At 38.6% G+C, this 272059-nt stretch overlaps 6 protein-coding genes and 1 non-coding gene across 18 annotated transcripts; 3 read left to right on the top strand and 4 right to left on the bottom strand.

Moving 5' to 3' along the window:
* Positions 1-28571: 28571 nt before the first annotated feature.
* Positions 28572-38679, bottom strand: LOC127419754 (E3 ubiquitin-protein ligase RNF114-like). Its single transcript, XM_051661447.1, has 6 exons — positions 38424-38679; positions 31363-31513; positions 31165-31271; positions 30508-30622; positions 29168-29275; positions 28572-28751 (listed from the first exon to the last, which is right to left on the bottom strand). Exons 1-6 carry the CDS (start codon positions 38540-38542, stop codon positions 28686-28688), a joined length of 666 nt encoding a protein of 221 aa, XP_051517407.1. The 5' UTR covers positions 38543-38679; the 3' UTR covers positions 28572-28685.
* On the top strand, positions 38608-157247 carry LOC127419752 (spermatogenesis-associated protein 2-like). Of its 9 annotated transcripts, XR_007893719.1 has the most exons (5): positions 40169-40300; positions 43440-44195; positions 49235-50336; positions 60432-60659; positions 60870-60978. XR_007893719.1 is itself a non-coding variant. In XM_051661443.1 (4 exons), the coding sequence occupies exons 2-4, from the start codon at positions 43863-43865 to the stop codon at positions 157242-157244; spliced, it is 1482 nt and encodes a 493-aa protein (XP_051517403.1). In that variant the 5' UTR covers positions 40169-40300; positions 43440-43862; the 3' UTR covers positions 157245-157247. The 9 variants fall into 9 exon arrangements, 8 of the variants coding, with proteins under 8 accessions (XP_051517398.1, XP_051517397.1, XP_051517403.1 ...); XM_051661443.1 differs by lacking the exons at positions 60432-60659; positions 60870-60978 and adding an exon at positions 157198-157247; XM_051661440.1 differs by lacking the exon at positions 60432-60659 and having other exon boundaries at positions 60873-62935.
* On the top strand, positions 88002-88990 carry LOC127419755 (serine/threonine-protein kinase pim-2-like). The gene is made up of 3 exons (XM_051661448.1): positions 88002-88134; positions 88212-88386; positions 88486-88990. Exons 1-3 carry the CDS (start codon positions 88117-88119, stop codon positions 88668-88670), a joined length of 378 nt encoding a protein of 125 aa, XP_051517408.1. The 5' UTR covers positions 88002-88116; the 3' UTR covers positions 88671-88990.
* LOC127419753 (inactive serine protease 35-like) lies at positions 118129-123752 on the top strand. 2 transcript variants are annotated; one of them, XM_051661446.1, is made up of 2 exons: positions 118129-118248; positions 121114-123752. In XM_051661446.1, exon 2 carries the CDS (start codon positions 121127-121129, stop codon positions 122447-122449), a length of 1323 nt encoding a protein of 440 aa, XP_051517406.1. In that variant the 5' UTR covers positions 118129-118248; positions 121114-121126; the 3' UTR covers positions 122450-123752. The 2 variants fall into 2 exon arrangements, with proteins under 2 accessions (XP_051517406.1, XP_051517405.1); XM_051661445.1 differs by lacking the exon at positions 118129-118248 and adding an exon at positions 119556-119638.
* LOC127419750 (T-complex protein 1 subunit alpha) lies at positions 123888-143982 on the bottom strand. Its single transcript, XM_051661435.1, has 12 exons — positions 143848-143982; positions 139359-139444; positions 139081-139209; positions 136456-136553; positions 136245-136355; positions 135467-135648; positions 130340-130466; positions 128179-128354; positions 127857-127980; positions 126644-126836; positions 124613-124776; positions 123888-124320 (listed from the first exon to the last, which is right to left on the bottom strand). Exons 1-12 carry the CDS (start codon positions 143918-143920, stop codon positions 124107-124109), a joined length of 1677 nt encoding a protein of 558 aa, XP_051517395.1. The 5' UTR covers positions 143921-143982; the 3' UTR covers positions 123888-124106.
* LOC127420616 (small nucleolar RNA SNORA29) lies at positions 136616-136753 on the bottom strand. Its single transcript, XR_007893831.1, has one exon. It is a non-coding gene; the product is annotated as a small nucleolar RNA SNORA29 (small nucleolar RNA).
* A 2542-nt stretch (positions 157248-159789) lies between the features above and the next one.
* LOC127419749 (pleckstrin homology domain-containing family G member 1-like) lies at positions 159790-256101 on the bottom strand. 3 transcript variants are annotated; one of them, XM_051661434.1, is made up of 18 exons: positions 255919-256101; positions 217253-217713; positions 211189-211289; positions 208157-208226; positions 198751-198797; positions 193435-193585; positions 192688-192819; positions 191857-192039; positions 188839-188934; positions 181689-181775; positions 181282-181315; positions 181081-181170; positions 179870-179908; positions 179750-179772; positions 179071-179238; positions 168358-168477; positions 162664-164452; positions 159790-162531 (listed from the first exon to the last, which is right to left on the bottom strand). In XM_051661434.1, the coding sequence occupies exons 2-18, from the start codon at positions 217586-217588 to the stop codon at positions 161579-161581; spliced, it is 4419 nt and encodes a 1472-aa protein (XP_051517394.1). In that variant the 5' UTR covers positions 217589-217713; positions 255919-256101; the 3' UTR covers positions 159790-161578. The 3 variants fall into 3 exon arrangements, with proteins under 3 accessions (XP_051517394.1, XP_051517393.1, XP_051517392.1); XM_051661433.1 differs by lacking the exon at positions 255919-256101 and adding an exon at positions 244581-244887; XM_051661432.1 differs by lacking the exon at positions 255919-256101 and adding an exon at positions 244022-244532.
* Positions 256102-272059: the final 15958 nt, after the last annotated feature.

Genomic DNA, 272059 nt, shown 5'->3' with positions numbered 1-272059 from the left:
CCGAAGAACACCATCCCAACCACGAAGCATGTGGGTGGCAGCATCGTGTTGTGGGGGTGCTTTGCTGCAGGAGGGGCTGGTGCACTTTACAAAATAGATGGCACCATGGGGTAGGAAAATTATTTGGATATATTGAAGCAACATTTCAAGACATCAGCCAGGAAGTTAAAGCTCGGTCACATATGGGTCTTCCAAATGGACAATGACCCCAAGCATATCTCCAAAGTTGTGGCAAAATGGCTTAAGGACAACAAAGTCAAGGTATTGAAGTGACCATCACAAAGCCCTGACCTCAGTCCGAAAGAACATTTGTGGGCAGAACTGAAAAAGCGTGTGCGAGCAAGGAGGCCTACAAACCTGACTCAGTTACACGAGTTCTGTTTGGAGTAATGGGCCAAAATTCCAGCAACTTATTGTGAGAAGCTTGTGGAAGTCTACCCAAAACGACTAAGAAAACCATGGTTTTAGTGTGGTGTTGATAGACAGATAGAGAGATAGATAGATAGATAGATAGATAGATAGATAGATAGAGTGTGTGTGAGAGAGAGAGATAGAGAGAGAGCAAGTGAAAGAGAGGTGTAATTAGTTGTGTGTGGGGGGGGGGGGTCACTGATGGGGAGGGACAGTCCAGGTAATCCTTCTCTAATGGCCAGACTTCCTAAACAGAGGCAGCTTGGAGCCGGATCTTCTCTCTGTCCACTCAGCACAAAGTATTCAGTCCCTTGCTGGAGCTGATAATTGAGTTAATAATTCAGTAGCAGTGAAGTGAAAGAAAGGATGTGTGAGAGTGGCAGTATAAAGCTGTGCAGAGAGAAGAGATTTAGAAAAATTGTGAAAAACTTTCCTGTTAAAAAGTAAGTTTATTAATTAATTAATTTTATTTATTTATTTATTTTGCCCTAAATAAAAGTAAAACTTTAAGGGGTGTAGATTGAAACAATATGAAGAAAGTACTGTACATAATAATGATGGAGCTATTCTTTAAATCATGGGTTTTCAAACTTTTCAGTGCAAAGGACCCCCAAATATGATAATTCCCTTGTGAGGGACCCCCTTCCTAAAATATAAAGGCAGCTATTAAAATGTATAAAGTCCTATTTATACTGTGTCAGAAAAAATTTAAGTGTGATGATATGTTTTTACATGTTGTTTGTAAAATTGTATAATTGGCTATTATATTCTTATTGTACTATAGAGACAAAAATTATAAAATATTATTTAGAAATATTTACTCTGTATTAAGTGTCTTTTTACTTCACAATATGAGAGTACAAAAGAACATTTTAAATGAAATTCAAATGTATTTGTACTGCACTTTTATTTTTAAATAAATGTTCCTCCAAAGCAGCTTTTCAGATAATATTGCTTTACAACTCCCAGTAAGAAAGCTAAAGGTGATGCAGCTGAAGAGAAAGCCCTGAGAAATATACAACGCAAGTACAAACTATTTTTCCTTGCAAGTATGTATGTTGCAAGGAAAGAGAGATAAACACTTTTTCCACTAAACTATATGTTGATTTGTTGTATTAACAGTATTACTGTTAAAAACTATGGCTGTCAACAGAATCTATTTACACTAACAAAGAGTGCAAAAATGACCTGGTACCATGGTATTCATAGAGTACCAAGTAAATATCCTCATTCTGTTCCATATCTATTAGGACCATGGTATTACCATCTGATACCATTATTTGACAATGGTACTGCCATATTTTGTAGGGGCATATCACAGTTCAAAGGGCAATCTTGTGTTTTTGCATTAACCTCAAATTCAGTCAACTCCTTTAAAGTACGACACTAATACATTACAGTACACATTAATGAATGAATAAATAAGCCATGTGTAATGTGTAATTGGTGTTTAATGGTTGTCCCTGTGACTGTTGCATGGTTTGTCCTCACATGATGTCCTGACTCTTTCCCTGCTGTCCTCTGACCCAGAGCTTGTGTTCTGCCAGAACTCCTTCCTGTCTTTGCGTTCCACCGGGAGCACGCTTCCCCTCGGCCTGATCAGCCATTACAGGAAAACTTTAAAGCATTGCGTGCTTTCTCTATTTCTATAACTCTCCCTGAGAAACTCATGACAGGGAATGTAAAAAATGTGCACATGCAAGTCATGTTTGGGAAAGAAAAGGCAAAAGAGAAAAACTCATACAAGGGAGGACGCAAAAACAGGGCCATAAAGATGTCAAAGAAAGGAAAGAATCTGCTGATGGTACAAATAAATGCAAGGCACTGAGGAGAGCTCCCCGTTATTGTTTCTCCACCTGGGTATGGGTGCCCTCTGCACAGGAGGTGCAGAGCTGGTGTTAATGTTTAGCTTGGTACTCCAGCTACATTGAAAGAGCTTCCTTGCATCCAAAAATACTGCTACATGGTAGAGGTCTGCACGGGCCTTAAAATTAAATCCGAACCCGACCAGCATCCGAGACCGTGTGACCCGGCCCTTCCCGACCCAAACAGTAACATCAGATTTTCCCTAACCTGAAATCGATAACTCTCTTAATCATTTATTTTCCAAGCAAGTATAGTTGCAATGGGCTGTATTTCATGTAAACATCATAGACAACATACTGTATGTAACAGTATAGTAACAGTAAACATACACAGTTTTAACAAGGCATTTACATACAAGGTTTAACAAGTGCGCCTCAGCACACCAGAGCAGTTGAAAAAAAAAAAATTGGCTTTCCGTATATCAAGCGCCGAAACTTTGCTTGGTGCAGAACAATCTGGAATAATGTTTAACAGTATAACAGTCACTTGAAGTCATCTTTGCAGCCAGAACTCCTTCAGAACATTTGTGACACCTGCACTAAAAGCAAGCTAGATGCAGTGTAACAAATGAAACAGAACGCAGTTATCTAGTTTTTTAAAAACATTAAGTTCTTTTTAACTTGACAGAGTGCCTGTCCGTGACGCTGAAGAAACAGTGAGACGCAGTGCAACAGTAGGAAAACAATGGCCCTTACGAAAATCAAGAAATCATGGCAAATTTGCCACAAACTTGTCCATTGTTGCCAAAGGTTTGCTGCAGGACCACCACTACTGGTGAAAAGCTGCAAACTTCTGGCAAACATTTGTGGCAAATCACAAGCTCATTACATGTGAAAATAATGAGTGTCAAATCTGCGGCAAGTTTGTGGCTAGTTTGCCAGAACTCTAGATTTTTTGTAGGGGAGAACAGTTCAGGGTGAATGGCCCCTAACTTGTCCATTTATGCATGTCTGGGAAAGAGAGTGCAAGCGCAAATTAAGTTAGGTAGGCCTGTTTATTTTTTCATTAATTACAAACCCGACCCAAACCAGGTGATTTCTCTGGTCCTGTCGGGCTAGGTCAGATTGCAGAACTCTTCTACATACTAAGCAAAAAGCATATGAAATGAGTAGGATGTCCATATACTTAGTATTAATGATACAGCAGACAAACATATCTAGGTGACCTACTGCATCTGTTGAAATTCTGAAGTGTGCAACCAGTGGACATTTTCTATAAGGCGAAGGTAGCTGAGCAGTGTTGGGTAAGTTACTTTGAAACTGTACCTTCCTAAGCTATAAGCTACTTATAACTTGAAGTAGTTAAACTACAGTCAAGCTACTCTTAAAAAAGCAGTTAGCTACACTACAAGCTACTAACAAAAAGTAAGTAACTACATGAAGCTATTTAAAGAGGAAAATATTTTTAGATATATAAAATCTGAGTGAAATTCACTTACAATAATTAACCATGGTTTTACTACAGTAAACATAGTTTAACTATGGTATTTGTAGTAAAACCATACAGTAGTAACCACAAAATTAACCATGATTACTTCAGTCACAGTGACAATATTACTATAGTAAAACCATGGTTACTTTATGGATACTACAGTAGTACTGTAGTAAATCCATGGTTAATTGTATCACAACCATGGTTACTACAGTCATGGGTACTACATAGAAAAATTACCATAGTAAAACAATGGCTCATTTTCATAAGGGTTAAACAAATAGGGTGACAACATTAAATTGAACATTAATGTACACTTAATATACACTAATAAACTAGAAAACACCTAATTTTATATAACTGAATTGAAATATAGTGATAAACAGCATCAATTGACATGTTTCATTGACATCACTTTTTCCTCACAGCCGCCATATTTGTGACCACCAGTGGGAGGAAGCAATGGTGGTCAATGGAAAAACTACCAAAAAACAATATCATGAAAAACATAAAACATTGCTTTTGATCCATGCCAAGTCCCAGGAAAAGTGTACACAGGTCTGAAGTCAGCACAATTACTGCCAAATTTGACTTTCACTGACATTTAAAGGTGCATTCAGCAACTTTTGTCTTTGTGTCATCTTGGACTTACACTGACACCTTGACGTCTTGGATGCAGCATCATTTAAAATCAATAGATTTCAGTTTCAGATGCCATTGTAGAAATTTAGTATTCACAGTCATCATTACTTTAATCAATGAGTGAAAGTGTCAAATAACAGGACGATTACTGAGATTAAGTGAGTAGTATTTGACTGGTCATGTGATTCTAACATGGCAGCCCCCATGTGCGGACCCTCTCCATGAACAAAACAGCTTTTATAAGGTTACTGATATGACTTCATTTTAATGTGAGTGCTCATGATTTCCTACATATATTGCAAAATTACAATTCATGTCTTTACGAGTTAAACTTTTTTTTAATGAGGACAAAATTACTGAGTGCACCTTTAAATATATTTTATATATGATTCATCTACGTATGCAACGTCTACTGGTAGATCACTGTAAACATCTCTCATTCAGAAGTTACAAATGATTTTGTGTTGTTTTCTGGTCTGATTTGGTCAAAATATTACAAAACGCCTGTGATGATCCTGTTTGTATGAATTTAAGAGCTGCTTTTATCTCATGACAAATACACAGAAAGCAACTGAGGCATATTAGTGTATAAGACTAACATGTTTACACTGTAGTCTTGTGGTGTGAATAAGTCTATGTTTCATAATCTAATGATGTGTTGTTTATTGACTAACATTAGTACTGTATATACACATTAAATATATACTATATATTCACATTTTAGTGCTTTTTTATTTATTACAATGTGCTACAATTATGACATACCTTCTTTATGACTCATCGTCCTATGTGCATTTCAAAATAAACATTTTGCAGGCTTTTGCCGCATCCCACAGAGCAACACCCTGAAGATATATGGAATTTACTGTGACGTCATATGAAATAGATCAATATACTAAATTTTTCACTTTTAAAAGTCATGTGAATCAGTGAATCATTTATGTGAACTAGTCACTTACACAAACCGTCTGAAAGAAAGACTCACTAATGTCCAAAGCTAAATACTGTATAACAGACTTGTTGATTTTAACAACATCATTTACATGAACTTTCCGAAAGAACCAATTCACAGCCCTACATGAGAGAGAGAGAGAGGATGGTTTATATAAGTGTGTGTACTCCCTTGGATCTTTTGCTGCGTTCGCAATACAATCTGAGAAATGTAGTGTTTTTCTGACACTACACCACTGCTCTTTGGAAAATGTAGCTCATTACTGGAAAAGCTACACTATTGAGAAAATAGCTGAACTTCTGTCATGCTACTAAAATTGTAGTTAAGTTAGTAGTGTCGGTACTTTTAGTTAACTACTCCCCAACACTGAAGCTAAGGAGCTATCAGATTCAAAAAGCTGGAAAAAATGGTGGAGAACTATGAACCAGACAGCTCTCGTGTGTAAGTGCTAAAGGTAGCAAGAAAGTTGTTCCTCGTGGTTAAAGATATTTTATTAACAACACTGTTGTCATTTGTCAACAATTAGAGACCGGATAGACTGTTTTTTTTTTTTTTTTGTAAACTCATATCAATCATGTACAGTTGAAGTCAGAAGTTTACATACACCTTATCCAAATACATTTAAACTCAGTTTTTCACAATTCCTGACATTTAATCATAGAAAACATTCCCTGTCTTAGGTCAGTTAGAATCACTACTTTATTTTAAGAATATGAAATGTCAGAATAATAGAAGAGAGAATTATTTATTTAGCTTTTATTTCTTTTATCACATTCCCAGTGGGTCAGAAGTTTACATACAATTTGTTAGTATTTGGTAGCATTGCCTTAATTAAATTGTTTAACTAAAATGCAAATTGTAGTCTAGCTTTTTTATGGCAGTTTTGGAGCAGTGGCTTCTTCCTTGCTGAGCAGCCTTTCAGAGTATGTCGATATAGGACTCGTTTTACTGTGGATATAGATACTTGTCTACCTCTTTCCTCCAGCAGCTTCACAAGGTCGTTTGCTCTTGTTCTGGGATTGATTTGCGCTTTTCGCACCAAACTATGTTCATCTCTAGGAGACAGAATGCGTCTCCTTCCTGAGCGGTATGATGGCTGTGTGGTCCCATGGTGTATATACTTGTGTACTATTGTTTGTACAGATGAACGTGGTACCTTCAGGCATTTGGAAATTTCTCCCAAAGATGAACCAGACTTGTGGAGGTCCACAATTTTTTTTATGAGGTCTTGGCTGATTTCTTTTGATTTTCCCATGATGTCAAGCAAAGAGGCACTGCGTTTGAAGGTAGGTCTTAAAATACATCCACAGGTACACCTCCAATTCAGTACACCTCCTATTATAAGCTAATTGGCTAATTGCCTAAAGGCTTAACATCATTTTCTGGAATTTTCCAAACTACTTAAAGGCACAGTTAACTTAGTGTAAGTAAACTTCTGACCCACTGGAATTGTGATATAGTCAATTAGAAGTGAAACAATTTGCCTGTAAACAATTGTTGGAAAAATTACTCGTGTCATGCGCAAAGTAGATGTCCTAAGTGACTTGCCAAAACTGTAGCTGCTAATAGGAAATCTGTGGAGTGGTTAAAAAATGAGTTTTAATGACAACCTAAGTGTATGTAAACTTCTGTCTTCAACTGTATATCATATGAGGCCAGTGACGCTACACTGATCTGAGCTTGGGCTCATAGGTCAAAGAACACACTAGTCAAAGGAGAACAAAGTAGATATAGTTTGCCCGTGTTCATCACCAGTCGAGAAGTTCTTCATCAAATTTAGTACACATTATGAAAGTACAGGATTTCAGATGCAGCCCTTGTCTCTCCTGATAGAATGACAGAACTGCCATGAAAGAGCACCGCACAGACACATTGCGAAAACTGCTCATTGCCAACGCCATCAGATACTCTTAATCTGCTAATGTGGTGCCCACCGATGAAGAATAATGATGCTCACGTTGATCTATCCAATAACGTCTCTGTCAAACCATCAAACCTACCTCAATCAAAAACCAACACTCATGCCTCGCTCTCTTCAAAGCAGTCTACCCTAGGCCACCTTTGCTTCATGTCAATGGCTCACTACCTGCCTGGTTAATTATTGAGCAGATCCTAGAGGAGGAGGCAAGAGGAGGAAGGTGTGTGGCAGGACTTAAGAAAAGAGGAGTGACAGATCTGCATGCGTCGTCTCTTCTCAAAAGAAGTGAAAGAAGATCCACAGTAGACAGCCAAGCTCAGAGAGAGCAGAATGGAGACGTTCAGTTGAAAAACTCTGAGGTGATTTGTTATTATGATGCGACGGGTTGTGATTTATGGCCTTAAGGGACACTATTGATCATACCACCTATTTGTATCTTCAATCTTAAAACCTTTCTTAGCAGATACGCACTAGAAGGAAAGTTTTGTAAAGAATGTTTCACTGATGAACATGCCGCAGTCGTAGAATGACATTGATTTCTTTTTGTTCTGACTAACATATAACTGTGATATTCAAGAACTTTCTAATGCATTTCTGCTTTGATTTGTAATTCCTTTAAGTTTGATACATTTGGAGGAACACCTAAAGCTCTCATATAAAGACAGATATGATCCATTCACAAGAGTAAATGACACTCGCAGTCTTATGTTAGCAACCTTTGATCACACGATACAGTCGACGTTGTCATGATTCTCTGTAAGGACATCACAGATGTCACTCAGGATCACGAAAATCTTAAATGACAAAGGTTCCTGGAACTTTACCGTAAAAGATACAGAGACAATGTTTCAGACAATGTTCAAACGATGTTGATTAAATGGTATATTGTTAAAGTACCAACATACCTAAACTATTTAAATCTTCTTTGTCCTTTAAAATATACTGATAAACACCATAATATATGTGTGATTTTCACAAAACCTGTCAAGAGAATGTCTTGGTCATATTTAAGCCCAAATCAATATAAAATAAAATATGAAATTATATTTTGCATTAAACCAGTGATTCTCAACCCTTTTATGATTAAATTATATTGCATATTTTGTCCCATTGAAATGCTCATTCTACATTACAGCATTGATTTTGAGTTGGACATAGATGTACATTTACTGGTATCAACAACAGTAAGGTTATCTATAACATCTATAAAAAGTAAAAAGTTAATTTATGTGACTAAATTAATCTAACAGTGTGACTGAGTTGGAACTCCTTTCATCAGGTTCTTATTGATTCAAATTCCGTCATCTCTTGGAATTTCTGAAGGCATACTATAATATTTTCTTACACTCAAACAAAAATAATTTAGCCTATTTTTTATTTATTTATTTATTCTTTTAGGTTTTACGCGTTTCTATTTCATCTGAACAAAAAATAGTGTATTTTGCATTTGTCATTATGAAAATGTAAATGTATTTATTTATTTACTTTTATAGTTTTAACAGTGGTATTTGTAACAAGACCATAGTAAACACATGGAAGCATGGATCTTCTTCACTACCGTGGTGAGATGTAACATGATTTCTATAAAACAAATTATGGCATTTTTGTAATTACAAACAGTAGACCTACTCTAAACACATGTAAAAACAATAAATACAAAATATAAACATTTAAATATTGTAACAAAATTGATTATATTCCCTCACTCCCCTAATGTATCCTATGACAAATTTAATAGAGCTGAAGTAGTGATATGATAATATTTATTATCAATCTATCAATCTATTTCTGCTTAAAGTACAGTTAGTGTTACTATAGTAAATTCAAGGGTGGTGATGTAGAATTCTGTGGTGAATTCAAATGGTTTCTGTGTCTTGCGCCTTGCTTCTCACTGGTTCTCGCAGTGCTGCAATGATCAGAGGTGCGTGTTTAAGAGCTCGAGACCTGTCTGTGAGTAAAAAAGCACCTGCTTTGCACTCGCGCTGCTCTGTCCATTGAGCCGTATCCACCTACAGAGTCATACAGGTGCATTAGTGGAGGTTCTGACTTCACCTGTGTATTCGACGCTACTAAACCAGATACTTCAGATGCATCACTAGACTTCAGAATCAGATGAACCGTGGTACAAATGCATACCAACCCGTATAATTGAGAACCAACTGATATACTTCAAGTCTAGGTAAACCTTTTAAATCAAAGAGGAACTTGAGGATAGATTTGATTATTATGACTGATAAACGCCCCCCATTTGTAACCTAACACCCCCCTCTCTACTAATTTTCTCTCAGCGCCCCCGGCATCCTTTGAAAACCCACTGGGGGGTGGTAACACCCCCGTTGAGAACTCCTGCATTAAACAAATCAAGCCTGCATTTTGGACCATTCAAATTTTTTGCATCGAGACATTTTCAGGACACTTAAGCACATTTTCATACTATTCCCATTGTTTTCAATGATGATGCTAATTAATGTTACACAGTCATTTTTTTTCCAGCATAAAAAATAAATAAATTAAAAAAAAAGATTCTGTTGTACAATGATTTATTTTTAATTAAAATCAGCAAAAAGGCAGTACCAATGGAGTACTACTATGTTTTAAATACGTAATTTTTTCACGTTGCGGTATTGAGAATGTCATAATGACCACCTTTTTTCACATCGCAGTAATGAGAATTGGGAGGTAAAATGTGCGTAACTGTCATGAAAATAATTTTACAATGTAACAAAACAAAAAAAAAAAGCCTAAATGGCCATAAAATTAGCTTCATTTTCCATAACCACAACTACAGTAAAAAAATAAAAAAATAAAAACAAATTATATTAATAATCAGAAGTGATGGGTCGTGCACGGACTGTTTAACTGTTTTCACCATAACCTATAAAGTGATTCATAATTTTTACTTCCAAAATCCTTTTTTCTTTTTTTTTTTTACAATATTTTATAGTAAAATTATCTTTGTGTATTATCTTGCTAAATATACGTTTTCACTGTATAGAGTAAAGCAACTTTAAATTACATCTTTAAAATAATTAAAGCCCTAGATCAGTGGTTCTCAATCCTGTTTCTGGAGGCCCCCCAACACCACACATTTTGGATATCTCCCTAATCAAACACACCTGATTCAACGCATCTGCTCATTAGTGGAGACTCCAAGACCTGAATTGGGTGTGTCAGAAAATGGAGATATACAAAATTTGCAGTGTTGGGGGGCCTTCAGGACAGGGTTGGGAACCACTACCCTAGATTGTACATTTACTGTATAAGAAAGGCATTTTTAATCAGGGGTGTAAATCTCATTCCAATGTGGTGGGGACAACATACAGGGAATTTTCTTTACAATATTGATTAGATTATTGACAATTTGTCCCACCACAAGCATACGCCCCCATATTAAACATTAATAATGTACATGTTTATAGAAGTTGTTGTGAACAAAGTAAACTTTGGACTGGTGATTTCATAAATCTCTTTCCTAAATGGTAATATCCTTCTCTCTAATGGCTTGGTAATTGACGTCACGGCAGGCAGATTCAAGGTGCTTTCACTGCTTTGACAAGTTAAGTGGGGGGAGGGGGCTCATTGTCTTTCAAATGAGCTGTCAAGAGGGGGCGTCCTGTCAGCAGTTTGCCTTAGTACCTGCCTGTTAATAATTGAGCTGTGTGCTTGTGGAGGTGTATGGTGCGTAACAGACAACTTATGTGCTGTGATTGACAGATGAGCTAACTTGCCACTTTTTTCCCCTAAAGAATAAAAACAGAGGCAGGAGACACACCAGTGATTGAAATCAAATGGAAATGGGAGGTCTAAATAGCAATGATGAGAGAGTATTTGTGTGTGTTTAGATGGGTTACTTATTGTGTACTGTGTGTTCTCAAGGCATTGTTAGCAACTTCCTTTTGGGGCTCTTGTCGGTGATGAACTTCTTTTTCATGCATGAAAAGAGAGATATCCCATGCATCTGATGTGCCTAAGAGAGCATACGTTTCTGTCGCCAGCTGTCATCAATCATTGGTTGCGATGTGTCTGCACTAACCTGGTTTATGACAGCCAGAACTACATTACACTAAACAAACCTGTTTTATGGAGCTGGTGATTGATTTCCTCTCTATTTCCACACTGTCCTTTTACACGTCACACATGCAAGAATATGTCAAAGCAGATTTATCAGGACTGGGGTTGGGTATGGAGAACCAACTGTCTCAAGCTGTAATAATAATAGGAAATGGCAAAATTGTAAGAAGTTATATGAGTTGGCTCATACAAAAACATACGACTTTTACTCCCACTGAGGAAAATAAATGAACCAACAAACAATGTTATTATGATTTTTCCTATGTTTAACCCCTTACCCAATATCTAATTCTATTCTTTGATTTTAATAGGAAAATCACTTTTGTGTATTACAGAAGATAGAAAACAATAGGGTTCGGAACGGGATGAGGGAAGCGTTTTACAGGTTATTGACATACATCAGTCAATAGTATAGCATAAATAAGTGTGGAACGTGTAACAGAATTTGTTCACAGATGTTTGCTTTCCTATATAAAAAGTGTTTGATATAAGGCTAGCTAAAATCTTATGCCTGTATTACATCGATTTTAAATTCTGTTTGTTGATTGGTTTGTCTAAAAGTGGTACCTTTTTGTACAAGCCAAGTCTTACAATATCTTGCAATTTCACCATCTCGTATGAGGTGTCATTAGACTATATTGGGAGAACCGGATCTTATTCTCTAAACACAAATAAATTATTTTTTTCTGAATTAAGAGCATGCTGTCTGCATTGAATGTCATGTGAAAGACTACAAAGTTTCTATGTGGAATAATGCAAAGGCAATAAACAGACAAAGCATTTTTTTGCAATCTGGTTGCAACCAACAACAAACATACAGTGCTACTGAACAAAGGACTCTTTTTCATTAAAAAAATAATTAAAATGTCTATTCTTTTTATACATTGTTCAAATCACTCACCCTCTGAATCAGTCAGAATGGTTTTTGATGTATTCACTGAGCTGCAAGTCAATTTTTTCATTATATCCAACTCCAAATAATCAGAGAAGAGTTCTTAAGGCTTATGCTGCCTTAACGTGCTATTGGAATGATCCTACTTTACTGTTTGTATTACTTCGCTTGTGTTTGTGGTGTTTTAAACTAACGTGTAGGAGCAGTGCAGATGTGTAAGTGCATCTAGATGTGCAAATTTTCATTCATCCCTGTGATATTAAAGATTTGAGCCTGCAGGTGGCGACAAAAGACTGTCTTGTATGTGTTATGAACGAGTTGAGCTGACGTTGACAAACTGTGTCAGTCAGTGCGTGAATTCAGCTTTGAAGTCAATTGGAATTGTCTCTCGGATTACTACTACACTATAGCTGAGAAATAGAGTTAAACTAACAGCTTCAGCATTACTGCCTATCACATCTGAGAGTTATGACAGACAGAGTAATCACACACGCTCAGGGCGCCTACCTGATACAAGTTTCCGAGGTGGGAGAAGATGTAAACGTTCAACATGGTGGAGGAGAGAATGCGTTCTGTGTCTGTCAAAATAAGAGTTCCCCAAGAAATATACAAGAATGAAACTGGCATTCTCCATGTTTTCTCTCCGAAAACAAAACACTTGAATGTAAGTGAAATACTAATAGGATAATTCCATTAGATAGCAGAGGACTTTCTGCTATCCATACGTACATACTGTAGTTTTTTCTTACTTATTTATTTACTTTTTCATTGAACTGTTGTATAAAAGCAATATCACACTACAATCATGCTGTAATCCATCTATCAGCTTGACTGTGATTACCTGCGACCTCATGCCTACTGCCTGATAGCTGATAGCTGGACATACAGCACTCTTGCTCATGTGATATTGCTTTATTCATCAGTCAGCTTGATGATGATAATGGAATTTTGATCTCTGTGTAAAAAATGTACAATATGAATCAGATGATTACTGATATATGTAAACATATTACCGAAACAGCAAGCGCTAACAAGGCAGCTGCATTTAGAAAAATAAATAAAACCTTTATCTTGCTGGGTTATTTTCCCTGTTATTACAGGCATTGACCAGCATTTAGGTTCCGTGCTTGACTCAGTATGCAAGTGGATTATTTGACCCAGCGCTGGAGTTATCTCATGAGATTCTCATCACGCTGCATTTCTTCGCACTTTTCAAACTTCAAAGCCATAACGGTCGAGCGGAGGAAGAGCTGACTTTTGGCAGCAGATGTGTGAAGGTAAGTAAGGTTATTTGTTTTGATAAAAGTAGCTTTATATAAGCTAGTGGGAAGGGTGAAATTGTTGGATTCAAAGTAATGAATAATTGACTACCGACCATTCAATTATTGAAATTTAACACCCTGGGATACTATATACATTATTGTCGATGGTCACCGTCAGCTTTTCTTGCATAAAGGGCCCAGCAGCTCTCATTAGGTGCCGGTTCAGGGTCCTCCCCACTCCGTTTCATGACATTACCGCAACTTTGGGATGTGTGTTCATTTTCAAACATTCAACGGTCTGTCGTCAACTTCTCCTTACTTATAGAAGTGCCAATTTCTCCTGAGTATTATAAAAAGCATAATTAATTGTGACATTTATTGACATTTTACTGGTAGTTAACACTACACCTGTAACAGTATTTGGTCAGGAATACATGCTGTGAATGATTTTGTTATTCTTATTCCTTCATTTAGTCTGGAAACAACATGGTGCAGCATCTGTGCATAAACGGTTTACGTGTTACGGCCCCTTTAAGATACTCCTGGACCACTTCAGGTATTTTTATAAGCATATTTCAGCTCTGTTTGTCCATACAATGCAAGTGAATGGGTGCCATTAGACTGCTGACTGTTTGATGGTCCAAATGTCATATTTAGGCAGCATAATATTAATCCACACGACTTCAGACGATCAATTAATGTCTTCTGAACAAATCGATAATTATAACATTTTTAATTTAAATCGTTACTTCCGGCCTGTGCTGGGATAGTGTTTGAAATTACCTTACTCACGCATGACGTTCGTTCCTCTGTTGTATAAAAAGTGCATGCTTCCGACTTCTCGCGTGAAAGTGCCATCATGCTTACGTCATGCGACAGCTACGTGATGTGTCGACTGCTAGCAGGGAGCGTTTTTATGAAGTTAAAAACGTTTTAATTATCTATACTTATCATATAAAACATGGATTAAACCACTGGAGTCGTATGGATTACTTTTATGCTGCCTTTTATGTGCTTTTTGGAGCTTCAAAATTTTGGTACCCATTCACTTGTATTTTGAAGACCTACAGAACTAAGATATTCTTCTTAAAATCTTAATTTGTGTTCTGCAGAATAAAGAAAGTCATACACATCTAGGATGGCATGAGGGTGAGTAAATGATGAGATAATTTTCATTTTGGGATGAACCATCCCCCAAAATGTTTAATTTATGTTAAATTTATAAATGTTTGTGTATATCCATGTATGTATGTATTTCTATGTATTTGTATGTATGTATTTGTATTGTTGTTGTTATCAATAAGCATTAAACGCTCAAATTTAACAATACATTTATGCTGTAGGGGACTAAATAATTGTTAATTAATAAATGCATGAATGTATGTATTTAATTGGATTTGTCTATTTATGTATTTGGAATTTTGTGTGAACACTTTGGTAATCAATAAAATTACCTCAGTGTTGTTATTATTATTATTATTATTATTATTATTATTATTATTATACTGTCATTATTATTGTTGTTGTAATTATTATCATTATTATCTAAAATGAGTAGACTTCACTATGCAGTCATTTTTACCCAGCAAGCGGAGTCAAAAATTACCCAGCATGTGTTCTGTCCTATATTTACCCAGCACTGTGTTCCCAGATAACCCAGCAATGGTCATTTTAACCCAGCATTTTTTAGTGTAGGAAACTCCTATTGATGAGAAGTCAGAAAGCATGTGAAGGCAGCATTAAACAGTATATATGAGCCTTAAATCAGTGTTATATACTATGTGTACTATAGCATGCACATTCAGTAAAGAGTTTTGTAGTTATAATTAGTGGTACCTTAATAATAATAATAATAATAATAATAATAATAATAATAAAAACATTTATTATTTTGTTTAGTAATTTGTTAAGTAGTGAGGACCAATTATTCTTCAAGTACTAAAATAATCACAATAGACTAATGAAATCATTAAGTGGCATCAGAATAAGAATGAATCCCATCCCTAATCAGAACAGCTGAACTCTGCTTGTGAAAAAATAAAATAAAATCACAAATACTTTTATAAAGGAGATGTTGTCAAATTTAGATGGTTCCTAATTAAGAGAAGCACATCCAGAAGCAATGCGGAGGTTGGATATGGCTGGGAGGAGGATTGGAGGAGCTGGAAGGCTTGGGATATGCGAGGGGGAGAGAGTTTCTCCCTAGACCAGGTTTTAGTCAGAGGCAGCTGTGAAACACATAGATGGTGGTTTTGGAAATGAAATTACCTCCTCTGTTGGGCATTGAAGCCTCTGCAGCCCCCACCACAGAAAGCTTTTAATTCCCCGCGTCCCATCAGCCCCTCCCAGAGACTTTCCCAGCGGCTTGAATTCAAATAGAAAAATTAATGTGGGAATAATAGCCCTGGGCCTCGCCCTGCCGAGATGCTTTCATACACTCGCTCTTACTTTTCTACAGGATGGAGGTGAACAAAAATCAGTTTTAATCCCCTTCTGAACCTGGTATTCCATAGTGATAGTGTTTCACTTTCAAATTCACAAATACGGCAGCATGCACACAGCATACAGTATATTGTGATCCTGAGATGCCAGGTCTTTCATACCTGAAAGTACAGGCAATTACATACAGTTAACAATTTACAAACAGCTACACAACATTTTGCAAATGTATTATATTTTTTGTACCATATCCTAAAGTAACATGCTAGTGCAAGGTACACAGGTAATTGCTGATTTTAAGAAAGACTTAAAATAAAAGTCTTTATTTATTCACCCTCGTTTTGTTCCAATCTCATTTGCGCTTCTGCATATTCAAACTTGGAAAGTCACGTGATCAGTAAAAAGACAAATGAACCAATGGCATTAGGCATCACTGATGTCAAATCCTGCACAAAGCATCATGTTTAAATATACGCATGTTCGCATTCTGTTAAATTTACGGTACAATAACGGCAGCTATGAAATTTAGATTTAAAAATGCGGTTACCATGTTTCAGGCTTACGGGATGTAATTTTGATGCCTGTATATTTTACGATTCACTACCGCTTATATTATTAAATAATATAAACTTGATATACTAACCTTCTGGAAATATAAAGGTCTGCATTTTAATTTGTAAAAATTTTTTTGGGATTTTCTCCCCAGTTTGGAATGCCCAATTCCCAATGCGCTCTAGATCCTCATGGTGGCGTAGTGACTCGCCTCAATCTGGGGGGCGGAGGACAAATCTCAGTTGCCTCCGTGGCTGAGACCGTCAATCTGCGCATCTTATCACACGGCTTAGCGCGTTTGGACGCTTCATGCTATTCTCTGCGGCATCCACGCACAACTCACCACGCGCCCCACCGAGAGTGAACCACATTACAGTGACCACGAGGAGGTTACCCCATGTGACTTTACCCTCCCTAGCAACCAGGCCAATTGGTTGTTTAGGAAGCCTGACTGGAGTCACTCAGCACACCCTGGATTTGAACTCGGGACTCCAGGGGTGGTAATCAGCGTCAAAACTCGCTGAGCTACCCCGGCCCCCCATGCATTTTTACTTTAAAATGTATTTTCACCATAGTAACTGAAAAAGGCCACATGATGACTAAAAGTTAATCAAGACTGGATTTCCAAAAGCAATAATTAATACAAAAGAAAAAAAAAATCATACGGGTTTGGAACAAGAAAAAAGTGTTAAACTAAGAAAAGTTTCATTTTCATTTAATTAATTTTCCCCTGATATATATCTAAGATGGTCTTTAAATAGCTAAATAAATAATCAAAAAATCCCAGATTAAGGCAAACACTTTATATTAATGTTCTCTTTTTTAGGATTTATAAAGGAGTTTATTAATGACTAATAAGTGATTTACAAATATATTATAAATCATTGATATGCAGTTATAACAACATGAATAAAGGGTGACTTTCATGTTATACTTTCTAAATAGTATTTAAACTTATGTGTTATAAATTCTTAATGTATACACTTATTCATACTAATATTAATTAAAAACACAAAATGTCCTAATTAATCATTTATGTCACAGTGCACTAGAAACAGACTATTATAGTGAAATAGTAAAAAAAAAGTGATTGTCATTTTGATGCAGTTTGCTTTGTTTATATTCATTACTGTAATGTCTTGACTCACTTTTGTTGTCACTTTCCTAGTCACATTGATGCAAAGAATGGTTTTATGTAGTCCTAGTTTCCTAAAGTCCTCTGCAAAAACACTTTTCAGGTCTTCATGCTCATTCACAGCATATAGAGTATCATATAATAAAGCCTGATTAAACCATACTGAACTTTAGGTTTCTAATGCTGACAACTGAATAAATGTAATTAGGCATTTATGAGAGGTAAAATGGCTCAATAGTTGGCATGTATCACATGAAAGTCACTCTCTTATTCATGTTGTTATAAACACATATCAATGATTTACAATGCTTTTGTAATGCATTTGTATATGAGTCCTGATCCCATTGACTTGGTGAAAATAAAGTGTATCAAAAGTTCCATTTAGGAACGAAAATCTGAAGGCAACATCCACACTTATATATTTTCAGTTAAAAACGCATTGATTTTGCTACATTTAAGCCAAGTGTACACTACACGACTTGCAGTCAGTGCCCTGCGAGTCTGGTTTTCCATCGTGCTGGTGCACTTCAGGACTGTAGTGTATCAACTACACGACCATTCATCCCTGACTGAGGCTATGTGTACACCTGGTATTAAGAAGAGTTTTGGGTGATCCGATCACAAATGTACAAGCAGGATGTCACAGTACACCTGGTCGTCTCTTTTGACCACTTGTGTTTGGATTTCGAGGAGAGAGAGTCTCTGATTTCATGAAGACATACATCAATCATTACGTCTGTGTTTTACTGAATGATAATAAAGCGCAAAAAAGTAAAAGACGAGAAAGAAAGTGCAAAAATCCAGTGCACAGTTTCTGTTAATTATTCGCAAAAATGAATTTTGAGTTATTTTAGTGCAGTACCTGTAATTGAGCTTCTAGTGTGCATGCTGCTCATATCTGTGTCCCTATTGTACATGTTCATGCATTCGTTTTTGTAAATGTTCCAGTCGTACGCTTATTTCTCTTTAGTCCACACAGAACCAGAGAAAAACCCAAACCGTCCAATTCAGCTGCCCTTAGCGTCGTCCCAATACCTTGCCCTCCTCTTGCACTCTCTCTATATTTCATTGGCTGTTGCTCATTGTCCGTTATGAGATTCGAGACTTCTCGTCGTAGACCAGTCGCCGACTCAAAACATCAAAGGAGACAAGCTTGTGTCCTGTAGTGTACACTAGGCTTTACTGGATAGGCAACCTCTCAATCACAGAGCAACCATTAAACAAATTGCTTGTTAAAATGCAACACTGGTGAATCACTTGCAACATCACAGTTAAAGACAAACTGGAAAAGACGAGTTAAGGAAGATACATGGAGTGTCATCAGTAAGCATCAGTCCATACGACATGTTTTCCACAGCCACAGTGTGGTGACCTAATATCTGTATGAGGTTACTGAGGTCGTTTACTGTCCGTTTGACCATCATCCCCTCTCTTCTCTTTTCTTTCCTGGCAGTGAATCTCCTCTTACCCATCCATGCCCCGATTGCTTTGCCACAGCAACCATCATAACATTTGCAGTTCCATTAAGTATGGCAAAGTAGACAAAAGCTACAATTATAATCAAGCAAGCAGATCATTTGTATGCCAAATTCCACAGCCCTCAGGCTTAAAGAGGATCACATTCCCTCATGGTAACTGACTGGTGATACTAAGAGAACAAGGTTTGATAAAACCCTGTTACAGAAACCCTCCTGTTCCCACAGCAATCAGGATTCCCTTGATTAATTCATCAGGTCATATGTGAACATCATGACAAACCAGTTCCATGTAGAACTGTTTCTTCAGTTTTGGGTACTTTTAGCAAATTCAAAAAATATATATATATATATATTTTTTTTTTGGTGTTAATATCTCAGATCTCAAGCATGCTCATCACTGACACTTTTGCTGACTTGGTTAAGTAAATATTCTGGGTTTAGTTCAAGTTAAGCTCAATCGACGGCATTTGTGACAAAGCTGATTGCCACAAAAAAAAAAAAAAAAAAAAAAAAAAAAGTTCTTCGATTTGTCCCTTCTTTTCTTTAAAAAAGCATTTGTGTCAACTTTGTCTCAGATGTTTCTCCTACAAATCCTTAGGAGAAATAAAAAGAGACTAATAATTTGGTCTTGGGATAATGTGATGAGAAATGTTTGAATTTATATTGAAATCTTTGACTTTTGATTGCAGGGTTAGTTATCTTCTCAAATCTGAGCACAGTTCTAGACATTGTTGTGATCTCTTCTGAAACTCTCCAGGAGATGCGTGAGAGTCTTTTTCTCAGGAAAAATATCTAATGTCAATGCTGCCTTGAAGAAACAATTGATAAATCTCATTTGTGTTTTTTCTTTCTTTTGGTCATATAGTTTATTCATGTTTAGAGGTCACTGCCATAGTCGGTGAGGAAAGGTACCATGGTTTTGGAATGGTACCAAGACACAGCATCTCTCGCTTTTATTTCCTTCCTCTTTTTCTCTTACACATTTCAAGGCTGGTATGGGGTAGAGGAAGTTAATGAGTGTAAACCTGAAGCCTGGTGTGTTGTAGGAGCTGATTCAGTGCCAGGTTGGTTTCAGGCATTCTAAAATCAAAGTCAAGACCGTTTCCCACTCACAGGAAGAACTGCAGGTCAGACGGCAGGAGTTTAGCGGCGGAAGTGTTGGTGCGGATCGGGTCTTGAAGTTGGGGGATGCCCTATGGCCATTTCTGTTCAAACATTTGAAAGGATTAACCTGCCGTGCCGCATACGTAGCACCAGGGCATGTGGCGGCCTTCTTGTTTGGGGCTTCCTGTTTCTCCTGACGTTAAGGAATTTTGGCGGTGAGCGAACTCCCCATGCTACGATCAAAACACACAGATATACCTGGATCAGCAAAACACGAAGCAGAAAGACATCACACATTCCAGGCACAAATATGAGAAGATAAACCCTACACAGCCGAGAGTGAATATTATGTTAATCTGAACACATATTAGGAGGTAACCCATCAGCATATTGATGTGAAAGAGAGTAAAATGGGAACTAGAATCAATGAGCCAAAATGTTTGTGAAATATGTGCACCCTTTCATAGTGGTGGTAGACTGTAGAACAAATCACTGTGGGAAAATCTGGTCTCAGAGAATCACATTACTATACCTACATTTTTGCAAAATAATTTTTATGTTGCTCGCTGTACATATCGCAGCAGTTTCCTGATAAAATATACACTAGAGGTGCAACAACAATAACTTTTATTCACTTTCAAACAAATCATGAGTAAAATTATTATCAGATTATCAGTTCATAAACATTTACTTTTCACCCTGTTCCTCACACCACGCGATCTTATGACATCTAAACACTATTACTATATTGTAAATCTTGTAAGCCATACATTTTAACGTTTACATTACGTAATCAACTACATTTACAAGCTTGTTTAAGTGAAATGAAATTGCGCGTTAGCTCAACTGAGAGAGCATTACACTTGCGATGTAAAAGACCAGGGTACGAGTCCTGAAGAGCATGCAAGTCGACACCTGAGCCAAAAGTGTAATAGAAGCACCACAAAATTATTTGGTTGCTTTACGGGTTGCCTTAAAAAAATTGTAAGGCATGATTTTCAATCGCATTATTCATTAAAACTAAACATTGAGGACTTACAGCATCATTTTCTGTAAAGCTGCTTTGAAAAAGTGTGTGTTGTGAAAAGTATTATAAAAATAAAAATGACAACTTTAGCAATTGCTTTTCTGACACTATCGGTTAGGTTTAAGGTTTAGCGTAGGGAGGTCGGTTTTGTTGATTTATAACTTGATAGAGCATTAACCTTAAAAACCTCATTTGTTAGGGAGAACATTTAACTCAGTGAACATTTCACCTTGGAAATGTCACAATATGTAATATTTAGCAAAAACTTTGCCACTGTCACCCACAAGTCTATGATATTCTGGCGCCTATTTGGCTCAGGCTTTCAATGTAAGTTTCTGTAGCTCATCTGGTAAAGCATGGTGCTAGCAATGTCAAGACCATGCATTCGATTCCCAGGGAACACACATACTGATAAAAAGTACACATTAAATGCACTGTAAGTTGCTTTAGATAAAATATACTTTTTTTTTTTTTTTTTTTAAATATGCTTTTTCAATGTTTCATCAATGGAACAATCAAAAACTATTTAAACAACAGTAAAACCCATTAAAGCATTCACAGAGGTGAGTGTTATTGAATGTGTTGATAATATGAAGTGGTTTTTTCTAAACTTATCAGTTCTGAAAACACTGAGCACGATAAAAACACCCCCAACAACTCCACAACTTGAAACCGCAATAACATAAAAATATGCTGTGATAGAAGACATAGAGACAGTTTTTTGCTCTTTTAGTCACACACTGCTATGTTATGATATCAAAACACTTTTACTGTAATGCATCATTTGAAAAACGAAAAAAAATAAATAAATCATGAAATTATCATGTATTACAGACCCACCTACATTTATACACTTATTCCAATGTGATTATCTTGCACGGTAGCTCACCTGTTAAGAGTGTTAGACATTGGACTCGGAAGGCAGAGGGTCGAGACCAGTCAAGCACGCAAGCTGACACGTGAGACGAAAGAAGCGACATTAAATGGCATGATTGCTTCAGAAAATGTACTTTTCATGTTGCAATTTCTTTTAGGACACTATCAGTTAGGTTTAGGTGTTGGTTTAGGATTAGGATGTCTGTTTTGTTCACCTCTCATTTGCATTTAGAACACTATTGGGTAGTGTGACACATTTACATTTTACATTGATTCATTTAGCAGAAGATTTCATAAGTGATTCATATTATGGAGGTAGTAGTACGAAAAGTGCTGCATTACAAAGTTTCAATTGCATTAGAAAAGCATTAGCCAAGACCGAGGTTAACACGACACCCACCGCCCCTGACATAAGTGACGCCCGTCTTTGGGATCAGCCACCCTTCCTAGGCTCCCGATGGGAATGAGCAGGAGAGAGAGGAGGGGCGCAGTTAATGGAGCCTCATTTTATTTTTTTCTCCCCAATTTGGAATGCCCAATTCCCAATGTGCTCTAAGTCCTCATGGTGGCATAGTGACTCCCCACAATCCAGGTGGCGGAGGATGAGTCTCAGTTGCTTCCGCGTCTGAGACCGTCAATCCCTGCATCTTATCATGTGGCTTGTTGAGCACGTTACTGCTGAGACGTAGCTCGTGTGGAGTCTTCACACTATTCTCCGCAGCATCCACGCACAACTCACCACATGCCCCACTGAGAGCGAGAACCACACATTATATTGACCATGAGGTGGTTACCCCATGTGACTCTACCCTCTCTAGCAACCGGGCCAATTTGGTTGCTTAGGAGACCTGGCTGGAGTCACTCAGCATGCCCTAGATTCGAACTCGTGACCCCAGGGGTGGTAGTCAGCGTCAATACTCACTGAGCTACCCAGGCCCCCAACATCTTCACTGCCTTTAAAAACCCAGTGCGCCCCTCCTCTGTAGACCGGTCTCTTCACGCTGGTGTCCTCGTATGTCCAGGAATGAAGGATGCTGGGCCGCCATTCCCCTCACAGCCCAGGGAAGCCTGGCCACTTGGAAGAAGCCGCCGCCCCTTGGACCAAGGAGGGGAGCGTGTCCCGGTCGGTGCCCCGCCCATTATTCATGGACTTTAACCTCTCTTTACTCTCCGCCTTGACATAGTCCATTCACCGTGAGGATGCCAGATTCCCCTTTGTTTTGGACACATTTATTAGAGGTCTGACGCCACACCCACTTTGTCTGTCTTTTGCTCACCTCGCCACAGTGGTTGAGAATGCGGGCACTAATGTGAGCAAGAGATGGCGCAGCTGGGCACCAACAATAACGTCACGTGCCCTCCCAGTCTCTCGCCGGTCTTCTGAGAAACCCAGAGGGGGATGCATAATTGACGGGGATGGCCTCCCAACCACCTGTGTTTGGTTTAGGGTTTCATCTTTTACCTGTGTTTCTCTGTCCCCACCCTGGTGCGAGCGAGATGGAGAGTTGGCCCAGAGAGGTATCCCCCGACATGCCCACTCCTACCGTATGGATCCTAGTGAAGGATGTAGCAGTCCCGTGGGAGTGGCTGCAGTGGAGGCATCTGGACTTCAGAGAAGAAGGGGAGCGAGAAGTGATGTGATCGGAGCGACATTTGGGATTGGTTTGGGGGATTTGACACAATGTCCTCCTCCCTTGACATCAGCGACGCCCCTTCCTTGTGATCAGCCGCCCTTCCTAGACTCCCGACGGGAGAGGAGGGGTGCAGTGACACCATTTCACTCGCTTTTGGCGAGTAAAATTTCAATTTCCGACAGATTCCAACAGGTAAAGATTTTCAGACATTACGTTGGAGACTGAAAGGAACATTATACATATAGCATGAGAGTGCATTCTCATTACACATCTGAACAAAACATTGTCCTCATTCTCTCGCAAGGCACAAACCTCCAGGAGAAATGTTACACTAATTGCCGCCTCTACAGAACCCTGAGACTGAACATCATTTCACATTCTCTTATTAAACCACATAGTCAACGTTATGAAATTTTCATACAGTATGTTCACTTCTCTTTTAAAACAACTGCCACCAAAAAAGGAGGAAATCAGAGAGAGAATAAGAGAAAGGCAAACGTGTTTTGCAGGATAAATTCCTTCCTGCCTGGAAGCCCTAAAGTAACTCATTAGATCAAACTCAGACAACTTCTACAGCTGCCAGAAGCAAAAGAAGAAAAAAAAAAAAAAAAAAACATTGCAAAAAAAAATAAAGAAGAAATCTTTAAAAAACAGAATGACATCAAGCAGATTAGAAAATTTATTGTGTAGTGATGCAGGAGACCTGACGGAGATCTGGAAGCTAATTACTGAAACAGTGTGTGGGAAGGAAAGACAACAAATGTTAAGTTGAGGCATCTTCTGTCCCTGTGGACTGTGTAAATAAACTTGCGTGCCGCTGATTGCCAGACAGAGTTTCATCATAAATTCCCTTGTCACTCACAAAAAAAAGTGCAATTAACACATTACCTGCACAAATCCCAAACAAATTGGCGTAAAAAAAAAATAAATAAAAAGCAATATTAGTGTATATTGAGAGCTTCTAGTCTCTTAAAAATAGGTTCTTTAATAATTCTTTACAACACCTTAGATTTAGCAAACCTCTTAATATAAAGAACCAGTTTTGCTGTATAGAATTGTAAAATTGCCATTGTTCTTTGAAGAGTAAAATAGTTGTTAATGTAACATTACAGATTCCTCAGATTGGAACTTAAAACTTTTCTCCTATGGGATCATATGGAAATTAAAAAGAATCTCGTATGACATCATATGGAATTTAAAAGGGTTCACCTATGAAAATAATACTGGAATAAATCAAAATCTCCTATGGCATCATACACAGCTCAAAAAGATTCTCCTATGGCATGATATGGAACTTCAAATGGTTCTCCTATGGCATGATATGGAACTACAAATGGTTCTCCTATGGCATGATATGGAACTTCAAATGGTTCTCCTATGGCATCATAAGGCTGTAAAACTCTTTTTGGAATGTTTATTTTTAATAGTGATGAACCGGGCATCTTTATAAAAATTTGAATAAGGTTTCTGGTCAAGCGACCAGAGCTCTCTCCAATACTGTAACCGTTACAGTGTGTAGTGTTTGCTCCCCCCTCCATTTAGTCATCCATCAGAAAGGTGGGAGTTGTTTCTGGCCCAACATGTCTAACACACCTGTATAAATCATTCAAAATGATTTCAGGGTCCAGTGTTTAAATAATTAAAGAGCTTTAATTTATCAGGATTTAGCACCTTCAGACATGAGAGCTGACAGTCGCTGGGGGAGAGGAAATGAACAACAGTAATGGAGTTAGAGCGGAGGAGAGTGAGAGAGAGAGATTCACACTGGAACCAAATTGCACTGAATGTGCAAGCGTTTAAAGAGTTAGTTCACTCAAAAATGAAAATTCTCTCATCATTTACTCAACCTCATGCCATCCCAGATGTGTATGACTTTCTTTCTTTTGCTGAACACAAAGATTTTTAGAAGAATATTTCAGCTCTGTAGGTCCATACAATGCAAGTGAATGGTGACCAGAACTTGGAAGCTCCCAAAAGCACATAAAGGCAGCATAAAAGTAATCATTAAGTCTCCAGTGGTTAAATACATCTCTTCAGAAGTGATATGACCACTGGAGTCTTTTTGATTACTTTTATGCTGCCATTATGTGCTTTTTGGACCCTGATCACCATTCACTTGCATTGTGATGACCTACACAACTGAAATATTCTTCTAAAAATCTTAGTTTGTGTTCAGTAGAAAAGAGAAAGTCATACACATCTGGGATGGCATGAGGGTGAGTAAATGATGAGGGAATTTTAATTTTCGGGTGAACTATCCCTTTAAAAGAAAGACGTGGTGGGGGTAAATGCCTTATACAATCTTATTCACCTTAAAAGCAGTCGCACGATACAGTAGTGAGAAAAGATGCACCATTTTGATATGCAACACATTTAAAAGGCTTTTATTTGACAAGTGTTTATCAACCTACACAAGCAATTTGAACAAGCAATGTTTATAGGCCAATAAATCAATGCCATTAAGCACAAAAAACAAACACACACACACACGAATTAAACAGGCACTGGATATGGTATTCATAACATATGTACGTCCAGTAGTTTATCTGCAGGCCTGCATCAAACTGCATATAACACAAGTTTTGCTTTCTAAATCCCAAAATAATAACTTTGTTCAAAACAGAGCAGCTTATCAAACTACTGCCAACTACAGGCATTATTTATGACAAAAAATATTAAGATACTGTTAAGTATGTCTTCTATATATATGCATTATACAACCATGACCCCCCCCCCCCAAAAAAAAGAGCATTAGAGTGCAAACACCCTAAATTATCCATGACATGCTACATTAAAGGGAAATTTCACCCAAAGTTCTGTCAATTTACTCACCTCATGTTGTTCCAAAGCTGTATGACTTTCTTTCGTGGAACACAAAAAGAGATGTTATAGGCAGAATGTTATGGACTGACACCCTTGGGCAACATTCAGTGCCTTTTTTTCAATACAGAGAAAGAGAATGGTGACTGAGGCCTTTATTCTGCCTAGAATCTCCTTTTGTGTTACACAGCAGAAACAAATGGGTCTGGAACGAAATGGGGTGAATAAATAATGACATCATTTTCAATTTTGGGGTGAACTATACCTTAAATAAAGCATTTTATCGGTATGTCTAGTTAAGCTTTGACCTAGCAAAGTATGTACTTGCCAGCTTCTACAGCATATCTAAACTGATAGAGCACTGAGAAAGAGCAACACTATGGTGGACTAATGATACAATTCTGCCCCCTACTGGTATGAACACAAACTCATAAGTGAAAGTCACCACCAAAAAGGGGTAAACAGAATTGCTCCTCAAAGAACAAAATACAACCAAAACAACCAACAGAAAAAAAGAGCTCATTCTAACTAGCTCTAAATTAGTGGTCACAACCTCAGGATCAAACTGACCCACCTGAATGAATTTGCAATATAAATATTTTCCAACCCTAAACTTCTGACTAGCCTCACCTTATTACAGTGTTTTATTATAGTTGACTTTTAATATATGTAATATGGTCCATCTAAAAACAAAAATGTAGTATTGCGGCCATTGTTTTCCTGTGGCACAAAATCTGATCAGCTGCTAAACTACACTATATAAACACTTAAAAAAAAAAAAAAAAAAACTCTGTTATATAACTTAAATCTATTATAGATTGGCAGACATCTTTTTGCTCAGAATGTGCATGGAAATATGTGATATATGAATATGAGATATATGGCTGAGAGTGTTATAATTAAACTGACACTTCACAGATTGCCTGATTCATAATCACCAATATTGTACCAAGAGGAATTTTGGAATTAACAACAAATGGGCAACGTGTCCACTATACACATGATATATGTATGATGAATAAATGAGTTTTAATAATGTAGCATTAATAGCCCTGAATCCACTTGTTTTTGTGTATTACTTTTAATCATAAACATTAGTTTTTGGTTGTAAGTAATATTTTACTAAAAAAAAAAAAAATTCTGCCATCATTTACTCACCCTCATGCTGTTCCAAACCTGTACGCTGTTTTTTTTTTTTTGCAAGCACAAAGGAGAATGTTTTTTAACAATATTTAGGTAATCCTTACCATATAACAATAATAATTCTAAAAAAAGTTCTACTTTTGTGTTCCACAGAAAAGGAATATGGGTTTAGAATGACATGAGGGTGAGTAAATAATGACAGAATTGTCATGGTTCTCTCTTCAGGGTTTCACTTTATGGTGAAATATTCTTTTATTCTTTTCTATTCTGAAATATTCTGATAGTTCACCTAAAAATGAAAATTCTCTCATCATTTACTCACCCTCATGCCATCCCAGATGTGTATAACTTTCTCACTTCAGCTCAACACAAATGAAGATTTTTAGAAGAATATTTCAGCTCTGTAGGTCCATACAATGCAAGTGAATGGTGACCAGAAATTTGAAGGTCCAAAAAGCATATAAAGGCAGCATAAAAGTAATCCATCAGACTCTAGTGGTTTAATCCATGTCTTCTAAGGTGATCAAATTGGTTTTGGGTGAGAACAGACCAAAATAACACTTATTTTTCACTATAAATATTCTCCTTGGCGATCATGATTTCAAGTTCGATTACACTTCCTAGCGCCATCTAGTGCTCTGCACATGTGTCAAGCACTAGGAAGTGTAATTAAGCCTGAAATCATGATGATGCCTAGAGACAGCGAAATTGAGTTACATTTTGGTCCGTTCTCCCCCAAAACCAACATGAAGACTTCAGAAGACATTAATTAAACCACTGAAGTCATGTTGATTACTTTTATGCTGCCTTTATATTCTTTTTGGAGCTTCAAAGTTTTAGTCACCAGTCACTGGCATTGTCAGGACCTACAGAGCTGAGATATTCTTCTAAAAATCTTCATTTGTGTTCAGCAGAAGAAAGGAAGTCATACAAATCTGGGATGGCATGTGGGTGAGTAAATGATGAGAGAATTTTCATTTTTTGGGTGAACTACTGCTTTTAGTTTAGCCTGAGGTTCATGTGTTCCTCACATCAGTTATCCATGAGAGAGCGCTGCAATGCTTCCTGGATCATGGCTTGCTCATCGGTGGCATAATCCTGAGAAAATAAAGAGAAGGGGATTTTAAAAAAAAAGTAATGAAGTCATTTGTCAACAGCTTAAAGGAACAGTAAGTGATTCAGTAACTCGTGATAAAATAACTAGCCTCCTTCACGAACGAGGAACAGACAGTGATCATCTTAACAAATTGACAGTTTGAAGGTCATATCTGGCAAATGACATCACAGAGTTTAATAGCATTTTGGTGCTGATGTGTGAATGGTAGCAAAACGGATAAAAGATGGAAAGTTGTTGCATTTGTGAACAGCCGATATGGTACATTTACCAGAAAAGGCAATCCGGGAATTTCTACAGCAATTTGACCGGTTTCATGTGTGAAAGTGCCTAGTGTTTTTTTTTTTATCTTGTTTTAACACTGGAAAACCAGAACATGGAAATGTTTCAACCTACTTACCACAAAAGTATCATAAGAAAAAGCATGTCTTATTTTGAGGTGCTGAAAGAAGTCGGCACTCCTGTAATTCGGGTCACCCCAGGGCATGGATGCACAGATTGGACACACCTGCAGGAGTGGAGAAGTGACATTACACTGAGATTACTACATAATTTGACTAGGCTCAGCTCAACTCTACAAGGTGCCATTATTATGCCACACTACTAATAGAAATCTTATTATTACTAGGGATGCACCGATGTTTCCGCCATAAACGGACATGACAGTTGTGAAAACGGCACTTACGTATAGGTTACATAATGAGAGAAACCATTCAAAATGCTTTCAGGCCAGTACACTTGGACTTCTGAGACATCGGTATGATATCCATTAATGCTGCATGATTGATTGAATTAAGATTAAGATATGACCTTGTGCAATTACTAAACCTTAAAAGGCTGCATTTGAAAATAAAGTCTGGATTCAGCGCTTCAGTCAGCGGTGTGTGTGCAAGCAGCGCCCTGTAGCGTTCTGAACGGCAGTATCCATTATCTATTATGCCCTCGTGAGACCCGAGCATGACTTCTGTATGCATTTTCCATTTCATGCAAATACCAAGCTACAGAAAGTCTGATTTTTTTTTCATCAAATTGTTTATTATTTTTTCAGGAGTGTTGGTTATTCATGTTGAGATGTTACAGACATTACATCAGAAATTAGCATAAATAATTCTGATTCAATGTAATGGCCAGCATCATCCAATCACTGCCAACCATGTTACAATAAAATGATACATTATAAATTCTGAATCTATGTACTGATATCCATTGTCCCATGTCTGCCAAACATGTTGAGTGTTCCAAACATCATCTGCTGCCTGAAACTGAACTTTTGGTTGGATTTTAGGAGTGAATGCACTTAGCTGTAATGTTTTATCATATACAGTACATACATATAAAATGTGAATTCTGTTGTTTTGAACAGCAAAAAAAGAAGTGCAAAAATGTTTTAGAAGTACAAAATAACCTTTTTTTCCATATCAATCATCATGTTATCATATTTAGTTATTTTTTCTTTGTATCTTCTATTTATCTTTCATTGTGGCTCTCTTTAAAATGTTGGCCTGTCATGTGATGAACAGATCCAATCCATGTTAAATGGAAATTATTTATTGGTAGAACAGTAAAACTTTAGTACATCCTTGTACATTTTTAAAGCGTAATTCCAAAGTAAAACATGGATCTAATGACAAAATAAGGTAAGTGGTGAAATATCGGTGGGTGAACTATCCCTTTAACTATCCCAGTGCTATACAGTCATTGTTCAGTCCAGTTTACAATTGAACCTAAAGAAGGCCTCACCACTGGATGAGGGTCGTGGCTGTGTTTTGAGGTGCAGTGTTCCACTAGACCGTCCTGGTCAAAGTTCCTCTGGTTACAGTAGGGACAGGTGAATGTGAAGCGGTTCGGCACTGAACTAAAGAAAAGAAGGAACAAGAACCAATTGAAAATGGGTAACATAATCCCTGCTAATTTAGCGTATTGTGATTAAAGGTTTGTTTGGGGTTATTTTTTTCAAAATGGAAATATATATACAATACAATAGACAGTGCCCCGAAAAACTATTTGGACATTTACGCCACACTTAAAAAGACTGATTGTCATGGCGTTAGAGACCAAAATATCAATCACAGTGGCATTTATTTGAAAGAAACATACTTTTCAAACAAAACATTTCACAAGGAAGTTTGTTAGGTTTAAATGTTAAAAAGATCAATATACTGTTGCAAATAAAGTCAAGTCGAAGGACACTTTGTCAAATGTTGGAACATGTCCATAGTTAATGTGACGAACAACACCTGAACTAACTCCACACATTCACTAAAAAGCATCTTGGGATTAGTCAGACTAAGAAAAGTCTAGCATTAGAAAAGACTTTTAAATATCGCAAAGACATTTAGTCATTTATTAGTGTGATGCTTTCTGGGGCAAATGTATGTGTATGTACAGTTATATCACCTGACAATGGAAGGCTGCTTCTGGGAAATGGACTTCATACCCTCCTTGATATAGTCTTGATATTTGGAGCAGGTCCCTGTGTGATGTCTCATCTGGGACAAAGGAACCTACCAAAGGGTTGTGAAAGACAAACGTTTTTCAGTTAGGACCATCTATAAACATTAGTGCACAGTATTATAACATCATTTACATACTCACCTCATTTCCACAGCCTTTGCATGGCCCAAATGATTTGTCAATCAAGTCCTCCAAATGACCTGCTTTAGTCCACTGATGCAGATCAGACCTGCAGACTGCACACACTGGTTTCTGAGGCCGCAAGCATTCCTGAAGGCAACTTTGGCAGAATCTAACCAGAAGAGAGGGAGACATTTTAACAATGTTACATAACAGGTTTTCAAAGATTAAGAGCACTGGGTCTTAATGTTGAATGTGTAATTTTACAAAACGGATGCAATTTGTGTCCCTCATATACACATGTAAAAATGACTTTTACAATGAAAAGCTGAAGCCAACTGATTTTCTAAAGACAAATAACTTTCTTTAATTTTTTATTTTCCCTGATAGCACACGTACATCTCCCAGACGTCTATTTGATGTGTGTGTTTACATCTGGAAGACATAGTTTTTTAGGTTGTTTGTTCATCTGCAATACATCTAAAACATTCCCTCTTGGATGTCAAATAAACGTTTAGCAGATGTCTTTGAGATGTTTATTATTTAGAAAGTCTTTCAATCTGATCTTTTTAAGATGTTTAGCAGATGTTAATTAGATTGTGATGCTTTCCAGAAGAAAAGATCTGAAACAGATGTACTATCTGTAGGCTATCTGGGTAATAGTTTTTGGCCTGTCCCCACCCCAGTGTTCACTACAGATTTCTGTTTCTGCAGCGGGGGTGCCCCCGTTGAGCCATTTATATAACAAAATCAGTACAGCAGTTACTGTTGCAAATGTTTCTTAAACATCACGTTGTCATACGAACAACTTGTTAGTAATGATACTGATGGTGCGCTCACATCTTGTCGGAATAACGAGATTCCGACTAGAAATAAGCGTTCACGCCTTCATCGAACTTTTTTCTTACAACGGACTGACCAATGAGATACAAGCTAGAGTCGCTGCAGCTGCTCAATCCAACGGTTGGTGGCGCTAATCAACTGCCAAACACAAGTGCTTTGCACTTTTACCCATCTCATGCACAAAAACTCTGAATTCAATGCAAATATGCAGTAAATAAATAATACAGAAGCTGTAAACACATTCTTTCTTTTTAGAATATTGTAATTTGCTACCTCCAATTTTATATTATATTTGATGTTTTTTCTTAATGTACATTATGTAATATGTATATCACTGTGCCTGTTATATTCTCATGGCATTAAAAATAGCAGCGAGGTTCAGCAATTAGTTTGGACATAGCTTGTAGTAAAACATCCCATAAAAAGACTCTTTACATGCAATAATTTTCTGTAGACAAACAAATTGCAGAGCCTCACTGCTATTTTTATTGGAAGGATAATATAACCAAGTATTCCTGTAATGGTGCTCTTTTCTAACCATGCACAAGAAACCCTGAATTCAATACAAATATGCAATAATTAAGTACAGAAAAGACTGTATACTATACTTTTGTTCTTTATGTACATTATTTAGCGTGTATTTATAAAACTGTAACTTGTGTTACTTTATCCAGGCATTACAAAAAGAGGAGTTGGGTTCGGCAGTTTGTTTGGGATATACTCGTAGCCAAATACATGTGCAAATATAAATATGCAACAGTGCTCTTTATTCATCACACTTGCATAAAAACAGATTCTATATTCCTCTAAATGCACCAAGTACATGGAAAGAACATAATAAAACAGTTATGCCAAATTAGGTAAATAAATGCTTTAACAGCGTTCAATACATTAATTTCTAGCATTGACAGCTGAATGCTGAAGGGTCTGGGCAGGAAACTAGAATAAACATGTTTGCAGAACAGCAACAGCGCCGCCTACTGTACTGGGGTGAAATTTGTGAGTTTTTCATTTAATTTATAACAGTCTCGGTGTGAATAGACCTTTCGTCGGAAGTTCGTCTCATAAATTCATCATGGATTTTGTGTGAACAGGCCTTTAGAAACGAAAAACTGCTGACATGAACATGAATAATTACATTAATTCCAACACGACATGAACGCACCATGATCTTTCATTTCACAAATTTGAAGTATACAAAACAGCTCTTGCTTCATTTCTGAATGTAATGATAACTTCAGTTCAGTGAGTCAAATCAGGGCTCCAGACTAAAATTTGGGACCGGTAGCACCGGTTCCACCAAGTTCTACAGATGGTCAAACCAGCACCTGAGTTGGTCGCACCGTGGGGGGTCCATATAAAATGAAAATTATATGGACAAAAACTAATAATATTAAAAAATAAGTACATTTCCAATAAAAAATGCACATTCTGTCAACTGAAATTTTGTAAATGTACTGACATTACAAAAGTAATCTGTAAAACGTTAACACCCTTTTTTATGTTAGGCTAAATTAAAATACTTTGACATCGGAAATTAGTTCTTACTGATTAAAATACAGTCATCTGAAGACAAACAATGCCTTTTTAAAACTAGTTTAATCACAGACACATTTTCATAGAGGTTTTAAATAAATAATCAATGCCGAATCCGCAACCCATCTTTTCGCAGTGCTGTTTATGGGTGTGTTCAATTCTGAAGTAGTGTATTGACTTGGTACCGAAGTTTTGGTACTTCTGACAACACTACTGGAAAAAAAATTATAATAATAACAAAAAGGAAAACAGGATTTGGTAAAGAATAAAACAGATTTCAGTAGGGAGCTACTTAAAAACACTTAAGCAATGCATCATTGATTGAGAAACACTTGTAGCAAACATGCATTTCTTTTAATTTAACATTTACACTGAGAAGTCACTTTTTAAATAGGCTAAACAGGTGTGTTCAGCAGCACATTGTCACATTAGCATATTTATGCTGTCGTACCGAAATTGGTATCGAGAACCATGAAATTTCACTGGTATCGGTACCAACTACTGAAATTTTGGTACCGTGACAACACTATTTTCCAGAACTCCATGTTTTAGTTTAATTTAATTTCATCATCAAAATGGTGTCTAATCAGTTCATTCTTAAAACTTTTAACAAGTGAAACTATTTTTTTGGCCAAAGTTTTATTCAGCAGCACTCTTGCTTGGGATATATTGCTTCTTTATTATTATTATTGTTACAGTGAATATTACATTTTACTATACAGTTGTTAGTATATTTCTGTCACAGTTTCCTCAATTTTAGGGCTCTAGCTTATATTTTGAAACGTGCTTTATTATAATGTGTATTTTTTCCTGGAATCTTCACTTTCCGGAGAAACAGTTTGCGACACGGAGACTTTTAAGTCACGTCTGAAATCTCATCGCTTTACACCAGCCTTTGAGTCTGACAAATGAAATGTAGGACACAGTTTTGGAGTGTTTGTATTTTAGATTACATATGTGTTTGTGTATGTGGTAATTTTGAAATTTTATGTTTTAAACTGTATTACTGTGAAGCACTTTGGTCAACTCTGATGTTTTAAATGCGATATAAATAAAGTTGAGTTGAGATTAAAGTGCAAATGCTGTGATTTAATTAAATAAATATATAGTTTACATGTGCTGCGTGGTTCACAGTAGATAAGTGCTCTGCTCTGTCATCTGATACAACATGTTGTGAAATATTCTCAATATGTACGAGCGGTCAGATTTATACATTCATTCAAAGTACGCATCTCTTCCAAACTAAGATTGCAGCCTTTAGCAGTTTAATAAATCACACTAGGACATGTCACGATTTTAATTTGATCAGTTGTCCATTTCAGTGTAAGGAGTAACAGCACGTGCTCAAAATTAGCATTCTAAACCTGTTGGGTGTCAGTCATACTGCGCACTGGGTACCAGATTGAGTCGGTGCTTGGTACTACAGAAACACTGGTATCGTTACATCTTTTTTAATTATAGTATCGACTTGGTACCAAAGTACTTTTGACAACACTATTCTGAAGTTATCATCCTTATGTCCTATTCCCTTCAAAGACTTTACCATCCACTGTGAGAGCTTTGAAAGGCTAAAAGGTGCAGGGCTCAAAAATAAGGGTCATTTGGAACTCCCTTTTAAAGTGATTTTTATTGGAAATTATCTTACAGCATGACTATCATGATTGTTCTCCCTTGAAAGTGCCCTTCGTAGAGTGAGTTATGCCGTTTGGAATGCAGTCTTTGATAATCTGTGTGGCTGAGAGCTTGAGACCTGTCCACGTGTAATCACACATGCTCTGCGTTGTGACTGATCCAGGTAGAACTGTTTCGTTTTGCTTTTGGAAAGTTTGGATCAGAGAGTCGGCCAACTTTAAAGTCGTACCAGTGCGACCTCTTGCAAAGTTTAATCGCACTGTTTGGAAAGATGTTTTTTAATGAAGAAGAAATAATGCGGCCAGATGACCAGAAGCATACATAGATAAACAACCTCAGAGCTCATGGTAGGCCTGTTTTTAAAGGATTATAAGTTCCACTATGGAAAAAAATTAATGGGATTTCTACTGTCAAAACCAGACTGTTGTGCTCTGTTGAATTATGGCACTTGCATTATACATGATGAGGTCATGAAACAATAATGTTGCACCGTTCGCAATGTTAACAAGTCTGAATAGCAAAAAATAAATAAAAAAATCACATGAAATACGATTTACAAATAAGTTTCAAGCTACATTCATATGTGGTTTGAAATCCTATTCTAATCACATTTCTGGAAGTCTGTTTCAGTCTGATCACTCTGATCAGATCTCAAGCGGCTTTTTGCCGTATGTCACTTTTTCACGCTATGTAAAGACATGTTATACGTCACACATTGTTGAAGGAAACAGCGGAAATAAGCTGTGTGGTGGCAGAGTGTTGGTCTATCTAAGAATATTATTAATGGAATCATACCGCGTGCATTCTGAAGTTCAACAGCCACATTATTTCATTAAAGGTGGCTACCACACTAGTCCACCAGTCACTGCTAGTCTGTCTGGACCACTCTGAACTATGATACCAGCGGAGATGGCAGCACAAAATAAAGCAGCGCATGCCAGCCTCCCCCGTCTCTGCCGCTGCCTCATAACGCATAATCCAGCGGCGTAGCTACACATTGCCATGTTATAAGCTAAAAATCTCTATTCCATTTCCCTCCATGATGTTTTTTGAGGAATGACACAATGTCATTGCGTTCCAATTAGATATACAAAAAAATCTCATTTGGACTGACAGTCTGGCGCAATAGAAATCCGCTCATTGCCACTCACAACGCTAGGGAACAGCTTGCTCCGCCCTGCTGTCAATCCCACAATCCACTTCGCAAGCGTGGCACTTGGCTTCCATAGGAATTAATTGAAAACGCTCGCTCACTTTCGCTCACAACAAGCTAGTGGAAACGTACAGTTACTCGTGAGTTTGTCTTTTAAAATACCATTTAAAAGAACCAGTTCAAAAAGAGTAATTTTCTCATGAATCGCACTTCATTTGTCACGCTGTTTTTGCGTGCATCCCGAGAGGACAACTTAATACAAAGCGGAGTTTATACTTCGCATTGCATTCATTTTAGACAGCAAGATCACAACTTTTCTTATAAAAACATTACTTTTTCTGTGTATTCACTAGCCCTGTAGATTCAGTAGCAGTGGAGCGTCATTGCTGGAATGTGATACTGGAAACACTGCCCAACCCCTGAGTTTACAACTTAAAGGTGTGATACATTTTAACACTTGTATTACATTTTAGACCTCACTGACAAGCATATCTATTGTATGTCAGTCATAAACATAATTACTGTAAAATACTGTTCATTTTTATTATTTGTTATGCTTATATTACATCTGTTCATTTCTCAAAATGCATGAATAAAGTAGGCTTTTCCACAGATTTCTACTAGCCTTAGCTCTGTAACCAGTGGACCCTTACAAAAAAATCGAAACTAGCCACAAATTTGCTAGTTGTTATTTTCACATGTAAATGAGCTTGTGATTTGCCTTAAATGTTTGCCAGAAGTTTGTAGCTCTTCACCGTTAGTGGTGAACCTCTGGCAAACCTTTGGCAACAATGGACAATTTGCAGCGAACTCTCAATTTTTGTAAGGGGAATCTCATGCTACTATAGAGGACTTATTTCTGAGAAAATTTCAGACTCCTATCTGGTCCCCCACCAGAGATATTCAACCTGAAAGTGAGGAGAATTTAAAAAAAAAGTTCACTTTCTCGCCCCCATAAAAAAATTAAATAAAAAAAAAAGAGAAGTCTCAAACCTGAAATATTCTGCATGCACACTATACTTACCTAGGTACCCCCTTAAAAAAATTAAGACTGAGGCTCAAACACTTCCCATTATAAATTGACACTAAAAGTGGAACTTTGAGCAATCTTGAGCATTACATTAGCACTTAAGTTCTAAGTCTAAGGAACAAGAATGAGCATAATGTATATATATGTACATGTATCTTGTAATGTGCTCTAGAGATCAGTTTTTGTTCCAAGGAGCGAAGACCATCCTGAGCCGAGATATTGAGGTTTCCGTAAACAGCTGTATAACCACAATTTGTCATGTGCCATGACACAAAGATGGCTGTCCTGGTTAAACCAAGTAAAATAAAAATAAATAAAAAACTGGTGGTTTTGCAATACCAATACATAGAGGTAATCATTCCAAAAAAAAAAACAAATTGGACCATTTGAGATGGACTGACCCACTAGTAAACAATTTGAAATTAAAATAAATGGAGACCAGTTTAGGACCTAAGATATACACTTTCCATTACATATCCATTTAAATTTTAACCAAAAATCAAATACAATGTTGATTTAAAAAGTACACTATAAATTTGTGTGTCAACTACACATATATCACAAGCCATCCAGCACAGTGGATCTAAAGCTCGTTCAAGCACAGCCATAACAAACGACTAAGCACTACATCTCCCAGAAGTCCACACTGCAAAGTTTTCTTCACGAGAAGCAAAACTGAAAGTAACCTATTTATGTCAGCTGCGAAACTCAAATCACAACTACACTTCTGAAACATTGTTCGACACAAACATACTAATATTTAATAACATTCCATGCAAGCATTATATATGTTTTACTGAGCAACTGGATTACAATCGAAATACAAACTAATCAGCATGTCAATGGAGGAGTTACTGCTGTAAGGCACTAGATCTGAAAGATACTCACGTATGTCCGCATTGTGTGGTCATCGGACAGAGAAATATCTCCAGACACACGGGACACACAAACTGACCATCTCCGGCATCGTTTGCATCTGTTTGCTGGGTTGTTTTGAGCATGGCCATGTCTGCTGATCTGTGTTCCGTGTTCTTGAACTCCGGTGAGATTCACTGTAACACTGAAGCGGATGGGAGGAGCGATAACTCAGCTGATCCCACAACATTCACCGTACACAACACACACGAGTGATTACATTAATACAGCCCTACCTGACTGCACATGGAGGAAATTATGCTAAGAGGACATCCAGAGTAAACGAATGAGTGCAGGTATATCTCTGTTTCAAGTCTGTGTTGTCTTTTAAAGTAGTGTTTTGGTCGCGTTCAGGCTAGTGATGTCCGAATAACGAAAGAATCGTTCTGTTAAACCGGTTCTTTTTAATGTTTTGAACGAACCGATTCGAAAAGCGCTTGTGACTCAATCGACTGAAGCCGAAAAAACTAAAGCAGGTATGATGATGATGATGATGATGATGATGATGATTTAGCTGGTAGGAAATATCTGGCAAAATAAACAAATAAATAAAAACTCAGGGTCTGGAGTGGCAGCACCAAACTCATAACAGAAATATTTAAATCAATAAAATAAATAAATCAGTATTTTAACACAAAATAGAGCGCAACAGTGCCTGCCCATTTCCCAGCCGTTTTGGATCCGGAAGTATTTTCCCCATTAATTTCCCCATTGGAATTTCATCAAATCCTTCATTAAAGAAGCAATGAACCAAACCATCCGGTTCTGAGGCGTATCGCAACATTACTAACTGTGTTTTGAAGCAAAAAGAGTCTTTAAAAATCTGACAAAAAGACAAAGCTGTGTGTTAACTACACAGGCAATTAGGGATTCACTACAATCCCATGAAGCATTTCGAATGAACATTCTGTTTTAATTTTATTACAGAATATTCAGATATATGCTAAATATATAAGTGCGTCTTGGGCGGTTGCTGCATGGTGCGTTTGATTTATTTATTTTTTGGCCACGATCCTCTGATTGGTCGATCGTTTTCCTTCAGGATCATGGGAAGTGTAGTTCTTCATCGGAAATTCCATTAATAAACACTATTATTTTTTATAAATGAGGAAGAAATAATGCGGCCTGATGACCAGAAGCTTGCATAGATAAACAACATCAGAGCTCATGGTAGCCTGTTTTTAAAAGTGTATAATTTACCATTAAAGATCTATTCTGCTTTGGAAAAAATAAATGGGATTTTTACTTCCGATACCAGACTATTGTGCTCTGTTAAATTAAGACACTCACATTATACGTAATGAGGCCATGAAACAATAATGTAGCACCGTTCATAACGTTAATCGCGCAATAATGCTATTTAATCTACTATATTTAATAGCATGCAGTATACAGTGTAGTCCGGGGCGTAGATTCTTGGGGGAGGTAACCCCCCTTCACCACCACTATGTACCCCCCACCCAATAATAAAAACAAGCAAGTACAAGTACAACCCCCCAGTATTTATACCATGATCAATGAAAACAACCCCCTCTACGCCCTTGAGTGTAGTGCAAACAAGCTAGTGTTCTATTCTGAAGACATTTGACTCTAATGAATCGAATCATTTAACCGAGCCGACTCTCTGTAATGAATCGGACATCACAGCGCCAGTTCTGGCCGCGGGAGCGCGCAGGAAGAGAGGTCTTGTGGCGCATGCGCAGTGCGGCAGTGGGGATTTCCAGCGGAACATGATGTTAAGAGGCGTTGGATGCTGCTGGTGAAGAGAGTGGCTCGTTAATGATGCTGCCCAGCGCTACATGACACTGAGCGGGCATGTTTCGATGAAAGTCTTATTTTGATCGACACAGGTAGAGCAGTAATGGGAGAATGGTGTACGGTTGATCTGTGTTGCGTGTGTGGGTTTAAAGGGCCCTGCAGCTGCGCTAATGTTAGCAGTGCTTTGCTAACTGCTTCCTATGGCTGTCATAAATGATGTTTAAAGATTCAGAGAAAATGATTGACTGTCTCTTTAACGGAACCTGTTTGAGAGATCATATCGGACTGACGGGTGCTTTGACAGATATATTCACAGGCAGACTGTCAGATTAGCGTCGTGGCTGACACACGTCACTGTTTATGTCACTGTTGCAGTGAAATGCAGACACATAATGTTAATTATTAACACTTTACCACCTTCTCTGTGAACCATGATGGGCGTAGATGTCATTTGTCATACTTCCCCTGTTCAGTTAGGTGTTGTGAGTGGGATATGTTGAGATGATGATGATGATGTTGATGTCTCTTAATATGTAGATGTAAAGCTTGTCTTGTGTTATTATTCTTGCAGCAGCTCGAGGTGACAGCATGTATTGTCATATTTATTGATGGGATTTCTGTTTGAAGGATGAATGTTCAAATGACTGTCCTTTCAGATTGTTGTATGTAATGCAACTTTTATTCATAGTTTCTGTTAAAACAGTGTAAATATGGGGGAACTCAATTGTCAATCTAAATCACTGGCTTTGTACTGTTCAGAATCACTGTAGTCCCCAAACTGTACATATGCACATACAGTACGCATGCAGCTTTATACTGAGCTCTCTCACAATCTGTATCTATATTAGGAATACATTTGTCTGGATTTAAGTATTTGAGAACTGCTGTCCTCTTCTTTATTAATAATACTATGAAAACCATCTGAAAAACTAAACAGGCTTTTTTTTAGGTATAGTTTGTGGGTTAGTTTCTAAATGTCTCTTGAATATGTGTGGTTTCATACTGTTGGTTGCCAATAACTTACCACACAAAAAAAAATACATTGTGGTCGGCACAGACCATATTCATCGATGTTTCAGTTCGCGTTTAGTGCAGGTGTGGTCATATTTTATTTTACCTTGCGTATTTTTGTTCATGGTTGGTAGCATGTCACATAACCTGTCCATGTTTGCATATGGCTAATTGGCTATAGGGTCATTCTGTGTACACTCAACCAGATGTCCCCTGCTCAACATGGTGTTATTGATCATTTTAGAGTTATCAAAAAGAATTCAGAAGAAACAGGTGTTGTAAATAAATCAAGGACTGTTTCTAGTTTCAATATTATTTGTACTTTAGATCCTTGTTTTGTTGAACAAGGAAAAACTAGCTTCATACCATGTGACCCACATTTGGTTTTCAACTATTGAAAATGGGTCAAATGTAGCAATTTATGGATGGAGCAGCAATCAGCATGTTTACATGCACAAGCTTACACCAATTATGCTTTATAAGCCACCATTGTGTGTGGTCATGTAGCTAATTGCCTTAAACGGTTTTCTTTTGTCACGGTAATGTCATAAGCGATTTGAGCAAAAAAACGATCTGCACACGTAGATTTTGCCCATTACCCTGGTTTCGCATTGCATGTAAACACCTTTACCGGCGTTCCTAGTGGCTGATCTGATGTAAAGAATGTTTTGTGTGCATGATTGTTTACATTTTTGATGTCATAAGCAGAGAATAACCTGATGATTTCAAATCTCATGTAAACGCGGTTTTCTTGCATTGTCAGATTTCTTAAGTAAGCTGATTTTTGGTAGCCATCAGCGTAAACGCCCTATATCTCCGGAATTTAACCATATTGCGCCTTAAAAATTAAGATACTGAAAGTAAAGTTTGTTCTGAACCAGAATCTAAAAGGATATTAAGATATTTTTTTTTATACTTACGGAGAAACTTTGGAAAAACAACACTAAATAAAATATATATATGTAAGTAAAAAACATTTGCACTTACCTGGAGCTTAGAAACACAGAAACCCATTCTGACAGGATTAGGGTAATGCACATATATAAACTCTGAGTCTAAATAAAGGCTATCACATTTTTATAATTTCACATGTTATTATTCAGAAAAACAAAAGTGAAAGTTGGCTTTTTATAAAATGCGCTCTGCCCTTGTTCAGAGATTTAAAGCACAACCACAAATACCAGTCTGATAAGCTTCAGAGTTTCTTGTACCGCTTCACATTTGCTTTCCATTATAAAAGCAGATCCTCATCTGTTGGGCTGTATGACTCCAACAAAAACCGAATATCAATAGAGTAGAATTCAATAAGAATAAAAAATATTACAAGTACTGCTAGTGTTACACTAGGCTTTACTTTCAAAACACAGACACAATCATATCTTCTTCTCTCATCCAACACCTGGACGACACTTCCACAGCACCCCACAGTGGACTGTTTTAAATAGTCGAATAGCTGGTGCAGAACGAGTGCTTGATTAGTCGATTACTCTTGCACATCCCTAGCGAAAAGATTGTTTGTTTTTTTCCATTTTTGGACTCAAATCATTGGCATATAATGCAACAAGGGGTGCAGAAGTCAATTGATTTAAGTAATAAACCTACCAATCTCTGTGTAAAGATAAAATAATGACGCTGCCATCTTTTTAAGGTTATTTTTTGACCTGTAGTTTTGCTCAAATCACTGGTGAAAATTGTCATTTTGACCCCCCACAAAAGAATAGATTACTCGGTAAATATTGATCCATGGTATTCAATATGTTATATTTCAACAATATTTATGTTCATCTTCCTTCAGAAAAAATATTAACAAAATCAAAAATTGCAGCTGGGGAAGTTTCTAAAATTAGCTTGATTTGACATGGAATAACCCTATAGCTTCTAACAAGTGACAGATGAAGCTCCACAGAGTTGGAATTGACACACAGCCTTTGACATCAACAACAAAAGATATGGAAAGCATTTGAACCACAGAACTGCTGATATAGAGGACCTGTATACTCCATTTATACAATTGACTGTTTACTCAAACATCCACATATAACACAAATATTTGATTTTTCAGTGCAACATTTTAGTGTTATGGTCTGATTTGGTCTATGGTGGCACAGCCACAGATGCAGAGACTGAGACAAGCCCACACTCATTATATTGCTCCCTGAATGTGTTGTGAGGCCCACTGCTGTTATTCAAAGATATATTGTTGTTATGTCGTTGCAGCAGCTGGCAGCAGTGAACATGGAGTTCTTAATGCACAAACCTTGACCTTGAACCCACTGCAAGGTGGGAAAGCCTGGCAGTGAGAGCACTTCTTCCATCCAGCCCACCTCTTATGTCATGTTGCTCCTCATGAGGCGTTTTGGCTAATGAGGCACCCAAAGATGCCCGCCACTGCAGAAAATAGCCCTTAGCAAGGCATCCAACCGAATTATCCCAAGCACACCTTCACTTTCATTATTCATTCCCTGTTCTGCCACAATCCTTTGGAGGATGATCGCTTGCTGATTTTTCCTCACCAGACTTCACCATTCTCCCTGGTCTTCTGGTGTCCAGTGGGAGAAAGGTCTTGGGATGGCAAGGGCTGCCATCTAAAGAAGCTTCTGAATTGTGGGATGAGATTGCAAGCTACACAGCCCACTGCCACCAATGGATGCCAAGCTGCGAGAAGACCTGTTCCGCAGGTATGTGGTGTCTCTGGAGAAACAGCTTGAGGAAGGAGATGGTGAAGGAGGAGTAGACAAGCAAGGAGCTACGACTGAGGAGGCACTGATTTCTACAGCAACAGCACTGCTGGGCTCATACCAGTCGGATCCAGGGCAACGCTTTCACTTGGTGCGGTTCTATGACATAGCTGAGAACTCGCTACGGACTCAGAGGGGCACAAACCTGCAGACTTTGGAGATGGCCTTTGCAACAATGGAAACCATCTGTACCAACTTGCTGCTCTTTCCATGGAAGAAAGAGTTCCGTTGCATAAAGGTGAGTCAACATCTGAATAATGGCAGAATTTTCATGTTTGGGAGGATTATTATTTTATACAGGATGGAAATACACTCACCGACCACTTTATTAGAGACACCTGTACATCTTGAGTTGTTTGTAAATGTCTAGAGTGCACGCCAGTGTGTCTAAGCCGTTTTCACACTTTTTGTTGAGATGAGCTCGCTCCACGCAACAACAAACACTGCACGAGCTATGATGTCCATCTCAACTGACTACCGGAATACCAGACATTTAGAACATGTGATCGCTGATGATGTACTGTTGATGAATTAATGCTCATGTTTAATTAAAAATCTTCTCTTTGTAGTGTTTATATTGTAATGCATTGTGAATTATTGTAAAAGTGCATCATTTGTTTTTCCATTATCTGGTTGTAAGAGCGCATGGGAGTTCAGATTTTTCGAATTAAGAGCCGCTGATGTATTCCGGGCTTGTGTTTAATTGGCTAATTGCATATGATGACCATGTTTAATTTCTAGTTTAGTGAGTGTGGGCATAGCCACTGGTTTTGAGGTGTTTACAGAATCTACCAAAGATCACCACTACCAATGTACTGTAAATCATATCATTCAAACCTCCTCTTGGGCACCAAGGAGTTAACAGGAAAATAGATTTCAAATGTATGTATGCAGTAACATCGATGACTATAAAGGCAAGAAATGATAACCATAGAAATAAATATCAGAAACAACAGTAGCTCATCTGTGGGCGTTAGTTTCTGTGAAAATGAATAAATAATGCTAGGCTTGGATACAGATTCAGTAAGCTTTACAATTTTAAGTTGGATGCATTGTAGAGTAAATAATGTCATAGAAAGTTATTGCCGGACAATAACCAACACTTTATAATATTATTAAGTTGCAAGTTCTGTTAATGCAACACTTCTGATTTCACATATGCAGCTATATTAAACATTTTATATATATTATGTATTTTCTAACACATTACAGTATAATTCATTTTGTTAACATTGATTAATGCATTCTGTATAACAAACTAGGGTCAGAAATGAACGTTTTCATTAAGGGTCAATATTTTCCACATGGAATTGATTTCCAGTGGCATTTTGTTTCTTTATAAGGGCAGTTTTTTTTTTTTTTCTATCCTTATAAAATGACCTGTCATCCTTTTGTCAAATACCTCAATTGTATCAGTTAATTTAAATAATGAGATGTTTCAATAACTCTATGATCGCATGAGCTCTACACATAATTATGTGCATTGTGACTGAAACATATTCCAGATGAACTTTTTTTACACATTCACGTATTTTCAAATATTTTGGCTATTAAATTAACAGCTTACAAAATGAATATAATAAAAAGAGATTATTAAAAAAAACGTATCAACTCCATGCAAATTGATTAAATCAAGCCAAAAACATAAACTTTTCACAATTAACATTAGTCTGTTATGAATCATACACTAAAAGTGGTTAATGTTCTGTATAAGTACTACTGCATCATTAATACAATTTTATTTAACATTAGGGCTATTTAAAATATCCAGATTATTTTTGCTTATATTATTATTAAGTACATTGTAGCATTTAGTTACATTATATTTAGTGTTTTCTCAGACCTGATTAACTTACTAAATATACAGTATAGCATCCATTCATCCCGCTTTTTGGCCTCTAGCAGGTGAGGAGGTTTTTCAGACGTATGGACAGAGAAGTATAGCACAGGGAGCCATAGTGTTACTCACAAGGAAAGTTTATTTTAAATAAGAGGAGCAAGCGGTCACAAAATTTAGTGCTGAACATGACGTCGAACTGTTAAGGAGCGAGAGAAGCGGTGTGCCCTTCTGTGCAGGTAGACGGTGCGAGGATCTGCAACTAACTCATCTGCACGACAGATGGCGTGTAACAAATAATGTTCAGCGATGTATGTATTTGTTACTATGTTAGATGTTATTATTAAAACAACTGGAACTCATTGCAGGGGCATTTCTGTAAATTTCGGTGGTATTTTTGCCCCAAGCCCCCTTTAAATCCTGACCCTGTAATAAACTAACCATTAAAAAACCATTTTTACAGCATTTATCTAGGTTAATGTTTCATTTCAATATACTATTGTTTATTGTTAATTACTGTTGGTTCATAAAATATTACCTAATGATAATTTATACAACTTGAAATTTTAAACATGTATTAGCCTAGTATACGTAGAAATTAACATTAACCAAGATTAATAAATGCTGTAAAAGTATTGTTCATTGTTATTTTACATCAGCTGTTGTCTTTACTAATGTTCTTTTATAGAACCTTATTGTAAAGTGTAACCCACAATTTTAACACTATTTACTTCATACCACTGGTCAGCTCATTGCTGCTGGCAAGAGGCATGCAAAAATGTAACAATCTCCTGCCGCTGATAGATCACTATCACAACCACCAAAACAAAATCTACACCACACTTTAAATCTACACCTAGATTAAACAGCCTCTTGTAGGCTTTTCAGCATAATTTAAAAAGTAAAGCAATTTTGAGGCACAAAATGAGTCATGAAACAACAAATTTGAAAAGGTTACATCCAAAAATGTTAAAATGTTGTTTTGGCCAACAAATATTGTAATTCATGCATTTTATAAATTTATGACATTTACTCATGTGACAACATGCCCTGACCTGACTTTCATGAAAAATAATTTTGTGTTAAGAACACACGTAAACCTTTCAGTAAAAATCTGCCTTCATAATAACTTGCCCAAATGTTGTGATGGTTCGCTTGTTTACCCAAGAGCTATAACAAATATTTACTTTGGCAGGTAGAATTCACACAAAAATATTCTAATTTACGAGGGTTTTTTGAGCCAGGCATTTGAAACCAGCGTACAAAGCCATTGCTAGAGAAAACACACATTTGCGCAATTGGACTTTTGATTCCAAATCTCATTGTTACTGAGAAATAGCCCTTGTGACAACAAGTCCCAGTATATCATGATAACAGTATATATCATAATATGGTTATTTTCATTTGAAATTCAACAACAAAATAGTTTATTAAGTAACCGTATGGTAGTGCATTTTGGATAATCCATTATTTTAACTTGATGGCTGCAAACTAAAAAATAAAGATTATTTATACACATGAATGATGAGTCTGACAGCATTATATACTTTTATATTGCATGTACACTTGTGGCCAAAAGTTTGGAATAATGTACAGATTTTGCTCTTATGGAAAGAAATTTGTACTTTTATTCACCAAATTGGCATTAAACTGATCACAATGTATAGTCAGGACATTAATAACATGAAAAATCACTATTACAATTTGAAAAACAATTTCAGAATTTCTTAAACTACTTCAAAGAGTTCTCATCAAAAAATCCTCCATGTGCAGCAATGACAGCTTTGCAGATCCTTGGCATTCTAGCTGTCAGTTTGTCCAGATACTCGGGTGACATTTCACCCCACACTTCCTGTAGCACTTGCCATAGATGTGGCTGTCTTGTCGGGCACTTCTCCTTACAGTCTAGCTGATCCCACAAAAGCTCAATGGGGTTAAGATCCATAACACACTTTTCCAATTATCTGTTGTCCAATGTCTGTTTCTTTGCCCACTCTAACCTTTTCTTTTTGTTTTTCTGTTTCAAAAGAGGCTTTTTCTTTGCAATTCTTCCCATAAGGCCTGCACCCCTGAGTCTTCTCTTTACTGTTGTACATGAAACTGGTGTTGAGCGGGTAGAATTCAATGAAGCTGTCAGCTGAGGACATGTGAGCGTCTATTTCTCAAACTAGAGACTCTGATGTACTTATCCTCTTGTTTAGTTGTACATCTGGCCTTCCACATCTCTTTCTGTCCTTGTTATAACCAGTTGTCCTTTGTCTTTGAAGACTGTAGTGTACACCTTTTGTATGAAATCTTCAGTTTTTTTGGCAATTTCAAGCATTGTATAGCCTTCATTCCTCAAAACAATGATTGACTGGTGAGTTTCTAGAGAAAGCTGTTTCTTTTTTGCCATTTTTGACCTAATATTGACCTTAAGACATGCCAGTCTATTGCACACTGTGGCAACTCAAAAACAAACACAATGTTAAGCTTCATTTAACGAACCAAATAGCTTTCAACTGTGTTTGATATAACGGCAAGTGATTTTTCTAGAACCAAATTAGCAATTTAGCATGATTACCTTAGATAAGGTGTTGGAGTGATGGCTGCTGGAAATGGGGCCTGTTTAGATTTGATCAAAAATGACTTTTTTCAAATAGTGATGGTGCTGTTTTTAACATCAGTAATGTCCTGACTATACTTTGTGATCAGTTGAATGCCACTTTGGTGAATTAAAGTACCAATTTCCTTCTGAAACAGCAAAATCTGTACATTATTCCAAACTTTTGGCCGCCAGTGTATAAAGCACTATGATCCTAATAAAGTGCCCGACGTGGTCTTCTGCTGTTGTAGCCCATCTGCCTCAAGATTTGGTGTGTTGTGCATTCTGAGATGCTATTCTGCTCACTACAGTTGTACAGAGGGGTTATCTGAGTTACCGTAGCCTTTCTGTCAGCTTGAACCAGTCTGGCCATTCTCCGTTGACCTGTCTCATCAACAAGGCGTTTCCATCCACAGAACTGCCGCTCACTGGATGTTTTTTGTTTTTGGCACCATTCTGATTAAACACTAGAGACTGTTGTGAGTGAAAATCACAGGAGATCAGCAGTTACAGAAATACTCAAACCAGCACGTATGGCACCAGCAATCATGCTATGGTCCAGATCACTAAGATCTAATTTTTTTCCCCATTCTGATGGTTGATGTGAACATTAACTGATGCTCCTGACCCGTATCTGCATGATTTTATGTACGGCACTGCTGCCACATAATTGGCTGATTAGATAATTGCATAAATAAGTAGGTTGACAGGTGATCCTAATAAAGTGCACAGTGAGTGTATCTTCTATCATAAAGTTTCTTGGTTTGGTGTGTGATATGATATGAGACAGCGTGAATGAAACATGTCAGAATTCTCTTGCTTTGAGAGTTTACTGACATTTATTTTGCTTTTGCAGACATTCACAGGGCCGTATGTGTACCAGTTGCAATCGGTGATATGTGACGCAGACCTGCATTCACTGCTGCGTTCCATGGGCTATTCAAGAGACCAGGAACTTCAGTATCATGTTAGGGACCATCCAGGCGGATCTACCCACCTTCGACAGTTGGCCTTCGAACTGCTCCTCACCCAGGCTGAATGCCGTTTACTTGCTGAGGTGGTTTCTATGTCTCGGGGTTCAGCCTCGGAGCTGGAGGCTGTTGAGGTGAGAAGGAGCACCAGGGAAGATGCTGCAGGGTGTGCGGATGCCCTTCGCCGACAGGATAGCCTTAGAGGTGACTTGGCCCGCCTGTCGGTGCGGCCAGTAGATATCGAACGCGCCCACCTCAGGCGAAGCAGTCGGCCGTACAAGTCGGTGGACGTTACCGACAGTGCAGGACACTGGCACCAAGCCAGCAAGCCAGTGCTAAAGACATCGCTCAGCCTGCGCAAAGAGCCATTATTTGTCGACACAGAAGAGGACATAAAGGATGAAATCATCCGACCTAACCTCTCGCTTTACCCCGTGGCAGCCCCAACATCTTACAGCCCTGTCGCCGACTTCTTCCCTATTCAGTCACCCCCGTCCGAGCCATACTCCTGCCACTTGTCCTCCCTGGATGAGGTGGACTTGTACACTGAGCGGGGCTTGGGTGGGCATCAGACGCCCTCTAGGCCTCCTAGCCGGGAGCCGCGAGAAGCCCGGGACAGTTGGGTTCTGAAGGGGCACGTGATGAAGTGCCAAGGCTGTGGCATGGGCTGCCCTTCGCTTTCATCTTGCCAGAGGTGCGACATGATCCTGTGTCCGTCCTGCCACACCGTGGAACCTGCACCTTGTTGCGGCTTCCAGGATTACTCGAAAACTTCCCGCCCTCTGGACGTCTACATGCACATGAAGGAGAAGCTGTCTGTCTACTCTAACGCCCACTCCCACACTCACCCTAATCCCCACCCACTTCCCCACACCCAGTCCCACTCGCTGTTGCTGGACAAAGCTGTGATGAGCACCAAGCTGTTTCCCAGTAAATCCGTGGGTCCCAGTGCCAGTCCGGTGGTCAGCTCCGGCAGCAGTGTCGCAGGTGAGCGTTTGGGTGTGAGTGGCTCCCGCTGCGGCTTTTGCAACAAGCCAGGGGCCTCTCACACTTGCGTGAACTGCTCCAAGGTGTCATGCGACACGTGCATGAACCTTTACGCCAGTGATGTTTGCACCCGCAAAAGCCATAACTTTGTGCCCAATCACCAACTCAATTTCAAATCCAGCACCATATCTCACCTCGTATATCGATAGACCAGGAACAATGCTACAGTTGTGCACTACACCTTCTATCTCTGCATTTCCACCCTCCGTTTTTATTTGACCTTTTTCTGCTTCCTTTCTCAGTTGACAATTGTTTGGTTTTGGTCATGTGATCTTGCACTGCATTTCCTGTCCCTCGGTAGCTCTACTTTATCAAGAAGCAAGCAGAAAATGGGGAAAAAGCTCTGTGATCAGAGAAATCTATCCAGTATCAATGTTTGAAAACATGCAGCGCATTGGAACTGTGAATGTTTATCAGAGACTTCTCCTTGTAATTAAATCAAAGAACTTTTAAAACTTGAACAACAGAAAAAAATAACATTACACTGGAAGTAAATAGTATATATTTTGAATTGTGGCGCTATACATTTACGCAAGACTGTTTGTCTAGAGGCGGACTGGTTTTCCTAGGTGGATGGGGTTTCAGTTGTGAGACTGTAGTTGTTGTTAAGTCACTACATTGAGTCCTGACAAGAAATGCCTTGTGGGTTTACCCCTATGAAGTCAGCCTAAGCTGTTAAAAATGCTGCTGAAAGTAAAACCAGGAGGGGGCGTTTCTGGCCACTAACATATTGTGCAAGCACCATGAAACTGCCCGTGCTCATTAAATGCAAAGTTAATGCATGTATGAGTATGTCAATAGAAGTTTTTCGTCCTCAGTCAGATTTTTCTTTACATTATCACAATCTGTTTAGTTAAGGGTGTAATTAATTGAAAATGAACATCATTTATTATGCTACTACACTGGCTTTCTTCAGAAACGGTTTCAAAATTAATGTGTTATGTTTCATGAGTTAATTTGATTATTAATTCATTATACAGTAAATGTATGATTGTTTGTACACAGAGCAGTCATTAACTAAAGTATTACTACTGGGCAAATCTCACAAAGTAATGTCTGGGTTATGTTTAACCCCATAATAAATAATAAAAAAATAAAAGAAATTATATTTTGCGTGAAGGAAATTAAACCTATTTTTAGGACCATAATTATTATTATTATTATTTTATAAGCATGTTAAATTCAGTACAACAAACACTACCATGATACTTTTAATTGTGTTTTACTGTAATGTATTTTCACATTACACTTTTTTTTTTTTTGCATTTTTCACCTTAGTGATACTTAAAAGAAAAAAAAATGTAAATTTCTTTATTCAACACATATTTTTTTTTATTTTGGGATGAAATATATGGAGCGCCTTACATGGAAAGAATTTATTTTCTGAAATAGTTTTACTTTTATTAATCCCTAATGAAAATTAACCTTGGTTTTGCTACAGTAAACATAGTTGAACTATGGTATTTGTAGTAAAACTATAACCACAACCATTATCATGTTTTTACTACAGTTACCATATTTTAACCTTGATATTCAATGGTTGTTTTAAGAACCATGGTTTTAAAAACCACATACTGTGTACCACAAATTAACCATGGTGTGACTATAGTAAAATTAACCATGTTTTTTGGGCAGAATGTTTATTTTTTACCATAGTTTTTCCTGTATTACTATGGATTCACCACAAAAATCATGGTTAAAACACGGGTACTGTAATAAAACCATGTTACATTTTGCAGTTATGGTTTTAATACAAATACAATAGTTGAACTATAGTTACTGTAGTAAAGCCATGGTAAATTTTCATAAGGGATGCATAAGGATTAGTTCACCCAAAAATTTAAATTCAGTCTTTGTTTACTCACCTCTGTGTTATTATAACCTCATATGTCTTTCTTTTTCTTAACACAAAGGGAGAAATAAAAAAAAATTGTGCTCAGTGATGTCATACAATGGCAGTTTGTGGTGATTTATCTCTTTAAGCTTCAAAAGGACACAATAGTATAATTCAGAAGTCTAATAAATTATTGTATGTGACTCATGTCTTGTTCTGAAGGAATATGATAAGGTTTGATAAGAAACAAACCGAAATCGAATGTATTATTAAGCGAAACTCTTCACCGACCGTTGGTCTCCTGTGCGCCTTCATGAGTGTGCACGTGAGCTTTAGAGCTTCTTGCATGTGAGCAGCAGTAGTTACGCTGCCACTTGCAAGGTGGGGCATTCAAGCGAAAACTCATTTTGTTTTGCTTCAACAGGACGACCAGCGATATTAACTACAGAAAACACAATATAGCTGCATACAAACCAGAGAACTTACAAACATGTCTGAAGAGTTTGTAGTCAAAGAATTTATGCATTTCTATGCCCAGCCTTATTTATTTATTGATTTTTTTTTAATGTTTTTGGACCAGTGCCAGTTCACAGTGGACTGAGTTATCTGCGCGATGCAGAAAATAGAAAACAAGCGATCAATGGAATGTTCCCACGGTAGTCACTGCTGGCTAGGACAAAAATTCTGATTACCATAGAAAATATACCTTTTATTGTGTGTCGTTTGGCATCAGGTTAGGACACAATATGACTGTGGCTACCTGTAGCCTCCTCTTTGTTTCTGTTTGATTTCCAGGTACTCCGTTCAAAAACATAAGGCTGGGCATAGAAATGCATAAGTTCTTCAACTACAAACTCTTTAGACATGTTTAGTAAGTTTTGTTCTCTGTTTTGTGTGCAGCTGTGTTGTGTTATGTTGTCGCTATTGCTGTGACGGACCTGTTTGTAGATAAACAAAATGTGTTTTAGATAAAAAAACAAAACGGCCCAATGTTGTGAGGAGGCTGTGTGAACTGTTGCTCTCGTGCCCTATCATGAACACGCACTGTAGAACATTTTTACTAAATAGTACATTCGATTTCAGTTTGTTTCTCATCAAATCTTACCGTATGCTTTCATAACAATCATGAGTCTCATGGAATGATTTTAATAGATTTCTGAATTGTACTTTTGCGTTCTTTTGAAGCTTGAAGAGGTAGTTACTATGGGTGTAACGGTTTATCGTGGCATGATGCATCGCAGTTAAAAAATGTGACAATGTGCATTGTGGAGATGGGACGGTTTTTAAAATTGTTTTAAAATTATTTTAGCGTCTGTTCTATCCAATTCACGTGACATCATATGCTTACGTAATGTGGGCATACAAATGGAAATCGCTTCATTAGCACAAGGAGCTCTAAAATACGATTGCACACTAGCAGCCACAGGTGTTGTATGATGAGTACGGCTGAAAGTGAAGCAGTGGGAGAGACATGCGAGACTGATCTGCTATGACAGTGCATGAGAAAATTCAAATTAACAGAGCTTTAATGAGAGTGCCATATTAGTCTACTATGTAGTATAATGCTGAATATTATGTATAATAATGCTATGGGGGAATATAATCCTAATGTCAAATGACATGTCTGATTTGATTTCATCAGTAAATGATTATTATTTAACTGGATAAGCATGCACTTCCATTAAATATGTATTTCTGAGAAGAAAATTTAGATGTAATCAGAGACAATACTATTAGAAAAATACCATTTTAATTTAAAATATTTTAAATGTTTGTAATCAGTGACAGTGTGTAAGCAGCAAATGTATCTAACATAATTCCGTATTTTCAGTAAGCAGAATTATTAGCTAATATTTCCATTTGTTGTCACCATTGCCCTGTTCTGGGCTGAGTTTTAGTCCTAGTACATCTCTGATCGATCATTTAGCACTTTTAAAAACAGTACTTTTAGCTACATTTGTAAGGAAACAAACTGTTTTGCATATGTCTATAAGGTAATAATAATAAAATAAAACTTTCAATCTTAAATTTTCTTGATTCAGGCTTAGTTTAAAGAATCGTGAAATGAACCGAATCGTGAGATGAGTGAACCATTACACCCCATAAACTGTTATTTTAATAACGTGGGTGCGTAAACAATGACAGAATTTTCGTTTTTAGGTGAACTATATCTTTAAAGGTATTGTGAGGGAATGCAAAATTTTCAGAAAATACATTTCCTGACTGTCCTCTAATAGGCTCTGTAGAAATATGACTGACACTAGTGACTGCTAGTCATTATACTAGTGTAGAATACACTAATTGTAGCAAAGGTTTTGCTTTGTTTTTTTGTTTTTTTTCTGTGCCTGTACCAACAGAACAAAGTCATTGTATCATGTGCAATCAAACCTTTTCAACCTGCTATCCCTGCTGCCTAAGGTAACCTCTCCAATAACCTGAAGGCGCACTCTTGTCTCAGCAGGACTCAATGCTTAATGTCTGTACGCAGCATCAAGCGAGGGCCAAAAAATCTGTCAGGGAAACAGAAACTAGCACAAGACATGAAGATGGTGTGCTGTGATGAAGTAACGTCAGTATGTGTTTTCAAGAGTGTTCGTGGATGCGACAGCCTTCCATCATTGCCTTTATCACTCCATTGAATGAAACTCTTCTGTATCCTTTCATTCTGCTGTTGTTTCTTCTACAGGACAGCAGCTAAACTTATCGTGATTGGACTTCACACTCAAGTGACAGCATGATTAACCAATCAAAACTTTTATGTGCCAAACACCCACAGTCTGTGAATATAGCATTATATTAACTGAGCATATAAAAGTTACTGAGCCATTTGAAAGTGATTTCACCCTGGGTGATAGTTAACTTATATGTGACTAAGCCACTTTCCCTAACACCTCCCCCATAACAGTTCTTGTTTTAAAGGAATAGTTCACTCCAAAAATTTGAATTCTGTCATCATTTACTTACCCTTATGTTGTTACAAATCCGTATGACTTTCTTCTGGAGAACACAAAAGAAGACATTTTAAAGAACTGTCCCAGTCCCTCTTTTCAATACAATGTGAATAGTAGGGCTGTCAAAAGGACTTGGAAAATTAGAAATTTTTACTTAAATATGACCAAAATTCTCATTATATTCAAATGTTAAAGACGTTATTTCGGTTAGTGGAAAAAGCTACAGCACATCAGTGCACCAGATTTTTAAATCTATGTTGTCTCTTAAGTCTAGAAGAGGATACAATGAACACGAATAAACCAAATAGCACCATGTTATATTGTATTATTGCAAAGAGCACACGTGACAAAAATGCATTCTGTTTTAAACTATATTGTATGACATTGTAAAATCAAAGGATTTTTAGCCAGTTCATATTTTCAAATCTTAAGTAAAAAAGTAAAACGAGAAAAGAAATGCTTCAAAAAAACTTTCTTGATTAACTGTACCACAGTGTTTTTAATTAATTACAGTTTCATGAACGATATGACGTTCTTTTTACCTTTCACAGCATCTAAAAACCAGGCACTCCAGCATGAGATGCTGAAAATACAGCTGGACGTGACCCAACGGATAAAGACGTCCATCTAGCATGTTTACATGTAAAAACAATGGAAAAAGAGCGCAGACAGTTCTAAAAAAAAATGTATGAATACGAATAGATAGTGACTTCAATTTCAAGCTTCAAAAAGGACAAAAAAAAACAAAAGTATCATGAAAAAAGGGACTCATATTCAAAGTATTTTAAAGGCATGTGATACATTTTGGTGAAAAACCAATAGAAGTTAAAGTCATTATTTCAGCCTGATCTCATGAAATTTATATGACCATGGCAAAAGTTTTGCAAACCAAATGATGTGCTTCATTACACGTTTGGCTGCAGTTTCCCAGTGATATGTCCAGTGGGGGGCGCCAAAAGGGAGTGAAATGATGTTTTAATCAGACAGTGTTTGTAAGGTGAATGTTAGATGGAGGTTTAAATGAGTAAAACATACCTCCCTATCCTAAAACTTTAACCTAAATCTAACCAATTGCATGGTAAAATATGAGGATGGAAACCCAACCACTGTCCACAACTTTTGTATTGAACAGAGGAACCGGGACAATTCTTGAAAATGTCTTCTTTTGTGTTCTGTATAAAAAAAAGAAAGTCATATGGTTTTGACAGAATTTTTGGGGTAAACTAATCCTTTAACCTGTTAATCTGTGTGTGTGTGTGTGTGGTAATTTCACTGGAGATGAACTAGTGATTGAATTTACTCTGGCATATCCCCCATAGACACACAGTCTTCTTGCTCCTCACATTCTCCCAGTCCATAAAGTATTATTTACATAGCTGAAGAGGCCACAACTCTCCTGCAAACAAGTTTTACCTTCATTTAAGGTGTCGGGGGGGGGGGAGGCTGTTGGGGGGGGGTGGAGGTTGTTTGCTAGCCAAAATGTCAGTGAAAGTATAATCCTATAATTATATAAATGAATTAAAAGCGATGATTTTATAAAATAATTTCAAGAATAAAATTATACAAAAAAAAAGAAAAAAAAGAAAAACGTACTGCTTTAATATTTGAGAGTTGTGTTTGTTATGGGTCATCATGAGCGTTCAGCTGAATTGTCTATTAAGTTGAAACTCTTTCATTAAAATCATATCTGTGTGATGAAAAGGAGACAAAGTTAGTGGTTTCATTATAAAAATATTAAACACCTCATTATGACTAATGTATTTGTAGTGACTGCTGTAAAATTTAGTGCACAAGAAAACTTTTCAGTTTCATATTTTGAAGTTCATATACAGATGGTGAAGAAGGACCCGTGCTGTTGCCCTTATTCTGACAGAACAGAATGAAACAGAAAGTCACATTTTATTAAAATGTATCAAAAAGTGGTTCCACCTGCCCCACAGTAAATGACTCCTGTGACTAGTAAGTATTTTTAGGTAACATTACCAGTAGTAGTTAGTGCATGGTTAAGTGAAGCTGCCACAGAAAATGCTGAGGTCATCACTGCTTTGAGGTCAGTTTAATTGAGTCAGAATATAGTAACTGAAATGGAAGCAAATGAGATCCCACACCTGTTGAAACACACTTACAGTTACAATTTTTTCCTGATTTATTAAAAAATGACACATAGTCATTCTTTCCAAGATGGGAATTGAATCCAGGTTGTACTGCCGATACAGTACTTATGCCCTTGACCCAACTTGACCCTGTATGATTAAATGAGATGCATAAGAAAATGCTTAAAGGTGTGATTTGTTGACATTTGTAATATTGATTATTTAGTTGAGCAGGGATGTGTGTAATTGAAGTTTCAATTTACTTATATATACACCGATCAGCCACAACATTAAAACCACCTGCCTGGTTTTACCTTTGGCGGCACGGTCCCCCTCGTGCCGCCAAAACAGCGCCAACCCGATATTCACAATTGTACAGAGGGGTTATCTGCGTTACCATAGACTTTGTCCATTTGAACCAGTCTGACCATTCTCCATTGACCTCTCTCATCAACAAGGCATTTCCATCCACAGAACTGCTGCTCACTGGATGTTGTTTTTTTTTTTTTTGTCACCATTCTGAGTAAATTCTAGAGACTGTTGTGTGTGAAAATCCCAGGAGATCAGCAGTTACAGAAATACTCAAACCAGCCCATCTGGCACCAACAAACATGCCACAGTCTAAATCACTGAGATCACATTTTTCCCCATTCTGATGTTTGATGTGAACATTAACTGAAGCTCCTGACCCGTATATGCTTGATTTTATGCACTGTACTGCTGCCACACGATTGGCTGATTAGATAATCGCATGGATGTTGGTTGGTGCCAGATGGGCTGGTTTGAGTATTTCTGTAACTGCTGATCTCCTGGGATTTTCACACACAACAGTCTCTAGAATTTACTCAGAATGGTGCCAAAAACAAAAAACATCCAGTGAGCGGCAGTTCTGTGGACAGAAATGCCTTGTTGATGAGAAAGGTCAACAGAGAATGGCCAGAGTGCTATTCTGAGATGCGGGTTGGCGCTGTTTTGGCGGCATGAGGGGGACCTACACAATATTAGGCAGGTGGTTTAAATGTTGTGGTGTATATACAACACTGAAGCAAAATTGATTTCATTTTACATATTGTTCAACACATTCAAATTTTGAGACATTTTTTGTCTTGCGCTGGGCACATCTATACAGGAAAAAGTTTGCTTGTTTAGATATATTAATAAGAGTGTGGGCGTGTTAGTCTATATGTTTTAGCCCTATGATGGGCTGGCCACCTGTTCAGAGTGCTTCCCTGCCTTTGGCTCCAGCACCCCCTACAACCCTACATATAAGTGTGAGTTGGGTTTTGTTTTATCGATTTTCTTGGGTGTTACCTGAAAATAGACTAATGGCTCACCGATGACTTTTGCCAGTGAAATGTTTGCTAAAATCAGACAAGCTCTTGTTTACACCACCTAGCTGAAATGTACATTGAGCACAATATTTCACCACCCCAGCTACAGTGTGGTCTTTGGGTATTGAACTGTACAGATGGTGAATGGACACAAGCCCTATACCACCATAAAGGACATTATAGAAGATGAACTGATGTTCTGCTTTGATAAGTGATGTCTGATTCTTGATCTGTCTAACAGTGTAACATTACATGAGATCCTTGAACGTGAACAGTTCAGGCAGGTATGAAGGAAGGAGTAGCTCATGAGTCCGGTAGAGTAGCTTTAAAAGAAAACAGATAATAGGAAACTACAGTTTATTGGAAATCATTGGTGTAAAAGACCGAGCAGTGCTGTCATATGTCTTCAATTTTAAATGATGTTTAGTAGGACTTTTAAAATATGTACTTAGAATTTTTAATACATTTAATTTAGCAGATGAACAAAATTGAGTGTCCATTGTGGAAGAGCAGAACATCAGTCATTCATCAGAGAGCCTGAAACGGAGGCTGGAGGAGCAAACTCAGAAAGGTTGTGTAGACTTAGTGCACAAAAATTATGCCTTCACGTGTGGCCCAGTCTGTGCAGTCCTCAAGCATGACCTCAAGAGAGTGATTCAAACCAGACATCTCAAGAATACTACTGAACTGAAACAGTTTTGTAAAGAGAAATGGTGCAAAAGTCCTACTGACCGCAGATCTGGTCCGCAATCACATTAAATGATTGGGTTGAGGTTATTGCCGCTAGTGTAAGGTCAACCAGTTATTAAATCCAATAGTTCACATACATTGTCCACTCTGCACTTTGAATGTTTACACATTGTATTCAGTAAAGACAAGGAAAAATTATAATAGGCCTATGTCACAGTCTGCGTGTCACCACATCTAACTCCGAATAGTAGCATAAACAAACCTCCACCTATAGTTCTGTATGAATGGCCACCAGTTCTTATAAATAAACTATAGATGCACTTGATAGTAAACCTCAACCATTTAAATAGTTTCCTTAGCTTGACACAATACTTCACTACTTGTGTCATCTTCCAATTGTAAAATGACAGTCTATTGTTCTCTGAATTGCTCTATATGACACTATATAGGTTCTATATTACGCTATGCAGCTGTAACTCTAGCTATATTGTTGAAGTGGAGAAGCTTGCAGTTTCAAAAACAAGGAGTTGTGCCTTGCTGAGAACTATGCATCTTAACTCAGGTTGCTCAATGAGAACTGTCCCTGTGGATATAATGTCATGCACTTTGCTGAATGAAGTATGGGATACATACACATAAATATGAACATGTTATTTAACATATATTTAATTACATTACAAATGGAAACTAAAACCAATCAATGTATCACAAGAGTAATACCAGCGGTAAATGTATTGAACACCATAGTAAACACATATAGGGCCCACATTTGCATTGTAGGGGTACTGATGCAAACTCTCTTATAATTAATAAAATGTTAAAATATTCCTTTATTTAAACTTTTTTTTTTAATGGATCTTATAACATAACTGGAGATTAGGCCTATATTAAAAAGTAAATAGGCTACATGAAAGCAATGCAATCATTATTATTGCTCACAGGGGTGTGAAGTAATTGAGTAAAAATACATGTATTATACTTAAATATTATTTTGGGGGATTTGTACTTTACTCAAGTGCAATTTAAAAGGAATACTTGTACTTTTAATTAATTACATTTCCAAATATTTTTTTTTTTTACTTTTTACTCCTTACGATTTTATTTAAACTTGAAAAGTACTCATTACATTTTTGCAGATCATTTTCTTTCATCTTACTGGTCTAAGGCCGCCCTATTACAGCATCCAACAAACGACAGATGACAGACCAGAGTCACCGAACGGCGGATGTGTGAAGTTCCAACCATCTGCAGAAGCCGAATTTCAGATCTGATTTGAGCTTCGGATATGTTGAAATATTTGTGCTAGACCGTATGTGACCACCCGACTTGAATGTGATCTATTCATTCAAAACTATGAACACAAAGTGAGAAACACTGACGGTTTTTGTCCTAAAATGTATTTAAACGCCTGCTACTTCTACAGATTGGACATTTATGAAGTGAATTAAAATTATGTGGCGTTTTTGCATATATATATATATAAAACAAAAAGCTTTTGTAATTTTTTTGTAAATTTTTTTTTTTATCTTTATCCCTTTTCTCCCAATTTGGAATGCCCAATTCCCACTACTTAGTAGGTCCTCATGGTGGCATGGATACTCACCTCAATCCTGGTGGCGTAGGACAAGTCTCAGTTGCCTCCATTTCTGAGACCGTCAATCCGTGCATCTTATCACGTGGCTCGTTGTGCATGACATCACGGAGACTCACAGCATGTGGAGGCTCATGCTACTCTCCATGATCCACGCACAACTTACGACGTGCCCCACTGAGAGCGAGAACCACTAATCGCGACCACGAGGAGGTGACATCTCTAGCAACCGGGCCAATATGGTTGCTTAGGAGACCTGGCTGGAGTCACTCAGCACACCCTGGACACAAACTCACGACTCCAGGGGTGGTAGTTAGCATCAATACGCGCTGAGCTACCCAGGCCCAGGATTTGGTAATTAAATGTGTACATCATTTATTTCTATACTTGCCTTCATATTTAAATCATCATATAAATGTATACTCCCTATTTGCCAAATTATTGTTGTTGTTAGGCAACTATTAATTATAATAATATCTATAAAACCAGCAATGATGATGATGATAATAATGATAATAAAAATAATGGAATCTGAGTAAATATTAAGTATGAATTTTATTGAATTCATCAATCCCCTCAACAGCAAGGTTTGGTAGCAAACCTCAGAAAACAATTCACAAAACCAACAATATTACTAACTTTTTCCAAAGCTTCATTTGAAATGTTTAGATCTTTCTTTATGTTTAGGGGGTGTGTGCTCTGACATCACAATTCATGAGTGCCTTCTCACATGCAACAAGCATTGCGTGACTGTGTCAACGTTTTTGCAAAATAAAAGTATGTGGTGCATTACACGTCTCAGGGCAGTTCCGAAGTAAAATGTCCACTGTGTGGCGCTAAAAGCGAGTGAAATGTTCTCCCAAACAAATGAGGTTTTTAAGGTTAATGTTCTATTGAGATTGAAATCAACAAAACCAACCTCCCTACCCTAAACCTTAAACCTTAAACCTAAACCTAACTGACAGGGTCAGAAAAAGCTAGATGAAAAATGCAACAATGTAATTTTGTGGTGCTTCTATGACACTTTTGGCTCACGTGTCAACTCTTTATGACTCGTACACCGATTCTTTTGTATTGCATATACAACAGTCTATCAGTTGAGCTACCACACAATCTGATCACACTCGAACAAGCTTGTAAAAGTAGCTGGTTATGTAATGCAAATGTTAAAATGAGTCATGCGCTATAGTAAAAGTGTCATAAGATCGCATTGTGTGAATTACAGAGTGAAAAGTAAGTGTTTATGAACTGATAATCTGCCATTTTACTCGTGATTTGAGTGAAAGAGGATAAAAGTCATTGTTGTTTTAGCACCTCTAGTGTTCATTCCACCAGGAAAATGTAAATGTTACGTATAACAGGCCACATAAAAAATATTTTGTAAAAATGTTGTTATTGTAACATGATTCTAGGATCAGGTTGCGAATGCCACGGGGGGAGAAATATGACAGTCGTCAGAGACAGTAAAAAGGCGATTTAACAAACCAATCAAATTTAACAACATCCTCTCTCACATAATCTTCTCTACTGATTTCATTCTAGTCAGGAGAAAAGTTACTTTTTACTTTTTTAATACTTAAGTACAATTTAATGTGATGTACTATTTTTCTTTCGCTCAAGTATACTTTTGGCTAGATACTTGGACTTTTAATTGAGTAAAATGTTTACTCGGTATCCATACTTTAACTTCTGAGTACTTTTTACACCCCTGATTGCTGATATACTCATAGTAAAATATTAAATTTAAGTTTTTTGTGGCATACCGTAGCCTGTATGTTCTAATGCTCTTTAATATTGCATATATTTACTCTTGCTTGTACTATATTCTTGCATTTTTATAATAAAAATAGTTATTCTCTGCGAAGTGCTGCCTACTCACACTAATTGTACATACTGTACATTCTCTTAAAAATCAGTAAACTGCATTGAATGACATGATACCGTTTTTATTCCGTTTCACTTAAAATTATATTAAAATATATAAAAGTATTAGTAAAACAAAGCAAGTCAAAAAAGCAGTTAAAATAGCCAAATCTATCAGATATTTCTCCCCATTTTCTTCAAATAGGGTTGAATGAGAAACCATGGTAACGGAGCTTTCCTCCACGCGCGCCAACTGCAACTATTGCGTCAGTGGTATTATTATAATGTCAGACGAAAGAAAGCGTGCACTCACAGAATCGCTTCAGTTCAGTGATCAGAATCGCTTGAGCAATGGATGTTATGCCCACCTCCAGCAGTGCAGTACAGGCTGCTGGTGGAAATCCCACGGATCCGACAGTACAAGAGGCTTCTCCTTCAAAAACCAACTTGGAGAGCAGCCCCACAGGTAAGTGACAACATTACAATGAAATAAAGTACTAATAACGTATAACAAATACACATACTATACAATATGATATTAATATAACAAATAAAAATTAGGGCCGTCAATCGATTACATTTTTTTATTGAATTAATTACATGAATTATGTCGATTAATTCATGAAATTAAATACAATTATTAATTACTGCCAAGCAAGACCCCAAATAGAAATAATTAAATATATAATTAAATCTTTATAAATGATTATATTTAATGGAATTCCTGGGATTTGGTAATATTTCAGTCCCTCAGACTTTTTAAAGTGGTGGTTCACTAAAATGAAATGTTGAAAGGTGTTTTACAAGATAAAAAGAATGTCTTCTTTCTACCTTAAACCAAGCATTCCGTCATGTCCCTGAGGCACTTCACTGAATTTGTACCTAGAGAAAAATGTATAATATGCGCACACTGTCTATAATTGTTATCATTAATGTAAACATTTATTTGCGTTCCTTTGCTGAGAAAGATATTTTACCAAAAAAAAAAATGCATGAATTTTATAAAAACCAGGATATTCACCATATGCGACAGAGAAACTAGTGTGCAGCCATCTTGAAAATTTTGTCTTTGAACTTCCTGTCTAGCGTTTTCTATATAGATATCTATGGTGTTGATGTCAAAATGTAATTAGCTAGCGAAGTAGATTTACAGGTTATAGAGTTCCCAAAAGTTCCTAAAAGTATTTTAAAGTGTTAAGGGGATGTCATAACAACTGGAAGTAGAGTGGAGACATTTTAAAACAAGAGTATTTCATAAATACACAAGGTCTTAAATTCATGCTGTGGTTGTATATGAATCTGTGCTCTTGAAACTCCAAGGGACAACACAAAGTCATAAAAAATATCTTTGTATGACATCTCTAACCATCTGTTTGAAATTTCATGTCAACTACAATTTTTTACACAAATTATTAACAAGTTGAAACCTAAAAAATACAGCAAAATTACACGTATAACAATTAAACGCTTGTATCACGAAAAAGTGCAGTGTATCATAGCTGACGTGATCTGCCAGGTCCAATTTCAGTCGGAAAAACAAACATTTACAGTGACAGAAAAAACACCTCACTATCATTTTCACGTAGTAAAGGGGTGCTGTAGACTCACACCATCAACTCTTGGTGAAAATACTTTCTGTGCTCCCACACATAATCCATTTTGATCGACTCTTCTCAGTAGCTTCAATACAAACATGAAGTTAAGAGACAAAACATGGAAGCGCGGAGTACTTAAAATGGGCGGGGCTGAATAAGGTGAATAAAGTTTTGGAGTGTCTATTTACACTAAGTGCAAATAGCCCATCTTGTTGGCAGAGGCAATTTACACTAACTCCGCCCACCACTGCTCAGACCAAACTTAAGACAGCCAGGACAGATTTATTTGGGGTCAGCTGCTGGGGCAGAGACGTTAAACTGGTTAATGGGTTAAACATTTAGTGGATTAAGAGACTGGATAACTAGGTGCTCCAGTAATCTGGTGGAAACACAGGACTTTATGACAAACTGCGCCCCATGTGCAGCTGTAGTAGTTCTGGGTGTATTGACTGTATGTTTATGTGTTGTCACGCTGGAGATCCGGGTTCAAATCCCACCCCTTGACATACTTTTTCCCATGTCTCTACTCTTAATATTTCCTATAATACTACTTATAGTATAAATAAAAGAGATTCCTCGCAGTGATTTGGTCAGAGTGAAGGTCGGGGAGTTGAAAGAAGGATTTGATCCAGATAAAACTAACCATGGTTTTACTGTAGTAATATTGTTGTAACCATGTGTTTTGGTGGAAACTATATAGTAATGATGTACTAACCATGGTGTTACTACAGTAACATGTTGTTAATAGTAGTTCATATTAACCATATTTAATTTTGTGGTTACTATGGTTACTGTAGTAAAGCCACGGTACATTTTTGTAAGGTAATGTTAGGGGTAGGGGTTGGTGTAGGATGGGACTCCAAATAAACACAATAAAAATGCTTCAGTGATGCCACTATACTGTATGTTAGTGTTTAAACAGGGGTGTAAGAGTATCTGACACTATTTGCACTAGAGTGCAAATACTAGCATCTAACACTATTTGCACTTAGTGCAAAAAAGATGCTTTTTGTTGTTTTTTATACTTAATGCAAGTTTTGTCCCTCAGTCTGAACTCAACCCTATCACACCAACCATTTTAAGCCCATAAAAATTTGGCTTCCACCAATCCACCTTTTTCCTGAACGCAGAAGTGTTCCACGATTCACCTGTTTTCAGTTTCCGGTCTCCAGTGTTTTCACCCACATCAGCATATATTCTTAGCAGTGTTGGGTAAGTTACTCAAAAAAAGTTATTAATTACTACTAATTACATCTTCTACAGTGTAATTAGATTACTGTACTGATTACTCTGTCTGAAAAGTAACTGCATTACTTATTACTAATTACTTTCTAAAACCCTGATCAAACTCGATCAAAACTAGATGAAAAATACAAGGATAGACATGAAAATGTTCTTTTAATTCTTTCAAATAAATCATATAAAATCAAATAAATTATTCAACTGGCCAAAGAATTTAAGGGGGCAGCATTAAATTAGAAAACATACATTTTAACATTAGATGTTAAATTTCGATTTTAAATTCACTATTGTTTTATATAGAATTGTTCTGTAGTCTATACAGTATTAACACAATTACATCAGAAGTAACTCTAATTAAATTACTAAAAAATTAAGAGTAATCCCTTACTTTACTTTTTTCAATGATAAAGTAATTTAATTACAGTAATTAATTATTTAGTAATGCATTACACCTAACACTGATTCTTAGCGAGTAAAGTATAACATTTGTAGAAATTGTCAAAAAACACTTGGCTCTATAGTGCCGATACTTGGAGTCGAGATGTTTTTTTTAAATAGTGTATGTAGATGACATGAAGTGGTGGTCCGAGGATAGTAACATTGATATCATTAACTACTTTGAGTTGTTATGACAGCCAACAACTGCACAAATTGAGCATGAAATTAATTTTTACTCCAAATAACACTTAAATGGTTGTTGTTCTCTATCTGGATCGCTCGTTTTGGTAAGCTTTACATTATGTCTCCAGACCAGAAACACAATGCCACGGCCCAGTGGTTGCTCAGGAAAACTGTGTATATGTAACAGTATTTTTCTTTTCTTTTATATATATATATATATATATATATATATATATATATATATATATATATATTTTTTTTTCTCCCCTTTTTTCTCCCTAATTTGGAATGCCCAATTCCCAATGCTCTCTAAGTCCTTGTGGTGGCATAGTGACTCACCTCAATCTGAGTGGTGGGGGACGAATTTCAGTTGCCTCCATGTCTGAGACCATCAATCTGTGCATCTTATCACATGGCTTGTTGAGTGGGTTACCGCGGAGACGTGTGGAGGCTTCACGCTATTCTCTGCGGCATCCACGCACAACTCACCATGCGCCCCACCGAGAGCAAACCACATTATAGCGACCACGAGGAGGTTACCCCATGTGACTCTACCCTCCCTAGCAACCGGGCCAATTTTGTTGCTTAGGAGACCTGGCTGGAGTCACTCAGCACGCCCTGGATTCGAACTCGCGACTCCAGGGGTAGTAGTCAGCGTCTTTACTCGCTGAGCTACCCAGGCCCCTATATGTAACATTATTAACCAAAAGTGACATCATTCAGCTTTCTTCAACAGCATGGGGCAGAAACAGGTGATTGAAGAAATGTCATAATATGTATTCATGTATTGATGTGTATTGTAGACAGATGGGTATCGTCAAACTCCATCACATGAAATTTAGAAATTAAATCAGTACATTTCAAAATGATATTTTACTCCATAAATATATATAGAATTGATACATTTAATGCATGCTATGTGGTCTTCTGTCCTATACCACATGAGGAAGAGTGGCCATTTTGAGCAAAGAAACACAACTCAACAAAACAAAAGTAATCAGGGCACTGATCAGGGAGTCGGCCATTTCTAGGGCTCTCTTAATCGCAAAATCATTCCAGGGCACTGAAACGTTAACTCCCTAAAAACTCCCACAATGCACGGTAAAAACCACGGACTATCGTTTTTCAATATGTTCCCTTACAGGAAACGTCGTCATGGCTTCTGAAGTTTCTCAAGTTGTTAGAAGATGAGCACAAGTGTAGAACTATGAAGTCAAAGCCTTATTTGTCTTTCAGCTATAATGACCATGCAAGGGAAACAATCTTTTAAATATTAAGTCATTAGAAGAAGGTTAAAAATTCTCGGAGTACAGTGGGAAAAGCTCGCACTATAAACTATACTTATTTATACCAATGTAAAATATTGACTGTCCCTCATGTTCGTGTATGCACTCGTACTTTGGGGGAATCCCGGAGTGTTACGTAAGAGGTAAACACCACTATTGCAGGGCAATTCTGGAAAAAAAGCAAAGCAACGGGGAATAAAATAGCAAAGTCTTCCTCGGATGGTATGTATGTTATTTACAGAAGCATCGTGGGGAAATTATTTTCTGTGGAGAAAGCTTCTTACTGATCGAGCCGTATGTATACTAGAGTAAAGAGTATGCTACTTATACAGTGCATTTAAATGGGAATGCTGCTTTCTTGCAGTAAATGATTTCTCTAAATAAGCCGCTTTCTGTTGTCCATGTAAACGTAGTCAGCATCCGAGATTAGAATTAGAGTGTCCCAAATCATAAAATGTTGAAATGAGTGTTCCAAAGCTTCATGTCTTCACCTTAATATGAACAGATGTCAGTTACTCCCAGTCTATGTTTAGAATCCTCCAGTTTTTTAACATTCCTGTATAAGAAAGTGTTCCCTACTTAGGGGTTAAAATAGTAAAAGACAACAAGGTTAGGTGTTTGGTAAATTTTTATCCCATTATCAAAAAGACGTGGAAGAAACATAATTGGTTGCAAAGAGATTTATCGCTTAAAGGCAGAAGGCATTTCTCGTTTATCTTATGCTGCTAAGTCACTTTATGTGGACAAACACACACAACAATTAAACACACACAACAATGAATTGTTAATTAATTGATGGGGCTTTCAAGACATTCTTATGGTAAAATAAAATTGTCTATTTTAAGAAATCATTAATCCTAATTCTTACGATAGAGGTGGTCTAAATTTGATAGAATTTGGCTCTCTTAACAATATTTTTTAAATAAATTGGCTTAGACAGTATCTTCATAATTCATCATTTGTTTGGAGTTTAATTCCACATTATGTCTTCTTTGGCCAGGGAGGTTTAGGTTTTCTTTTAATGTGCAATTATAATCTTGGAAAACTCCAGTTCAAACTCTCTAAATTTCACTTATTGTTTGGAGCTTTATTTATAAGCACAATTTCTATCCCCAAAGATTCTTTATTTGGAATAATTGTAATATTTTGTATAGGACAACAATCTTTATTTATTGATAACTGGTTAAGGATTGGTTTATTATTAGTGAGTTGTATTTGATTTTGAAGATTTAACTTCAAAATGCAAAATACCTATGCCATTAAGATAACTTAATATAAGGGCTATACCTATTGGAGTATGCTTTTTAAAAGCAGTAGCTACACCATTACTACCTGTCTGCCCTCCCGGTCTTGAAAATAAGGTAAAAGAAATTAGATAAAAGTTATGAATATATTATATCCTACCAAACTGTTTTTAAAAAATTTAGGAGTGATATAAATGTAAAGTGCACTTTTTGTGAAAGTTCCCCTAATAAGATTATCTATTTTGGTCTTGCCGATATACCCAGAATTTTTGGATGGATGTCGAGGTTTTTGTTGTCCACAGTATAAAACCAAATTGGTAACACTTTATAATAACTACACGGTATAAAGAATTTGTAAAGCATTAGTTAATAGTTAATTGATCATTTATAAATTATTGTTCCTATATTATTAATACATTAATAAGCTACATATAAATAGTATGTTATTTGTTTCTATTCACTTTAGCAAATTATTTATTATTATTTAATATGTTCATAAAAAGGCAGTTTGATAGTTTTAAAAACTTGTTAATCATACCTAACTAATGTATGTTATTTGATGCAAACCAGTGGTAAAGAAGTGTTTATGAGAACATTAAGAAAGCATAAATTCATAGTTAATAAAGACATTAAATTTAGATATAACACATTTCTGCTTAATTAACATGTGTATATTGTTTTAGGAACACTTACTATTAAATCACTTAATGCTTAATAAAGGTCGTAATAAAGCACTTACTAATGGCTAGCTAAGCATTTTGCATGACCTAACCTAAAGTGAGAACTATAAATGCCTAATTAAACATTTATTAACATGGTTCAACAGTAAGTATGGCCAGCTGACCCAGGGCCAGTGTGAGAGTTTCGCCCTTTCGGGACAATATTGTGTTGGCACTAAATCTTCCATTAATCTTGTAAATGTGTTGTACATGTGTCCTAGTCTGATTATTAAACCACAGCAGCCTGCAATTTAATTTAAGAAATATCCAGTTCTCTTGTGTTGCATGCTTCAAAGTGATGTGTGAAAGCATTGACCCGCTAAAACATCACATTATGACTTCTGTAATCTGTGTATTAGATTACAGAAAGCGAAACGCTCATTTAATGCGAAGCGTGCAGTACATTCTAGACTATTTATTTAATGAAATTGCAGTCTCTTAAGCCGCCTTTTCACTGTCTCCAACATTCGCATATGACTGTCATATTTGTCCCTCTAGTGGCAGTTGTGATGAATTGTAATTTTGCTCGCAATGGATTTTGTTCATTGAAGGAGAAGCTAGCAAAGGTTTACCTCAGAATGACATTACTGTGTGTGATTTTGTTGAGCAGATGAATGAATTCAATAAAATTCAGGATTAATATTCACTCAGTATTTATTATTAACAGTATTATTTATCATTATTACTGTTTTTATAGTTAATATTATGATAATTAACAGCAACAACAACCCTAATTCAGAAAATATGAGTCAGAAATTCACAGATGTAATTTTAAATGTAGGTTTTGTGTGTGCAGAAATAAATGACACATATACACATTTAATCACACATTTACTGTAATTCCAAAAGCTGTTTGTGATATTTGCAGTATAAACAATCATTTCTGTCTTCTACATTATGAATTGGCCAAAAGACAGAAGTAGCAGGTGTTTAGAAAAAAGTTTAGGACAAAATCAATTGATATTTCTCACTTCGCGCTGATAGTTTTACATGAATACATCACTTCCGGTTGGGCGGTCGCATATGGTCTAGTTGCACGAGTTGAAATATTTTAACACAGCCGAGGTTCAAATCAGATCCAAAAATGTCGCATCCGGAGACGGTTGGAACCTCACACAGCCCCTGTGTGATGTTCCATTGGAATGACTTCCGGTCTATCGTCTGTTGTTTGTTGGATGCAGTGAAAAGGCGGCTTTACGATGTAACAATCAAATGACCACATAGCGAACTGCTTATCCAGAAGTGTGAAGCTTCCGTCAAACAAACTTAGAAACTGACACAGTAATTCATCAAAATAAAAGTTTGGTTTAAATGGACGCGTGAAATTGAAGAAATTATGACAAAAAATATATTACTACTGCACAATAAAAATGTAATATTCATTTTAATAGTATTATTATTTTTATAAATATTATTATAATTACTATTATAGCAGGAATAATAATATTTTAGCAAATTTCACAAGCAAGTGTGCTGTTGTACTGAATGTACTGTAAGATTTTAATTTATACAGTGATTCTCTGTTGTGCTAACGTTATTTGACAAAAAATAACTGTTTTAGATTCAGCTGTGAAGATGTTATTGAAGCACTTTATTTGATAAAATAAATTCATTTGATGAACTCTTTATGAAATAATTTGATTATTCATATTTTTGATTAAAAAAAATCTTTTACTCATGGAATTCAGAAAAAAAATCAAATGGAAAACAAATCTGTCATGTGTATTTTGTTGATTCATGTTTTTCATGTCTTTTATTTTGAAAAGTTTAGTTCCTGTTTCATGTCATGTGGTTCCCTTGTCATGTGATTTTATGTTTCCCTCCAGGTTCATGTGTCTTGTTTTCATTGGTTTATTGTTTGATTATCTTTTTATCAGTTCTGTCTGTTCATTGGTTTACTCATCTTTGTTTTATCCCTTGTCCATGTATTTAAGCCCTCATGTTTACCATTGTCCTTTGTCAGGTATTGTGTTTGTGTAGCGTAGTCAAGTCTATGTCAAGTCGGTTATGTTTGTTATGGTTTGGATTCACATTTCGGATATCACTTATGTAAATAAACTGCACTTGGGTTCATTTTTACTTCATCGTCTTCATCATCATCATTGCCAGCACCAATACAGAATGTTACAAAAGCACAATTAGGAGGAAAAAATATTTCATCTGGTCCTATTTTTTATGCCATGCAAACTTAAACATTTGCATTTTCTTTGAAGTAATAAAAGTTGTTGATGTACTGAATATCTAATTTAGCTCAATGAAACGTCAATAAAGTGGTGATTTTGCTAAAAATTGTTTTCTTTGAAAGACAAATGTGTCTTCCTGAAGGGGGCGCCTCCCGGCCTGAAAGCTGAATTCTTTGTTGATCAGCATTCAAATCTGACATTTGTACATTAATACTGTGCTTGTATATTTTTACTACAAGGATTGGTCCCTGAGATATAAATCCACCCCTGCAATCTCTGGAAAATTATTAAATAAAATGCCCTATTCAGTAACCACAAACTACTCTTATTGTTCCATCCGGCCCAGCGCTGAGAAAAGTAACATGTACGGCATGACAACATCGCCTGTACACTTCAGTACCATAGTAAGGAAATTTTCACTAATGAAGTTTAATAGGCACTGAATTGCCAAAATATAATTTAAAGTCAATAATATAATGTTACGTGCTCTTTCCTATTTCTTTTATTAATTAATTAATTTATTTATTTTGCTATTTCATTCACGTGACCGTGCTGACGTGCTGGCTGTTTCCAGAGCGTGCGCACAGACTGTAGTGGGATTTTTGGACTTTCCTTCTAGAATCGGATTAAATGTAATTAAATATTTATAGTAGGTCCACTGATGAAACTGAATTAAACAGTAATGTTAACTGGCAATAATGAGAACAAGTCTGCTCATAAAGCATAATAGGATGGAAAATGCTAAAATGGTGTTTCAGCAATTAGAATATCTCTTTTAATAAACTGTGGATTTTCCTCTCTCACTAATATTCCATGTCATAAACTTGATATTAACCTTCTGAAACTGTAAAAATCTGCTTTTTACATTATAAGGTATGGTTAATCACCGTAAAAATTACAGAAGTGCACATGATGACACGAAGTTCATCAATAGTAGCTCTTCCAGGAGCAGTGACCAATAAACATGTATAGACAGTACTCATTGTCACTCACACAAACACTAAACACCATCAGGGTAACGTGAAATTGAAATAATGCAATAAACTTTAACTAAACTACATCAAACATAACACAAAACACCCCAGTGTACATAACTGATATTAAAAATAAGAAGAAACATAACTATTCCCATAAAATATAATGAAATATGATGGGTCATGCAGGGAATTGTGGGAACGCCCGATTATTGTTTTTTACTGTAATTTTAACAATAATTTACTGTAAAAAAATTACATGTACTCTCTTGTTAAACATAATGTAAATTTTAACCATTAATTATACAGGAAAATCATACTTTTTATATCTAAAAACAACATTTTATTGTAAAAACTACTGTATTGTCTTTTAAAATATATATAAAAAATGTTTTACTGTATATTTTACAGTTAATACTCGTTAATCAATTAATGTTTTTTCTGTAGCATTTTTACAGTCTTTTACCGTTAAAATTACAGACATTTTTTTTACAGTGTAAGGCACTGCCATTATCAACCTTGAATGTGGAACACTTCTGGCTTCCAGCTATTTTAGTGATACAAAAATACTAAATTATGCTGCTTTATATTACAGGCTGGCAATAAATGTCATCATATTATTATCATTAATTATGATTTTCATAAACTCATTGGTTTTGAACACATATAGTTTTACCATATATCGCATTTTGCCATCGTTTTATCACACACTGTTGAATGAGAGATCAGGCGCTGACAGGACAGTCCTCCACGCCATCTGACACACCTCCACAAACTTTACACAACCAGCAGAGAGGAGAAAGCTGCTGGGCAAATGTTGCTTTAACTTTCTTTGCATCTTGTTTCAAATTGGCAAAATAATAAACGCACAATTGTCAGAGAACATTCTCTCTTTCTTAGCGGTGCATAGTAAACAGACACGCAGATCTCGCATTCAACATGGCTTATGAAACATCGTCTTTGGAAATAAATACATAAATTCATCATCGGAGGTTATGCAGGAACATATAAATGGAGGATTACATGGAGACAAGAAACACTGCATCGTCACGATCTCGGTAAAGTAAGAAGCAGACTTTATTACCGCCTCTTCAATACAACACACAGCAACAAGTGAATGATTTACTCTTTTACTGTAAACAGTGCTCGAATTGAGGGGGGGCTGGGGGGATCCAGGACCCCCCATAAGGCATTAGGGACCCCCCATAAGAAGTAAAAAAATAGACTTAGGGGGGTCCCCAAGATACTTATATTTTAGTAAAAATAATAATGACAAATCTAATTAAATTCATGCAGTGGATACGGTCAATTTTGTGAATTAATTATTTACAATAATTTATATTAAGTTTGTTTATAGGCTAGTTGTCATGTCTCTTTAAAATGTAAACGCCCCGCCCCACATCTAAAGACCGCTAAGCGCATGACATCGTTGACATGACTGCTTGCTTGGCGCCACTACGGTGAATCTAACTTTAGCTAAAAAATGGAGAATAATAAACCTCCACTCGCAGTCAGGAAGAGAAAGCTTCTTACTGACTTTTTTGAGGGGTAATTCTCTCTCTCTATATATCTTTCTACTATATCTATCCACTCCATGTCGGGGCTTTTGTATTCCTTGCATAAATTGGAAACAATTACTGTAGGCTTACTAATTTTTCATTATTAATAGTCCTGGTTCTACAGGGGTGCTAGAGATCGCGATGAAGATGAGTGACAGCTTTTTAGTGATTATAAAGGGAGCGCTCATTGTGCGCTTTCTATGCTATATATAATCCATTCAGAATTTGTATGAAACTTGTTTTTCATGCTGCTTGTTTTTCATGTACATACCAATGGCCACGTACACGCTGCAAAGTTTCGGGAATTACATCTGCATATAAATGCGGGATTCGCTCTTGAAATAGCAATGATTGACTTATTGATAACCATAGCATTGTTTGTTCCTGAATAAAGCAGCCTTTTTGACTAAAATGGTTGAATAGTCTGCTGACTGACTCACTCATAACCTTCTGATGTAACAATGTAACTGCACTGAAATCATTGAAAAATCCCCACCAACACTAACACACAGACTGACAGCCTTTCTTGTCACAATTTCTATTTTTAATATCTAATAAACTAGTTTCATGCATTTAAACAAGTCTTTTGGAACAAACATTATTATCACAAAGTGTCACATCAATCATCCAGTTGTTTTTAGGGTAGTAAATACTACACTGGTAAATAATGCTAGAATTATTCTGTTGGATGCACACTACTGTTCAAAAGTTCAAAAGTCTCTTCTGCTCACCAAGCCTGCATTGATCCAAAATACCGTAAAAACAGTAATATTCTGAAATCTTATTGAGTCTGGAAGCCATCTGATTATTTTCTACGGTTTTTGAGACATTTCAATGTATTTTGAATCCACATGATTTTATAGGTCTTCAAGTGCCTTATATGTAGTCCCCTGGTATATTTGCCATAGTTGCCCTTTTGGGTCTACTGCTTTGTTACCCTCTAAATCAAGTATTACTTGGAGTAAGCCATTTAAAAGAAGAATAGTAGCTTATCTCTCTTTGTTATATCACATTGATTGAAAATGTATATTTTTTTTATTCTTTATCAACACAAAAGCCTGTTCTTTTATTTAAGCCTGTTTTTAATAAATAGTGTATAGTTATGCATATTATGATCAAATAAATATATTGTATATTTTGTATAAATTGTATATATATATATATATATATATATATAAAAACAAAAAAAAAAAATGGTGGGGACCCCCCATAAGACTATTTACGAGCACTGACTGTAAATGCTGACGTTAGAAGATTTTCCAACATTGGCACATAATTCTGCTGTACATCCTGTGATTGTGTGATAGTTTATAAACTTATATCACAAAATTCTGGTATTATTATCCTTCTATTCATTTACATTGTGGTCAATAACAGCAGAACGTTTACACATTCGCCGGAAATGCAGCCGCTGCTTACTTCGGCGTTGCAAAGTAAGGTGGATATATTAAGTAATAAATGCTTTAATAGTAAGTGTTACTAAAACAGTAACAAATACATTAATTACATTTAAATGTAAATCCAACTAATTACATATATAATTTATTTACTATGAATTCATGCCTTGTTCATGTTAAAAAACATTATCAAACTGCCTATAAATGAACCTATTAAACAATAATAAATGATTTGCTACAGTGAATATAAACAAATAACAAACTACTTGTATGTAGATTATTAATGTAGGAACAATAGTTTATAAATGATCGATTGACTATAAATTAATGCTTTACAAATACTTTATACCGTGTAGTTATTATAAAGTGTTACCCATTTGTTTTGTTCTTGATCTCCTAGACTATTCTGTCAGATAGATCCTGGGGCTGTTATCTTGTTTCTGGATTTTTGTAAGGCTTTCGATACTATCGAACATGGTGTTTTTCTTCACTCCTTAAAAGTGTTTGGTTTTGGTAATCATTATTATTGATGAAGTTAGTATGTTCTATAAGGACATTGATAGTTCCATTATTCTAAATATGGAAACTCCTAAAAGACTGTAGTCATATTTTCAAAATCAATGCCAAAATTTCACAAGTATGTCAAGGATGCCCGAACCATTAATGTCGTGAAAAATTTGCTTCCATCACAAATTCTCTCCAAATAGAATGCTTCTGTTAATCAACTATCATATTACCTCTTGGAATAAATCTTTATCTTTATGCAAATTGTTTGAATGAGATGTTAACTTTGTTATGGATTTATTTGATGAAGAGGAAATATTATGTCTTGTGAGGTTTTTATGTTTTCATACAGTTTTCCTATACCATTTAAATAATTCCTATCGGTTGTAAATGCCATCCCAAAATGGTATTATACAAATAATGAAAAGCCTTCTGAATTTGGGAAGTGATGAAAGAATAATGCCAGAGTTAATAGTAGATGGCTGAAGATTATTTAGTGCCTCTTGTAACAACAAATGCATTAGACAAGATAAGATTTCTTACAAAGTGAAAGAAGTGAACTTCAAAATACTACAAAAAATGTACCCCAGTATTGCAGCTTTATCTAAATATATGGATATGGATAACAAATGCATGTTTTGTGGTGTAAATGAGGAAGATTTATGTACCAAAACAAGATGATGGAGTATGTGGTGAACTTTTATATTCTGTATGGCAAATATTGTATCCACCAACACAAAATGTGCTAACTGCTAACCAAATTTCACCTATTAAAAATAAAATAAAAAAATTGAAGTTTTGAAAAGTCTTTAAAATGTATTGTCAATAAGAATCGCACTTTACTAAATTTTACTGAGAAATGTTTTTGTTCTGTAAAGCCCTAACTTCGCATCTGACTGTACTGTATATTTACTTGATAATGTATATTATATAAATAAAATCTTTTTTTTTTCCTCTCCTTGTTCTTTCCTCCTTTATATGTAAGAGAATGAAATTTAATTTTTACAGTATTGACATTTATCTGAAATTTTGTGAACATGTCAGTTATTATACTAATTTATTTTTGAGTAACAATCTTGAATAATAATAATAATAATAAAAATCATAGCTAACAAATAATGCTAGAATATACAATACTCACTTTACAGCAACTATAAAAACACACAGCTTTGAAATATGTATGTTTGCTTTGTTTAAATATGCTTTGAATTGAGCCAAGTGGTCAGTGTGTGACATCTCGATCTTCTATTGGTCACACGTCTTCTCGTCATCCATATTCACAATTCAGAGAGAGATCTTTTAAGGGCTCTGGTTCAGAGTTCATCTGAACTTTCCTTCATAGTGCAGAGCTTTCATTTCCGGTGTCCCGCGTTCGGATGCATTTGAATGGGAGTGAATGGAGCGCAAAGTGTTATATTCATACAATTTTCATAATTTTTCAACCAAAAAAACAAAAAACAAATACAGGGTATTAGGGACAGCCCTAATATATATATATGTTGAAGTCAGAAGTTAACATACACATAGATTGAAGTCATTAAAACTAATTTTTGAGCCACTCCACAGGCTCCATTGACTATATCACAATTCCAGTGGGTCAGAAGTTTACATATACTAAGTTAACTGTGCCTTTAAGTAGCTTGGAAAATTCCAGAAAATGATGTCAAGCCTTTAGACAATTAGCCAATTAGCTTCTGATAGGAAGTGTACTGAATTGGAGATGTACACTGGCGGCCAAATGTTTGGAATAATGTACAGATGTTGCCACACACCCCATTGAGAGCGAGAACCACTTAATCGCGACCACGAGGAGATTACCCCATGTGACTCTACCCTCCCTAGCAACCGTGCCAATTTGGTTGCTTAGGAGACCTGGCTGGAGTCACTCAGCACACCCTGGATTTGACCTCACGACTCCAGGGGTGGTAGTCAGCATCAATACTCGCTGAGTTACCCAGGCCCCCAGTTATCTGTGCCTTTACTCAGCTTGGAAAATTCCAGAAAATTGTGGCAAGCCTTTAGGCAATTAGCCAATTAGCTTCTGATAGGCTAATTGGAGTCAATTGGAGGTGTACCTGTGGATGTATTTTAAGGCCTCAGTGCCTCTTTTCTTGACATCATAGGAAAATGAAAAGAAATCAGCCAAGACATCAGAAAAAAAAATTGTGGACCTCCGCAAATCTGGTTCATCCTTGGGAGCAATTTCAAAATGCCTGAAGGTACAATGTTCATCTGTGCAAACAATAGTAAGCAAGCATAAACACCATGGGACCACGCAGCCATTATACCGCTCAGGAAGGAGACATATTCTGTCTCCTAGAGATGAACGTAGTTTGGTGCGAATAGTGCAAATCAATCCCAGAACAACAGCAAAGGACCTTGTGAAGATGCTTGAGGAAACAGGTAGACATGTATCTATATCCACAGTAAAACAAGTCCTATATCGACATAACCTGAAAGGCTGCTCAGCAAGGAAGAAGCCACTGCTCCAAAACTGCCATAAAAAAGCCAGATTACAGTTTGCAAGTGCACATGGGGACAAATATATTTTTTGAGAAATGTCCTCTGGTCTGATGAAACAAAAATTTAACTGTTTGGCCATAATGACCATCATTATGTTTGGAGGAAAAAGGGTGAGGCTTGCAAGCCGAAGAACACCATCCCAACCGTGAAGCATGGGGGTGGCAGTATCCTGTTGTGGGGGTGCTTTGCTGCAGGAGGGACTGGTGCACTTCACAAAATAGATGGCATCATGAGGAATTTGGATATACTGAAGCAACATCTCAAGACATTAGCGAGGAAGTTAAAGCTTGGTCGAAAATGGGTCTTCAAAATGGACAATGACCCAAAGCATGCCTCCAAAGTTGTGGCAAAATGGCTTAAGGACAACAAAGTCAAGGTATTGGAGTGGCCATCACAAAGCCCTGACCTCAGTCCAATAGAACATTTGTGGGCAGCACTGAAAAAGCGTGTGCGAGCAAGGAGGCCTACAAACCTGACTCCAGTTCTGTCTGGAGGAACGGGCCAAAATTCCAGCAACTTATTGTGAGAAGCTTGTGGAAGGCTACCCAAAATATTTGACCTAAGTTAAACAATTTAAAGGTAATGCTACCAAATACTAACAAAGTGTATGTAAACTTCTGACCCACTGGGAATGTGATGAAAGAAATAAAAGCTGAAATAAATCATTCTCTCTACTATTATTCTGACATTTCACGTTCTTAAAATAAAATAGTGATCCTAATTGACCTAAGACAGGGAAAGTTTTCTACGATTAAATGTCAGGAATTGTGAAAAACTGAGTTTAAATGTATTTGGCTAAGGTGTATGTAAACTTCTGACTTCAACTATATATATATATATATATATATACTGGTGGCCAAAAGTTTGCAATAATGGACAGATTTTGCTCTTATGGTAAGAAATTGGTACTTTTATTCACCAAAGTGGCATTCAACTTATCACAATGTATAGTCAGGACATTAATAATGTGAACAATTACTATTGTCTTCTTAACTTCTTAAACTACTTCAATGAGTTCTCATCAAAATATCCTCCATGTGCAGCAATGACAGCTTTGCAGATCCTTGGCATTCTAGCTGTCAGTTTGTCCAGATACTCACGTGACATTTCACCCCACGCTTCCTGTAGCACTTGCCATAGATGTGGCTGTCACTTCTCACGCACCTTACAGTCTAGCTGATCCCACAAAAGCTCAATGGGGTTAAGATCCATAACACTCTTTTCCAATTATCAGTTGTCCAATGTCTGTGTTTCTTTGCCCACTCTAACCTTTTCTTTTTGTTTTTCTGTTTCAAAAGAGGCTTTTTCTTTGCAATTCTTCCCATAAGGCCTGCACCCCTGAGTCTTCTCTTTACTGTTGTACATGAAACTAGTGTTGAGTGGGTAGAATTCAATGAAGCTGTCAGCTGAGGACATGTGAGGCATCTATTTCTCAAAGTAGAGTCTCTGATGTACTTATCCTCTTGTTTAGTTGTACATCTGGCCTTCCACATCTCTTTCTGTCCTTGTTAGAGCCAGTTGTCCTTTGTCTTTGAAGACTGTAGTGTGCAACTTTGTATAAAATCTTCAGTTTTTTTGCCAATTTCAAGCATTGTATAGCCTTCATTCCTCAAAACAATGATTGACTGATGAGTTTCTAGAGAAAGCTGTTTCTTTTTTGCCATTTTTGAGCTGGCTAATTTTAAGACATACCAGTCTATTGCATAATGTGGCAACTCAAAAACAAACACAAAGACAATGTTAAGCTTCATTTAATGAACCAAATAGCTTTCAACTATTTTTGATATAATGACAAGTGATTTTCTAGTACCAAATTAGCAATTTAGCATGATTACTCAAGGATAAGGTGTTGGAGTGATGGCTGCTGGAAATGGGGCCTGTCTAGGTTTGATCAAAAATGACTTTTTTCAAATAGTGATGGTGCTGTTTTTAACATCAGTAATGTCCTGACTTTACTTTGTGATCAGTTGAATGCCACTTTGGTGAATTAAAGTACCAATTTCCTTCCGAAACAGCAACATCTGTACATTATTCCAAACTTTTGGCCACCAGTGTACACCTCCAATTCAGTACACCTCCTATATATATATATATATATATATCCTGTATATACGTCACTCCAAATTACAGTGTGCCAGAAGCTGTGAGGCATGTCAAGGTGTTGTCGGGCATATTGTAACCAGGCCTTTTTGTGGCATTGGCACAGTAAAGGCTTCTTTCTGGCAACTCGACCATGCAGCTCATTTTTGTTCAAGTATCGTCGTATTGTGCTCCTTGAAACAACCACACTTTCTGTATTTCTCAGAGGTTACCTGTGGGTTTTTCTTTGTATCCCAAACAATTCTTTTGGCAGTTGTGGCTGAAATCTTTCTTGGTCTACCTGACCTTGGCTTGGTATCAAGAGATCCCGAATTTCCACTTCTTAATAAGTGATTGAACAGTACTGACTGGCATTTTCAAGGCTTTGCATATTTTTTATATCCTTTTCCATCTTTATAAAGTTCCATTACCTTGTTACGCAGGTCTTATGACAGTTCTTTTCTGCTCCCTATGGCTCAGTATCTAGCCTGCTAAGTGCATCCACGTGAGAGCTAACAAACTCATTGACTATTTATACACAGACACTAATTATAATTTAAAAAGCCACAGGTGTGGGAAATTAAACTTTAGTTGCCATTTAAACCTGTGTGTGTCACCTTGTGTGTTTGTAACAAGGCCAAACATTCAAGGGTATGTAAACTTTTGATCAGGGCCATTTGGGTGATTTCTGTTATCATTATGATTTAAAAAGGAGCCAAAGAACTATGTGATAATAAATGGCTTCATATGATCACTATCCTTAAATAAAAGACAGTTTTTTTGCATGATCAGTCATATTTTCAAAATCAATGCCAAAATTTAAATATTTCTGCTAGGGTATGCAGACTTTTGAGCACAACTGTGTGTGTGTGTATATATATATATATATATATATATATATATATATATATATATATATATATATATATATATATATATATATACACACACACACACACACACACACACACTGTATATACACACAATCAACAATTAACCCCCACTATTACCCCTACCCCTCCCAATCCCCAACCCCACCCCCACCCTGGCCCCCAACAACATCCCAGTGATCATACATGATTATAGATACACACACACACAAAAAAAAAAAAATAATAATAATAATCACACATATTGACAACTACACTTCTCTCTCCACTAACCCTCCCCGAGAGCCCTCCAGAAACGCCAGATATCCGCCCCATTTCCCCACAAACAAGTCCAATTTCCCCAGTCTTCTAAATGACCCTTCTTCAAAGGCCGCCACCCTCCCCATCTCCAAGCACCACTCCTGAAATGAGGGTGCTCCAGCCGACCTCCATCCCCTGTCTGGCGATCATGACTACTGAGTGCACCTTTACGTTTTTCAGCAATTTGTGCTACAGTAGCTCTTCTGTGGGATCGGACCAGATGGGCTAGCCTTCGCTCCCCCCGCACATCAATAAGCCTTGGGTGCCCATGACCCTGTCTCTGGTTCACCGTTGTTCTTCCTTGGACCACTTTTGGTAGGTAATAACCACTGCATACCGGGTACACCTCACAAGACCTGCTGTTTTGGAGATGCTCTGACCCAGTCGTCTAGTCATCACAATTTGGCCCTTGTCAAAGTCACTCAGAGCCTTACGCTTGCCCATTTTTCCTGCTTCCAACACATGAAATTCAAGAACTGACTGTTCACTTGCTGCCTAATATATCCTTCTCCTTGACAGGTGCCTTTGTAATGAGTTAATCAATGTTATTCACTTCACCTGTCAGTGGTTTTAATGTTGTGGCTGATCAGTGTATTTTAAGCATTATATAAATATGATGCTTAATGCTCAATATAATGCTGACTGTATATATAATGCAACATATTAAGCCTTTTTCTGATCAACTAAATGGAGTTTGGCATTCCATGTTTAACAAAGGTGGGTTTTAAGGGTTTCATATGTTCAAATAAAATGTTATTTTAATATTTGTTTTAATAATAATAATTAATAATTTTCTTTATTTATCACACATTATACATATACGGTGAAATTCTTCTTTTTCACATATCCCAGCTAGGCTGGGGTCAGAGTGCAGGGTCAGCCATGATATGGCGCCCCTGGAGCAGATAGGGTTAAGGGCCTTGCTCAAGGGCCCAACAGTGGCATCTTGGCGGTGCTGGGGCTTGAACCCCCGACCTTCTGATCAGTAACCCAGAGCCTTAACCGCTGAGCTACCACTGCCCTGAGCTACCACTCCCCATCTTTTTGCTGTATGCTACGCTTTAATGTTTGTTTACTTAGTTTTATTTTTTTTATTTATTTATTTTTGAAAATTACAAGTTGAAGAAGAAGAAAGGCATCAGCGCCTTCTTACAGAGGTCATGGCGGTCTGTCAAGCGAACTCTCCTTCAATGCTACTGAGGCAACAGTGACACCTCTTGAGGTCCCACCACAGCCTAATACAGATGATGCCCAGCATGGTCCATCCGGCCTTCAGTGGTACATGGACACTGAAACAATTGATCCCGAGCCAGCTGATGGTGGGTCTACTGTCATTATTACTCAGATTCATACTAATTTTGTTCTGTTTTTCCCCTTGTCGACTGTTTCCTGTTTCTCCCCTGATTTTGTTAATGATGGTGCCGTCTGCTCCCCTCTCTGTCTTCGTTTCTTTTACTTTTTTATTTTACTTATGTATAGTTATTCTTTGCTGGTTAATGATTGCCAAATTCTGCTTGATATACGAAACTCAGATTTCTACGCTTAATCTGAGTGGACCTCGCTTTTGCTTGCCTCCCCCCTCACCAAACATCCCTGATTACCTGTGCTGGAGGGCTTTTGAACTTCTGCGGAGGAAGCGCCGCAGGAGACGTGGCAAGCGAGCAGGTGTCGCGGTTAGGTGGAAGTACTGCCTGGCTTCGGATCTTGCTCGCCGGTTTGCTTCAGCCCTTCCAACACCGGATCTCTTCTGCCAATGGCGCGTCATGTGGCGCTCACTGGAGATGCCTCGTCGGTGGGTTTGCTCGCTTTCTCCCTAGTGCATTTCACCCAGGACACGCCGAGGAGTTAGCCACCTTAATCTCCACACCATCAGCTGTGTAACAGCTACTGCTAGTGAACCATTACTGCTCAGGACTGCACTTACCAACGCACGGTCTTTGGTAAACAAAACTTTTATATTACATGACTTTTTTATTTCACAAAGCTTTGATCTTCTCTTTGTCACAGAGACTTGGATTAAAATGGGAGACTTAAGTCCGTTTTCTGAACTAGTCCCTCCGGACTGCTCATTTTTTAATTCCCCTCAGACCACTGGTCACGGCGGAGGTCTGGCTTCTGTTATAAAAAACACACTTCACTGCCGCTCTGTACCTACAGCTGCATATCGTAGCTTTGAGGTTTTGCTGCTCCATATGGAACTTGGTAATCCAGTGTTGTTCATATTGATCTACCAAACAAGGATTTTATCAATGAATTCGCTGATTTTTGGGGGGGGGGGATTGTGACAAGCTTTGATAGCATTATACTTTTGGGTGATTTTAAAATTCACTTAGGCTGTGCTTCCAATCCACTATCTAAGGAGTTTTCAACCCTTATTGTTCAGTGGGTAAATGGCCCCACGCATTTACATAGTCATACCCTTGACTTGGTATTAACACATGGAATATCTGTTGACAGCATTGAAATCTGTGACAACACCTTTTCTGATCACAATCCGATCCTGTTTTCAACCTCTCTCTCTGACTCTGTGGTGAAAGTCCCATCTCAGGTACGTTTGTCACGTATATTTTCTCCACGCTACTCTACAGACTTCTCAAATGCATATAACGAGGTCCGTAAACCTCTGGATTTTGCATCTCCATCAAATAATTGGGATACTGAGGAACATCTCAACTTTTTCAATTCCATCTGTTCAAATACCTTAAACTCTATAGCCCCACTAAAGGCACGTCACCGAAAACCGAAATCAGAGCCCTGGTTTAATGACACTACGTGATCACTCAGGCAGATCTGCCAGCAGGCGGAACGTAAATGGAAAAAGGACCATCTACATGTGTCTTACGAAATAATGAAGAATGCACTGTCCACATTCCAAAAAGCTGTCAAACCTGCCAAGTCAAAAAAATCTATCTGAGATTATAACTAAAAACTCCCATAGACCCAGAACTCTTTTCTCCACCATCAACGAAGTTTTAAATCCTATTACAACTACTTTTCCTGAGACATCAGTGGATCTATGTGAAAATGTTCTTAATTTTTTTACTGAAAAGGTTACCAGTATTCGATCTCAGCTGCTGCCAGATGTTCATGACCTGGTTGAGACTCCATCCTGTTCAGCTGTTTGGAGTGTATTTGAGCCTGTTTCTCTCCAATTATGCAGAGAAATCACTGAACGTCTAAAGCCTACCTTATCTCCAAATGATGTTGTACCACCATGCTTTTTCAAGCAAATATTTGACACTACTGGTCCAGATTTACTGTCTGTTATTAACAACTGTCTCTGCACTGGGACTGTCCCGAATTGTTTTAAACTTGCAAGGGTGACACCTCTCCTCAAAAAACCCACTTTGGATCCCACTATCTGTACCAATTTTAGGCCTATCTCTAACTTGCCTTTTATTGCGAAGATTATGGAGAAAGCAGTTTTAACCCAGTTGCAATCATTTTCAAATATGAACTCTATCCTTGAACCTCTCCAGTCGGGTTTCAAAGCTTTGCATAGTACAGAATCTGCTCTACTAAAAGTACTAAATGACATCTTAATGACTACAGACTCTGGGAATGTCATGGCCCTGGTCCTCTTACATTTTAGCTCAGCATTTGATCTGGTTGATCACAATATCCTTACTTCACGCCATGAGCATTGTGTTGGTATTCGAGGTACGGCTCTGGATTGGTTCCGGTCATATCTATCAAGTAGAAGCTTCTCTGTTGCAGTGGGCCAGCACACCTCCTCTGTGGCACAGCTTACCTGTGGTGTTCCGCAGGGCTTGATCCTCGCTTCAACCCTATTTTCTTTATATATGCTTCCTATGGGTGCAATTTGTAACAAATATGGGGTGTCCTTTCATTGTTATGCTGACGACACACAGATCTATGTACCTATAAAACATCATGACAAACAAGCTCTTGACCCTCTCTTAGCTTGTCTGCAGGAACTCAAAACCTGGCTGACAGATAATTTCCTACACCTTAATGAGAGTAAAACAGAATTTATCCTGTTTGGACCAAACAAGCTTAAAACAGTGAACAACATTGACTTGGGTATTCTCACTCCTTATCTCACTTCTCACGCTAAGAACCTAGGCTCTTTCTTTGATAGTAGCTTAAAGTTCGATAAACAAATTAACGAAGTGGTTAGATCGAGTTTTTTCCACCTACGTCACCTAGCTAAAACAAAACATTTTCTATCCAGGAAAACTTTTGAAATTGTGATCCATGCTTTTATTTGTTCACGCTTGGATTACTGTAATTCTCTGTAATCTGGCCTGGACCAATCAGCACTATCCCGCCTGCAGATGGTCCAAAATGCTGCGACATGTCTTTTAACTGGCAGTCATAAACATGAACACATTACTCCCATCCTGATCTCCTTGCACTGGTTGCCTATTAGATTTCAAATTAATTTTAAGATTTTAACATTTGTCTATAAATCATTAAACAATCTGGCACCCCATTATCTCTGTGATTTGGTTCGTCTGCATAACCCAGCCAGATCACTCAGATCCGGGGATCTTGGATTTCTGTCTGTTCCTAGATCCAGGATGAAGCATAAAGGTGATTGTGCTTTTAGTATCACTGGCCCCAAACTGTGGAACAGTTTACCAGATTACCTCAGGACCACCTCCTCTCTATCTGTTTTTAAATCGTTGCTTAAAACTTTCTTATTTTCATTAGCTTTAAAATTTCCCTTAAATCATGGTTAAGCTGTGAAACTGCCTTACTACCTATGTTTTATTTCTGTTATACTGTCTTGCCTGTAATGCCACTGTACAGCACTTTGGTCAACCATGGTTGTTTTTAAATGTGCTCTATAAATACATGTGATTTGATTTGATTTATTCACAACAGTATCTAGTGACCATAGTGTCTGTGTATTTATATACCTGCTGTTTATCTAATCCCTTGTATGGTATTCAACATTTCTGATGCATGAAATTTTTTCCATGTATCTTGTCAGTATTTTCCTGATTCCATGTATAAAGAAGTATATATATTATTTTACCCTGATTGTCCTGCAGTTGTAAGTTCATGTAATCTCGAACATTAACCATGTTTAGTCTGCTGGTAGCTGATTTGCATTAAACTCTTTAAATAAATGTGTATTCTGTCTGTTAAGTCACAATCAGCACTTCTAACGATCTTCATATCAGGCAATCAAAAAAACTAGCATTCTCACATATGAACATGTTTGTTCTGCATGTGTTCAAGGGAACATGTAAATCTGACGGATGGAAGGTACAGTACACACTTTTGTTGTATTCACCAGTGTTTGTCTTTTCACATTAATTATTGTGAACTGAGTCCTGACGAATAGATCAGTGTTCACTATTTTTAAAACATGTTTCAAACAATTTACAGTAGATTGTCAAACATTAAAAGTTATGTAAGACCTATGCTTATGGGAAAATCTACTTTTTGCAGGTCACCATAAAATTTATACCCAAGAGGATATTGTAAGTTGGTGAAATAATAAATACATGTAATATACAGTGGGGTCCAAAAATCTGAGACCACTTTGAAAATGTTTTTTTTTTTCTTCTTTTTTTTTTTTTCATTTAAACCTGAAAATTTACTTTGAAAAGTTTAAACAAAGAAAGGTTATGATGTAAAAAGAAGAAATATTCTATAAAATGTAGTAGTCTTTATAATTAATAATAATTTTTAGGTCATAGACCATGTTAAAATGTTAAAAACAAAAAATGAATTAATGAATTTTTCGATTCAACTTTTATGCTGATAATATAATTTTAAATGATTTTTTAATTAAATTGGAAAAAATACAAAATACTGTAGTTTCATAGTGTTCTCATACGTTGACACCACTAAATCTCAATACAAATAATATGTGAAAAAAAGATTTTAGTCATTTAACCTTTTGTTGAACACTTTTTTCTAGCCTGGCTGTTCCAAGCCTCTGGTTGCAGTAGTGGGACTCAACTTACTGCTTCAGAAAGCTCCTCGATGACCCCAGATTCTTCAGATGTATGTGTGGTTTGATGAACCCGAATGGCTTATCCTCAAATTAGAACATCCACATCCCTGCATAACACTGCTGAAATACGTGTGCCGCAACAGAGGATGGCTGGATGAAACACAGGCACGAGACGTGATGGTGCAAGCAGTGCTCGCAGCCAAACGCTGTTTAGACTGGGGGATTTTCCTTCAAAACATGAAGATGGAGAACATCCTTATCAAAACTGACATGCTGTATCAAATTGGCTCTGAGGAACTTGTGAAAAGTGAGGGCTATGAAGGTGAATACAGAGGTAAGTTGGGGTTTGTGTTAACTTAGCAATAAGTCTTAATATGATGGCCAAGGACAATCTCTTGTATACATGAACAGGACGAGTACACCCTGCCGAATTCTACATGGAGCACAAATATTGTGTGGGCCCAGCAAAGTACAGTTTGGACTCTCGGTATTCTGTTGTACAAAATGGTGAACGGACACCATCCGTTTATGACTGTAAAGGGCATTATGGAAGATGAGCTGAGGTTTGACGGCAGTTTATCCAGAGGTGAGATTGCAACTTTGAAGCCATTTTTCATACATGACAATATTAGTGTGGTTATATAGAACATACATGACTAACAAGCTGTCTTCTGTACTTGTACAGCATGCTGCGACTTGATAAGCCAATGCCTGATTCGAGATCCAGCAAACAGAGCAACGCTGGATGAGATCCTGCAACATAAATGGGTTAAGCAGAAATTAACAAAGAAGCAAACTCGGTGCAAAAGAAGGAGCAAACTTAGGGCAAAAAAAGAACATTCAGTGCACAAAAAAGTGCCTCAAAATTAGTGCAAGCTAATGAACAAAAATAGCAGATTTTTGCACAAAAAAAAGGAGTTAACATTGTGTGCCCAGTAAAACATGCACAGTTATCATTGCTTGTATGTTATTTGTTTTAGAAGACTGTGCTTGTATATTGTTGTGACATAGTTGAAGATCAGATCAAATTTTATAACCAATTCATACAGAAATCCAGGTGAAGCCAAGGATTTACTTTTGACTTAAGCTCATGACCCAGTGTAGAACCTGTCTACAAAAATTAAGTCAAATTAGTTTTTACAGTTCTTCTTGATCACTAAGACTTCACAATCTGAAAACTATGCACTATGATGGCAGACACTGTTATTTTTGGGTGAGCTATTGTATATTAACATTGCTCCTGCAGCAGTATCACTTTTAATTTAGGCCTATTCTATTTTTGCATGTTTTAAGTACAGTATATAGGCATAATTCAAATGTGTCATGTATTTATGTAACAGAAATATAAACTAAATAACAGAAAAATGTAAGCGTAGTGACAAAGTTAATTTAGATGATTTTTTTATTTCAATAAAAACGTGAAATAATTATTAGGTTTTTTGATTTATGATCAAATTATGGGGTGGGGGGGTGTAAGTTTATGTTCTTTTTATGGCAAGCATGACCAAAAAAAAAAAAAAAAAAAAGAATTTGAGAACCGAAGCACTAGAGCAAATCAACAAATCATTTCCAAGAACAGAGTACTCAGCATTACTGAGAATACTGGAATACTGTACACTGTAAAACTCCAGTAAGTAGTACAGTAATTCTTAATAATCCAGCAAATGTAACTCAATTCTGCATAAATATAGTACATGTAAAAACCATCGGCCGGTAACATGTGTAGTATGAAGAATCCTGACATTCTACATCTGCCATATTGGTGGGTCATTTTTCATTTGTGGTGGAAAATGGTGTCCCTCTACTTTGCAACAATAGAAATAAACTTTAATTACAAATAAATGCACATTTGTATTCTGTGTGGTGAAAGCAATTTGCACATTGTTAAAAGTGAAATTTTTGTCTTAAAATACATATTTTATTGAGTTTGAGATATATCATGTGTAACAAAATCTGCATGTCCCCCTCAAACCTCAAAGAGGTATCATGGGAAGTAATTGCAACAGTTGTTACATTTTTAACACAAATAAAGTGGTTATATTATGGAAATAGGTTTAATTAAACAAGTTTATATTAATTATACTTTAAGAAAAATAGATATTTTGTGATATTTTAATAAAAAGTTGTGTCCCTCAACTAAAAGGAATAGTTCACCCAACAATAAAAATCCTCTAATGATTTACTTACCATTAAGCCATCCCAGATGTGTATGACTTTCCTTTTTCAGCAGGACCAAAGTGAAGATTTTTATAAGCACATTTCAGCTCTGTTTGTCCATACAATGCAAATGAATGGCTGCCATTAGACTGCTGACTCTTTGATGGTCCAAATGTCATATTAAGGCCACATAAAAGTAATCCACACAACTCCAGTCGATCAGTGAATTTCTTCTGAAGCAAATTGCTAGGTTTGTGTAAGAAAATAATCAATAATTAACATTTTTAACTTGAAATCGTTGCTTCTGCCCACCACTGTATTGCTGTTTGAAATGGCCTAACTCTCGCGTGACATTCGTTCCTCTGTTGTATACAAAGTGCGTGGTTCCGACTTCTTGCGTGAACATGGCATTGCGCTTATGTCACTGATGCATCGACTGCTGGCAGGAAGCAATTTTTTTAAGTTAATAAAGTTTTAATTATCAGTTAATTTTTTACACAAACCTATCGATTTGCTACAAAAGACATTAACTGATCGACTGGAGTTGTGTGGATTAATTTTATGAACGGCTAAAATCATTTACAGCACTTTTAATGTTTGTGGTGTTACAACAATGGAAATCGGCCCTTTAAGAAAAGAGGGAATTCTATTTTGACTACTTTCTGTGTGTAAAGTTCATTGTAGGTGATTGTTGATCTGAGGAGTGCATGGTGAGCTAATTCTTTCTTATAAAATTTGTCTTTGAGTCATCTTGGACTTACACTGACACCTAGCGTCTTGGATGCAGCATCATTTAAAATCAATAGATTTCAGTTTCGATGCCATTGTAGAAATTTTATATTCACAGTCAGCCATGATTACTTTAATCAATGAATAAAAGTGTCAAATAACAGGACGGTTACTGAGATTAAGTGAGTAGTATTTGGCTGGTCATGTGATTCTAACGTGACAGCCCCCATGTGCAGACCCACTCCATGTAGAATAAAACAGCTTTTAAAAGGTTACTGATATGACTGGAGTCATCCTACATATATTGCAAAATTATAATTCATGTCTTTAGGAGTTAAACTCTTTAATGAGGAAAACATTACTGAGTGAACCTTTAATAGATTCTGACAATTTCATTTGTCACACTATATCAAAGTCTGTGGTGTTACAATCATAACTTGCAGATTTGATAGATTTTAATTTAAACTTGGATTAAATTTCAGACAGAAACATGGGCATAAATTGTCTGTAGTGTGTGAAAGAATTTGATTTGAGACTTCTGTTGTGCACTCACCCGGCTGTTTAATTAAATGTTTGGAAAAGAGAAAATCTTGACTCCGAGCATCATTCTTAGAAAATTCTTTCACAGATGTTACTTAAAATTTTAACATTTCTTTCCTCCAGAGCCAATTAACCTTATTTTACATTTTCAAATCTTAAAATGATTTTTAACATTTTAGAACAAACACCATAAAGTTACTACAGTTCATTTGTCATGCTTTTTTCCATAAAATAATTACATTAGGGATTTATTCAGAAAAATAAGAATTTAAAGTTGCATTTACCTAATCATTTTAGAACAAACCAGAATTTCACTTCTAAAACCGGTAACACCACAGACATTTTTTATTAAAATAATAACATCAACAGGTTAAAAACCAAAATGTCTTTAAGCTTCCATTTGACTAGAAAAAGCATATTTTAAATGCATAGCAATAAAGTAAATTATTAAACGAATAAGAAGCATTTTTACAAATTCTCCCTCTCTTTTGCCACTCCTGGTACTGTCGTGTGACCTACGACTTCATTAGGCGCAACATTTTTAAAGAACCAGAGTACATATTCTGCCTCAGAAATGGTTAATGACTTTCTTAACGACTGTGTTTCAACATCGTTCGAAATGACAATACAACGGAGGTGTCGGGCAGCCGCTCGCATAAGAACGCCTTCGGAGAAACTTTTTCTAAAAAAAAATGTTTATAACATAACATAAGTTTCACCATATGACTAGTTGTGTAAAATTTACCTCAGAGTACACACATGGCTCTGTGAACAGAATAGTGACATGCTGATATTTGAGCAAGGAAATTATTTATGTGCGCAAGATGCTCTGTGGAACATACTAAAATTGTGGTGTGGTAACATGGATCATCAGGATTTGTCCATCGATTGCTCAAGTGCATGCTTTTATTAAAGCAAAAGGGGGACATATCAAATACTAAGAATTTTTCAAATTCATCTACATTTTTAGATTCAACTTGTTAAACTGATATTATAATATGTAATTAAAAATGTTGTATCTATTCATATATTCAATCTGCATAAACTACTAATCTGTTAAGAATTACATAATTTTTGTTAATATTACCTACTTATGTACTGATGTGGTCTAAATGGGTCTCAATACCTCTGGAAGAATATTCCCAATGCTACAATAGAGTTTATATTCTGTTGTACTCTGAAACAGTGCCAAGACCCTGTCTCTTAATATGGTTTGATCACTCTGGTTTAATCTTCTTAAAACAGGATTTCATGTGACAGAATGGAAGCTCAGGAGACAGAGCTACAGGATGCAGGACTCAGGGGGTGGAGCCACAGGAGGCAGAGGCAAAGCAGCAGAAAGTTCAGGGGGCGATGCCACAGGAGGCTCAGAAGGCGAAGCAGACAGAGCCGTAGGATTGTCAGAAGGCAGAGTGGGCGGAGCCTCTGTTGTCTCAGGAGGAGGAGTGGGCGGAGCCACTGGAGGAGGAGCAGGCAGAGCTGCTGGAGTTTAAGGAGGAGGAGTGGACGAAGCCGCTGGAGTCTCAGGAGGAGGAGCGGACGAAGCCGCTGGAGTCTCAGGAGGTGGAGCGGACGAAGCCGCTGGAGTCTCAGGAGGTGGAGCGGACGAAGCCGCTGGAGTCTCAGGAGGTGGAGCGGACGAAGCCGCTGGAGTCTCAGGAGGTGGAGCGGACGAAGCCGCTGGAGTCTCAGGAGGTGGAGCGGGAGGAGCCGCTGAAGTCTCAGGAGGAGAAGCGGACAAAGCCGCTGGAGGAGGAGCAGACAAAGCCGCTGGAGGAGGAAGAGTCTCTGAAGAAAAAGCGGGCGGAGCTGTGGAAGACTCGGAGGGCAGAGCCGTTGAAGGAGTCTCAGGAGAAGGAGCGGGAGCAGAAGGACCTCCGTCGAAGGGGTCTCCGGAACCACCGGAGCTAGGAGCAGTGGGGCCTCCGTCGAGGGGGTCTCCCAAACCACCAGAGCTAGGAGCATCGTGACTGGGACCAGTGGAGTAGAGAGCAGAAGCTCAGCCCTTATGATGTTATTGATAAAATCCTGAAGAGACAGATGATCACAGTCTAAAAGGACCAAATTCCTCACAGGGCCATTAAGTCCAAACCAGAACATAGCTCTGAGAGATCTCTCATTCCAGTTCAATTGAGCGGCCAGATTACAAAATTTGAAGCAGTATTCAGCTGCAGGATTGGACCCTTGGGAAAGCCGCTCAATCTGTTCTGCTGGATCCATTTTGTAGGGTCGGTTCTCCTGTCAGGGTTGTGAAGGGAAGAGGCGAGAGGGTGAGGATCCAAACACAGAACTTTAATTATAAACAAAATAAGGGGATACAACAATGAAAGAATCATATGAAGAAGGTAACACAACAGCAACAGCAGTATGCTGGCTACTAATGCACTACATACAAACAAGAACCGACACTGGAACAAGGAACAAGAGGATATATACACTAGGGCTAACAAGGTGACAAGGAACACCTGGAATACAATTAGGTCAATGGATGGGAAGACAGACATAAGAGGAAGACACAAAACTTCAAACTAAGAGTCTCTTATCAATTTCAAAATAAGAGTCCTTGGGGGGAAAACACAAGAATGACTCCACAGATTTAATATTAGTAAACTATAGTTTTGACAGGTGATTTAGGACATCTACTTTGTGCATGACACAAGTAATTTGTTCCAAAAATTGTTTACAGACAGATTGTTTCACTTTTAGTTGACTATATCACAATTCCAGTTGGTCTGAAGTTTACATACACTAAGTTAACTGTGCCTTTAAGCAGCTTGGAAAATTCCAGAAAATGATATCAAGCCTTTAGACAATTAGCCAATTAGCTTCTGATAGGAGGTGTACTGAATTGAAGGTGTACATGTGGATGTATTTTAAGGCCTACCTTCAAACTCAGTGCCTCTTTGCTTGACATCATGGGAAAATCAAAAGAAATCAGCCAAGACCTCAAAAAAAAAAATATATATATATATATATATATATTGTGGACATCCACAAGTCTGGTTCATCCTTGGGAGCAATTTCCAAACGCCTGAAGGTACCACGTTCATCTGTACAAACAAAAGTACGCTAGTATAAACACCATGGGTCCATGCAGCCATCATACCCCTCAGGAAGGAGATGCATTATGTCTCCTAGAGATGAACGTAGTTTGGTGCGAAAAGTGCAAATCAATCCCAGGACAACAGCAAAGGACCTTGTGAAGATGCTGGAGGAAAGAGGTAGACAAGTATCTATATCCACAGTAAAACGAGTCATATATCAACATAACCTGAATGTCTGCTCAGCAAGGAAGCCACTGCTCCAAAACTGCCATAAAAATGCCAGACTAGAGTTTGCAAGTGCACATGGGAACAAAGATCTTACTTTTTGAAGAAATGTCCTCTGGTCTAATAAACAAAAATTTAACTGTTTGGCCATAATGACCATCGTTATGTTTGGAGGAAAATGGGTGAGGCTTGCAAGCAGAAGAACACCATCCCAATCGTGAAGCATGGGGGTGGCAGCATCATGTTGTGGGGGCGCTTTGCTGCAGGAGGGACTGGTGCACATCACAAAATAGATGGCATCATAAGGATGGAAAATTATTTGGATATATTGAAGCAACATCTCAAGACATCAGCCAGGAAGTTAAAGCTCGGTCGCAAATGGGTCTTCAAAATGGACAATGACCCCAAGCATACCTCCAATGTTGTGGCAAAATGGCTTAAGGACAACAAAGTTAAGGTATTGGAGTGGCCATCACAAAGCCCTGACCTCAATCTGATAGACAATTTGTGGGCAGAACTGAAAAAGCATGTGCGAGCAGGGTGGCTCAGTTGCACCAGTTCTGTCTGGAGGAATGGGCCAAAATTCCAGAAAACTGATTTTCTAATCCATAGGTATGTGAGTGGTCCTGTTTCAATGAGTCTATGGGATTTTTCCACTCGTTTTATCATCCGCTGGACAGTCTGACTACTTAGAAAAGTGGTAGCAAACCTCTCTTCAAAAAGTTTCACAATTTGAGGTATCATTCATGTCCTTAGCACTAACTTCGTGGGATGAGAACATTCCTAGTGTGTTCCTGCTGGTTGATAGGTGGTTGATCATGTGTTTTGAGTGTTACTAGGGCATTAAATAGGACATATCTCGTCAATAAGCTGCAAGATTTGAGGCGTTATTCATGTAGCACAAATGGTGCAGGCCGAGAAATGTGCCAAAATGTAATACTTAGGGTTAGGGGTTTTTAAATTTTAAAAAACCCTAAGTATGTATAAGCAATAGTAATAGTAATGCTTGTTCCCTATCTGTCACTCACTCGACGTTATGTCGATGTAGCGAACCCTGGATGTCTTTCTTCCCCCAGCACCCTGCGGCAGGCGAATTCGGCGGAGGAATTCGATGCCAGGACCAGTACTCGTGAAGTATGCCCTGTCAGGTCAGCCCGTGTACTTGGGATAGGTGCTCCTTATGCAGTGGTTCCCTGTTGGTAATTCCATATGAGGCATTTTTCCCGGTACGGTTTCCCTGTCGGTAAACCTGTGTCATCCCTTGGGCAGAGTTCTGCTCTGCCACCAGTTGCTGTGCTTGTAGAGCTCCTCCCTTCCAGGTAGGACCTACCATGGGGACTTCTTTCATGTGTGGTACTTCCCGGATGGTAAGTCCGTGTGATGTATTCTCCACATGTTAACCTCCCCTTCAGGCAGGATGTGGTCTCTACGGTGTCTTTTCTCCATGGGGAAAAAGAACACCTTCCCCGGCGTGAATATGTCTTGGTCCCAGCTGTGAATTTTTCATTTTCAAAGAGGAAATGAGAGAACAGGTCAAAACGGCTGATGTGGCCTATTCCCATTGTAAGTACGTCTGTCCCCCCCTTGGGGTAAGAGGGACTATGCGACTTGTCTGGGGCACTGGGAAGGTTATGACGGGGCTGTGTGCATTTGTTACTAGGCACGCGGTACCTTGCCTGCATCTGCACCACCGATCCGCGTAACAGTTCAGCTGGTTGTGGCATTTTGTATAGGGACCCCTAGTGTCACTACATCGACACAACGTCGGGTTGTCTTGGTTACTGTTGTAACCTCCGTTCCTTGATGGAGGGAATGAGATGTTGTGTCCCTCCTGCCACAACACTGAACTACCTGATGAAATGGCAGGGATACTGTCTCAGCTCCTCAGCACAAACCTGAATGAGTGAATGCAAGCCGTCTCCTTTTATATCCGTATGTCCGGGGGAGTGGCATGCAAATTCCACTCGCCAATTCTCATTGGCCTTTTCTCAAATATCAGAGGTGTTTGGGGATCCCAAGTTCGACCCCTAGTGTCACTACATCAACATGTCTCGTTCCCTCCATCAGGGAACGGAGGTTACAACAGTAACCAAGACGTTTTAGCAGGTAAAGTGTTCGTCACCTTGTCTTCATGAGCTGTTTTAGTATTTTGTAAACTTAGCTTCTCTTTTGAGGACACAGACATGTGTATGTACACATTTAACCATTTCAAAGTGGTCTTAGCCATGATTCTTTGCTTTTTGTCTCTCTGCCAGCATACCTAAACTTTATAAAGGCTTGTTAAAATCCCAAAGAAAATAATTATGCTGATTAAAGCAAATGTCTGTGGCTGACACCCAAGAAGGGTGTGTAGCTTGAGAAACTAGGAATTTGTGGGGAGCATCTTTTGTTCTTTTTTTTATTTATTTTTTATGAGAGAAATAAACAGATGCAGTGATGTTGTTCAGAAATAACGTGCATTGCAAACATTTAAAAAGCCTTGAACTTGGAAGGTTTTATAAAGTAGGCATTACCAAGGAGTTTTAAGATACCTGGAGAAAGTTATCCATTGGCATCCCCATTCATCTCTATAGCAGTTTTCAGCTGGAGCAGGACCCCAAAATGTGATCTAAAGGCTCCTATGAGCGCTCATTTCTGAGATCTTTGAAAGTATTTTTAATTGTCTGCTATGGAGAAAAACGTTTGTCTTATAAATTAGAAAAGATATAGCACAACAAGGCCACATCCACACTTATATGTTTTAGTTTAAAAACGCATTGAATTGCTGTGTTTACACCTCTCATCCACACTAGAACAGTGTTTTTCTTCTCCAAAAAATGGAGCGTTTAAAAAAATGCTCTGGATTACTGCATACTTTTGGAAAACAATGACGCTAGAAAATTTAAAAGAAAACGGATTAATGTTGATGTGACATAAGTCAAAACAGGCTAAAGGACTGTGCAAAGTTTGCTGGATTTAGCTTCTCTTAAATTGTAATCAGATTACTTTACTGATTACTTCATAAAAACTAAGATTACTAATTACTTTACTATTAAGTTACTTTCTAAAACACTTCACAGAAACATTTTTTTTTCCGCTCAATAAATTCCAAATAATATCTATATTTATTGTCGCACAGCCTTCAGCTTTTACAGAAACACAAACAGATGTACATTTGAACATATGAATGACATATTTAAAATGTATTATAGATAAATATTTATTTTAGATATATGTATAACCCAAGTAATGTTACTTGTAACATAATTACTTTAATACAAAGTCAATAACTGTAATCTGATTACAAGGATTTAAAATGTAATAAGTTACACTACTTTTGACTAAAAAGTAATTTGATTACATTAACAAATTAATTTGTAATCAGATTATACTCAACACTATATGCACAGTATTTAATACCCACACACACACTAAACCCAGCTGTGGAATGCTTACAGGAGTGAAAAATAGTTTCAGGAGGTGACACATCACCAGCAATTCCATCATCTGAGTTATTTACAGTCCATATAAACATGCTCATCACACACACGCTACTAATACGTGTGTGTGTGTGTGTTAGGGGGATTTATGCTTGAAAGTGTGTCTACACGTACATGCATGCATCTGTGCATGCTGGCATGTGCATAATCGTGTGTGTGTGTGTGTGTGTGTGTGAGTGTGTTTGTTGGCAGGTGTTGCATCTGTTTATAAAATCTTTATTAGTCCCATATGTGAATCTCGGTTGCTTCAACATCTCCACCATGACTGGGAAACTCTAATCTAGTAAATTACCAAAATGCAACGTGTATCATCAACATCATCCTAAATATCAGAAAATTCCACTCATCCAAGATTAAAATTGTTTTTATAAACTAGCAACACTGCTTGAGTTGACTTCTTTTTTGTTGTATATTTATGTCGTTCTGAGGCAAATGGTGGTATAAATTTGATTTATATCTGAAGGCAGAATATTTGACATTAATCTGCATTACACGTGTTGAGAAATATTTGAGGAAACAAACACTTCAGCGTATTACCGGCATCTTTTCAAAACACCATTTCATCTAAATATGTACTTGAAATTTTCTTTGTTCAATTCTTCCTGAAAATTCTGAAATCTTTTGTGTGTGTGTGTGGGTGTGTGTTGTGCCAGACGGGCTGGTTTGAGTATTTCTGTAACTGCTGATCTCCTGGGATTTTCACACACAACAATCTCTAGAATTTACTCAGAATGGTGCCAAAAACAAAAAAACATCCAGTGAGCGGCAGTTCTGTGGATGGAAACGCCTTGTTGATGAGAGAGGTCAACAGAGAATGATCAGACTGGTTCGAACTGACCAAGTGTACGGTAACTCAGATAACCGCTCTGTACAATTGTGGTGAGAAGTATAGCATCACAGAATGCGGTTTGGCGCTGTTTTGGTGGCACGAGGGGGACCTACACAATATTAGGCTGGTGGTTTTAATGTTGTGGCTTATCGGCGTACATCAGGCTGGGAAATTATTTCCTGCTTGTTTAAAAAAATAGGTAAAAAAAAAAAATTGATTCTGCCATCATTTACTCACCCTCATGTTGTTTCAAACCCGTATGAGTTTCTTTTTTCTGTTGAACACAGAAGTTTTTTAAGAATATTTAAACAGCTCTTTTCCATACAATGGCAGCTCATTGTGACCTGACCGCTCCAAGGACAAATCACATTCCAAAAAGCACTTCATAAGTAGTCCATATGACGTAGGGAGCACCTGGAGAATTATGCCTCATTTGACTCACCATTTTTATTATTATTATTGTTAGTAGTAGTAGTAGTTTATTGCCTGCCCGATGCAGAATCTGCTATTTAGAAGTGACTTTGGGCATATTTCTTCATAAATTTGCTAATAATTATGGGCAGTTTCAGATTGCATTTTAGGGCTTGCTGCTGTTTGGCTCCCAGAGCATAATAACACAAACCACTAATTGCAGCGGGCAATGCTCTACACCAGCGCTGTTAAACACGGCCAGTGACCCGAGTGCCGTGGCATTCAGAAATGACATGTCCGTCATTTCTGCGTTAGCCTGGGACTGGGCGACCATTCCCGAAGGAGGAAGCCCAGTCGAAGCCTCTGTGTCTGACTGGACGAGCCCGCTCTCCGATGCCGCGCTTGATAACTCATCCTCTTCCCTGGCTCTGAACGAGGGGTCAATCTCGCCCTGAGACAAGCCAGCGATCTCGTCTGAGCGCACGACTGGGGCAAGCGAGCGTGCTGGGGAATGGGAGGTCCGTGGGGGGATACCCGGCTGAGGTGGTCCCATTGAGGTCCCCAAATTGCCCCCAGTGCTAACAGGCACGGCCTCATACCCGTAGGTAGAAGGACCGAGGCGGGGAGCCATTGGGGCGGCTTGCTTTCTTACGAATGCAAGCCGCGACCGCAACGTTGCCATGGTCATGTTCTCGCAATGAGGACATGATCCATCCATGAACGATGTCTCCGCGTGGGCAGCGCCCAGACACATAAGACTGCGATCGCGGCCATCAGAAGCGGAGAGATAACGACTGCAACCAGGAATAACACACAAACGGAAAGGCATCTTTAAAAAGACACGTCTTTAAAAAGACGTTCCATGTGTGCCACTCTTTCAGAAAGAAAATATACTCTTTTAGAATATTCTCTTTTAAATATTCTGCTGAAGTGCCCAGGGGCGTTCTCTGCAAACCACAGATGCAGAGGTGGAGAAGCCGCTGAAATGCGCTGAAAGATCCAGCAGAGAGAGGTGAATGAACTCGGTGGATGAATTCTGCTCAATGAATAAAACCGCACAGCTCCGAAGAGAAAATCTGAATGAATGGTTGCATACCAGCTCCTTTTATACCCGTATGTCCGGGGGAGTGGCATGCAAATTCCACTCGCCAATTCTCATTGGAAAGATCAGAGGTGTTTGGGGCTCCCAAGAGTGACCCCTAGTGTCACTACATTGACACAACATCGAGTAAGTGACAGATAAGGAACAGTTTACACTTCTGCCCGCTATAGCACCCCTTGTGACATAATTGAGAATGCAGGCCGTACTTGTGTTGCGATATAAATTGCGCTGACACATTTCAGAATCTCACGTGTAAAATCCAGCTTGCAGAGATAGAAGCAGTCACATTCACATACTTGCGAAGAGAAAGTTTTGGGCTTAAGAAAGCACATGTGAACACACAAACACCCCCACAAAACACTCTCTCATGCCTGGACAGCTTCAAGAACAGGAATATGAGTCTGTGCAGAGAGTGAGACAAACAATAAATCTGACAGTGAGAGAAAGAGAGAGAGAGAGAAGATGAGCTATAATTTGGAAGGTTAGAGACTGACTGAGTGACTCACAAATAAGATTCATCACAGTTGTTTTTAACTGGTGAGTCACAGGTCTGTTCTGATAGTGTCACGGACAGCAGGGGAAAAGCAATGCTAGGATAGGAAGAAAAAATGTAACAATTAGGGCTGTCAATCGATTAAACTTTATTATTGAATTTCATGACATGCAGATTAATTAATCGAATTAAACGCATATATCAATGTTTGCTGAAAAAAGGCAACCAAATAAATAATAATATACATGTATCAGCCACAATATTAAAACCACTGACAGGTGAAGTGAATAATATTGATTACCTCGTTCCAATGGCACCTGTCAAGGGGTGGGATATATTAGGCAGCAAGTGAAAAGCCAGTTCTTGAATTTCATGTGTTGGAAGCAAGAAAAATGGGCAAGCATAAGGCTCTGAGCGACTTTGACAAGGGCCAAATTGTGATGGCTAGATGACTGGGTCAGAGCATCTCCAAAATGGCAGGTCTTGTGGGGTGTTCCCGGTATGCAGTGGTTAGTACCTACCAAAAGTGGCCCAAGGATGGATAACCGGTGAACCGGCGACAGGGTCAGGGGTGCCCAAGGCTCACTGATGCGCGTTGGGAGCGAAGGCTAGCCCGTCTGGTCCGATCTGACAGAAGAGCTACTGTAGCACGAATTGCTGAAAAACTTAATGCTGGCCATGATAGAAAGATGTCACACAGTGCATCGCAGCTGTGACAGGGAGGAGGGCATGGCTGGACCGTGAGGACACACGCCCGGTGCTGAATTGTCCTAATCATCCAGGAGGGGGATAAAGACGAGCCAGAGGTACCAGTTTGAGAGAGAGAGACACACGCGGCCACTGTGTGTGTGTCTGTGTGTTTGTTTAAGTTCATTTATGTCATTAAAGTTATGTTGACTGTTCTGCCGGTTCTCGCCTCCTCCTTGCCCATCCTGAACCCCATTACAGCAACTTTCTGTGTATGGGGCTGCGTAGCTGCAGACTGGTCAGAGTGCCCATGCTGACCCCTGTTCACTGCCGAACGTTCATTGCAACGAAAATATAGCTGCGTGCGTAGCCGGCAAGTGCATTTGCCATCGAACGTTATCTGTCATAATCAATCATTATAAACATCTAAAAAAAAACACATTACAGTATATGTTTGATAATATATAATCTGACCTTCAGTGCACCTGCTTGATATAATCAGTCCTCCAGTGCATCTGCTGTGAAGTGTGAGGTAAGATTTATTTTAATTACAGTGTGCATTAAAGAACTCACGCTGGGAGTACAGGAGAAACTCACGTGTGAAAAGGTTAAGAGACCACTGCAAAATTATCAGTTTCTCTGGATTTACTATTTATAGGTATGTGTTTGAGTAAAATTAATATTTTTGTTTTATTCTATAAACTACTGACAAAATTTCTCCCAAATTCCATATTGTAATTTAGAACATTTATTTGCAGAAAATGACAACTGGCCAAAATAACAAAAAAGATGACGTGTTTTCAGGCCTCAAATAATGCAAAGAAAACAAGTTCATATTCATTTTTAAACAACACAATACTAATGTTTTAACTTAGGAAGAGTTTAGAAAGAAATATTTGGTGGAATAACCCTGATTTCCAATCACAGCTTCCATGCATCTTGGCATGCTCTCCACCAGTCTTTCGCATTGCTGTTGGGTGACTATGCCACTCCTGGTGCAAAAATTCAAGCAGCTCGACATTGTTTGATGGCTTGTGACCATCCATCTTCCTCTTGATCACATTCCAGAGGTTTTCAATGGGGTTCAGGTCTGTAGATTGGGCTGGCCATGACAGGGTCTTGATCTGATGCTCCTCCATCCACATTTTGATTGACCTGGCTGTGTGGCATGGAGCATTGTCCTGATGGAAAAACCAATCCTCGGAGTTGGGGAATATAGTCAGAGCAGAAGGAAGCAAGTTTTCTTCCAGGATAACCTTGTACGTTGCTTGATTCATGCGTCCTCCACAAAGACAAATCTGCCCGAATCCAGCCTTGCTGAAGCATCCCCAGATCATCACCGATCCTCCACAAACTTTCACTGTGGGTGCGAGACACTCTGACTTGTAGGCCTCTCCAGGTCTCCGTCCAACCATTAGACGACCAGGTGTTGGGCAAAGCAGAAAATTGGACTCATCAGAGAAGATGACCTTACTCCAGTCCTCTACAGTACAATCCTTATGGTCTTCTGCAAACCTCAGCCTGGCTCTTCTTTGCTTCTCATTAATGAAGGGCTTTTTTTCACGACTTCAGCCCTGCCACTTGGAGCCTGTTTCGAACCGTCCTTGCTGTGCACTTCACCCCAGCTGCCGTTTGTCATTCTTTTTGCAGGTCACTTGATGTCATCCTACAGTTGTTGAGTGACATTCTACTGAGTTGGCGGTCATCCCGGTCAGTGGAGAGTCGTTTTCTCTCTCTGACGGTCTGTAGCTTTGTTGTCCCCAATATTTCTCCTTGACCTTATTTTTATGAACCGCCGTCTTTGAAATTTTAAGGATGGAAGCAACCTGACGCTCACTGTATCCCTCTGCCAGTAAAGCCAGAATTGAACCCTTCTTTTCCTCACTGGAAACTTTTCTTTTCAACTCTTTTGGCATGGTCAATAACTTTTTTTTTTTTATTCCAATTCATTTTGAGGTACTACTAGCACTGTTTTTGCCATCCAGCTGGTCCTATTGCAAGAGGATAGTGGTGACCACAGCAGTGGTTTTTATACTTTTCCTCATTAAATAAGATTTGGTTCTGGTGATCACATAATCAGCACCTCGTTAAGTAGAATGAGGTGTGCTTGTGTTGGAATTCAACAGACACTGGAATGGAATGGCTGCTATACATTTTGAGATGCTGATTTAAGAAAAATTTGGAGTGGTCTATAATTTTTTTCCAGAGCTGTATATTAGAGCTTTCAGAATTAAGACTTAATGTGTTTCTGTGGTAATTAAAATGCGCCTTACATAGGCTTAATAAGTCCTATTTGGGCTTGTTTTGTACATCAGTTAGCGTTAAGAGCTCCTTTCTCCATCATTTTATTACTGACAGGGAAGCGCTGTTGTGTGTGTTGTGAAGTGTGTGTCAATGTTATGAACTGGGTGGACACATTACAAAGGTTCCACCATTCTAACAAGCGTTTCTGATGGTTTATGCTGTAGTAATGGTAAATATTATGGTAAATTAATGCATTCAACTTTTTTGATTAATTGCATGCATTTACATGTTAACTATCACCAAAACGCAGAATGAGATGTTTTTGTCTGCAAGCGCTTTTCATCTGGAGTTCAAAGGGGCACTGACACCCTGATGTGAAGGCGGCTTCATGATTCAAGATGCAGGAAAGTGGATACCTACAGTCTAAAGGCAGATTAATATTGTGGAAAATGAGAGTTTAAGAGATTTAATGCCCATTGCAAAGAAAATGCAACCTATGTGGGGACTAGTTCTTTCAATTAGTCAAACTCATACTTAGACTTTTGGAAACGTTTAACGTTACTTGAATTTGTGCTATTTTAGTACATTTCTATCTTTATACGGTGGAAGGCTTTGTTTGGAAAATGTTAATAAAGCATTATATTGTTACATATTGGTTTTTTTTTTTCCTAAGAAGGAAATAATTAAATTTTGACAGGAAAATAAGTATATATAGTGTCAAATTTCAACACTTTCAAAATCTGTTACTAATTGCGATTAGCTACAAAAAATGATTCGATTAATCACAATTAAGAATTTTAATCGACTGACAGCACTAATATATATATAATTCCTATATTCAGATATATATGAAATATATTACATTATTGTGGCAGAAGAGTAAAGCATAGTCTAAAAGCATAGATTATAAGACAATACAAAAAAATGGCATAAGAAGTCAACATTCTGTTTAATTTATTTCAATATCACTGAATATTAGCCTATTACTGGCCTTCAGACCACAGCAATCCATTTTGCATTTGAGTTCGAAAATCTGTCCTGTTTTCACAGCTTCGTCTGTGCTATTTTTGGTCAGTTTATGTGGAAGATATGAGCTTTTGAAGCATCTCACTGGTTTTTAGCATCACAAATGCCATGTTTTTAGGACGCTGTGTCAAGTGAAAGTCGTGTCTTGAGATCCCTGCATTCTGTTGTGCTTCATTTAGCCGTCAAGGACGTTCTTTGGCTGCATCCAAAACCAGGAAAATGTTGCCTCCGGAGGCTGTATATGGAGGTAGCAAAGGTTCAAGGCATGTCCGAATCCAATGTTTGCGTCACATCCTGTCTACTGAGATACCTTCATCTGATTGATTTTTGAAGGCAGCATAGATGTATCCTTCACTGCCTATGATGTCCCGCAATCCTGTGCTCCTGAATCTACGGTGGTTGAGCTGAAGAAAAAAAAATGGCAGCTGAAGTGGCAGTTGATAGTCAATTTGTGTATAAATGTCCGTTTTAATTAACTTTTTCCAACTTTTGATTTAATTTCTAGTGAGAAAGTTTTGTAATGTGGCAGCGGGGGCGTGTCGAGAGATCGAGAGAGAGAGCGGTAAGGGTGCATACACCTGAACCAAATTATGACTAACACCTGTCTCTAATTGTAGTGAGATTGGGGAGAGCGGCATAAAAGAGAGAGCCAGAGATCTAGAGTCCCGCTGGGTAGTTGATGTGTTAATGTGAAGGTAATGAGTTATTGTGAAGCTATTGATTTATTGTGAAGATGTAAGCTCAGAAAGTTGACAATTAAAAAGCCTTACCTGAGACTGAAGAAACCTGGTTCCCTGTGTCCTCCTTCCCTCCCTGTGTGAAGTCTTGCTACATGTAGTTATTAAATATACACTTGGTTATCGCCAGAACTCTCTTGATTTTGTTTTAGATTATAAGAACATAGTTGTTTGGTTGGATGAATAAAGCAGACGCGATACCTTTAGTGGACACCAAATGCCGTTAATCAGTTGCTGGTATCCTAGCAAAGATGTGAAGTAATGCTGCCTCAGTTGCCTGTCCGAAACCAGTTTCTGGAGGTACCTTCATACGCAAACGCTGTCTGTTGAGTCATTGACTGATAGGGCAGCGAGGCAACAAGACAGCTACCTTTGGTTTTGGATGCAGCCTATGTGTCCATCTAGCTCTCATTCTGTGGCTGCATTGCTTGTAGGGCTTGGTTTAGGCACGCTGACTGCCCCCTGCTGACGCAGATCGTAAAAACATTGTTACATATGCTTCAATCTTGAATTGCTCACATGGTAGGAAATTATTCGCTCATTAAAGAATTTACAAAGGGTTAGGTGGCATGATTAATTGTTTAAATAAATAAATTAATTAATTAATTAAACTTTTTTTTATATAATTAATCACATTAAATGCATTAAATTGACAGCCCTTTAACTATTATAAATCAAAATTAAATGAAAATAAAATGCAAACAAAAAACTTTGATACACTGAGCAAAATGAAACCGCAAACTGTTAATTCATTAATTCTACATGTTGTTGGGTCTATGCAGTTCATGGGTTATGTATAAATACATAAATGTATTTAGTATTTGTTTATCCTTTGTGATAAACAATTTTGGTACTGTATTTGGTTGCCACTTGAAGAAAAACCAGTTGAAAACGACTTGTCTTAAATTGGAACTTCTCAAATTTGAGTTTTGTATGTGTGTTGAGAAAGATGCTCATCTACAGTAATTTGAGGTGAGAGTTAAATGAAGAAACTGTGATTATGTTAAATGATAGTGTGGCCTAAAATAAGCTTTCATTTGGGTGTTTGTGTTTGAACTTGATAAATGGGAAGATACTGCCAACATGTGTGTATGCGTATGTGTGCGTGTGGTCATGCAAAAAATGCACTCTGATAGTCTTCAAGTTGAAATTAAAAAGCAATATAATTCAAATTAACTATTACAATTTTCTGGGGAAAATTAGTGATATGCCTTTTCTTAAATCATCGCCATAATGCTCGGGTGTTGTGGATGGTCACTAGAGCATTGCTGTGCGGTTGCTAAGTTGTGTGCTTTTTTTTTTTTTTTTGCTTTTTTCTTTTTGAGACTATTCAATATGAGTCACGTTGCAATAATGCAGATAAAAATTAAAAAGATACAGTTTGCACATCTTGCTGAGTCTGTGTGTTATTCTGTCTGACTTTGGTTTGGACTCTAAGGCCATGTACACATTGCAAAGTTTTGGAAGCGACAATATAAATATGGGAGTAATCTCGTGTAGCCAGACATCCAACTACAGCAAAAGATCTGGACCCTATTACATCTTCAAATGGCCAAGAAACACACACACTTTGACAGGAAGAGCCATGATCACTTCCTGGTTTCCAATGGACCAGAACCCATGTTTCTCCTGTGTTTCTGAGGCTGCTCACACAACGTGCTATTAGTAGCACCACAGGACAAGGTAAATGCTTTTGAATTGATGCAAAGATGTCTAATGAGAGTTGCCACTAGTCAGTAACTCAGTAGAATGGGGTCAGGGTACTGGAACATTCGGTTTCAAACATACATAGATCCCTTTAATCTGTGTGTGTATAATAGCATTAGATCAGTATTTAAAGTAATTCTCATAATAAACTGTACTTTCACTATACTAAAGAGGTGAAACTGCCTCGCTACAGCATCAATTGTGATTGTTTCGTCTGCAACAGATTATGTCTTATGAGCTTGTCATCTGTCAGTACAATTTTGCAGGTTCAGTGAATCTGTTTTTTATTTTGGTTTAGGTAGCCAGCCCATAAATAGTAGAAAAATTACTCATATAATCAGAATCTACAGTTAATCTCGTTAGCAGGTTTTGTCTTTAAATCACATCACTATTTACCACATCAGATAGTGGTAGGAGGTAGAAGGTAGTTTAATTGATTCACCAAAACTGACCACCCTCCACTGGCAAGAATGCAGGTGAAAGTTTGTTTACTCATCACTATTATTTCACAATTTTGATAAAGATAGTTGGGTAAACAAACTTCTACCTGCATTTGAGATTTTGCCATGAGCTGTGCGTTTTTTTGTCAAAATACGCATATAAACTGAATGGATGGACATTATTCTTACATGGGCTGGAATGAAGAGTGACGTTAGCCACTTTCACACATGGAACCTGGTAAATTGCAGTTAAATTGTTGGATTGCCTTTACTGGTAAATGTACCATATCGGCTCTTCACACATGCAACAGCTTTCTGGTTTTTTTTTTGTTTTTTGTTTTTTGCTACCATTTACACACCAGCACCACAATGCCATTACACTGAGATGTAGTTAAAAAAAAATGTCATCTGCTCGGAAGAAGAGAAGTGCTTTAAGGCAGGATTACACTACATAACGTCTAAAATCTGAAGTATGTAAATAGATACAGAAAAAAATCTGGGCAACACACACTTAACGACTGAGAATCACTCTGGCTGTCAAGTCGATCTGTATTGATCACAAACTCACATGGAAACACATGCCCCTGTTCTAGTAGACACACAACAGTTGTACGTAAACAAACAAGGATGTAAGGGAGCGCCATTCTTGTTGCTGCTACTCGCGAAAAAACAGGCCAAATGCATTTGGGTGCGGTCTTGGGTGGAAAGACAGAGAATGCGACATGAGTTGGAGGTGAGTGGCATTTAAAATTAAGCTCCACTTTGAGCACTCTCTATTTCATCAGGTTCAAGTGTTGTGGCCTCACACGATCGATTTTCATTGGCTGCTTACCATATGACTACAGATTTGAGTCATGAAGCATATGAGATTTCCTCAATTGTCAGCTCTAAAACATGTTTGATATCATTCGACTAGATGGAATCATTTTACTATCTGTCCAAATTGACAAAATAAATTTGACTCCCGAGTAACTGAATCATCACCATTAGAACTTTGTGTCTGTGAAGTTCTTCAAAGTCCAAAGACTTATTAGGTCAGTGCGTCCTGACCTTGTACGTGCTCAAAATGTTAATCTTATGGCTTTGTTCGCACAGCATCAAAACTTAACTTTTCAAGTAATGTTCCAACATCTCATTCAGGGAAATTGCCAGAGCTGATTTACCGGTATTTTCCAAACAGGGCGAGTTCACACATGACCTCTAAAAAGTACAGTATGTGTGAAAGTGACTATTGCAAAGCTATTTTATCAGACTTTTTTTTTCCAAGTAATTGTTAAATTACAAAGTAATGTGATTCGAACTGTGGCTTAACGGAGGGTCAAATTATTGTACATAGACAAAAACAGACAAATGTCAACATGAAACAACATTTGCAACTGACAAAACATCCATAATGTGACCTACTTCCAAGTGAAACAGGGAAAAAAATGTAGGGCAGGACTTCGTCCATTCAGTAGTTGATTGGATTGTGATAAGAGAGTGTTTCATAGTTTGCAGTCAAACATGGAAGACTACTTCCCTCGCTACAGGTTGAAACTTAAGCGGCCTTGGTGATGTCAGCCAAAAAGGAAAATATTTTCAGAGGCAGAGCAAGTTTAACCCTAACCCTTCAATTTAATGAAAGATTATGACGACAAAGATTATGAAGTGCACAAATGGATCATGCACAATAAGACCAGGAATTGTATTAATAAAATAAATAGGCACTACTTTTATTTCATGATGACTTTCTGAATAGCCATGTTGATGTTCTTATTTCTTCCATTGCTCTTCTAAAACTTGAAAGACTTTTGTGAGGCAGAATACATACCAATTTTGATCTCATTCTATACGTATTTTCCTCCAAACCCACTGATTGAAATTATGACATAATCAGCCACTAATTCTTCCACTTTCATGTTTGAGTAATTATGTCTGAGTAATCAGTTAGTCAATTTATATTTTATATATTTTTCATATATTTATTATATATTTTTTCAGACAAACACAGACACATTCATGCTGTATTTACAAATAAGAATGAATATCATGCTGTAAAGTTTAATAAAGGCACAAATGCAATTTATTTCAAATTAAAACATCTTATAATTATGAGTGTAATTTGGTTGTTGCATTTTGCTCTCAGATTACATTTTTACTTCACTGACGGTTAGATTTAGGGTTGGGGTTTGGGTTAGGCCGTATGGTTAAAATATGCTTTCCTGTTGACTGTATGGCATAATTTACAACTTAAAACAACTCAGTTTACTACTTGCTTTTTGCCCCACTCTTTGGATATTTCACCTGGAAACTGGAGCTCACACGTGCCCATATGTTCAAAAGCACTTCCAGCTTCGGCCATTGGGGGCAGTGTTTCAAATTTCAGTAAGTACAAGAAAAGTCAACTTACTGTCACCAATAAGATCAATCTGGTGAATGCATTTCTGTAAAATGCCTATTGTGTGTGTGTGTGTGTGTGCTTGCTATGGCTCCTAGGAGGAGCATAGCACATCAGTCCAACGTCTCCACATCTCACGGTTGTTCACCAGCGCCTTGACTTGCCGCCATATTTTGCCACTGCATCATGCATGAGAATGAGAACAAAACTACTTCTGGGCTTAATAGATACAAGAACTAAATTAATGTGGAGCATTATATCTCAAAAGGAGGACAATGTGGCCCCCCATGTGCTACTTAAAGAAATAGTTCACTCAAAAATTTAAATTCTCTTATCATTTACTCACTCTCATGCCATCCCAGATGTGTATGACTTTCTTTCTTCAGCCGAACACAAATGAAGATTTTTAGAAGAATATTTCAGCTCTGTAGGTCCATGCAGTACAAGTGAATGGATGCCAACATTTTGATACATCAAAAAGCACATAAAGGCAGCACAAAAGTAATCCATATGACTCCAGTGGTTTAATCCATGTCTTCAGAAGTGATATGATAGGTATGAGTGAGAAAAAGATCAATATTTAAGTCCTTTTTTTGCTAGAAATTCTTCTCCGATATGCATGAAGAATGTGAATCACTAAAAACAAAAGAAGAAAGTGAAAGTTAAAGTGGAGACTGACTGAGCAGGGAGGAGAATTTATAGTAAAAATTGATTTAAATATTGATCTGTTTCTCATCCAACCTATCCTATAACTGCTGAAGTCATGGATTTAACCACTGGAGTCACATAGATTAGGCTACTTTTATGCTGATTTATGTGATTTTTGGAGCTTCAAAATTTTGGCACCCATTCACTTGCATTGTATGAACCAAAAGAGCTGAAATATTCTTCTAAAAATCTTCATTTGTGTTCTGCTGAAGAAAGAAAGTCATACACATCCAGGATGGCATAATGGTGACTAAATGATGAGAGAATTTTCGTTTTTTTGTGAATTATTCCTTTGAAGCCTGATGTGGCCCCTGTACCAAACAAATGCTCTACCCCCTCTATTGTGCGGGACATTTTTCAGTAGTTTTTTTTTTTTTTTTTCATTCCTTGCATTGATTTGAACATGTTTTATGTTTAACAGTAACTCTCTGTTGACATTAAGGGAAATTTAGACATTACACATAAACTGATTTTAATGTAATTGTTCCTTACATTACGTTATATAAAATGGGAATCATTGTATTGAAAATAAGTTTTCATCTTTTCATTTGTGTAATCATGTCTCCCTTTTATTTTATGTTTTTGGAATCAGATTCATGTAGTGTTTATCATACATAAGTGATGTATTTTAAAAGTTTTTAGTCACAAACACCTATAAAATACCTAAATGTTTTATTCTTTTTGGCAAATAGCCATAAATGGGAATGTAAATTATAGTATGTGTGCTACATTTTTAAATTGCAGCATCAAGTTTTTATTTTAAAGGGGCATAGCTTTCACAACTCAGTACTCAATATTCACTACTCATGAGTACTTTTAAATGAGCTACTTTTTTACTCTTACTTGAGTAGTTTTTAGGACATTTTACTCTACTCAAACTAATTTTTTTAAGAAGTAACAGTACTTTTACTTGAGTATTATTTTTCAGAACTCTTTCCACCCCTGTTCATTCATTCATGATTAAATACATCACATTATAAAACAATATTTTGATAATAGGTTATTTTCTGTTGATTCATTCTTTGATTATTCAAATGAGAAAGCCAAATTTTATTTGGCATATTTGAAGTAACAATGACTCACTTGATGTTTTGGACAAGTAGTTTTGCAAAATGGAAATTGAAACTTGCATGACTTTGAGTTTATAATATATACAAATGTAACCGGTCCTTCCCGATCCACTCCATGCGGGTTTCGAACCGGGGTTTCCAGCATGGGAGGCATGTGCACTAACGAGGAAGCTAAAGGATACAGCCTCTAGCATCAGTCGCTAGTGTGCCTCTTGATGCCAGTGGAGTGAGGTTTACACACTCCGCACAGACCAAGTCTTAACACTTATGAACCTTTATGAATCACACTTATTCTTAAGTTTAGGGATAAGAGTAAAATTAAGTAATTCTTAGAATTTGACACACTTAAGACTAAAATTTTACTCTAAGTGGCTTTATACATACAGCCCCTGGTCTCATAAATACGCATTACTACACATAATTACTACATTGCTAAATTAATTTTACATGGCTTGTATCACAGCAGTTTCCTGGTGAAATGAACACTAGAGGTTCTACAACATCATAAAATTGTATTTACTTTCACACAAATCAAGAGTAAAACAGCATATTATTACTTCATAAACACATACTTTTCACCCTGTTCATCACATAATGCTATCTTATGACTTCTAACACTTTACACCTGTTGATGTGCAAGGTAGCTGAACTGATAGAGCATTGCACTTGCACTGCAAATGTTATGAGGATATGAGTCCTGAAAAGCACGCAAGTTGATATGTGAGGAAAAAATGTCATAGAAGCAACACAAAATGACGCATTTTGCATTTTTCATCTCAAATTTGCTGTTAATGACACTATTGGTTAGGTTTAAGGTTTGGGGTAGGGAGGTCGGTGTTGTTGATTTAAAACTCGATAGAGCATTAACCTTAAAATCCTCATCTGTTTGGGAGAACATTTAACTCGCTTTTAGTGCCACACTGTGCACAACTGCTGCAATACGTGTAATGAACCATGTAATATAATTTATCAAAATTTCACCACAGTTATGTAATTTTCATGAGGTCAGACTGTTTATTAGTGTATAAAAGACCTTCAGGTTCTGACAGTGATTGAGACTACACTGAATGGGTTTGCCTCACTGCCTCCTGCCTACACTGGCAGCTGCTTCCCATGGCAGCATCCTATCTGAAATGGAGCCTCATAAGAGATCAATTTGGAATGCTCTACATAGGCAGCATCTCCACACGCCATACAAATATTGCTCCTTAGTAATAGTGTGCACGGGAGAATGATGCAAGTGGAAAGATCTGATACTCTGAGCATAAATATACATAGCACACAAAGATTTTGGGTCAAATAAAAGACAGCCTTAGTCAGGAGATTGATTATAATGCTTAAAAATGCTGCCTCCAGAGGCCACTCATTAAGTTTTGGAATAGAAATTTAAGAAGGACAAATGTTCTTGGCTTCAATTCCTAATCATAGGCACGCCATGTTAAAATCTCTCGCCATGATGAATACTGTAGATCTCTCTTAGGAAATTTGACTGAATTGGGAAAATGTAGCCACTGACAAGACCAGGAACATACAGTACCAGTTGACTAATTTGATTGGACAAGCAGTGTTCCAAGAGTTTAGCATAACAGCAAAGGAACATTTCACTTTCTGTATCACTCCACTCTTCAGTTACTCAATAATATATTCTTGAATATGAGACTGGTGTATTTAAAACTTGATCCAGAATAAAATATCATATTCAGAACTCACATTAAGCAAATTAGTCAAAAGAACGTAAAACATTTCTTAAAGTATAGTTTGCATAGTTTCCGGTGCCAGAACAGTATAACCCATAGGAAATTAAAATCACAAAGGAGATCTATTAAAAGCTACACTATGAAAAAAAAAAAATGTGTTAGAAATGAACAAAATTTCATTAATGAGCAAGTACACAAACAATCTGTCTTCCAAACCATGTTTTTGCATTACTATGGTAAGCCAATAATGATGATTTATATTTTAGAGATGTCGGAACAGATTTGGCGGGAAACTGCATACTTCCATCATTCTTCCGTGCATGTTTACATCATGTCCATAAATAAAGAAAAGAAGGTCCAGCTTCTACAGCACGTTTATGTGCGGTGATAGGTGTGGTAGTAGTTTGAAGCTGAAAACTTGTAGCCGCAACAAATGAGCGACATGGACCATGAATAGTTCAAAAAGGCAACCCTCTTGGGAATTACCCATTTTCAAAAAAAGAAACCTCGAACCGAAAAGAGTCTGCAAGCAAAAAGGGAAAATGACAGAGCTCGTTTTAAAACACGAAACAACATCGGATTGGCTTTTCAGAGGTGGCTACAACTCGAGATCTTAAAGAATTTAAAACTCACCCAGAGATGGAGTTTTTCTTGATGAACAGTTAAGATATTTTGTTGAACCGATAGTTAGCCAGGTAGCTTTCTTAGCACGGTAGTTCATAAGATAGCGTTAGCCACTCTAATGGGCCATTTTATTATGGATTGTCGTACTGCAGGGCTTTTAATTTTATTTTCGAGGAAGGACAGACAGTGGAAAAAAATTTAACTTTTATGCTGGTAACAATACCAAACTCTAAACCAGTTACTACCTTGGTCTATTTTCCTGCTAGCTAAGTTATAATAATTTCCACCATTTGATTTTATCTGATATGACTAGCAATCGATATGTCTAATGTCATTGTTGTAATCTGACACTGACAAAAGAGAGGGATGAGACGAAATACATTTCTGAGGTAATCAACACTATGCCATAAATGCTGTTGATTGAGCTTAACTTGTATTGAACCCGGAATATTCCTTTAATGGTGTCTTTTGCACTGTTATCCTGAGGGCTCCTCTACCAGTGCTGTTTTTTTTGATTGATGACTGGAAAATAATAGAGATGTAATTTCATTTTGGCGGAAGAAACAACCTGTCCACAGTTTAGTTAAACAGAACATTGATGAATGTCGTGCATGTGCATGAAAGAGAGAGAGAGAGAGAGAAATCTGGTAATTAGATCTATACATTTTTTATGATCAGGTTTCTCATAAAATGAAAACTCACTTGTGATGCTGATGCAGTTTAATAAAGGCTGATTTTATACTGTGGTTTGTTCACAACAGATTGAAATGAAAACTTAAAATTTCCAACATGGCATGAATAGAGAGTGTGTCAGAGAGTTATACATGTTAATATATGTGGGTGTTGAAGCCTCATAATAATCATATATAATTTTTTTTTTTTTAAACATTTCAGATACAGATACTTTTCAATCAAAGCCACAGTGCGCAAATTGTAGTGTACTGTAAATAGCTGACAATCCCCGTGGAGCAACCTGGGATTAAATGTCTTGCTCAGTGGCACTATGGCAACGGGATAGCTAATTAGCAAGCAGTAGAAATTGTCATCTATGCCAGAGATGCTTCACATACCTCTATGATCAACAGTCCACACTGGAAAACAGGTTGTGGCCAGGCCCTGATGCTTACATCTGAATTCAGTGGTCATGACAACAACTGGACACCTCTGCATTAGTCTGTCTGGATCTGAAGAGACCTGTTCTAGCAAATTAAGGCAAAATGAGAGGAGAAAACAGTTGGAGACACAGCAAAAGACAGCTGAGAAGTGACCTGAGAAGTAACAATTGTCACATTTTAAAACGTATGTCTATATGTATGTAAATGTATGTGACTTCATACACCCCCTAAAAATCACCCCGAGACCAGTTAAAGGTCATTTCAAAGATGACTCAGAAAAGTGAAGTTAGTTATGAGAAAAGCTCTAGCATCATTTGTTTGAAGATGCCAGTTTATTTTATATTTTGTTATCTAATGTAATGACATTTATGCTGTACATTATAAGTGTATAGCTTATAAGTGTTTTAATAAGAATGAGCCTTTAATGCTCGATTACAATTCGTTTTTCCCCATTCCAGATCGAATCACACGATCGACCACTTTGCCTTTAAAGTATACAATTTTAACCACAAGTGAATATGAATGCGTTCGATGCATGCACACTACGACTGCTTTGTGAAACTCTTTTAGAACAATAACTGGCAGGCGCATGCACCGACGATGTGCACAGATGAGGATTGTCCATGTGTCGAGAAAATCTGGGCTGCACGTGGACTGCAGATGCCAAAGTTTGTGTCACACTTAATGTGTGCATTCCGATAAATAACGCAGACAACCAAAGTATACCTGGGCCTAAAAGGCCAAAGTATACTTTGGTTGTCTGCGTTATTTATCGGTTTTTCCACATTCTGGATCAGATTGCAAGCAAATACGAACATGTCAGACACATGCGCACTACGACTGCTTTGTGATGCTCTTTTAGTACAGTCCACGGCAGGCGCATGCATCAAAAGATGTGCAGAGATGAGGACTGTCTGTGTGCGGCCCAGATTTTCACGCCGCGTGGGCAGTGTGTGCCGATGATGTAATTGGAGTCTTGCTTATAAAGCGGACAACCAAAGTATACTTTGGGTTTAAATGTCAGACACAAATGCTAAATTTTCGTCATCAGTAGAGTGCTCGAGCACTGAACGCGTGCAGGCCGATTTTTCTAACACTGCATCTTTGTACATGTAGAATGCGCATGTGCCTGAAATTATTTGCACTAATTAGTGGGTCCACAAGGTGGCAACAATCACATTTGAGCTGTTGCTGTCACGAAGAAGCGCTAGAAGATGTAATTGCTGCAGAACAACAGAAGACAATTATGAAAACAACAACAGTAGATGTGCACGTCAAGAACGTGTGTGTGAGGAGGTCTGGAGATCCCTGCATTTGTATAACTCGAGTCTTAAGGAATATAAAGACATCTTTATGTGTCTAAACTCCTGAGGAGAAATAGTCCAGTATCTCATAGTAGTTGTAGTGCGCATGCGCCAACTGCCTGTGTGAAATATACTTTTACAGGCTTGCGTTCCACTGTACGCAGACGCTAAGCGTTTGTGTCAAATCCGATGTATACTTTGGGCTTTTTACTGTCCTCATACTTTTCAGTATATATATATATATATATACACACACACACACACACACACACACACACACTGGTGGCCAAAAGTTTGGAATAATGTACAGATTTTGCTGTTTTGGAGGGAAATTGGTACTTTAATTCACCAAAGTGGCATTCAACTGATCACAAAGTATAGTCAGGACATTACTGATGTAAAAAACAGCACCATCACTATTTGAAAAAAGTCATTTTTGATCAAATCTAGACAGACCCCATTTCCAGCAGCCATCACTCCAACACAATATCCTTGAGTAATCATGCTAAATTGCTAATTTGGTACTAGAAAATCACTTGTCATTATATCAAACACAGTTGAAAGCTGTTTGGTTCGTTAAATTAAGCTTAACATTGTCTTTGTGTTTGTTTTTGAGTTGCCACAGTGTGCAATAGACTGGCATGTCTTAAGGTCAATATTAGGTCAAAAATGGCAAAAAAGAAACAGCTTTCTCTAGAAACTCATCAGTCAATCATTGTTTTGAGGAATGAAGGCTATACAATGCTTGAAATTGCCAAAAAACTGAAGATTTCATACAAAGGTGTACACTACAGTCTTCAAAGACAAAGGACAACTGGCTCTAACAAGGACAGAAAGAGATGTGGAAGGCCAGATGTACAACTAAACAAGAGGATAAGTACATCAGAGTCTCTAGTTTGAGAAATAGACGCCTCACATGTCCTCAGCTGACAGCTTCATTGAATTCTACCCGCTCAACACCAGTTTCATGTACAACAGTAAAAAGAAGACTCAAGGGTGCAGGCCTTATGGGAAGAACTGCAAAGAAAAAGCCACTTTTGAAACAGAAAAACAAAAAGAAAAGGTTAGAGTGGGCAAAGAAACACAGACATTGGACAACTGATAATTGGATGTCACGTGAGTATCTGGACAATCTGACAGCTAGAATGCCAAGGATCTGCAAAGCTGTCATTGCTGCACATAGAGGATTTTTTAGTAGTTTTTATTCTTTCCATAAGACCAAAATCTGTACTTTATTCCAAACTTTTGCCTGCCAGTGTGTGTGTGTATATCTCAAAAAGCAATAAATGAGAAACAAATGTGTGTTTGTTTTAACCACTGTGAAATAAGAGTTTACCTTTTGAACTCTGAAACCCAGTTTCACGATTTACAGTTGGAACTTTTCTGAGGGATATGTAAAAACAACGTGTACCCGCTTTAACCCAATAATAACAAAAAAAACAAAAAAAAAAAACAGCCTGTAGCCTCGCTGGGTGTGTTTGCCACAAATGATAGAACTGTATTCGCCCGTGGTCGCTCCCGCCTCTGTCGCAAGGTAGCGGTGAAGACTTCATCACAGCACTGGCGCACTGTAATTTAAGACATTCACTGAGCAACTCACGGTAAAACTAGCTGGAATCTGGATGCATGTAGTCACTGTAGTCAGAAGAGTCAACCGCTGTGGATATTTGTGTATTGTATCTTTAGGTTCATACAATTTGAAGGTGAGTTTGTGTTTTATTAAAGTTCAGTAGAGCACCGAATTGAAATTAGTTACAGATGCAACAGCAGTGATCCACTTGTCAATCAGGCGGAGACGGTTTGTTTTGCACAGCATTATTTATACACTGCATTATTGATTTATTTAAAAAATAGAGCAGGAGTAACTCACTTTCTGACCTCTTAACTGTATTATTATTCACTACTTTATTAGGCGATATTACATACAGTAAGTAACTATCTTTCCCTACCTCTTTACAGTAGCCCTATAGTCACTCACTGTACTCATTACATGTAGCAAGAACGACTAAATCTCTGTTATTTCCTATTTACAGGATTGTTCATTTGCATTACTGAAATAAATCAACAACAAAAGTAATTTTCGTGTGTTGCCTTTTCACAGTATTATTCAGTCACAGCGTTACTCATCGTATATGGCAGTATGACTGAATTACAGTCATTTAGTTTAACTGCATGACATAAAATTTAAAGGAATGTTCTGGGTTTAATACAAGTTAAGCTCAATGGACAGCATTTGTGACATAATGTTGATTACCACAAAAATAAATTGACAAGTTCCTCCTTTAGAAAAAAAGCAAAAATCGAGTTTACGGTGAGACACTTACAATGGAAGTGAATGGGGTCAATTTTTGGAGGGTTAAACAGAAATGTGAAGCTTATAATTTTGTAAAAGCACTTCTTCTGTTAAAACTCATGTATTATTTGAGCGTTTTTTACCATCTTTTAGGTTTTGTTGACATTACATCGTCATGGAAATGAAGTTGTAAAATTGGCTATAACTTTACACAGAAAAGGTTTGTAAGTGATTTTATCACACTAAAATCATGTTTACACACATATCCTTTATGTCTTGTGGTTATACTCTTGAAACAGTGAGTATTAAGAAATTGGCCCCCATACACTTCCATTTTAAGTGCCTCATTGGAACCTCCAATTTTACCTTTTTTTTTTTTTTTTTAAAGAAAAGGAGGGACGAGTCGAAATACATTTTTGTGGTAATCATTATGCCACAAAGGTTTTCGACTGAGCTTAACTTGTATTGAACCCAGAACATTCCTTTAACATCTCCCTTTAATGATGAATCAAAGACACTTTAAAATATTATAAAAGTACGTTTCATTTTTTTTTTTTTTTACAAATGCAAAAAGCTGAAAAGGCACCAAATTGCCCTTTTAACACACTGAACAAAAAACAAACTTTGCAAACTTCTTAAATGTTATATAACACAGGGGTTCTTGAATCACATCAGTAACACCCTTTCTTTATAGACTTCTGCTGTGTGTCAGTGCTGGCCTTGCACACTGTTTGCCTTGGCTCAGCTCTCCTCAGCACCTTTTACTTCCATGGAGATCCCTTGGTGGGATCAGATCAAATGTTAGTGCAATCAGTTAGTACAATCTGACAACCTATTATGTCTATCCACATCATTTGAATAGACATTAGGGTAGACACCATATTTAATTTGACATTTCACAACAAGGCTGTGAAGGCATTGAAGTACAGTTTTCGGTTCTACTATTGTGTACCATGGTGATTAATTGTTTAGTCGACGAAACATTGAGCGCATTTACATGCACTTTCTATTGATACACTAACTATCAAAAATACACTTATTTAAAAAAAAAAAAAAAAAAAGGCAACACGAAGCCAGCGTTTACATGTGATTTTAAATCATCAGATTATTCTCTGCTTTTTACATCAAAAGGCAAATAGGCATGCACGCAACACTTGCACACACTGAGTAAGCCGGTAAGATCGCAGGTAAATGTGTTTACAAGCAATGTGAAATCAGTTTAACACACCTGGAGAGCACAGCTTATGTGGCCATGTTAATTTCATTAGAGTCATTCTTACAGATTTTTTGAAGAGCAAGGCACATCACCATTTATACCTGGTCGTAATATGTGTGCGTCTCTTTTGAACACTTGTTGTGTTTGGATTTTGAAGGGGGTGCCTTTGATTTCATGGCGACATCAATCGCTACGTCAGTGTATTACAGAATGATTATATTCCACACATGTGCATGGAATATTTTATTTTTTTTTTTTTTTTTTTTTGTGGTCTCCCAAAATCTTGTGTCCAAGTGCATTTCCCGATCTAAACTGGGGAAAAAACGTGTCCAGACTAAAACTTTTCTGGTGTCTGGACTCTATCTGTATGGGTCTATGATTATACATAAAAAATGTTTGATATACTGGTAATGATTACTTTATAAATGAAGTTAAGTTTCACATTTTCAGTAAAAATGTCACATCCATAACGCTGGAATTGCCCATTTGTCTCTCATGTCCGTGTATATGTGCTCAAGTACATTAGGGTATTCCTGGAGTTTGACGTAAAAGGGAAACCCCACTATTGCAGCACAATTCTGCAGGTCGCGATGGAAAGTTAAGGAAACAAACACAGCAACAACTCTGGAATATCTGGAAAGTGAAGCAACAGAGAATACAATTGCGAAGTCTTCCTCGGATTCCATGTTTGTTATTTATACAAGGGTTATTGGGAAATTATGTTGCTTTAGACAAAGCTGCTTACTGACCGAGCCACAAGTATACAGAAGTAAAGAGAAAGCTGTGAAAACAGTGCATGTAAATGGAAAAGCTGCTTTCCAGTCTTAAGCAGATTTCTTGCAATAAACAACTTTCTGGTGTCCATGTAAACAACAAACTCCTGAAAATGTTGTGAAAATTAGACATGACCTCGGACATAAGACTACAATCCATTTATTGGACTGTATGTCTATCCTCACAGCCTTGTTTTCATTCACAAGAAATTATGGCATACCCTGACCATACCAGGGTCTTTAAGATCAGCCTCTTAACTCCTAACTCTTTTCTCTTCACCCTCAGGCCGAGAAGAAATATGACAAGTCCTCTGTCTCTCCTGTTCGGTCTGACAACATTGGCTGTGGTTTCATCTCTGGTCTACAGTAGTGCTTCTAGCACTAAGAATGAAGAAGACTGCCACTTGTCGCAGATGGCGGTCCCAAAGATTCTAGACCAAACCACTGTGAGGCTTCAAAGCCCAGAATTCATTGCTGATGATGTCAACGAGCCACGAGTAACATGTGGGATCGAGTGCCAAAAAAACCTGCCAGAACTGAGGCCTGCTGAGCTGAATCGACTACTGTCTTATGAAACAATCTACGAGAACGGAACGCGCACCTTCACCAAAATCAAACTGGAAGGGGTCATTGAATTAAGGAATGTATCTTCAGTTTTCTGCAATCCAGGACACCTCAAACGCAGAAAACGTCAGGTCTATGGCATGGACGGACGCTTTGTGATCACAGATAAACACTTCACAACCAACTACCCGTTTTCAGCCTCAGTGAAGATTTCTACTGGATGCTCAGGGATCCTGGTTTCTCCAAGACACGTACTGACTGCTGCACACTGTGTCCATGATGGCCAAGGCTACCTGAAAGGGACCAGGAAGCTCAGAGTTGGTTTCCTGAAACTTAATTCCAGGCGTAGTGGAGGGCGCCAACGAGGAGGCAGGAGGAGAGGAGAAAAGAGGAAAGAAAGTGAAGTGGGAAATGAAGAAGATGCAGCCACTGAAAGAGGGCAAGTTAAAAGAGAATGGGAACACAAGCAGAAAAGGAAGAACCATTTCAGGCATAGTTCTGATTCATATCAGTCCAGATTAACAGGTACAGATTCCAGACAGCCAATGTTCCGGTGGACACGCACCAAAGTAATACAAGTGCCTACTGGCTGGATGAGGAGAGTAGGCAATGAGGTCTCGATTGACTTTGATTACGCCCTACTGGAGCTCAAACGACCCCATAAGATGAAGTACATGGAATTAGGAGTTGTTCCTGTTGTCAGGGACATCCCTGGAGGTAGAATCCACTTCTCAGGTTTTGATAATGACCAGTCAGGGGTGGTCTACCGATTCTGTTCAGTTCTAGAAGAATCAAATGACCTCATGTACCAGTACTGTGATGCACAAAAGGGGTCCAGTGGAGCTGGTGTGTATGTAAGGCTAAGAGAGGAAGACAGGAGTATTGGAGGAAAAGAGAAATGGAAGAGGAAGGTAATTGGTGTGTTCTCTGGACACCAATGGGTGGATGTTGATGGAATACAGAAGGACTATAATGTGGCAATCAGAATAACACCCACAAAATATGCCCAGATATGCCACTGGATTCATGGAAATGCCAGCCAGTGTAGACTGGCCTGAGAAGTCACTTAAGACACATTCTCTGGTGAAAGTAACCACATCTAACTTTGTGTCAACAGGTCCTAGACTGCTGGGATGGTCTTTGGATAGAAGCACGAGTGAACACTAGTCATGTTTGTTGCCAAAAGTCCATGAACTTGACTGGGTTTTAATACTGTACGCACACACAACCATAGGATCTCTTGGAGTTTATTTCAAAAGATAAAGTTAGATGCTGTAGGATTAATTTCTTGAGCCTGAGGCTGTTGGTTTTGTAACATCATGTTCAGGTCAAGTTTATGTCCCAATACCAATATCCCCAGCTGAGGCCAAAGTAATTCAGTTAAGTCCTGAAACAAAGCAAAAACAACCTGATATTCTAAATTATTTATGCAAAATTTACAAATTTCCTGTAGTTGTTAGGAAATGGTTGTACATTATAAACTTATATGATCAGTAAATTTGGGTATTTTTCAAAAGGTTCTCCAGCAGATACCTAATCATTGGACATTTGTTCATCTATTTTCAATTAAGAAATTATAGTCTAACTGCATTAGTATTTAATTGAATGCATTTGTCTTATAAAGCTAATTCACTTTCAGTTCAGTCAATAATTTTAAATGCATTACAATAGTTACCTTTATCCATTTTCAGATGCACTGCTTTTTGCTATAATCTGTTGAACTGCTACAAAACACACTTAGGTCCCGTTTACACCTGGTATTAACAAGCATTTTGGGTGATCTAGTTAAAATGGGACAATGCTAGAGACAGGTGTAAATGGGATACAAAACATTTGATAATCGTCCACTTCAACTGCATTCGGAGGTAGCTGAAAGTGGTTGAAAACCACGTCGGGGTCGCTTATCCATTCAAACAGCAATGAAGCGCCATCTCATCACCCTTATCAACTAATGCACTAAAACGAGTTTAAAACTTTGCCAGTTACATGTGGCTTTAAAAGGAAATGACCATCTAATTGACATTTTTAAAAAACTAATACATTAATGCACAACACTTCTTCAGTATGCCAGTTATCGACATGTAGCAAAACATAAGCACACGCATATGAAGGTCAGTAAATAAAGGTACTCCACTAAAATAATTTAGCTCTAAACGTCATGTTTGCACTCAGATTAAGTACAAGTATAATTAAGATAAACGTGCACCAGTTTTAAGCACCTTCTCTCTTTAATTTGTGTACTTTATAATCATTCTGTAATACACTGACGTAGTGACTGATGTCTTCAAATCAAAGAGACTCCTCAAAATCCAAACAAGTGTTCAAAAGATGTATCACAATCAGGTGTAAATGGTGATGAGTGATGTGCTCGTCCACTTGTGAACAAATCTCCCAAAATGCATCTTAATACTAGGTGGAAACAGTCTTAGCAAAGAATTTTCCTTTAATTCCTTTAAATAACCAGTACTTTTAAGAAGCCAAGAAATAAAGTCACTATCATACCATTCTGGTTTATTTTTTTGAAATGGAGGAAAAAAGGAACATTTGTTACATTACACATGACAAAGAGCCATGTCACCATATTAGCAAAAAAATATGTAACGTAAACAAAATGCACAGTCTACACTAACAGCTCATCTGTTGGATCCAAATATAAATACAAAGCTGAGCAGTGACACCAGAACCAGCCAATAAAACATTCAATGCAGCTGGACTTTATTCCTCTAGAGAGCCTGATTGGACAGCATCCTGGTAGGAGGGCCCGCCTTCTTTCTGGTCAGGGAAGAGCTTGATAAGGTCATCGATTCGAAGGATGGTGATAGCTGCCTCTGTGGCAAACTTCAGACTCTTGGTTTTAACCATTGTGGGTTCATACACACCAGCCTGTTTGTTGTCTCTTGGCTTTCCATTTACCAGGTCCAACCCGATCCTAAATGCAGACAAACACAAAAAAAAAAAAAATATACAGTTTAAACAGAGTTGTCCATCTGGTTTTCCATAATGGGCCACAGAGTGGTTCCAGATCATTGTCTGAACAGCTCCCATTCCACTTTAAAACTGTTTCAAAGGACACAATTAGGGAATTAAAGTAAACCAACACCATATTTATTTCACATATAAACACCACAATCTATATTCCTGATTGTACGTTTGTCTGATGTTTGACAGTCTATGCTCATATTTCTAAGATTTGAAAGTTCCCTGTGCGATGAGACACTCACCATTTGAGGTTCTTGCGTTCTGGGTTGACTTGAGCTTCATTGTGGAAGGCTCTGAGTTTGGCCACCAGGTCAGTGGAGTCTTGTGCAGCGTTGACTGCCAGAGTTTTAGGAATGATGAGCAGAGAGCGAGCAAATTCAGCAATAGCCAGCTGCTCACGAGAGCCCTTCAACAAATACACAAGCGATAAGGTTATTTTTATGGAAAAAAAAAAGAAAAAAATTTTACATTTTGAAAACCTCTAGCTATACTTTGAAAGACAAGTAATCGATGGAAAAGCACAAATTCAGTTCCTGTCTATTAAAAATACAGTGCAACAATGACGGCCCACTTTTGCAGTGGTTTTGGTTCCAGAATAATTATTCCCCATACATTTTCTTCAATGGGATTAGACTAACATTTGACTCAATGCAAACTATTTTATTTTTTTATATAAATCAGAAAATAAAATTGGTGGAAAGGTATTTAACAATTTATAAGTTACTCATCCCATTTAGCACTGTGCAATTGTACAATATAAAAAGTATCAACTATCAGTCACATAAGCAGGCCCAGACAGAATATGCATTTTTTGCGATGGGGGGGGACAATGTGGAATTCTGCAGAAAGTTTGAAACAATTTAAAAAGTATTAAAAGCAGCAGAGTACTATGCTCTTATTGGTAATTTAATAAATATGAAGGGGTGGGGAAGGTCTAGAACTTTTCTTGCAATTTTGTGGAAATCTGTGAGTTCGGCATGTGCAGAGTTCATTGCAAAATACAGGTATATAATACACATTAGCTGGGTTTCCATCCACATATTTGTGTGAATTTTGCCATATAAATCGCATGAATGCTGAATGGAGAAGCGAATAAATCTAAAATTCACAAAAACGTATTTTCTCGCATGATGTGGATACATTTACATAAACTACGAAGGAAACGTTTGCCAAATATATTCCTATAGAATTTATATAGGATTATAGATAGATGCACATGGAAAAAAAAAAAAAAAAGGCTTGTGACTTTGCCTCAGGTAATGTGAATACATAATTTGCTCAGAAAATATCATCAATATAAATCACAAGGCATCTCAAATGCTGCTCTGGTTAATCTAAATCTGAACTGTGTGACATGTTTTCGCTCCCAGACATAAGGCTTCTGCCGCCGAACACTAGCAAACATGAAGTTTGTCAGAGTGGTTTGTCTGCACGCTCTAAACTGCAAATAATTCATTCTATTTAATAATACTTTCTACATTCTACTTTCATTTTTAGTTCTATTTTGTGCCAATTTCCCTAGAAGTGACCGTTTTTTTTCCTCTTTAAACACATGAAAAGGCTGCTTTATTCGCAAATTGTTTTATCATACATTTCATTCGTAACTTGGATGGAAACATGCCTACATAGAAGATGGTTGTGCCTTTTTGGCACGATTTCCTTGTCAATGGTAACAGTGACTTTTCTGATTGGATATCTCTCTCTTCAAAGGAATCTTTACCTGGAATTTGGCTATTAAACTTTTTGTTTTTAAAAAGAAGTTGAAATGGCTTGTTCAGAGGCATATCGCATCGCTTAACCCTGTCTTGAAATGTTTTTATGTTATAGTTAAAAACAAATTCCTCTATGGATAAAATCAGTGGGATTTTTACTTCCAGAACCAAACTGTTGCAGTCTTTTCTGAATAGTCTATAACCAATCACACTGCATTTCTAGTGAGGGTTAATAAGAGTGCTTAAATCTGAAAGATAAATCAGGCATGTTTGTTCTGAGCAGTATGGATGCAGCTGTCAGCAGAGCTATTTATCAGCCCCATTTTAACCACTCTGAACTCTCACTGTCTCCCACGCGTATAACTGCACACACCACTATACAGGCAAGGCAGCAATAAAATGGGAGTGTCTTCAGACTGTTTTTAAATCACAATGCAAAGTCTAGAATAAAACAGATACATGCAAACTAACATGGGCTCAGATGTTGTTATGCAATCACAATTTGTTTAAACACCAATCCTAGAGAAACCAATTTGGACAAAAATCCCCAAAAGTCCTCACCATGCTGGTTGCATAGTTCTCCAGATAAATGGACAGTGCGGCCTCTACAGCACCACCTCCTGGTACCACTGATTTGGACTCCAGCACCCTCTTCACCACACACAGAGCATCATGCAGGGAGCGCTCCATCTCATCACACATGAAATCATTTGCACCCCGCAAGATGATAGAGGCAGATGTACGCACCTTTGTGCTGAGACAGAAAGAGGGATTTGAATTTTTTTTTTAAATTAGACAAATAAAATGTCCAATAAAGTATTAATGCACACTGATAAGACATTTAAAACAGGGGTTTACATTTGACAAGACTGTATTAGCATGCTTCAACATAAATTAATCTCGAGTAAAATAACGCAGATTTCCCAAAACCTCAAAATGCTTGTACTAGTCTCATTTAATGAGCATGTTTTTCTACCCATTACCCAGAATTCACATTGCATGTAAACACTGTACCAGCATTTATACTGGCTTACCCAATGTGCAAGATTGTTGTGCTCTTGCCTGTTTACGTTTTGACATCAAAAACAGAGAATAATCTGATTTCAAATCTCATGTTAACACGGTTTTTGTGTTGTCAGATTTATTTTGCTTATGTTTGCTGCTGTGCATGTAAACATTCAATGCGTGACAAAAATAACCCAGACAAGTAGGGTTTCATTGGTTGATACGAAATTCTGCTTCTGTTCATTTCATTCTACCTTAAAGGCCCCGGTTTTCACCTGGTATTGGCATGTCTCCTGTAACTAGATTATCTCTGATTTGATGACTAGATTCATCACTCACACCATGTCAAGTGTTACTAGATTTTGATGAAGCACAAAATAAAAAGAAAAAAAAAAAAAAAGTCAGCACATTGTTGCTCCAAATATACTTCTACATTTTAATCTCTCTGCAGACAAGATGTTTCAAGGGGAATGCTCATGTTATTTTATTATATTTAAATGTACTTCAGATGTGCATGCTTTACACGATTTGTGTCTCAGCATTGTTGATGTCTAGTAAACTGGAGAAATTGATTAAAAGTAGACAGTCCTTCATCATGGTCTGGGATGCATAAGCATTTAGTTTAAGTGATCCCATCCCTCAAACCAAATTTTTTGACCCCATTTACACCTGCATTTTAGTGCTGACCACTCAAGACAGATGTCAATCCGCAGTGTAAAGGGGACAAATGCATGACCGTCATTAATTGCTTTTATGAACATGATCTTACTTCTTGATTAGGATGAGCTCATCATCACAAACTCTCTCCTGCACCACCTCCTCTGCCTGTCCCAGCATAGCTGCCTCAAATGTTTCCTCTCCCTCCAGATTAGACAGAGATGAGCAAACAGTTGCTGCAGGGGACAAATGGAACAAAATATTTCAAAATCAACACACCAAGACTATATTACTTCCATGTTTAAAGACATGCCCTAATTTGATTTGGATCTCTTTTTGCACAAGGTGACGTGTAAAAAAACACAATGCACTTTCAGGTGTAAAAAATGTGAATACAACTGTGCCAACTGTGAATAAAAATGCAGCCAGCTGACCTCCAGTTGTTTTGGCAATGCGTTTGAGGTCTCTCTTCAGCACTCTCCTCACAGCCATAGCTCCTACATCTACAAAGTACTTCAAACACATGTCATCAATGCCTCCTGTTGTAAGGATGACATTCGCCCCCGATGCCAGAATTTTCTGAATGCGCTCCTTAGTGATGTCTGATTCCCTGAGGAACAAATTCAAAAGACAGATTAACAAACAAGAGGGAAATGAGTTACCAACTATACAGAGTGAGGGTCTGTAATAGTGCTGGTGGTATGACGTATGTAACATAAAACCGTAGAATAGTGCCAACTGATAGAAACTGCTATACCATTTATTTACTGGATGTTCATTTATTATGAAAATGAAATCATATTTGGATTGCATATGTCAATTTCCAAATAGAGAAAATCTGAATTACTGGATTATCCAAAAAATAGATGTGATATACAGTTGAAGTCCGAAGTTTACATACACTTAGGCTGAAGTCATTAAAACTCATTTTTTTAACCACTCCACAGATTTCATATTAACAAACTATAGTTTTGGCAAGTTGTTTAGGACATCTACTTTGTGCATGACACCAGTCATTTTTCCAACAATTGTTTACAGACAGATAGTCAATTAAAAGTGAAACAATATCACAATTCCAGTGGGTCTGAAGTTTACATACATTAAATTATCTGTGCCTTTAAGCAGCTTGGAAAATTCTAGAAAATGATGTCAAGCCTTTAGACAACTAGCCAATTGGCTTTTGATAGGTGTACTGAATTGGAGGTTTACTTGTGGATGTATTTTAAGGCCTACCTTCAAACTCAGTGCCTCTTTGCTTGACATCATGGGAAAATCAAAAGAAATCAGCTAAGACCTCAGAAAAAATTGTGGACCTGAAGTCTGGTTCATCCTTGGGAGCAATTTCCAAATGCCTGCAGATACCATGTCCTTTGTACAAACAATAGTACGCAAGTATAAACACCATGGGACCACGCAGCCATCATACCGCTCAGGAAGGAGATGCATTCTGTCTCCTAGAGATGAAAGTAATTTGGTGCAAAAAGTGCAAATCAACCCCAGAACAACAGCAAATGACCTTGTGAAGATGCTGGAGGAAACAGGTAGACAAGTATCTATATCCACAGTAAAACGAGTCATATATCAATATAACCTGAAAGGCTGCTCAGCAAGGAAGCAGCCAATGCTCCAAAACCGCCATAAAAAAAAAAAAAAAAAAAAAAAAAAAAAAGAGGAGAAATGTCCTCTGCTCTGATGAAACAAAAATTGAACTTTTGGCTATAATGACCATCATTATGTTTGGAGGAAAAAGGGTGAGGTTTGCAAGCCGAAGAACACCATCCCAACCGTGAAGCATGGGGGTGGCAGCATCATGTGGGGGTGCTTTGCTGAAGGAGGGACTGGTGCATTTCACAAAATAGATGGCATCATGAGGATAATTATGTGGATATATTGAAGCAACATCTCAAGACATCAGCCAGGAAGTTAAAGCTCGGTCGCAAATGGGTTTTCCAAATGGACAATGACCCCAAGCATACCTCCAAAGTTGTGGCAAAATGGCTTAAGGACAACAAAGTCAAGGTATTGGAGTGGCCATCACAAAGCCCTGACCTCAATCCAATAGAAAATTTGTGGGCAGAACTGAAAGCGTGTGCGAGCAAGGAGGCCTACAAACCTGACTCAGTTACACCAGTTCTGTCTGGAGGAATGGGCCAAAATTCCAGCAACGTAAGAGAAGCTTGTGGAAGCATTTGACCCAAGTTAAACAATTTAAAGGCAATGCTACCAAATACTAACAAGGTGTATGTAAACTTCTGACCCACTGGGAATGTGATGAAAGAAATAAAACTGACTTCAACTATATACAGCTACTGCGACTTAAGATTTGTTATACCACCCACCCTTAGCTCTGGGAAATTACAATTTTAGGAGAACTCGTGTTAAGTTAAATGATCATAATCTGACTGCTACATCCAGACAGATGTACAGCCCAAAGGTAAAACAAAAACACATTAGTGTGTGTGTGTGTAAGTTGCTTTGGGCAGAGAGTGCTTTATCCCACGCGTATAACTACACACACCACTGATGGTGTGGCAGCAACTGAAATGGGAAAGTTTACAGTTTCTGAATATTTCTTGTATAAGAATGAGATCTCACCTCTGTCTGATTTGGTCGAGTTTCTCTGGATCACTGATGACAACCTGAACGCCCATCTTCATCTTAGTCTTCTGCAGACTGAAGTCCAGACAGGCGATCTTAGCGTTGGACACACGCTTTACCATTCCTGAATGTACAAGACATTATCACACAAACAAATACTGGCATATAGGGATGGGCATTGGGCAACATATTTAATATTACACAATATGTACACACATATCTATCTATCAGGGACATGCCATCCATATAAGCAGGGTAATCGGTGCTTACCTAACAGAAGAAAAACGACACTGAAATACTTAAATACAATTGTTAATATAAACTACTGTTTTCGTTCAAATTCGACATCATCTCAGCAACAAAGACAGTTATTAATTTATTAGCTTTAGCGCCACCCTCAGGTGTAAGCACTTTGTTATGCTTTCTCTGACTTGTATTCAAAGCATTGTTTACAGTCCTTTCATTCAACATTCAAACTGAATCACGCCTGCTACTACAAATGACCCAGGTAAGCATGCTTACCAAAATAAGTTCCTTCAGTCACACTATCTGATAGGCTAGATTTCTGTTGTGTTAACACGTTCACGTAACTAATGCGTTAAGTGCCAAAAATGGATATAGTGCAAGCACTGATGACCTACGTGGATTTGGCAAAGTTAATTTCAATTAAAAATTGAGAGAGGCTATCGATACTTCAAGCAGGCGACTTTTAACAACAAAATGACGGAGATGTTCATTCGCAAGGGGAGACACATGGATTGTGTGTTCAAGTAAAGCCAAGTTAATATATTCATAAAAAAGTGTGTTATTGATATACTAGGTCATTGTTTCTGGTTAGTCTGAGGTTATGAAGTGGTGATCTGGCAATCATGTCCTTGTGTTACGCTCCATTTTATAGTTCTAACGTTAGGGTGCAGTGTCTGTTTAAAAAAAAATACATTAAGGGATGACTGCCATGTTTACGTTACATTTGCCTTGTACATTCAGGTTAAGATTGTTGTCTTTGGTGGTTAGATTAGTTAACTGCTGCGGTCCATTCCAGTATTTCTGAACAGTGGGAAGAGTGCTGTAGTGAAACTAGAAACTTGCAATCTTTTCTTTTTGTTTTGTCAAAACAAGCTCTTCTGGCACTGTGGTTCATTGTATGATTTAATGGACATAAACATGCTCGGCTCAATATGACAATCTTTTATTTGTGTGATATGAACAATATGTCCAGAATTTAAAACAATTTGGTCATGAAGCTCACCACTGTGACAATCATTTCCATTGACTGGTTGGTTTTAAGGCAACAATTTATGTCTATAACATTTCCACGACATTACACTCACCCGTATAATGTGTTTTGGGAACAGCTTTAATAATGTGCATTAAAAATCTTTGATGCTTGCTCGTTCTCAAAGCCCACGGCACATGCCTGATATACAGTTGAAGTCAGAAGTTTACATACACCTTAGCCAAATGCATTTAAACTTAGTCTTTCACAATTCCTGACATTTAATCGTTGAAAACATTCCCTGTTTTAGGACAGTTAGGATCATATACATTTACATTAGTATTTGGTAGCATTGCCTTTAAATTGTTTAACTTGGGTCAAACATTTTGGGTAGCCTTCCACAAGCTTCTCACAATAAGTTGCTGGAATTTTGGCCCATTCCTTCAGACAGAACTGGTGTAACTGAGTCAGGTTTGTAGTTCTCCTTGCTCGCACACGCTTTTTCAGTTCTGCCCACAAATTTTCTATCGGATTGAGGTTAGGGCTTTGCAATGGCCACTCCAATACCTTGACTTTGTTGTCCTTAAGCCATTTTGCCACAAATTTGGAGGTATGCTTGGGGTCATTGTCCATTTGGAAAACCCATTTGTGACCGAGCTTTAACTTCCTGGCTGATGTCTTGAGATGTTGCTTCAATATATCCACAATTTTCCTTCCTTGTGATGCCATGATTGCAAGCCTTACCCTTTTTCCTCCAAACAAAACAATGGTCATTATGGCCAAACAGTTAAATTTGTTTCATCAGGCCAGAGGACATCTCTCCAAAAAAGTAAGATCTTTGTCCCAATGTGCACTTTGCAAACTGTAGTCTGGCTTTTTTATGGCGGTTTTGAAGCAGTGGCTTCTTCCGTGCTGAGCAGCCTTTCAGGTTATGTCGATATAGGACTCGATTTACTGTGGATATAGATACTTGTCTACTTGTTTACTCCAGCATCTTCACAAGGTCCTTTGCTGTTGTTTTGGGACTTATTTGCACTTCGCACCAAACTACGCTCATCTCTAGGAGACAGAATGTGTCTCCTTCCCGAGCAGTATGATGGCTGTGTGGTTCCCATGGTGTTTATACTTGCGTACTATTGTTTGTACAAAGGACATGGTATCTGCAGGAATTTGGAAATTGGTTAATCCTTGGGAGCAGACTTCAGGTCCACAATTTTTTTTTTCCTGAGTTCTTGGCTGATTTCTTTTGATTTTCCCATGATGTCAAGCAAAGAGGCACCGAGTTTGAAGGTAGGCCTTAAAATACATCCACAAGTACACCTCCAATTCAGTACACCTCCTATCAGAAGCTAATTGGCTAATTGTCTAAAGGCTTGACCTCATTTTTTGGAATTTACAAAGATGCTTAAAGACACAGTTAACTTGTGTATGTAAACTTCTGACCCACTGGAATTGTGATAGTCAATTAAAAGTGAAACAATCTGTTTGTAAACAATTGTTGGAAAAATTACTTGTCATGCACAAAGTAGATGTCCTAAACAACTTGCCAAAACTATAGTTTAATATGAAATATGTGGAGTGGTTAAAAAATGAGTTTTAATGACTTCAGCCTAAGTGTATGTAAACGTCTGACTTCAAATGCATATCTTGAATGGGGACACATTTGTTTGCATTTGTCCTTTGCAATTCGACTGGAAAGGAGCACGACCTGCAGAACACAAACAAAATCTCCACAAGATTTGTTTAACATTTTCCAGTTCTAAAAGGAGATAAATGTCTTTAAACAGCAGCTAGTTTTTTTTTTCCCCAACACAAACACTTATTAATTCATGAATTACAATTAATGTCAATTATGTAAAAATAACAATATAAAATTTTATGTGCCTTAACATGAATTTGTCAAAATATTACTGTATCCAAGAAACATGGGATGATCAGAGATTAAGACAACAGGATTTCTTATTATTATTATTAAGGCAGAGGCACTAAGTGCAAATAGTGTTAGACAGATATTATTTACACACCTAATTAAATTCTAACAGGGCATCACTGCAGTGTTTATTTAGAGCCCCACAGACACCCTATCATTGTGAGGAAATCAACCTTTATATTAATTTTGTTTATTATTATTAGTATTAAAGAAAAATATCAAGAGTGGAGACAGGATGGGGAAAACCGGGTCAAAGAGGATTAGAACCCAGGTCAGCCACAGAGAAAAATTACATTCATACTGTCTTAATAGACTAAGCCATTGCAGAGATACTCAAGCAGCAGTTTGCCTTTAAATTCTTTGTTTCCACCAGACTATTTCTGTGCAAATAGCCGCAGTAAGCGGCAGGCATTTACACCTAGTGCAAATAGTCACTCTATAATAATAATAATAATGTTATATTATTCATATTACTGAAGTTTCTAATATTTTCCATCATTAATGCACTGAGATGCAAGCAAAAAAGCACGGACGAAAGCATCTTAATGCGCATGTGCGAGTAATTGACAAGAAAGGGATCCCTTCTAGACATGACCTCATGTGGGCACTGAGGTAGGTATGATGTCATAGCAAGTCTTCTTCACTTGAAGATATTTGGAATGAGAAATGAACTTGTGCCTCTAGCTTCCTGGTGGATTGTAAATCACCATATGAGAGTATTACAGCGTGTCAGCGTATCACACTGCATAATTTAGTGGAAAATGGATAATTCTTCATGAAGTAAATGAGAATACATCAATATTTCTGTAAATGTGCACTTTTTTGTTCAATGGGATGTTGTTAACTGAAGCCTGCTTGGGATAAAACAGCGGGATTTTACATCATTCAATAGGTACGCTTTTCATAAAAAGTTTAATTTTCATAACACTCGCTTTGATATATTGATATAAATTAAGAAATTACTCTGGCAGTAACGTTTCTACTGTAAAACAGTAGTCTTAAATCGATGCCTGAGACTTTTTAATGATATATATAGTTTGTCCAGATTAATTACATTCTTTACCATAACTATAGAGTAACTTTAAACAAATGAAAACAAAGAATGCTTCAGAGCATGGGCGCCCTGAAAAACAAACAGGTCAAGTTAGACTATGGTCCATTAAGCTATTAATATTAATTTGTCTTGACAATATATTTTTATGTTAGGTATGCATCTTTTGATTTTACCTTGTGAGTTTATCATCAATCTCTGTGCCTCCCCTGACATGCTCTGGTGCGCCCCTGGGGAGGAGCACCTCCCAGTTTGAAAACTGTGGCCATAGACAAATTGATTTCAACGATAACTTATAAACCTTTAAAGACAGACCTATCTTGAGTTCCAAACACTTCATTGTTTAAAAATTGTGTTTGACAGTGGAATTCATGGTAAACTACATTACCCATGGTAAAGCAGAGAAATAAACACCAATCAAGAGAACCGTGGCCAACGAAACGTGCCTCTGAGCGACCACCTACTCCACGTAATCAAGTCGGTTTCACCTGACCCTTAAACTACTTTTTATATATTTGTACATAGTGCTTTGCAATAAACAATATTGTTTCTATACATATCACAAACCTAAAATCAATGGTTTTATATATTCCTATAGTTTTTTATTCAATGACATTCGCAATGCTTTATGGGATTGTAGTCTGTGCCCTTATTAAAGACAATAAGTACACAGCCTTATACCTTTGTCTTTATGCCCGATTTTCAAATAATTTTTTGCTTCAAAACAAAGTTTGTGATGTGATTCACCTCAGAGCTGGTTGGTTAGATTCACGACTCACAACTCTTATGAAGGATTTTATAAAAAGTGGGGAAAATACTTCAGGAACCCAGACGACTGAAAAAGTGGGCGGGCACTGTTGCGCTCTATTGTCTAGCCATACAAACAACACAAATGCAAAAATATTTCCTGCAAACAAATGGACAAACCTTGTGATCCGACAGTGCAGTTGAGTGCATATCCATTGACAAGGAAACTCTCTTTCTGGCTGCGTCCGTGGGCCTTCAGTACATTCACAGAATTGATGGGATAGCGAGCCACACCTTTTCCATCAACAAACTTCACAGCCAGGGCAGCATCCACCACGATGTTAGCAAAGAAGTCAGCATCACTGACGAAAAAGGTCAAGGACCAACATCCTTATTTCAAATGATTAAACTGCTTATGCAGTTTCAAATTCTGAAAAGATTGTGCAGGCTAAATAACCTTGCAAAAAAAGTATTAAAATGTTTATTGGAATTACCATATTTTTTGGACTTGCCATCATGGTAATATCATGGGTTTTGAACACTATCAGGGAGGTAATAACATGGTATTTGTTTAAATACTGTGGAGTAACCTGTACATACAATTGTACACAAATATGATTATCATACAGTACCATGGTATCCAATAAACACAATGGAAGTGATTGGGGACCGAGGCTGTAACATTCTGCCTAACATCTCCTTTGTGTTCTACTAAAGAAAGAAAGTGATAGTTTTGAACAGAGAGGGTGATTAAATGCAGTATTTTTTCATTTTTGGGTGAACTATCCCTTTAAATATATCAAAAGGAAAAACTAAAACTTAATTAAATGAAAAATAAAAATCTTTGTTTTCCCATTAAAAATGTCATAAAAGTAACATCAGAGCCCTAAGAAAGCCGCCCAGAGAGTTTGATTCCATGAACATACAACTGTGAATAACAGCACTCCATAAAGGATACACTCCAATGATCTTTGACGACATGGATGTCTTGGCTGCACTGACGAGACACTCTCTTCCCAAGTCATCTGTGCTAATGGTCAGATTCTCACTGATGTATCTCACTGCCTCTCTGTGAACCACAGCAAATGAGTCAGTTATTTTATTTGTATGTCTTTATGAATCACGCTTAAGATGCACAGGGCTTTTTGTTGGCATAAAAAGTGACTCACTTGCAGGCCAGCCTGTATCCACTGATGATGGAGGTGGGGTGGATCTTCTGTTTGACCAGCTCATCAGCGCTCTTCAACAGTTCAGCCGCAATGATCACCTACACACACACACGGTTTCAACAACATAATGATAATATTTTTAAGTTATAAATAGTAACATTTTCTAGTGTACTGTCAGACATGTGAAGGCTGCAGGGGAAGAGCTGCAACTCCCGCAATTTATGACATATTTTATCTATCCTGTTAGCATAGCCACACATACTGATAGAGGACAGATGAATGGTACTAAAACAGGAAATTCTGTAGGTTTGGAGATATCATTTGGCAGATAGTATTATCCAAAGCAACTTCCTGTTTCCTGCACTGCTGATTCTAGAGTGCTACAGCAAAAAAACTGCATTGTAATGTTGTCATTTAATTCAGTCTGAAATTAATGTGATGAAAGAACCGCTTAAGAATCATTCCGGCTGATTTCTGAATCATTTCAAACAATTAACTGAAAACAACCTACTGAAAATAAAGTTTGCTCACAAATCAGACATCCATTTGGCCTGCAAGTTTTACTCCACACAAGCTCTAACCAAGAGCAATATATAGGCATAGTTGATGAAATACTTTTGAGCAGAGTTTAACTAGAAAAATGTATATTCAGTTTAGAATTTCCCAAGATTTAAGATATTAATTTCAATGACTTTTCCAGGCCTGAATTTTTTATTTATTTTTATTTCCTGATATTTCCAGGTTTTCCATGACCGTGATACATGAATATATTCTATGGTACTAATAAAAGATTATCATTACAGGTCGACCAACATGGGCTTTTTTTTTTTTTTTTTTTTTTTTTATGGCCAATGCTGATCTCCAGTGAGTAGGGTGATAGGCTGAAATAATGCCCATTTATCAAACAATTTAATATAGTAAATGACAAACTGAATTAAAAAAAATCTTAAATAAGATTGTGTTTTTTTTAGATGGTAATTAGCAGTTTTGCCTGGTTGCTGTTTAGTCATCCAATTTTAGTAAGTGTTTGCACAAAGAAATTGTAATACATTAGGAAATAAGTGCACACAAGTAGTCCAGCAACCACGGACAGTATGTGCGCATTGGCAATCAAATTTTTTCACAATAAACCGAATCAATTTAATTCACATACAATGCACAGTGAAAATGACATTTACTTGGGAGCACATGAAGCACTTTTTCTTTGAATTTGCTCTATTGATCCAGAAAGCAGCAATCTACTGACCGCTTCCAGTTTACACGGCCAAAATCACCTGCTTGGACTGTCACAGGCTGACACTCGCCCATCATTCATGATTCACAGTTTTGATCCAGGCTATTATAAAACACGCTTAAGGAATATGAGCGCGAGTTTGCAGAAGTTTCCTGTTGTGTGTTTATTAAATCTGTTTAAACTAAACATCTGCATATTTGCAGACAGTATATACGTTTTATTGATATTTATCTTTTTATCATTAGACAAGACAGGGAATTGTTGAGAAGGGGAAGAGAATGAAACAACTGAGCACTTTAATCATGACCTCAAACGCAACTGTCGTGGCCACGATATGTTGGACCGTTTAAATGTTGCACAACGGACTATTATTGTGGTAACACGACGGCACTAACAACAAAATCTGTGATGGCCATTTACATGTCTCAGATGGTTAACAGGTGATTCTTGGCACCATCGCTTCTTGAGAAACTAATCGGCCAAAATGGGAAAATTTCAGACAATGGCGATCATTTAAAGTGTCATGAAACCCAAAAACACTTTTTTGAAATTTGAACAGATAATGTACAGGATGCACCTCCCTGAAAACAATGATAACACTCATTATGTTTACTGTAAAGTGGTTATTTTTTCATTTTGTTGAGCCATTTCGTTCAGTTTCAAAAGGACAGTTGAAGCAACGTCACATAAATAAGGTATATGCGTAAATTATTGACACTATTAACTATATAAACTATTGAGTTATTATTGGTAGGACAGCACGCATTTACGTCACTAGATTGTGTTTCTCCAAATTATTCATGAGAAGGAATACTTCAATCCAATCACAGCGCTGCCTCATTCGTGAGCTCACATTACAACCTCATCGAAGATTTCAAACACATGACATGGACGAAACAGCTGTTCCGCAGGCACGAGACTTCAACAGCACTCAGAGAACAGAAATGAGATTGGACTTTTACATTAAACACCATGGTCAGATTGATATCACTCCACAAACGCACCACAGTCCATTCCTGGACCACTGCGAGCATTCCTTGGCTGCAGTTGTGTAAGTCCCGCTCCAAATATGCTGGTGATCCAACTTGTGTGTATCGGACCTTTCATTGTATGTGCCATCCCTGCTGTCTGTGTTTTTGGAAGTAGGTCTTGACCCCCTCCCGTTTTCCCATCTTCCCACCCACATATTTACATATTTTCCCAACCAATTCGAAAGTCATTTCTCAGTCTTAGATGTGAAAATTGGGGCTCCATGCGATTTACATGGTACTCTAAGGTACTTCCAAGATTACCTTTGCTAGTCCATGGCACGTTTCAAGACATCATAGTACATTTGATGGCACCTTGTTATTGAAGAACATAAGTTCATGCAGCAAGAGCAAATGTCTCACCACTGATGTTGTTCCGTCTCCAACCTCCTTGTCCTGTAGCTCTGCCAGTTCACAGAGGACTTTAGCAGCCGGGTGCTCCACCTCCAGCAGCTTCAGGATGGTGGCTCCATCATTGGTGATGGTCACGTCCTGAAAGTCATTCAAGCATTAGAAACTACAACAGAACAGACAACATAGTATTATATAAACCACAACCATTATTAATAGTTCCAAATGTAAGCATTATGCTAGGTGAATATCAATGGTTACTTTGACAGATGTAAAATGTCTGCACTTACTCCAATGTCATCCACCAACATCTTGTCGAGTCCAACCGGGCCAAGAGAGCTCTTCACGATGTTAGCAATGGATGAAGCGGCCACGACTGTGTATGAACAGATGAACCGTATCAGTATATTATAGGGATGGGCATTTTGTCTACAGTGACATGTACATAACTGTATATATAATAATATGTCTGACAAACGTCTTTGGCTGCTGCATTGCGTCTTGTTCCAGTGTATGGTCTATTCATTTTTATAGGCTGTTAGAAAATAATCTGTTACAAAATGTACAAAAGATTGCATAATCAAAATATAATGCATCTTATTTTGTCATCGTGAAGATTCGCTGCACAACTCAGAATGTGCACAACATGCATCTGTCTGTTCTTCCTTAAGGTTACCGTAGTAATCTTAGTAAGCGCGCACCAGTTTTTTAGTGACTGTCTGAACCTTCTATTTTCAAATCGCAGTTGGCTTAACAGGAGACGCCATAACCATCGTGTTTTTAATATGCGTGTTAAGTTGAAGTTCAGTCGCTGCATTCTGTTCCATTTAGCTGCACTATGTCTAACTGTTTGAAGCACTCGCCTGCTGTATATGCGTCGCTTCAGCGCATTGAGTCCACTGCCACACGCCTTGTGTGCGTGCGTGTACCCAAATGTTCGCTCCTGTGGGGAAAGCACTAATGCTCCGTATTGTTGTTGCTGTGATGATGCATGAAGCATTCCATTCAACTGGGAGAGTCGGAATTTCCACCTTTCAACTGGGGAAAGTGCAACGGAATGACACTTTAAGTCGGACATCTAACTTGGAAACTCATGCTGAAATCTTCAACTCCCATTTCGTCGAGATGCAGGTGGGTTATGTCACCCAGGGCAGGGAGGTTTACGGTCAGTGACAAAATTTCACTTTTAAAAAAATATCCATTAACAAGTCAAAGTTCTTACATTAAATGATAAATCCAGGGATGTGCTGAACGACTAATTTCACTGACGTTTAAACGGAAATTTTGAAGTCGACTAGTCTTAAAAGAAACCAACCTTCACATAAGTCAAAAATTTATGCGACCCATTTAAAATATTCCAAATCCGAAGCTAAACTCCACTGAAAAGGGGCATTTATCTGCAACCATGCTTGCCTTGCATTATGATCATTGTACATTAAATATAGAACATGACACGCATTCACTGAATCAACATTAGCGAATATTTAACAGGCATATTTATTGAAAACAATTGAATGAATAGTGCAGGACCAATAAATCAACCCTAATAGCCTGTTCTAAACGGAAATCACCACGTAGAAGTTACTTAACATATTAAAACAGTCAGAACATTATTGAAAATAATGAACAGTTAGACTAAGCCAAATCTATGAGAGAGAAACAAATGTGCTGAAAAGTTTTGCGTATTTCAAGACGTGCATTCGTGCATTAGCCATTGATCTAATATGACAGCTGTTCGGTAAAGAACGTTAAACAATAACAGTTACGATGTAAAATAAAAATGGCAATAGGCTTGAGATTTAGTCTACAACAAGCGTACAAGCATGCACAGATGTAAAGAAGACTCAAATGTAAAAACATCCTTAGGGACTTTCAAACGTTTGGAAATCTGATTCCCGCACCACCACCGAAGTGATTTCATTACTACTTTGCTGAGTTTGCTTATCTAGCGAGAGGACATTTTCCTGTGTGTGCCACGAGTGAGAGAGGGAAGAAGCACACTCAGCCGGAGGTGAAATGAATCTTTGTATCCGCTCCAGATATCCTCTTTTTAAAATAATTTGTATTATTAATTCTATTTAAAATATGTAACATTAATATGACAGTGATTTAAGCACAGCCTCTGTAAAAATATAAAGCCAAACGTAAATATGTAAAAATGATGATCAGGCCCCACTGCCATCGATCATCGTTTTCATGATCAATCATTGTTGCCACATCCGAGTACCCGAGTACATCCCCAGTGGCACCTGCAGCTTTACGGCCGTACGAACCGTGTGTACCATGAGTGCTCCGACTGACCTGAGAAATATTTACTCTCAGAATATTTCACCAATCATGAAAGGTGTCCCGTATTTCTGTTGGCTGTTTAAAAGAACTAGCAATGCCCAATTTGCGAATGAATAATTCTTTTGAGTCGGTTCTTTTCAGTGAACTGGCCAAACGGGCTTACAGATCTGTCTGAATCAATTCGTGATTCAGTACAATTCGTTCCGAGCGCTCTCTCACTGAATCATTTGGAGTGGTTTCTCACACAGTAAAACAGTATTGGGATATTTACAATTACAGCACTGGATACAGTGTAGATTTACCTACAGTCAACTAAAACAAAAGCCTGTCTTTTTGAGAGGTACCTTTGAGAAACTTCAGCTAGTGCTGTGTCATGAGAACAAGGGGCTGTTCAAACTGAACGTGTTTGTGTCCGCTCGCGCTTTTTCAATCGTTTTCCATATAAACATTCACTAGATGGATGTCTTTTGACAACTATGTCACGTTTCACTGTATTTTTAGCATCTCTCATGGGAGCGCTGCATTTTTAGACGTCGTGTCAAGTTAAAAAGAACTTCTTCAACTGATAAAAACACGTCTCGAGACACCTGTGCTCTGCTCTATTGTGGTGCATTTTGCTTTTTTAGCACGAAAACGCATTTGTCTGAACGGTTACTGGAAGACATGCTTTAGCCAATAGTTACATGAATGCTACTTGATATATAGAACCCCACTAGATAAAAGGTTTATTAGACAGATTTAGAGATCTGCTACCCGACGGGACCCGAGAACCCAAGTTTCGGGTCTGGTTCAGGTTTGTTATTTATGAAAAAACTAAACAGGCTCACCAATCTTGTTTCACGCTCTCACTCAGACACGTGCGAATGGACGAGTTAAGGGTCGTTCACACAAAATGTGTTTTTGCCAGCGTCTGTTCTGTTTTCACATTGTTTAAACACTTGCTAGATGAATGTCTTTGACATTTGCACTGCATCTCGCTTTTTCTTCAGCGTCTCACGCAGGACCGGCATATTTTAAACACCATGTCAAGTTAAAAAGAACTTAACATTTTCAAAAACGAATGTTGAGACACCTGCGCAATGTTTCATTCTTTGTGCCGCATCTAGATTGTGACAATTGCGCTAAAAACAAAGATTCAACAATCTGAACAAGTTCAGGCTGTAAAGAGAGGACTGTTTCATTGTTTCATATTATTCCAGATTGTTCTACACCAAGTGAAGTTTCTGCTAATAAACAGTAAGTCAATGCTCCCCCCCCCAGCCTTTTGCTCTAGTGTACTGAGGGGGCTGCTGTGCCTTGTTAAAACTGTGCATGTTTACTGTTTCAATACTGTTAAGAATGTTGCATATATGCTTACATAAAATACAGCCTATTGCTACAGTACTTGCTAGAAGAAATTAGTAAGCGATTTCGGGCCACACGGTCTCGGGTTTCATTTTAAGGCCCGTGCAGACCTCTAGGCAGATTTCTGTACGTACCCTCAGATTAAATCCTGCTGACGCCCATGCCTAGTATATAAACAGGGCTGCAATAAATTTAATTACCAATTAGGTGGGTATGTTCGTTGTGGCATGGAGGACGTGTGCCAGTGTCCTCACTTATGAAAAAAAAAAAAAAAAAAAAAAAACTGCAATTCAAATTATTTTTCTTTTTTTTTTTTTTGAACACTACATGTAACATGCACTCATACATACGTTTTACAGCACTGAATTTGCACTTCGTTTCAAGGGGAACATTGAGCATGATGTCGAAAAACATGTGCCATCCATAAAATACAGGAACTGAAACGTTGCCTTTTTAATCTTGACTAGGCTGATAAAAGAAATAATTGACAGCCTAATCGATATTCAAAAGAGTTGTTAGATGCAAGTGCAACCCTAAATATGAATATTTTGAAGTTTTCTGCTCAACATGATTACACATTATTGTACATTGTGCCTACTATGTCCACCTTTCAAAGTAGCCTTTTGACACTCCAACTGTAATCTATAAAATATACAGTATGTATATTGTACATCGTGCATTTTTTTTCCCCCGTAGTGTTCTTTTATTAATAAGTGCAATGTTCGACCAACACTTTGGAGAAGCGCGCAAGATTTTCACCTGTCTTAACATCCTATGATTGGACAACAGGCATAATAAATACACTGTAACCTCAGATATGACATGCACTCATTCATTGGAAATATCCGCAATGACTGATGCAGCTCAATGTTGCATTTAATCAAGCCAGTGTACCAACAGAGCGCAAACCAGCGGTACGGATTTTAATTGAGGGTTTAGAAAACAACGTTTATGTTACACTAGTAATTTTTAGTTAAAGTTAAATTAAACCATCGGATGACTAATAAACAGATTGCGCTTAGCCGCACGTGCTGTGCGAGACACCGGCCGCACGCTCCACAGCCGTTCAAACATCGCTCCACGCGAGCCGTTTGTCACTCCACGCGTTTTCTTTTCACGGGTGAATATAGACTCATTCGGACTCACCATTTTGAGTCCGAACGGACTCGCCGGTCGTCCTCTGGCCGAGCACGTTTAACGGACCCTCTGTCATGGACATTTTGAACGTGAGAGAAGAATGGGCGAGCGCGCATTGGGTTATGGGAGTGAGCGCGCGGTGGGTTATGGGAGTGAAAACGGGTGGGGCCTCGGGTGGAAAGTTCCAGATTGATCCTGATGATGAGCCTTCACTTCACACTCAGTATACATAAACAATTCAACAAGTCTAAAGAGACGACTCTACACATTAATATCTATAAAGAACTCTAAAATCACAGAGAGATTAATCTAGTTACTATTTAAGTTTGAAAAACTACAGTTCCCAGTTTGAATGCAGTCATTTATTCGATGGTTTTTCCGAAGCGCTTGTTAAGACTGAGGGACATCTAGTGGACTGGTGAGGTACGTCAACGCACCAATGAGTCTGACCAAATACCCACTCAGTGGGTATTTTTGGAACGCACTCGGGAGGCTATTTCCAGTCATGAAAGTGCAGCTCCGACCTACTTGAATGGAGAAAGACCAAAATCTCGTTTGGGCAAGATTACAATCAAAGAGCATATTTAAAATCAGCAGTAAAACATGACAACACTGGTATCATAAACTATGCTTCTTTTCCTCAGATTACTCTAAAATACGTAATTTTCCCGTCTTGTATAGCTAATGCGCATGCACGTTCCAGAGTTGATTGACAGGCGATGTCTTTATCTAAAAGGTGATTGGCTCTTTTACCTGTAAGGCGGGACTTCCTTTCTACATCCGTTGACCGTTGGGCATCCCAATTTCTCCATTTCAAGTGGCCCATCTCTGCTAAATCATCTCTGGTCATATCTAGAAGGTAACCCTTCCATGTCAAGATTCTTTTTCAACGATAACTTATAAAACTTTAAAGACTGACCTACCGTGGGCTACGAGGTTGTTCATCAATTGTATGCTTCCATTGAAGCCATCCGTCTTCGTTATTTCAACTTCATTGTTTTAAAATCGTGTTTGATAACGGAATTCATGGTAAAAAAACAAAAACTACATTACCCATGGTACAGTAGTAAAAAATATCCACCAATCATAGAACCGCAGCCAACGAAACCCGTGAAAGGTACCACGGAGCTACCGCACACTCCCATGAAGCACTGTGAATGACATTACCGACTCAAGTCTCCCTTCACCCTTAAACTATATTTGTACATATCGGAATTTTTGTAATAAACCTAAAATATATTGTTTGTTTACTTATAATCAACAACCTAAAATCAATAGTTTTATATATTCTCATTGTTTTTTATAATTCGCAGTGTTTTATGGGATTGTAGTTTGTGCCCTCATGAAAGATGTTAAGTACACCGCCTTGTACCTTTGTCTTTATGTCCAATTTTCAAATACTTTTTTGCCTCAAAACAAAGTTTGTGATGTTGTGATTCACCATGGAGCTGGTTGTTTTGGTTCCTGGCTTACAACTCGTATATGAAGGATTTTATAAAAAAGTCTGTGGAAGAAATTAATGGGGAAAATACATCCAGAACCCAGACAACTGAAAAAGTGGGCGGGCACTGTTGTGCTCTATTGTGATGAAAAAGGTTGCGGGCTCGAATCCATCCATTTGTAACTTTTTATTTGAATAAACCAAGATTGCATCCGCACATCTGTTGATGTATACAGTATCTTGAGTGAGGACAAGTGTTTGCATATTTCTTTGCAATTCTACTGGAATGGAACGAGTAGAGTGCACGCATTTTGGGTGCACTGAGAGAACGTACAGCTGTCACTCAATTCCACTGATAACAGCCACGAGCACTCATCATACCATTCAAAATAACACATTATAGCGCCAGATCGCCACTTATTTTAACCCACACGAGCGAAATCTTAAGAACTGCCAATCTTCCCAAACTCCACTGCACACGATGGAGAAAGTACCATCCACCCAACCACCCAATTTAAAGTTAAGAGATAGGCTTCAACTTTAACATTCTAACATTACTGCAACTGAACAGGATTAACATTACCAGTTGTACAAACAACACAACAAAAAGAACAGAAATTGATACAGTGCTACACACACAAATGCTTTCATCAAATCAAGTGGCTTGACACTTTAAGAGACTTATGCTGCATCCCAATTCGCCTACTTAGAGTATTTAATGTTCTGCATAATTAATAAGCTGAAAGGCAACCAGCGAATGCATCAACAGGAACAGTGCTGTAGTGGTGTCCAGTTTGTGAATGAATCGTTCTTTTGAACTGGTTCTTTTTAGTGAACTAGTTGAACCAGTTCACCAAATGGACTGAATCGTTTGAAACAGTTCACATCTCGAGTCAACACTGATCAACAAGTTACTCTATCTTAACCTGTCTCTCGGACATGACTGACACTCCGACTCGAAATGTGCTGATAAGCATGAATGATATGATCCTAGAACTGGTGATATCTGCTTTTCCTTACTAGCTCACAAATCAAACTGAATGCTCTGGTCGCAACAGTTCTTGAGTGAACAGTACAGTGAACTGAGAACCGCTTCTTTCAGAGGTGTCCGACATACTGAGAACTGTTGAGCTGCTAATATTTTTTTGGGGGGGGGGGGGCGCACTGCAAGCCTGTGTTCGAAGCATCCATCGTTACCACTTGCATCTCACCCGTCTGGAAGAACGTGGTTGTTTTCCACATGGTCAACGCGACAGTGGCGTGATACCACAAGGCGCAAGCGACCATGTCGCCATGAAGGATGGGGCACCTTCGATCTGAGCCAGCACTGAAGGGGTCTCATTTGCAGTAGTCCCAGTGGAGTGAGGCCCAGGGACCATTGAAATAGCTTCAACGGAAATGTTTTTCCCACCTTGAATGTGTTCAAATTCCAGAGTATGGAATGAATGTGTTCCGTCAGGTGCGCCAAACTTCACAAGTGTCCAGTTCAAGTGCCTCAAATCCAAAATGGGATGTAATCCACTGTCCTTTTTAGAGACTCAAAAGTAGTGGCTATAAAATCCGCTATGAGCATCGTCCATCGATATTGTCTCTATTGCATCTTTCACGAGAAGATTTAATATCTCTGAACAGAGAACCGGCGCATCCCGCACCGTTGCCAAGGAAATAACGCAGTTGAAACAAGGTGGCCGACTCGTGAACTGTAGCATGTAATCGTGCATGAGCACGAATCAGAACCTCATTTTCAGCTCACGACAGCATGGAAAGTGAGAGGGCTATAAGGCAGGGGCGGACTGGGAAGAAAATTCGGCCCAGGATTTTACATAGAAACTGGCCCAAAAGTTGTTGATGCTGTCCTTTTCTGCATATCGCTGGCACCTTCCGCCTATTGCGGCGCCGTTTTGTGGCGCGTTCTGCATAATGCGGCGGCCCCATTTCGCTGCCGGCCCACCGGGAAAAGTCCCGGTTTCCCAATGGCCAGTCCGCGCCTGCTATAAGGTGATACTGATGCACCTGAAATCTCTGTGTTGCGGCATAGCTGTCTTCTGGCATGGTGTTAACAACAGTAAAAACAGACATCGAAATGGCCTGTGCTATGGAACAAAATCGTTCACAGCTCGCAGCAGCAGGGAAACCGAGATGGCTATTAGGTGACGTGGAGGCACCTAAAATCTCTGTGTTGTGATATACACCGATCAGCCACAACATTAAAATCACCTGCCTAATATCGTGTAGGTCCCCCTCGTGCTGCCAAAACAGCTCTGACCCATCGAGGCATGGACTCCACAAAACCTCTGAAGGTGTCCTGTGGTATCTGGCACCAAGACATTAGCAGCAGATCCTTTAAGTCCTGTAAGTTGCGAGGTGGGGCCTCCATGGATCAGACTTGTTGGTTCAGCACATCCCATAGATGCTCAATTGGATTAAGATCTGGGGAATTTGGAGGCCAAGTCAACACCTTGAACTCTTTGTCAATTTTTGCAGCGTGGCAGGGCGCATTTTCCTGCTGAAAGAGGCCACTGCCATCAGGGAATACCGTTGCCATGAAGGGGTGTACGTGGGCTGCAACAATCTTTAGGTAGGTGGTATGTGTCAAAGTAACATTCACATGAATGCCAGGACCCAAAGTTTCCCAGCAGAATATTGCCCAGATCATCACACTGCCTCTGCCGGCCTGCCTTCTTCCCATAATGCATCCTGCTGCCATCTTTTCCCCAGGTAAACGATGCACACGCACCCGGCCGTCCACGTGATCTAAAAGAAAACTTGATTCATCAGACCAGGCCACCTTCTACCATTGCTCCATGGTCCAGCTGTGATGCTCACATGCCCATTGTAGGCACTTTCGGTGGTGGACAGGGGTCAGCATGTGCACTCGTTTGGTCTGCAGCTATGCAGCCCCAAATGCAGCAAGCTGCGATGCACTATGTGTACTCACACCTTTCTATCATGGCCAGCATTATGTTTTTCAACAATTTGTGATACAGTAGCTCTTCTGTGGGATTGGACCGGATCAATGAGCCTTTGGCACCCATGACCCTGTTGACGGTTCACTGGTTGTCCTTCCTTGGACCACTTTTGATAAGTAGTAACCACTGCATACCGGGAACACCCCAAAAGACCTGACATTTTTTAAATGCTCTGACCCAGTTGTTTAGCCATCACAATTTGGCCCTTGTCAAAGTCACTGAGATCCTTACGCTTGTCCATTTTTCCTGCTTCCAACACATAAAATTCAAGAACTGTCTGATCACTTGTTACCTAATATATCCCACCCCTTGACAGGTGCCAATGTAACGAGATAATCGATGTTATTCACTTCACCTGTCTGTGGTTTTAATGTTGTGGCTCATCAGTGTAGACAGTCTCCTGGCATGTTGCCAACCATAGAAAAAACATAATAGAGAAAATGACACACTCTGTTTTCAGCTCACAATGGCGGGGGAAACTAGAAGCATGTTTAATAAGCACTGCAAGATGACAGTGCTAAAGACCTGAACTCTGAATAGGGAGAATGTCAAGTCATAATAAGCTGTTCGTGCAGCTCTGGAAAGAACAGCACTGGCAGCGAAACTCGGAGGTGTGCCAACACAGTGAACACCATTTTTTTAAAAGGCTTAAACAAGAAAACTTCAAGCATCACTGTCTCAGAGGCCACTTCGTCCCATTTTCCCACCTACAGGGGGAAATTACGGTAGGCTGCCAGCACACTGCATGAGTATTTGTAGCTTGCTAGCCTGCTTAACATTGCTAATTCTTACTCTTATACGTTCATCATTTTATGCTTTGCCATTTTACCGCGTGCTTCGTGTTTTTCTGCTTTCCTACTGTTTCAACTGAGTGTATTTTACCATGCACACCCGTTTTCTCTCTTTTTTCTTTTTTCCCCCGCTTGTCTACATCTCGCATCTCGACTGCATGCATTCATTTTCTCCACTGTGTTTTACATGGATTATTATATCAATCTCAAACATCTGCTGATCAGGAACCACATCGAACCACATCGATCTCAAACCCTTGCCGCTCAAGAACAACCATAACAACAACAACAAACAACTGTGGTAAGTCATGGCATTTGCTCATGTTATTTCTCCCTGCATTGCATGCCACATGTTTACTATAGCTTCGTCCGTCAGCAGTGAGGGATTCACATGTGAAAAATGTAAGGAATTATTCAGGCTGGTGGAGAAGGTTAATGAGTTAGAGGCACGCATCCGAACACTAGTGGAGGTCAGTGAGAAATAGAAGCCGGTAGATACTGTTTCGGATGTGGGTAGTACAGCGAGCAACACACATACTTTGGTTCCGGATGTAGAGCCCCCGCAGCAGGGGGTTTGGGTGACATCTCGGCAGAATACTCTCTCAGCAAAGCGACACCACTCTCCCATTCCTGTTAGGGATTCCAATCGATTCTTCCCACTCAGTGATGCACCCACTGAGAATCATGTTGAAAGAGCCTTAATCATTGGTGATTCTATTGTAAGAAAAACTAGTTAATCTGAACATCTTCTAGCTGCCTTGAGATGTCACACAGGTCACATAAACTACAAGACATAGAGACTGTATCACCTAGATGTCATATAGAGACTGTCTGTTCCCCGAACTACCAAACACAAAACTCTCACTAAATCATTTAGAAAATGTTTTATTAAGGTCAAACTTGAAAAAACACACAAAAAATTAAGATAAACATCATAAAAAGGTAGGGCTACTAAACATTAGATCTCTTTCTACCAAAACACTAATTGTAAATGAAATTATTACAGATCATAGTTTGGATGTGCTCTGTTTGACTGAAACCTGGCATAAACCAGATGAATATAATAGTTTAAATGAATCTACTCCCCTCCGGTTATTGTTATAAACATGAGCCTCATCTGAAGGGTAGAGGAGGTGATGTTGCTACAATTTACAGTGAAGTGTTTGGTATTACTCAAGAGGACAGGATATAAGTGTGAGTCTTTTGAACTAATAATGATTAATGTGACACCGTCAGATATAAATAACAAATCACTGTTGTCTTTTGCCCTTGCTACAGTATATAGATCACCTGGGCCGTACTCAGATTTCCTTGGTGAATTTGCAAATTTTCTGTCAGATCTAGTAGTTAATGTAGATAGAGCTTTAATTGTTGGTGACTTCAACATTCACATAGATAATGAAAATGACACATTGGGATTAGCATTTATCGATATTCTCAACTCTCTTGGAGTCAGACAAAATGTGACAAGACCAACTCATCACCATAATCATACACTAGATTTAATTCTGTCATATGGAGTTTATGTTGATACTATAGAAATTATAGAGCGATGACATCTCAGATCATTACCTGGTTTCTTGTTTGCTGTGATCAGCTAATGTCACTCAATCTATACCACACTATAGTTCAGGTAGAATTATTCTATAGACCACTAAAGATAGCTTCACTAATAATCTTCCAGAATTGTCTCACATACTCAGTTGGCCAAAAAGTCTAGAAGAACTTGATGTAGTAACAGAAAATATAAATACAGTCTTCTTTAGCACTCTTGATAGTGTCACCCCCCTTCAATTAAAGAAAATTCAAGAAAAAATCCCCGCACCATGGTACAATGATCACACTCATGCTCTCAAGAGAGCAGCTCGGAAAATGGAGTGCAAGTGGAAAAATTCAAAATGGAAGGATACTGTAGCTACAGACAGGCACTTAAAGCTGCCAGGTCAGCATATTTTAGCAAACTCATAGAAAATAACCACATCAGTCCTAGGTATTTATTCAGTACTCTGGCTAAATTGGTTAGGAATAAAGAATCGACTGAACCAGATATTCCATCACAGCACAACAGTACTGACTTCATGAATTGTTTTACTGATACAATTTAAATAATCAGAAATAAAATTGGAACTCTGCAATCAACTGTCATAGCACCTCAGAAAACAGTGTCTCATAATTTTCCTCATGAGCAACTTCAATCCTTTGCTGTCATCGTTCATGAAGAGCTAACAAAACATATCAAAACATCAAAAGCCACAACATGTATATTAGATCCAATACCAACTAAGCTCTTAAAAGAGGTATTCGCTGTAATCTCAGAACCTCTTCTTAATATTATTAATTCCTCGCTATCCTTAGGACATGTCCCAAGAAACTTTAAAATGGCAGTTATCACACTGCTTATTAAGAAGCCACAGCTTGATCCTGGAGAATTGGCTAATTACAGACTGATTTAAAATCTACCATTTATGTAAAAATACTAAAAAAGGTAGTGTCCTCCCAACTATGTTCATTTCTACAGAGAAATGGTATATATATGAACAATTTCAGTCAGGATTTAGGCCCCATCACAGTACAGAGACTGCACTTATCAGAATAACAAATGACTTGCTCTTGTCATCTGATCATTGCTGCATTTCTCTTCTAGTTGTTTTAGATCTCAGTGCTGCCTTCGACACGATAGATCATGACATTCTCTTGAATAGGCTGGAGAATATGTTGGCATTAGTGGACTTTCATTAGCATGGTTTAGGTCCTATTTATCAGACTGCTACCACTTTGTATGTGTAAACGAGGAATTGTCAAATCAAACAAAAGTTAAGTATGGAGTGCCACAGGGATCCGTTTTAGGGCTTTTCTTCTTAAACATGCTTACCCTGAGAGATATTATCAGGAATCATGGAATAAGTTTCCACTGTTATATCAACGATACCCAACTTTATATTTCTTCTAAACCTAATGAAAATTCACAATTCCCCAAATTAGCAGAGTGTATCAATGAAATCAAAGATTGGATGGCCAGAAATGTCCTCCTACTCAATTCCGACAAAACAGAGGTACTAATTATTGCACCAAAAATCTCTAAAAATAAGCAGCTAAAATATAATTTGACTCTCGATGGATGTACTATTATGTCATCTTCTACAGCGAAGAACTTAGGTGTTATATTTGATACCAATGTGTCCTTCGAAAGTCAAATTTCCAATGTTTGTAGAACAGCATTCTTCATCACAAATATTGCTAAGTTACGGCACATGCTCTCTGTTGCTGATGCCAAAAAACTAATTCATGCTTTCATGACCTCAAGACTAGATTATTGCAGTTCATTACTGGGAGGATGTACTGCAAGTTCAATAAATAAACTTAAATTGGTTCAAAATGCAGCTGCCAAATTGCTGACTAGAACCAAGAAATATTATCATATTAGCCCCATTTTATCGTCGTTACATTGGCTACCTGTTAAATTTGGTATTCATTTTAAAATTCTGTTAACTACATACAAAGCTTTGAATGGTCTAGCTCCACAGTACTTAAATGACCTTCTGACATGCTATATTCCATCACGTTCATTATGATCACAAAATTCTGGCTTGTTAATTGTTCCTAGAATATAAAAATCCACAAAAGGAGGTAGATCCTTTTCCTATTTGGCTCTTAAACTATGGAATAGTCTCCCTAACACTGTTCAGGATGCAGACACCCTCACTCAGTTTAAAGGAATAGTTCACCCAAAAATAAAAATTTGCCGATAGTTTACTCACCCTCAGGCCATCCAAGATGTATCTGAGTTTCTTTCTTCATCAATACAGAATTTAAGATTTGTAGGATTTCATTTCAGGCCTACTCCTTCAAACAATGCAAGTGAATGTACTCCATTATTTGACGGTCCAAAATGCATATTTAGGGTGCATCAAAATAATCCACACGACTCCAGTCAACAAACAGAGTTCTTCTGAACCCAAACGATTGATTATTTTTAGAAACAAAACAATACTTTTTAACTGCAAATGTTTGCTTCCATACATCTCTGTGACGCGCGCTCATCAGAGGGATGACGTAAGCTCATTGGTAAGGTCACACGTCACGTGGAGGAGGAGGCAGGAAGCAGGAAGCAGGAAGTGCATCACTGTTTACAAGAGGAGCAGCACTGTACAAAAGTTTAATTGTCTTTGCTGTAGATTTGTATTTGTATGAGTGTATTGTTCAAAATGGTAGTTTGGTGTGTGTATCCTGGATGCTTCAACCTTCAGAAACCCCAAAGAAAATGCACGGCAGGAAAAATATAAACTTTTCATCGATTGCTTATACATGATCATGAGCGATTGAAGCTCTGGCTTATCGCACTGAACCTGGATATCAGTACACCCCTACAATCTCTCAAATATTGGAGGGTGTGCAGTGAACATTTTACCTCTGAGGATTTCAGACCATCGAAAGAAACAAAGGGTCAATATCTGAATTCATCGGCTGTGCCCGTGCTGTTTTTCCAGCGAATTCAGGTATGTGTGTTAATGTTGTCATTGTCACGCCTCCCTTGGGCTCTGCACCTCCCTCAGCACTCCGTTCCTCATCACTCGATTTCTAATTCACCACACCTGCACTCAATTCACTTGCTCATCACTGCCTGCATAAATAAGTTTGTGAAGCTTCTCTTATGTGTGATATCACCTGTACCATTGATCTCACTGTGTAAACCCTGTAAATCCTGTGAATCTCAGTAAATTCTCTCGCATTTGGTTTCATTAACTACAACTTGTGTGGCTTGATTTCCTGACAGTCATATAGCCTATAAAGTTCTGCTAAAGAAAAAGTACAAGTAGATAACGCAACGGCATTGCTCCGAAATAAAGGATGGTTATTTACTGCAGTAATGTTTTTTTTAATTATTATTTGGAAATTATTTTTTTATTTTTATTTTTTTAATTGTTTTTGACTGTTTTGGTTTGTGAACAGTGTTTGGTCTGTGATCTGTGCAAGTTTCTCTTGTAAACAATGATGCGCTTCCTGCCTCCTCCTCCACGTGACGCGTGACTTTACCAATGAGCTTACATCATCCCTGTCATGAGTGCGTGACAGAAATGTATGGAAGCGAACATTTGTAGTTAAAAAGTATATAAGTATTGTTTTGTTTCTAAAAATAATCAATCGTTTGGTTTCAGAAGAACTTTATTTGTCGACTGGGGTCGTGCGGATTATTTTGATGCACCCTAAATAAGCATTTTGGACCGTCAAATAATGGAGTACATTCACTTGCATTGTTTGAAGGAGGAGGCCTGAAATGAAATCCTACAAATCTTAAATTCTGTTTTGATGAAGAAGGAAACTCAGATACATCTTGGATAGCCTGAGGGTGAGTAAATTATCAGCAATTTTAAATTTTTGGGTGAACTATTCTATTAAGTTTAGACTAAAGACTCTTCTATTTAACCATGCATAAACCTAATTTATCCATCAACTCACAATTAGGCTGCTTTAGTTAGGTCTACCGGAACCAGAAACATCTATCATGATCTATAACTCTGCATATAATTGAATGGCATCTACGCTAATATTATTCTATTTGTTTAAATGTCTCAACCTCCAGATCCAGCTCTGTTCCTGCTTGGTGTCAGACTCCACTGCTACGTGCTGCTGAGTGATGACAACAAACTACAGCCGGTGCTAGCCAGACATCACTTCAGTCTTTTACGATGTACTGATGCCAACTCCAACTGTAAGTCATCAGATACTTCATATGCCACTGCCTGAACCTTGGATTTAGGATGGACCCCACCGAACCTCACCGAAATGACCTGCCGGTTGAACTGCGATGCACCTCATTGATCTCTGCCTGCATCACCTTTGTCTATTGATGGACTACACTCTTGAAATGGAATACATAGGCAATAATTTAATTGCCAGCAAAAGCCTTCATCAGCCAACTAACAAAGGACAATGCATCTATGTGAACTTCTGCAGTTAATCCAGAATAGACTTCAAAGACATTAGTCAATAATCTTACAGTTCATAAAAAAATATTTTTTTTGGACCTTAACACTTACATAGTTTACAAATTTTAAACCATGACTTGCACTGCACACAAATAACGAATATTGGCATTATATTCATGCTGTTGAGCCACAGGGGAACTGGCCCTGACAGTGAGCCTGGTTTCTCCCAAGGTTATTTTTCTCCATTAACCAACATTTTATGGAGTTTTCCATAAGCCACAGTTCCTTGCCACAGTTGCCTTCAGCTTGCTCACAGGGTTCTAAATACAATTATTATTTAATTATTTAATTTTTACAATCATATTTAATCAAACTACACAATGATCACTCTAAGAATTTATAGATATTACAGTTACATTTTTTGTTAATGCATGATTTTCTGTAAAGCTGCTTTGAAACGATATGTGTTGTGAAAAGCGTTATACAAATAAAAATAACTTGACTTGAATGTGTACATGTCTGAGGAAATGGGGCATGGGCGAACGATGTCTGTAGAGAGCGAGGCTGGGAGAGCAGTATGGATTGACACCTGTGGGAAATTATCTCTAACAGCTGTTTTGTGTTGCAGTGAGAGCTGGAGAGGGATATGAGGGCAGTCCAGACTGCCGGAGGGGAGAGAGAGAGAGATGCACACAGCCGTGTTCGTGTGTGTGTACATTTGTTGTGCTGAAAAGCAAACCTTTTTGTATTACGCTAAAAAGTGTTAAAAATAAAGACTTCCGTGGATTGTTTATCCGGCTCCCGCTTCTTCCTTCACAAGAGAGCAAGAGATCTGTCACAATGTCTCACTAATGAAGCCCACTGACAAAGTATCCCCGACATAAACACCACCGTGAATGATTGCAGTTTGTCGAAGCGAACTGTCAATCACCACGGAATAGAAAAGGTCACTGGAGATGGAGAACAGGAGAAATGCAGGCTCAAGCCAGCGAAAATCACCCTTAAATTCTCAGCGATCTGCATCTTGTCCTCGCTAGATATAAGGAGGAGAGGGGAATGGCATCAGCTTCCTCAGAAGCTAGCCAAGAGCAAAGCGTTTGAGTATCATGCGCTCGCAATAAATACAGTCAATCTCAAAGAGGGTTGCATGCCTGGCAGGGTTATTGTTAGTTACATAGCACCCCTCTCATAAACTCTGGCGAACGTATTCACATCATGCGCGCCATGCGCAGAACATCACGGCCATACTGGGCAGGCAAAGCCGCTTTACATGGAGAGGAGAAATGCAAGGCGTGAGCCGGTGACAAATCATCCTCAACTTCTCCGTGCTCTATACCCCGTCCACATGTGCCTCCCTTGAGCCGTAGAAGAACTATGGTGGGAGGGGAGGGGACCAGCTTCGGCTTTCAGAATTAAAGCAAGCCGAGAGGAAAACGTTTTGAGTTTTATGCAGCCTATATCAAAAACACAAACTCGGCAAGCACTGTGTCAGCATAGCTTCTGCCCTGGCAATCACAGAGCTTGTGCTGAATGGGCAAAGATACCTGATGTGGAGGAGTGGAGGCTGAGCCAGCGATAAATCCTTCTCAAATCTCCATGCTCTAGTCCCCGTCCTCACACTCCTCCCTCGTGCGGTTTCTCGGAAGCCGTAAGAGTATAGTGCGAGGATAGGGGGACGACTTCGGCTTTCAGAACAAAAAACGAATCATCTTTAGGTTTATGCATTCCCAGTTTACATAATCAGCCTCAACGAGCGCCACTTTACATAAAACAGAACTCGTGCCCGCCAGACAGATGGAAATATGCTTGTTTTCAGGTGCTTGTGGAAACATTTGCAAAACGGCATCTTTATAAAGATGTTGTAAAACAAACATCTCTTTTACGCTCGTGAACAGTATACAAATACACACAAATGCGATCAGGCTGTAGGGCTGATGTTACATGCTACAGAAAATTCCAATAAAATTCCAATAATTCAAAGTAAACTTTCTGTTGAGGCCCACAGGCTGTAGAATAATCAGCTCGCTGTGAAGCGGTGAAAATGGAGATAACCTTTGAATTAGAGATAACTCCATAGCGTCAGCTAAAAGATGACACAGCACTGAAATGACTGATTTGAAAGGAAACTGTTATGTCCCAGGATGTATTTTTGTTGTATTTTCATTACATTTTGGGATATACAGTATGTCTGTGGGTCAGTTGTCACTGTTTTGCTGTCTGTTTTTCTCTAGGCTACTCCCCACCTTTCCTGCTCCTCCTGCTCTGCTGTCTCCTCTAACAGGTACTGATTGTTGCCACCTGATTCCAATTGCCATTGTGAAGTACATGCATGTTGTGATTTATGGAGGAGCGAATGTGACAATATTAAAATAAAAATATTTGCAAAGAAATGTAAAAAAAGAAAAAAGTGTACTTTGAAATACATAAATACATTTTTTAATCTGACATAAATTAATGTTTATACATTTATTTCCATATTTATGCAATAACAAACAACCCCTTACACAAACTTTGTCACAGCAGCACAAAGTCCAATGCCCATAAAGGTATTAAATAATTGTAAACCTTTATAAACATTTAATGGACAAATGGTTTCCACTTTAGGTTCGATACTGCAAAAATATGAACAAATAATTAATACATTATTTGTAAAGATGTGTAAATAGTAAAATCATGCATATATACCACAACAAACAAACAGCAAATGTTTGGCTTTTACAGACCTTGGTTACTAATTAGCTGGACATTAATGAACAATTTGTAAATAAGAATAGTGTGTGAAGTGGTGCAAAATATTGAAAAATTTCTGAAAACATTTGTAAATGTAAAAAAGTGCACGAGCTCATATGAATTAAGTTTAATGACATATGTAAGCATTCAAATGTACATTAACAAATTATCTGTTAATCATTATTTAACATTTGTTAAAATAATTTGTAGATGTTAAAAAGTGCAAGGCCATATAGGAACGAAATTTAATAACATTTGTAAGTAATGGAATTTACATTAACTAATGCGTAACGGATCACAAGTTAATGTCAGTTAAATTCATTAGTTAACATTAACAAGGGCATAATCTCATATTTCTACTTATTTGAGAATGCATTAACTAATGATCTGTTAAGCATTATATAATGCTTGTTAATGATTTATTAATGAAAGTTATTATAAATGATTATCCATGAATGTATAATGGCAGCACTTTTTGCACTCACATTTTGAATTTTGGATGCCTTTTTGCCTCATGCTCACCACCCTCAAGCTGTCTTTCATTATAACGACAATTTGATCCAAAAGCAATTTGTTGGATGGGAATTAAACTTGGGTCAACTGCTTGGAAGGCAGCTACTGTATGTTCACCACTATACCACCAATGCAGGTAGATGGGGTGCCCTGAACTATGAGTTTTGCAAAAGACTGGAGGAAGTAAATGCTTGTTTAGGGGCCACCCTGTGAAACACATGCCTAGAGTATGGATCCCACCTTACATATACTTTGTGAGAAAGTGTTCCCTGTTAGGGAGTGTAAGGTAATCCTTGAATTCATGCTGCTGATGTAATAATGTTCTTGTTGTGCAAGCCCATGTTTAAAGGTCCAGTATTTTTTTTTAACAAACTTATGCACCTGAATTTATGCAACTCAGTAAATTATTCAAATTATATAGAGCAAAACAATTAAATATAACTGCAATTACAATCTGAGAAGTCACAGAAGTAACAACAGACACAGAGGGTTATGGCTAGGGCTACGGTTAGGGCTACGGCAATGGTTAGGGTTACCATGGGCCATGACACTCCCTTTACTGCACCATAATTCTCATAAAGGGTAATCTGTGGTGCATGCTCCTCCCAGCTCCCTAAGGTCCTGCATTTGCTTATGAGTAATATAATAGTTATCATGTAAAATATAAATGCTGCACCCCTGAGTTTTATTTTTTTTTAATGAATGTGTTAATGACATATAATAGCTAGCTCACGGTTTGCCTTTTTTATTGTTCGTAATAAATATGGTATGCCCCTTGTCAGTGACTTTTAAAATAATGTTATGACTGATGTGCAAGGATTTCAGTGTAGCATGTTGCTCACTAGATAAGTTATCTAGAGGTGTCGGAAAATCATGATATCTAGTGAGAAAATGATTTTGTTTTTAAATCATTTCAAAGGTGGAATAGCTCCATCATGTGCATGCAGATCATTTGTATATTATTAAAGTCTATATACTTAAAAGAATAGTAAGCTTCCTATTATACTGGAACAGGTCCCCTCTAAGTGCCCTGTTGTCTGTTTCTTTAGGAAAATAAATAAATGTAAGTCATTTTTCCATAAACTCATATTGTGCTAAAAAAGCAAAGGTTCTGTATAAATTTAAAATGCTGAATGTTTATAAAATTATATTTTCCCTATTCAGGCCCAAATAACAAGTGATCACCAGAAGGATGGCTCCAGTAAAATCTGGTAGTATCAGTTAGTTTCTCTGTGCCTTCATATTTTATCATTCACATATTATAACTGCAAACACTGTATATAACTAACCTATAACTAATAAATATTAATAACCAATGACATTTCTATTCCAAAACATATTTTGGAGGCCAATATTTTTGTGCCAACCCTGTTATATTAAAAATATTTAAGGGTTGATATAACTTTGCAATGCATATTTGTATATTGGCATTGTATTGTCTCCACTTTGTACTATAGAAACCTAGAAGCTCAAAATAAAAAATGTCTAGAAATAAATAGTATATTTACATACATGTAAACATTTCTGTTGAAGACATAACTGAAAGAAAACCAGATATTGTTTTGATTGAAGGTTTATTGTTATCTTCAACCAGTTACAACTAGGCAGGTATTAAAAAAAGAAAACGAGAGAGAGAAAAAAAAAACTTAACTTAAGATAATGAGAACAGGAGAATGGCAATATTCATTAAAATGTACATCTTTACAGAATATTAAAATGAAGTGCAAAAGAAATAATTCCAACATAGGACAACAGTCCCCACCAGTAAAAACAGAAAACAAAATGTGCAATAAAAAAATCAAACAACATCAACAACAAAAACTTAATAAAATCAAACATATAAACATACTTCATTGATAGCTTTGATTCAAATTTAAATTCACTTTATTTACATGGGTATTTATTAGGTCATAAATGATCATTTCTTCTTTCAATGTAATGTTTTGAGAAGGTAACAGTGTTCATAAAAACAGAAAGAAAATGGTAATATTTACAGCACTATTAAACCAATTTTTTTTTAAACATACCAGCTGAACAACCAACTCAAACATTTAATAAATATTGTTCCATCAAAGTGAAACAGACATCTCAACATTTTAGAGAAAATAGAAATACCCAGAAATAAATACAACTGAAAATATCTAATCACAAAAAAAAAAAAAAAAAAAAAAAAACAACCTCTAAATCTTTGGGACAAAAGACATTATGTGAGCCAACCAGTGTTTTGTTTGTAGGTGGAGAGAAGGTAGGGACAGCTGATGCTGAATATTTAAAACAGTATACACAAGTAAATGACAAGAAAATACAAAATATTGAATCCAAATTTACAACAAACTACAGAAATTTTTTGAAACCTCAAACTCCATTCCCCAACATGGTCCCATGAACACAACCAAATGATCCTAAAATTAAGATATTAAAAATAATATTTTTCTCACTTTTTGCCAATTACATTTTGTAGTAGTTGTTTTGTTGTTATCCAAACCAAAACAAACAAATATCATTTCTTAATCCATATAGCAATTTTTCTCAGCGTTATTGATAGCATTTTGAAATTAACAACTTGATCACATTATTTTAAATACACTTACAGTATGACCTCCCAGTCTGATATATATATATATACATATATATATATATATATATATATATATATATATATATATATACACACACACCTATTGTAAAGCATAGTAAAATATATATGAATTCTATGCATTCTGCCTTAAGAAAACATGGCATGCAAATGGTCACTGGCGATGTTAGCATAGTTTCAGCCAATATACTCAACTCTTTCTAATGGCATATTTCTACACAATAAAAGTAAAATATCTGAGTTATTGTCCTATGAAGATTCTTTCTACATGTGTACACAGAGATTATGCCAGATAATGTAATTAACATCAGTCATGTGCTTTTTATTTATCTTAATGCTTGAAGGAAACATTTATATACATGTACTAGAATATTATAACCAGAACTTAAGCAAAAATATTGTTTAAGAGAGAAACATGTTCAAAATGAACTTACAAAGTTCTGTAGAACTTACAATCATGATTTGACCTTAAAGCAGAAAGTTTTGTTATACAGCATATGATGGAAAAGAGGAATACAATTATTTGAAAGTTAAATCTGTATAGTATCCTGCTTAGATATGTAAAAGCTACTTTGTGCAACCAAATTAAAGTGTAGACATGAGTTTACAAATTGTGTGCTGTTGTCATATGTATTAAATTCAGTGAAGTACTTTACAATGCAAATATATAGACATATGCTTTGTGCTGTGTCTTTAAGTTCTGTAACATGTTCCATGTGGAAGGTTTTCTTGTATGTGCCAATTAGAGGCATGTTGTCCATTTTCCAAGCTTCTTATGCAAAACTGCTAGAGCTGAGACACTGGAACTTTCCTCTCATTGATTGGACAATTTTGGGCTGATTTACACCCTGCTGGCTGCAGTCTGGATCATTCCACAGGTATCCCTGCAGAGTCATCTCAGGGGTGGTCTGCTGTCCCTTTCCAAGGGTCAAACTGTGCAGCTGAGCCACTATGGGTGCATCTTGATTTTGCTCTTCACCCTCATCTTCAGAACGGATCTCCACATAATCATCATCATCATCTCCAGTGTCTTTAAAGTTGGCCAGATAATTCTCAGTGGCACTTTGTGCATTCAGTGGCACCTTTTTGCCCAGAACCACCACTTGCTGTGAATCTTGTAGTGTGATATCACATGGCATTGAGAGGTCAGAAGTCACCTGGGCAGGGCATTCGGGAAGGCTGTGCTGCCGAGGCATGTACGTCCTTGACTCTTTTCCGTGCAACTCCAACATCCTATTACAATGTTCACTGCCATTCTCTTTTCCAGTTTGATCTATCAATGAAGACGAGGACTGGCAGCGATTGTAAGTTGACACTTTAGTGTTGCGTGGTCCTATTGAAGAGTAAATGTGATCTGTGTTGCCTTTACTTGGTGTCACACAGGCACTCCAACGCTGATTGGGTGGAGTACTTAGAGCCGATGGAAGGTTCTTCAAGGCAGGAGTTGAAATTGCAGAGGTCAGTCCTCTCTGTGGGGCTGAAGTGCATACTGCAGATTCAGCTGGCCAGGACACAAAATCAGCAAGTTCCTCATTACTGTATGTGCAGTTCAACCAATCAGACTCTTGGGTAGCGCTATCAGATAGGGAAGGGGAGGAAGTGGTGTTGGGAAAAAGTGGATGGGGGCCTGTAATACTGACAGAGGACTTCAGTACTTGATGAGTTGTAGGAGAACCCTTAAAAACCACCTGCTCATACAACTGAGAGTATTCTGCTATTCTTGCACCTGGCCAAAAGAAAGGAAAAAAAGAAAGAAGCATTCATAAATAAATCATTTCGTAAAACTTGCTTGTGTCACACTGAGTAAAACTTTGTAGAACAAAGAAAGAATTATAATAGCCTTGCAAGTATGCCTTACCTATAGCAGTGCCACCTTGTTTATTCTCCTCCAGTATGGCTGCCAGGTCTTTCTGTTTACTTAGCCTTAGCTTGGCACAACTGGGTTCATGGTCCATGCTCTTCATCTTCAGTAACTGGTTGGCCTTTTTGATCTTCTGACTGTACTGCCTAGCCATGAGGAACACTCTGTTCTTTCCCCTCTCGCCAAGCTCAAGAACCTGGTCCCCAGCTTCCCCACCCAGCAGTAGACTAGAGGAGCCAGGCTCCAAACTACTAAATAAGGTCTGAAGCTCTGAGTCCTTCGGTGAAGGGATGTCCTCATCATCCATCCGGAAGCTTCCACTGCTTAATCTCACTAGTTTGTTGCGGATACTCTTCACTGTGCCAGGTTGGGGCTCAGGGGTGGAGGGCAAAGGAAGGGAAGGTGCTGTAGGAGAAGTAGACACCTCATGGTCTTTTTCCTTTAACCTTGTTTCTGGAAGGAGGTCTGGAATGTTGAGAATGGGGATATGGAGTGTTGGAGGGGGTTTAAATGCAGTTGGATTAGGCGATCCAGGTGGAACAGAAACTATAGGGGCCATTTTTAAGGGTAATTTGCATGGAGAGTCATTTGCCCTTTGTTGCAACCTGTTGACTTTACTTGGAGAGCTGTATGTTTTACTTGGAGAGTCTTGTGCTTTTTGTGGAGAGTCATGTATTTTACATGTGGAGTCCGTTCCACTTACAGGAAATGCTGCTGGAAGTCTGTCCGGTTTCTTTTCATTGTTCCGGATGTAGTTTTCCAGATCAGACCAGATTTCATCCACTTGTTCTAACGTGTTATTGGCTGTGGAAAGCTGAGAAGTTTCAGTGTATAAAATTGGAGTCGAGGGAATCTGAGGAAGGGGCCGATCAACTTCTATGTTGTTTCTTGGACAAAGGCTTTCCTCAGAAACAAAGCCTCCTAAAATCTGTCTAGCCATGACATCTATCTCCGATGTCTGGAGGCTGTCTGTTTTTCCTAGATCAGCATCAGTTGAAAGGACTGGGCAATCCTGGAAAACGATGGTGTCATAGATATTCTCTTCATCCTCAACAATTTGCAGATCACAGGTCTCAAATTGCTCCCCTTCTTGGCCAGAGGACCTATTGCTCTCACATGAACTTTCAGTTACAGTTGGAGTGATTATAACTTGTGGCCCTATACTATGTTTGACCTCTTCAACCTCTGCAACTTCATCCTTGCGAATCAGCCCCATGGCCTGAAGCTCCTCAAAACTAATGTTGTCATAAACATTCTCAATATCATCAATTGTTAACTGCTCGGCAGAAGATGACCCTGAGATTTCAGTGCTTGAAGACTCAGTCTGGACATTGGTCTCTTCCTCTTGTAGGGCTCGCTTGGTAGGGCTTTGTCTCTCACTCTGTTTTTCTCCAACACTGCTGACCCTACGAAGTACCCTGCCTCCACTTATGGGGACGTCTAGCTGCGATCTCTGAGTCTGTTCAATATGCCAGCTACAGGGTCTCTCTGGATGGTCAGCAGTTTCATGGTCGCTCTCTGCATAATGACTGCTAACATCATTCTCTGTTGGCTGGAACATCTGATAGATGTCTTCATCATCATCAATTTGGACAGACTTTTGACGAGTAGGAAACATAGCCCTCCGGACTCGGTGGTCTGCCCATATGTTGCGGACAGATTGTTCCCTGCCTGTTCCCAACATGTGAGAGATGGGTTCGTCGTTCTCTGTTTCAGGAGGACCGGTCACCCGTAGGACAGGGGTGTTCATTTTGACAGCCTCATTTTGTAGAGACTGTTTGGCGGTCTGAGAAAATATTAATAAGCACCTTTACAATATATTCAAATCATGCTGTGTACTTGTAATATCACATTTATAAACCTGTAAAAGTAATGTGTAAATCTGTATTGTAAGGTTTTAATTCACTGTGGTCATTGTAGAATGTCTACAATTTCAGCCAGACTTGAATGATCTGTTCGATGTCAAACATCTGGATACTCATCCAAGTGCACCACAAGGAACAGCATAATGTTTTGAGACTAGTTACTGTTATTAATGTTATAAATCATGCCTGTAAAGATTAATTGTAACCATCAGACAACTTATGGAGCCTTTTTCTTTAAATTCCAACTCTGAATGCAGGCAAACTGTGTTCTTTATTCTTTTTATTCTTTTCAAGTTATTGCTTTAAAACTTAAGCAAAATTATATGTTTCAAGGTGGCTCTGGATATATATATATTGGAAGAAAATATCTGCAGCAGCAGTCATCACAATGGAGGGCAAGGCCATATCAGCCAAGTGAATGAAATCCATGACAGGTTGCATGTTTCATACACAGTGTTGTAGCCAAATTTAGATTTCTAATGTTTAAAGGAATTATGTATTATTTTGCTGATATTGATAATAGTTTAATTTGACAATTATGAAATATAGAAATGTAGTATGTACATTTCTGTATCCAAAGCTTTTATTTAAAGCTTTTATTTAATTTGATGTGTAGTAATATTATTTTAAGAAGCAATAAGTATGTAGTTAGCATTTGTCTTTAAACAAGCATGGCATGGTAGCACCACAGGAAAGTGGTGCAGCCTGAAGCTACTTCCGGTAGAGTGAACGCTGGTGTGTTTGTCGCCACTATTAAGATGGCCCTCATTAATGCATTATAGCATGTTCATTGGACTTTTTTATTAATCACTGAGACCTGGCTGAATCCTGGTGAACAAATTGCCCTGGGGGATCTAACACTGCCAGGCTGTGACTTTTTAAATTCCCCACGGACTTCAGGGGGAGAAGGTGGTATTGCCACTGTTTTTAGAAACTCTTTTAAATGCAGAACACTACATATGGAAATGTATACCAGTTTTGAGGTCCAACTATTAAAGACTGACATCTTGGCTCCTGCTTTCTGTGCATTTGTGTACAGACCTCCCAGATTTAATAAGGAATTCATCCATCAACTTTCTGACTTTTTCTCTGGACTGGTGTCTTGTGGTGACAGACTCCTGATTCTTGGGGATTTTAATATTCATGTATGCTGTATATCAAAACTTCTGGTAAATGAATTTATCTCCTTCTCTGAGTCTTTACATTTTGTATGACATGTCACTGGTCCTACTCACAATATGGGTCATACATTAGATCATGTGTTATCTTATGGTCTTTCTGTATCCAACTTAGAGGTCTTAGACATTGGCATTTCTGACTATTATTCAGTAATGTTTGAGTCTGTCTCTACTTGTCCTCTCCCTACTTTTTCTCTGCCCTTACATCTCTCTCGGTCCATTCACTCGTCTACTGCCAATCTGTTTTCAGAATTTTAGCTAGCTCATTTCAGAGATTATATCTTAGCTGGACTCAACACTGAATCATTGGTTGAAGCTTTTAATAAATCTTGAACTTTTACACTTGAAAATGTCACTCTGCTCAAGCCAAAGAGAGTTAAGGGTGTTTCACAGCCTTGGTTAAATGATGTCACCCGTGCTCTCAGACAAGAGTGCAGAAAAGCTGAGCACAATTGGAAAAGAGACAAGCTTCAGGTCTCTTATGACATTTTAAAGGAGTGTTTAACTAACTATCAGAGAGCTGTAAAGGAAGCGAAAGCTACGTTTTTCTCTACATCTCTGATAACGCAAATCAACCAAAACTATTGTTCAAAACAATTGATTCTGTTTTAAACCCAATTAGAAATGTTTTTCTGGACACCAACCAAGAGACCTGTAAAACATTTTTAAACTTCTTTACTCACAAAATTGAGCAGATTAAAGGTGCTATTGCACCTTCACAATTTGATCAACCACAAATTCCTTCCCTGTCCAGCTCCCTGACTCACTTTGAACCAGTTACATCAGCACAGTTAGCAGATGTAGTCTCCAAGATGAAGTGTTCCAGTTACAAGCTGGATATTCTTTCTCCACGCCTTCTTAAAGAAGTTTTCATGACTATCAGTTCCAGTGTGACAGCTATGATTATCAGCTCATTAGCAAGCGAAGTTGTTCCAAGTAGTTTTAAACACGCAACTCTACATCCTTTGTTAAAAAAAACCTTTTTTGGATCCGGCAATATGCAATAATTACAGACCAATCTCCAAACTGCCTTTTATTTCCAAGATTTTGGAGAGAGTTGTTTATTTGCAGCTCTACTCCTATCTAAATACATTTAACATTTTTGATACATTTCAGTCTGGTTTCAGACCCTTGCACAGCACTGAATCTGCATTGTTGAAGGTCACTAATGATATTTTTCTCTCCATGGATTCAGGTTCACCTGCCATCTTAGTTTTATTAGATCTCAGTGCCGCGTTCGACACTATCGACCATAATATTCTTCTTAATTGTCTAGAATGTATGGTACGGCCCTCCAGTGGTTTTCCTCCTATCTAAAAGAAAGGATGTTCTCTGTAAATTTAGGTAATTTTTTTTCTATGTCGGCTCAATTACAGTGTGGTGTCCCTCAAGGGACCCTTGTTATTTTCCCTGTATATGCTTCCTCTGAGCTCTATTTTTCAGAAGTACAACATATCGTATCACTGTTATGCTGACTATTCCCAATATTATTTCCCAGTGAGTGTAGACAAGAATTGTTCATCTGTGAACACCCTAAATTGCTTCAAAGAATATTAAACACTGGCTGGCAAATAATTTCTTACAATTAAATGAAAGCAAAACTGAAGTTCTGATTTTAGGTTCCTCCATGTCCTCCTTACCCAGTTAGGTCCTCTGTCGTCGAATGTACAAGATCATGTAAGGAGTCTTGGAGTGATTTTAGACTACTCGTTACTTCTCAATAAGCAGATCAATGCTGTTGTCAAGGGTAACTTTTTCCACCTGAGATCTATCGCTAAAATAAAACCTTTTCTTTTCCATAAAGACTTGGAAATTGTGATCCACTCACTTATTACATCAAGGTTAGACTATTGTAACTCAATGTACATTGGTCTGCCCCAAACTGCATTATCCCGCCTATAGCTAGTTCAAAACGTGGCAGCTAGGCTTTTAACAGGGTCAAGAAAGAGGGATTTCCCCAGTTTTAGCATCTCTACACTGGCTTCCTGTTAAATTCAGGGTTGATTTTAAAATTTTGTCTACAAGGCACTATCTGGTCTCGCACCCCAATATATCAGTGACCTTCTACACCCTTACTCCCCCACCAGAGTGCTCAGGTCTTCTGATCAATTTCTATTGAGGGTTCCTTGTTGTCACTATAGATCTATGGGTGACCGAGCCTTTTCTGTGATAGGTCCTAATCTATGGAATAGTCTCACTTTCCATGTGAGGTCAGCTTCATCATTAGCCATTTTTAAATCTTCTTTAAAAACATATTTTTTCTGTAGCTTTTTTTAAATGTGCTCTATAAATATAGGTTGATTTGACTTGACATAAGATTTTTGACTGCATTTTATGGTTCTGTGGATTATTTCATTTGGATTATTGTATCTCATACCTACATGAATGATGGTGGAACTGAACTTTTTGTTGCTTTGTTTTTATTTATTTGTTTATTTTTTTGGTTTGTTTTTTGCCCAGAAACAAAATAAACTAAAGAAAAAAGCATTTGGATTGTTGGTGTGTTGGATTGTTTGTGAAAATGAAAGTGAGTCAACCACAGGAGCACACCTCAAACCTATAAGAGTGAACTGGTTGCTCTTACTCACAAAATAACTTTTGGTTTGGTGTTAACTATGTATTATGTATCACCTACAGTATGTCCTTACCTGGAGATCTGTAAGAGTGAGGTTGTGGTTTCTCCACTGGTCAATGCTGTCCACAGACACTTGCTGGTTCAGCCTTTTACGGCTGCTCTTCCCTGGCACCCTCAGCTTGCCCCCAGAGCCCTGGTTGTACAAAGGTCATGATCAATGAAACATAGACATTATGATTACACAATGCGTGTTTACTTTTCCCTGTGGCGCTGCCGGAAGCGCATTGCATCATCAGCATGGGAGACCCGGGTTCAGATCCCATGTTGAAACCAGGAAGTAATCAAGGTTTGCATAATAAATAAGCACAATTCGAAGGTTGCATTTTCCCCTCTAACATTCCATTTTACTCGACTGATGGTTAGGTTAAGGTTTGTTTTTTGGGTTTGGGTGGTCAAGATAGGTCCTCTTTACTGAGGAATGCATACAATTTACCATGATGTTTTTGGTGTTACCCAGAGGTCAGGATATAAATTCAATTCTTTTGAACTGATAATGCTTCATGTGAACTTTTGTCAGATATACACTACCGGTCAAAAGTTTTGAAACACTTGACCGAAATGTTTCTCATGATCTTAAAATTTTTTTGATCTGAAGGCGTATGGACTGGACTCAAGATGGTGCTGAGTATGGCTGCTGCGTTGCGAGCTCTGACACAACATAGCAATGTATTGTTTGTTTTGTTCACAATTCTTATGTTTTTTTGTCTTGGATGTTGTCTGCCTTATTGTCTACGACAGACAAACACTTTTGGACATTGGTTCAGCGATCTCACACCGAAAACCGGACTCCACATTCCTCAATGCCGACCCGCTGTTTACAAACACGCAAGCAGAGCCCTTTGTCTGGGCAGCACGGCCGCGGAAACACAGGAGGAAAAGGGGAAACAGAGCTGGCGTTCTCATCAGAGTAAGACGCCGCGCAAATCGACCCCCGCTACCCACTATTCTACTGGCAAATGTTCAGTCTCTGGATAACAAGCTCTGCGAGCTGAAAGCGCGGATCTCTTTCCAACGAGAGACGAGGGACTGCTGCATTATCTGCCTAACAGAAACTTGGATGTCTGCTGAGATTCCAGACTCAGCCATTGAACCTGCAGGGTTCTCCGTGCACCGAGCGGACAGAGCGAAAGACCTCTCAGGTAAAACTAGAGGAGGTGGTGTATGTTTTATGATCAACAAATCCTGGTGTGATCAGAGGAACGTACATTCCATCAAGTCTTTCTGTTCTCCTGATCTGGAATTTCTTATGCTTCTGTGTCGACCATTCTGGCTACCGAGGGAATTCACAGCGGTCATTATCACTTCTGTGTACATCCCGCCACAAGCCGACACAGACCGGGCACTCAAGGAACTGTATGGGAGAATAAGTGAGCAGGAAACCATGCACCCTGAGGCCGCGTTCATTGTGACCGGGGACTTTAATAAAGCCAGTTTAAAATCAGTTGCACCAAAATATCACCAGCACATTAGTTTCAACACACGAGGGGACCGGGTTTTGGACCATTGCTACTCTCCGTTCCGGGATGGCTACAAATCCCTCCCCTGCCCACCATTTGGCAAATCGGACCACTCTTCCATTCTGCTTCTGCCCGCTTACAGGCAGAAATTGAAACAGGAAGCACCCACCCTCAGAACGATCCAGTGCTGGTCGGACCAATCAGACTCTATGCTACAAGATTGTTTTGATCACACGGACTGGGAGATGTTTCGGTCCGCCTCTGATGACGACATCGAGCTTTACGCTGATAGCATAATGTGTTTCATCAGAACATGCGTAGAGGAAGTGATTCCGACCAGAACTGTACGAATCTATCTGAATCAGAAGCCATGGATCAATAGCGATGTTCGCGCGGCACTTAATGTGCGGACTTCCACTTTTAATTCCGGGAACGCGGAGGAGCATAAACAAGCCAGTTATGCCCTCCGAAAAACTATCAAAACAGCAAAACGCCAGTACAGGCGCAAGATTGAAGGACAGTTTAACACCACCAACTCTAGAAGCATGTGGCAGGGAATTAACATCATCACGGACTTTAAAGGGAATAAAAACTCCGCTATGAACACCGCTGCCTCTCTCCTGGATGAGCTAAATACTTTTTATGCTCGTTTCGAGGGAAACAACACCGCCCTCGCGGAGAGAGCTCTCGCGGCTGAAGCTACAGAGGTTAGTTCACTCTCCGTCTCTGTAGCGGATGTAACCCGATCCTTCCGACGGGTGAATATCCGCAAAGCCGCTGGCCCAGACGGCATTCCGGCCGTGTCATCAGAGCGTGCGCGAACCAGCTGGCTGGTGTTTTTATGGACATTTTCAACCTTTCCCTCTCTTTGTCTGTAGTCCCCACATGCTTTAAAACATCCACCATTGTGCCTGTACCAAAACAATCAAAAATAACTTGTTTAAATGACTGGCATCCTGTTGCTCTGACCCCCATCATCAGCAAATGTTTTGAGAGACTAATCAGAGATTACATCTGCTCTGTATTGCCACTCAATCTTGACCCGCTGCAGTTTGCTTACCGCAACAACCACTCCACTGATGATGCCATTGCATCTACAATACACACTGCTCTCTCCCACCTGGAAAAAAGAACACTTATGTGAGAATGCTGTTTGTAGACTACAGCTCAGCATTCAACACCATAGTGCCCTCCAAGCTAGATGAGAAACTCCGGGCTCTGGGCTTAAACAGCTCGCTGTGCAGCTGGATCCTGGACTTCCTGTCAAGCAGACGCCAGGTGGTTAGAATAGGCAGCAACATCTCCTCATCACTAACCCTCAACACTGGAGCCCCGCAGGGCTGTGTTCTCAGCCCACTACTGTATTCCTTGTACACACATGACTGTGTGGCAACACATAGCTCCAATGCCATCATTAAGTTTGCTGATGACACGACGGTGATAGGTCTGATCACTGACAATGATGAAACAGCCTACAGAGAGGAGGTGCACACTCTGACACACTGGTGTCAGGAGCACAACCTCTCCCTCAACGTCAGTAAGACAAAGGAGCTTGTGGTGGACTTCAGAAGAAAAGACAGAGAACACAGTCCCATCACCATCAATGGAGCACCAGTGGAGAGAGTCAGCAGCTTCAAGTTCCTGGGTGTCCACATCACTGAGGAACTCACATGGTCCGTCCACACTGAAGTCGTTGTGAAGAAGGCTCATCAGCGCCTCTTCTTCCTGAGACGGCTGAGGAAGTTTGGAATGAACCGCCACATCCTCACACGGTTCTACACCTGCACTGTGGAGAGCATCCTGACTGGCTGTATCTCCACCTGGTACGGCAATAGCACCGCCCACAACCGCAAAGCACTGCAAAGGGTGGTGCGAACTGCCAGACACATCATCGGAGGTGAGCTTCCCTCCCTCCAGGAAATATATACAAGGCGGTGTGTGAGAAAAGCTCGGAGGATCATCAGAGACTCCAGCCACCCGAGCCATGGGCTGTTCTCACTGCTACCATCAGGTAGGCGGTATCGCAGCATCAGGACCCGCACCAGCCGACTCCATGATAGCTTCTTCCCCCAAGCAATCAGACTTCTGAACTCTTGATCTCCCACGATCAAAATACATCAGCACTGCACTTTATTACCCTTACTCTTATATCTCACACCAGACTGTCATAAATTATATTATTATTGTTATATTATGTACTCTCTTAACAACTGACTATCAACCGACAGCCTGAATGTCAATACAGTACAATACTGTACATTCTATATATATATATATATATATATATATATATATATATACATATATATATATATATATATATATATTTTTATATATATATTTTATTTTTAATTTTTATTGAATAATGTTTATCTATATAGTAAAAAAAACACACAAAAAAAACAGCGTATTGTATACTGTACAGTGTATGTTATTATTTGTATATTGTTGAGTGTAATTATGTGTATAACAGATGTTTAAATTGTGTTGTTGTAATTTGATGTTATTGTAAATTGGTATATGTCTCATCACTGTCACTACTGCTATGTTGATCGGAACTGCACCCAAGAATTTCACACACCATTGCACTTGTGTATATGGTTGTGTGACAATTAAAGTGATTTGATTTTGATTTGATTTGATTATGCTTAAATGTTTGAAATTAGTTTTGTAGACAAAAATAAAATTGTGCCACTATATTAATTTATTTCATTATAAATCTAAAATGTAACAAAAAAAAAAAAAAAAAAAGCTTTCAAAATTGATGACTTGGACCAAATAATAAAGAAAAGCAGCCAATAAGTGCCCAGCATATAGATGGGAACTCCTTCAGTACTGTTTAAAAAGTTGGTTGAGAAAATGTCGTGTACATTTCTGAAAATTCTAGGCAAAGGGTGAGTACTTTGAAGATGCTAAAATATAACACAGTTTTGATTTATTTTGGATTTTGTTTAGTCACAACATAAATCCCATAGTTCCATTTATGTTATTCCATAGTTTTAATGACTTTACTATTATTCTAAAATGTTAAAAAATGTATAATAAAGAATGAGTAAGTGTTTCAAAACGTTTGACCGTTAGTGTAAATAAAAAATCTCTGTCGTCTTTTGTTCTTGCTACAGTATATAGACCACTAGGGCCAGATTCTGATTTCCTTAGAGAATTTGCTTATTTTCTGTCAGATATGGTTGTTACTGTGGATAAAGCTTTATTCGTTGGTGACTTCAACATTCACATAGATAACGAAAGTGATACACTGGGATTAGCATTTATCGATATTCTCAACTCTGTTGGGGTCAGAAAAATGTGACAGGACCAACTCATCGCTGTAATCATAGGCTAGATTTAATTCTGTCATATGGAATGGAAGTTGATAATATAGCAATTCTGCTGCAGAGCGATGACATCTCAGATCATTACCTAATCTCTTGTATGCTGCGCTTAGCAAAGGTCACTCAATCTATGCTGCGTTATCAATCGGGTAGAATTATTCTTTCAACCACTAAAGATAGCTTCACTAATAACCTTCCTGATTTGTCTCAAATTCTCAGTAAGCCAAAAAGTTCAGAGGAACTTGATGTAGTCACAAAAAATATAGATACAGTCTTCTCTAGCACTCTTGACAGTGTTGCCTCCCTTCAATTAAAGAAAATTAAAGAGAAAAGCCCTGCACCATTGTACAATGATCACACTCATGTTCTCATGACAGCATCTTGGAAAATGGAGCACAAGTGGAAGAATACCAAATTAGATATGTTTCGCAGTGCATGGAAGGAGCATGGATCATCGCTTTGTCACAAAGCGAGACAAAGAGACGCAAGAGCAGAGGAACAGTTCAAAGGATTTATTAACAATAAATTGTAAATTCAACTGGGCTGGGAAGGAGTGGAAAACCCGGCACCGGTTGCAGTAAGCAGGAGATAGGTGTTCATTGATGTGTGTGTGCCGTGACCGTGCAGTGAGCAGATCCGTGAGGAATCCTCCATAAAGAGTGTGTTCATAGGCAAATGTATGCGTCGTGGTAGTCAGGAGCAGATCTGTGAGGAATCCTCCGTTGAAGAGTTGTGGGTGCAAAGAACAAGTGCACAGCAGACTGGAAGGCAACCACACTCCCAACACGTGGGCAGAGATGAGGAATCCTCCGTTGAAGAGTCATGAGCACAGAGAATATGTGTACAGCATACTGGAAGGTAACCATACTCTCGATACGCGGACAGAGACGGGCAACCAAACAGATACATGAGACAGGACCAACTAGGCAGAGAGAGCGAGGTAAGTTACTTCACATCAAACAACAATCTAGCAAAGATACTGCCACAACAAAGGGATTAAGCAGGCAGTGAATCAGCGGAGAACCAGGTGCTGCTAGCACGCTAATTAGTGGCATGATCAGCGTTCCCCTGGGAACAGTCAGTGTTCCCATGGAAACACTGATCATGCATGCCAGCAGTGCCTGAGACACATGAGGGAGAGAAATAACAAAACAAACAGAACAAACTGACGAACTCACTGGAACCATAACAAGTGTCTCCAGACAGCCTCTAAAAGCTACAAGGACTGCATATTTGAGCAAACTCATAGAAAATAGCAATCCTAGGTGTTTATTCAGTACTGTTGCTAAATTGGTAAGGAATAAAGCTTCGGCTGGACCAGATATTCCATCGCAGCATAGTAGTAATGACTTTATGAGTTTCTTTACTGGTAAAATTTAAATCATCAGAAACAAAATTTGAATTATGCACCCATCTTCCATAGCACCTCAGCGTCTCATATTATTCACTATGAGCAACTTCAGTCATTCGCTTTCATGAGTCAGGAAGTTAACATCAAAACATCAAAAGCAACAACATGACCACCCCTTGAGTAATGAGTTCAAATCCAGGGCATGCTGAGTGATTCCAGCCAAGTCTCCTAAGCAACCAAATTGGCCCGGTTGTTAGGGAGGGTAGAGTCACATGGGGTAACCTCCTCGTGGTCACTATAATGTGTGGTTCTCGCTCTCGGTGGGGCACGTGGTGAGTTGTGCGTGGATGCTGCGGAGAATAGCGTGGGCCTCCACACACGCTACGTCTCCGTGGTAACGCGCTCAACAAGCCACGTGATAAGATGCGTGGATTGACGGTCTCAGACGTGGAGGCAACTGAGATTCATCCTCCACCACCCGGATTGAGGTCACTATGCCACCATGAGGACTTAGAGCACAATGGGAACTGGGCATTCCAAATTTGGGAGAAAAGGGGAGAAAAAAAAGCAACAACATATATTTTAGATCCAATACCGACTAAACTCTTAAAAGAGGTGTTTCCTGTGATCTCAGAACTTCTTAATATTATTAACTCATTATCTTTAGGGCATGTCCCAAGAAACTTTAAGCTGGCAGTTATTAAACCACAAGAAACCACAGCTTGATCCCGGAGAGTTAATTATAGACCAGTGGAACTGCGTTGCACCTTACTGACCTCTGCCTGTATCATCTTGGTCAAAGAATGGACTTCACTATTAAAATATACAGACAATAAATGAATTGCCAACTAAAGCCTTCATCAGCCAAAAAACAAAGGACAATGCGTCTGTGTGGACTTCCGCAGTTAATTCAGAATGGACTTCAAAGACTTTAGTCTTTAATCTTACGGTCCATAAAAAATCTTATTGTTTAAAAATTGGCCCCTAACACTTACTTAGTTTACTTACTTAAAGCATGACTTGTACTACACATAAATAACTAATATTGGCATTATATTAATGCTGTTTAGCCAGAAGGGAACTGGCCCCCACAGTGAGCCTGGTTTCCCCCAAGGTTATTTTTTTCTCCATTAACCAACATCTTATGGATTTTTGTGTTCCTTGGCACAGTCGCCTTTAACTTGCTCACTGGGGGTCTCAATACAAATATTATTTACTTCTTTATTTATTTTAAGGCACAATTTACAATTATGTTTTTGTCAAACTAAGACATTACCAATATTACAGCTTAATTTTCTGTTAAAGCTTAATTTTCTGTAAAGCTGCTTTGAAATGATGTGTGTGTTGTGAAAAGCGCTATACAAATAAAGTTGACTTGACTTGACATGACTTACTATGTCATGCCAGAGATGATGCCATCTCTGAATTAATTTAACAAAATATTACAAACATTTCATTTGTTTATTATGAAGGCTGGTAATATGCTGCTTAATATTGCCATTATTAAAATATATATTGTCCATGAAATAACTCACAAATTACAGGAATCCTACCCCAACCCTGTAGGGAAACAACAACTGGCTGACGACCTGAATGTGTTCTACTGCAGATTTGAAAGGCCCAATCTCACACCCCACACCCACTCTGACCTTCACTTCACACAAACACCAACACCTCCTGCAACCTCCCTCCTCCCCCCTCCTGCTATTCAACCTACACTTAAGATCTGTGAAGATGATGTGAGCCGCATCTTTAGGAAACAAAAGACGAGGAAGGCTTCAGGCCCATATTGCATCTCACCTGCATGTCTTAGATCCTGTGCTAACCAGCTGGCCCCCATCTTCACACAGATCTTCAATAGATCACTGGAGCAGTGTGAAGTTCCATGCTGCTTCAAACGCTCAATCATTATTCCTGTCCCAAAGAAACCAAAAATCACAGGATGTAATGACTGCAGACCTGTCGCCCTGATGTCTGTGCTCATGAAAACATTTGAGAGACTGGTGTTGGCCCACCTAAAGAACATCACTGGACCCATTCTAGATCCCCTTCAATTTGCTTATCGAGCAAACAGGTCTGTGGATGATGCAGTCAACATAGGATTGCATCATATCCTGCAACATCTGGACAGACCAAGGTCATATGCAAGGATCCTTTGTGGACTTCAGTTCAGCTTTCAACACAATCATCCCAGCTATTCTCCGGACTAAATTACACCAACTCTCTGTTCCCAGATCTATCTGTCAGTGGATTACCAGCTTTCTGACGGACAGGCAGCAGTTTGTGAGACAGGGGAAACTCACTTCTAGCACCTGTACAATCAGCACTGGTGCCCCCCAGGGATGTGTGCTCTCCCCACTACTCTTCTCCCTCTACACCAACGACTGCATCGCCAAGGACCCCTCTGTCAAGCTCCTGAAGTTTGCAGATGACACTACTGTCATCGGCCTCATCCGAAATGATGATGAGTCTGCATACAGAAGGGAGATTGAACAGCTGGCTGTCTGATGCAGTCAAAACAACCTTGAGCTGAACACGCTCAAAACGGTGGAGATCATTGTGGACTTTAGGAGAAACACCCCAACACTGACCCCCCTCACCATTCTAAACAGCACTGTGGCAGCAGTGGAGTCATTCAGGTTCCTGGGCACTACCATCTCACAGGACCTGAAGTGGGAGACCCACATTGACTCCATTGTGAAAAAGGACCAGCAGAGGTTGTACTTCCTTTGCCAGCTGAGGAAATTCAACCTGCCACAGGAGCTGCTGATACAGTTTTACTCAGCAGTCACTGAGTCTGTCCTCTGCACTTCAATAACTGTCTGGTTTGGTCAGCTATGAAATCAGACATCAGAAGACTACAAAGGACAGTTTGGACTGCTGAGAGGATTATTGGTTGCCCCCTGCCCCTCCTTCAAGAACTATACACTTCCAGAGTGAGGAAAAAGGCTGGAAAAATCACTCTGGACCCCACTCACCCTGCCCACTACCTTTTTGAACTGTTGCCTTCTGGCCGACGCTTCAGAGCTCTGAGCACCAGAACCGTCAGACACAGGAACAGATTTTTCCCTCAGACTATCCATCTCATGAACAGTTAAATTGCCCCATTGAGCAATAACTATGTGCAATACGCAGTTTAGTCTTTCTTATATTTATCCAACACATCCAACCTCTTCTGCCATTTCATTCCTCTGGAAAAAAAAACAAAAAACATTTGCACTGTACATAACAGATTTGTATTTGCACTGTACATAACAGATTGTATTAGATTTGGACTACCCATGTGTATGTATGTATGTGTGTGTCTGTACGTATGTGTATAATTAGTTTTATTTTTTGTTTTTTTATTATTATCTATGTCTTGCTGCTGTTTTTGTATTGTTTTTGTATTGTTGTACACTGGAAGCTCCTGTCACCAAGACAAATTCCTTGTATGTGTAAGCATACTTGGCAATAAAGCTGATTCTGATCTGATTCTGATTCTGAATAATGCAAAATTTCCAAAGGGAAAATTTACTATACTGGTTTTAAGGTGCTCTGGCATCACATTAATTTGTCCTGTAACAAACCTTGTTTGTTTTCCTGACTCAGCTGAACCGTCAGAGTCAGACTGGCTGTAGTTTCACTTTGTTTCATTCTCGTTCTCTACAATGTGTTTCAACGGCCTACTGTCATTGAAATAACAGCATCAGCAACTCCCTACCACCTATTTAATATGAGTGAGAGAGGTGCCTCTAGTGCAGTAAGGATGAAAGAATATAAATGAATGTGGTTCGGAGCTAGAGAAAAAAGAATATTCAAGGATATATAGCCCCGAAAGCCCAGAGCTATCTACGCACCTGAGCACTTGCAGTGTATATATCTGTTTATAATAACAGGAGCGCAGTTCACTTCCAGCGCTCTCCTTTGTCATGTCTCATGGACCGGGTGTAACCTATTCGTCCAGTCAGCCAGGGTGAGCAGGACTCATGATAGGGTTGGCCAGGCCCAGCCAGGCCCACCCATGCCCCCCTATGGAGCTGGGATTGTTTTACTGTGAGATCAGTCTGTTGTTACTTATGATTTAGAAAACACATTTTATTCAGAACTAGAAAAGGAAAAGTAGTTAGAAAACTTTGAAGTTTTGAAGATTTTGAAATATGAGTGGATGGATGGATAGATACTTGAGCTTTATGCCAAAATCCACATTGTTTGTTGTCACTATCAGGGATGCAAACTCATGAGAGGTGAAAAAGGTGAGCAAGTCATAGCAGGTGTTCCAGGGATGTAATTTAAGTTGATTTGTTTGTTGTATTTAAAGTAGAGCTATCAAAATTACAGCGATAACACATGCGATAAATTTAAAATGTTTAACACATATTTTTCTTAAAGGCAATTAACACATTTACCAATTTTTACATTGGATTCTGACATTTTATTCAGCTCACTGTAAGTCCAGAACACACCAACACTGACGCACACCAAAAGGTTTGCCAAAAGTTGGGTAGTTTCATCCCTGTGCTATATTCCTATGTAATTAGGGTAATACAAAAAATAAATAAATGACATGAAGTGAGGAAACATGTCAAAAGTCATATCAGACTTACCACACCAGTATCATCTTCATCATCAGCATCTTGTGGATGCCCTTCATCTACATCACTGTGGTTGCCAGTGTCCAGTGACTCCTGTGATTCGCTGACAAGGCTACGGGATCGACCGATAGAACCCAAATGGGCCACAGGTGACAGCAGAGCGACTCCTAAACTAGAACACTGTGAAAAGAAAATACAAGTTTCTGACATATTCTCGAATACTTAGGTCTAACACTTAAGCCATGCCCTTACTACACAATTTCTGGTCAGATTTGACTGTCGCGGACAGATTTCGGAGACATACATAGACAGCCTGCCCGCGTCTTCCCAATCATTCTGCTCTATTTTATTTTTTTGTCTCCTCTTTTGTTTTTCAGCCAAAATCAGTGCACAGACAACTTGGACATTAAGCTGATCATGACCCTCCATTTCTGGAAAAATTGTGTGATCATTCTAATTTCTCGTTGACTATGTGTTTTTTTTTTTTAGCCAAAGTTCTTGTAATTTGTGCACCTCGTCTACATACTATCGTGTAGTATGTGCGCTACTATGACAAGAAGATGACAGATGATAAGAAAGTCATCAGTCGTATAGTGAAGGCACGACTTTATTTATTTATTTTTTGTATTTTTTTTTTATCAACTCTAGATATATTTCATGGATTTGTGCTTTGGTGAATTGAGTTCTTTACCTTCTGTGTATCTGGGCTGGATACTACAGCAAAAAAAAAGGGAAGAAAAAATTTATTTAAGTGACATTTGTAGAATTTGTAGAAATGTTTTTTCACTGATCACTTTACATAAGTACTTACTTATGTGTTTGGAGTTTTTCAGTAATTTAGCTAACGGCTCTGAGAATAAGGAGAGACAGAGAGAGAAAGACATTCAAAAGAAACAGAGATTAAGGGGCTTTCACACTGGCAATTTAGTCAAAAAAAAAAAAAGCACAATTCGCATGAAAAATTGGTAATATGAAAGCTGTTTTGCAGACAGTGGTACAGAACCCGAGACTACCTGTAGAAGGTGCTATGAGCTCAGTTGTAATGAACTGTGGCACAGTTTAAATGAGAGAGAAAGCAACCTGTACTCAGGTCCGCACTTGTTCAGGATGTAAAAAAACTAGCTCATGCGTTTTTGCTGATTTTAGCATGATGGCATCAACACCAACACCACCATGAGTGACAGGGGAACAAAAGCAGTACTGCAAATGCATTACTTGCAACCAGCTGTCTCCTCAAAAAAAAAAAAAAAAAAAGTCTGCGAGCATCAGATATAGTCACCTTCTTCCGGACATGCATATCTGCTGAATTATGGCAAAGTGTTGTTCACTCTGGTGTGCATAATGACACCAAATTAATAAAAACCATACAAATATAGGGACCCGCGTTCGACAGAATCTAAGGCCATGTTCACATTACTATGTTTTCTTTTGAAAACGCATGAATTATTATTATTATTATTATTATTTATTTATTTATTTATTTATTTTTGAAAATGATGACGCATTTGTTGTCATGTGATACTGAAATGTAATCCATTCACCCCCACAAAATCAATATGGTGGCCCATGTTGTAGTGGCATTGTTGTGCCTGCTACTCAATTTCATAGCACTGTTAAAGATAAATGTTACTTTGAAGGAATGCAGTGTGAAGGTTGTACAAAGGCAATTGCGTTTCAAACCGTACACGAAAATGACGCAGGGTCACACTTCTTAACTTTTTTCTGCATATGCATTAAGGGGATTTAAAACACGCTGTGGACAAGCAACTTTTGGAAAACATTTGAAAAAGATAGTGTGGACGGAGAGCGTTTTGAAACGAAAACTATGTTTTCAATTTTATCCGGATTCATGTGGACGTAGCCTGACATGTCTGAAACCAGACCAATGCAATGAACAATCACACTCTGATTTGGACCGCAGCAAACGTGCCCAGTATGAAAACCACCTAAAAGAAAATCAGTGAAAAATCTATGAAAAATTTTAATAAAATTCTTTTGTTTGTTTTATCTGTCGGGTCTTACCGGTCTTCCTGCGCACTCTCCTTGGTGAAGGGCCCTCTTTAGTGTTCTCTCTCTTGTAACCCTCAGAGTTAAAGTTAAAACCTGGGTGGTCTACAAAAAGTTAAAGAATAGAGTCTGAAATCCAGTTACTTAAATTTTACACATGAACTTCACCTATACATGCACTGTAGCTTTCAGTGTGAAGTTAAGCATAATACTTACTTGCAGTATCCATCTCCAGAATGGCCTGCTTAGCCTGAGGTGAGACAGAGAGAACATTTACTTCCTGTAACACCTACACAACCACTGCAGAACTCTGCATTTTGGGTCATAAATACATATGATTTTTTAATACCATATAAATGAGAACCGTGAAGAATTGCAGCTTCTGTTCAAAAACATTTTTGATTGTGTTTCAACTAAATAGACTATTGGAGGTGCTATGCCCTCACTTCTGTAAAAAGAGAAACCTATGCTTCACCTTCACCTTTAGTGTTCTTTCATTCTCTTTGAGATGTGAACTACTTTATCGTGACACAGTTCAGTAGCAACAGCCATATTTGGCCACACCCACTCAATCACTGAGAGTACATTCTATACAAGGACATTGTGTATGTGCACATTCTAACCTTGGCCGGTATTTTGGCTGGATGATTTTCAAGGATCAGTCTTTTCAGATGCAGGACCCACATTCTCTTGTCCTGCTGAGACTTCGCCTGACAGTGGATTAGAGATATATCAGCACAATCTGCAGGTTTAAGATCATTTCCTGACACACCTCTATAACACCACTGTGTGGGGAGTCACCCAGCAATCAAATAACATCAGCACCAAACATCAAAATCAAAACAAACATTGAAATCAGCTGGGTGGATGTCAGCAAATGTCAGTGACTAACAAACAGATGTGACTGACTGGAACTGCCGCTCAACAGTGACATTACTTCATTTCATAGACAGTTACAATTTAAAGCCAGTGGCAAAAATGTTTTTATTCAAGCTAACAGTGAGAATGGCTTCATTTCAAAATAAAAGCTTCCGCCAAAATAAAAGCTCCACTGATGATGTCTTTTCAAAAATAATACAAATATAATAAACACGCTGACCTCAAATCATCAGTCTCACAGTATTGTATTTATAGAACTGCAACAATACAAAAAAATAAAATACTAAAAAAACAGGTATCAGTATCAGCGAGAACCTAAAAAAATAAAGTAGCGGTACTCGTATTAGTTTTCTAAGAATTTTTATCAGTACATCTCTAGACTTAAGCATATTTTACCCCCCAACTCTCAATACCGTTCCCTGATGGAGGGAACGAGACGTTGTGTCGATGTAGTGACACTAGGGGTCGCTCTTAGGAGCCCGAGGCATCTCTGGTCTTTGATAAAAGGCCAATGAAAATTGGTGAGTGGTATTTGCATGCCACTCCCCCGGACAAATGGGTATAAAAGGAGCTGGTATGCAACCACTCATTCAGGTTTTATGCTGAGGAGCCGAGACAAGGTCCGGCCATTTCAGCAGGTAGTTCAGCGTTGTGGCAGGAGGGACACAACGTCTCGTTCCCTCCATCAGGGAACGGAGGTTACGCAAGTAACCATGACGTTCCCTATCTGTCACTCACTCGACGTTGTGTCGATGTAGTGACACTAGGGGTCCCTATACAAAACGCCGCAACTGGCTGAACTGTGTTATGTGAACTGGCGGTGTGTGATGGGCAGACAACTGTGTGCCTCGTAGCCAGCACACCAGGCCGACACGTAACCTCCCCCAACATAGTTATGACTGTCGAACGGCCCTTTGGGGACAAGTCGACTACCCAAAAGATAGAGACAGGCTAGCCCAGTCGTGGCCTCTTTTCTCCTTCTTTTTTCCACTCCCTAAAAAAAGGGGGAATATCCGACTGGGCCGACCAGGTCTAGTTGGGGGGTATCCCTCCCAAGGGGAGGACACCGTGGAGACCACACCTCGCCCAAGGAAGATGCAGTTTGCCAACAGGGAAACAAATTAACGGAAGATATACATCGCATGGGGTTACCTTACAGGGAACCACCACATGCAGAGCACCTACCTCAGAACAGGGCTCTTAGTTAGCACGTGTACTAGGCCGGCAGCGAGTCTCTCCAAAAACTCGACTGCCACAGGGCTCAGAGGAAGTCAACCAGGGAACATAGTTTGTGAATACTACTGGGAATTAATGGCGCACGTCTTCAGCTCAGAGGAAGTGAAAATCGCTATGTGCAAGCAATACTCCCGGCCGGCTATTTCGGGCTTATCCACTTGTATTGCGTGCCACTACCCGGGATGAAACCGATTCCACCCGGAGGTTGTAGAACCTCGCAAAGGTGTTGGGTGTAAATATCTGTTAGAGAGGCACCCCTGGCCAGGGCCCAGGAGGCCGCTACACCCCTGGTAGAATGGGTTCATAACCCTATCGGGGGGGGGCACGTCCTGGGCGTGATATGCCATAGCTATGGCGTCAATGAGCCAGTGGGCGATCCTCTGCTTGAAGACAGCGCTTCCTTTCCACTGTGCACCAAAGCAGACAAAGAGCTGCTCAGAGATCCTAAAGCTCTGCATGTGATCCAAATAGATGCGTAAAGCGCGCACCGGACATGGCAATGACAGGGCTGGGTCTGCCTCCTCCTGAGGCAGTGCTCGCAGGTTCACCACCTGGTCCCTAAAAGGGGTCGTGGGAACCTGGGGCACATGGCCCAGTCGGGGTCTCAAGATCACATGAGAGTAGCCCGGACCAAACTCCAGGCACGTTTTACTGACAGAGAACGCTTGCAGGTCTCCTACCCTCTTAATGGAAGTGAGCACAGTCAGGAGGGCAGTCTTCAAGGAGCGTGCCTTAAGCTCAGCTGACTACAAAGGCTCAAAGGCGGCTCTCTGTAGACCCTGAAGAACTACAGAAAGGTCCCATGTGGGAATGAGGCGTGGTCTGGAGGCATTCAGCCTTCTGGTGCCTCTCAGGAACCTAATGATCAGGTCATGCTTCCCTAAGGACTTACCGTCCACTGTGTCGTGGTGTGCTGCTATAGCAGCAACATACACCTTCAAGGTGGAAGGGGACAGCTGCCCTTCCAACCTCTCCTGCAGGAAGGAAAGCACCAATCCGACTGCGCATCACTGGGGGTCTTCCCGTCGGGAAGAACACCACTTAGCGAACAGATGCCACTTAAAGGCATACAGGCGCCTCGTAGAGGGTCTGAGTGATCGTGTCTACCACTGCTTAGGTCTTCCATTTCCCTTCCAGGGGCCAGACATGGAGATTCCAGAGGTCTGGTCACAGGTGCCAGATGGTGCCCCTTCCCTGAGAAAGAAGGTCCTTCCTCAGGGGAATTCGCCGTGGGGCTGTCGCGAGGAGCATGAGGTCCAAGAACCACATCTGGTTGGGCCAGTAGGGTGCTACCAGGATGACCTGCTCCTCAACCCTCCCTCACCTTGCACAGAGTTTGTGCAAGTAGGCTCACTGGGGAAACGCATATTTGCACAGGCCAGGGGGCCAGCTGTGTGCCAGTGTGTCTATGCCGAGAGGTGCCTCAGTCAGGGCGTACCAAAGTGGGCAGTTGGAGGATTCTTGGGAGGCGAACAGGTCTATCTGTGCCTGCCCGAATCGACTCCAGATCAGCTGGACCACGTGAGGGTGGAGTCTCCACTCTCCCCTGAGGGTAACCTGTCGTGACAGCGCGTCTGCTGCAGTGTTGAGGTCGTCCGGGATGTGAGTGGCTCGCAGCGACTTGAGGTGCTGCTGACTCCAGAGGAGGAGACGGCGGGCGAGTTGTGACATACAACAAGAGCGCAGACCACCTTGGCGGTTGACATATGCTACCGTTGCCATGTTGTCTGTCCGAACTAACACGTGCTTGCCCTGGATCAACGGCCGGAACCTCCGCAGGGCGAGCAGAATTGCCAGCAACTCGAGGCAGTTGATGTGCCAACGCAGCTGCAGGCCCGTCCATAAGCCGGCAGCTGTGTGCCCATTGCAAACAGAGCCCCAGCCCGTTTTGGAGACCTGCTCTAGGGGAACACCTGCCTGTAGAAATGAGAGGTCGGTCCAAGGGCTGAAGAGACAGTGACAAACCGGCGTGATGACCATGCAATGTGTCCCGCGGTGCCATGCCCATCTCGGTACTCGAGTCTGAAGCCAGTGCCGAAGCGGTCTCATATGCATCAACCCGAGCAGGGTGACCAACGCTGAGAATGCCATATGCCCAGGAGCCTCTGAAAGAGTTCCAGTGGAACCGCTGTTTTCTGTTTGAATGCCTTCAAACAGGTCAGCATCGACTGTGCACACTCGTTCGTGAGGCGTGCAGTCAATGAGACTGAGTCCAACTCCAAACCAAGAAAAGAGATGCTCTGAACCAGGAGGAGCTTGCTCTTTTCCCTGTTGACCTGAAGCCCTAATCGGGACCAAGTCCCTGTGTGCACACAACATGTCCCGAGAGTGAGCTAGGATTAGCCAATCGTCGAGATAGTTGAGAATGCGAATGCCCACCTCCCTTAACGGGGCAAGAGCTGCCTCTGCGACCTTCGTGAAGATGCAAGGGGACAAGGACAGACCAAAAGGGAGGACCTTGTACTGATACGGAGGAAGGGTCTGTGTCGAGGTGGAATTGAGACGTGAAAGTAAGCGTCCTTCAGGTCTACCGCCACGAACCAATCTTGATGCCGGACGCTCGCCAGAATGCATTTTTGCATCTTGAACGGGAGTCTGTGTAAAGCCCGGTTCAGTACTCGCAGGTCCAATATTGGCCGCAACCCACCGCCTATTTTTGGTACGAAGAACTAGGGGCTGTAAAACCCCTTCTTCATCTCGGCCAGAGGGACAGGTTATATCGCACCCTTCTGTAGGAGGGTGGAGTCCGCGCACAAGGTAGCAGCATTTTCGTCCTTCACCAAGGTGAAGTGGATACCACTGAACCTGGGCGGATGCATGGTGAACTGAATTGCATAGCCGAGTCGGACGGTCCGGACCAGCCATCGCGACGGATTGAAAAGCGCAAGCCACGCATCCAATTTCCACGTGAGGGGGACCAAAGGGTCAGCCTCGTCGGACATACCGGCAGGTGGGGCCTCGCTGCGGGGCGGAGCTCGAGGTGCCACACCATGTCGTGGCCGTGCTGAGTCTAGGGACATCGAAGCACTTACCTGGCTCCTTGTGACCACCCCTGGAACAGCCTGGGACGGGGGAGGTAGAGGCCTGTCCTCGCAACCTGTGGAGACTGTCACATCTGGTGCGGATGTGTGCCACAGCTGGGCATGCAGGGGCGGGGAGACCGCCGCTGGAGCGCCAATCCTACAAGGGAAAAAAGGTGGACGTGGTCGTGATGACGACCGTGCACAGCGGGTATGTGACCCAGGGAAGGAGGAAACCACTCTTTTGCTGAACTGTTGGGTACCGCAGCCACTTGGGCATGCGACGAAATCAAATGAAAAGGCAACAAAAGATTCTCCACCCAGCCTTCCACCGAGGGATGGAGTGGTCTTATTACCAGCTCCAGTGCAGTGGGTTTCGTCGACCCTGGGTCGCCTGTCTCAGGGGTGCTTTGACGACCTTCATGGGTTCTTGGCAGCCGGCCGTGAGACGGGTGGTGTCTGCTTCCTGCGGTGGGCTCCACGCCGGGGCCAGGCCGAAGGGGCAGGCTGCGGTGGAGCCGGTGCAGTCACCGTAGGGGGACACCTTTGGCAACAAGCAGATGGAGTGCGGGATCTGGAGCTGCGCCGGGGCAGGATATGTTGGATAGCCTCCGTCTGCTGCTTCACCGTCGAGAACTGCTGGGCAAAGTCCTCGACGGTGTCGCCGAATAGGCCAGCCTGGGAGATAGGGGCAGCAAGGAACCTTGTCTTGTCGACCTCACCCATCTCGACCAGGTTGAGCTAAAGGTGGTGCTCCCTGGACCACTAATGTGGACATCGTTCGCCCGAGAGACTGTACCGTGACCTTCGTCGCTCGGAGAGTGAGGTTGGTCGCCAAGTGCAGTTCCTGCATCAGATCTGGTGCGGAACTACCCTCATGCAGTTTTTTTAGTGCCTTGGCTTGGTGGACCTGCAGGAGAGCCATGGCGTGCAGGGCAGAGGCGGCTTGTCTAGCAGCACTGTAGGCTTTGGCCGTTAGGGATGATGTGAACCTACAGGGCTTGGACGGGAGCTTTGGGCATATTTCCACCGGGGGAATCGCCGTATAGCCCCTGGCTGCCCCACCATCGAGGGTAGTGAGGGCGGGGGAACTGAGAAATCGGGACTGGGCAGTAAAAGGTGCCTCCCATGATTTTGTCAGCTCCTCATGCACTTCTGGGAAGAAAGGCACTGGAGCAGGGCGTGGCTGCTTTGAGCGGTGCCGCGAGCCCAGGAACCGATCATCGAGCCTCAAGGGTTCAGGGGAGATCAGAGGGTTCCACTCTAGCCCAACGATCGCGCCGCCTGAGAAAGCATGTCCGTCATCTCTGCATCAGCCTGTGACTGGGCATTTGTCCCCAAAGCAAGCCGTGACCGCAACGTTGCCATGGTCATGTTCTCGCAGTGAGAACATGAACCATCCACGAACGCTGCCTCCATGTGGGTCGCGCCCAGACACGAAAGACAGCGATTGTGACTGTCTGAAGTTGAGAGGTAACGACCACAACAAGGAATAACACACAAACAGAAAGGCATCTTTAAAAAGACGCGTCTTTAAAAAGACATTTCGTGTGTGCTGCTCTTTTAGAGAAATATACTCTTTCAGGAAAATATACTCTCTTTTTTCTGCCGAAGCGCCCAGGGGTGTTCTCTGCAGTGCACCAGTGCAGAGGAGGGAGAAGCCGCTGAAATGCGCCGTCAGATCCAGTAGAGGTGAATGAACAGTTAGCTCAGTAGACATCGACCGTTCGGCTCTGAAGAGAAAATCTGAATGAGTGGTTGCATACCAGCTCCTTTTATACCCATATGTCCAGGGGAGTGGCATGCAAATACCACTCGCCAATTTTCATTGGCCTTTTATCAAAGACCAGAGGTGTCTCGGACTCCCAAGAGTGACACCTAGTGTCACTACATCGACACTACATCAAGTGAGTGACAGATAGGGAACTACAATGATGCGTGAATTGTTTAGAATTTAATAATAAAACACTTGTTTCTTGTTGCGGTAATGAGAGTATCATAATGACCATCTTTTTTCACATTGCGGTAATGAGAATTTGGGGGTAAATTGAAATGAAAATTACATGCAAAAAATCATGAAAGTCTTTTATGCAAAATATAATAACTTGTCTTTCGATTTTTGGGTAAAATATGACCCAGACAGGTTCGTGACTGCATGCATTCTTGTTCTAACCCTAAGAGTTTATGAAATAAAAGGAGAACATGTATTAGCTCCTGAGATAACAGTGTACCATCCAAACACATTAGAGTGGTGGTGATTTATGGGCATTCTGAAAGTTGTGGCACATACTGCATCACATTTATGACTTCTCGACTGATGTCCAACACACAGGTCAGATGTAAAATGATTGGCTTTAGGCGAGACTCATACAGTCTCTCTCTCACACACACACACACACGCACACACACGCACACACACGCACACACGCACACACACACACATTTTTGTGCATATATTCATACATGCCAAAGCCTGTAGGTAGAGGGGTGTGGTTTTACTAGGGTAAATTTCAAGGCGATTGGCCATCTGTCAGAAGCCTGGCCTCAGGCTGGACATTCAAGCGTTTGTTTAATATGACCTGCTGATCTTAGGTTACATACCGTATGCATGTGCATGTGTGTGACTGTTTGTGGTTACCTGCACAGTGTGTTGAAGTTTGGGGTTCTTATAGTGAAACACACTGAAGCTCAGAGGTTCTTTAGGAATTACCTCCACCAACATAAGATTACAACACTGCAAAAAAAAAATAAAAATAAAAAGACAGAGAAAGAGAGGAAGAAATTCACTTACATTTCCAAACTTTTTATACAACCATGAAAGCAATTTTTGTACAGTTCGTCTCCACCTTGCTGGACAATCCAGTAAAAACCGGCTTCTGAAAGTAGCTGGTTATACATGGGTTTTAGCTGGTTAAAGCTGGTAATTCATACACTCCAGCAAAGTTAGAGTGTATGAATGAATAATGCTGATTTAACGCATTAGTTTAGTGTGATTAATTGTATGAAAAATAAAGTGTTAAAAAATGCAATTAATCATGCCTCCGAACTGTATGATAATTCCATAATGAAGAATATTCCTACTATTGGAGCATTCAAGCTTGATGTACCACCTTAAATCAGTAGGGACAGTCAGTGCTCCAGCTGTAACGCACCTCATCAAACCAATGAGCAGGCAGCATATAGCCTTCCACAGATGCACTTTTGAACTCATACAGACACCTGGACCGAGCTGGAATCTCAAGATGCGTTTTTCAAAGGCACTTTGTCCTAAAAGCACAGCGCTTAGGACATAGAGGTGCTGAAAACGAATGAGAAACGATGCAACCAAAGTGAGAAGTTCCAAAAGCATCCATCTGATGCACAAGTACATTGACCAACAATTAAAAATAGAGCAGAGGGATGTAGGCCAATAATAGGGTTATGTTCATTGATATGATAATGTGTTATCAATGACGACATGCCTCATTCTATGAATAGAATCCACATGAGATCATTAAAAGAAGTTGTTTTAATCACTCAATGATGATTTAAAGTCATGTGCAGTAGATACCCAGATAGCACACATACATCTCCGAGATGTCTGTTTTAGATCTTTTCATCTGGAAAGCATCACAATCTAATTAACATCTGCTAAACATCTTAAAAAGATCAGATTGAAAGACATTCTAAAAAATTGTCATCTGCTGAATGTTTTATTGACATCTTAAAGGAAATGTCTTATTGATGTATTGCAGATGAGCAAACAACCTAAAAACCATGTCTTTCAGATGTAAACACACATCAAATAGAAGTCTGGGTGATGTACTCGTGCTATCAGGGTAATGTGTAGTTTGTCATGTTTACATTCTGCATTCATATGCAACTATTAGCTAGTTGCTAACATCGTATATGTGGCCATATAATGCATCGGTTTATTTTTCAAGGGATTTATTTTGCGATATTGACCGACTGACTGTATATTATGTTGCTTATTACATGACTACCAACAAAATAATTAAGTAAATGGACATGAATTATTAATTTGCATTGAAATGATGTAATTATGTGATAAGAAAGATATTGAGTCTATAGAAACAGCTGAATATTACCACTATTTGTGTCAGAGTTCTGTTGGTGTTTATTTTGCGAAAAGGACCGCCTGACTGCTCATTATTCCACTTATTATAAGACTACTAGCCAGACATATAAATAAATGGACATGAAACATGGATTTGAATTGAATGATTTTATTAGCTTTAAAGATCGCAGAGTGGTACGAGAAGAAGGAAAAATTACTCGCAATATCCGGATGACCGGTCTGAAATCTCTAAATCCCTAGATATGCAGTTGGTATTTAGAAATATCTAGATGACCACTAGACTGCTAGATGGCACGACTGACCAATCAGAATCAAGTATTCAAGAAAGTTGTGTAATAATGTATTTTATAGACTTCTGTAGACTTAATCTGACAAGAAATCACATGACATGATCTTGGAAAATGTCTCTACGTGAACGATCAATTGTCTGATCTCAACTAACTGAAGAAATCAACCTGAAAAGACGTTCACATCAAAGTAGTTGAAGCACTGGGTCACAACCACCAGTGATGTGGACCAATGACAGTATGAGGGTGTTTATCAGCTGGTATGAAGTTTTCCTGAAAGTTCGTGCTGGCAAGCTGCTTTGAACCACCATGATGAACTCGAAAATACCTTTGTTTTTGGCAAGATTTTCTTTGAAATTATGCCATAACCGTTCTTTCTTCAATTCGCCAGAAGTATATTGGTATCTTTTGGCTGTTTTCACACTTGGTTTGACTGGTTTGTCAGATGTTCGTCAAGAGTTCGATTCCACCCCTCCCCCACGAGTCACACTTTACTATTCGGGTCTGAACCATGGAACATTTGCGTCATCATCATGAATACCACTCAGTACTAGAAGCAGCTGTTTACCCTTGCAGCCATGCTTCACTGTGTTATTGAAGAATTTGTCCCTTTTGCTTTACAATTCCAGAATGGCACTTGTGTTTTTCTGCCATGGATACATTGCAAGAGATGTGAAGAATGTGAGCTGCTCTGTGAAATTCATTTAATCTGAGACAAGCAGCTATAGGAAATGCATTATATGTTTGACTAGAAGAAGGCAAAGATACAAATTAGTATGCTTTCATACTAGCACTTTTGATGCATACCCGGGTTCGTTTCACATCAAAGTTTGGTTCGTTTGGTGTAAACACTGTTCGGCAGGTGTCACAAACCACATTTGAAAATGGTTGAAAAGGTGGTCTGTGGTAAGCTTCATGTGAACTTCTGATATGAACAATCCATCCTAAATCACGGAAGTGGACATTTCAAGTGGACTCGGTTTGCTGGCGCACACCTAATACGGAAAACCACTTTCACACCAACCAAACAAACTGAACTCATCAAACTAACTTGGGTTTGCACCAAAAGCTCCAGTGTGAAATTGCCTTTATGGTCATTAGATGGTCCAAGCTAGTCTAAATGGTTGATCAGATGGACAACCAGCTGGTAGGCCTGGCTTTGACCTGGTAGATCACCTTGGCTAAGCTTGTAGTGACCCACAATAAACTAGCTACCCAAAACACTAGCTTGACAACCTGGTATGATTTGGTTTTTCAAGCAGGACAAACTGGTGGGTTCATTGGCTCTCACCAGGATGTGGGCCTTGTAGGTGTAAGTGTCCTCTCGTTTCTTGGTTATCAGTAGCAGTCTGTCAAACAGGAAGAGCGTTCTCTCATTTTTCGCTCTCTGGATTCGGAATGTTCCCTCAAGAACCAGCTCGCCATAGCCAATCAGATCAGGCCCATTCCAGTTAGTCAACAAACTCTGAATCTCCTGTGAGATAGAAATAGAAAACAGAAGACAACTGTTACTTTTCATATACATCAGTTAAATTAGTCGACTGACTTTTAAGTTTGATGAACCTCAACCAGAATATTCTTCTGTCTGTTACCATACCAACAAACAAGGTGTTTTTCCTGCTAGAAAATCCAGCTAAAACTAGCTTAGGGTAGTAGTCGGTTTTACGTGGGCCAAGTTGGACATATATGGTATTTTTCTGGTCCAAGCTGCAATTGGGGAAAGGTGCCCTGATTAGTGTGGGTTGATTTTTTCTTCTGGAACCAGACTGCTGCGCTCTATACAGGCGAGGATACATTTAGAGTTATGGCCTCGTCAGGCTGTCAGGCACAAAGCGAGGCACCCTTCTCCAATGGGCATGGTCTAAATCCAATCTAGTGTAGATGTTTTATCAACTGGACTACTAGCTGGTGGATTTCGTTTTGACCTGGTAGCTGGTTAGAACTGGCAGACACTTTTGACAACTAAAAACCACCATGTTCAAGAGATCAGCTTGTCCACATGGTTTTTCCAGTGACCTGTAAAAGCACAACCTAATATATTCTGATAATGTAATTGATACACCAGTCTATTCTGTATATATACTATATGTGTATATAAAGTAAATGTGTAGGTTACACAGACCTGTAGTCTCACTGCATGCTCATGTTTTCTCTTCATGTCATTAATGTGCCAGGCAACCCTCTGCATGGTGTCAATGGCCTCCTGGATCACATCGTACATCTCTGACTCCTTCTCCAGATGTGTGGCAATCTCCTGCAAGACACCAGTACATCTTTGACCTCCTCAGTGTGACGTGCACAATTTGATAAACGTGTGTGTGTGTGCAGGTAGGTCAGTGTAGGTGTTGTTGGATTGCTACAAGTGTGTCATCAACAAAGGAAGACTATAGAAACATGATCATGACATAATCTTACACTTCACAGAGTACAGTAAATGAAATTGATGTGAACATGAAAGGACATATGGTGTGTAACGGACACCAACAGATTTTCTGAAATGACAAAAAGTACCATGTTATTACCATATTTGTGGACATGTACAATGGTATTGTCATTTTATGGACTGTGGTAATGCCATGGTACTTTGAAATGCCCCAAAGAGCCACCTAAAAACAAAGGTTTATCAATATTTTTGACAGCCAATATGGTATTCATTCAGTCCCATGTCAAAGTACCATGGTAAGTACCCAAATATCAAAGTGACTTGGTATTACCATCTGATACCATCACTGTTCATGGTACCACTATAGTAGGCATCTACGGCTACTATCAACTAGTGGTAGAACCAATCTAATTAGTTGACTAGTTGGTACAACCCCTATAGTACATTTTTTGTAAGGAGTGTGTGTGTCTGTATGTGAACACTTACATGAAGTAGTAGATGATACTTGAGGATCCTTTGGACAGGTTTAAGCAGGTATGAGCCGAGAGGAAGGGAGTGTTTTAAACTCTCCTGACGCTCACGCAGAAACTTTACCACCGCTTTATTCCGCATGCACTCTGTTAAGACAGCGACGGACCTGCAGACGCACACAAACACATGTTACCAATGAAACATCTTTATTTTATATACACTAAAACACAGACACAGGCAGATATACAAAATACATACTAAGTATATGACAAACAAACATTACAACAACCAAATATTATATATACACTGGCAAAAAGAGTATTTGGATGCTTAAGTCAAGCTTAAGGCCTATTTACACCAAGACTGAATTTTCGGTGTGAATGTTCGTTCCGAACAAACATTTGGATAGAATCAATGGATTCCCATTGCGCTATTCACACCGGGTCTGACATATTGTCTGCATTATTCCATGTTTATTTATATCACTGTACCTTGTGTTATATTATCCAGGCTTTAAAAAAAGTGAGGAGTTTCAGGAGTTTGCTTGGAATATATTTTCGTGGCAAAATAAATGTATAAATATGAAGACATTGGACATATGCAAAAGTGATCTTTACTCATCTCACTCGCACATAAAACACTGATTTTATATCACTCATAATGCATTAAAAACATGGAAAGAACATAATGAAACAGTTATGCCAAATTAGGTGAATAAATGCCTTAACTGTGTTAAATATATTAATATCATGCATTGACAGCTGAATGCACTAGAATAAATGATTGTAGAACATCGCCACCTACTGTACAGGAGTGAAATTGTTTTTCATATTTATTCGTTTTTCTCGGTGTGAAAAGACATTTCGGCAGTTCGTCTCCGAAATTCATCATGAATTTGGTGTGAATTCACCTTTATTCAGGTGCACACATAGCTGTCAAAACCTGCTGGCATTATTGCCTGCCGCACCTCCGCCAGTGCCTTCAGTCCAGCTGTGGGGTCATCAGCTGGGAGCCACATAATAAGGGCCGTAGCAAGGAATTCTGGACCCCCTGACTGTATATTACTCTAGGCCTCTTTCATATTAAAAAATACCATTTAAAAATTGTAGTGGATCCCCCTGGACCTGTAGGCCCCTAAAATCGTTACCACCTTTCACCCCATTAGCTATGACCCTGCACATAATATATTCAGTATATAGCCATATAGCTTATAAATGTATGTAAAAATTATCTTAGTTTATAACATTATATATATTGTTTTTTTATTTAAAGCCTAACAAACTTCTTTTGAGAAATATTTTGCTTGAAAAGTGTGCTTGTGCTCTCTTTTTAAAAAAAATAAATGCCACTTGGTTGGATATTCTGTGATCTAATGCAATGATATTCAGACATTTTTAAGTATGACTTAAGTTTTCAAAGAGTTTTTCGGGCCAGTATACAATAGTGAGGTCGAGCACTGCTTTTAAAACACAGATTTTACAGTTTATTGGGTCTGCTGCCACGCCTCACTAAGCACTGTGACAGATAGATGCGTGTATGTGTGTGCATGCATTCCAGTGTCCTGCACACAGAATTTGCATTGTCCGAATGGGAAATATGACCCGAGTATCACTGAGATACAGCCATTGCTTTCAAGAGTATTACTGTATGTGTGTGTATGATGTGGGAGCATGCCATGTGACCTTGGTTAAGGTCAACAGCTGTGTGAGGGTGTGGAGAGAGAGTCTCAGTGGCCCAGACAAGAATCCAGTCACACACACAAACTATGCAACATCTGACAAAATTACGACTGATCCATATCACCTTTAGGCCAAGAGTAGCCAATACAAAATAGAGCATAAACAAAATATGGTGCCTCTGCCAAACGATTTATTTAAAATTGCTGTTTGTTGTTGGTGCGGCTATCCTTATGAGGCTCTCCATAGACATAATGATTTTTATACTGTACGAACTGTAGATTCTATCCCCTAACCCTAACCCTAAACCTAACCCTCACAAATAACTTTTTTTCCATTTTTCCATTTTCAAAAAAACATTGTTTAGTAAGCTTTTTAAGCGATTTGAATTATGGGGACACTAGAAATGTCCTCACAAACCACACTTATAGCATAATACCCTTGAAATTACCAGATTGTACTCTAAAAATATGTCCTCGTAAACCTGCCAAACCTGTACACACACACACACACAATGATCATTTGGGGGATTCACTCATCTCATCCAGTATAAATGTGGTTGTCACTATCTATACTTTGCATTGTGTATGTGGCCTTCATTTCTCTTAACATCAAAAATAAGACACTTAGAAGCACGTGCTGCAGTTGTATGTGTGTGTGTGTGTGTGTGTTTAATAAAAAGAGTCAGTGGGTGTGTGTCAAATTTTGCCAGGGAGAAGGTGTTGTATGTCAGTGCTTTTGTTGAGCTTTGTTATATTTCAGGCTGATAAATTTGCTTCAAATGTCTGAACACATACACTCACCCAAAGGCAAACACACAATTGACACATATACACATAAATCTCCTATAACCTTTGGCCTCGATACACTTCTGCTACAAAAACTCTGACATCCTCTTTGTTTTCTCCTTCTCTGACTCTTTATTACAGAGCTCCTTTAAGGAAAGAGAGGGAATTTATTTTCTGAAATAGCTTTGTGTTCCCTTGAAATAAGTTTTGCGTACCCTTGCAATAGTTTGCATTCCCTCGCAATAAGTTTTGGTTCCCTCAAAATAAGTTTGGCATTCCCTCGCTATATGTTTTGAGTTCCCTCAAAATAAGTTTTGCCTTGCCTCACAGTAAGTTTTGTGCACACTCGCAACAGTTTGTTCCCTCGTAATTCGTTTTGTGTTTTCTCGCAATAAGTTTTGCGCACCTTTGGATTAGTGTGCATTACCTCACAATAGTTTACGTTCCCTCGACAATAGTTTAGAGTTCCCTTGCAATACATTTAGCATTCCCTTGCATTAGTTTGCGTTCTATCGCAATAGCTTAGCGTTTCCTCACAATATGTTTAGCATTCCCTCGCAATATTTTGCATTTCCTCACAATAAGTTTTGTGCTCCCTCGCAACAGTTTGTGTTCCCTTGTAATACGTTTTGTGTTTTCTCGCAATAAGTTTTGCGCACTTTTGGTATAGTGTGCGTTACCTCACAATAGTTTGCGTTCTATCGCAATAGTTTAGCGTTTCCTCTCCACACGTTTAGCATTCCCCTGCAATATCTTGCCTTCCCAACCAGTATATTTTGCATTCACTCGCAATAGTTTAGCATTCCCTTACAACAGTTTGCGTTCCCTTGCAGTAACTTTATCTATCCTGTGATTAACAAGGAAAATTAAAAATGGCAATTTATGTCAAAAAGGTTGCCGATCGCTGCTATAGAAAAACAGTAGTATGCATGTTTTTGGAATTAGTATTGCGAGGGACTACAAAATAATTGCAAGGAACACAAAACTTATTGTGAGGGAACGCAAAACGATTTCACATAATAAATTCCCTCTCTGTACTCTTAGGAGCCCTTACTTTCTTGTAAACATACACACACACACATCAAAACAAATGTTTGTGAAGTTTATCCAATGCAGATTGCTAGCCTAGAAATGTCAACAACTTAGCCAAGAAACTTGTCTAATCCAAAAAGCACATTTATTCCATTACGAGCTAAAGACTTTAGAAAATTATAATAATATTGTTCTTCAACCTCCAGAAATAAACCTGCTGAAACTAAACAAAAATACATTTTCATGACTCTAAAACTAAAAATGACCACCATACTTTTGAAAATTGTATTTTTAGGGAATTAAAAACAGAGTCTTCAAATGAAAACAGATTAGATGTGGCCTAAGAGCCATATTAAAAGCACAGATTTAGAATAAAATTGAAGTTAAACATACTAAGCAAAAGGGACAGACTGGATGGGTGATGGAGAGAGAGAGGCAGACAGACAAACAGAGAGACAGTCTGGCAGGGGATTTCCCTCAGGGGGTTAGACATAAGCCCTATTCAGACGGCAATTATTTTACATGGGGATGTGAGGTTATTCCAGCATTTACAGGGGGTAGTCAGTGATTTTATTGCCGTCCGAGTCTGAAATATCTCTATTTTTCTCCCACCTCCCACGAGAAAATTACCGTCCGTATCCACATCTCTGAGTTTATAATCCAAAAGTCATTTTGGAAATCCTTTTTGACCACTGCTAAGTGCCGTACGTTTGCGCTGCACGTGGTAACAGTCCTGGTGGTAATGGACAGTTGTGAAAGTTGGAGGATTGTGTAACAGGAATTTTTGAAATAATTCACAATGATAAAATCACATCGCCGCTCCACCACAGTGAGTGGGAACTCTTAAGTAGAAGGGAAAGAAAAACGAGATCCATTATTATGGCAGCAATATAATACAATTATAATATATTACATTTGCATGACTAATCCTTTATACGGGTCGAGTAGTCCCAGAAAAGTTGCCGGGTTACTTTCTATATTATTTAAAAGGTTTAATTTCCACCTCCACTTTTTAAACACTGACAGATCATTCCAAATTATGTCCTTCATTTTGATAGATAAAATATAAGAAACCCATATTTACCATAGCTCCTAATTTTTTTTTTTTTTTTTAACTATCTTTAATGTCCTTGATATGTGCAGCTTCTATATCTCCTTGCATGCACTTAGGAGAGAGCGTGCAAGCGGTGCAACTGAGGTGATGCAGGTGATGAAACATGCGTACCCCCATTGCAGATTTATTCCGCTGCATTGATAAACAGTCTTGTCCCTAAAGTTTCTTGATTCATTTAATTGCTCTTCGCAGGAATTTTGGCTTGCTCCGTATTTGAAAATGTAAATGTCCTTAGCGCTTTGCTGCGCGGTTCCCTCATGCTTTAAAATTTTAATTTTCACTTTAGCGTAATTCCAAAAATATTTAAACGCAAATACAGAGGACACAGTTTGTGGGTTGATGAATTTTCCATATAACAAGCGTAACTGCAATCATGTGATCGACAAAAAGTCTCGCTCGTCCCCCGTGATTTAATTGTCATCCGAAAGTATGAGTTTTATCATAGAGGAGCCATGAAAATGTACTTTTACAGACATCATCCTGAGAAACAATTGCCTTCCAAATAGGGCTATAGACTCCAATGGTTTTAGACACATGCACACACACAATGTATAATATGAGAATACACTCCTAACATCCACACACACAAGCATGTGAGAAGGCATCTCTTGAAGTCTTTATAAAGCTCTGCATTGAGAGACAGATGGTGATATGCCTATACATACAAACACACACCACAGGAAGTGAACTACAACCACAAACCACAGGATGTATTTCTTACCTTGGATAATTTGTGCAGTATTGTGTGTATATATGGAAGTCTTCACTCTGAAAAACAATTAGGAAATAGGTGTTAGTTACTAAAAAGTAGATGTGTGTGGGTTTACAGTGCTTTGGGAACATAACTGTCCCAAGAAGTGAGAAAATTTGACAAAACCTGTCTTTTTGGGACATCCCCACAAATAAAAAATAAAAAAGAAAGAAAGAAAGAAAGAAAGAAAGAAAGAAAGAAAGAAAAAAGAATAATAAAGAAGAAACATTTTTTTTTTTTTTTTTTGGGAAAGGTTTTTGAATTTGGGTTACTGTGTAACACTTTACAAAAATGATACATGTATTTAACTAGACTTTTACATTTCCTTCATCGAAAAGTAATCATATTACTAATTACTTTACTTTTAATTTACTTTCTAAAACACTTTTCAAATATTTTTTTTTTCTGCACAACAAATTCAAAATAATGTCTATATTTTCTCCTTTCTTATTGTTGCACACCCTTTAGCTGTCAGAGAAATGCAAACAGCCAAATGTTTTTTTCTTATACATAAATTATATTTAAGGAATATACAGTATGAAACCCATGTAATTAAATGTAATTACCTTAATTAAAAGTCAGTAAATGTAATCTGATTACAAGAATTTTAAATGTAATATATTACCCACATTTTTGACAAAACAAGTAATTAGATTTCAGTAACTAATCAATTTGTAATCAGATTGCCAGGGTGTTGCCATGTGGTTGCTAAGGTGTTCTGAGTGGTTCTAAGTGTGTTTGCTATATAGTAATATCGGGTGTTCTGAATGGTTTCTAGGACATTGCAAGAGTGTTATTCTCTAGATATGGCTCAGGACTCTCCTTCAATGTTTGTATGAGATTTTCTTTTATATTCCATCAAGTGATATTTACAGTATTTATTAATTCATTTAATATTATGTATTAATTTTATTATATATTTTAATTATATATATATATATATATATATATATATATATATATATATATATATATATATATATATATATTTATACTGTATACTATACACCGATCAGCCACAACATTAAAACCACCTGCCTAATATTGTGTAGGTCCCCGTCGTGCCACCAAAACAGCACCAACCCGCATCTCAGAATACCATTCTGAGATGATATTCTTCTCACCACAATTGTACAGAGCGGTTATCTGAGTTACTGTAGACTTTGTCTGTTCGAACCAGTCTGGCCATTCTCTGTTGACCTCTCTCATCAACAAGGCATTTCCATCCACAGAACTGCCGCTCACTGGATGTTTTTTGTTTTTGGCACCATTCGGAGTAAATTCTAGAGACTGTTTTTCATGAAAATCCCAGGAGATCAGCAGTTACAGAAATATTCAAACCAGCCCATCTGGCACCAACAATCATGCCACAGTCCAAATCACTGAGATCACATTTTTCCCCATTCTGATGGTTGATGTGAACATTAACTGAAGCTTCTGACCCGTATCTGCATGATTTTATGCACTGCACTGCTGCCACACGATTGGCTGATTAGATAATCGCTTGGATGTTTGTTGGTGCCAGACGGGCTGGTTTGAGTATTTCTGTAACTGCTGATCTCCTGGGATTTTCACGCACAACAGTCTCTAATGTTTACTCAGAATGGTGCCAAAAACAAAAAACATCCAGTGAGGGGCAGTTCTGTGGATGGAAACGCCCTGTTGATCAGAGAGGTCAAAGTCTACAGTAACTCAGAAAACCACCCTGTACAGTTGTGCTGAGAAGAATATAATCTCAGAATGCTATTCTGAGATGCGGGTTGGTGCTGTTTTGGTGGCTCAAGGGGGACTTACACAATATTAGGCAGTGTGTAGCTTCTCATTTCTTAAACAACCATGTCAGAAGACATATCCCGTGGTTGTGGAAAAGATGATACTGTGTTTCAGAAGGGACAAATTATTGGCCTGCATCAGTCAAAGAAAACAACTAAAGAGCTTGCTGAAATCACTGGAATTGGGTTAAGAACTGTCCAATGCATTATTAAAACCTGGAAGGATAGTGATGAACCGTCAGATTCATGGAAGAAATGTGGTCAGAACAAAATCTTGAATGATCATGATTGGAGATCACTAAAACATTTGGTGACGTCACATCATAAAAAAATCGAGAGTAGAACTCACGGCTATGTTTAATAGTAAAACTAAGATCATTTCCACATGCACAATGCGACGAGAACTAAACAGCTGTTTAGCCACAAGAAAGTCACTTGTTAGTGAGGCTAATTGGAAAAAATGACTTAAATTTGCTAGGGAGCAAAAAGATTGGACTTTGGAGCAATGAAAAAAGATCATGTGGTCTGATGAGTCCAGATTTACCCTATTCCAAAGCGATGGGCGCATCAGGGTAAGAAGGGAAGCGCATTAAGCGATGCACCCGTCATGCATAGTGCCCACTGTACAAGTCTCTGGAGGCAGTGTTATGATCTGTTCGACTCTCCCATCATCAATACAAGATCTCGGCCAACAATGTATGCAATTCTGGATGGAAATAATGTTGTGACGTTGCATAAGGATGTCAAAACAATGCTACGATGAATGCGTGCTGTAATCAAAGCTAAAGGCGGTTCAACGAAATATTAGAGTATGCAGTTTTTTATCAAAGTAAATAATCTCATTGATTGACTGCATTCGTCAAACTAATTCAACCATGCTACTAAGTTTATTGTTAGAAAAATTTCATTGTAAGAAATATAATATTATAGCTGTTACTATATTGCAAATTGTATAGTAGCACAACTGGAACGTGATATTGACCAATCAGCATCCAAAAGCATCCATCTGTTTTATAAGTGCTAATAGGGTTGTGTAATATGTGTCTGTCTGAACTGAAAAGCTGCTAACAGCACATTACTGATTACTGACACATTAGAAATACACCATGGCAGCATTAGAGAGAAATAGAGAAAGAGAGAGAGAGAGAGAGAGAGAGAGAGAGAGAGAGAGAGAGAGAGAGAGAGGCAGTGTTCTCATGAAACCTTTGTCAGGAATCAGATGTAATAAAACCCCACACTTTTACTGGAATCACAAGCTCCTTTGTATTAGCAGTACCTTAGAACTGGCTGAGTAATGCATTTTACACACATATACACACAGTTCTGGATCTGGGATTGTTTGCTAATGAGGATTAATCTCTACCAAGTGGACTAACCAATACACACACACTTTATACCTTCTAAACTCTTATCTCCACTGTAAAGGCCTTTTCACACCAGAGGCGATGCGATTAAGTGAAGCGAATCACTGTCGAGCAGTCCTTTCACATCTAAAGCAGCGTGAATGTTTGCAATTAGCACATTCATGCCTTTACAATAGGTGGCGCTAATCGACAAGCAATTTTACCCCGGTACGGTAGTTGGCTAAATGCATCTTTGAGCTGGTCCAGCCTCCTCCTATGACAGAGGAGTGGAAGAACTAGGTAGTTAAAGTTTGTAAAACAACCATGGAATCACAGTACGAGGGTTTAGCAAGCGAGTTCTCTTGTGAGCTGAAAAAAGAAGATGGATTTCTCTTCAAGCAGCAGCGATGATGAGTTTAGTGTTATTTTGCTTACCGAGTAAAGGAGAATAAAAAGGCATTGATACTGGGTTTGCCCGGTTCTTGGGAGAAAAGAGGACCACAGGGAGTTTTACAGACTGATTTAGGAGTTGAAGTTGTATCATGAATACTTCAGAATGCCTGTTGATGAATTCGAAACTTTGCTTCAGCTGGTGGCACCCTTGTTGATCTGTTTTCAAATGAATTAATCGCAAACCCCTCGACCCTGAACAGCGTTTGGCCGTGTGTTTATGGTGAGTTTTTAAAAAAATCTTGTATAGGCTTGTATATGGGTCATACGTACAATTCTGTAATTATCACAACACTTCTTTTCTGTCCTGTTCTGATTTTTGTAATCACTGTAGATCTTGTCAATCAACTCTCTGTTTTCAGAGACCAAAGTGAGCAACAACTCCACGTCCATCTTCAATGTTGGTTCTGGGTGGCTGTGTCTAGAAGTTAACCTCCCAGCAACCTAAGTCTCGCAAGAGTCTTATTCGCTGTTACTAAGGTTAAGTTTAGGGTCAGATTTAGTGGTAGGGTTAAGGTTAGGTTCAGGTTTAGGGGTAGGTGTAGGGTTTCTGTAGGACTCTAAATAAACACAAAAAACATAGTATGTGATTATTCAATGCGGCTCTCGCGAGACTTTAGGTAACTGGGGGGGGGGGGGGGGGTTACCTTCTAGACACGACCATTCTGGGTGCTTTCTTCTTCAGTGTTTAATGTCAGGTGTACAGAGCAGCTTTCTGTGCTTTATTGCCACCAAATGCGCTGGTTTTGGTAACTGCAGCAGACCCTGACACGTAATCCACAGCCAAAATGTTAGTGGTCGGGGCGTTTTATCACCAGGCGAAGAAAGAAATATCAATAGTAGAATTTTTTGACACACGAACGTTCGCTCCAGGTGTGAACGGCTCATTAGGAGTCCATTGTTTCTATTCAAAATGTCAGTCGTGGTGAAGATTCGTGTTTGGTGTGAAAAAGCCTTAAGAGATGATATGCAATCAGCCAGCCATTATAGCTAACTAAACTCAGACATGGGACCTAGACACAAAGTGAATTCCTCCTTATTACATGGCTACTTACAAAATGATTACAAAAAATTATATTGGGTTGAAATTACATAAGAAAGAGAGTGTGGAGTTATATGAGAGACTTGAAACTTGCACAGCTATTTAGGAAATTGGTACATTTTACAGTTAAGCACTCATTATACAGCATATTTGTTCAAAGAATTCTGCAAATGACCAATCAGAATCAAGTATTTCAGAGAGCCATGTAATTAGGTTAAAGTCCTCAATAAATGCAGTAGTTTGATGTTCAGTTTTCAAGTACGTTATCATTTTACACAATGGATTTAATAAAAGATATTATGGTAACAGTTTACATTAATGTTCCAGTTGTGAAGGATTTATAAAGGGTTCATTAATGACTAATAATTCATTTACAAATACATTATAAATCATTCTTCTGCATTTATATCAACATGCATAAAAAGGTTGACTTTCATGCAATACCTGCCAATGAGTGAGCCATTTTACTTAACATGTTTAAATGCTTATTAAAACATATTCAAGATTAGTTACCTATGAAAATGTACCTTAATGTAAAGTGGACATATATGGAGAATTTATTATGAAGCTGACAACATTAAAATCATATATACATAAAGTTCAGTATGGTTTAATGTTCATTAGTCTTTATGATATGATACAGTGCATCCGGAAAGTATTCACAGCGCTTCACTTTTTCCACATTTTGTTATGTTACAGCCTTATTCCAAAATTGATTAAATTCATTATTTTCCTCAAAATTCTACAAACAATACCCCATAATGACAACGTGAAAGAAGTTTGTTTGAAATCTTTGCAAATTTATTAAAAATTAAAAATGAAAAAAATCACATGTACATGAGTATTCACAGCTTTTGCCAAGACACTCAAAATTGAGCTCAGGTGCATCCTGTTTCCACTGATCATCCTTGAGATGTTTCTACAACTTGATTGGAGTCCACCTGTGGTAAATTCAGTTGATTGGACATGATTTGGAAAGGCACACACCTGTCTATATAAGGTCCCACAGTTAACAGTGCATGTCAGAGCACAAACCAAGCCATGAAGTCCAAGGAATTGACTGTAGACCTCCGAGACAGGATTGTATCGAGGCACAGATCTGGGGAAGGGTACATAAAAATTTCTGCAGCATTGAAGGTCCCAATGAGCACAGTGGCCTCCATCATCCGTAAATGGAAGAAGTTTGGAACCACCAGGACTCTTCCTAGAGCTGGCCGCCTGGCCAAACTGAGTGATCGGGGGAGAAGGGCCTTAGTCAGGGAGGTGACCAAGAACCCGATGGTCACTCTGACAGAGCTCCAGCATTTTTCTGTGGAGAGAGGAGAACTTTCCAGAAGAACAACCATCTCTGCAGCACTCCACCAATCAGGCCTGTATGGTAGAGTGGCCAGACGGAAGCCACTCCTCAGTAAAAGGCACATGACAGCCTGCCTGGAGTTTGCCAAAAGGCACCTGAAGGACTCTCAGACCATGAGAAACAAAGATTGAACTCTTTGGCCTGAATGGCAAGCGTCATGTCTGGAGGAAACCAGGCACCGCTCATCACCTGGCCAATACCATGTTTTTCAGTGGCAGAAACTGGGAGACTAGTCAGGATTGAGGGAAAGATGAATGCAGCAATGTACAGAGACATCCTTGATGAAAACCTGCTCCAGAGCGCTCTGGACCTCAGACTGGGGTGAAGGTTCATCTTCCAACAGGACAACGACCCTAAGCACACAGCCAAGATGACAAAGGAGTGGCTCTGGGACAACTCTGTGAATGTCCTTGAGTGGCCCAGCCAGAGCCCAGACTTGAACCCGATTGAACATCTCTGGAGAGATCTGAAAATGGCTGTGCACCGACGCTCCCCATCCAACCTGATGGAGCTTGAGAGGTCCTGCAAAGAAGAATGGGAGAAACTGCCCAAAAATAGGTGTGCCAAGCTTGTAGCATCATACTCAAAAAGACTTGAGGCTGTAATTGGTGCCAAAGGTGCTTCAACAAAGTATTGAGCAAAGGCTGTGAATACTTATGTACATGTGATTTTTTTTCTTTTCATTTTTTCTTTTTAATAAATTTGCAAAGATTTCAAACAAACTACTTTCACGTTGTCATTATGGGGTATTGTTTGTAGAATTTTTAGGAAAAATAATGAATGTAATCCATTTTGGAATAAGGCTGTAACATAAGCGCTGTGAATACTTTCCTGATGCACTGTATGTGCTGTGAATGAGCATGAATAGCTGAAAAATGTTTTTTTCAGAGGATTTTAGATAACTAGGAATAGGTAAATTGGGACATTACTCAGAGTAGCACCATTCTTTTGACACTGACATGACATGGAAAGTGACAACACAAGTGAGTCAAGACATTGCAGTCATGAATAGAAACACAAAATGACATAATCCCTCCTTTTAATCTCAATAGTCTATTTTTGCTACACTGTCAGGTTTGGGAGGGTTACTTTTTGTATTCCACTACATATTACAGAATACATGCTGTAAAATGTAATTTGTAATGTATTCCATTAGATTACTCAAGGTCAGTAATGTATTCTAAATACTTTGGATTACTTCTTCAGCACTGGTAGATTTTTTCACTTGTTTTGACTATAAAAACTCTGCCAGTACAGTAAGACAAAATACACATGTTAAAAAAACATTCTCTAAAAAACCTAAATATCTTATGCAGTGTTGTTTCTAAAACAAGATGAATCAAATTGATCTTGTTTTAAAGATTTTTTGATATTTTTACAGGAAAACAATACAAAAATTATTATCAAGAATATGATTTTTGCACTAATATCAAAGGTCTTACTAGAAAAAAGAAATGATGATCCAACGTGAATTTTCTTGATAAAAAATATGATCGTGCCTGGTAACGTGCATGTAAAATGGCTAGAAATAGCATTTTAGCTTAGCGTAAAGCTGACAATTTACACAAGGTTTATTTCTATTTCTTCTGCTCCAAACTTACTTCAAACTTACTTCTCTGTCTGCTCGTATGAATGTAACACATCATAAGAAAGAGTTTCACCGCTTTTCAAATGCACTTTAGATTGCATCATTTATATGTATAAATGTTTTCCATCTGAAAGGACTAAATATTAAATGAAACAAATGACAATAAAATCAAAGTAATCTCTTCAGTAATCAAAATACTTTTTGAATGTAACTGTATTCTAATTACCAATGATTTAAATTGTAACTGTAGTGGAATACAGTTACATATATTTTGTATTTTAAATACGTAATCCTGTTACATGTATTCCGTTACTCCCCAAACCTGTACACTATGACATAAATCATGAATTAGGGCAATTTGTTTTTGATTAATATAAATTAATCAAAATGGTAAAAATACTTAATAAATACACATATTCATTTAACAATGTTAAAACATGTATGCTATTACTGCATATAAACAATTTATAATGCATTTGTAAATTACTTATTAGTCATTAATGAACCCCTTTATAAACCATTAACAGATGTAAAGTATTACCAATATTATTTAATATGACTGCATCAAACTGACTTCATTACACACACACAAAAAAAGCAGAAATAGCAACATAAACTAAAAATGGTACTTTAAAAAGTGTATATGTGTGTAATGATGGCAGAACAATGAGGAATCCAGGAAAGTAAGGGTTGGTTTCAGAGTGTTGAAGGAATGCTGCAAACACAGGAATGCTCTCTGTTTTTTTCTCTCTCGTGTTGTAGTAGTAACCCTTCATTTCCTCACAAACAAAAATACAAACACACAGAGTAGACGTCTGAAGACAAGCGCTCAGGTCTGGGCTGTGTGTGTGGAAGTTTGGTTGTAAGGTTTTTAAAAGTTTCTTGTTACCCAAAGTAATTTGCATTTTGTTAATTAGCAGCCCCCTGCTACCAGGACATTAGCACAACAATAACCCGAACAAAACAGAGCAATTATCACACAAAACCACAGGCCAGAAACCCACTGAAACCAGCATTTCAACAGCTGCTAATTAGAGCTGTAAAACAGCTGCAACACTTATTCAAGTACTTGTTATTACGCTGTCAATAGAGACACTTGAGGTGAGAAACTAATTATAACACAAAACAGTGTGCAGGATTGTTAATGTGTGTGTGACCAGGGACAGTCAAGCCCAGATATGGACTAAAAAGCACCATAAAAAGTAATTCATAGGATTTGTGCGATTTATTCCAAGTCTTCTAAAGCCGTACAATATCTTTGTTTGAGAAACAGACCCGATTTTAAGTTCTTATTCACTGTAAAATCTTCCCCTCCACAGTAGTTCTCAAATCTAATTTGTGCGTGTGCACATTCATAATTGGTTCAGTTATGAGAACTATGTCAATGATGTCATTGACGCAACCTGTTGCAACACATTTTTAAATATGCACCATGTACAAATGAGATTTCTTAGTTACTTTGGAGGGCAAGATTCGGCAAATAATGTCTTAAATTTCAGTCTGTTCCTCACACAAAGCTATTATATGGCTGACTTGGACTTGGAATATAGTGCATGAGTTGTATGCACTACTTTAATGGTGTTTTTATGGTTTTTTATGTCATTTTTGGAGCTTGACAGCCCCAGTCCCTATTCACCTTCATTGCATGGAAGATCATGAATATTTAGCTAAACATCTCCTTTAGTGTTTTACAGAAGAAAGTCATACAGGCTTAGAAAGACATGAGGGTGATTAAATGATGACAAAATGTTTTTACTTTGAGGTGAACTGTACCTTTAAGGTTTGTTTGTGTAAAAAATGTGAAGAAAAAAAAGATACAGTTACCTTGGCTACGAAACACTTCGCTATGGCAACTGGGTCAGCCTTACACTTCTCCAGGTCATGAAGTAAATCACTGAAACACACACGTAAACACATGGATTCTATGCACTTAATAACATGCAATAAAGCATCTTATTGTGCTATATTTTGAACACAGTCACATCTAAAATGTGTTGCAACCTCACGGCAAAATGGATTACTATATACACAATATAGCATGGTCTCAAGTGTCATTGCTTTTATAAAACAGTTACTAACTAATAAAAATATTAAATACATACATTTCAGGTTTAAACGTTACGCAAATATTCATTAAAGGTGCATCTGTAGTTTGGAGCCAGTTTAAAAAGTATTACACATTAACAAATTAATTGTGTTTTTGTGAAGTTTGACCCGAATGGTGTACACTCACATGAGATGAAGACTGTACTCATAATAGTTTTCTATAAAAAGTGTTTTATTCTACATGGTGAGGGTCACCCCCTTCAATGTGTTTCGCCATGTTGAAATCACATGACCCGTGGTGTTTCACTAAACATCGAAGAAGAGAATCCATGCACTCATTGGCTGCAGCCTGTGTAGATACTCTTGGTTATGCTTATGTAGCACACAGTGTTGTTTGGTGACATGAAGATCGAAAATAATCAGAATGAGCTTTATTGCCAAGTATGCTTACACACACAAGGAATTTGTCATGGTGACAGAACACAATGGAACATACTTATTTATCATGCTTTAGCAGCGGAGACAACAGGAGATCCAGTAGCTGTACTGGCGAAGAAGCAAAAAAAGATCTGAAGCAACTTGCTTCAAGCAAGATGACAGAAGGACCGGAAAAAGTAAAAAACTAGAGTAAACATTGGTAACAGTAAGGCGTCTACATCTTCATTCGTTTTGTGCAAAGTAGCTTGGCACAGCGATTGTTGTGGATTTTATGTAAACCATGATGTTGGTTTGATTGGAAATAAAACGAGTTCTTCAAAAACAGTATTCATGGATATGTTAAATTTGATCATCAAAATCAGTTCTAATCTTTCCTTTACCATAACATTCTGTATCGCTAGATAATTGAGGTTCATGTTACGCAATGCAGTTCTCTAATAAAGGTAATAACTGTCTTTAGAAATAACATGAAATGTAGACAGTCTCCAAAGATTATTGATGTGAGGGACAATAATAATCTGTCCTTAACTGTAGAAGCATGTCTTGATTTCTGAAGTTTGTTTTTAGGCAAAGCAATTATATTATACTAGTAATAAATAATTTTAGAAATGACCTCAAACTCTGACATTTTCCAGATGCAAATGATATTCCAAAGCTGACAGGGGTAGCAGAGACGATCATGCTGATCCACGTCAAAAGATGGCAGTACTGCGTCTAACACCACTGTAACATCAGTACTTAAAGTACACGAAGAAGAACAATGCTAGCGCTAGCTAGAGAACTAATGAATGCCCCTTTAAGTGCCATCTTTCTGCTAGAAGATACAGTCCTTGACACGTAAAGTTAATAGCTAGTCTCACTGGGTGCTGCGCATTGATTTAGACAGTAGCTTGGCGAACAAGTGTTTTGTGTCATAACTGTTACTATATTGTGTATTAACTAATCAGCATTCAGGAAAAGAACTATCCGTTAGTGTTGGGTTCGAGTACACCTTAGTCGAGTCTGAGTCAAGTCCGAATCTTTAAACAGTCGAGTCCTAGTCCAAAAGGGGCCGAGTCGGACTCAAGACGGAGTCCATAGCAGGCTGAGTCCGAGTCGAGTCAGAGTCCGAATGAATCTGTTCAAGAATCTGAATTCAAATTGTAAAACACCCCTATATTTTATGATTAGTTTCCTGCTGAACAAACTTCAAAGTGGTTTCAGAATGAAAGCATATGCTTTAAGTGTATGAAGACAAAACTGTCCTTCAACACACTTCTTATTGCGCTCTGTTGACATTTCAATTATTTGTTACTTTTCCCCTCCACTCAAACATAGACTAAAGAAAGTGAAAGCTGTGTTAGTCATTACAACCAGAGTTATTATTGTTTCAAATTTAAATTTTGTTTTTTATTTCTACTTCATTTTCAGTTTGTCCTTTCAATTTAGTTTAGTTTTATCTAATATGATCCCTATCTAAAGAAATAATATATACTGAGATTTCTTTCTGAGTATCAGCCGACAGCTTTGGGAAAATATTGAGTCAACACAGTAGTAATTAGCACTCGCTGAGAAGTTACATGACTGACAGGATGACATAGAGTGCGAAAACTTTGCTGCTTCAAACTTCAAAACCCCACAGAACACAACAATATACTTTTCTATTCATATGTGGATTCTATTCATATAATGAGGCAGAAATGATATTATTTGTATCTTTCTATTTGATGTTAAAGGCTACATTGGTTATAATTTTTTTTTTAAATTCCCTAACCGTATTTATTGTATTTATGTTTCATCTGTCAAAGTGATGCTAACTGTTTTTTATTAAGCTGTAGAAGCACGAATGTAACTACTGTACTCTATTAAGTTCCCAAGGGAAAGTTCCTCAATGACGTCATATCCACTTTTTCACTCACAACAGTGTGAAAGCCCTCCTATGAATGTAACGCATCATAAGAAAGTGTTTCACCGCTGTTCAAATGCACTTTGGATAGCATCATCTATATGTATAAATGTTTTCCAACTGAACAGACTAAATATTAAATGAATCAAATTACAATAAAATGCAAGTAATCTATTCAGAAATCAAAATACTTTTTGAATGTAACTGTATTCTGATTACCAACGATTTACATTGTAACTGCAGTGGAATACAGTTACTAATTTTTAGTATTTTAAATATATAATCCCATTACATGTATTCCATTACTCCCCAACCCTGAATATCAGTAAATTATTAATATTGACAAGAATGGAAATAAGCTACAAAGCTGTTTTCTCCTGAAGTCGATGGTTTTTAAAAGCAGACAGATTTATGTATGCTAGAAACACACTTTGCATACATACCTGTGAATACTAATGAGATCATGTTACCTCATGGAAAAAGATACCTGTTAAAGTGGTAGATGTCATGGATATTTCCAAATAAAGAATTCCTCTCTTCATCTCCCAACAGCAGAAGAGATTGATTACTGATGCACTCCAGGTAATCCTGCAGAGAGAGAGAGAGAGACAGATGAAAGAGTGAGTAATCTCATCACCGGTCATGTGAGACAGGCAGCATGCCTTGCTTCAAACCGGACGGAGGAAGTGCTGCCCTCTGACTTTATGTCGCTCAGGGTTTGCCGTATTTGGACAGTCAGACCTGCTTTAGTGTTTAAAGTCAATTCAGTGGCTGCCTTAACACTCACATATGCCTCAGTAGATAAGCTATGTCCGCAAGTTATTTAAAATACTCAGAGCAGTAGTTACACAAACACTTTAACACTAAGCATCAAAGCATGGTATGCAAATTATACAATGACTTTCTAGTCTGTCTTGAAATGACTCATTTTGGCTTAAAATTTCTCATTTGCATCTCTATAAAACCTCATAATTTTTATACTTTTCTGAGCAATTCTGGAACTTTGGATTGTGGCACTTCTCATGTTACTGTCTCCCTAGGATGAATATATACAATCCCCATTAAGCAGATCTAGACAAGTGCTGCTGGGGAGGAGGAGGGTTTCAGAGAGAAAACTCTCGTAGCACGCTGCAGTGAGAATATTTAAATATATGACAAAGAGAGAGTACACAAGTTTATTGGCTAAGAGGCTATAGATTACGTGTTCAAAGGACCTATCCACTTGCACCATATAGAGTTTCATTACTGAATAAAGAATCGTAAATACAAATGTAAATAGGCGTCAACCTTTAAAAAGGAATTTCTAAAAGTAATTTTTTAGGGTTACTACTGAGGTTTGTGGTGCTCAACCCAAATAGTTTTTTGGCACTCCTAGCAAATGTCAACACAAAAATGGTTCTTGATAAGAAGGGGGTTCTTCGACGAACATAAAGTGCTAGAAAAGAGCATTGAAGAACACTTATTTTTAAGAGTTTAAAAGAGTGCACTATCGAAGCCCCAGTGAGCTTATACACATACACAGGCACAAACACAAAGCATGTCAGAATGTGTAGTTGTGTTGTAACATCTCTTCTGCTCCGCCCTGCATTTCAGTGTCTCTCTTTCTGGTTGACAGATGAGATAAGTGATTCTCTCATCCTGATAAAAATATCTACCTGAGCACCCTCAGGCAGTGTAAAATAACCATTCTGTGTCTACCCAAGAACACACCCTATGTCACCACTCCTCACACACATACACATAGACATTGAGGTTGTGTTGTGTGCCAGTTATTTTCAAAACTGAAAATTAAAGTGATGGTAAAAACGATACACTCCCAACATTATACACATTCCTCATTTTATTGTGCACAATTCATCAGCTGTACCAAGAAAATTTTTTTGTCTTAATAATCTTTCATCAAAATGTAATAAATTGCTCGCCTCTGAAATGACTTTACATTTTGGCTGATGTCACCAAGCCTTCTTATTTCTCAACCCCTCCCCTCCAACCACCTGTCATATAAAATCTGGACCAAAAAGTTTGAAGGTTGCTTGTTGCTAAGCTAATGCGATGCTTTTGATACTCTAATAAGCATAAATGTTAGTAGCACTCTGACGTAATAGTGTGACGTGGAAAGCTAATTTTAATTTGGAGGTTGCATTTTCGCTCTAAAATTACATTGATAAAACAGATAGTTCTAACCCTGCATTCTGCTTGGATGAGCCGCATTCGAAGCCTTTGTAGAATGACTATAAACCTGGCATAGGCTTCTGTTTCCAACTGTAGCTCAAGACCGGTTGCCCACTATAGCTAAGCAGGGTTGAGCCTGGCCAGTACCTGGATGGGAGACCTCCTGGGGAAATCTAAGGTTGCTGCTGGAAGAGTTATTAGGGAGGCTAGCAGGGGGTGCTCACCCTGTTGTCTGTGTGGGTCCTAATGCCCCAGTATAATGACGGGGACACTATACTGCAAAAAGGCACTGTCCTTCGGATGAGACATTAAACTGAGGTGCTGACTCTCTGTGGTCATTATCCCAGGAACTTCACGTAAAGAGTAGGGTGTAGCCCTGGTGTCCTGGCCAAATTCCCTTGGCCCTTCTCAATCATGGCCTCCTAATAATTCCCATCCATAAATATAACTCTGTTCTCTACTCTCCACCAATAGCTGGTGTGTGGTGAGCACACTGGTGGTGGTTGAGGAGAGTCCCCTGTTCACTGTGTAAAGTGCTTTGAGTGTAGTGTCAGAAAAGTGCTATATAAATGTAACATTCATTCTGCTTCCAACTGTGCCTTAAATCATCCCTTACCTGTGGTAAAATCACTGTACAGCACAGACGCAAGTGTCTTATTACTTTATTTTACTCCACTGATGGTTAGGTTTAGGGTTGGGGTTTGGGTTAGGGAGTATAGAGCTAATAAAATAAGCATTCCTGTTGACTGTATTACATTAGACCCTTTCACACATGCAACCAGATAACTTACATGAAAATCGTTGGGTTGCCTTTACTAATAAACGTACCAAAGGTACTGTTCACACATGAAAGTTCTTTCTGTCTTTTTTCTGCTGTGCTACCATTCACACATCAGCACCAAATGCCGTTAAACTGTGACGTCATTTGCCGGAAATGGCCTCAACACAATTGTGCCAGAAATGTGGGCTTTTTAGCTTGAAAATGTGGCAGGGTATGGTTTTGTAGCGGTCAGTAATGCTGGTGTTTTTTTTTTCTGTTTTTGGTGAAGGTTTTCATTTATGCACCTACTTAAGACTCAACAACACTGTATGCAACGACTTCAAATGAGACTGTTGAACTACAGAGAACAAAATTCTGTTGCTAGCATCCGAAGGCGTAGACTCTATCTGTGGCTGAAAAGCACAGTACTATTTATGTATTTCGCTACACAGAGGTCTGCATGAAGAACGTGGGTTCATCGGAGAATACGTGGGAAATCACTAACTGTTCCTTTCAGCTGTCGGGAAATGTATTCATCCGCTCAGATGAAGAGAAGCACTCTAGTTTCACTATCTGGCCAGTTTGTTGACATTTTTCTTACTTCCGAGTCACCTGTGTTAAACGGCGCAGAGTAATTTCGTCATCTCCGTCTGAACGTTCTTATGCCAGTGCGCCCTGACCTCATACAAACCGAAACCAGTAATCTTATGGCTCTGTTCACACATACCATCAATATGGAAATGTAAGGGTAATAAAATAATATCGCATTAAGGAAAATTGCCAGAGCAAATTTACCAGTATTTTCAAAAGGGTCGTGTTTACACCCCTCTAAACTGGAAATTGTGGGTAATTTTCTGGAAAAGGCTGTATGTGTGAATGTGACTATTGTAAACTACTAGAAATAATACTCTCTTTTGGCTCCACTCTGTGGATGTTTCACTTCAACAACACTTTCATCTTTGCTCTCTGGGGGCAGTGGTTTGAATATCTGTAAATACAGACTAATTTCAACAGAAGAACTTTTGACCTACTGTCACCGAATTCACTGTGTGATCAGCCTGTTGCATTAGGAGCGTGCTTATGATGCCTTAAAGTGCCACCTACAAAGGACTACTAACCATCAAATAAATTCTGGATAGATAAAATCAAATCCAGCCCTACATCTTTTTTCATGAAATATCCTGTATCACTCGGAAATACGTCACATTATGGAAATAAAAGGTGACATTTAAAACAGCAGTAAGAAGAGACTTATGAATATGTAATTTGTCAAAAGCAATACAGAATACTAGTTTCAAGCAAAGTAAAGAAAAGCCTCAGTTATGTGACCTCAACAGAGTTTGTGTTAAAGCCCAGATCCTTCACCATCAGACTGGCAACACCCCAAACGGGGCTTTGTCAGGGTTCAAACTCAAGGCAAATGAGTTGTGTGTGTGTGTGTGTGTGTGTGATTATGGCAAATTCAATGCTACTGGAAACTGGGAGAAACACACATATGGATATGGTTATTGAAGGTCATGACCCCTACTTATGTGGTCTAACGGATAAGGTGTCTGGCTAGAGCTCAGATGAATGGAGGATGGACTTCTGCTGTGGTTGCAGTTTAGACTGCAAGCATCAGTCAGCAACTTTTGATTTGAGAGTTGTTTAGACTGAGTGCCACTCAAATTTAGTACTAAATTTAGAAACAAATTTAAGTATGAACTTATGCCCTTACAAAAATTGAGAGTTCACTGCAAATTTGCTGCAAACTTGCTGCAAATTCGCCACAGATCATTTTCACATGCAAATGAGCTTTGCGGCAAACTTGCAGCAAATTGCCCATTGTTGCCAAAGGTTTGCCGGAGGTTCACCACTACCGGTGAAGAGCTACAAACTTCTGGCAAACATTTGCGGCGAATCACAAGCTCATTTGCATGTGAAAATAACTAACTACAAATTTGCGACAAGACTGTGGTTAGTTTAGATTTTTTGTAAGGGTTCTTCAATGAGTGACCCGCTGATCTTAAATCTCAGACCAGCAAGAACTATCAACTTACAGTGCATTATAGTATAATCACACTAAATGATTATGTTACAGAGAGAGAGAGTTTATAATGAGAGTACATTGACTCAAGAGCTTTACTTTACATACAGTGCACACACATGTAAACAGCAGTCTATTAGTGTAGCAGAAAGCACCATTGTTTTTCTAACCTACTTTCCTCTCCTTTATCTGCTCTCTCAATCTATCCTGCCTGCTTTCCTTTTCTCCCTTTCTCCTCTCCAACCATCTATCATCCGCTCAGTACCAGGGAACATGTACAGTTAAATGTAGATGGGGCCAAGGGGATTGCAGACTCCTAAAAATCATTGCCCACATGTTAATCGAGAAAGAGTGAGAAAATAAGGGTAAGGGCGAGAGGAAGGGTTTAGCATTCATCTTCTCATGTGCATGTTACACTTGGTTGCAGGTTTGACCAATCAACTGGAGAGTTACCACCCTTTTGTACCCTTTACCATTAAATGCATGGGAGCATCGTCAAACATTATTACATACATCGGGTCTTAAGCAACCCAGCACAAACCGATCTACCAAATGCCCAAGTAGTGTAAAATTTTAAAGAATTCTTAAGACAATCAGAAAATAATAGAAAAATAACATATTCTGTTTTATTTTGATGTCTTATTTCTCATATATCAAAGAGATAATGCAATTAATGATAAAATGGAATTCATTACTTCCACTCTGAAATTTTATGAGATGCAACTGCTTTCAAACACGTATTGAGCTACACACAACACATAATCTACACACAAGTATTTTCTCAGGCACTTGTTGAGTCTAAATAGACATACAGAAAATCAACATGATATAGTACTCAATTGTCTTGTAATAAACAAAGAAATAGTTATGTGATAGTAAACTTATATAGATAAAAAAAAAAAAAAAATCATTAAAATGTGATTTATGGAAGCGCAAATATATGTTGTTACACTTCTATATTTAGAGGCATTGAGATACCGTGGAGGTCAATAAGAAGTACAATTTCGGTCTGTTTCAAATGCAAAGCTATCGCACGACTTCAGAAGGTTTGGAATAAAGCGCATGAGACATAGGGACTACTTTTGTGATACTTTTATTATGCTTTTTTTATCATTACTTGACAGCCATGATCCCTATTCACTTTCATGATGTGGAGAAGAACACCCTAAACATTCTTTAAGCTCAATCGACAAAATTTGTGGCATAATGTTGATTACTACAAAATATTGTTAACAACTTGTCGCTCGTTTATATATATATATATATATATATATATATATATATATATATATATATATATATATATATTTTCTTTTGACTTTATTCACATATGTGAACTTGAGGTTTTCCAAAAGTAATTAAAGTAGACAGATTACATTACTTTCTTATTGCGGTAATTGAATTAAGTATTCAGTATTTGTAAAGGATTACATTTTAAAAGTAACTCTCCCAACCCTGATGATGACAGTTTTCCTTTTTGGGGGGAATACTCATTAAATGTTGGCTTTTTGCAATTAATGTATGAGAAATCTGATCATGATAAAGTCTCAGACTGCTCAGGAATTAACAACACAAGCATTCCATTTTGCTCACCTGAACTATACTGCGAAGGTCCTGGACGTAGGTTTTTTCTGTGTCGAGAATTTCCTGCACCACTCGGTCCACATACTGGAGTTTACGTCCTTCAGGTGACTGAACATCTCCCTCGCTCTGATTCGCTGGTGTCGGTGTCTGTCTTCCTGACTCCTCCTCATCAAGCTGACCGGCAGGCACCAGCTCCAATCGAATGGCCCCAGAATCCCGATCTCGCTCAGGGGTGGAGCCTAACACCGGCCGACCCACCAGCGAGCAGTGGCTGTCCCGGGATGAGGCGGAGGAAGAGGTGGAGCCATAGCTGACCGGTCGGTCATTGCAGTGCGTGGAGTTCATGCTGTGCGAGGAGCAGTATCTCAGGGCAGAGTTTCTGATGGGACCACCCAACTGGCTTAGGACTGCCCCTCCAACAGGGACCTCCGGCAGTGGTGGTAAAACATCAGTGGAGAATGGATAATCTTCTGAAAGAGAGAAAGATAAAGAGTGAGACCACTAATTGTTTTGACTTTTTACTGATATTTAAACCTTTCTTCTTAATTGGTAATCAGTTTTTTAATATTGGGTCTACCAATAAATGCCACCAATTGGTGGGTCTTTAGCACAGGAATAGGAAACAGTACTTTTCACAGGAAAATAACGTAATATTATTCGTCAGTGCGCCTGCCTCCCATGCCGGAGACGCTGGTTTGAATCCCACTTGGAGCGGGTCAAGTAGGACTGGTTACATGTGCATAGACATAATATAGACATTATTTTGAATGTGTTGAGAGAAATGTGTAAAGTAATTTGTAATGGGATTGTTTTTCGATGAAGTAATCAGTAAAGTAATCTGATTAAACTTTTAAAAAGGTCACTGGTAATCTGTAATGGATTGCTTTTTTTGATTAATTTACCCAACACTGGCTTTAAAGAAATCTATATGCTAGTGTACTCCTAAAAGTTGATACAATTAACTTTTTAGACAATATACGCATTAAGAATTTAATTAAAAGAATACAGGGAAAATGGAGCCAAAAATATTGATGAATCATCTTGCACTTCACAATTTTTGTCCAATCAAATGCTCTAGGATGATAATGTGCCTCCCATTAACACCACTTGCAACTGATTAGCAACAAGAAAATCATGGTTCATGGCTGTGACTTAGACTAAACTCCTAAACTAAATGAATTAAACTGAAGCCTATTGGTGATTTAAAAATAGGAATGGGCCCTTTGAAATGCCATGCCCCAACTTCCTGTTTCAATTGGAAGTAGTGCGTCAACACTACAAAAAAAATTATTTACATTATTAAATTATTTATGTGTTGTGTCAAAAAGCAGAAATAAAAATAAGTCAGTTTTGTATGTCGGCTATTGGACACTTAAACTTTAAATTTATCTGTACTGGTATCGGTCAAGAAAACAACAATATCAGTCGATCTCTATAAAGAGCCCACAGGGCTTAGGCGTTTTTAATTGTAAAAGGAATCTTGATATATTCTGAACAAACACACACACACACACACACACACACAAAACAAAACAATTTTCAGTTTTGTCTTTCAGATAACAATTCTGTGCTCCTGTCTTTCTCTCATACACAGCTTAGAGGAAAATCTGAACTTTAACCCACTTTTAGCTTGTAGCAGTAGCTATTGTTAAGTCACTGTTTACTGTCCCAGACCTACATCTAAAAATCTAACAAACAAAACAGCAGTAACATCAAACACATAGAATAAAATTACACTTTTTTTTTTTTTACATTTAGAAACAAAATGTGAGAGGTGTTTGCCTATGCAAAATTTGCTGCTTGCAAGGTAGCTGCTTACTAGCCAAAGTCAAAAGATTCTACAATATTGTGGTGTGTAGATATGGCTTGGGTCCCCCTTTCAATGTAAATTTAGGGGATTATATCTGCCTTTTTATCATCCATTGGGAGAAAACTGTTAGTCTGATCAGTTATCAAAGTAATAGCACACCAGGGGCCTGGGTAGCTCAGTGGTAAAATACACTGGCTACCACCCCTGGATTTCGCTAGTTTGCTAGTTTGAATCCCAGGGTGTGCTGAGTGACTCCAGCCAGGTCTCCTAAGCAACCAAATTGGCCCGGTTGCTAGGGAGGGTAGAGTCACATGGGGTAACCTCCTCGTGGTCGCTATAATGTGGTTTGTTCTCGGTGGGGTGCATGGTGAATTGAGCGTGGTTGCCGCGGTGGACGGCATGAAGCCTCCACATGTGCTATGTCTCCGTGGCAACGCGCTTAAGCCACGTGATAGATGTGCGGGTTGACTGTCTCAGACGTGGAGGCAACTGGGATTCGTCCTCTGCCACCCGGACTGAGGCGAATCACTACGCCACCACGAGGACTTAGAGCGCATTGGGAATTGGGCATTCCAAATTGGGAGAAAAAGGGGAAAAATCCCCCCCCCCCCCCCCCCCCCCAAAAAAAAGTAAGAGCACACCTCTCCTCAAGAAGCTGCTAAGGCAAGCATCACTATTGCTCACACTTAGGGTTAAGGATTTGAACTAATTTCAACATGTAACTTGTCCTTCACCATTTGTGCAACAGACATCTTAAATCATGCAACTTGTTGAGAAGAAATGTGCTACTACTTTTCTAAACAGACAATTTTCACCCAGAATGCCATAAAACAGGTGAAAAATCCCATAGATTTACACTGAGGAAGAGACCCCAGTCATATCTACAGACTAGAATTTCATAGAGACTTGAGGGTGAACGCTTTTGACTTGGCTCAGCAACCATTCAGAACACTTTAGAAACTGCAGACACATGCAAATGAGCTTGCGGTTCACCATATATTTTTGCCATTAGTTTGCAGCTCTTTACCGGTACTGGTAAACCTGCAGCAAACCTTTTACAACTATGAAAAGTTTGCCACAAAGCTCATTTCCATGTGAAAATAATGAGTGGCGAATTTGCAGAAAAACTCTTGATTTTTGTAAAGGGTAGGGTATACACGTTTTCCATCATGCCATTCAGTCTTGTGCATTGTCGGACGCTTAGCCTTTTAAAGTAAACTCTGTTGACCACAAGCGCATACGCATACGGATATGTTCAACACATGCACACTATTACCTCTTTGTGATACTCTTTAGTCAACGGCAGGCACTAGAACGCCAACGGCATGTACAGACGAAGACTGAAACTGGGATGCACGTACCGGCACGTGGAAAACCAAAGTATACATTGGCCTTTAGCAACAAGTAGCAAGATGCTAAAAACCACCTAAAACACATTAGCAACCACATAGAAAGACACTAAAACCACTCAAAACACTTTAGCATCAGCATAGCAATGCGCTAAAAACCACCCAGAACACCATAGCAACCCCACAGCAAAATGCTTAAAACCACTCAGAACACTTTAGCATCCACATAGCAACGCGCTAAAAACCACCCAGAACACCTTAGCATCCGCATAGCAAAACGCGTAAAACCACTTAGAACACTTTAGCATCCGCATAGCAATGTGCTTAAAACCACCCAGAACACCTTAGCAACCGCACAGAAAAATGCATAAAACCACTCACAACACCTAAACAACATCCTAGCATCTACATAGCAACACCCTGGCAACCACCCACAACACCCCCTGCATTGTGGCGGCTAGTTTAGCATGTGCAACAAACACCACTCACTTTTTTTTTTTTTTTTTTTTTGAGAAAATGTAAAGATATACTAACATTTAAAAACATACATAAACATATATACTTTTATGGGCATTTATTCTAGTTGGAGTGTTTTATAGTGTCAGGTTGTGTGTGATTCAGTCATATCTGAAACACACATAATGCTGCAGCCCACCAGTTGACAGTCACTAACCAGATCACTCCAAATGAATTTCCATGGGAGAACACACATGCACACAGATAAAGGCAAACACACGCATACACACACACACACACACACACACACACACACACACACACACACACACACACACGCACACACGCACACACTGAGTCTTTCATAAAAGAATAGGCCAGCACTGAAAGAGAGAGGCTTTAATGACCAGATTAAAGTGTAATGGAGACACTTTACTGTTTGTGTTAAAAGAAAGAGAACACTGTGACAGTGTGTGTGTGTGTGGTTCATGACTATCTATTAGTCTCACTAACACAATATTGCAAGACCATCCATTTAGACGCACCCTCTCCACACACACTCGCACAGGTGTGCACATACAATCAACTCACTGTAACATGGCAATTTTCCCTCTCCATTGACACAATGGGTCATTTACCTCTGTGGAGAGGAGTAAGTCATACACACTTCCATTGAAAAGTATGGACACACCTACTTATTCTTTATTGTTATTAATTTTTTTTTACATTTTTGAATAATAACATAATTGTTAACTATGAAATAACACAAATGTAACAGGAAATTATGAAGTGATGCTTTTTAAACAGTACTGAATGAGTTCATATGTATGCTGGACATTTAATGTCTGCTTTTGCTTCACTATCTGGTCAAATAATGAATAAATAAATAAATAAAATAAAATCCTACATCGGGACAAATGATATTGGTCTGCAAAACTAATTTTAAGCCTTTAGCATAAGTCTTTAAAAGGTTTTAAAAACCATGAGGAACATAAATTGCAAAGTGTTTCTGAAGTTTTGACTGGTAAATGGGAAAAGAGGGACAGACAGATAAAGATAAAGTCTTGGATTACAATATATTGTGGAATTTGCACCAAATGAAAGACACTCAAATTGCAACAATTTATTGCACTCTGAAAACAAAACCACATAAACAATTTCCAGGGAATTGAAAACTTTCGTTTTGTCTTGCATTCAGCCACATATCTCCCATTCTCAGCTGCCAGTTTAAAAAAAAAAAATCACTGTCATTATTCACTCAACACAGAGACGTCATTATCAAGGGCTCCAGAGGAAAGCCACATGATTGGCTTTTGCCTGTCTGGGCCAGCCTGTGATTGGCTCTATCCTGTACATGCCAAACTCACACACTGACCCACTTTCACTACACAAACACAAAATGAGATGCTGCAACCTACAAACTCACAAGTAAAAACATATCCACATACTGAACTATTGAACATGTAAGTTATTCATGTAACAAAATGCAGGATGGGAAAATGCAGGAAGCCCTGAACCGCAAGGTGAAAAAAATAAAAATAACGGTGAAAAAAAAAAAAAAAACAATAGTGTCTCGGTTCCTTCCTGAGCCTAAGTCTTACATTTTTTCTCTCTTCCTAGATTTTTTTTTCTTTCTTCTTATTTTTTTTTTTCTCTCTTCCAAAATGTTTTTTTTCTCTCTTCAAAAAAGATTTTTTTTTCTCTCTTCCTCATTCACAAAGCAGTCCGGTGTAAAATGATTTGCACAAACATACACAAATTTTGTTATGTTTTGGGGCACATTTTCTTCAAAAACAAAACTTGTCCACTGCGTCTTCAGTGGCTCTGATGCCGGGAGTACATGAAGACTCTTATGTTCACTTTTACAGCCTACAACAGAACATTTATGACGCTTACAATGTTGAGACATTATTCTTCTCAATGTAGCTGCTCCAACGCGGAAAAAAATGGCGGGCTTTGTGTAGATCACTCAGGGGAGGATCTATGATAATAGGATGGAGTCCATCACCAGTCGTGGGCGTGGCCTGCTCTAAAGTGACGTCACTTTAGAGCGGATACGAAAACCAGTCATTTTGAGATGCTGTTTTTGATTAATAGAAATATAAGAAAGAGGAGTGGGTGGACTTTTAACATTGTAGGGTGGTTGTGTACACACACTGCCGACTCACATTTATGTTCAAACACCATGTAAAAGTGAATTTTGCATAATAGGTCCCCTTTAAGGTACATTTTCATAGGTTACTAACGTTAAATAAATTCTATTAAGCATTTATAACATGTGAGGTTAAATGGCTCACTAGTTGGCAAGTATTGCATGAAAGTCACCCTTTTATGCATGTTATAATAACTACAAATAAATTATATGATGCATTTGTACATTAATTAATAGTCATTAATAAACCCCTTTATAAGCCCTTAATAAAGAGAACATTTATGTAAATATGTAAGTTTTATCGCTATGTTACAGCAGTTTCATGCAGGCTCAATGATTATTGTGGGTTTTGGTGGGTGGAGTTTGTACATTGTCCATGCCACTAATTTAACAACATTGGGGCTTTAGTGTAGATAAAATAGATGATTTCATACTCTTTACCCACATACGAACACAGTCTGAACTCATGTGCTGATTACAGTATTGTGAGAAACATGGACAATAGAAGCAGGCAAGCATGTATGTGTGTTTGTATAGAGAACGTGTCCAGTTCCAGAGAAAATCCAACTGTCAGATTGTCACGATTCACTGTTGTTTGCCTTGTGTTTTGCCCTGTCATCTGTTCCCCCTGGACTACACTTCCCATAATCCCCTGCCCCGATCACTTCCAGCTGTTCCCTATTGTTCTCACCTGTGTGTCATTTACCTCGTTTATCCCTGTATATATATTGCTCTGATGTCTATGTAACCTTTGTCAGTTGTTATATGTATATGTGTTTTGACCTGATGTTGACCAGTTCCAATGGTTGATGTTTCATTTGTTCCTGTGTTTTCCCCTCGTGGATGTTTTCTTTGTTCCTGTGTTTACTCCATTATTTTGTACTTTGTTTACTTATTTATTATTAAAGTTTGCTGCACTTAGATTCCGCTCTCGTGACCTCTTTCCTACATTACAGAACAACTGACCGCAAAAAATGTATCTAGTGGCATACTTCGTGCAACTGAGCAAGGCAGACTTATTTATAAGGGAGTACTCTCATTTCTAATCCACCGTTGCCGTCCACACAGGATTTGATGATGAAAACCTGAAATCCATTTACAGAATCGGACTCCCAACGGAATTGCTGGAGACCGGAGACTACACAAGGGAGGAATATGTAAGGTTAATCTTATAGACACTCGCTTCGGAGGATCCTCCTCTCTCAATCCCGGTTCCGGTTTCCGAGTCTTCCACGCCTGAGTCCGCTCCACTCCATGTCACAGCAAAGCCTGAGTCTGCTCCATGCCATGTCACAGCCACGCCTCAGCCTGCTCCATGCTATGTCACAGCATCACCTCAGCCTGCTCCATACCATGTCACAGCCAAACCTCAGCCTGCTCCATGCCATGTCACAGTCCAGCCTTCTGCGACTCATTGCTTCAAGCATTCTGTGGACCCTGTCACGGCCCTTATCTCCAAGTTGAATTATTCGCCACTGATATCGGTGTGTAGGGCCACGAAGACCCTTCTCCACAAACTGTTAGAGCCCACGCCTGCCACGGCCAATGAGCCAACGGCCACGCCTGCCACGGCCCATGAGCCAACGCCCACATCTGCCACGGCCAACAAGCCAACGCCCATGCCTGCCACAGCCAACGAGCCAAAGCCCACGCCTGTCATGGCCAATGAGCCAATGCCCATTCCTGCCACGGCCAACGAGCTGTCAGCCTTGTCCGTCCCAGAGCCTGCGTTGCCAGCCTTGTCCGTCCCAGAGCCAACATTGCCAGCCTTTTCCGTCCCAGAGCCCATGTTACCTACGTCGGCCTCCCGGAGGAGGAGGAGAAAGACTTCCGTTTCCAAGTCTCTGCCCATGCCCACGACCACAGAGGTCGTTCCTGAGTCTCGGTCCATGCCCACGACCACAGAGGTCGTTCCCGAGTCTCTGTCCATGCCCACGACCACAGAAATCGTTCCCGAGTCTCTGTCCATGCCCACGACCACAGAGGTCACTCTCGAGACTCTGCTCAACGAGCTGACACACATGAGTGTTACACACATGACTTGAACTACATTTGTTTGTTCATGAAACCTCTCTCACACACACACACACACACACACACTGTTGTTAGAGACACACCCTGTAAAGACAGCTGAGTCTGACTCTGAGTGTATATACAAACGTATGCACATGTGTAGATGTTTACATGCATGTATACACACACAGACATGTGTGATGCTCCTGTTCTACCCACTCCATACAGGACTGGGATCTCCGGCATGGGAGGCTAAAGGCTACAGCCCCTAGCGTCAGTCGCTAGTGCACCTCTTGAGGTCAGGAGAGTGAGGTTTATACACATTGCACAGCTATCTATCAGCTGGCTCCCATTACACTCACCCCCCTAAACCTCACTCCCATCCGGGTCACGGCACCATTGTGATGCTACTGTTCTACTCGCTCCATACGGGACTTGCACAGCTATCTATCAGCTGGCTCCCGTTACACATGCAAACAAACACGAGGCATGGCATGTGCTGCTGAATTATGAAAGTTACAGAGAGCTCTTTTAGAAGCTATGGGGAAACTGCAAACCAAGCAATGCTGTAAGGAGAAAACAAAAAGATGTGTGTGTGTATGTGTGTGTGTGTGTGTGTGTGTGTGTGTGTGTGTGTGTGTGTGTGTGTGTTGTAAATGTAAAGACATTTGTATAATATCATGTTCACTTTGATCACTACAACAAAAGCCATTAGCGCACTAAGCCTTTAGTTTATTTACTAGAGCATTCTGTGTATAATTCACCAGATTAAATTACAGCTAATTCGGATACACAGTGTACTTTTGTTATATTTACGCTTTGATCTGTGGAAGTAGTTGTGTATATTGAAGCTGCAGCCTGGTCTCACAGAATCACGTTACAATACCGACATTTTTGCAAAATTATTTTTATGTGGCTTGTTCACTTTGCAGCAGTTTCCTGGTGAAATGAACACTAGAGGCGCTATAACAACAATTATTTTTATTCACTTTCACACAAACCATGAAAATGGCAGATAATCAATTCATAAACATTTCACTCTGTTCCTCACACAATGCTATCTTATGACATATAAACACTTTTGTACGGTGATACATTTTAACATTTGGATTACATAACCAACTACATTTCATAAGCTTGTTGAAGTGTGATCAATTTGCATAGTAACTCAACTGATAGAGTGCTGCACTTGCTATGCAAATGACCGGGGTACGAGTCCTGAAGAGCACATCGAGTTGTCACATGAGCCAAAATTAGCTTTGGTTTAAGGTTTAGGGTAGAGAGATCGTTTTTTATTTATTTATTTAAAACTTGATAGAGCAGTAACCTTAAAAATTATTTGTTTGGGAGAACATTTAATGCGCTTTTAGGACCACACAGTGGACATTTCACCTCGGAACTGCCACAATATGTGTAATAAACCACATAATGTAATTTAGCTAAAAATGCCACCATAGTTACGTAATTTTCATCTGAAAATATTTGTGACATCTTCATACATGTTTTCTAATAGAGGTTAAAAAATATACAGCCCCTGTATGAGCCATCTTTTTATTTACAGCAAAAATATCTATGTTGTCATATATTCTGTACCATTGCTGTGATATTAAATTACTCATACTATAGTACTATACTATGTTCAGGCTAACATTTTAGTCAATGCCAGAGTGAAACAAAACAGCCTCTTTCCATTCTTCAATAACTAGTATTAGTTCTAAGTAATCTTGTTGTGGCCATTGCTATGTGGTTGCTAAAGTGTTCTGAGTGGTTGCTAGGGCCTTGTTAGGTGGTTGCTAGGGTGTTCTGAATGGTTGCTTGGTGGTTGTTCACTGGCCCAAGTCAAAAGAGCCCACCCCCAAGTCTCTATGATATTCTGGTCTTTAGATATGACTCGGGGTCCCTCTTTCAATAGCCACTTTTCCACTATCGGGCCAGTGCGAGACAGGGCTATCAACTGGCCTGCCGGGGCCAATAGCTTTGGACCTTGAGCAAGCCCCGCAGTGTTGCCCTAAAACCCGCCCTGGTGCCAGCATCTGAGGTATCATGTTATCTAGTTATCTAGAATATCAAGTTGATATCGTACTGTATGTAAACATTAGCTAGCTAGCAAGATAAGTTAGCTTTGACAACTCACCGACCGTAACTGCCATGATGTCCTGAGTGGTCTCTCCACTAACAGTGGGACGATGTCAAAGCACACTGTCCATGATCTCGAACCATGATCTTTGGGCACCACTTTGTCCATGTTGCATTATATGACAGTGTATACTTGAATGAGCCTTATGAACCTTTATGTAAGACTTAAGTAGCTTCTATGTAGGTCTTAAGGCCCGGTATACTCATGGCGGAGTTCTTTTTCGTTCTTTGATCAGAGCCAAAACAAAGTTCAAAACAGCTTAGCAATGACATACTGTTTGCAAACATTCAGACACCAGCCACACCTCTTGGGGAGGCGTTTAGAGAAGCATTTAAATGAGGACATACAAGAATATATGTAAAACATTAACTAATGTGACATTAAAATTTGCTGTCAATGACTTCATGCCTCATTTTATTAGTAGAATTCACATGTGATCAGTAAAATGAGCCATTTTAACCACATGATGATGATTTAAAGTAATATATATGCAGTATATTATGTGTAATTTGTCATGTTTATATCCTGCATTCATGGCGCTAATGCGCTAACAAGCTATACGGGTCCATTATATTCACCAGTACCAATTTTGATATTTTATTTTATGATGACACTGATACTACTACAAAAGAAAGAGTGTTAATGAGCAGAATACAGACAAATACGTTTTAAGTAGTTTGTGCAGATGTGTGAACGTTTTCGGCTTCAGACAGCACATGAGTCACTAAGTATATCAAACAACCGAGTGAATGGGCACTTGAGAGTATTTGAGTAGATTTGATTCCTTTTGTAGACTAATTAAACAAAACAAATCACACGACATGTTTTTAGAAAATGTCTCTACAAACAATCGCACAGATTTAGGTAAGTTTGCACCAGCTCGCTAATAACTCTACACGCTGGTGTGTTCATGTTGACTGATCTTAACTGACTGAACAACATAAGGGGAATTAGCTGTCGGCCTCAAAAAAGGTGGAGCTCCAGGTCAAACATATCGATGACGTGGACCAATGGCAGTAATAATGTGTTAAGCAGCTGGTAAGAAGTTTTCCTGAAAGTTTGGGCTGGCGAGCTGTTACGAACTACTGAAACAAACTCAAAAACACCTTAGTTTTGGCCAGATTTTGTTCGAAATGATGTCACACCTGTTCGTATTCATTCGTTATTTTGTATGAAGTATACCGGGGACTTTACGGTCAAAGGCTGGCTTATACACACACACACAGGCATCCACCCTCTCAGTGAAAGACAGATAGAGAATGAAGAAAGGGGGTAAGAGTGAAGGGGAGGGGGTGTAAAATGCAGATTAAGCCCCTGTCTCCCCCCTTCTGAGCTCTACTGCTGGGAGACTCAAACATGACATAATTCAGAGCAGACTGAAGGACAAAGGCCTCTCGCTCTCTCTCTCTCTCTCTCTCTCTCTCTCTCACACACACACACACACACATTCTCTGTCTTTCTCGGCCACTAGAAACACTATCAGACAGACAAAATCAAATAGTTCTCCCCCAGCAGCTCTCCTCATATGAATGGTGCACGTTTTACAGTTACACACACAAACAAACACATTCAGACATTTGAAGGAGTTCAGGGCGGGCGTCCTCTTAATGCAGAAATTTTACAGATTACGAAGTCCTAAAACTGAAGTCTGAAGTCATTTGTGTGTGTATTTATAGCTGGTGGTCAATAAAAGTTTTAAATATGCACTTTGTGTTGAAGTTGAGCCAGCTGTGAGGTAAGCGATACGGTTGAATGGTGCCTGCGGCCAGTGTGTAACGGGTAAACCTAAATTAACTTTATACAACAAACTAGTGGTTGCCTGATATGGGGTTTCAATGGATTGTCGACGATATTATGCCAATTTTTACTACTGTTAGTTCCGATCCTCTAATTATATTAGCCAATATGCTGATATTTAGTATAACAGCACTGAGACACTTCAAGGTTTGTCACTCATCTAGTTTGTGCTCATGGCATTACAGACAGGCTGTCAGTCTGTGTGTTGCTCTGCAGCTTGCATCAGTGTATCCTGCTTTGGCTTCATTTTGGAACTATTTGTAAGCGAAACACACAAAATTGTCAATTTTTTTTTGGTGAATGATATGCCTCTTACATACATATTATACATGCTATTTGTTCCTCAAGGTGGTTACGTTGTTTCAGTGATTGTTTTGATTTATATTTGACATTGCTATTTGATGAAGAACCAATGTGGAAGTATACTATAGCAAGTACAACACATGACCAGCATGATATGGATATTAACACTTGGGTGTACTTCTGAAATTCTGTAAGTTGTTAATCTATTTAGACTCAATAAGTGCCTGAGAAAATACACTGGTGGCCAAAAGTTTGGAATAATGTACAGATGTTGCTGTTTCGGAAGGAAATTGTTACTTTAATTCACCAAAGTGGCATTCAACTGATCACAAAGTATAGTCAGGACATCACTGATGTTAAAAACAGCACCATCACTATTTGAAAAAAGTCATTTTTGATCAAATCTGTTCCAGCAGCCATCACTCCAACACCTTATCCTTGAGTAATCGTGCTAAATTGCTAATTTCGTACTAGAAAATCACTTGCCATTATATCAAACACTGCTGAAAGATATTTGGTTTGTTAAATGAAGCTTAACATTATCTTTGTGTTTATTTTTGAGTTGCCACAGTATGCAATAGACTGGCATGTCTTAAAGTCAATATTAGGTCAAAAATGTCAAAAAAGAAATAGCTTTCTCTAGAAACTCGTCAGTCAATCATTGTTTTGAGGAATGAAGGCTATACAATGCTTGAAATTGCCAAAAAAACTGAAGATTTCACACAAAGGTGTACACTACAGTCTTCAAAGACAAAGGACAACTGGCTCTAACAAGGACAGAAAGAGATGTGGAAGGCCAGATGTACAACTAAACAAGAGGATAAGTACATCCGAGTCTCTAGTTTGAGAAATAGACGCCTCACACTTCCTCAGCTGACAGCTTCATTGAATTCTACCCACTCAACACTAGTTTCATGTACAACAGTAAAGAGAAGACTCAGGGGTGCAGGCCTTAAGGGAAGAATTGCAAAGAAAAAGCCACTTTGAAACAGATTAACAAAAAGAAAAGGTTAGAGTGGGCAAAGAAACACAGACATTGGACAACTGATAATTGGAAAAGAGTGTTATGGATCTTAACCCCATTGAGCTTTTGTGGGATCAGCTAGACTGTAAGGTGCATGAGAAGTGCCCGACAAGACAGCCACATCTATGGCAAGTGCTACAGGAAGCGTGGGGTGAAATGTCACCTGAGTATCTGGACAAACTGACAGCTAGAATGTCAAGGATCTGCAAAGCTGTCATTGCTGCATGTGGAGGATTTTTTGATGAGAACTCTTTGAAGTAGTGTTTTAAGTTCTGAACATTTTTTTTCAAATTGTAATAGTGATTTTTCACATTATTAATGTCCTGACTATACATTTGAATGCCACTTTGGTGAATAAAAGTACCAATTTCTTTCCATAATCCCATTATTTTTATTGTCAGGCAGGTGAAAATTGTAAGTCTGATCACTTAGAAAAGTAATTCCACACCTCTCCTCAACAAGCTTCACCATTTTTCATTTATGTCCATAGCAGAAATAGTGCAGATTTATGTACCAAAGTTTAATACTAAGGGGTTATCCCTAAAAAGCATGAGCATTAAGTAAAAGTGATTGTTGCCTTAGAAACACCACTAATTAACACAGCCACACAAACATGTAATCCCACCAGTCGTGCACAACTGCACAGAGATAAATGCACACTGAAATAGTCTGCGGTGTGTGTTAGCTGCAGTCTGCGGTCCATCAGTCATATAACTGTAGACTGTGTGCACACTTCTGCCCAGTCATTATGCACAATAAGCAGTTCTTGCCACACATACTGTACAGTGAACATACAGTACATAATCATACCCAAACACACACTCATATATATGCCAAACACTCAAACGTGGGTGTGAATGGCTCATGGTCTTGCATAACATAGTCACTTGAATGTGACTATGGACATGAATGATCAAATGTGTCAAGTGTGCAATTGTTTAAATTTACGCAATGATCTAGTGTGAAGTGTACAAAGGATTAAACTCTACCTAATGTTACAACACATGTCCACCTACAGAGAATGTGAGCTATTGAGGTATGTGTGTGGATTCTTTCTTCAAGGCTGGGCAGTGAACTGTGCTCCATTGCGAGAGGAAACTCTTGCAGGAACTAAAATGTCAATATGAAATGCTTTTTGCAATCTGACGTATACGTAATCTGGCATATTTCTGAGTGAAACAGGATATTCAACTAGAAAAAATGTAGAGTGGAACTGTATTTTTTGGGAAATGATTGGATCGTGAAAAGTGGGCATAAAATACCAAAACAGAGCCAGGTGATTGGAAGGGTAAAAGAAAAAGGAATTCGTGACTACAACCAAACAGGAAAGTCGTTTCGTAGGTGGGTCAAGTTATTACATTTTGATAAAAAATTATGAAGACAAACAACTTTTTTTATTTTTTTAAATAACATGCACTGATGAATTGTTTACAATAAGACCACCCTTGTATAAAATAAGTGCACTTAAGTGTATTGAATGTACAGTACACTTGAAATCCTAAAAGTATTTTTTAATAAGTATAAGTGCCGTTTGACTAATTGAAAGAACTAGTCCCCACAAGGGATGCCACTGTCATGGTCCTGTCACTCTGTCAGTCTGGGTTTTTGACTGACAGGACCATGGCATCATTGTCCCATGTCTGTCTTGTGTTTTGTTGTCTGTCTTTGTGTGAGCACATGGTTTTGGTTGTATTCGCTGCCATGTGCTCTTCAGTCCGTCTTGTTTCATGTCGGGAGCATGGTGTCTGGATCAGGTCTTTCTGTCTGGTTCGGTTTCGATCTGTGTTGGGATCCGGACACTTGTGCTCCATGTCTGTCTGTTATTGACGTGGGTGCATCGCGCTTATGTCATCTTGGCAGCGTGCACTTGCGTCAGTAGTTTGTCTGGATCTCGTGAATGCTCACGTTGCGTGCCCGGGTCACGAGCTGTCTTCATGTTGTGCTGAGGTTCAGTCACTTCGGTCTAAGGTGTCAAGTGTGTGGCCGAACTCTCACACAGGTGTCCTGTCTTGTTTTTGTCGCCTGTTGCGTGCATCACGTGGCATTTGCCTCATGTGTGAGAATGCATGGCATCGCTTTGTTTGGCTTTGCTACGCATTTTCTCATCTTGTTTGCTGGTTGACATGGGCGTATATTGCCTTATTGTCTTGGCGATGTGTGCTCATGCCATTCGGGTGTTTTGTTGTCTTGTGAGAGCACGTGGCTTTGTTTTGTTTCTATAACACCACATGTCTCTCTGTCTTACGTCATACCCCACCTGCTTGTTTGCCCATTATTAGTTCATTAGTCACACCTGCCCTGTCTTGTTAACCCATTTGATTTCTCTCCCTATTTTAGTCTCCTCGTGTTTGCTGTCCAGGGCCTGTTCATCTTGTTTGCAGTCTTGTGTTTGTTCCAGTGGTCGTGTGTGTTGGTTGGTCAAGTTTGTCAGTCGGTTTATTCCTCCATCTCTACCTGGTCCGGTTGGTCCTGTCTCCAGTTTCCCCTGCCCCAGCCTGGATTATTTAGGTTGTTTATGTTTGTTTTCCCCCTTGTGGGAGTTTTGGTTGAGTTTTTTCCCGTTTTTGTATTTTATAAATTCCCTTTTATTTCTTCAACTCTGTGCCTGGGTCCTGTCTCTGCATTCCGTGACAGCCACAATTAAAAACCGTGAAAGGCTTTATTTACACGTGGCAAAAATCTTATATATAATGCATAAATATATAATATAAAATAGTTTTTCATAAGATTTTGTAAGCCTAAATGGGAAAACCTTTGTGCCTGTGTGGGTACTGGAGCTGTTGCTATGGTTGCGGATGGTGGCTGCGTGGTGCTTTAATGATCAGGTGTCGCAAACTAAACGTGAACTTTTAATTCACATGAAACTGAAGCTTAAACACACAAATTCCAAAATATAACAGAGGAATTCGATCTACTAGTGACTTAAATCAGCTTTTTGACAGCATTTAAATGACTGACTAAAGACGACGGATGTAAAACGAGCAGACAGAAGTCATACAGTAGAAAGAAACATATCCTACAAATTGGACAGGATGCTCCACTAGTCCTCCAACAACAAGCTAGTAAGTTTAATATTTGTAGCTGTGGTGATTTTAAAGTAATGAATTAAAGATACCACTTTTTGTAATGTTTAAGCATGCTGACTGTAATGATGAGTCAACGGAGATGAGATCCACGTGCAGCTTTAATAACAATAAACGTAGTAATACAGCTAGGCAGGGGTCAATCACCAGCAACAGTAATATCCAAGGTAATCCAGAGAGGTAGCAAGAGGTCAGGGCAGGCGGCAGACAATCACAGGTTATATCCAGGTAAACAAGGCAGTAATAGTAGGCAGGCAGCAATGGGTCAAAACAGGGTAAACAGTACAGGATCATACACAGGAAATACAATAAACTAAGAGAACGCTCAGAATTGTCAGCCAGGACAAAACAGACTTCACAATGATAGCGAGTGAGAGTGAGACTTAAATAGCTGAGTAGATGAGGAAAAGGTGAGCAGGTAATCAGTGCCAGGTACGGGGATTATGGGAAATGGAGTTCAGAGTGTAAAAGTCAATATTCAGGGGATGGAGCCCTCAGGTGGTGAGTGGGAGGAACTACAGAGGCGGGATTCGTGACACTGACAGGGCGCGGTGCATTGCGTATAGTTACTATCAGCGAGTAAACTTGAAAAGTTGCGTCTTAAATTGTCCTCATTATTTTAAGCATTGCTTCTGTACAAATTCACCGCATTCAACCATAAATGTCCCTTTTAGTCATGATCAGACTTTAAATTGCCTGCTGTAAGCAATGTTCCCATTATTATGCATAGTCCAAAGATTTATTTGTCAGATGCGGTGGACAATATTTTTATAGGGACTCTTGCCGATTCTTTATGTTGGGGTGTCTAACAGACAACGGATTGCTTTAATAAACTTATGCAGGAGAAAAAACTGCTGGATGCCATGAACTACATGTTGCACACCCACAGTAATCTTACGTGTACACTTTTGAAGCACCCTGGTTACACTGAAGCACATCACTGAGCTCGGGATGTGCATGAGCGGTGTCGTGCCCTAGATTGGAGTGTCTCTTATTACCTCCTATTTTTTTCTTTTTTTTATGTGTGTGTGTGTGTATTTATCAGTTTTCTTATTATAGGTCTTCCCTTAGTGTCCACATATCCCCCAGAAATACGTCCACTTAGGCTGCCAGCATCCATGGCCACGGAGGCCGTTCCCCAGTTGCTGCCAGCACTCACAGCCATGGAGGCCATTCCCTGCCACTGCCAGCGCTCCCGGTCATGGAGGACGCCACCCAGCCTGACCCTTTGCCAGCAGCCTCTATCTAAGATTTCCAGTCCCTAATGGCTGCTGGCCTGCTTGATCTTATCCAATTCCCTGTCCAGCGGCTGCAGCCCAGTCTGCCGCAGTCATCCATAGTCCATAGGCTGCCATGGACCTCACCCACTACTCTTCTGTCCAAGTCTCTGTGGTTGCTCCCCAGTCTATCCAGCCTTCTGTGACTGTTTCTCTGCCCTCCAAGGCTTTCACGGCCCCACCCTCCGAGTCTTTCATGGTCTTCCACATCTCTGCCCGCTCCTCCAGTGGCTCTGCCCACTCCTCCAGTGTCTCCACCCACTCCTCCTCCTGCGGCTCCACCAGCTCCTCCTCCTGCAGCTCCGCCCCTGAGTCTCTGCCTCCTGAGACTCCATTCCCTGTTCCACAGCCCAGGCCTCCTCCAAGGCCTCCGGACCCCGCTCCCTTCCTGGAGCCAACTCCCTGGCCTCCGGACCCCACTCCCTTTCTGGAGCCACCACCCAAACAGCCGGACTCCGCTCCCTTCCTAGAACCACCTTGCTGGCCACCGGACCCCTCTCCCTTCCTGAAGCCACTTCCCTGGTCACTGGCTCTGCCATGAACTATTAGCATTTTCTTTTTTTTTTTTTTGGGCTTCAGGAGCCGCCCTTTAATGGGCAGACTCTTATATTGAAAGTTCCTTTGTTTCCCTCCATTGTCTCTGTCTTCAGTTCCTGCCCAAATTGTATCACAGGTGTTCCTCGTCATCTTGTTAGCCCTTGTGTGTATAAATGCCCTCTTGTTCCTTGTTCTTTTGTCAGTTCTTGTTTGTATGTAGAGTATTGTATGCCAGTATACTGCTTGTTGTGTTTATGTTTACCTTCTTCATTGATTTACCTCCTTCTTCTGTTTGTTATCCATTAAAAGAGCTGCATTTGGATCCTCTGTCTTGCCTCATCCCTACACAAACCGTGACAGTTATATGATATGCATTTTTTGCATCAATGCTGTCACATAATAAGAAAATATGCAAATAATCATAAAACCGGTTAACCCAGATTTTTTTTTCAGATGGTAAACTAACCGTCAAAAACTCACACCGCGATATCCCTAGTCCACACATACAGTTGTGCTCAAAATTTTGCATACCCTGGCAGAAATTGTGAAATTTTGGCATTGATTTTGAAAAATACCCTTTTATTTAAGGGTAGTGATCATATGAAGCCATTTATTATCACATAGTTGTTTGGCTCCTTTTTAAATCATAATGATAACAGAAATCACCCAAATGGCCCTGATCAAAAGTTTACATACCCTTGAATGTTTGGCCTTGTTACAGACACACAAGGTGACACACACAGGTTTAAATGGCAATTAAAGTTTAATTTCCCACACCTGTGGCTTTTTAAATTGCAATTAGTGTCTGTGTATAAATAGTCAATGAGTTTGTTAGCTTTCATGTGGATGCACTGAGCAGGCTAGATACTGAGCCATGGGGAGCAGAAAAGAACTGTCAAAAGACCTACGTAACAAGGTAATGGAACTTTATAAAGTTGGAAAAGGATATAAAAAGATATCCAAAGCCTTGAAAATGCCAGTCAGTACTGTTCAATCACTTATTAAGAAGTGGAAAATTTGGGGATCTCTTGTTACCAAGCCAAGGTCAGGTAGACAAAGTAAGATTTCAGCCACAACTGCCAGAAGAATTGTTCGGGATACAAAGAAAAACCCACAGGTAACCTCAGGAGAAATACAGGCTGCTCTGGAAAAAGACGGTGTGGTTGTTTCAAGGAGCACAATACGACAATACTTGAACAAAAATGAGCTGCATGGTCGAGTTGCCAGAAAGAAGCCTTTACTGCGCCAATGCCACTAAAAAGCCCGGTTACAATATGCCCAACAACACCTTGACATGCCTCACAGCTTCTGGCACACTGTAATTTGGAGTGACGAGACCAAAATGGAGCTTTATGGTCACAACCATAAGCGTTATGTTTGGAGAGGGGTCAACATGGCCTATAGTGAAAAGAATACCATCCCCACTGTGAAGCATGGTGGTGGCTCACTGATGTTTTGGGGGGGTGTGAGCTCTAAAGGCACGGGGAATCTTGTGAAAATTGATGGCAAGATGAATGCAGCATGTTATCAGAAAATACTGGCAGACAATTTGCATTCTTCTGCAAGAAAGCTGCACATGGGACGCTCTTGGACATTCCAGAACGACAATAACCCTAAGCACAAGGCCAAGTTGACCCTCCAGTGGTTACAGCAGAAAAAGGTGAAGGTTCTGGAGTGGCCATCACAGTCTCCTGACCTTAATACCATCGAGTCACTCTGGGGAGATCTTAAACGTGCGGTTCATGCAAGACGACCAAAGACTTTGCATGACCTGGAGGCATTTTTCCTAGACGAATGGGCAGCTATAATACCTGCAAGAATTTGGGGCCTCATAGACAACTATTACAAAAGACTGCACGCTGTCATTGATGCTAAAGGGGGCAATAAACAGTATTAAGAACTAAGGGTATGCAGACTTTTGAACAGGGATCATTTAATTTTTTTTTCTTTGTTGCCATGTTTTGTTTTATGATTGTGCCATTCTGTTATAACCTACAGTTGAATATGAATCCTATAAGAAATAAAAGAAATGTGTTTTGCCTGCTCACTCATGTTTTCTTTAAAAATGGTACATATATTACTAATTCTCCAAGGGTATGCAAACGTTTGAGCACAACTGTAGGTTGCATATACATTGCAATGGGCATTAAATCTCTTAAACTCTCCACCACCACAATATTTATCTGCCGGTACACTGTGGCTATCCGCTTTATTACAGCAGTCGTGAAGCCGCATTTATGATTTGCGTCAGGGCGGCAATACCAGCGTCAAGCGCCGCTTTGAACTCACCATGAAAAGCACTTGCAGTTCTTATTCTGCGTTTTGGTAATAGTTAAGATTTGGTGTGCATCTGTGGTAATTAAAATGCACCTTACATAGGCTGAAAAATACTTGATGTCCAATCTGGGCTTGTTTTGTACATCAAATATCATTAGCTTTTCCCCATCATTTTATCACTGACACTGAAGCGCTGTTGTGTGTGTGTTGTGTGTGTGACAGTGAAATGACTCCGGGTGGACACATTACAAAAGTTCCACAATTTAAACCAGTGTTTATGCTGGTTTATGCTGTTATAACGGTAAATCGCAATTAAGGTAAATTAATGCATTAAACCTTTTTAATTAATCGTATGCTTTAACGCATTAATTCTGACAGCTCTAATATGTATACTTTCAGATAATATAATTAAAAATTAATTAAAAGGATACTGTAGGTAAGTGTCTTAACATAATTAAGCACACTCAGTGCACCTAAGTGTCACCTTTGAGACTATGTCAACTACCTTTTAAACCAATACGTTTTTAAATGTTTAGTGTACTTTAAAGAAGAATAATTAATTTGATTTATTGCCTAACATACTAAAGTACATTTAAACAAAAGTATACTTGATTACTATTTCATCTTAAGTGTGTTACTTGAAATTACATTTAAAGTCAATACATTTTAAAAAGTTCTTCTGTATGTTTTCAAGAACATTGAAGGACATTATTTCATAGCATAGATTTAGTGAATTTAGCTTTTTCTTTAAAAAAGAATATTTTTCATGTCAAATTTAGTGTGAGACTAACAGTTAGGCCTACAATTGAAATCAATACATTTTAAAATGTTTTTCAGTGTGCTTTCCATTGTAAACAAGGTACATCCAACATTATACATTAAATGTTAGTTTTAAATTATACATTTAATATTAAAGTAAATTTAAAAACAAACTAAATATCACTTAAATACAGTGAAGTTGCAACAAATTGTTCAAAATCATTAAGTACATACTGAAGTTTGTACTTTGAAAGTATATATTTTCATTGTAAGTACTCTTTTTAAAAGTATGCGTTAGTGTACTTTTTTTTTCCACAAGGGCAGGAATGTGCATTAAGAAAGTAAATAGTGTCCATTTAGATTTTTTGTTGAATTTAAAAGATAAGTAGAATTATTATGAGAGTTTTATACAAGAGTTTTGTTTTCTTTCTTTAGAAAACATTAGCATTGGCAGAACTTAATAATATGCTGTCATCATATGTGAATTAATGCAAAAAAATAAAATAAAATTAGTATTAACATGAATTGCAGTTAGACAGCTGAGAGTAACTCATGGACTTCATTTACAAAACATAAGCAGAACAAATATCTGTGTAAAACGTTCGTAAAACCATTCTTACGTAAATTGTGGTATTCAATTCCATGTGGCAGTTTACTTAAGCATGATTTTACAAACGATTTACGCAGACATTCAGCTTTCTGCTCATGTTTCATAAATAGGCCAATATTAATTTATTTTTTGGTCCATATAATTGGAACAAAAGGGACAAAATGTCCCAGATTTAAAACTTTGAGTTCAAAATGATCATCTAATCTTTAGGAGCCTCTGTTCAAATAATGAAAATCCTTTAACAGTGCTTTAAAACAAACATGGCCTCAAAGAGTGTGACAGTATGCAAATTAATTTCATGTATGAGTTACTGAAAGATTTACATACGCATTATATAAATGTGCTTTTTTACTTTGCAATGCCTTTTCATCTCCAACTTTTTGGTGAAACTTGCATGGATTCATTATAAATGAAGTCTAAAACACATGCAAACACAAACTAATTGATGATATATCACATTTACCTTGAGACTTCAAAGACAGAAAAAAAAAAAAAACTCTGATCAATGACAATGAAAAGAACAGAAAAGAATACACACAATTGCACAAAGCTCTCATGGTCTTGATATCTCCCTGACGATGTGTGTTTTGCTGTGAAGAGCTCCGTGTCCATAACCAATGGGATTAATTCTCTCAAGCCTGACTGCACGAGACTGGCTGCACACACACTCGCACAAGGAACAGAAGTTCTATTCTGGTCGCTAAAACATGTTGGAACTCTACCACGGGTTCAACAGAGCTGGAATGCCTGTAACGGATTCATTACATGCCAAAAACATTCCCAGAGCAACTCCAAACTTCTCTCTTACTTGGCTTCTTAAGATCCTGAGAGATACATTTCTTGCTTTCTTATCTCTCTATCAGAAATCTCTTTAATGACTCAATGTAATCACATCTCTATAAAAAGCTCTTCCTTGCCCATTTCCTGTAATCAAACCCACCTGTTATCTCTCGTTCTCAGTTATCAAACCAACCGAAAGTACAGATGATCTTATTCTAGAATGTTCTACAAGTTTGGCTGATTGATTCTAGAATGCAAATATGGTGGAAAATAGAACAAAGAACAATACAACAAGCGGAAAACTCACTGACACAATGCTAGTGTGGTTGTCAGGTTATCACTATGCTGAGGAAAATATGTTTTCACTGTTATTTGTGCTTTGCTATGTGGTTGCTAGGTAATTCTGGGTGGTTGCTAGGTGGTTGCTGACAGGACCAAGTTGAAAAAGCCAACCCCCAAGACTCTTATATGCTGGTTTGTAGATATGACCCAGGTCCCTCTTTCCAAGCAAGTTTATTGGATTCTTTTAGTCGGCATGCAAAAATCATAAATAAAATTACTTAAATAGTATTTACACACCTCTTCTCAACAAGCCACATGATTTCAGGTATTATTCATGTCTATAGTGCAAACGGTGCTGGATGAATTAAGCACCAAAGTTAAATACTTATTGAAGTATAAGCAATAGTAATAGTGATAGTAATAACTTTGTGATGTCTGTACGAGTTATTTCATACTTTTCCCATACTGTTTTAGATGCAGACAGACCTCATATGTGCTAAAACAGGTCAAATAAATTAAAAAGACGATCTGACGACTCTGACTGCAGTCTAAGGAAAATCTTAAATATCAATTTATCAACTACAAAAACTCTTACAGTATATACGGGACAAAGACAGACCCATACACACAAAAACATACTCTTGATGGATGACTGATCATAGATCAGGGTTTCTATAATGATTTATGCAGTCATCTGCAAAGCAGTGCTGTCCAGTACGACATCTGAACTATGTTTGCCCTGTCTAGAGGTACATTTCTTTTATTTTTCTGTTTCGGTTCCCAGACAGCAGTTGTGTGATGCTATTAACATGTCAGATTTACTTTCGCACTCCCTCGTATAATATAACATACTTATGGTTTGTTACACATTTATAACATAGTCCACATTGAAAGACAATTTATTAATTGCACATTTATAACAACCAATTTTAGACAGGTTGGTAGGAAGATCCATTAGATAACTAAATGCGATGAAAGGACTATGACATGACAAAAGGAGTTATCCTGCATGAATGCACACACTAATATACACAAACATGCACGTATACTAGGGTGAGAGTCCGCTTGTGACCCACTGCCCCAGTGCTGCCCACCGATTAGATTGCACTGAGACGGATTTGGTACAGAGAAACCTAAAGCTGACCTTTATACACAGCACACATTTATAACCCTAACACATGCACAAATGCACATGGGTAGTTGATGTCCATGCACTCTTTTTTTTATCAACATCAAAATTTTAGCTTAAATTGTATATGAATGTATTATGTTTTAGGTCCTATAACCATTATTTTTCCTTCATTTGCTTATTTTAAATAGTTGTGAGGTGTGACATAAGAATTATACAAAGCACAAATACTACATACTGTATATTCAATGTAGTCGTTTGATTAATGTGGGTCATATATGCTGCATACATAATAATAATTATAGAGGAATGAGCAAAGTAGTTTAAAATTATTTTAGTTTTGGGAGTATAGCATGTAGCACTGCAGGGCATATCAACTTCCCAAAAGTATTTCAGGTTCAACTTTTCATCTACACAAAAATAATATAACAAAGAACAATTAGATTGGTAAAGTTTGTCAGTACATACTTCAATGTTGGCTTGACAAAGCCTTGTTTAAAATTATTATTTAAAAAAAAATAAAAAAATTAAGTTAAAGTTTATACAGGCCAACAGAAAATTGTTGGGTGTTCTAGCTGGTCACTTGGGTGTCCTTGCTAGTTGCTAGGTATTGCTATGGTGTTCTAGATAGTGAGTGAGGGAGTTAGTTAGTCCAACTGACCATTAAGTGAAGTCTGATCAGTTATAAAGGACATAGCAACCTTAGTCAGAACAATATCAAGCTCTGTGCCAAGTGTGGTGGATGTAGCTTGAAAGATCTAGAAAAACAGTACCAAGTCTGTAGAAAAACAGTATGCTGGCTTTGTCAAGCCAACACAGTAAGAGTTCAGATATGTAACAAAAACATCTCAAAATGCAATTTCTCACAGATGTGAAATATTTTTACGTGAAGCTCTGGGACAAGGCGGTAAAATCTCGTTGGATTAGCTCTTTTTGTACTTTTAAAACTAGTAATTGTCTGCAAATCAGTTCTGACAGGTTTCGACAGAACTCTTCATCCATCTTTCAAACACGTGCTTCAAACTCAGTCTTTCTCACTCTCTCCAGCTGGGTTTTGTCTCGGGGGTGGGGGGGGATTGCTTTAGGGACAGATGTCCTGAGGGGGTGCTGGTATTGTCTAAGGCAGACTCTAAACTGTTATTATCCCCCCAAAACCCTCAGCCCATGGAGGACTAATTTAGGTCAGGGATGGGGGAGAGACAGAGGTTTCCTCACAACAACAAAATAATCTAAACATACCACACTACTATACATAAATTTTTGCAAAATGATTTTTACGTGGCTTGTTGTATCACATCAGTTTCCTGATGAAATGAACACTAGAGGTGCTACAACAACAATGACTTTTATTCACTTTCACTCAAATCACGAGTGAAACGCACATTACCAGTTAATAAAAACTTTGTTTTTGCCCTGTTCCTCACACAGTGCTATAGTAAATGCTTAACACCTTTACTATAGTGCATGAATTGTTAGGTGATACATTTTCACGTTTGCATTACAGAACCAACTACATTTAAAAAGTTGATCAAGTGCAATCAAATTGTGTGGTAGCTCAACTGATAGAGCGTTGCACTTACGATACAAAGGACCGGGGTACAAGTCCTGAAGGGCACGTGAGTCTAAACGTGAGCTGAAAGTGTCATTGAAGCGCCACAAAATGACTTTGTTGTTAAAGTAATTTTGTTTTTCATCTCATGTTTGCTTTTCTGACACTATTGGTTAGGTTTAGGTTTAAGGTTTAGGGTAGGGAGGTTTTGTTGATTTAAAACTAGATAGAGCATTAATCTTAAAAACCTCGTCTGTTTGGGAGAATATTTTAATAGCTTTTAGCGCCACTCAGTGGATATTTCACCTCGGAACTGCCACAGAATTGGTAAGGAACCACGTAATGTCATTTTGCGAAAATGTTGTGAGATGAATGTTGTGAATTTTCATGAGATGAGGCTATCAAAATGTCAATGTTCCATTCACCTCTATTATTTTTATATAAAACAAATTATAATGACTACAGACTAACCCAAACACTTCTACTAAAAAATAAATAAATAAATAATTATGAATAATTTTCACTTTTGAGTGTTTTTTTTTTTTTTTTTTTGTCAGATTTAACTAACTTCTTGGGATAATTTCACACCATACCGCAGACTTTCTACACTTCTATAGACTTTTTAAATGACTATGGACTAACCCTAACATTACATTGTTTTACCTTAAAAAAATACACATGCATACTAGGGGTGTAACGGTACACAGAAGTCATGGTTCGGTACGTCCCTCGGTTTTGGGGTCACAGTTCGAAACGAGTTCGGAACAAAAGGAAAAAGCAACAAATCCCAAGTGCTAGGTTTCTTTTCATTTATTTTGAACAGACAGTAGTACAAATTACAGTTTGTTCCACCTATCGGCATTTAGTCCCCCCTGAGGTAGTTGGTACAGTACAGCCTCCTTTAGTGTATTAAGCACTAAGCAGTAAACAGAATGCACTCTTGCATAGGCCATATTTTTTAGTAGTGTTGATAAAAAAACAAAAGGTATTTGGTCACAATCAGCTACAAAACTGAAAACCATATCTTGTGTTATAAAAATACAAAATAAATAGAATAATGAAAAATAAAACTTGTGCATTAGGAGAAGCCATTCTTGTTTTGGGTTGGTGCATAGATGGTCTCTTCTTCTTCTGCTCTTTTTCCTGTTGTGGCAGTTAGCAAACAGTGTTGCATTACCGCGTGCGCCCCCTTCTGGATTGGAGTGGATCGCCTGTGACTGACTCTGATGTATTCTTCGTCTGACTGCATGCACCGAACCGTGACGTTCGGGACGAACACATGTACCGTTACACCCCTAATGCATACACACTGACAAACATTTTAGGCTGCATCCGAAAACGTAGGCAGCTGACTTAGTGAGTTAACAGCTTAACCAACAGCGTTTTTGAATGAATGGAACTCTTAAGGAAACTGGTCTCAGAACAGTTTGAAAAGCACCTTATTTTCATCCTACCTCCATATACAGCCTCCAAAGGCAGCATTTTTCAGTTTTCAGACGCAGCCTGTGTCAGTCAAGGTTGTAAAGGGGACAGCAACTTCTGTTTGGCACATACTTTGTTTAAGTGCCCACCAGCATGTAGAAAACAAAATAAACACTCTCTGTTTACAACATACCAGAGCATGCACACACACACACACACACACACACACACGCCCTCACTCATTTATACAGACATACCAGTGTGTTTAGTTAAACACAGAGTGCCCTAACATCAGCGCTGAGGCTGTTTAAACACCCACTGACATCAATCAGAGATGTATTTAAATGTTGGCACACACACACACACACACACGCATGGGATGCTTTGAACAAGTTTTCAAGAGCTGCTATGACACTAGAAGCCATTAGGACATATTAATAAATATTCTGCACATAAAACACACAACCCACACGTCTAAAGACATCAAATTCATGCAAAACTGTACCACAACACACTGAAACAACAACAGCAACAAAACCCTTCTAAAGACTTCTGAAAACTGTGATGTTTCATGCGAGACTCTTCTCTTACCCATAGGCATTGCAGCAAATTCCAAATTCGATCACATATCCACTTAGTATTCCAGTCAAGTGCCACACACACACAACAAACTTCTGTAATCCTTCAATTCACTTTACATTCTAACTGAGACCCGCAGGACAGCTCCGTCTGTGTGTCAGTGATAGTGAGAATATCTGCTAACACACACACACACACACACACACACACACACACACACACACACACACATACACACACACACTCTTATTCGGTAAATCCACGGTTGGTGCACACATACGTAAGCTCTAAGCCGCGCTACAACGCTCCTCTTTGTCTCCTTGTCAGTGACAGACTGAGTGGTCTTGGATTTCTCCATCTCCCTCTCTGTTTTCCCAAATCTCCCTCCCTGTAGCTCCTCCCTCTCCCACTGCAACAAATTAGAAGCTCAGACTTCCACAGAACTTCTCTCTTGCTGACCCTGGAAAAGTTCCTCACACTGATCAGGGGCGTAGTTTCCAGGGGGTTGGAAACTACGCCCCTGATAAAGCCCCCCCACCCCCCACACCCCCACACACACACAAAACAACAAACAAGGCAACAAATGAACCAACAAATGGACTACTGAATGAACTAAGGAATGAATGAATCACCTAAATGACTGAAGTTCAGCCATGTAACTCCATGTGGCGCAAACTGATAGGTTCTTTTAAACTGTTATCTGTTAGCCAATTGGCTCATTCACATGTGACGTGTTAAGCCAATTGGCTCGCATGGTGTAAGCTGATTGGACGTTTGACATGTAATTGGGAATCAACTTGGGTTTTGTCTTTTTGTCTAACATTGAAATAGCTTAGTTTTGCAGATAAGCTGGTTTTATTGCAGCGTGCTGCAAGAGTTTTTCTCTGAAACCCACCTCCACCCCAGCTTCACAGGTCTAGATCTTCTACATGGCGATTGTATGTATGTCTATTTGTGCAGCAGCATGTTCATACATGCTTGATGCAACATATCTTGCATTTTGTCTAACTGAGCAGCAGCAGCAACAGCAGAATATCCATATGCTTAACTTAGTATGTCTGTGTATTGTCTAGCAGTAGCAAGTCGCCGCTGCAGCAGCACCTTTTTGTTCAAACACTTTAACGAGAGAAAATTATAGCATGTTTTGATTTTCTCATGTTAGTCAGCAGGTTCACAGTGAGTCAACCCTCCCACAGAGAGACACACACAATTACTTTAAGAACTGAGGTAGGGGGTTTAGGCATCAATAGCTGAGAAGAGCCCCACATAAAGACTGCCTCCCTCTGTTCCCATATGAGAGGAGACCACCCCACCCTCAACAGCAATACACCACAGCCACTTCATCAAACACTATCAGTCAGGGAGATTTAATTCTGTAAGCCTAACAAGCCTGATTGCACCATACATTTGTAATTACACATCAGCACTAAAATGATTCAAGTTCTTTAATTTCTTTCATTCACAGTAGCACATGTCTCCTTATTGTCAGCTTGAGTTCTATAGGTTCATTCATTTTAGATAATTTAGATATCTGATTTGTTATCTTATTATTTACAAATTATGACTTATTTAAAAAAAACTAAGGAATGAACAAGCAAGAGAACTAAACTAATTAACTAAGTAACTAACCAGTGAACAAACAAACTAACAAGCAAGCAAGTGAAACGAACAAACAACCCAGTGAACTAATGAACAAACCAATAAAAAAACAAGCTAACTAATGAACGAACAAATAAACAAACAAAGGAACAAACAAGCCAATGAATGAACTGACAACGTACTAATTGAGGGAATGAATAAATGAAAGAAATTAACGAATCACCTAACTAACAAATGTAAAAAGTAGGGAAGCTCTGATTAGGATTTTTACAGCCGATACCAATCATTAACCTTTTATCAGGATCTCTGTCATAACTGGTTATATGTAAGCTTTCTGCACACTGTCACTCTTAATAGAATTTTCCTCTTCCCAGTATTATCACTTTGCCTAGTTTTTGCTGACAAAAAAATTAAAAAAGTTAAAAAGGTTAAGACTTTAAAGCAAGTATAGGCTAACAAAATATTCTCTTTATTAAGATAGATAGCCCTATAAAAAATGAAGCTTAGTGTCAAACTGAAGACAAACTGATAACCAATAGAAGCAATTCAACTTAATGTGACATTTTTTTCTAATTCTGTCATTATTTCATATAATTATTATTATTCCTCATTTTATTTCTATTTTATTTTTGCATTATATTTAATCTATTATATTATGGTATCACAATATTGTATAAAGAATTATTATATTTATAAATTCATTCCCTGCCATTTCATTTAGTTGGAAGATTATAATAAAAGTTTATTTTTCACTTGTTGCTGCTTGAACTTTAATGAGGAGAACACACGCTCTCTCATGAGGGCAAGAGATGAAAGAGCATATGTTTCTGAACACTACAGGTGCTACTATTGTTAATGCTGTTTAATCGGGAGATATGTAATAAAGATGTTTGAATTACACCACATCTTGTAACTTGCGTTATTATGGAGATGCCTATGCCCGGAGACTGAGAAGCTCCACCATGAACGATAATAAGGACCATTTTACAGCTCGCTCTGTTTATTGTCTTACAACACTATGCCAGTATTCCCCACACTCCTGATGCCATGACAGTGCTGCTAAAGTCTTAAAGGAGCTGCGCATCTTTTGCGCAAACAAACAAGCTAACTAATGAACAAACAAATGAAAAAAGGAGCAAACAAACCAATGAATGAGCCAACAAACGAACTTACTGACGGATGAATGAAAGAAACAACTAACTAACTAACTAATATGCTAACTATCTAACTAATTAACAAGCGAGATAGTTAAACGAATGAACAAGCCAACGAACCAATGAATGAAAGAACAAACAATAACATTAATGAATGAACAAATAAACAATGGAACAAACAAGCCAATGAATGAACCAACAAACTAACTAACTGATGGGTGAATGAACAAAGGAATGAATAAGTCACCAAACTAACTAACAAGCAAACAAGTGAAATTAATGAACAAGCCAACAAACCAATAAATGAACCAACAAACAAGCTAACTAATGAACAAAAGAATGAATGAACAAAGGAACAAACAAGCCAACAAATTTACCAAGAAACTAAATAATTGATGGATGAAAGAACGAAGAAATGAATGAATCAACAAACTAACTAACTAACCAACTAACTTCCTAAAAAACTTATATGCTAACTAACAAGCTAATGAATAATCAAATGAATGAACAAAAGAAAAAACAAACCAACGAATGACCTAATTAACAAATGAATGAATGAAGAAATAAATTAATCACCATACTAATTAACTAAAGAACTAACTAGCTAACTATAAAGTGAGTGACACAAACTAACAAGGGAATGAATGAATAAAGGAGTGAACAATCCAACAAAAGAACCAACAAACTAACAAACAAATTAACCAAACTAACTAAAAAAAGTGAGCGAATGTACAAATTATCAAAGACATGAATGAACATATGAACCAACCAATGAATTGACCAACAAACGAACTAAGTGACAAGTGAGCAAATGAACAAATTAGGGCATGAACAAACCAACTATAACTAACTAATGCATGAGGGATCAAAGGAACAAAAAACTCAAAGAACCAACAAATAAATAAACATTGGTATCACATCATTGTCTGCATCATACCTTTGTCTGTTGTCACCCGCTGTGAACAGTTAACCAAAGATTGAGTAACATTTTGCATTTTACTAGGTAACTAGTACATGTGAAGTAAGCAACTATTGTTGTTCCAGATTCTGACTGAGTTTAAGAGAGAGACTAAGAGCACCTATTGAAGGAGACCAGCACACATAAACACACACATACACACCCTGAACACACACACAACGCTGTTTACGTAATAAGATGAGCAACTATGAAAGTTATTATAATACGTTTTAATAAGCATTGGCTTAACACACACACACACACACACCCTCAGTGACTAGTTTGACAATTCTCAATCGGCAGGGCTATTCATATCCACTGACCCAAATTAAACCCACCCCTTAGCTCCAGCATGTAGCCCATCACACACACACACACACACACACACACACACACACACACACACACACACACACACTTACTTTTGTAAAATCTTTTTTGAACCACCTCGCAGTTTTACACTGACAGTTATCCGGATTTGTCACATGGTCAAACATTTATGTATAAGCATGTGTGTGTGTGTACTGCAATGTAACATAAAGTATAAGAGCCTGTTGTCAGCGTGAGATCTTTAATGCATGCAGTAATTGAAAAAAAATCACCTTACACTTTGCAGCAGATGCACTGGATTACAGATGATATATTATCAAACATGTAATGTGGTTTTTAGTTGTTTATAATAATTGATTATGATAGAAATTGTTTACATTGCAGTGCAGCATGGGATTCTGAGTTCGTCAAGCACAGATGGTTCTAAAAACCTAGCCCTTCCACTTGTTGCACCGGAAGTGGTGAGAATGAGTGACAGATGGAATGGGAGAAGGCTGAAGAGGACTAACTAGTTTATACATTCTTTGTTTGATGTCAGAACATAGTATCTGGATAATCATTAGCTGGATTGCATTTTCACCTTGCAGTAAAATGCATCTCCACTGTGATCGGACAGAGATTCTATCAAAGTTACCCACGCAAAATGGAAAATGCTATTTACATATTAAATCAGAGGCTGTGGTAACTGAAAATTCTCAGACTTTTAGCGAATTTTAAAAACACTGACGAATAATTCAAATGCTTTCCATCATTTTGAGAGTCCGAATCTTTCCATCATTTACTTTTTTTGGCGGCCGCTAAATTTCGGGTTGCCGAAGCAAATTTAATGATATTTATCTTGCATAAGGTGTTTTTTTAAGTACTAAATATGCTTCTTATCTGAAATGAGTGAAGCCTGGTTTTAAGTGAGTGTCATGCAGACCACATAGTGATTAGGATATTGTTCATTGTTCGGTTGTGTTTTTCACATTGCGATGGCAGAATTAACAGAAAATAGCAAGAACCCGCAACACAGCATTTTAACAATGGATGATTGTAGCATAACCTCATCACATAATACAGCTTGATCTCATGAACATTACATGACTGTGGCGACATTTTTGAAAAAATTAATTATGTGCTTCATTACATGTTTAGCTGCAATTTCCTAGTGAAATTTCCAACAGGGGGCACCAAAAGCAAGTGAAATGGTGTCCTAATCAGATGAGGTTTTTTAGGTGAATATTAGTCTGGGGTTTTAATGAGTAAAACGTACCTCCCTAACCTAAATCAACACCTAAACCTAACCAATAGTTAATTGTAATTGAATTAAATTACATTTTAAAAGACTCATAATTGGACTACAGTTACTTTTGATAGATTACATGATTACATATTAACAAGGCAATGGCAGTAAATTGTTAATACTTTATTGATCATTTTCATATCAATATCATAATTTTCTTACCCCGAAGCACAATAGTCTCACAAATGAACATTTTGAGCATGTGCTCCTTTTACATTACAGCAGTAAGATATGCACCTCAGCTAAGGAATAGGTGATGGACTATTACTAAGTAGTAAGGGTTAAATGTAAGTGTGTCAGAGTTTTGAGCTGTTAGCTTTGACCTTGCAATGTCATTGTTGTTGATTTCAGGTTAATTTCTTCTTGTTCATGTAATGTTTCTATTGTTTTATGCACATAAAATTAACTAGATATGTTTATATATATATATATATATATATTATTTCTTACTACCTCACCAATGGTGTGCAGCTCACACATTGAACTTAACTGCTTCAAAGGCTCTATAGGATGCCATCTCTAAGAGTCCTAACCGCAGGGTACACAATAGTTCGACTGCAAAATGTGCAGCAATATGGAACAAAGTCCATCACTCTACTGTTGCTGCTGATGCAGTGGAGTCCACTGCATGAAGCATGACATAAAACTTGACACAACTGTTCCTTGTGTGACTCTATGGAACACTGCTGTTTTAAGATATTCTGCTCTTTTAGAATACAAAATAAAATAGAATTAGGTTGAAAGTAATCCAAAAAAGTAATCAGATTAGATTACCCCAAAATGTAATCTATGAGATTACATTACTTATTGCATTTTTTTGTCATGTAATTTGTAATCAGTTTACAATTCACAAGTAATCTGCCCAGCACTGCTAACAACATAGCAGTGTGTGAGTAACAGAGCAAAAAATAAGTGTTAATAAAGTTATAATCAGCCATTGTTATTGTAGCGCCTCTAGTGTTAATTTTACCAGGAAACTGTCAATTTGCAAAAATGTTGTAATAATAACGTTCATTCTGTGAGACTAGATTGTATAATTAATTGCTTACAGTACATAGCTGTATCCAGATAACGAAAACACATAACGATCACGATCTGATCAGAATTTTTTATGGGAGTATTTACACCTGGCATTTAATGTGGTCAAATGATGCTATCCAACAGCGATCCGATCAATGAGAATGCATGCTGATGGAAACTGCATTCTAATCCCCAAACACCCAAACAAACAGATCTATTTATCTATCTGCCTACCTGCCTATCTATCTATCATCTAACAAGCTAACTAAATAACTAACTAATCAATGAACAAACAAACAGGAGCAAACAAGCAAATGAAGAAACTAACAAACAAACAAGTGCTCTATCATCTAACAAGCTAACTAACTACAGTATTTAACTAACTAATCAATGAATAAACAGCAGCGGCCGCGGCCATCTGCCTAGGGACGGAGGGGTCACTGCCGGCCACTGAGAGCCAGAGGAAACGCTGCCGTCCGCTGAAGAAGGGGGGGAGCAGTTGAGGGCTGGGCGACAGCGCGTCCAGGAGCCGGCGAGCAAGTTCTTCTCTCTCTCTCCTCTCTCTCTCTCTCTGTGTGTCTCCGCTCACTCTTTTCCTCCCCCTCTCCCTACGCCTCCCCTCATCTCTCCCCCAGGTTTACAGGAGGCGGGTTGAACTACCAGCTGATAGATTGGCCGGAAGGACAGTGTCTCCCCTCCAGAGATGGGGGGAGTTAGTCAGACCGGTGGCACCCTGGCCTGAATGGGGCGGGGGAGGAGTGTGACGAGGAGGAGGGTGTGGCTGGGCCATGAGGACACACGGCCAGCGCTGAATCATATGATCAGCGGGAGAGCGAGATAAAGGGGAGCCGGAGACGCCAGTTCGAGAGAGACGCAGGCAGCCGTGTTGCATGTGTGTCCTTATGTTTATGTTTGTTTTATGTTGAATTTCTGATTAAACTTTACGTTGACTGTTCAGCCGGTTCACGCCTCCTCCTTGCCTGTCCGTATACTGTTACATACATAATACTAGCTGGTACAGTAAGATTTGACAAAGGTGTCATTTCAAATCTACTACAGGCTAACACTAATCCATTTTTAGAATATAAAAAATAAACATTATTTACTTCGTTTATAAACTGTTTTTAGCTTTGAGGATGTCCCCAAAGGGAGGTTTTGTCATATTTAGATATATCATATTGGAGACAATTTTGCAAGCACAGACACACACACATGGGGGATGGGGAGTCTGCAGGTTGCCAGGAAGACAGCTGTTGTCATGACAACAGGTCAGTGGCAGCCCCTGCAGCGGTCCACACAACAGAACTAGTCCTGCACTTTCGCACTCTTTCTCAAACTTCTCAAAGAGAGAGAGAGCGAGAGAGAGAGAGAGGTAATACTTTGAGGGTTCCTCTCAGACACACACACACACACACACACACACACACACACACACACTTATCATGACTTTCACTGTATAAGGGTAAATACTCATTTGTTGTAACTTTGCATGCATGAACATTTGCAAGTTTAAATCCCGATCTACCAGATCAGATGCAAATTTCAAACAAATGATCTCAAAGGCATCGTTATAGACAGGATTACATTTCAGCAGGTGACTATGTCTGTCTCTTATTGTGTTTGTGCTGTTGTGAATTTGTGCATAAGCATGTGTTATTCCAGCTGTGCAGTTAACCCCAGGAAATGGACGTGCCTACAGCAAACCAGTAGGTTAGGGTCAGTGTGAATGTTACTGGTAGTTTAGTGTTAAATGAAAGAAGAATGCCAGCAGTGGCATAAAGTCACCCAACAGCAATGTGAAAGACTGGTGGAGAGCATGCAAAGACGCATGAAAGCTGCGACTGAAAATCAGGTTTATTCCACCACATATTGATTTTTGAACTCTTCCTAAGTTAAAACATTAGAATTGTGTTGTTTAAAAATGAATATGAACTTTGAATATTTGAAATATGAATATTTCTTTGCATTATTTTAACTCTGAAAACACGGCATCTTTTTTGTTATTTTGACCAGTTGTCATTTTCTGCAAATAAATGCTCTAAATTACAATTTTTATTTGGAATTTAGGAAAAATGTTGTCAGTACTTTATAGAATAAAACAAAAAATTTCATTTTACTCAAACACATACATACAGTATAAATAGTAAATCCAGAGAAACTGATAATTTTGCAGTGGTATCTTAATTTTTTCCAGAGCTGTATATATATATATATATATATATATATATATAATGTGTATTTTGTTGATTCATGTCTTTTATTTTGAAATGTTTAGTTCCTGTTTCCCTTGTCATGTGATTTCATGTTTTCCCTCCATGTTCATGTGTCTTGTCTTTTCATTGGTTGATTGTTTAATTAGATTGTTATCAGTACTGTTTGTTCATTGGTTTATGTTCCCCCATGTCCATGTATTTAAGCCTCATGTTTTCCATGGTTAAGTATTGAATGTGTATAGTAACAGTGTTTATAGTTAAGTCATGTTTATAGACAAGTTTATGTTTCACGTTTGTAGTTAGGGTTACTGGTTATCACGTTTGTAAATAAATTGCACTTGGGTTCTTCATCTTCACGTCATCGTCATCAGTGCCAGCACGTTACAATATATATATATATATATATATATATATATATATATATATATATATATATACTGAATATAAGCAAGTCGGGGTCTATGATGACCCTATGATGATTTTTAGTGATAATGATCAGACTGTACATTATCCTTTACATAATTATATATTAAAATTAATATATAGTGTTCTGTATAGTGGAGAGTGGGGCAAGTTTTCACTTGGAAAAGTTGCCACAATCACTTCATCTTAGTGACAATGAAATTTGTGGTCAAAAGTCCAAGCAAATGTGCATTTTCTGTAGCGGTGCTTTTTGTATGTTGGTTCAAAATCCTCTTAAATGAGAATATTTCTTGTAAATTCTGCCCTCCAAAGTACATTCTCACCATCATCACATTTTTACAGTAAACAAGTGAACATAATCAAACCACATTAGCATACATTCAGATAAGGGTCAACTTTATTATGAAGGCAGATTTTTACCAAAAGATTTAAATGTGTTTTTAGGAGAAATGAAAATGTTTACATTACAAGTCAGGTCAGGGCATGTTGTTTTGTGTTTTAAATGTACAGTTTAAGATACAGTTTATCAATTATCTTTTATACTTTCAATTACAAAAATAATTGAAAGTTTTGATATTTTTGTATATAACCTTTTCCATTATTGTTGTTTCATAAAATAGTTTTGTGCCTCATAGTTGTTTTACTTTTTACATTTAGCTGAAAAGCCAATAATAGTCTGTTTAATGCAGGTGTAGATTTTGTCTTGGTGGTTTTGATGGTGGGGACATGTTCCTCCGTCACCTCTCACTGTTCACATGAATCCTACTCCACTGGCAGGTACTATTGTGACAACTTACCCCATACAATGTGACAATATGCCTCACCATGAGATCACAAAAGGTCAGTGTGTGTTCAATGAACTTGATCTTTTTTCCTGGGCAATAAAATTGAAAATGTTCAAGACTTTAAGGTATGTGGCTCTGCAAAAATTGACTTTTAAATATAATCCTACCCTGATAAATATTTACTGGAGTTAAAGTGTGACAACTATCCCCAATCACCCCTATATATGAATATATGATTTCAGCATCACTCTGTGTGAGTGAGTCAATGTCAGCAGGTGTGTGTGTGTGTGTGTGTGTGTGTGTGTGTGTGTGCCCATGTCACCATATGTGTGTGTATGTAGGAAGTGCTGTTTGGACTGAGATTATCATGCTGGGTGAGCAGACAGCGGGAAATGGACATGATTTTCCTCTGACTAACACAAAGCAACATGGATATGAGTGTGAGGGGGATGTGAGTTATTTACAATAATTTAGATCTTTTCTTGTCTACAACGAAGCTGATCACTTGAAACATTAATACTCATGGAATGACTTCATTTGCAACTTCACTACATTGAGTGCAGTATCTTATCACTGTAATATGCAAATTTAAACATAACACAATTTAATGTTAAGAACCAAATGTTCACACATACACACACACATGCATGCATGCATGCATGCACGCACACACACACACACACACCAGTTCAACACTAGAAAATCACCACATAAAACCATTTAAATGCACAGGACACAAGCATTACCATGCAAAATATTCTATTCTAAATTAGTAATGTCTATTTGCTGAGTTTGTCTTGTCAGTACAAACATCTCAAAATACTCTAAACAAGACACATCTACAAATTTTAAGAAGTGCATTTTTGATGGCATAAACCTCACTAAATGTAGTGTATTCGTATGTGTTGTGTGCAGGTTAGGGTTAGGGTTACTCTTTGGTGGGTATAACATGCCCAAATTTAATTCTAAATTAAACAATTCGGTTCATTAAAGCTAAGGTGCCCCAGTCAACACACACACACAGCACCCCAAACTCTTATACAACTACTCATGTCAGCAGAAGAAAGTCCGAACAAGAATCTGATACACATAAATATCAGATTCGTGTGTATCAGAGTCTTGTGTGTATATACAGTATATTTGACTGAGTCCACATTTTTCCAATACAATTATCAGCATAACAATGTTGAATTGAAAAATGTATTCAGAATTTCTAAGTATCTGGTAATAAACTGCCTTATTTTACAAATAAATTGGCTTATTTTTGTGATAAATTGGCTAGTAAATAACTTCTATAACATGTTTGTATTTTAGTAATATTAGATTTTTTACCTAGAAATGGAGCGCAGGAATTTATATATTTCTTCTTCATTTTATGGCAATGTACCTTTTGTTTAAAATGTTTCCTTAACCTTTCTGTTTATTTCCATGTTTATATTAAATTTGTAATCCCAGATTTTCAATGTGTCCTCAGACCTCTGGACCCCACTGTATCTCTCTAAATGCTCATTCAGAGTCATCACTACTTTTTTAACTGATAAATGTATTTCCCAATGTGAATGAATAAATGGACGTAAACTCACCTTTCAAGCAGCTTTGCAACTGTTTCCTGCCCTCTGAACTGATCCAAAGAGTATTCTTGACAGTAAAATCCTTTGTATGTTTAATTCCATGTCCATAGGTTTAGTCAGTCTTGCTCACCGTCTGACACACAAAAACACACATACAGATCGAGTTTGACTCTCAGGCTGAGCGGTCCACAGCGTCTACACCTCAGAGTGAAAGAGTGAGAGTGAGAGAGAGAGAGAGAGAGAGAGAGAGAGAGAGAGAGAGAGAGAGAGAGAGAGAGAGAGAGAGAGAGAGAGAGAGAGAGAGAGAGAGAGAGAGCAAGCATATATCTTGGTGTTCCCAATGTTCCCAATGTTCCTTCACATCACATAGAGTCACACTCACATTTAAGTGGATCAGGGCAACACAAAATATATATATTACTGGAACAAAGGAAAGAGTTCGGGAGAAAGAAGTTTAGAGTGAAATGAATGGGTTAAGAAAGCAAGACAGAGCCAAGGACGAACTGACATCCCTATATATATATATACACACACACACACACACACAACTGGGTCACTTTTTTACAGGTTACACACACATAAATAGACCTGGCAATGGTCTGAGAGATGTAAAGATGTGATTTTTGCACAACTCTAGAGTTAATGCTTTGAAAACGCACACACACACAGTAATGTCACAAGAGGAAATAGGTGAAATTGTATTTAACCCAAAACATTGTCATGGTGTAAGACAGGCATTGTTTCGATAATTGTTGCAAATACATACACACACACACACACACTTGTGCTTAAGGAAAGTCCCCTCAGTAGAGTCCAGTGGTCATTCCTACTTCCTTAAACTGAAGTGTTTTCATCACACTTCAGTTTTATAACTCACACACACCTCACATATTTATGACCTTATTCATAAGAGAGCGTACAATGCAAATTAAACAATAATAAGTGTCCTTGTAATACTGCCATTTAGACACACCCGTGCAGGGCACACAAGTCACTGACTCCAGTAAAGTTAACAAAAAATAAAACTTTAAAAATGTAATATTTAAGTAAAAAATAAAAATAAAAAAAAGTTAAAAGGTAATCAATTTTGCTCAAATTTACAGAAAAGTTATTCAAAAACAAATAAAGCGAATTAAATGTATTCTGTCCTGACTATAGCTGGGTTTCCATCCATAAATTTTTATACAAATTTTGGAATATCACATTAAATATGCTGGATGCACCACGTGCAAATAAAATCTCCAAAATGCACATAAAAAATATACATGCTCGCTTGAGGTGGATACATTTTACTACGATAGAAACTTATATAGAGCTTATATTGGAATATACTGTAAATGGGCATCAAAAAAGTACATTATTTGCTCAGACAATATCATCAATATCATCGCATAGCATCTGCCGCTGAACGCTGAGTGTTTTGTCTGCGCGTTCTCAAACCGCAAGTAATTTATTATATTAAGAAAAGAGCTACAGTGGCGTCAACTTCCATTTTTCATTTTGATTTTGGGGGCTTGTCTGGGATTAAACAAGTAAAAGAAGTAAAAGAAAACACTTCAATACATCCCGGGACATAACAGTGCCAATTTAACAGAAGTGACTTTTTTTCCCTCTTAAACACATGGGATGGAAATATTATAACTGGAGGGGACATGTCCCCTTCACTTCTAGAAATGTATAAGTTCATCTCGCACACCTTTTGGGAAATATTAAATAATATTTGAAGAGTTTCAACTGCCGTGTGGAGAAAAAATAGCCAGCCACAAAAAAAGCCTCTATCTGGGCTTCTGTCTGATTGCTTTTGGAGTGAACTGAACAAAGGTGTATCGTGTAAAACGGTACCACGGGCAGCACCAACTGCTTTTATTAAAACACTTAACTCAACTTTTATGCCATTTAAGTCAGATAAACTTAAGATTTTAATCAGTGAGCACATACAATGTCACATTTGGTGGGGAAGGACAAACTTACAGGCTTTTGAGCATGCTACGTTTGATCACTGATGCTCAGTGCATCATACCTCAAATCTTCTTAAATTATAAATCTTTTTTTAATTAATAGATGTTTTTAATTATGTTTTGGTGTAAAAAGTTGTGTTTTGTTTAAAGTCACCATCAGGGTGATTAGTGTTCACTTTGATGAGGTTTCTTCAGTTATTATGTTGACTTAACTTTTAACTGTTTTAAGCAATTATCTACACCACTTTTAAGTTGGACTAACTGCTTGGTACTTTGGTGGGGCTGACACATGATCTTATGTAGAAATGTATCTTTTTACATCAAGAATATTGAAAATTATGATCAGTTGTACCTTAAAATGCAAGTTAATTGAACTTAGGCTAGTAAAAATCATTCATATTTCAGAGTTTGTTGAATTTATTGTATTGAGTTAATGGAACTTACAATGCAACTCAAATTAAGTTGGTGCAACTAATTTGCCTGAAGTTGAGTAAACTCAAAAATGCTTTGCAGCTGGTTGCTTTACTTTTTTAAGTTTACTCAGCTTTTTATTTTTTACAATATATGTTTACATTGAAAATGCAACATGTGTACTACATGTACCTGGATGATTGTGGAATGTTGAAAATTCATGCAGCAGTCTCGGCTTGCTGTAAATAGCAGAAGGAGAGGAGTTACTTGACCGCAGTGCTGGCCTGACAAATCAGTTTAAATTAATTCTGAATGTGGCAGTACCATGCGAAAATGTGAGTTCTGTGTGAATATGTGCATTATTTTAGATATACAGTCGAAGTTTACATACACCTTAACCAAGTACATTTAAACTCAGTTTTTCACAATTCCTGACATTTAATTGTAGAAAAAATTCACTGTCTTTGGTCAGTTAGGATCACTACTTTATTTTAAGAATGTGAAATGTCAGAATAATAGTAGAGAGAATTATTTATTTCAGCTTTTATTTCTTTCATCACATTCTCAGTGGGTCAGAAGTTTACATACACTTTGTTAGTACTGGGTAGCATTGCCTTTAAATTGTTTAACTTGGTCAAATGTTTTGGGGAGCCTTCTACAAGCTTCTCACAATAGGTTGCTGGAATTTTGGGCCATTCCTCCAGACAGAAATGGTGTAACTGAGTCAGGTTTGTAGGCCTTCTTGCTCACACATGCTTTTTCAGTTCTGCCCACAAATTTCGGATTGAGGTCAGGGCTTTATGATGGCCACTCCAATACCTTGACTTTGTTGTGCTTAAGCCATTTTTCCACAACTTTGGAGGTATGCTTGGGGTCACTGTCCATTTGGAAAACCCATTTGCGATGAGCTTTAACTTCATGGCTGATGTCTTGAGATGTTGCTTCAATATATCCACATAACCTTCCTCATGATGCCATCTATTTTGTGAAGTGCACCAGTCCCTCCTGCAGCAAAGCACCCCCACAACATGTTGCTGCCACCCACATGCTTCACAGTTGGGATGGTGTTCTTTGGCTTGCAAGCCTCACCTTTTCCCTCCAAACATAATGATGGACATTATGGCCAAAACGTTCCATTTTTGTTTCATCAGACCAGAGGACATTTTGCAGCATTGGCTTCTTCCTTGTTGAGCAGCCTTTCAGGTTATGTCGATATAGGACTTGTTTTACTGTGGATATAGATACTTGTCTACCTGTTTCCTCCAGCATCTTTACAAGGTCCTTTGCTGTTGTTCTGGGATTGATTTGCACTTTTCGCACCAAACTATGATCATCTCTAGGAGACAGAATGCGTCTCCTTCCTAAGTGGTATGATGGCTGCGTGGTCCCATGGTGCTTATACTTGCGTACTATTGTTTGTACAGATGAACATGGTACCTTCAGGTGTTTTGAAATTGCTCCCAAGGATGAACCAGACTCGTGGAGGTCCATATTTTTTTTTCTGAGGTCTTGACTGATTTCTTTTGATTTTCCCATGATGTCAAGCAAAGAGGCACTTAGTTTGAAGGTAGGCCTTCAAATACATCCACAAGTACACCTCCAATTCAATACACCTCCTATCAGAAGCTAATTGGCTAATTGCCAAAATGCTTGGCATCATTTTCTGGAATTTTCCAAGCTGCTTAAAGGCACAGTTAACTTGTGTATGTAAACTTCTGACCCATTGGAATTGTGATATAGTCAATTAAAAGTGAAACAATCTGTCTGTAAACAATTGTTGGAAAAATTACTCGTGTCATGCACAAAGTAGATGTCCTAAACGACTTGCCAAAACTATAGTTTGCTAATATGAAATCTGTGGAGTGGTTAAAAAATGAGTTTTAATGACTTCAACCTAAGTGTATGTAAACTTCTGACTTCAACTGTTAGTGTCGAATTGAGGTTGGCTAACATGCTAAAGCTAGCAGTAACACATTGCATGCATTTGAAACATCACTTCCGTCAGCTGAAAAACAGCAATTGCTTCTGTGTAGTAAAAAATACGTTAAGTCTGGGGTGATATTTCACTTTGAAAATGTATACACTATATGGCTATGTGCATGGTGTATAGTGTAAGTGTAAAGTGTATCCAGTAGTGCATCATTCAGGACACAGCTTTAGTCAGGTTTATTGTCTAAAGGACACATTGCAGAGCAATGAACAAAATGAAATAAGGCTCCTTCGGGAAATGTAACCCATCCAAGCAGACATTACACAAAACGAGCTAAATCTGCATTGCAGTAAATTACAAAAGCTACAACAGTATATTACAAATAATAAATTGGACTCAATAACTCAAAATATATAGCAGTGTATATATAATACATATGTGTGTTTTTGTATTGTTAAGTCACCTACAGTAATTAATATTCATGAGCAAAGGTGATAAAGTTTATATAGTGTTCCCCCCAAATTTTCAGATGTTCCTAATTCCTATGCCCCTTGTCATTTATAAACTGCTTGTAAACCTTTTTTGCACTGATAACATCACCAATTTTTCAATGAATAGCTAATGAAACAAACAACTCACACAATACAGATAAAATCATTTACAAGCAATGCATAATACCTAGACATCGGCTCTCATTTATCATTTGAATAATTGGCTATTGTGTTGGGAGTGGCATTTAACTTATCTTGCTCTCCTGATTGGCTCTGAATCATTGAGTGACTCATTGATTAACTTTCAGAAAAACTCCTCTGAGAGCCAATCAGCACTGAGCATGAGTGCTCAGTTCACAGGCCAGGTGTCCTCTGCAAAAGCACGTTCGCCATAACAACAGGAAACTCCCGACTTCCTGCTCTGGATGTTTGAAGATTGGGAGGCAAACATGACATCATCAAGCGGGGACCTCAGTCATACGTGGTAATTCATGGATTTTATGATAGTATGACTTCACCAGCCTCTCACAAACACACTGCTGCACATTATAATTACGATGAAAGTGAACACACACATGCACATGTGCAAACTCTCTCTCTCTCTCTCTCTCTCACACACACACATACACACACACAGAAAGAGAGAGAGAGAGAGACCATAAAAAGTTACCAAAGTCCATTTCAAGCACAAAGGCAGAAATACACAGTGGTTTTTAAAACACACACTTATAAAACTGGTGTGGGTAAGCCAATATTGGGTTTCCATGTGTTTGGTATTAAAGATGAAACCATAGTCTCTAAAATACAACCCAAATATAACTGAACCCAAAGTGTGTGTCAGTCACTGCTTTTTACTGCTGTCCCTTTAAAACTTCCATGTAAATGCAAGCTTCACATGTGAAATGAGAAAGTGAGCTGCAGGTTTGCTGTCGACAGCCTTTTGCATATTCTATATCCTGTGACAGGTTCATAAAACAATCCGCACTGAAATGTGCCACTCAAACTGTTAATGATCAGAGAACTGCAGTCATTGCGATTCTTCAGAGGTACAGTATATGCAGAGCAGCAGGTGCTACACACAGCCAGAAAGAGCACAAGGTCTGACGAACTTCACCTCACTGCATTCTTATATCATTAGTTCTTTCTGGAGTTTAGGTATAATGGAGTCTACCCTACTTTCTCCTTGCTACCTCACTGTGACTGGATGGCCAAGTTTCACAATGATGAGTAAGCAGCATCTCACACATGATGAATTCTTCTGTTCAGAAACAGCTGGACAGAGTACAACAGAATGCAGGAATCTCAAGATGTGTTTTTCAAATTCAAAGATTCTAACTACTTTTACTTGAAACAGCATCTTTAAAAAGCATAGCTTGATATGTTGAAAACTATATTAATTAATTAATTAATTGCATTTCATATACACTAATTCATTAATTAAAAAAAAAAAAATATCAAGTGACTGTCCAAGTAGCAAGCAAAGCTATAAACTCTACAGTAAAATGAACTAAGCTAAGATGAAGCTGTCCTTTAGAGAGAGTAATTACACTACAAGCTACACCACAAAAGTCAACGTGATTAGGGTTGCATATGTTAAGAAGCCATATGAGAGATCTGTGTAAGAAACAGACCCAATTTTCAGTATTTATTCAGTGATCTTCATCTCCATCCACCGTAGTGGCCATAACAGTCAAATCACACACTCATTTAAACATCAAAAAATTGCCACCTCAATTTATGAATTGCATTACGAAACAGTGATATCAAATGCTTATTGGCTTTCGCCTGTCTCATATATAATATTTATAGTATATATAACGATGAACAATACTTTTACAGCATTAATCTTAGTTAATGTTCATTTCAACATACAGTAACACATTTTAAAAATTAAAAGTTGTATTTGTTTACATTTGTTAATGCACTATGAACTAACATGAACTAACAATGAACAATTGTATTTTTTATTAACTAGCATTAATAAAGATTAATAAATGATGTAACAAATATTTAGCTAATTGTTTATTCATGATAACTAATGCATTTACTAATGTTAACAGATGGAACTTAATTGTAAAGTGTTACCCAAATAATCATGATATCAGATTGTAAAAGTAGCTTGCAACATTTAAGCTACTTCATATGTGCTTATAAAGATGAAATATAAAAAATGTGTCATTTACTATAGAGCTGTAATTTGATACATGTTTATTAGGAGGACAAAAACATAAAAAGAAGTATATTGTTGACCGTTGCTTTGTGTGAAAGGAGAGAAATTAAAGGTGCTGTAAGCGATTTTAGCTTCCACAAGACTGAGCCGTTGATTTAGCCATGCCCCCTCTTTTCAACACTGCACAAATACTGTTGAAACCGACACAAAGCATGTTTCCACACTTGTCAAACACAACAGTAGCGAAATAGTGCCTTTTATAAATCAGAATATGGCATTAAGCCTCAATAACCAGAGATAACAGATTCCACCTGACCTAAAAAGTCTCGTTATCCATCTAAAAACCACCATGACCAGAGGCGTAGTAAAACAAGGATAAATATTGGAGATGCCTTTGGAAGATGGAGACAGCTTAAAGCCCAGAAATAATTTAAAATGGATGCTGAGTTGGCTAATTTGTGTGTCAACATTCTGGCAACCCGCATGAGCTTCGAGTCTGGGGCGGGGCAGACAACTCTCCAATATTTTGAATTTGGACTGCAGTACCCATTTCAAACCCTTGTTGTCAATCTTACATATAGCACCCTGTGGTAGCGGGGGCATGGTCAAGCATCTCTCCGGAGAGAGAGAAAGCGGTAAGGGCACTTACACCTGAGCTAAATTATGTCTAACACCTGTCTCTAATTTCAGCGGCATAAAAGGAGCCACACCGCCAGTAGAGAGAGAGAGAGAGAGACCGGCATAAGTAAAGCGATTCCACCACAAAAGTTATTGTGAAGTTGTGTGTATCTGAAGTCAATAAGTGTTCCTGCAAGGCTGTAAAAACTTTAAAACTGGATAAGTTAAAGCACCCACCTGAACTGGGAAACCTCGCTTCACGCCTCCTCCTTTACCTCGAAACCCTTACACACCTTTAAGTGGTTAAAAAATAAATAAGAATATAAAGTAGATCCAGATGCCAGACTTATTGACATGACACAGCTTACTGTGGTGGTAACACAGTAGAGTGATATACAGTACAATATCAGATGGAAATATCAGGGTACATTGATATACAGTACCAGGGCTGTGAATCGAGTAAAACATTTTAACTAATTAATCACACAGTTTTCTGTGATTAATCACATTTATTTTAATGTTTTTGTTTTGTTTTTTTGTTTTTTTAAACATTGAAATATGATCATAAATATATTTACTTTATACTTTGGGGCAGATTCACTAAACAATTGCACCACTTTTGCGCATGGTATTTCAGCGCAAATACCTGCATCTTATTCACTAACCAACCGCAATCACATTTAGTGGAAGCAATCAGCGCTGAAATTGCGCTGCGTCTTCAATATTTAAATGAAGTCATTGTCATTCCTTTCCGTGCAAACACGCCTCCTTTCTATGTAAATTAGGCTCATTAAAGATTGCATTTCATTCACAAAACTCAGTGCAATTTGCTTTGCGTAATTTACATCTCGCAAAAGAGATGTTTTTGAACATTTTTGAACATTTTTCAACTGATCATTTCAGCAGTAATTAATCAAATACTCATCAAATAATGTTGAAGAGTGTTATACTGGAGGGCAGTGGTAGCTCAGTGGTTAAGGCTCTGGGTTACTGATCAGAAGGTCGGGGGTTCAAGCCCCAGCACCACCAAGATGCCACTGTTGGGCCCTTGAGCAAGGCCCTTGACCCTATCTGCTCCAGGGGTGCTGTACCATGGCTGACCCTGCACTCTGACCCCAGCCTAGCTGGGATATGTGAAAAAGAAGAATTTCACTGTATACATGCAAATGTATAATGTGTGATAAATAAAGAAAATTATTTATTATTATTATTATAACCTGGCATATACAGGTGCATCTCAATAAATTAGAATGTCGTGGAAAAGTTCATTTATTTCAGTAATTCAACTCAAATTGTGAAACTCGTGTATTAAATAAATTCAATGCACACAGACTGAAGTAGTTTAAGTCTTTGGTTCTTTTAATTGTGACGATTTTGGCTCACATTTAACAAAAACCCACCAATTCACTATCTCAAAAAATTAGAATATGGTGACATGCCAATCAGCTAATCAACTCAAAACACCTGCAAAGTTTTCCTGAGCCTTCAAAATGGTCTCTCAGTTTGGTTCACTAGGCTACACAATCATGGGGAAGACTGCTGATCTGACAGTTGTCCAGAAGACAATCATTGACACCCTTCACAAGGAGGGTAAGCCACAAACATTCATTGCCAAAGAAGCTGGCTGTTCACAGAGTGCTGTATCCAAGCATGTTAACAGAAAGTTGAGTGGAAGGAAAAAGTGTGGAAGAAAAAGATGCACAACCAACCGAGAGAACCGCAGCCTTATGATTGTCAAGCAAAATCGATTCAAGAATTTGGGTGAACTTCACAAGGAATGGACTGAGGCTGGGGTCAAGGCATCAAGAGCCACCACACACAGACGTGTCAAGGAATTTGGCTACAGTTGTCGTATTCCTCTTGTTAAGCCACTCCTGAACCACAGACAACGCCAGAGGCGTCTTACCTGGGCTAAGGAGAAGAAGAACTGGACTGTTGCCCAGTGGTCCAAACTCCTCTTTTCAGATGAGAGCAAGTTTTGTATTTCATTTGGAAACCAATGTCCTAGAGTCTGGAGGAAGGGTGGAGAAGCTCATAGCCCAAGTTGCTTGAAGTCCAGTGTTAAGTTTCCACAGTCTGTGATGATTTGGGGTGCAATGTCATCTGCTGGTGTTGGTCCATTGTGTTTTTTGAAAACCAAAGTCACTGCACCTGTTTACCAAGAAATTTTGGAGCACTTCATGCTTCCTTCTGCTGACCAGCTTTTTAAAGATGCTGATTTCATTTTCCAGCAGGATTTGGCACCTGCCCACACTGCCAAAAGCACCAAAAGTTGGTTAAATGACCATGGTGTTGGTGTGCTTGACTGGCCAGCAAACTCACCAGACCTGAACCCCATAGAGAATCTATGGGGTATTGTCAAGAGGAAAATGAGAAACAAGAGACCAAAAAATGCAGATGAGCTGAAGGCCACTGTCAAAGAAACCTGGGCTTCCATACCACCTCAGCAGTGCCACAAACTGATCACCTCCATGCCACGCCGAATTGAGGCAGTAATTAAAGCAAAAGGAGCCCCTACCAAGTATTGAGTGCATATACAGTAAATGAACATACTTTCCAGAAGGCCAACAATTCACTAAAAATGTTCTTTTTATTGGTCTTATGATGTATTCTAATTTTTTGAGATAGTGAATTGGTGGGTTTTTGTTAAATGTGAGCCAAAATCGTCACAATTAAAAGAACCAAAGACTTAAACTACTTCAGTCTGTGTGCATTGAATTTATTTAATACACGAGTTTCACAATTTGAGTTGAATTACTGAAATAAATGAACTTTTCCACGACATTCTAATTTATTGAGATGCACCTGTATACAGATACTGCATATTTAAGAAATGATCCGTGTGTCTGGATCAAAGTGATGTTGTTTGGTCCGGCAGGGTGGGTCAAATACAGTGGTCTGCAGCATCCCCATCTATATTGCGCTCAGAATCGGACCACAAGATCAGAATTGCATGTGCATATTGCATACAGCAGCGATTTTGTGGGCACGTTTGCACCATTGCCTGATCTGCATAATTCCTTTAGTGAATCGGGCGCTGAATGAGCACAGTTAGCGCATGCAAAAAAAACAACAAAAAACAGGGTTTTTTAAATCTGCCCCTGAGTCTCAAAGAACTCACAAGAAACTTGTTGGTCAGAAATTGGTTGTCATTTATTTTTATTACTTAAATATGTAAAAATTAGACACATTCTTACAGGTATAAATCTTTGATATAAGTATATGTATACATGCCATAAAATTAGCGGACATGCTTGACAAGTTTGGTAAAATCTTCCAGAGGACCTTTTTTAATAATATGATTAATTGGGCAGATTAAATTTATATCAAGCTTTATTGGCAAGAGAAACTTAAATTTACATTGCCAATGCATTAATAGACACTTTACATACAGATATTAAACAAATTGAATGCTGAAATTTAACTTGTTTAAGTTTAAAATCTCAAAACCATTATTTTCTCTGGCTGCCATTTAGTCTTTATCGCGCACACGCTGGGTCTCTCTCACGCCATTTCGCTGTTGACACTTGTTCAGATGACAGTAAGGGAGCATTTTCAAGCGATGCGAATAGATATGGTGGCTTGCCCGTAACTCACCCATACCTGGCTCACCGCTTGCGGATGAAGTCTCCATTCTCCGTACAGTAAATCCGCTCCCATGTTTATCATGCTCGGGACATGTGTCACATGTAATAAATAAGCATGCACTGCTCCACCCAATTAGTTTCTGTGCTGGAATGTGCAGTTGAGTCAAACATGTACCTCCTGGAAATTTATTTATGACAAATTTCCCAGCTCTAATATATACAGTATTATGGTACTAAATGATTGCCAAATTTCTGTACCATGTTATTCACTCATAAGTGCTTCACCATGGTGCAGCCATGGTACGTGTCCGAAAATACACAGTCATGCAATGCTATTTAAATTGCTTATGTGTAGTATTCATGTTTTGATACTTTCTTGGTTGGAAAATGTCTGTTCAAAAGCTGCACCCATAGTTGAAATTAATAAATATCTACTTTATTGCTGGCTACCGAACAGCTGTGATTTAAAAACTAGTGATGCTTCCAACTCACTACTTTGAAACGTGGTTAAATTAATAGCTTCTTTTTTGTATAGCAACACTACTACATAACACTGTACATTTTACATCATTAACCTGTTTTTATATTGTGTACGGTGCTCAGATCATTCAGATAAAATATTTTAGAAATGAACATGGAGACTACTTAAAAATACACACAAGTATCTCCCTGTCTCAACAAATCTGCAGTGAGGAAACATGAAGTGAGAGCGAGATATATATATATAGAGAGAGAGAGAGAGAGAGAGAGAGAGAGAGAGAGAGAGAGAGAGAGAGAGAGAGAGAGGTCTGTAATTCTTTTGGGCTTGGTTTTCTGCTTTCATTGTTGGCTGGACGACCAAAACCATTAAACAGGAGAGCACATGTCTAACTAATGAAGGGTTATCTGTGTTGAAACTCTGCTTTTAGACATGTACACACACAGAGAGAAAGTAACAGGGCACAGATGTTTGTCGAGCTGTAAGTATGAATATGTTAGAATGTCAAGAATGTCCTGACAAAGTAAACTGGGTAACTATACAACAAACTGACAGAAGACAAACCAGAGATCTCATTCTTAATATGTAGCAAGTCTTTCTAGAGTTCTTTCTGTTCAACAGATAACTTCAAAAAACTCCCCTAACATGTAATGCAACACTGACAACAAGGTTTTTAGTGCTGTTGCCCTATTGCCAACACAGAAGTCACCACCACAATGCTATACTCAGTATTTTTGTCTTACATTTCAGTAAAAATGTCTAAACAGTCTTGAAAGATAAATTTACTTGAAAAATGCCATAAGATATTAAAGGGATAGTTCACCCAAAAATGAAAATTCTCTCATCGTTTACTCACTTTCATGCCATCCCAGATGTGTGACTTTCTTTCTTCTGCTGAACACAAACAAAGATTTTTAGAAGAATATCTCAGCTCTGTAGGTCTGGGATGCTTGAGAGTGAGCAAATGTGAATTTTTTGGTGAACTGTCCCTTTAAGTCTTGTTTTAAAAGTTATCTAACCAAATTTAGAGAGGTTTATGAAAATAATAATAATAATAATAATAATAATAAAAAATAAGTAAGTTTATTTTACCTTTTTATATGGTGGTTTAAGGGCTTATTAAAATCTCTAACCATACAGCAATATATATAGTGATGCTTGTCTTAGCAAACACCACTAAAAAAAGCCAATAACATGCCAATCACTGCACATCTCTGAGCATTTTCAATCTAATTTGCATTGCCAAAAACTACAGCCAGGACATATGAACACTGCTTAATTAAAGAACTATTGCACAATGCCAGAAACACAGGGCTTCTTTTAAAAAAAGAAAATAGAGTGGCCTCAATTATAGATGTTATGCTGTATTATGAGTAGAGCTCATTTGTGTTTTCAGAATAAATATTTGCCTATATGCGCTTGAGAGATTCAACTCATTTGTGACTGCAGGTTGAGGGTAACTGATATCCTGGACTGTGTCCTGTAATACACAGATCAACACAGTGAACTGCTACAGGTGGATCTGCTGTAACAACACATGCTGTGTAGACATGCAGTGACGAGTGTACGTGTGTATGTGTGTGTGTGTGTGTGTGTGTGTGTGTGGACACAGATGGTGAACCTGTGAGTCATGTAATAGATCACATATTTTACATTCTGAACTAATTTTTGTGGATTTTGTTAAATTTAGGGGCTATTTAACACAATGTGATATCTCCCATATGGGAAACAAAAATCATATTATAATTATCTCAGATACTCAGATTTTCCTCCTGAGAAAAATACGCTATGAATTTCACATGTATCTCCTCCAGAATTTATAGAGATCTCAGCATTTCTGTGCCTGGCACTGTGGGTGGGACAGTTGCATTGTTGCCCACGAACAGACCCATGCAAATGACTCGCATCATCGGATGCAACTTCGCTGCAAAGCATTCAGCTTTATCAGAACAGCTCTTCCGTCTTCTCGTTATTCAACAGAAGCTGCCACAGCAGCTCATTTGTTTTTGCAGTATTGACCGCTACCACATTAAGTGTTATATTTTATTCTGCCTTTCTTTCTATTCTCTATTCGCCGAAGCAGATTATAGGCACTGTATACATGTGAAACATCTCTCTACGACTGCTCATATATTCTCTGATCTAAACTTTCCACCCAAAGCAGTCCATTGTTTGAAGCTGCTTCCGTACTCCGACCGCCTTGGTGGCATTTACATGTGAAACAGCTCCCTACAGCTGTTCATATGTTCTCCTATCTAAACTTCCCACCCGGAGCGGTCCATTGCGCTAGCCTGCCTCTCTGAACAGGCGCTGCTCCGGCTTCATGCCACTTGAGCTCTATCACAGCTTCATTTGAATGTGAAGGAAACAGAAGTTTAACTATTTAATTCAAGCATCATTCCAACGCTCCCCAGCATTTCAATCTGGTTCTCCCGCACAGGTGATTCCTGTCAGCCTTATTACCTCATCGTGCAGCTTCATTCAGCGATTCCGTTTCTTCCAACATGAATATCAAAATTGTTCTCCCTTCTAAGTGCCCTTCGGAATGTGATTTATTCCATTTGGAACACAGGGTCATTATGCAACAAGTGAACTCCTTCTAAACAACTGCTACTTGATTACATACTCACTGCCGCAGCAGCTCCTGCTCTGACCATTCTACAGCTCACTAAGGCTATACACAGCCTCTGTCCAAACAGACACAAGACGTATTTGCCTCCGCAAAAGGCAGAACGTGTGCCGCATTCAAATCATTCATTATCATTCCGCAAACGTGTCTCGCCTCCGCACAGCATTCGAGCTCGCTTCGCAGCCCTAATAACCATGAAGTGAGCATTTCTACAAACTTCTACTCATCTCTAGACCATAACATGACTTTCTCTCCTCCCGCCAAGGACAAAAGCTTCACACAGGTAAAAATCAATACATCATTTTATGTTACAGACAAGTCTTCTCTACTTTCTCCCAAATCATTGGATTACAAACTCTTAACAAGCTCGACCATAGAACCTAATTGCTGCATGACTTCTAAAGTGTTTAAAAAATCCGTCATAATCTCATGCTTCACCCAAGTTTAAAGTAACAGGTTTAAACCGACATCGGACGATTCGGCTTTGCACTTTGCTTCATACTCACAATATTTCAGTTTCTCTGTAGAATTGATTACAAGTCATCAGTATAAACAAGTCGTTTTATTCACCACACTACTGCAAATGGTGCTTTTATAGTATCTATTAAATCCAATTCTCAGGCACAAACTCCAACGATTTCATACGTCCTCGTCGAAACGAGACGAGTCACCCTGTGCCAGTAATACAGAGTATGAAATGACTTGCATTACCTTGGAAAACAATCTACAAGGCTCCAAACCATACGTTCATAAGTTAATGAACATCAGACTACAGTATACATCTGGGCACTCAGTTCCAGGTGCCTTCTAACTTCATGACAAACCAACTTTAAATGATGTCGTTCGTATGCACACGCAAGCATGTTTCTTGACATTGCTTCACTTATGTTCCTGACATTTAATCTAGCAAACAATTACATTCAGGTGTCCACAGACACCATGTTTACTATGTTACCATATTTTGTATTGGCTCAATACATCCCTAAGCAGCACAAATGTGCTGTCCAGGTGCCGCAATTGCGGCATCTTTCGGGCTGTGCAACTAAACCTCCCACTACATGCTGAGTGACTCCAGTTAGACTTCCTAAGCAACAAATTGGCCCAGTTGCTAGAGTGGGTAGAGTTGGGTTAACCTCCTCATGGTCACTATAATGTGATTCTTGCTCTCGGTGGGGTGCGTGGTGAGTTGTGCATGGATGCCGCGGAGAATAGCGTGAGCCTCCACATGTGCTAAGTCTCCGCAGTAACACGCTCAAAAAGCCACGTGATAATATGTGCGTATTGATGGTCTCAGGCGTGGAGGCAACTGAGATTCGTCCTCCGCCACCCAGATTGAGGTCACTACGCCACCACGAGGACGCATTGGGAATTGGGCATTGGGTAGAAAATCCACCCCCCAAAAAACCTCCCACTATACTGCAAACAGCGCAATGTGCTGTCCAATCGCCGCAACTGTGGCATCTTTCAGGCCATATGACAAACTCCCACTACACTGCAAACAGCACAATTTGCTGTCCAAGTGCGGCAACTGTGGAGTCTTTCGGGCCATGCAACAAACTCCTGCTACACTGCAAACAGCTCAATACGTCGTTCACGTGCCACAACCACGGCACATCTTTCAGGCTATGCGTCTAAGCTTACATGGCTCCGTAACCCATGTTAAGCCATTCATTCCAAATGAACCATTATCCACCTGGTCGGTTTCAAGTCTCCCTAAACAGTTCAACACAAGCCACATCTCCATATCAATCAATTTCATTCGAATATAGCCTTCTATACGCCCTCACCTTGAATGCTGTGCTCGATCCAACCTTTCGTATCGCAGAGTTCTCGCTCATACGCAGTGTAAACATTTCATACAAAAACATAGGCTCTTCCATT

The sequence above is a fragment of the Myxocyprinus asiaticus genome, chromosome 29, assembly GCF_019703515.2.
Source record: "Myxocyprinus asiaticus isolate MX2 ecotype Aquarium Trade chromosome 29, UBuf_Myxa_2, whole genome shotgun sequence".
In the NCBI taxonomy this organism is placed as follows: Eukaryota; Metazoa; Chordata; class Actinopteri; order Cypriniformes; family Catostomidae; genus Myxocyprinus; species Myxocyprinus asiaticus.
Note: the sequence above shows the minus strand (reverse complement) of the source record. Positions and strands in the feature narration are given on the sequence as shown.

Bases quoted from the DNA above. Each gene is read 5' to 3' on its own strand.
- LOC127419754 (XM_051661447.1), bottom strand. From the start codon at position 38,542: ATGGCCATGCTCAAAACAACCCAGCAAACAGATGCAAACGATGCCGGA. The intron at 30,623-31,164 runs GTGATATAACTG...TCTTTTCTTTAG, and splicing joins AAGCAGCCTTCCATTGTCAG to TTCAGTGCCGAACCGCTTCA. The intron at 29,276-30,507 runs GTGAGGCCTTCT...CCACTCCTGCAG, and splicing joins GCCACGACCCTCATCCAGTG to GTGTGTCCAATCTGTGCATC.
- LOC127419752 (XM_051661438.1), top strand. From the start codon at position 43,863: ATGGATGCCAAGCTGCGAGAAGACCTGTTCCGCAGGTATGTGGTGTCT. The intron at 44,196-49,234 runs GTGAGTCAACAT...TTGCTTTTGCAG, and splicing joins AAGAGTTCCGTTGCATAAAG to ACATTCACAGGGCCGTATGT.
- LOC127419750 (XM_051661435.1), bottom strand. From the start codon at position 143,920: ATGTCCATGACAGAGGGTCCGTTAAACGTGCTCGGCCAGAGGACGACC. The intron at 135,649-136,244 runs GTATCCTTTATG...CTTTTTCGTCAG, and splicing joins TCGTCAAAGATCATTGGAGT to TGATGCTGACTTCTTTGCTA. The intron at 128,355-130,339 runs GTGAGATCTCAT...TTTGTTCCTCAG, and splicing joins CTCGACCAAATCAGACAGAG to GGAATCAGACATCACTAAGG.
- LOC127419755 (XM_051661448.1), top strand. The intron at 88,387-88,485 runs GTGAGATTGCAA...GTACTTGTACAG, and splicing joins TGACGGCAGTTTATCCAGAG to CATGCTGCGACTTGATAAGC.
- LOC127419749 (XM_051661432.1), bottom strand. From the start codon at position 244,049: ATGCTGCCTTTGGAGGCTGTATATGGAG. The intron at 168,478-179,070 runs GTAAGTCTGATA...TTGTACAACCAG, and splicing joins ATGAAGATGATACTGGTGTG to GGCTCTGGGGGCAAGCTGAG. The intron at 162,532-162,663 runs GTAAGGCATACT...TCTTTTGGCCAG, and splicing joins ACAAGGTGGCACTGCTATAG to GTGCAAGAATAGCAGAATAC.